The 281,641-nt window shown below is 44.1% G+C and overlaps 3 protein-coding genes and 2 long non-coding RNA genes across 14 annotated transcripts in view; 3 read left to right on the top strand and 2 right to left on the bottom strand.

Annotated features, from left to right (window-relative positions):
• RHOH (ras homolog family member H) overlaps positions 1 to 17,706 on the top strand; it is a 45,369-nt gene extending 27,663 nt beyond the window's left edge. For 3 of the 4 annotated variants that reach the window (XM_037064293.1, XM_037064294.1, XM_037064292.1), the window contains 2 exons: positions 13,813 to 13,932; positions 14,232 to 17,706. In XM_037064293.1, coding sequence (XP_036920188.1) covers positions 14,432 to 15,007 — 576 coding nt within the window. In that variant the 5' untranslated portion in view covers positions 13,813 to 13,932; positions 14,232 to 14,431 and the 3' untranslated portion in view covers positions 15,008 to 17,706. Of the gene's footprint in view, positions 1 to 4,264; positions 4,271 to 13,812; positions 13,933 to 14,231 lie in introns of all 4 variants that reach the window. The other variant, XM_037064295.1, reaches the window with a different exon arrangement.
• Positions 17,707 to 48,923: 31,217 nt separating this feature from the next.
• LOC118999624 (uncharacterized) lies at positions 48,924 to 64,724 on the top strand. Its single transcript, XR_005069153.1, has 4 exons — positions 48,924 to 49,057; positions 53,809 to 53,987; positions 63,758 to 64,091; positions 64,541 to 64,724. It is a non-coding gene; the product is annotated as an uncharacterized LOC118999624 (long non-coding RNA).
• Positions 64,725 to 75,327: 10,603 nt separating this feature from the next.
• CHRNA9 (cholinergic receptor nicotinic alpha 9 subunit) lies at positions 75,328 to 92,448 on the top strand. 2 transcript variants are annotated; one of them, XM_037064291.1, is made up of 5 exons: positions 75,328 to 75,751; positions 76,105 to 76,193; positions 77,154 to 77,308; positions 83,964 to 84,496; positions 91,834 to 92,448. In XM_037064291.1, the coding sequence occupies exons 1-5, from the start codon at positions 75,688 to 75,690 to the stop codon at positions 92,373 to 92,375; spliced, it is 1,383 nt and encodes a 460-aa protein (XP_036920186.1). In that variant the 5' UTR covers positions 75,328 to 75,687; the 3' UTR covers positions 92,376 to 92,448. The 2 variants fall into 2 exon arrangements, with proteins under 2 accessions (XP_036920186.1, XP_036920185.1); XM_037064290.1 differs by having other exon boundaries at positions 76,048 to 76,193.
• A 17,130-nt stretch (positions 92,449 to 109,578) lies between these two features.
• LOC118999622 (uncharacterized) lies at positions 109,579 to 122,778 on the bottom strand. Its single transcript, XR_005069152.1, has 2 exons — positions 122,577 to 122,778; positions 109,579 to 111,620 (listed from the first exon to the last, which is right to left on the bottom strand). It is a non-coding gene; the product is annotated as an uncharacterized LOC118999622 (long non-coding RNA).
• Positions 122,779 to 130,230: 7,452 nt separating this feature from the next.
• RBM47 (RNA binding motif protein 47) lies at positions 130,231 to 273,001 on the bottom strand. 6 transcript variants are annotated; one of them, XM_037064285.1, is made up of 7 exons: positions 272,892 to 273,001; positions 272,582 to 272,740; positions 158,821 to 158,944; positions 140,250 to 141,409; positions 139,190 to 139,396; positions 136,388 to 136,593; positions 130,231 to 132,613 (listed from the first exon to the last, which is right to left on the bottom strand). In XM_037064285.1, exons 4-7 carry the CDS (start codon positions 141,376 to 141,378, stop codon positions 132,374 to 132,376), a joined length of 1,782 nt encoding a protein of 593 aa, XP_036920180.1. In that variant the 5' UTR covers positions 141,379 to 141,409; positions 158,821 to 158,944; positions 272,582 to 272,740; positions 272,892 to 273,001; the 3' UTR covers positions 130,231 to 132,373. The 6 variants fall into 6 exon arrangements, with proteins under 6 accessions (XP_036920180.1, XP_036920184.1, XP_036920182.1 ...); XM_037064289.1 differs by lacking the exons at positions 272,582 to 272,740; positions 272,892 to 273,001 and adding exons at positions 146,900 to 147,084; positions 197,285 to 197,341; XM_037064287.1 differs by lacking the exons at positions 272,582 to 272,740; positions 272,892 to 273,001 and adding an exon at positions 271,478 to 271,994.
• Between the last annotated feature and the right edge of the window lie 8,640 nt (positions 273,002 to 281,641).

Below are 281,641 nucleotides of genomic sequence, written 5' to 3'. Positions count from 1 at the left end.
CCCCCCCCCCCCCCCCCCCCCCCCCCCCCCCCCCCGGTTCCAGAAGTCCCTGATCAGAAGTTGAGCCTCCAGGGAGATGTTTAATCTCACTGCTGTGTATCATAACTGCGATATAATCCATCTAGAAAGTATATGAATTTTGAAAGGGGATTTAACAAACCTAAAAAAGGGTGTACACCCTTGTGTCCTTAGGCTATTCTTCTTTGTTTGTTCTCTCCCTGAAACAATTTAGGGGGTACCCGCTGTCCCCCAGTTCTGTCAGCACAGGGAGACATGTATAAGATGAGGGGAGAATTCACAGCAAGCCTGGCTTTGCGCCTCTGCACAGATGGGGTCCTTTACCAAATTGCTCAGCTGCTTGCTTTTTTTCATTTGCTAATATGTCATGGGCACCCTTCCTGCTCAATGCATGCAGGCTGACTTCACTGTTTTTAGTGCTGTGTTGGGCTTGGCCAGGTGGACACGGCAGAATTAACACAACCACTACCTCTTGGTGGGCCTTTCGGTTGTCCCCAGTTCTTTTTCTGCTGTTATGAATAGTGCAGCAATGGGAATTCTTGCACATGTGTCTTGACTACTTGTATAGGTATGACTGGCCAGGGTGTTCAAAATTTGAAATTGCTGGGTTAAAAGATAGATGCTTTAAATTTTTTAATAGCTACTGGAAAGGGCATACCTGGGGCAGGGTGGTAGGAGGGGTCCGCCTTGGGGTAGACAGTAAGGGAGTACATTATCTGTCAAGAATTCAAAGCCAGTAATAAGACCAATGTGGGTCTGCTTTTTATCATCACCATGTGCTGGCAGTGACAAAATCAGAGCAAATTCGTAGTGGTGACTTTGGGGGAAGATTGCAATTCCTGCCTTTTTGGCCCTGGAATGTATTCCTGAGTTTACACAGCAGATTAGAAATAAAGAATAATAGCACAGTGATTATAGAGACTACTGACTAGAAGTTGATTTACTTCAATTCTGATATTCTGTGTGACCTTTTGTGTTTGAATTAAAAACAGTGAAGCAGAGTGCCAACGGCAGAGTATAATATTTTGATTGATGAATGCAAGTTTTAGTTCCTACATGACATATTTTACTGTGTTTGAAAAATGCTTTTAAAATTGGAATTTGACCCCAGGTGACAAATACACTAAGTGTGCAGGTGGGTTCTGTCAGAGTGCAAACACGGCACACTTTGCACATCTACCAAGGACGTGTGAAGGTGTCTGCTTAAGGGAGGTGTCCTCAAATGTTAGAAACCAGGCCTGGAGTAAGGAAGAAATCACCTACCAGCTGAACGATGTCTGCAGTTCCAGCCCGCATTTGGGGGTTGTGTCTTCATCTGTTTGGGCCTCTATAACACAATGTCATAGACTGTTTCACCGTCATAGGTGACTTAGAAACAATAGAAATATATTTCTCACAGTCCTGGAGGCTGGGAAGTCCAAGATGGTGGCCCGTGTAAATTTGATGTGTAGTGAGGACTCAATTTCTGAGTCACAGATGGTGTGTTTTCACTGTGTCCTCATGTGCAAGGTACTAGGGGATCTTTGGGGTCTCTTTTATAAGGACACTAATTTCATTCATGAGGGCTTCACACTCAGACCTGGTCCCTTCCCAAAGGCCTCTTGGGGTTAGGTTTCAACATAAGAATTTCAGGGACATTCAAACACGCAGAACATAGCAGACAGCTTAGTTTCATCAAGGTCCCAAAGGCAGGTAGGCTTCCCCCAAATGAGAGCCAGTGGGAGGAGAGGTGCAGATGGTCTTGCACTCAGGGTTGTAGGCCTGATTGCTGGGGTCACACCCTGGCCGCTGTCCTTACCAGCTGTCATCTTGAGCAAATTTCTTTAATTCTCTGCACCTTTGTTTTCCCTGCTGTAACACAGGAAGTGATGATACTGACCACATGGTGTTGCTGTAACGATTACTGAGCTAATCTGCATAAAAACTTCAGTGTCTAGCCATTGGTGAGTGCCTGCGAGTGTCTGTTGTTGTGCTTATCGACTAAGGGTCAGACATTCTGCCAGGCGTGGGGCATAGCTTCTTTTTGATTGCCTTACAAACCCTACAGACTGTGCGTCCTTATCCACGTTTTGCAGTTCTGATTATGTGATTTGCTCAAAGTTACACTGCTAATCAGCAGTGGAGATGAGGACCTAACTGAGACCCTAACACCACAACCTGGGCTCTTTGCAAACGATGGAATGTTGCCAATTTTGTATGTTGAAACCGAAACCAAATCACCTAACTCTATTCAGTGCTCTGAGCTAAATATCTGCAACAAAATACCTTGACTTTTACAGCTTGAGCAATTTGTACATTTGTATCTTAACTGTGGCCAACGCTAGAAGGCCTACGGATTGCCCTTGAAGAGAGGTGAGCTCTCTCTCAAGGGCAGTTCATGAAGAAGAGAGAGAGCATCTGTTGGGAAAGTACTTTTATATTCAAACCGGAAACTGACTTTTGAGTAAAAAGTCACCAATGTGGGATATGTATCTAAGCTATCTGTATGGGCTTTGTATTTAAAGTGTTAAGGAAATGAAATACGGAATATAAAATGTAGATGTAATATACAGTGTCTGAAAAAATCCTGAGTAGATGGAAAGAGTGCTGACTCAGCCGAGCCTCCCGCCAGCCCCCAGAAGCCAAACCACTCCTCCCTCGTGGGGGAAGTGAGTGGGTTGAACTAGATGACCTTTCAGGCATCTATTTGTGCAGTTTCTTTCCACGCCCTGAGCACATGCTGTTTTACATTCTGTTTGGGGGTTCTCAGGATGGGGGAGTGCCAGGAGTTTGGGGAATTCCCAGAATACAAACTACATATATAAAAATTTGTAGCATATTTATTTAGCTGAGAAAAGATTAATATCCTTAATCTTTAACAAAACTTTATTTATTTATTTATTTATATTGTTGTTCAAGTACAGTAGTCTCCATTTTCCCCCCACCACTCCCTCCCACCCCAGCCATCCCCACCTCCCACCCTGGATCCTACCCCGCTTTGGTTTTGTCCATATGTCCTTTATAGCTGTTCCTAAAAGCTCTTCCCCCCTTTTCCCTCCCATTATCCCCTTCCACTTCCCAGCTCAAACTTAGTCACCTCCCAAAGGCCCCTGGGATTAGGTTTCAACATAAGAATTTCAGGGACATGAAAACATTCAGATCATAGCAGACAGCTTAATCTGCTAAAAAAAAAAGAAAGAAAACATTTCTTGAGATAACAGAGTGGTTATAACAGATGAAATTTTAATATTAAAAAAAGAATGAATAACATTGACAATGCCTTGCTCAGAATGGGCAAAAAGCCCTGGCTGGTGTAGCTCAATGGATTGAGTGCAGGCTGTGAAGGAAAGTGTCGTCAGTTCGATTCCCAGTCAGGGTGCATGCCTGGGTTGCAGGCCAGGTCCCTACTGAGGCTCACATGAGACGCAACCACACATTGATGTTTCTTTCCCTCTCTTTCTCCCTCTCCTCTCTACAAATAAATAAATAAAACCTTAAAAAATAAGTAAAAAGAATGGGAAAACAATGAGTGCAGTGTTGGGTCAGGTGAGGTCAACCCAGATCAATTGTTGAGCATCTTCAAATAATTATTGGTCAAAAATATGTTAAAGAAATTATATCTTCAACTAAAATACAAGTTAAGGAGAAGTAGATTTTTCAAGGAAATTCTCAATCCCATCTGCATTGTTTGTACATTGACACTTGTTACTTTTCATCAATGTCATAATATTGATAGCATTTTTATTTCCTGAGTTTGCATTTTTATAATTATTTTTCTTACAGTAAAGTATATAAATCTATGATACTTTCATTAAGAACCATGTGGTATATGCAAGAACACGGCATATGAGGTTGCCATTGATATTCCAACATTAAACCTAGTCCTGTTAGCAATAAAAAAATAAAGAAAATAAAAATATTAAAAAAAAATAATTTAAAAGCCCTGGCTGGTGTAGCTCAGTGGATTGAGCGCGGGCCTGTGAACCAGACAATCGCGGTTCGATTCCCAGTCAGGGCACATGCCTGGGTTGCAGACCAGTTCCCTGCAGGGGATGCACGAGAAGCAACCATACATTGATGTCTCCTTCCTCTCTCCTTCCCTTCCCCTCTAAAGATAAATAAATAAAATATTTTTAAAAAAATTTAAAAATGATGATCACCTTGCTAGAAAAATAGATAGAACAGATGACTTACAAAAGAAAAAACATAAGTGGTCAATAATAAGAAGAATTTTAATTCTCACTAGTCACAAATGAAATGCAAGTAGAAACAGGTCCAGCTGCCAAACATTACACCCAGTGGTAGTTTGTAGGATGATGAAATGAATACTCTTGTACACTGCTTATGAAATATGAATTGGTCCAACTTTTTCATCTCTTTTGTTCCAGTAATTGTACTAATATTTATTTACACTGAAGAAATAGCCATATATTTATACACATTTAAAAAAATCCACTTAGTGTTATTATGGTAAAAATTAGAAACAATTTAAATGTCCAGCAATAGGCAAATGGTTGAATAAATCATGCTACATTCATATGAGGAAATATTATTCAATCATTAAAATTATATTTGAAGAATCTTAATGATATAGAAAATATGTATGATATGAATATTAAATACAAAACAAGATGCCAAACTATGTATAAAGTATGGTATTAGCTTTGAGAAAAAATGGTGCACTGAGAAAAAGAAACAGGAAAAGAGACCCAATATCTTACAGCTTTTGGTTTTCATTGGTAGTTGTTTTTTCCCTCAAGGTCTTTTTGATAGTTCAGTGTTTTTGAAGTGTCCTATAGTGTGTATGTATTACCTTTACAATCAGGAAAGAAAATGGTGTACAGAAATGGCCCAGAGAAAATGAGGAGAGATTAGCCACAGTGGGGAGCTTGTCTTCAGTCTGATTGGATCAGCACTGAGAGGGAATGCTGTTCTGCGCCGATGGCTCGAATGTGTGTGTTGAATGATGATAGCACAGTGGTGGTGGTTCTGGCAGTGGGGGGTGGGGGGCCTGGGGAGACCCTGAGTGTGGTGGAGGTCCACCCAGACACCTAGCAGAGTTTGCATTTTCACAGTGAGTAAAGATCAGACAGGCAGCGACTTGAAGCCCCGGGAGAACACATAAAATCCTGAAGCAGACACTCCCCATGGCCCCCTCACTTTGTCAGACAGGACAGACCCGCAGGGCAGAGGTTCTTTCTCACTCTCAGAGTTACTTTCATCTGTGATCTGGTTTTGAGTGTGTAATACATTTTCACTCCTGAGTTTCTTTTCTTTTAAGTTTTCATTATGACTTTTTGCTCTTTTGCAAAGAGCTAATTCTACAGAATTGGGGCGAGGGGAGCCAAGAAAGGTTAGTGAAGGTAGTTATACAGTAAATACTTCTGTAGCACTCAGTCCGCGCCGGGCACCATTCCCTGGGCTTTCCATGCTGCCCTAACCTGTTTAGTCCTGCACAACACACTTGCACCATAGGTACCACCATTAGTCCCTTTCTACAGTTGAAAATGCTGAGATTTAGTAACTTTCACGAGATTACACAGCCAGTCGTTAGTGGAGCTGGGGAGAGTCCATGCTCTCAATCACTGTGCTAACTGCCTCTGTTGACAAAGGACTGAAGCTCAGAGAGGTTAAGCAATTTACCTAGCTCACACAGTGAGTCACAGACACTGGAGCCAAACCTCCTGACCCTAGAGTCTGTGTTCTCCTTTGTACTCTGAATCACCTCTCTTTAGACAGCAGGAGTTGTCAAACATTTTATGGAAAGGGCCAGATAGTAAATATTTTATGCTTTGTGGGCCATAAAATCTCTGTTGCAACTTTGAGTTGTAGCAAGAAAGCAGCCTTAGACAATGCATACATGAAAGAGCATGGCTGTGTTCCAATGCAGTGTTATTTTATAGACACTGAAATCTGAGTTTCACATAATGCTCACATGTCACAAAATATTGTCCTTTTGATTTTTTTCAACCATTAAAAAATAAAGACCATTTTTAATTCGTGGGCCACACGGAAACAGACAGCTGGCTTGGCCATGGGTGAGCAGGTAGGTAGCCTGGCCTCACAGCATCACTGGGTCACAGGGTGGTCAGATGGGCGTCTGTCTGCCTCTCTGCTCTCTCTCTCCTCCAACAATCCAGCCTGGGCCCCAGATGTGCATGGCCAACTGAGAAACTATGAGTCCCTTGGCAAATAAAATGGAAACTCCTTAGAAAGAAGGGCAGAGGCTACGTGACCTTCTTTGAGCATGCCTCGTGGGGCTGAACCCTTGACTCCAGTCATTTTCTCAGAATATTCCTTCCATTCCTTTGAGAGAAGTTATGGCAGCTGCATTTCCCCCACCACCTTAGCTTTGAGATGAGGTTCTGGTGGTACCTGAGCAGTTGGCTGACTGGCTGACCTTGTTTTTGACTTGGTACTTGAACCAAGCTGAGAGCTCTGCACCTGTGGCCACAATCATTATTGTTCTCCTGGGAACCCAATAATGAGAGGGACCAGTCAGGGCAGGGTGGCTGGAATAGAGGGGGCCAATAGAGGCTTGGCCCGGGGGCGGGAGGTGCAGGGCTCATGGCTCAGAGGGGCTTCGGGGATAAAGAAGGCCTCCGGGTTCAGTGATGTTCCATGTTACTTTAGCTACCATGGGGCTAAACAGGCTTTAGGCTCAGGAATGTCAGTGTTGCTCAGTGTTGCTTAGATATTTGACTCCGGAGAACGTGTTTTAAAAGTTGCAAACCAGCATCTTGCAAGCACACTTTTAGAACAAAACTGTTTGGAATTGCGCTAATCTGTGTATAAAAAGGAACTGATTTGAAAGTGATTTCCTTTTGTAATTTTCAGGGGGAACTTAATCATTATTTGTAGCAGTTACATACACACTATGGGGAATTAACAGAGAATCACTGAAATGAACTTTTGTAAGAGGAAACACGATAAAATAATACTTGAGAATATGTTCACTGCAAAGGCAGTGACCTTATTTTTTAAAATATTTGTAGTGAAGTGCAATCTACATACAGAGAAGCAGACCCATTGTGGGTCCACAGCTTGACGAGTTCTCACACTGAGCCCACTGGTGGAACAACTTCCAGACCAAGAAGCAGCAGGCTGCTGGCAGCACATGGAGAACAGGTTCCTTTGCAGGAGGAGGAGGGGCCTGTTTGGAAGGGGTGGCTTGAAAAAGTGTCTGGAAACTGAGTTTGCATAGGAAGCATGGAGATGCAGGGGGATTTGGCGCGTGGGCGAACAGGGAGCTGCTGCAGCTCAGAGTCAGGCTCTGGTCGGCGCCAACTTTGCCTGTGCCGATTCCTCGCTGTGCAACTGCAGGCGGAAATGCTGGCCTCCGGAAGTCTCTGTGAATCGGTACTCTCAGTGATCTCCTTGAAGGCAGCCACTGACCCCCTTCACGACTGGGCCTCCGGATCTGTCGTCATGGTGCTTGCCTCATGGGAAGCGCTAAACAAACACTTTTTTAAAACAAATAAAACAACGAACGAATAATACATACAAAGTACTCTGTACAGTTTCTGGAAGATGCTCAATGATGTAAACAAAAGTCACAAATTAGCCAATTGGCCCAGTAATGCCACATTTGTTCTCCAAGAAAACTGTCCACATACAAGTAATATATATATAAATATCACACACATATAAAATATACACACAACTTATATATGTAATATCACACACACAAACCATATACATATATGCAAATACATATATGTCCACATGCATGGTTTGTGTATATGTCCATATGCATGGTTTGTGTGTATATAAAATGGCACAATTGTTAATTATGATGAAATACTGATCTAGCTCAAAGACTCAGCTAGCAATGGGGAATGGCTATGCAATTATGAATTATTGAAACAATGGAAAGCTATCTAAAACCTGGCAAGTGTGCAGACTGTTGAAAATAAAAAATTTTTAAATCTGAAAATGTGTTTAGAAGATATATTCAAGTGTATATTTATTAAAGGATGACAATTGAGTAAGATAAAATTTAGAAATAATTATTTTTTAAAGATTTTTGAATTGGTTTTCTTTCCTGGCAAGGAAAAGAAACAAAATGAAGCACCCAGATCCCCTGCCACATGGGGAACTCTCCCTGGATCCCCCATCCCCAGCAAGGCCTGCTCCGGCCGTGGGGTTCCTGCCAGGCTCTGGCAGGGGCGTGGATAGAGGGGACCCTGGGCAGCAGATGAGTTGCTGAGGAGCACGACGATTTGCTGGTCATCTAAGTGTGTTAGATTTATGACTGGATCTATTTCCTTAATGAGTGAATTGACTGCTGCCAGTGCAGGTCCCTTGCCTGAAGCTCTTTTCAGGAGCATGAATCCAGATGGGGTGACATTGGCTGATAAGATTACATTGGTTTCAAGGGTATAATTCTATGGGACATGATCTGTTTATTGCACTGGGTATCCACCACCCCAAATCAGATCATCATCTGTCACCATACATTTGGCCCCCTCCACCCCCCCCAACTCCCTTTCCCTCTGGCAACTACCATACTGTTGTCTGTGTCTTAGAGTTTCAGTTTTATATCGCACATATGAGTGAAATCATATGGTTCTTGGCTTTTTCTGATTCACTTATTTTGCTTAGCATAATATTTTCAAGGTCCATCCTTGTTGTCACAAATGGCAGTATTACATCGTATGGCTGAGTAGTTAGTATTCCATTGTACAAATGTACCACATCTTTATCGAACCCTCTATCAAAGGGCACTTTGGTTGTTTCCATGTCTTGGCCATCATGAATAATGCTGCAATGACCAGAGGGGTGCATATATCTTTGGGAATAAATGTTTTAAAATGTTTCAGGTAGCTACCTGGGAGAGGGGCTGCTGGGTCATATTATAACCCTGTTCTTCTTGGGGAACCGCCATTTCCATAGTGGCTGTGCCGGTTTACATTCCCACCAGCCGTGAAGGAGAGTCCCTTTCTCTCTGTGGCCTCTCTAACACTCGTTCCTACTTGTCTTGTTGACCACAGCTGTTCTGACAGGTGTAGGGGGGCACCTCACTGTGGTTTTGATCTGCATTTCCCTAATAGCTGGTGAAGTTGAGCATGTTTGCAAATAGCTGTTGGCCATTTGTATGTCTTCTTGGGAGATGTGTCGTTTCAGGTCCTCGGCGCATTTTTTGATTGGATTGTTTGTTTTCTTGGTGGTGAGTTGTACGAGTTTTTTGTAGATTTTGGATATTAACCCGTTGTTGGAGCTGTTGTTTGCAAATGTCTTCTCCTAGTTGGTTGGTTGTCTTTTTGTTTTGTTGGTGATTTTGTTGCTGTGCAGATGCTTTTTAGTTTGATGTAGTTCCGTTCTCATTTATTTTTGCCTTTACTTCTCTTGCCTTTGGGGTCAAATTCATAAAATGTTCTCTAAGACCAAGGCCCATACGTTTAGTACCTATGGTTTCTTCTTTTTGTGTGTTTGCTACATGTTGACTTTATACAAATGGTATGTAATGCATTGCTTCCGATCTTATATTTAGACCTTTGATCCATTCTGAATTAATTTGTATACATGGGGACAATGCACAAGTTTGTATTTTTGAAAAAAGAAAACAGCTGAGAATCCCACCAGGATTTTGAAGTAAATTACCTCAGAAAGTCCAGATATCCTAAAACTTGCAATAATAATTATTAATTAAGAATAGTCATAAGTTCAGCTATGTTTTATATTGTGCTCTATTGTTCTGAAGGGGCTTTATTATAAACAAACAGGAGAGTATTTCCAAATGTACAAAGTCTTACAACAGTCCAAGCATAAATTATTGCTGTATTGTTATTATTTTCACCTGAATCTTATAAGTGCCCTGTGAGGAAGGCAGGGCTGGTCTTATTCCTAACACCAGAGGCCCAACCACTTCAGTGTGATGTCTGGCAACGGAGAGGGGCACCCGGTCTACCAGTGGGTCAGGTGGTCAAGCGAGATTTTCAAGAAGAGGTCAGAGCAGTGGAATGAGTGAAGGGCAGGTCTTTCCAGGCAAACAGAGAAGGACAGTGTGTGTCTGAAGGAAGAGGGGGCATCTGTGGAGAACTGAGGCGAAAGTGAGACCAGGATCTCCTACTGGACAGCCCTCAGCTCGCCACACGGTGGAGTGGACCACGATGCTCATCCGTACACCCTCTCTTTCTTCTGCCTGTGCTGCTTCTCTGCAGTGGACAGAAGCACCCAACACCTCTGCCTTTGCAGGACGCAGATTCCTTCCCATCCTCCCTCTGTGTGTGCCCGTGGGACCTGTCAAAGGCATCCTGTCTGTGAGAACAGTGAAAAGAGGAGGGAGGGAAGAGAAACAAGTATTGAGACATGAGAGGTTCTGGGCTGGAAGGTTCCTTAACTCCAGTCTGCTTAGAATCCTGGAATGGTCACTCGGTGGTCACTCATGACACCATCTGAAGTCACGCTCTGTAATGAGAGACATACGATTGAGGAGCCCTTGTCAGTTAGCCACTTGTGAAATGCCACTGAAAACCCACTTCTCTTGTTCACCTCGTAACCATTTTAGGGAGGATTTCTCCCATTAGGAGAAATGCGACTGAAATGAAGCTCGCCAGCCTTCCACACCGATGACGTGACCACGGTGGCTCCGTCCTGGGCACACGAGCCCCGCCGTCTGTAAATGATCTGTCCGTCTGTATAGGGTGTGGCTCTAACCTGGGCCAGAGCCCTGCTCCTCCCTCCTTTCCCTGCTCCATATTCGGCCATCTGCCAAAGGCCGTGCATACCATCAGAGTCTGTCATCCATCCTTACTGATATGAAATAATGCAGAGGGTAGTTTCTGTAGTCACTGTGACAGGCAATAAAGGCTTCTCCTTGGGTCTCAGTTCTTTAAAAAAAAAAAAAAGATTTTATTTATTTATTTATTTATTTTTAGAGAAAGGAGAGGGAGAAAGAGAGGGTGAGAAACATTGATGTGTGAAAGAAACAGCTCATCACTCCGCTGCCACTCACACAGGCCCCGGTCAGGGGCCGAACCCACAACCCAGGCATGAGCCCTGACGGTAATCAAACTGGTGACCTTTCACTTGGCAGGGTGACTCCTAACCAACTGAGCCACACGGGCCAGGGCTGGCTTCAGTTTTCATAGAACCACACAGAAGGCTAATTTTGTTTAACCGCCCTGCTGTTTGGGAAACGGAGGCCCACAGAGCTGACTTGAGGTGCCTCCGAATGCCAGGGTGGGCTGGGGAATGAAGGTCACTTGGTTGAACAGAGCCTTTGTCTCCAGTCTGACTTTTTGGAGCATTCTGGAAGGCAAAGCTCAGACAGAATTTGTTTGTTCACATTGCATATGTATTTTTAGGCTGCAAGAATAAATCCACCCCCCTTTATTTATACTCATAACCGGGTATAAGATACACAGAGTGTCCTTTGCAGGAAAAATCCTCTTTAGTGCTACTTCGAATTCCCCACTTAATAATTGTTTATCATTATATTTAGTAATTGTTATCAAGCAGTGGCATTAATAATTAGGACTAATTGTGTGTTTGCTATGTGTTGACTATATTTAAATAGTGTGTTTATATTATGCACTGTGCTAAGGATTTTATTTGTCTAAGCACACTTAACCCTCTCAACAACCCAGTGATGGAGGCATTATCCCATTGACTCTACAGAGGAGGAGACTGAGACTCAGGGAGTCTTCTAAGGTTGTCACACAGCTGGTTGGTTGGGTAACCTGGACTCCAGATCAGATCTGTCCTGCTTTGGAGACCCTGCTCTGAACAATTTTGTCTTGTCGACTTCTTTTTGCAGATATTTAGTCAGGAAATTTGGCTTTTACTCAATCTATTGGACAGATTTTATTTAATAACTACAAGCCCGATACATGTACATTGCTCTGATTTTGGGTTCTGCTACATTGTGGTCAAAATAAAACTTAAACATGTCTTAAGAGGTCTTAGCTTTGAGCTAAGTAACAAGGGAATTATAGATGCATGTACAAGTGTAAGTCACCTATCAGTCTAGGGACCTGAAGTTTGAGACTGCTTGGAGGCCCCAGGAAGACCTTGCTCAAAGGTCTGGTGACAAAAAGCCATCTAGGAACACATGTAGCAGAGTGACCCACTGAGTCTTCAGACAGATTCCTGCTGGACGTTTGACACCCCAGCCCCTGCGCTCTGGACATTCAGTGTCTGGGTTTTAAATAAGTAGTAGTGGAAACAGGTGACACAGTGGCTCTCTGCAGGTCCCATGTGCCAGGTTCTGTGCTGAGCCAGACTCTCCACATGCTGAATCCTCACAACAGTTAGAAGAAAAAGGTCCTTTTCCTGTTTTCATTTTTCCCATTTTTCCTTAAATAACCAAGACTCAGAGAGGTTAAGAAACTTGATTAAAGACACCCAGCTCTCATGTGAATACTAAGAACCCTAAAACACCAATCCCAAAGAACCTATGCACCCCAATGTTCATAGCAGCACAATTTACAATAGTCAAGAGTTGGAAGCAACCTAGGTGTCCGTCAGTAAATGAATGGATCAAAAAACTATGGTACATATACACAATGGAATTTTATGCTGCAGAAAGAAAGAAGGAGCTCCTACCTTTTGCAACATCATGGATGGAACTGGAAAGCATTATGCTGAGTGAAATAAGCCAGGTGTTGAAGGACAAATACCATATGATCTCACCTTTAACAGGAATCTAAACAACAAAACAAAGAAGCAAACAAAATATAACCAAAGACACTGAAATAGAGAACAGGCTGACAGTGACCAGAGGGGAGAGGGGAGGGAATTTCAGGGGAAATAGGGGAGGGATTTAGAGGAACAAATATAAAGGATACATGGACAACAACTGAGAAGGGTGGAAATGGGAGGGAGAGGGGGAGCATGGGGGGTGGGATGGGATGGGAGTAATAGACAGAAAACTGTACTTGAAAAATAATTAAATAAAAAAAAAGAAATTCATCTCCCCTACAACTAAAAAAAATGAATATATGAAAATCATATACATTATTTATTTGATTAGTTCATTTGAAAAGGCTATTGTATCTAATTAAACAGACACTGTGGGTTGACAAGGATAAAAGCGTCTTGGGGTGAAGGTCAGGATTTAAAGGAGTGATTTTTAAAAACTGAAGCAGGCCACTAGCTCTGCTTTACTTTGCTTTCTGTGGGACCTGTCAGGAAGATTGGCCGTCGGGGAGCTGCTAAGCCCAGATTGTACAAATAACTTTTACTCTGGACTTTGGCCTGAAAGCCCTTTCCTTTGTCTGAGGCTGGGTTGGCCTTGTGACAATGTCCCCTGGCAAACAGGACACTGTCTCCATAGCTGATCTCATCATCTGGGACTTTTTCACCGGCAGTGAATGAGAATTTACTTGACCGTTTCATGAAGTTCGGGTTCTGCCATATTCGTGCAGTCCTGTTTAAGTGACAGGAGCTGCCTGTGGTTATGTTTAAGCAAGTTACTTTGATTGGCCAGAGGCCTAGCCGAGTTCCTGGTATATAGGTAGCTTCCAAAAATGTTGAAAGAAAGAAATAATTTAATCCTCACAACATCTCTGAGAAGTGGCTCCCAAATTTATCATAAGCTTGCAGATATGCAAGATGAGGCTTGGAGATCCAGTAAGTAATAGCGTCTGGTCTGATGCAGAAATGCCAAGGAGAGCCAGCACCCTCTCAGACATAACGGTAGTCGCTTTTGGGAAAAAACCTCAGGGGGAAAAACAGCAAATTTTTAGAGTTCTAGTAATTTCTTTTCTCTGACCTCAAATTCCCATAGAAACCAAGGACTGGCTGATCAATCGATAAATGAACGGAAGTGCGGGTAATGTCAGTGGCTCATTACATTTCTCTCCCTTGCAGTTCCCGAAGTGGCTGGGATGCACTAGAAACTGAAGCCAGAGCGCACCGTCAGGTGCCTTCCCTGCTTCTCGGGGCGGAAGCCAGAGAGAGCTGTTTGGAAACGTCTCATTCACACACCAGGTTGCTACTGAGGTCTTTTTCATGTTGTGATCAGAGCGGTTGCTTGTGTTTTTATCACTAGGCTGATTTTTTAGATAAAATCAGCTTCTGCTTCTTGACTGGGTGGAGTTGTGGGTGTAAGAGCTGGGGGATAGCAGGTCCAAGCCTTCTCTGCTGGGGAACAGGGGGCTGGACGAGCGGGGCAGAACAGCCACACTGCGGTGGGCCCACGTTCAGTCCGCTCGCCAGTGAGGAAGTGCCCGGGTATTGGAAAAGGAAAAAAGAAAGGCTCAATTTTCCCTCTTCTTTTTCCGTTCCAGTTGAAGACCAGGCTTTGGAGCGTATCAAAGTAGATCGAGGTCTCTCTCGGATGGACGGAGAGAGGTAGTAACATCCTGCAAATTGCTGCGAGAGGTCCTGTGGACACAAACCGCCTCTGGGTTTCATTCCCTGTGTTGAATGGTGTTTGCTTTAGCCATTCAGGGATTCTGAACTTGTGACCAGGGTCCAGGCTGGGGAGATGCTGAGTTCCATCAAGTGTGTGTTGGTGGGAGACACTGCCGTGGGGAAAACCTCCCTGTTGGTGCGCTTCACCTCAGAGACCTTCCCAGAGGCCTACAAGCCCACCGTGTATGAGAACACGGGCGTGGACGTCTTCATGGACGGCATCCAGATCAGCCTGGGTCTGTGGGACACAGCTGGCAATGACGCCTTCAGAAGCATCCGTCCCCTGTCCTACCAGCAGGCCGACGTGGTCCTGATGTGCTACTCCGTGGCCAACCACAACTCTTTCCTGAACCTGAAGAACAAGTGGATTGGTGAAGTCAGGAGCTACCTGCCCTGTACCCCCGTGCTGGTGGTGGCCACCCAGACTGACCAGCGGGAGGTGGGGCCCCACAGGGCCTCCTGCATCAGTGCCATAGACGGGAAGAGGATGGCCCAGGAGGTGAGAGCAAAGGGCTACTTGGAGTGCTCAGCCATTAGCAATCGGGGGGTGCAGCAGGTGTTTGAGTGTGCTGTCCGCACTGCCGTCAACCAAGCCAGGAGACGCAACAGAAGGAAGCTCTTCTCCATTAATGAGTGCAAGATCCTCTGACCTCCGGGGGACTTCAACCAACACTCATTTATTTACTCACCTCAAAGACTGACAGGGGCAGGGAGCGCTGGCAAACCAGCGGGGGTTGACGCTCTTTGGGACGCATCCTGAGCAGTGTTTCCTTTCGGACACGGTTGTTGCTGGGACTCGGCCCCTGGATGTTTTATTGAGTGCACTCTGCAAACGAACTCCTCGTCCAGTCCAACCAGAGGACCCCTTGGGCAGCCGGAATGAATATTCTGTCTCCGATTTAAAAAACTAAAATGGTCTCTATGATTTTGGACAATGAAGTGAGTTTTCCAAAGAACTCCATATTTAAAGACACAATGTATTTAAATGATAACGAAATGTAGAGCTCTTATCTATAATTAATTTTCACGCTTGGGACGTCTTCTCCTTCATACTCACAAACACACGCCGCCGTGTGTGTGAAGCGATCTTACGGGATATTCTGCCATGTGTGTTCTCAGCGTTCTTTTCACCTGAACTACTAATTTTGTTTAACTACTACTTGCCTGCTCGATTTTACTAGGTAATCAAATTTTAAAAAGACCGTCAAGTGATGCTTGCTATTAATTTGTCACCCAGCTGTCACTCAATTTGTATATAAAATATGGTTGATAACATGATGCCTTAATACCGTCTAATGATCTAGGGCAGTTATCAGTCTATTTTTCTGTAATTATTAAAAAACGTTTCTTATTTACAATACCACCGTTCACCCAAAGAACTCTGATTATGCACTAAGTATTCCTCTTTCATTTACCAAAACAGATCGAAGGAAAACCCCTCGGGCAGAGAATCAGACTGCGTCGAGTAATAGCAGGGTCTGGAACAGAATATGGAACTCTCTCTCTCCTTTGGGCAGCCACGGCCCTTTGCCTGGGGTTTCTGGCACTGGTGCCTCTCCGGTTGTAGGCCTTGTGAGTGAGGGCCAGCTCAGCATTGTGCATGACAGCGATCAGGAGACTTTGTTATCTGAGCTCTTAACTAAGCTGGCAGGGCAATATAAATTATTAATTTCAGGATCTTATCAGAACAATTAGTAAGGTGTCTATGTACATATGTGTGTGTGAAGGAAATACGGTAGAGTTTATAGCTTTTACTATTTCATGAATACGAAACACCTGTGTAAAAAAGAAATCGCAAGTTCCCAGCACAGGGAACAGAAAAACTGTATAACAAATTTTTTTTTGTACAATAAAATGGTATCAGGGGGAAATATGGAATTAATAGGGACCCCTCAAACCCCATTCTATCTAATGGCTTAAAAGCAGTGGCACTGATCATTTGTTAAAGTTGAGAACAGAATTCTGTGTCACTTGAGGAGAAAATTGCGAGGGCTGGCACCCAGGGACTTCATTTACTCACCTGATCAGAGGAAACTGAGCGACTCCGAACCACGTTTGTTCAAGTTCATCCCTGTCACTGTAGGGCGTGGCCATCACACGCACATGGTAGGGCAGCTGGCGTAAGTGACTAGGATTAGACGTACGCTGGCATAACCAAACCCAGTTTTCAGTTTCCTCATATGGTCCAGTCGTCACAGCTATAGCAATGCCAGCATCCAATCTGTGCTCCTCTTCACACATTTCCCTCAGGAACACCCAGTAAAAGGCCCGGGACCTTTTCCTGGGTCTTTCCTGGGTCTCAGTCTTTGGGCACCAAAGTTCCCTCAGTTCCCTGGGGCTGACGGATCGGCCCTCCCCCAGCCACCTCTAGTCCTCCAGCCCTGTGGCTTGTCCTCGCCTCTCTGTTACCTGTGTCCCTTGACTGGGGTGTCCCTATGTCCAGCTCCCCGTATTGTGTTAAAGGCTGAGCAGGCACAGGGGCTGGGGGGCAATGGGAGCTCACCATCTTTAGTATCTCTGTCGGGCCCCCTCTCCATCAACACACAGTCTCAACTCACACGGAATTTTTCTCAGGGCCGGTCTTTCGGGCGGAGTCTATGTAGCTTGTTAGCAGGAATGAATTTCTATTTATTAAAATTGCCTGTCCCCAAGCTTTTCTTTCTTCCTTGTTGAAGGGAGAAGAGGGCAAGGGGTGTCTCTGGAAATGGGAAAGTCCAGGTACCTGATTCAAAGTGAGGGAAAAGAAGGTGATTCCACTCCAGGGCAGGCAGGGAAGGCCAGAGGGGGAACGGCCACATGGGTGGACACACCAAGAGCCTTCTGCCTCTGGGCAGGAGCCAAGCTTTAAGGCTCCCTGTGGGAACCCTCACACTTGAGAACAGCGGATGCATGTGCAAACCCTGCCCAGTGATGGGACCTGGCAGAAATTGAGGCCGAGAGTGGCTGTCTCCTCTATAAGACTGAGTTCTTGAAGGCAGAGAGACAGAGACACTTGCTGTGTACCTCGCAGGGCCCAGTACAGGGAAGAAACCATAACTAAACAAACGTGTTGAATTGGGGAGAGCAAAGGAATGGGCTGCTGTGCCATGAAGTGGGTATGGGGGGGAAGCAGACCCCCGTCAGCCTTGCAGGGGCAAGAAGTGAAAGTAGGTCACTTCTGATGGAAATCATGTAATGTATGTTCTACATAAGCCTCTATTTGCACCCACCTTTATTTATTTGTGCCTGCCTGGACCCAGGCACATGCTGTTTACTCTCCAAAACCTGAAGGACTTTCTGTAGACTGTACTATGCTGATTCTTAACTACGCCAAACAACTGTATTAAATATGCTCTTGTTTACCTTAAAGAGTTGGTTTGAGTGGTTGAGTTATTCATCCTCTTCTGTTTTTACTTTATACCGACTATTTAACTGGGGCAGCAAGATCAGGCATGATGAAATCAGGTTGAGTGACAGGAGGATTGAAAGCAGCCTAAGGGTTACCATGCCCTGAGCGCTTTGGGTGTGCTCAGCACTCAAGCATGCATGTCGCCATGTGGTATATAGGGGTATATAGGGGGTATATAGGGGGCCATGCTACAATGAGCACCATCATACACAAGGAAACTGAGTCTCGGCGCATTGATGTGATCAGCCCAGGGCACACAACAGGTGAGCGGCAGCACCAGGACCCCTGAGCAGGTCTGTCTGACTCCAAAGCTCTGCTCAAAACCACTGTGCCCCACTTCCTCCCCAAGCAACCCGATGGCACGGCTTTGCCACATCCGATCTCCTGCAGCCTGCACCGAGTCCTCACTTTCTTCCTGGCAGTGAGGACAGAACCCTGCTAAGTCACAGAGCACCATCACTGGCAAGGTCCCCAATCCCACCCCTGGCTTGTGATTTGGTGCTTTAAACAGCTTGGAAAAATATTCTTTTTCTTATCTCACTTTTCCATCCCTCAGGTTTCAGGAATTTCCTTTGAATGAGGGAGTGATAGAGGAGAGCAGAGATGCGTTCTTTCATTTTAAGGGTCTGGCGCCATGAAAGGGCACTTTACCCAGCAGGAGACATGATCGAAGGATTCCAATTAGGCACAGTTGCAGGGTCATGTGATACTACAGAGTGGGTGGAGGTTCTGTGAGTGTTCATCCTCAACGCCTGGAAGGCGGTCGGTCAGTCCTACGGGTTGCATCAGATCAGAGCAGCTCCAGGGTAGGGACCTGTTTTTCCTTAAGCTGATACTCTCCTCGTAAAGCAAAGAAATGTCCTCACTGGCCAAGGTCTCAAGCCGTTTCCACCAGGAAGAGTAACATTCACCATAGTAATTACCTGTGATGTAAGTCCATAAAGAGCACTTGATTAAACATGAAGTTCACATTAACTTTTTCAGTGGACTCTAAAGTATACCCTGATGTGGGATTTAATGCTCACTGGTCGTTAGAGAGCCATAACAAGGGAGAAAGAGGCTGGACCGTTGTGACATATTTTAGAGTCAGGAAGTCTGGGTCCTGTGTCTTTCAGCCTCTTCAGCTTCCCTATCTCACAACAGAGACAATCCCTGGGTTAGTCTAAGCATCAATTCAACAATGACCGTGAAAGTGCTTCATATCTATAAAGGGCTGTTCGTATGGCAGTGTTATTATGTTTCTGGTGGATTTCTATGCAGATACATAGGCTGAATGTACTAGGTCAGATGAAAATATTCTCGAACCAGGGCCCACGTGACGGGATGCAGAAGTGAACTCCACCGGCAGCAACGTCGTCACTCAGAGTGAGATGAGTAACATGACACACAGGGGTGGCAGCAACAAGTGCATTGGTATGCGCACCGGCTCCAGGCCTTTCTACACATGATCTCGTTTAAGCCTCATAATGTGGTCATAAGATAGGTGTTACTCTCTTTCTGCTGATTAGAAACTGACAGATAAATGGAGATATTTCCTTTGTACGGTTGCTTTGCAAAGGGTCCCAGTTTTACCATGCAATTTTGGTATAAACTTGACCAGCTACTGAGTATATGATGAATTGTTTAATGTTCATCACTCTTGCTAATTTAGCTAAGAAGGCAAGAACGACCCATTACACACTGCAGGGGCATGGTGGGCTCAGCGGCCTTCTTGTGTGAGTTTTTTTGTCATTCTTCCTGTGAAGTCTCAGGTGGTTGCTGTACGTTGTCCTGGCTGGCTTGTGCTGGCTGTCCCCACTCCTCACAGGTCTGTTTCCCACCCTGTGCTGTCCTCCTCTGTGGCAAGAGGCGAACCCTGTGGACTGCATCACCCAGGACCTCTTACTAGTTGCCCTCCACTCTTGTTGGGCTCATGGGAGACCCTGTCCGGAAGTCAGAAGGTGGGAGAAGAGAATTGCTGAGTTTTTCACGCTATTGCCTTCCTGCTTTGGTGATGATTATCTGTCAAGAGCTGTGGCTCCTCCTTGTGGCTCCTGCTGGGCGGCTTCTCCTGGGCGGCTTTAATTTTCACTGGCCTCTAGGGCAGGATTTCCTCACTCCCGCATTGGCCCTGGAGGAGATAATGGCTCCCTCCAGGTGCTGGAGCTGGGAGGCAGCAACATCGCTCATGTGGTCCCCTAACCTGGACCTCCACCAACAGTGCCTTCGTTCAAGACTCTTCATCTGAACCATCCAGAATAAGTTTGGTTTCCTACGGGATTCTGACCGATGCACTCACTATTGAAAGTATTCTGCACGTTCTGGCATAAAGCGACCACTCAAATTTCTACTGAAGGTGTAGGCTTGCCAATCTGGATGACTGCCCTGTCTTAGCTTCAAAACCCAGGAAATATCACTTGACATCAATTTGCTTGGAAGAGAGAGGAGTATATCGATTAATTCTAATCTGAATAAGCAAAAGGATAGTTCTGAGATAGCAATGTTTCAGATTTGTGGGTCTTTTAATAACATGATGACTCTGCTATTATTCATAATATATAAAGAACTACTACAGATCAACAAGAAAAGCAACTCAATTTTAACATGGACATTTCACAGAAGAAAAAAATATGTCTGACCAATAAACAATAGAAGAGGTGCTCAGCCCTGGCTGGTGTGGCTCTGTCAGTTGGGTGTTGTCCAATGGACAGTCAGGGCACACGCCTGAGCTGCCAGCCAGGTGCCCAGTAGGGGTCGTGCTAAAGGCAACTGATCCATGTTTCTCTAGCACATTGATGGTTTTCCCCCTTTTGTTTTCCTTCCCTCTCCCCTCTTGCTAAAAGTAAACAAATAAAATCTTTTTTTAAAGAAGAAGAGGTACTCAATCTCACTAGCAAACAAAATCCACAATGAGATATTTTCATACCACCATACTGGCAAAAATTAAAAAGTATGGCTAAGCATTGGCAAGGATATGAAACAATAGGAAATCTCATAGGCTGCTCATAGAGGTGTAAACTGCTACAACATTTTGGCATTATTTATTGGTGCTGAATATTCTGTACCCTTGACCCAGAGATTTCATGCTGTAGAGATACCTTGCACAGATTTCCTGGGAGACATGTATGAGAACATCCTTAGTAGCACTGTGGGAAATAGCAAGAACTAGAAACAATCCAATGTCATCAACAGAAAATGGCTAAATAAATTTTGGTATATTGACGCATGGAATACTATGCAAGGATGAAAATGAGTGAATTGTAGCTATACATATCACTATAAACGAATGTAGACACTATTGAAAAAAAGAAAGTAGCAAACAGTATGTACTGTATGAGTCCATTTGTATGGAGTTCAAAAGCAAGCAAAACTTAACAATATAATATTTAGGATCGAAAAATGTTAAAGCATGAGCATGATTAACACAGCATTTAAATTAGTGGTTACCTCTCCTGGAGAGGAAGGGAATAGCATTTAGCAGGGTCAGCTGGATACGTCAGGTATTGGCAATGTTCTAGTTCTTGTTTGGAAGTGGGCACATGAGTGATCATTGAATTTTTTCTGTTATTTATCATTCAAAAATATTCTTCTGTGTTTTATACACTCCTTTGTGTGCACTCCTGTGTCTGATATGACTCACAATTTTAAATGTTTTTTTAAAATTCAGGCTCTACAGTCGAATTCCCTGGACTTGAATGCCAGCCCTGCCACTCACTAGATTTGCAGCCTGTGCGAGTTAACTGACCTCCCTGTGCACCGGTCTCCTCACCTGTTAGATGAGGAGAGACTAATGCCATGGGTGGTGAGGATTGAAGGAATCAATACGGGTAAAGTCAGGACTACGTCTGGCACAGAGTTCATGCTCAGTAAGTGGCAGCTGCACTATTCGGTTGTCCTCATACGTACCTCAGAGCCGAGAGGACCCTGCTGCTCTGTGGGGTCTGAAGAACTGAGACTTTGGGACTGTTACGTGGCCTGCCCACAGCTCCACCAGTCACTGGCAGTCCCTGAGCGCCTCACTCGTCTCACCATTCTTTTGGGTGCTCTTTTCTCTAAGCTTCATGCGTAGAGAGAGCTTTTCTGTTTTGTGTTTTAACTTTCTCACTTTTTGTAAGTTTGCTGTTTAATCCAGGTTACCCACACTTTACAATCTGTAGGATTGTTGCTCAGTGCAAAGCAGGTGCCTTTCAGGACCTTCCAGAAGGGCTCAACCCAGGCTTAGTTCCTTAAGTGGACACAGATCTCCATCTCTTTATTTATTCACTCAACATTTATTAAGTTCCTCGGGTTCTACCCTTGGGGTGATTCAAAGAAAGCAGGGAACTCAGGCACTGAAGAGACAGTGACCTGAGCGTATCTTTGTCACTGGATTTACTCGGTTGTCTCATAATTGTGTTTGTTTCCCTTCCCCCACTGAACCACGACCTTCTTAGCACGGAGGCTGCAAATAGCCCAAGTTCCTGCTTTTGTGGAGTGGGGGATCTAGTTAGGCAGGGATGGGTGTGTGTGGCAGATGATAATTATGTAAATAAATCAGATACAAGTGGATGGGTGATCAGTGCTATGAGGAAAACAAATTAGAAAAAAGGGAGAGACAATATTTGGTAGTTTATTTTCCTAATGGAGGAGAAGCCTAGATGATTCGGACAGACCTGGTTTGAAAAGAAACTGCCCCTCTGAAAAAAATAAACAGCGGACTTAACGTTTTCTCTGCTGGCTCCAAGAGGTGGACACATGTGCTTTGAACAACAATCAGTGGTCAATACCCAATCGCCCCCAGAATTGACTGGGGATGCCAACCTACCTGCCTGTTGGTTAGGACCGTTCCAAGGAATGAATTAGCAAATAGACGGGAACAGAAAAGTGATGTGACGAACAGAAGCAGAGTGGGGCTGGGGCCTGCACGGGCAAGTGGTTTCTGAAAACGAGGAAGGAAATGACTAGAATTCAGGGCCTAAATAGGACTCAGAGCACTGCCAAGAGCTGGCCTGCTGGGCGCTGCGGTGTGATTCCAAGAATCTGCGCGCGTACGCGGTAGCCCAGGCCTGAGAAGCAACGGAGTGGCGGCCACTGGGGCCCGTCTGCCTGATGCAATTGGGTGCGCTTGCCCTTCAGAGCCCTGTTTGCCTGTGCGGTGCCCCGTCTGTGGCACTTTCACACCGATGGGAAAAGGCAGGGGTGCAACTTACAGGCGAGTCATCGGCATGAACCCAAGGGCAGTGGTTGGGTGGTAGCGCTGTTGTCTCAGGGAATGGAAGACTCACTAAGGATTTTGACGGAAGGCATGTTTGAAAAGTCTTCAGAAAACCCCAAACAAATCACTGTGCACATGTACTTCTCAAACACATCTCTTATCCTTCCTGGCACCTCCTCTCCTCCTCATCATTTTCCTCTGCACCCACGTGGCCCTCCCACCCCTCTTCGATGGTCCTGGTACCCAAAATGGTGCCCTGCCCATCCACAGTACATCCTGGACTCTCTTTCTCGAGTTAATCGGCCCTCATGTCTTCGTATGACACGTTCATCCAAACATTGCCCCACGTTACCTCACAACAGTGCTGTGGGGTATTATTATCCGGTTTACTTCACAGGCGAGGAAGCTCAAGCTCAGGAAGGCTGAAGGGCTCCTGTGTGGGCAGCTAATGCTGGGCGGAGCCAGGACCCAAGCTCCCCTTTCTCCATCCCACCAGGCTTTCACCTGAGGCTCAGCAGGACCCTGTGAAGTCGGAGTGAAAGAGAGGAGACCCATGAAGGCAGTGTGGGGCGTCTGGATCACATGCACTCGGCATTGATCAGACAAGGGTCTGTTTCCATGCCCTAATCATGCTTATTATCAGAACACATACTTAAATCGGACCCACCCCTGCGTGCAGTTGTCTGCTGAACACTCGTTAGGTGAGTTAAACAGACGTAGATTGTATCTCGGTTCAGCGAATAGAAAAGTCTGACAGAAGGAAATTATCTGCCAATCCCGGCCCCAAACCATATTTTTCTCTCTTCTGTCAGTGCATACGCTTCCATTGAGGGTCTAATATCTAAGTCAGAACACTTTTTCCTGCTTCTTTATTACTTTTATTGTGTTATTACTATTATTATACTGTCTGGTTTTATTATGTATATTATATAATATATGATATATCATATTATTTATATTATTCCTAGACTCACGCTTTTGGAGTTGGAAGAAGGTTGTTATTACATTATGTTAGTATGTTATGTTACTAATATTATACTATAAAATACTGTTACAATTACCCAAGGACACAGAGCTGGCTTCAGGTGAAGCTAGGACTTGAGGGCCATATCTCAGTTCCTCCCTCAGGCCTCAGTCCTTTCAACCTTTACCTTGGAGCCACGGACTGTGTCTATTTGTTTCAGTTTCAATGATGGAAGTTTAAAGGTTTACCCTTTGCTTAAAATGTCAGCTCATTGGCAGGTGATTAAAAGGAAGAAGAAAATGTCAGAGGCAAAGGCCAGCCTGTGAAAACAGCAACAGCACAGGAGCGAAGAGGCGCAGGGCACGACAGCCAGCCAGCAGCTCTGCCTTGCCTGTTGTCCACGAGCTCAACAGCCAGAGCCCAAGCCCTGCACCACTCAGGGCTGGGCCAGCACGGGTTCGGGGGAACCCAAGGGACGCTCTCCCACCCTCCACCCCAGTGCTCAGAAGGGAAATCTGCAAGCCGACTGGGGCGAGTTAAAGAAATCCTAAAGGAAAGACAGATTCTTTATACAGATATATATGTCTCCGTTGTTCCCCTCCAAATTTTACAAATATTGCATGCTTATTGTTGCAAAGATTAGGAAAAAACAGCAATGCAAGAAGACAAGAATAAAAATCACTCTGATGATGATCCTTTTTTTGTATTTACCCCCCCAGAATTTTCTTACCCACATATGTGTGTATTTTTACAAAAATGGGATCATATGGTACAATCTAATTTCCAATCTGCTTTTTTCACTTACTATATTGTGAACAGCTTTCGATGTCAGTGTGTTCATGAATATCCACACTCCTACGCTGTTGTGTGTAACAGCAGCATGGTAACTACCCCAGATTTTCCCAAGGAACCTGTAAGCACATTTATTAATGGCATCGCTAGCTGGCTGTTGAACTTTGCACTGGGAAAGTGTGTAGGCTCACTGTGGTGTGTGTGTGTGTGTGTGTAGTAAAGCCATGCTTAAAGCCATGCTAAAAACCACAGATCGAACACTATGTGCTTTACATAGATTAATCTATTTACTCATAATCTCCCAGGATAAAGGCCCTGTTATCATACCCATTTTACAGACGAGGAAACTTACCCAAGGTCAGACACCTCGAATGTGCCAGAGCCAAGATTCAGTCCAGACGAGCTTGCTCAAGCCCACGTCCCTGACCACCACACCTCCAATAATGCTTCCACCTATTTGGTGCCATGTGCTGGCTCCTTGGTGACACAACTGGGAAGGACTGTAGGAACATTCCTTCTCAGAAAGAAAAATCTTAGTCTGATAGATGTGAAGTACGGAGATTTCTTTACTTTCCTACCAAGTCACCTGCAAATTCATTGCCTAGTTTGAAAACCACCCATCCAGCTCTCCTCTCTCTGGTCTTCTCTGTCTCTCTTTCCCCAACCATCCACCCGGCCCCCTCTTTGTCTATCTTTTCTGCCCTTCCCTCAGGGTTGTGCTCCTTATGGAAGGTCCCTGGAAGAGGCATAAGCCCTTCAGACGGAAACAACTGCGAAGAAAACACACCTTTCTTTTCTCACTATTGACACCTGTCAGAAAGAATAGTCACGTTCCTCCTTTGACCAGACTTCCTCTCAGGAAGGGCTGGGAGGGGGCTCTGGGGAGGAAGAAAAGCAGGGGGTGAGGGGGGGGAAGAAAACCCCCATCCTGCCACAACACAGAGCCTCGGATTTTGCTCTGCTTTGATGCTAACGTCTCTGATTCTCCCCAGTTTGTTCTGAAGTTTGGGGGTGGGGCAGGCAGGAGAGTGTGAGAAGTGCCCTGCCTCCAAGCAATGGCATGGCTCCAAGGAGTTGTGAATGAGGAGCCTTGGGTGGACACCTCTCTTTCCCTCCCCTCCAAAATGTGCCTGGTCATCTAAGGGAAGGCTCGAGTTAGAGCTGGCCGGCCTCGGGTTTGTGTGGGGCAGACTCAGGGTCTCTTCTTCCTCCAGGACATTTCTTTTAGATGGAAATTCTTGTGGGATAAAGTCACCTGGCTTTTCCAGTGGGTCTGTGATCATCTGGTTAAACTGCTGTGGTAAATGACCTTTTTTTAAAAAAAATTAATTTCCAGTCATTGCAGACTCATACTGTTTAAAAGTACAACAAATTCCTAGAAGAAGAAAAATGCAAAGGATTAATAGGGCTAAAATGAGATTAAAAAAGGACATATAAAATGCAAGTCCTATTTTTATTATTAGATTCAATAGACATTATCCAATTACTAAAAAAAAATGAGCTTTCTGAATATATACTCTTGATTTCTGTGCTTATCTTGCTATGCATTTTGCAGACCTACTCTGCCTTTGGACCACACTTTGAGCAGCCTTGATATAGTTCACTCATTTCTCCTCTGTTTGAGGAAATTCACTCATTCACTCATTCATTCTCCAAATAAGCATTTATTTAGCACCTATTATAGCCCAGGCATAAAGGCTGATCCTGACTTTCTCGGGATTTCTGTGACACCATAGTTATACATTATCATTACATAATTAAATTGCAATAGTCTTGTAATATGCCAATATAATGTGATGTTCACCACAATAGTATTAAAAGGAAAGATTGTCCCAGATCTGGTCTGGGACAGACCTTTTAGTATGTGATATAATTCAAAACCTATTTCTGGGAAGAAAATCAGTGCCCTCGATGAAACACCTATGCAATTTTCTGACGGATTGTAATGAAATTTAGACCTATTCTGGGAAACTAGTCACCTACCTCCACCCCCAGGGGACTGTCAGACAACAGTTTGGTTGACCTTTAAACAGACATTCTTTCCCCCCCCCCCCCCGTATCTAGTCTGATGATAATTATCTGGCTTTCCTATCAAAGTGAATCTTGAAATGGGTTCCTCGAAGCTCCTTCCCTTGAAGAAAGGACAGAATCCAGTTTAACACATGGTCACATCTAGAGAGGAAGGAGGAGACAATTCTGAGGGTTGAAGGAGTTGGTGGGAGCAGGTGACCCTGAGCAAGCTTTACGTTTCCAAGTCTCAGTATTTTTCATCTATGAAACGAGAAGAATACTACTCCAGGAGGAGGTTGTGAGAGTGAAGTGAGGGATTGAATGGAAAGGGCTTGGCATGCAATTAAGTGCACCCTGTGTGTTCACCTTTATTAAGATGACGACTATGGACCCCTGGTCTCCGTGAAGTAAAAAGCCCTGTGGTACCAGGTCCCCACTCTGCTCTGAACTGAGCTCTGGGCTTCCGCTTGCTCACTCAGGGATGGGACTTGAAGGAGCAGGAGCCCAGTCCCTCAGGGAGAGGAGGGGGCTGCCTGAAGCCAGTGAGTCAGCCGGGCTGCCATGGGGGTGGGGGGAGGGGGGGTGACAATGGCATTTCCCACACTTTCAAAGCTCCTTGGAAGGGGGAGGGGAGGGAACCAAGGGAGAATGAGCTTGGGGGCTGATTCTCGGGGACAGGCTTGCACTGGAGCCTGAGCCAGAGCAGGTGTGAGACCTGGAGCCCAGCCAAACCTGTGCTCCCCCCACAGCCGTGGGGGAAGGCTGAGCTCCCCTGTGGCTTCGGCTCTGTGGCTGCCATTCAGCTGCTGTTCACGGGCAGTCCTTCCCCACAACTCTTCTCTTAGCTCGAGGCCTGGGCTGAGGGGAAGAGAGACGCTGTTGTATTTTTCCTGGGCCTGTTTTCTTCTTTCTGCTCTTGGTAGAGGAAGCTCTCTGGTCACGTAGTGAGTAATTTTTGTCCTTAACCCTCAGTCTACTTTTCCTGAGAAAGTGAAGTCTGTGTAAGAAGCACTGGGAGAGGCAGGAGGGGAGGCGGGAGCTGGCCAATGTTCCACAGTACATTGTGGAGACCTACAAACTGACGATTCTGTGCCTCGGCCCCCTGTGGTAAGGGAAGAGGAGGAGGCAGGGGAAGAGAGAGAACAGGGTGTTAGGCAGGGGGCACAGCAGTGCTCGCCTGGCAGGGCTGCTTCGTGAGGATGAGCAAATGGCACCCACTCGAGGGGGGCACAGGGCCCAGGCCAGCTTGGCCAGCCCAGCACAGGCTGCCTTCCAGTATCCACGGCCCTCTGTGCCCAGAGCCGTGTTCAGTGAACAGCCTGCACAATTGTGACCAGCAGCCCTGGTTGGGGAAAACCGGTCTCAAATGCTGTGGAAGATGAAGGCTCATGAGGAACGGAGATCGGCGAGGAGGTAAAGCCTGCCCTTGGTTGTGGCCACAGTGTCTGGCAAGTGCAGAGGTACAGGCCGCTTCTGGAAGGAAAGCCTTGCTACTGGGCAACTGCTCCCACTCGCTGAGTGCAGCTCTGTGCTTTCTCCCAGGAGGCCCGGCCCAACCCGGCACAGTCTAGCTCACCCCTCCTCTCCCACCACGTTTGGGCTCTGTCCCGGGTCCCTCCCTGGCATCGCTCCCCAGGGAGCTGCTTCCTGGGCCTCAGAGTGAAATTTCTGCCCCCGGCCTTGCTGCTGCTAATACTCGGTATTTCTTATAGGACAATGCTGGTGCCTTATTCTGCTGAGAGAATTTGTCTTCTCCCTTCCCCTTACCAAACGACACCTCTTTTAGAAAAAAGGAGAAAAGATGTGAGGGTTAGGGAACAAGACAATGGAGAGTAGTCACACTTTTTTTTTTTTTGCTTTAATTCACTTTTTCCCCCTTGGGGAGAATGTCTAAAATGTTCATCAGATTCTCATAAGAATCCATGACCCTAAAAGAACCGCTGCTACAAAATGATTCCGGAAATTCAAACAGAAAGGCCACAGACGTTCAGGGAGGACTTACTAAATTTATTTGATCTCACCGTCTGATTCTCAGCGGATTATCTAATTTCTTTGAGACCGGGGGCATGAACATCGCTGTTTATTTGGCCACCTGGCTGGGATGACTCTCAGAATCATGTCATTTGAATGGCCAGCTAGCAGGTGTCCCCTTCTTCAGCCCCTCACTCTCCACAGTGTCACCAGAGTTGTAATCCTACAGCGTGTCTGTCATCAGATCGCCACCAAACCACAAGTGCCTGCTCACTAGAGTTAACCTCTCCATGGTCTGACCCACCTGCCCCGTCTGTCCTTGTCTTGCTCTGTTTCCCAGCCAGCCCTCCATGGCAGCCAGTACTGCCCACTCCATGGGCGTCGTGACCATCTGCCTCTAGGTCATCACTCATAGCATCCTGCCACCCCTTTCTGTAGATCGTTCCCACTGTTTAAGGCCAGCCCTTCGGGGGTGGAGGCCCTGCTTCTGCCCACAGCACTCTACTCCCCCATCGCAGACCCATGACTGGGCACCGGAATTTTTGTCTGCCCTGTCTGCCTCTCCCACTCATCTGTGGGTTTCTCAGAGCAGGGTCTGTGTCTGGCCAGTGTTCTCAACATTGCCTGGAACTTGGTATGTGCTTGATAAATGTTGGATAAACAAAGCCTTCTATGACAATGGTAGTGCATTTTGATACTGAATTTCCTCAAACTTCTACTCTTATGTGTTGTTTCTACCAATGACTGACGATCAGAATTACGGGGAGAGTCCTTAGGAGATAGAAATTCTCAGAGCCCTGTTACAGCCACGGGATCAGACTCTGGAGGGTGGTACCCAGAATCTGTATTTTCACAAAGACCCACAGGTGATTCTCATAATCTGGAGTTTGTTTTATATGGGTTGCTCTCAAACTTTTTGGTCTTGGGACCACTTTATACTCTTAAAAATCATTGAAAAACCTGGAGTTTTTGTTGATGTGAGTTCTAGCTATTAATTTAACCACATTAAAATTACAACAGATAAATTATCACCAAATATTTAGGTAATAATTCATTTAAATTAACTGTAATAAATTCATTAAATGTTAACATAAATAACATATTCTTAAGGGAAAACTAACTATATTTTCCTAACCAAAACATTTTAACGAGAAGAATACCATTGTTTTATATTTTTGGAAATTGCTTTAATATCTAGCAATAAATGATGGCTGGATCACACATCTGCTTCTGTATTCAATCTGGTCTAATTTGCAAAGTATAGCTTTGGATGTACTGTTTGAAGAAAATTTGGCTTCACACACATATGTACTTAGAACAAAGAGAAGCATTTTAATAGCCTTTTCGGATAATTGTGGATATTTTTCTTTGCTAGTACTCCAAAAATTGATGTTATAGTTTCTTAATGGTTAGTTGCAGCATGGGATTGAAACCCTATCAATAAATTTTTGAGCTCTGTGCACTTGTAGAGAAAGAGTGAAATAGATAAGTAAGGCCTTAGTGTTGCTATGAAAAGAGTCTTGACCTCCTGGTCCCCTGAAAGAGTCTTGGAGAGCCCCACTTAGAGAAAAGTGGCTGTGCTCCACAGCATTCATCACATATTATATCTGGTTCTCAGCTTGCTTTATATTCACTCACTCAGCAAATATTTGTTGAGTACTATGTGCCAGACAGTGCCCTAAACTTTGGGGTTCTCAGTGTAACCAATTGCACAAATAAATTGTTGAAGACCCAATTTCAGGGTCACCTCTAGTTGCAAGGCTGCTGCTAGGCCATTTTGGTACTTTTTTGTAAACTGAAAAAAAATCACTTCCTCTGAAGAGACGCATCTTGTGGTCCCAACACTGCTGCAGGCAGAGCCCCCTCCTTCAGGTGAACATAAGCTTGCATCGAGCAAGGGCTTGGTGAGAGGAGTGTGGGCAAAAATTCGGCTACCGCTCACTCATTGGCTGAGTTCGTTCATGCGGTAGGCAACTCATGCAACTGCTCACGGTAGCCTTACGTGTTTCCTGCTTCTCTTGTTGTCTAAGCTGCTGAGTCTCAGAGCCTGAATTGGAACGCAGGCAGTGATGCTTCAGAAGGCTCCAGTAAGTCTGTGACCCTAACCTTAAAACTATGCAATTCCTGATGCATGGAGGACTCTCACCAAGTGGCAGAGGTGTGGATAGGTAGTTGATAATGCTATGCCCCCTTAGGATTAAAAACAGATTTTTAAAAACAGATTTATGCAGATTTGGTAAACTTCGTGCTTCCCAAAGTCAAGAGAAGGGCTAAGTCGACTATTTTGTGACTCTGGTCATGGGGATGTAAAGTGTAGCATAGGAAGACAGTCGGTAATATTGCAATAACTATGTACAGTGTCGGGTGGGTACTTAAAATATCCGGGGACACTTTGTGAAGCTGAAGATTGTCTAACCACTGTGCAGTACACCTGAAACTGACACAAAAATATTGAATGTCAGCTGTAATTGAAAAGAAGGTAAGTTGAAAACAACTGAACGTATTTCGTAGAGGGACCTGTACACAGTTAGCTTAAGCATACATATATAATCGACAACCACAAAGAATGCTGGTCCTCCCTGGTATTAACTGCCAAACCTTTGTCACTGGGGCGCTGATGAACCTCTTAGCCAAATGGCATCATTGATTATGGCCACTGACCCTGTCTTCAACTATGTCAGATGCTACTGGTGTTCAAATAGAAGAGAACAAATTGTCTCCTAGATTTATTAATGAAGTAGTGACCTTATGAAAAACAGTTTTAGCCAAAAAGCATTGGCAAAACTTTGACTGGGGTGTGCCATAGAGAATTTTCAGTTGTGGTCTAACTGAAATGTTAAAGAATGGTGTCTTCATAAGCTGTATTTCTATAGATCTCTTTATTTCATTTAGCTAATATTTCATTTCTTGGCTGCTACATGAGTCGGTCCAAAGACTGGAGATGTGGTTCTGCAGGTATCTTGGCTGCAGTGCCTTGGGACGGGGTGACACACTCGGCAGTGGAGAGCAGCTGGGGTCTGGGGAAGTGTCTCACCACTTAATCGAAGTTCACACCGGCAGCCCTTCCTGTACCCATCCACAGAGCTCTGTGAAAGCGGGAGGTGCGGCCAGTACAGACAGCTTGACCATGACCCAAGAGCCCAAGGATGTGGTTGGTGGGGGTTGGGGGAGGGAGTGAGACAGGGACAGAAAGGCAAGTGAGTTTTTCAGTCTTCCAAGAACCATCTCAACAGAGATTAAAGCCCTGGGAAGGGACCAGGGGGAAATTAAATGAGGCCTGGGAAAATCAGGCTGGGGCTGGAGCTGCGTGTGGCCTTTGCCACGACCCTCTGCTCTCCCTGGCGCAGTGTCTTCAATCACAAGAGGAGGCGATGGGTCTCCACGGCCATGAAGAGCCCTTCTGGTGCCCTGAGCTGCTGTCCGTGGATTGAGAGCAATTAAAAAAAAACAAAACTAAACACCTTTTTTTGTTTTTCTTCTCAATAAGTAGGGAGGAAGAAAAGTTCCGGAAACAGTTTATTTTGGAACCTAATACTATATACAAAGAATAAAAAGATAAATGTCCTTTTATTACTTTCCAAATATGTGTCTTTCAGCCTTTTGAATATTTAACATGCTTTCCTATGATGTTTTATAAATTTTCATTAAGGGCATATGGCATAAAAGTTAAAAGCCTAGTTTTAGCATCATTGGATAGATCTGAGTTTAAGTTCTTTCATGGCTATTTGTTACCTGTGGAACCAAAGGCAACTTACATAGCTTCTCCAAACCCTGTTTTCCTGAATGTGAATTGGAGTTAATACACATACCTCTCCTGTGGGCGTTTGTGGGGATTGAGTGAGATGAGCAAAGGGCCTCGCACATAGTAGACATTCCTGAGCTGCTCTTGCCACCATCACCATCACCACCGCCACCTGTGGAACTAGCAAAGGGCAAGAAGAATCAGCCCATTTTACAGATAGGAAAACCAGAGTCCACGTTAACTGGCAAGGTACAGGAAGAGAGCTGGGTCCCAGCTAGGTCATTAACTAAGCTGACTCCAGTCACTAGACCCCTTCTTCCATTGCTAACATAAACCACAAAACGTCCCCACTCTCTTGGAAGACTGGGAGTAGAGAGAGGGACTTTTACTCGGTGGTAGGTAGCATCCAGGACGGAGATGTTCCTTTCCACATGCTCCTCCACAGAGGGGAGGGGCCCAAAGCTGAGTGTGACTGTGACACAGTGTGCTGCCCATCAGGCAATATGGAGCTGGGGGGCGGGGGGCGGGGGGGACCCGGGTTAGTCTATTCTCCCTGGTTGGCCTCAGTGCCTGGTGACTGGTGAGGACAGTCTTTTGTTTATTTCTCCTGATAGCATCTGATCTGGAGCTAGAAGGGTTGTCATTATGTTTTGTTCTATTTGTTTTTAAGGACAGAAGGGATGAATGTAGGTTTGGGGTGGGAGTCGGGGGAAGACTCTGAGTGTAAGTATTCAGATTGCAGGTTTTAAGAGAAGAAAATTATTTGATTATAGAATAGCTCGTTCTTATATCTACTAACTAAACATTTAATGCTCAATTAAATTGATTGATAAATATCAGTAAAATAAGATATTGTGATTTACTTTGAGTAATGCCCTACAAATACATACCCTTTTTATGATAGTGGGGTATAACAATCTATATTTTTCAAATTTTAAAATTATAATATACTTAATAATTTTATTAAAGTTGTATAAACTTATGATGGCAAGTATTTGTATTATCTAATATTTTTCCCAATTGTTCTCCATATATAGTTTTATAAAAATGCAATTAGTGTGCTTATACTATTTTGTGCATATATTTTTTATTTAGCACTATTTTCTGAACAAATTTCCATGTTTCCCATGGTGATATTGATTTTACAGTTAAATATTCCATTGTATGAATGGATGCTGTAAATATCTCTGTGCTTTTTGCCTTAATACTATTTCTCTGGGATATCTTCAGAAGGTGTTTATCACTTGATCAATGGTATAAACATTTTATAATTCTTGTAAAAGTAACTAAATACTCAGAATTTTGACATTATTTTGGTCCCTCTCAATTCTTAGAATATTCTAAAGTAATAGTCTCCTTTAGAGTTAGCTGTGGGTCGATAATGACCCACACGGGGGAGGAAGACTGAAGTCGTGTTATTGAACGTCTGCCCTGGGGGCGGCAGTTTGCACCTGTCCAGGCGCTGCGCGTGGACTTAGTCAGCAAAGGGCCAGTCTGGAACGCCCACAGTCTGTGGGTCAGGTGGGTGGTTCTACTTGTCTTGGCTGGACTCACTCAGGCGCGTGTGGTCGGTGGCCCTTAGCTGAGGGTCACTTTTGCTGATCTTGGCTGGAACAACAGAGACCATGAGTCTTTGCTTCATGGGCTCTCTCATGCCCCAGCAGGACGGTCCAGGCTTGTTCATGGGGGGTCCTGGCAAATTCCCAACAAAGAAAGACAAGTGTGCAAGGCCCCTTAGCTCCAGGATAAGAACCAGCGCTCTGTGGCTTCTGTTGTATTCTATTGGCCCAGGCAAGTCACAAGGCCGATCCAGAGATAAAGGGCGGATATATGATCCCCAACTCTTTGTGGGAAGAATGGTGTCCTAACAATGCCAAGTGTGTGGACAAAGAGAAGGGGGAAGAATTGAGGCTGTTTTTGCAATCTATCTGCCACATCAGGTCTTCCCAGTTTTCAGGAGAAGCCAGAAATCCAGGCCTTTATGTAAAATCACCTGAGTTTTAAGCTTTGTCAACTGATTTACAAATTTTTAGGACTGTGGAGCGCCAGTGCTCCGTGGGCCAGACAGATCTGTCTGCGCTGGATGTGGTTTGTGGGCCGTCTGCCTGCAACCTCCGGGTAAGTTATTTGCTCGCGTTTCCATAGTGATTCACGGAGAAGGAAATTTGAACCCAGGGCTGTCTGGCCTCTGGTCCACATGCACTCAGCAAACATCTGCACAGCTTCCAAGTACACGGCTTTGGCAAACAAAGATGAATGAAGCAAAATTCCTCCCCTCAAGGCCATAAGTGGGAGACAACCTGTAAATGGTTAATTCCCGTGATTAAGCGAAACAGATGTTTGTTAGTGGAAAAACACTTTCTCACTTCTGATGCTTCCTTCTTACGAAGGGAACTCGATTAATATAACCCTGGGTCTCTCTCTCTCTCTGCCCTTTTATACATTGCTCACCCTGGAGGTGAGGGGCCTGAACTTGTTGGTAAGTTGTAAGTTTAAGGGAACAATTGGGTATGTTCAGCTCAGTTCTTCTCTGCAGTCTCTCGGGGCTGGGCCCAGCCAGGGGAAGCATGGTACACCTCTGATCCGTCAGGCTGTGAGTCCCCCCAGAGCAGGCCCTTGGGCACCAGCCTCTCTCCAACCCCTGCCCCTGGTGAGCGCTGCTGAGAATGGGTGGGAAATCTGCCTGTTCTGGGTTCAGGGAGCAAGCTCATTTCACACGAAGCTGCGTCTTCCCACTAGCCTCATCAGGAACAAAGATGACACCCTGGCCTCCGGGCTTCTCTTCTATTTAATGTGTTAACTTGTGCAGAATCCGATAGGGAAGAGAAATGTGGTTTACTGGGGCACAGCTTGAGAGGCCTCCCTGGTGCTGTGATTACAATTAGAATATACACATACACGAGCCCTCTATAGGTATGCCTATATATAGCCTACACACGTAGCCCATGTAGAGACATACACACAGAGATGCATATGTGCCACTGGGAAGGCTCTGACTGCCTGCACCCTTCAGCAGGCTGCCCCCCGTAACTCAGCCCTGAGTTTGCGTGCGCCTGCGTGGGGATGTAAGTCTCACACTCAAGCAAAGGAAACAGTAACGTTCTTAACCCCCACAAAAGCTGGCATGAAGACGTGGAGCGGCACTTCCTATCCCATTTCAGAATAACCCCTTACATTTTGGCGCATGCCTTTCCTTGTAGGAGTCTCTCACGACCACCTGCTCCCATCCACTCCAGTTTCTGTTCCCATGTTGCAGCACCCGCACATCCATAAGCGAAGGGCCTATGCTTCCCTGGAGAAAAACAAAGATTTGATTTTAAAGCATTCTTTAAGCTGCCTCTGTGTCTCAGAACTTTAGGAGTTTACTCACTAAGAAGGTCCTGAGCACCCACTATCTGGTGGGAACTGTGCCCAGTGCTGGGGAAATGCTAGAACATGAAGCTACTTCATTCCTGCCCTTGGGGAGCTCCCACCTCAGAGGGAAATACGAAGCCAAGAGAGGGAAGTGAGGGCCCTAATTATGCTAGGGCCCAGGGACCCTAGGGCCCAGGGCTGGGGAACGCTTAGATCCCGGGGATTGTAGTAAGGCTGAGAAAGAAAACGGGATGAGTGACCCTCTCATTTTTCCTGACAAGGTTTTTATTTCACAGTGTTTCTTTTTCTCCTGGTGGCGCTCTGGGTCCGCTGTGCTGTGAAGGCAGCTTGAGGGGAACGGTCCAATGCTTCACATATTTTGCATCTGTCGAACGAGAGTGGAAGATCGTCGTCAGGTTGTACAAGTTGGGGTACCATCTTCCTTAATAGCTGCGGCTAGAAGCTCACCCACGTGCTCTCATTAATTCTCTGTGCTTTCCTTCTTCCTTTCGTGTTGCAGCCAAGAAGCGTAGGAATTTAGTCCAATGGAAGGAGTTGTATTTCTCTCTAGCTGTTTGGCAAGATTAAGCTTGAGAGCAAAGCCACATCAAAGAAGGAGGCTGCCATCACCATTTAGTATCTGCAGAGCACATGAGTCAGTGAGGGCCCGGGTTTCCATGAGCACCCGTGGCGAGCACAGGTACAGTTAATAGTTTCCATTCACAAAGGCAACTGTGATCACCTTACGGCATATGCGTAATAATCCCCATGACACCACAGTACCCATGTCCCTTCATGTTGACAGATCAGTTCTGGACCCTCAGTAAACTTTGGTGTAATCACCTCTGTAATGACTGAGACTAGGAGACAGTCTCTGGGGAAGTAAAAGTCAGGTGTCCTGAGCTGAAAACCTGGAGGGACCTCGGGCAAGTAATTAACCTTTTAAATATCAGTTTTCTGTCCTTCAAAATAATCATTTCTTTATTGGATGAAATAGTAATAGTAGATACCTTCTAATGTAACAAAGATTAAGTGAGGCGATGTACTTCATGGGTGGACTCAGTAAAAAGTCCACCTCTTTCATTTCTGGGGCCCCCTCGGTCTTGCCAGTGACCGAGAAATAAAAGGGGGTGGAAAGATGCGTCCCTGGTCTACAATAGGCTGCCCACTGTGCACAGGACGCACTTTGCGGCCAGGCTGTTGGAATGTTTCCTACCCAGTAGAGTCTCCGTGAATCGAGGGGAGGGTTAGCCTGGACAAGCCGGGGCACAGAGCCGCTGTCGTCGTATTTTCCTGTCCTGGATGCGTTGGTGGAGGCAGGGCCCCCGTTGGCCGACGCACCCGGATGATGCAGGAAGGACCTGGGCGGGAAAGTTTGCCTTCGTCACGACTTTTACAGAAGACCTACATTAGTATTTGTTTTTGCTAACTGAGAGAAATCGGAAAAGGATGTTCAATTTTATGAAAAAAAGCGAAAGTAGCATTCAGTGTGTTTGGGGGCAGCCATTCTAGGGGCAGCAGCACCCCCAGCAGCGAGAGGGGTCCGGCCAGGCTCCCGCCCTGGGAGCTGCACTCAGCATCTCAGCATCTCAGCATCCAGCTGCCCAAGCTGTGAACTGTGCCTGTGAGCGTCTGGCTCTGTCTCGGTTCGTTTTGTACATCCTTCAGCAAGGTGTGCCCTCAGGCAATTGCTTTCTTGCTTTACACCATTTCAGTTATGAAGGTTTCATGGGAGCGCTCTACTTTCCAATAACAGGGGAAACCTGTATTTCAAATACTTTAGGCCACAACCTCAACAGGAAGGAGATCCCCAGAGGCATCTTGAGGGGAAGGCTCTGAGGTCAAGTTGTCGGAGAAATGGCGAAAGGGAGAGAAAACCAAAAGCGAGAAGGTCTGACTCACATCCCCTCCCTCTGCCCATTCTCTTTCTCTCACCTCCTCCAAACGGAGGTGGAATGGAGGTGAAACGGAGGTGGAGCAGGAGCAGCTACCTGGCTGGGCTGGGGCTGTTTCCAGAAGGTGCGTACAGCACACAGCCGACCCCTGATCCAGACCCTTCTCTACCTGGGGAGAGAACCTTCTCTCAGGACGGAGATGGGTCCGAGAGTGCACACACGTGGTCCCTGGTGCTGCTGCTCTCGAAAAAGCAGGGGGAGTTTCCGAAGGCCACCCTGGGGGTGGATCGGGGGTGGCTTTGAGCCCCTTGGGGTGCTAGGGGAGGACTGAACCAGCGGTGTTTGAGAGAATGGAACACTTCTCCTCCTTACATTGATTCAGGCTGATTTTCACTGTTGGACTCATCAGTGAAAGCCCTGGGAGTGGGTTGCCATGGTTCTGCTGCTTTGAACAGGGAATTAGGGCTAAATGGCTCCCCTCAGGTCCTGGGGCTTTTAGTGGCTGTGTTCAGATTTTCATCTTCTCAGGAGACTGGGGGTTGGGGGTGGTGAGGCTGCAGACAGGTGGGGTGAGGGGGGGCATTGGGCGGTGGGTGAATTTGATTTGAAAGAATTTATGCTTCGTCCATAGACAAGAGGAAGGAAAGGTTGGGGGTCAGGAGAACTGGCTTTAAAGTTGCATTTCTGAAGCCCGGCTTTGTCATATGCTGCCTATGTTACCTTAAGCAAATGGCTTGACCAACCCCTCCGAGAAGTGGGTCCTAACTGTGTGCACATCACAGGACGCTAGTGTGCCCTCCCAGGGTTGAATGAGCAGATGGGTTGCCCTCGGAAGGCTCCCAGATCCTGTCACTCACCTTCTCTCAACAGCTCCCAGCAGAACGCCAGGGATGCGGGGGAGTCATACCACCCTGAATTTTCCAGAGGAGGGCACAGAAGCAGGAGCTCAAGGGCTTCCTTCCCTGGCTTTTACGACTGACTTCTCTGCCACTCCCTTTGCTGCCCAGCCCAGACCTGCCTCTCACTGTCCCCTCTCTTCACCACACTGTCCCCTGGCTTTCCACTGGACCAGCTCCTTCTCTTCCTCTGGGTTGCAGCTGGACCTTGGGAGCCTTTTCTAATCACCATGATCAGCTACACTGGCTATGGACAAATGTCTATCACTTTGTTTTTCCTAATACTTCATCATTATATGAATTACTTTTTAGTGTCTTTAAACAGCTCATCACAATCTAAATTAGTGTGTTTCTTGTCAGTCTTCCCCGACTAGGACATAAGCTCCTGTGTTTCCTACAGCATTACCCGGGTTTATCCTGATCTTGGGGACCCTCTGCAGTCAGTCCGTGGATGTGATTTGGGCTCTATGAATTTGGATAGAAAAGAATTCCATCTTTGTTTTCATTGTCCCCTAACTGAAATTCAGCCTTTCCTTGCATCATGAGTGTTGGCAACAAACCACAGTTGTATGAACGCTACAGAATGTGTACTTTGTCACACTACTGTTTGACAGATATATGGAAACGTCATTTACGCTGCTCATTGATACGGAGTTACAGCACTTTTTAGAGCCACCGCTAGGTCTCGTTATCTAGTGCAATTATAAAGAGACACAGGGTGGCACGAAGGTAGGTTTACAGTTGTTCGTGTCAAAATAATATCATAATTAATAAAGATATAAGAATAAGCAGTTTCACGTACTCACAACAGTAAGCCTACTTTCACCGTACCCCATATGTTACTGTATCACAACTTTAAAATATTTTGGTAGCTATTTCAATACATTTGGTTTTTAAATAATCCTCTGTGTTTACTTCATGCACTTAAAAAGCATTAACCTGGGACCCAGTTCAACCCGTACCAGCCCTCTCCCTCCATCTCCCAAGCCAGCCACGATGGGTCGAGTTCCTCTCGTGTTTCCATGTCTCCTACCCCTTCTGCCATCCACTCTCTCCAGCCGACTCTTCAGCCTCCCTCCCTCTTCCACTTTTAAGGGCTCAGGTGGTGACATTAGACTCTCCTGAGTGATGCAGGGTAATCTGGGTAATGCACACCCCGCATACCAGAGTGACACTCTTCTCCCACCTACTTCCCTCAGGTCTGATCAGAAACGTTTAAGCCCATGACCTTCACAAAGGTGGCAGTTTTTCTCTAAGCCTTGAAAAATAGTTTCTCTACTTATGAAGTAGATATTGTTACTACACCCAACTTGCAGATTAGGGTTTTAAAAATTTTTTTATTGAATTTATCGGGGTGACAATGGTTAATAAAATGTAATAAATGTCAAGTTTACAATTCTAAATACATCACTTGTATATTATAGTATATGTTCACCACCCAAAGTCAAGTTTTTTTGTGTCACCGTTTATCCCCCCTTTACCCTCTTCTGCCTGCCCCCACCCCTTCCACTCTGGTCATCACCATACTGCTATCTGTGTCTGTGAATTTTTTTTTGCTTAATCTCTTCACGTTTTTCACTCAGTCCCCCAATCTTCCTCCCCTCTCACAGCTGTCAGAAACAGACATAGATACAGCTGTCTCTGTATCTGGAAGTCTGTTTCTATTTCTTGTGTTTGTTTATTTGTTCAGTAGATCCCACATACAAGTGAAATCATATGGTATTTGTCTTTCTCTGACTGCCTTATTTCACTCAGCATAATACTCTCCAGACTCATTCATACCATTGCAAAAGGCAAGAGGTCCTTCTTTTTCACAGCCGAGTAGTATTCCATTGTATAAATGTACCATAGCTTTTTTACCCACTCATCTACTGATGGACACTTGGGCTGCTTCCAAATCTTGCCTATTATAATAACATTGCAGTGAACATAGGGGTGCATATATATTTTTTGAATTAGTGTTTGGGTTTCTTCAGATATATTTCTAGAAGTGGAATTGCTGGATAATAAGGCAGTTCCATTTTTAGCTTTCTGGGGAAATTCCATACTGTTTCCCACAGTGGCTGCACCAGTCTGCATTCCTACCAACAGTGCAAAAGGGATCCCCTTCCCCCACCTCCTCACCAAAACTTGTTTGTTGATTTATTGATGAGCACCATTCTGACAGGTGTGAGGTGATATCTCATTGTGGTTTTGATTTGCATTCCTCTGATGATTAGTGATGTTGAGCATCTTGTCATATGTCTGTGGGCATTCTGTGTGGCTTCCTTGGAGAAGTGTCTGTTCAGGTCTTTTGCCCATTTTTTAATTGGATTTTTTAATTTTTTGGTATTGAGTTCTTCATAAATTTTCAACATTAACCCTTTATTGGGTGTATCATTAATGAGTATGTTCTCCCATTCAGTTGATTGTCTTTTCATTTTATCAATGGTTTCCTTTGCTGTGCAAAAACTTTTTAGATCTAGTCCCATTTGTTTTTTCCTTTGCTTCCCTTGCCTGAGGAGATATACTGCTATGAAAGATGTCTGAGATTTTATTGCCTATGTTTTCTTGTAGGATTTTTATGGTTTTGAGTCTTCCCTTTAAGTCTTTAATCTATTTTGAGTTTATTCGTGTGTGTTGTATAAGAAGGTGATCTAGTTTCTTTTTGTGTGTGTATCTGTCCAATATGTCCAACACCATTTATTGACTAGACTGTCTTTACCCCATTGTATATTCTTGTCTCCCTTGTCAAACATTAATTGACCAAATAGGTGTGGGTTTATTTCTGGGCTATTTTGTTCCATTGATCTATGTGTCTGTTTTTATGCCAGTACCATGCTGTTTTGATTACTATGCCCTTGTAATATAGTTTGATATCAATTAACATAATACCTTCAACTTTGTTATTTTACTTCAAGATTGCTGAGGCTATTGGGGTCTTTTGTGGTTTCATGTAAATTTTTCGAGTATTTGTTCTAATTCTGTGACATATGCCATAAATCTAGGAGGCAACAATCCAACAGAAGAGTTTATTTGGGATTAAAAGAATTGCAGTTCTGAGAGTACTGATTCAGACAGAAGTCCAAATAATGTCTCCCTTTGTAGGAGAGGGGCTCGGGGTTTTTAAGGGAAAGAGGCAGGAAGATGAAGTAAGTTGTATTAAAGAAAAGTTCAAGCCCTGGCTGGTGTAGCTCAGTGGATTAAGCACAGGCCTGTGAACCACAAGATCACTGGTTCAATTCCCAGTCAGGGCACATGCCTGGGTTGCAGACCAGTTCCCAGCAAAGGATTCACGAAAGGCAACCATACATTGATATTTCTCTCCTTCTCTCCTTCCCTTCCCCTCTAAAGATAAATAAATAAAAATCTTTTTAAAAAGTTAATTGGTGATAGATGAGGTAAGGTTAGATTTGTGCGTCATAGATTGGGTTGAGATTCGGTCACCAGGCAAAAGGCTAGAATTATACTTCCGTGATTGGCAGAGTCCTGCTGCATCAGTACTTACAAATGGAATATTCTCATTCCAATTGACTTCTTGGAATGTTGGTATTTTGGTCTAGTTTGTAAGATAAATAAAAGAAGACATGTAGGGCAGTCCCTCTGGAATGGCTCATTCAGCTCTATTTTAACATGGCTCCACCCATGTCATTTTTCACAGGACCGTCCTCCGTGTGTTCTCTTTCTGGTCTGTGATTGGAAGGCCCAGTTATGGACCAAGTTACTCTCCTTGACTTCTGTGAAACCTCTCACTCACACAGGCCTTTGTATTTGTAACACATTTTCCAAAGAGTCAAAAGATGGAGAATTTATAGCACAGAAAAATACAAAATTAAAAAATGGAAAATAATTATCTCCATTTTTTCAAAAATGTGATTTGCCATTGACTTCGTTAAGATTTAGGCTAAGCTGCTGAAATGAAATCCTACCCTGAACCCCTCACTGAAAAACTACCATGACTTTATCTCTCTCAGTCCAGGCTGAATGGCAGCTTTGCTTCCTACCCATCCCTCCAACCAGTGTTCCTTCTATCTTGCTGCTTTGCCATCCCCTGGGAGTACCCGTGTCCTCATTTGCATGGTCATAGCTGGGTCAAACCACATCCACAAAAGCCCTTTGAAAGGGGGAAGAGGAGGTAATGGAGGCCAAGGATTTCCTTCTAAGCAATGCATTGCACGCATCATTTTCATTCTTACCCCACTGGCAGGAACGTAGTCATGTGATCACACTGGCTGCAATGACGTCTGGACAATGTGGTCTTTACAGGGCAGTCCTGTGCCCTGCTGAACCTCTGTGGTCATGCGGAAAAGGGAGAACAGGACTTCGAAGACTCCTGGAGGTGTCTGCTTCAATCAATCTGGTTTCCTGCCTTTCAATGAATCTTTTGCTTTTTCTCCTTTCTCTCGTTCGCTCTCCCTCAATCCGGGCTCTCTCCCTCGGCCTCCTGCCTCTGCCCCCATTCTTATTTATTTCTCCTGCAAAACAGTTTAGGCATCTCTTATTTCCCACCACCCCCACCTGTTCTCCCCTGTCTTAGGGGCTCATTTGCCACCACAAATGACCTATAAGCATTTGTTGTAAATAAAGACATTTTAAAATTGTGAGTCTGGCACTAACTGTGAAAAGATTTATTTCCCCACTCTGCTACATGGCAAAAATAAAACAAGACATTTTAAGACACTTTTCCCCCAAACAGAGTTATGCTTCCAAGAAATCTATTGGTCTGTAATGGGAACATCCCAAATTATTAGTGTTTCCCAAACTCTCAAGAAACACAGGCTCCCCCTCGGCTAACGTGAAACAGCTTCACACTGCAGCAGAGTGTGACATCTGGACTTCTAAGAAAAAGTTTCCGAGGAGCCAGGTGTTGCTCTGATTACGTGGAAAGTGAAACGATCTTCGTGAGAGAGCCCTCCCCCCTCCCTCCCCGTCTCCCTGGGTGCCACTTGCCCTCAGTGCAGCCAGACCGCACGGCATTTGCAGTTTCTGCTGGGATGGGCAGATTTCACATCTGATTATATTTCGTGGGGCAAAGCAAGTTATGTGGACCAGCCCCAAATCCATGAAGCGGGAATCCATCCTCTCCTTACGGGGGAACTAAGGCCCAGGCAATGGAAGAGATGAACAATCTTTTGACGGGTGGGAGTAAATACTGGTGCACAATAATCAATTTATCGGTTGTAAGAGGTAGGGCTGGGAATGGGTGTTGAACTCACAGAGATCCCTGAACCTTAGACCATGTAATTGGGGCTTTAAGGGAAGGCCACACAAACACTGTGAGCAGGCTGGTGATACTCGCAGAGCCGTGCCTTAGGAATGCCACTTAAGAGCATGACCTGCTCCTCCGTCTGAACTCACCATTGTGGGAGGAACGATGGTGAAGTTGACTTAATAAATTATTACAAGGTAACTTTTATTCCTGCCTCCATCCCTGGCTAGCTGGACAATCCAGTAAGCCACCGTGTGCACCAGAGTTCTCCAGAGCAACAGAGTCTCTCCTCTTTCCAAAGCACTAATCTGGGCACGAACTTCTCAGACAAAAGCCCCTCAGTGGTGCTTCATTGCATTCCTACAAAGGTTGAGCACATTCAACCATCCAAGACCTCGCCCCAGTCTGCCATGACAGCAGGGTCACCCGGCCTGGCCTCTGTGCTTCAGGGTCTCTAGTCCTACTCCCTACCACAGCCTCAGAGCTCTAGGCCAGGGGAGGACATACCTCAGGGGCCACCGCTGAAGAGAAGTGTCCCCTCCAGCCCCTACGCAGCTAACGTATTTAGCCTACTGAGTTCCGACACAGGATCTTCTGTTTGAGGGAAGGATTCTGTGGGGCGTACAAAGTTGGAAGAGTGCTCTCTGGCAATACCAAACTGCTCGTAGTTTATTGCGTACACCAACAAGTCATGTCACGCTTCTGCTCCTTTGTTTGTGCTGTGCCTGCCCCTGGGAATGCCACCTTCTAAGCCTGGGATTCACTCTTCCTTTGCTATAAACAGAATGCTCGTGTCCCCCGCAAATTTGTATTTGGAGCCGTAATTCCTGAGATAGTGGCATTAGAAGATGGGGGATTTGGGGAGGTAATTGGGTTTAGATGAGTTCATGAGGGGTGCTTCCATGATGGGATTAGTGCCCTTAAAAGAAGAAGAACAGACCGGAGGCCCCCACTGCCACCCCTCCACCCTTCACGTGAGGATACAGGAAGAAGGCAGCCCTGTGCAAACTAGGAGGAGGACTCTGGCCAGACAGTACATTGGCCAGCACCTTGATGTTGGACTTCCCAGTTTCCAGAACTGTGAGAGAGAAACATCTGTTGTTTAAGCCACCCAGTCTATGGTATTTTGTTATTGCAACGCAAGTCGACTAAGACATTCCTCAACCTTTAGCACAAGAAACTCTTCTTCTAAAAAGCCATTCTGAACCCCAGGGTGTGTTAATGCCCTATTGACACTTGCACATGTAGCTGCATTAGTATTCACTCTATTACATTGAAAGATTACTTGCTTATGGGAATACTCTCACCACTGGGCAGTAAACTCTTGAAGACAAGGATCGTTTCTTTATCCCCTTAGCCCCCGGTGTGGTCGGAGCTCAGAACTGGATGTGCATGTGTGAATGGAGCCAGTCCCCTGGGAAGGACCCCCACTCCCCCGTGCCTACCTTGCACCCCACCACCTCCCCAAGCCTCCACGATGACTGCAGTCCTCGCTGGCCTCCATCTGACCGACTGGCGAAACTACAACACGCGGGTGTCTTGATTTGGTATTACGTGGCTGAGTGCAAATTCAGGCTCCGTCTTCACTTCCCTAGCCTTGAATATTTTACTGATTTAGTCAATTTAAGAAAATTAAAGCACTAAAACAATGAATTTAATACATTAAAAATGTTATCCACAATCTTAACATCTTTGCAGTAGCCACCCCTATTTTTTAGGTTTTCCTTACGGTTTCTATTGAAATAATGTTTTTAAAAAAATTAATGAAAGAAATACAGATTTATCATAGGGTGTTTAAAAATATAAGATAGCATAAAGAGGGAAACAAAAGCCATTCATAATTCCTCCACCCAGATGCAGCCACAGAAACTCTTTGGAGCAATTTCTTCCAGTCTCTTTATGTGTCTGTGTATACATAGGGGTTTTTATAATCACTAATATTCATTGAGCATGGTCTATTAGCCTAATGCAAATATTCTAAGCTCATTTAATCTTTAACAATCTATAAGGAAAGTATTATTATCTCCATTACAAAGAGAAAAAAAAGACTGAGACAAAACAGGTTAAGTAATTTGCTCAAGACACACAGTAGGCCAGATAGTGGGGACTTAGGTACGGGTGTGTGTTTATATTCATGCTCATACGGATACCCACTATTTTTTGGTATCTGCCAAGGACTGGAAGTTGTGTATCCGTAAGTGCTGAAGACAAAGCGAGCCCCTAGAAAACGGGGGGCAGTTGCCGAGGGCTTGCAGAGAACTCTGCCTTATGGCTCCTTCACAGCCTGATGTGCTGAGGCTGCCTAGGGATCGTGGCTCTGCTTGTCTGTCAGCGCCAGTCCTGCTCCAAAGAGGACGTCAAAGGTCAGTTCATTTGCAAGCTTCCCCCTCTTCTGATGGCCTAGGGAGCTGAGGAGATGGCCTATAGCCTCCCCAGTTTATTCTAGGGAAAGTTTACCGAGCTGCCTTTCCCTCAGGAGAACATGCCAGGTGGCTCACATTTCCGGTTCTTATTATGGAATTTTTAAAAGATCTTATTTATTTATCTTTAGAGAGTAAGGGGAGGAGAGAGGGAGAGAAACATCAATGTATGGTTGCCTCTCCTGTGTCCCCTGCTGGGAACTGGCCCACAACCCAGGCATGTGCCCTGACTGGGAATCAAACCATGGTTGTTTGGTTTGCTGGCCGGCGCTCAATCCTCTGAGCTACATCAGCCAGGGCTATTATGGAATTTTTAAAAAGATATTAATTTTTTAAAGAGAGGGGAAGGGAGGGAAAAATAGATGGAGAGAAACACTGAAGTGTGAGAGAAACATCAGTGCCAACCTGGGACCTGGCCTGCAACGCAGGCCTGTGCCCTGACCAGCAATCGAACCAGCAATCTTTTGGTTTGTGGGATGATGCCCAACCCATTGATCCACACCAGTCAGGACTATGAAGTTATTTTTAAATAAATTGATTAAAATGCTTACTGTGGATCATAAAAATGTTTGATAAATGCCTAACAAGAATTACTATGCATCATGAAAATGTACAAAACTAATAGTTTCTAGGAAACCACAACCAATCGTAACATAAAGCTCATGGTAGCAAATGGTGATGCACAGGCAGGGCTTTGTGAAACACATTGTAGCGTTCCAGTCATTTGCTGCAGAATAACAAATTGCTTCAAACGCAGTGCCATAACACAACAATCACACATTGTTGTCTGGGCTCAGGAGGCGGCTCTCATTCGGAGTCTGTCGTGAGGTGGTGGTTAGTGGGTGACTGGGCCTGGAGTCAGCCAGAGGCTGCCGGGTCTCCAGGACTCCTCTGGGAATGGAGGACCGGTGCACCTATACTTGGCCTCCCCGTTGGCCCTTGGGCTTCTGCATACCATGGCAGCCGGGTTTGAAGAGCAAGAATCCTGAGAGAGTGTGGCAAGCTAAAACACCTTTCATAACCTCCCCTGAAAGTTACGCAATGTTACTAGGTCCACTCCATACTCAAGAATGAGGGAATTAGACTCCACCTGTTGTTATGAAGAGCGTCCAAGAATTCGCTGACATATCTAAAAACCATCATATGTAGGAAGTCTGCAAACTTTATGGTTCCCAAAGAATGGCCGTTCTTCAGTTCACTTCTCACAGTGGGCTCATTCTTAGGGCACGCAACGATCCCCAGCACAATTTGACTTGTTCTCAGAGGCTTCGATGTTTAGGTGCGTTGCCTTCTGTGACAAACAGCTCTGTGGATGTTGTCAGTGCCTTTAAAAATCCTTGATGGTCCTGAAAGCACTTTGGGGGGCCTGCCGTGGCTCCCTGCATGCAGCTCTGAAAGGGATAGAAAAGCTGTGCAAGGATGATGGGGTCTTTCTTTGTCTTACGGCTTTCTCTCCCCAGCTCAGCCACATGGGGCGGCTGAGGTCAAAGGGAAGGCTCAGCTTTTGTCAACAGCTGCGAGTAATTGGAGAGAGGACAGCTATTAGAGACGTAAAGAGGAAGTGATCAATCTGAGGCACCATCATGTTGCTAATAATACTCAACATTTATTAAGCTCTATTAGCCTTTAAGTGGTAGACACTTTCTAGATAGGAAAACAGTAGTCAGAGTGGTTAAGTGACTTGCCCAAAGTTGCACAGCTACTGGCAGACACAGTCTGGTTTTGAACTCAGGTATGTCTGCCTCACAAAGTAACATAGTGGTTGTAAATTCAAACACTGGGGTCAGAGCACTTGGGCTTGAATACTTGCTTTGGGTGATCTTTGCCAATTTACCTCTTTCTGTTTCAATTTTCTCATTGGTGGAGAGGGAACAATCAATCAATCAATCGATTAATCCCATAGGAGTTTAAACATTAAATTGGATGAGGCCTTTAAGGTGGTTAGCACCCAACAAATGTTCATTGTCCCACCTCCTCCTCTACTACTTATGTCTGCTGGGGATGGTGACTTATTCAAAAGAGTGATATGCTAAAGCTCCAGAAGTCTGAGGAAGTACGGGATGAGGAATCTGCCGTAGAGTCACTGTCAGACCTCAGCGTTCAGCCACTCATTTCTCGGTCTCTAGTGACTCTGAGTTCCCATTGCAGACTGGACACAAGGCTGGGACTCTGTGACAATGAAGGGACCTCTGCACTATGGCATCCCCGTCCTTTCTCCGTTTTCAGGTCCAACCAAACTCGCCAACCACTTACCAAACCAGATACAAGAGATACATAATGCAAACTGATCCAGGAACGCAGAGTCAGAAGGCAGGGCTGCTGACAAGCCCTCTCCACCTCATTGCTGGGTTCAGAGCCCCGTCTAATGCACAGAGTGGCCAGGTGCTGGGCTGGCTCTTCTCTACGGGATAAACCCTGGAGAGAGAATGGGGTACGGTTTCCTGAAATGTGTTTACACCGCAGCAAGGCTGTGCGACCGGTTACAGTAGGATCCCATCCGTTGTCTCTGAGACTAACAGAGTACATTACGCCGTGTTATGGGAGGTCGGGCTGGAAAGGGCCTGGGGAGAGCCCAGCAGGTGGTGTGGCGGCCCTTTTCCATCAAGGTTGCTCAGCTCTGGGCCAGACCCGGGAGAGGCCGGGAGGTTTTTACACAGGCCCCCGCTTCGTCGCTGTGTGTGGTTCGGCCCCCTCCCAGGCAGGCTGATTTGTGAATGTGCTGAACTCCGGGGCGCTGGGCGGCCTAACCACAGAGCGGTGTTTTGTTTCTCTACCGGATACACCTGCCCAAAAGAGCAGGGTTCACTCCCGCTGCAGCCCCGGGCGTTTTACTTTTGAAAGATTGCAACCTCCAGATAAACCAGAGGGCACAACTGTGTGCATTGAGAACCCGAGAAAGCTGAAGAGTAATAAAATTGTTTTTTTTCTTTTGGAGGTAAGGGACAATTCTAAAGAGTTGGTTATTCTCCCCATCCCAACGAGCATTCTCCACTTTCGCATCAGTCATTATTTCCTGAAGCAAACCACCGTTTCAGCGATCTGTGGACGCCGCACTAAAGAGCCTTGAGTCGCAGATTAAGTTAGTCCCTCTTTAAGTTTTTTCAATCTTTCTGGTTTTGTCAAGAAAAACGATCTTCATTTGAAGCTAGTACTTCTTTTTTTTTTTAATATTTTATTTATTTATCTTTCTAGGGGAAGGGAAGGAGAGAGGGAGAGAAACATCAATGTACGGTTGCCTTTCGTGCATCCCCTGCTGGGAGTTGGCCTGCAGGGAACTGGCCTGCAACCCAGGCATGTGCCCTGACTGGGAATCGAACTGCGATCGTCTGGTTCGCAGGCCTGTGCTCAATCCACTGAGCTACACCAGCCAGGGCCGAAGCTAGTACTTCTTTAACATCTAACACTTGCTAATCTCCCTTTAAAAAACACTATAAAATGAATGCAGACCTCAGGTTTGATGTTTTTAGTTATAGTATCTACTTAAGTGCTGTAACATGGTCTAGATAAAATTTGATAATATTGGTTTTATTGTGATTATTCTTAGAATTATTCTTAATTTATGGCTAGAGACAGCAATTTACTATTTTAGTGATATTATGTTTCTTTTAAAAATAAATATGTTTAAGTGTTTAAAATCTGCTAATTTAAAAAATATTATGTAAATAATTGTGCAGGGTGCCATTCATAAATAATAGATGTCGTGAGGATAGTATGTGGTGGTATGTGGATACGGTAGAAGCTGGGGAGGGATTACACAAATACATGACATAAGGAGCAATAGGGGGAAGCAGGACAAACTTGCGTTTGAATCACTGTCTATCACCTACTAGATGTATGACCTTGAGCAGGTTATTCAACCTCATTCCACACCTGTAAAATCAAGACAACATTTCACTACCCACCTTGGAATTCTTGTGAAGATTACATGTAAGGCTGTAATGCACGGCCCTGGAACATAGTAAATGCTCAATAAGGTTATTATTATTGCTGCCGGGAATCTATTTCTACTTTTCAGAGCTGTGCTTGTGCAAGCACAGTGCCTGGCACACAGCACACAGTAAATTACAATGCTCCTGTCATCACCACTGTTACTAGCACCAGGCGTTTGTTCGTGTCTGCTCTGAAGTGGATATCAAGTTGGGATTGGACACGCGAGGAGTTTTGAAGGGGGAAGCCGGTGCAGGAGAGAGGAGGAGGGAGCAGGAGAAGGTGGGAGGGGAGGGCCGCTGCCTGTGAAAGGAGGAGGAAGGGCCGGAGGACTCCCTGACCGAAGTTCAGGTACAAGAGAGTTCGGCCAGACGGTGAGGAGTCCTGGAGACAAAGTCACCTGCTGGAGAAGCCCCCTTCTGTGCTCAGTCATTGGTTGGGAGCAACTCTTGGGAAGTGTGGCCTTGAACATGGCGGTGGATCCAGAAGGCAGCACCGAGGGCAACAGCTAATTATGCTCCCCACCCACAGCAGGCACGCTGAGCCGCACACAGGGTGGGGCAAAAGGAAGTTTCCAGTTGTGAGTGTGTGGGTTTATTCTTGTATCACTATGTATTAACTATTGTATTATTTTCCGTCCGAACAGCTGTAACCCTCTTTTGCGCTACCCTGTCATTGTGGCTGCTGCACATGTAATCTCCATCTTACCCAAGGAGCACGGATGCTGAGTGTTTCCTCCAAACCATTTATCCAGTTGACTGACCAATCACTGCAACCCAGGGAGGGACTGAAAGGATTTCACACCTGGGAGTGAAGTACGATGTTTGAGGGATGAAAGAAACTCATGGCCAGCTCATGATTTTCTGGTCTCAATGCCCAACCAGCAGGCCAAACATACTATTTACTTCAAGAGTTTATCTTGATCACAGCTGTTTATTAGCCCTATTTGTCTTCTAGCTCTAACTTTAGATTTCAAAAGTTGTGTGTTGAAGGCACAGTTAAGCACATTGACATTTTTATGCAAATCACAGGGCCCCAGATGGCAGGCCACAGGTATGTTTGGCCCATGGAATGTTAAAAAAATTATTTTTAGCTAACATTTAAAAATTGTGAGATACATATGTATATACACACACACACACATTTAAATGTTGATTTCTGGCTTCTCTTGAAAACCAAAGATCTGGAACATTGAACATAAATTTCTGCCTGACAGCATTATGTGGATAAAAGTGGCCGCCCCTCAAGGTGGGGCTGTTCTGTCTACTTTATGCTCTACCACCCACACAAAATACACGTATGTCCTTGTACCCAGCAGGCTTCACTGGTTTATATTCCTGTCTCGTCCTTTGTGCAGAGAGTGCTAACTGTCAATATTGCATTCTTCCCTTCTTCTATAATTATGTTCCAGCAGGACTCAGGACTACATTTCCCAGTCTCCCTTGCAGCTAGGTGTCACCAGGTGACTAAGTTCTGGCCAATGGTATGAAAGTGGAGTTGATGTTTTCAACTTCCAAACTATGCTTCTGAAGTATAGCAAGGTGCCCTCTCTCACTCCTTTTCTTCTTCTTGCTGGCTGAGCAAGGGACACGATGCGGGGAGCTGGAGTGGCCTCAGACATCACCAGGTGGAAGCTGTGTGATGGGAACAGCAAAGCAAAAAAGGAGGAAAGCAGGTCTCCCACAAGGAGCCCCGCACCAGCTCTGGAAAGCTTATTGCTCAGACTGTTACATCCAAAAAATAAACATCCACTTTCGTTTCTCTTTTGCACAGCAGCCTCCACTCAAAATACCACAGCAGCTTCAGCTGTATCTTAACTCATATACTCTTATTTAGTAGTGTTTCCTTGTAAAGAGGACCCACGAGGAAAGCATCAAGTCAAATTGCACTGAGAACCGAGATAAGATACAACCCTCTTTCTGGTAAACCCGTCATTGGAAAACCCTGCTCATGTCTCCTGGGCTCTGTTTGCAGGTGGGACCATTTTCTAGCCATGGATGAGTTTGTACCGGTGGCTCCTCTGGGGCCGGTGTTCCCCACAACCACCGTGTCTCAGGTTCACAGGCCACCGCGTCCCATTTGCATCTCTGCTTGGCTTTGAAGGCCACGCCTGAGAAGACAGTCCTCCTGCCTTTTCTCAGCAGCGCCCTCTGAGCGGAAGGGAAGTAGGAAGTTCTCGGTTGGTGCTGTTCGGGCTCCCGAGGGGCCAACAGAGGCTCCTTGGTGCTAAGTGTGAAACCGCTGAGGATCCTCACAGTTTCGAACTGAGCAGACCCTGCCACATTCTGTGGGGGTCAAAACCAGTGGTGGAAATGACTTCTGATGAAGAAGATGTTACTACCTCCCGGGGGGCAGGCACCGAAAACAACCTGTGATCGTGTTCCTTGGAATGATGAATGAAAGTACTGAATGAAATTCAGGCCATAGTGATGCCGAACTCTCTAGTGCAGCCTGTGACCAAGAGTCCTCCAAACCAGGACTACTTTGGGAGAACGGAAAGGGGAAGAAAAAGCTACTGTTTAATGAGCACTTAATGTACCATAAGCGTTATGTACATTTTCTCGTTTAGTCATCTCAAAAACCCCATGAGGAAGTATTATAACTATTTTTTCTTGAAGCCGAAATGCTAAAGAAAGTCGCTTGTCAAAGATTGCACAGCTGGGAAGTAAAAAGCCAGGATGTTGATGTTCTGGTGATTTATGTCCCTTCCATATCTCGCCGTCTCATGGGTACTTTGAGGCTGGCCTTATCAGACGGGGGAGGCAAGCGAGATCATGGACACAACTGTGGGGGTGGGAGTCTCTGGCTGAGGGGGTCGTTTGTAATGGGTGCAGGAAAGCAAGGAAGGCAAGTGGCAGAGAGACACGTTGCAAAGACTGGCTACCTGCATTGGATCATCCTGATGCCCCACAACACGAAGAAGATATCAAAATAAGTGCAACTCACCAGTCCTTGAGGGAGAAGGGATTATGGAAGAGGCTGGTGGCAGATACGCCCAGGGAGAGCTGGCCTGGCAGCCAGATGAGATAACTCTGAAAACTAAGTTTTACTATGCTCTGTACATTAAAGGATATTGCTGAGTAACCGGTTGGCAGGACGTGAAATAGAGGAGGAATTATAATGTAATAGGCAGAGAGAGGACTTAATGCGGCTGCTTGTTGAAATACACATGCTTTTCCCTTCGCTGGAAAATTATTTGGCCACTTGTCCGCAGGCTGTCCTTCGATACGGGCGCCCTCTGTGTCCATGCATATTCTTCTGCAAGGTCAGAGGGGAAACAGGTTGCCAAAGTACCTCTCTGGGACGCCATCAAGCATCAGACAAAATTATGTCAATGTTCCTTTTGTGATTCTCTCTTACCCTCTGCCTCTGCAGAAGGGGCAGTTCATCTTTATTGCCATTTCCTGGTAAAATATTTTCTGACAGCAGCAGCGAAACCCCATTCCCAGGCAAAGACCGGCTTTTTAGACAAGACAAATGTGAGCTCCGTTTGGCGCCGAGCGGCTGCTAAGAGATCTTCTAGTATATTTCTTCCTCTCTCAGCCATGGACGGGTGCCTGGCAGCTCCGACTTCCTCAACATTAGGCCAGTTTGTGGGACAAAACCTTCAGAAATGGAGACGTTGTCTAAGGTGGAGCTGTTCACACTTTGGTGGCGGTGGTGGTGGGGACCGGCTGAGGTCCCGTATATCATATTCCAGCTGTCACAAGAATGCTGTCCTCTCTCCTAGGTCAGTCAAGCTTTTTCTACAGAATGGGTCTCAGGGGATGGAATAAGATTCTCCAGACAAGAGCGGGAAAGGATAAAAAATAGAGACATTTAGGAGGCAAAGAGAATGATGCCCCTAAGGCTGTCTGTAGTGCGTCGACGCTTCTGTTTCCGCGGGTGTCGGAGATGGTGCCGCTGGAGGTGAGAGGCGCAGAGAGCTGGGGGGGGGGGGCATAGTGGCCCTGAGAAGGACAGGGACATCTGGCTTTCAGAGGGCTTCTCAAAAGGCTTCATCGTGCTTAAGCTTTCCAGAGCTTATGTGTGGCTCCATGACGCTGGGGACCCAGTTCCTTTCTTCTCTGCTATTTTCAATAAGTACCTTCCCTCTAGGGAGGTCAGATGATATTGAGGTAGTGACCAGAGGTAGTAATCATTTTTGACAAATGTTGCGTATAAGTTGGCTTTTACAATGAGAACACGGATGCCCGCTAGATTTGGGTAAGAAGACAAAGACATGCGATGAGGTGCTACTGCAGTCAGTGGCTTAAAATTCATTGCAATGCCAAGTTCTCTGAGGTAAGGCTCTCGCCTGCCTGGCAGTGATAAAATCAGAAATGCAGCCCTCGGCACCATCGATGACGGTTCTCTCTTGCTGTGACCTGGCCCGGTTGGGAGGAAGCGAAACTCGTTTGGGCAAGGACATGTCCTGTTTGCCCTGTCCACTCTTCCTGTGAGGCCCTGGCTTGGAAGCAAAAGGTCACAACACGTGGGCTAGAATATTAGGGAAAGAGGAAACAATGAGTGAAGTGGGGTGTCAAGGTCAGGGACAGTTCAAAATTTAACAATTTCCTTTCGCTTTAAGAATTGCTCTTTCACCTCACTTTTTGAAAAGTGAAGTTTCCAAGTGGAAAAGGCAATATTTGTCAAGTACTACAATTTATTTTAAGCTGATTGGGTTCAGAGTGTGAAGGCCCTTTTTATTCTCACAGTAATTAACAATCATAACAGTAGTAGCATGTGTAGTGCTAACTTACAGGTTCCTCATTTAATGCTACATATCCCTCTGAGAGGGGGCGGGGAGAGTGAAACTCAGAGAGGGTGAGTGGCTGGCCAAGGTCACCCAGTGGGTGAGCGGCCGAGTCTGGGGTTTCTCTCTCCGCCATCTGTGGTTCCACATTCTCAGGTGTGAGCGGTCATTTCAGACAAACGTTAGGCCTTCTGTTCCCAGCAGTCCTCTGGGCTGAGTGATACGGCCACCTCACTGAGCTCCCCACAGGTGTGTTGGAGACTCCCCCCAGCTCTTCCCCTCTCCTTCTGCACCCCAAACCACGAGAAGCTGGATTTCTTTATGGTCATTTTAGAAGTGATAAAAATTCTCAAAGGGAATGTTATCCCCAGTGTGGAGTTGGCAGCCTTTATTCATAAGGGCACATTCAAGAATGTTCTGTTTTGGTGAAAGGAGACATTCTTAGAAACTGAAGACAAAGAATGAAAGGGAGGAAGTGAAAGGGAGCCCAAAGGAGGATGTTCCCGTCACCCTGGGAGTCTTCGCTCATCTTCTTAGGCTTTAGGGGTCTCTGCCTTCCTTCTTGGGAGACATTGGGCACCACACCACCTTTATGTCAGTAAGAAGACCTTGTTTCAAATCTCAGTTCTGGTGAAAACTCTTGAGGAAACTATTTACTCTCTCTGAGCCTCAGTTTCTTCGTCTATACAATGGGGATACTATTATCCCTTTCTTTATTGGGTCATTGAGGGGACTGAATGAAATAATGCAGTGTTTCTCCAAGCAAGATACGCACACCGCTCATGATAGCCAGACGATCTGGTGATACAGACCGTTTTTACTGTAATAATTATGGCACATATATATATAACTAGAACACCAAACCTGTCGTTTCACAGGTCTTATTGCTCAGGGTGAGTCGAAGGAAAGAAATGAAATCAAATTTAAAGGCCATTTTAATAAAATGTTAAGCACATGACACAGGCATGACAAATCATGGACCGGAAGGGGACCAGGACAATCGTCAGGGACCCCTAATCTGATGAGGAGGACGGCTGCTGGCCCATCCTCTGCTGCTCAGGGACTAGACTCCTTCCCCACTTCTGTGGCTGAGGAGGGTGACTTGGGACAAAGAAAGGCAGAGGGACCCAGGTTGGAAGCAAAGGCGGGTTTACAGTGGGGACTGAAGTTAGCCAGCCTCCCTGTGAGCCATCCCTGGGATTTTGTCTCCCGTTGCTGCCCTCTTGTGGTCGTGGGAGGTCCCAGGGTCCTGAAGACACCGCTACGATTTACCACCCAGCACCTATGCACCCCCCCCTTCTGGCCCCTTTCCCACCCCCACCAGTCCCACCTGGCCATGTGGTATTCTCCCCAAAGTGTCACTCCCTCCTCCGGCCTAGTCTCCCCACTCCCCTTCCCCAAACTCCTGGTGGGTCAGTAGAGCACGCTCTGATTCTCAGGTGTGGACCNGAAGTTAGCCAGCCTCCCTGTGAGCCGTCCCTGGGATTTTGTCTCCCGTTGCTGCCCTCTTGTGGTCGTGGGAGGTCCCAGGGTCCTGAAGACACCGCTACGATTTAGCACCCAGCACCTAAGCACCCCCCCTTCTGGCCCCTTTCCCACCCCCACCAGTCCCACCTGGCCGTGTGGTATGCTCCCCAAAGTGTCACTCCCTCCTCCGGCCTAGTCTCCCCACTCCCCTTCCCCAAACTCCTGGTGGGTCAGTAGAGCACTCTCTGATTCTCAGGTGTGGACCAGCAAAGAATGCGTTCCCAGGAGACGCGGATTTTCAAAGAGGAACTGTTTAAATACCCAAAGGAAGTCAAACGAGCAGGAGATGAAATAGCCATATTTTTGCGACAGGAATCTTTCTTTGGCGCCCACCTTTCTCTTTAGGCATCTAGGTTCCCGGAGTGAAATTATATCTCTTTTCAGGAAAATTCTGCAAGAAACTTTCATAATACTGTGCTTACACATTCCTGGTGTAAGTCAATTACATTATTTTGCTTGAGGCTGAAAACCCTAAACTATAGTGGTTTAAGAAAGATAAACATTTATCTCTCATGTAAAGAGGGGCTCCCCAGAGCTGTATGGAGGCTCCCTCAGCCCCAGGTCCTCTGTTCTACTCTGGAGACCAAATTTGTTAACTTCATTTTAGAGAAACTGAATCCCTGGGAGGTTAGACTTCTCAAGGCCATGACATTGGCTGGCAGCAGAGGCAAAAGCAGGACCTTGTCGTTGTGCTGGACGCTGGTCTAAAGCTCTATCCCCTTGCTCCAGGGGCATTTGCACGATGGCAGAGAGAGAGTGAGCCTGATTTGAGCCCTGAAAGCAACTCGGGTCTGAACATTTCTCACAATGCCAGCAATAGGCTTGTGGAGGAGACACTGACACCGTCTCCAAAAAGTTTCTAATTTCACTTTACATAATGCTGTCTTGGCACCTAAAATCTAGCAGTTAAATAGAAAATGAATGCATTCTCTTTCTTTTCTACTGTGACCATTAAATACTGTGGATAATTAAGAATAAATGACCAACTGCTGGCCCCCAGTGTCTTTTTAACTTATCCTTAGAAAATATACACCGACATGTTTAGGAGTTAGGTTACCTTTTATAGGTAGGCACATGATCAACCAAATACATAGATAAATAGATAGACAACATAGACAGATAAATAAACAAATGGCAAATAATTCTACAAGGTCTGTCCAGAAGGTATCCAGTCATGTATTATGAAAAGTAGAGACATTTATTGAAGAAGATACAAGATACAATAAACATCGTACATAGGACAGTGACACCTCAGTCCCCTTCACCATCAACTGCCCTGTTGTATTTTTGTGAATATCATTGATAGTCTGAAATCTCTTCCCTTTTAAAGGTGATTTTAGCCCTGGCTGGTGTAGCTCAGTGGATTGAGCACGGGCCTGTGAACCACATGATCATGGTTCGATTCCCGGTCAGGGCACATGCCTGGGTTGCGGGCCAGTTCCCAACAGGGGACTCACAAGAGGCAACCATACATTGATATTTCTCTCCCTCTCTCCTTCCTTTCCTCTCTAAAGATAAATAAATAAAATATTTTTAAAAAATAAAGGTGATTTTAGTTTGGGGAAAAGGCAGAAGTTGCAGGACACCAAATCTGGGCTGTATGGGAGCTGAGTCACCTGGATGATTTGATGTTTCACAAAACACTCTGCACAACACGTGATGTGTGAGCAGGCACATTATTGTGATGAAGCTGTCAATCACCAGTTGTCCATGGTAGGGGCCTTCTGAATATCTGGATAATTCCCTGGAGGAATGTTCAAACATAACCCCAAATCTGATGCAGATTCATTGCACTACACACTCAGTCATTTTGAATGTGCAGCCACACAGTACACATGCTCACTCAATAGCATCTACCACCCCCACTGACTGGTACAGTGAATTCATCACTGTTCACACCTGTACGTTCCAGTTCACTCTCCTTGGCTGCCAGGTTACATGTCACACAAATCATTCTCATTATATTAACAATGGCCGGACCTTTTCTGGATAGACCTCTGTAAGAAAATGCAGGGTAAGAGAAAAGCATATTTTTTATTCTGGCATCTTCTCTGTAAAGTTTGAAATTTTTCCAAATATAAAAATAATACAAGTTTTAAAAGGCTCACTCACGCTGCAGTGGCGCAGAGATTGTGGTGGGGAAAGCACAGAGCAGAGCAGATGGTCGGGGTCAGGTTGTCGTAACAATCATAGGTAGGAGAAGAGGGTGGTGTAGACAAGGGTGTCAACAGGAGAAGAGACAGGAACGGCTCAGTTTCTGGATGGGCCTTGAAGGCAGACTAATAGAATTTGCTGATGAATTCCATGTGAAGCTGGAGAAGGAAAGCAGGCAAGGAAGAGATGTAAGGTTACTAAACTGATCTACTGGGGCGATGGAGTGGTCAGTAACTGAGACAGGGCAGACGGTGGGAGGAGCTGGTTTGAAGTGGAATATTGAGAGCCTGGTTTTGAACATGTACCTCGTGGATATATGGAGTATACTACTATCTAATTGTAATAAAGTGAAAGTTTATAAAATGGATAACTAGCTTTAAAAGCTATCTCCAAAGTAACTGTGAATCAAAAGTAATCTTAACAATGCAAGCGCAAGTAAATTTCCAAAACAACTTTGCATTTTTGGCTGGCAGGATTCTAAATGGGGCCAGCAACACTCTTCCTCTGTTTGGATACAGGAGTATTTGTGAGGGGTCTCTTCCTGCAACATCAACCCCTAAAACCAACCACGGAACGAAGCTGAACTTAGAGTCAGACTCCAGAATAACTGTGTTACAAGATGTTACACCAATGTTTTTGAATCGAATAACTCATGTTCAATCACATTGCTCTTATCAAGAAGAGTATAATGATTTTATTATATTTATTTTTATATAATTAATTATTTTATATTATATGTTGGTTTGGGGCATTCTGTTAAGTGAACTGAGCCAGACAGAGAACGACAAGTACTGCATGGCATCATTTGAGTGTGGAGGAAATGGGGAGAGATTGGTAAAAGGATAAAAACTTTCAGGGAAACACAGAGAGGGAAGAGTTGGGAGACCTCTGTAGACCGTGATACTGATTATTTGCAGCCAGGTAAGGCTGTTGTCACCTTTGCCGCCACCTGCTCCCCCTGTCAGCAAAGGTGCAGGTGGACTCGGAGCCACTGCTGGGACCCCAGCTCACTCACTGCACATGTGCCGAGGGCATTCAGAAGTCCTGTTCAGGCAATAAGTGCACTATTGAATGGAATACTGTGCAATTTCTAAAAATAATACATCAATTTGGATGGATGTAGAATGCTGTTCAAGATTCAGTAAGTGAGAAAAAGCCACAGGGGTAGAACAATTACAGTGTCAAATAAATGATACACGTGTTTCCATACTCATACAAAACTTCCGGTCGCAGTGGTTACCTGTAATGGAAATGACACTAGGTGGAAAAGAAATTTACTTTTTTAAAATGGCATTTATTGGGGTGACATTAGTTAGTATAATTATATGAGTTTTAGGGGTACAATTCTGTGATACATCATCTGTCTTTTGTATTGTGTGTTCACCACCCCAAGTCAAGTCTCTTTCCATCACCCTCTTTCCCTTTGGTAATCACCATGCTGTTATCCGTCTATGATACACACACACACACACACACACATTTTCTTAATCTCTTCACCTTTTCTACCAAACTATTAAAAATCATAAACATATATTAGTTCAAATTTTAATGATTTTAAAATATTCAGGCTTTTTGAAACTCACTTTATGAATTTATCCTGAAGGAATAGAGATAAGTGAATATTTCATACTAAAATGATCATGTCATCTATTAAAATGTGTAAGATTAGAAATAACCTAAATGTCTAGCCTTAAGAGAATGGTTAAATAAATAAAGGAAAATGGACTGTAATATAAGGTAGTCACATTTTTAAAAATCAGGTTTCTGAAAGTTTTAGCCAGATGGGAAATACTGACAATATGCTAAATGGAAAAAACCTAACTATATAAATTCAGCATTAATATCAGTAATATTAAAAATGCATAGGGCCCTGGCTGGTGTAGCTCAGTGGATTGAGCGTGGGCCTGTGAACAGAGGATCACGGTTCGATTCCCAGTCAGGGCACATGCCTGGGTTGCAGGCCAGTTCCCGGCAGGGGACTCACGAGAGTGAGTCATATATTGATATTTGTACATTGATATTTCTCTTCCTCTCTCCTTCCCTTCCCCCCTCTAAAGATAAAGAAATAAAATTTTAAAAATGCATAGGAAAAAAGCTTGGCAGAAATACCATCAAATGACAGCAGTGGCTGCCTCTGATAGTGAGGTTATAGGGATTTAGATTTTTCTAAGCTTTTTTTCCCTATTCTTTTCAATTTCTCTTTTCTTCAATCATCATGCATTATTTTGTAATTGGAAAGAAAAAGAAAGTAGGAAGTAAAAGACTACGAAAATCATGACATGCATTCCTGGCGTGAGTCAGGAGCTGCATTTTCATGTTTAAATCAGTTTCAGAAACACAGGAGTGGTTTCTAGGCAACCTGCTTGGGAAATCATGTTCATTTCCATTGTTGCTGGGAGTGTGTGTGAGCATCTCAAAGGAGATGTAACTCGAACTCTTGTGAAAGCCGGCTCCTGCTCAGGAAAAACAAGCTTTGCCACCCAGTTTGGGGCACGGGAGTTGAGTTATTCTGACCTCAGGGACACAATGGGAGCCTGAGGGGCTTATTTATTTATTTACTTATTAGCCAATGAGTAATTGACTTTAATAAGGATTGCTCTAAGTAGGTAAAGTCTGATAGATATTCAAGTCTCTGCTTACGGTTGTGGGAAACCGGAGTGGGGAACAAGAGCCCCAACCAATAACCCCAGGTGGGTGTCCCTGCTGAGATGTCAGGGCTGAAACTCAGTGGCAAAGCTCTACAAGATGGATGGCAGCTCAAGATGTGAAAAGATTGTCTTATCATTGTGTGAGCCATTTACCATCATTATAGATAATCCTGCTGAGCCACAGGGCTTTAAATCAGGAGGCAACACTGAGAAATGGAATCAGCTAAGACACCCGTGGCCCAGCTGGATGGGCTGGGAGGATGGGCTGGGAGGATGGGCTGAGCGAAGAATGCTTTTTAGCCTCTGGGAACCACGCTACTTAGGAAGAGGTTTGCAGAAGGTGCAGAAAGTATTGTCCTCAGCGCACACGTAGGTTTTGGTGACTTCGCTACTTTTCCAGCAAGAACGAGAAGCATTCTGCCTGATTAATGGGGTCAGAGCCCAGCTCTCATTCCTAGGTCGACCAGCAGTTAAAAAAAAATAAGGGGGTAGCCCTGGCTGGTGTAGCTCAGTGGATTGAGCGTGGGCCTGCGAACCACACGATCGCGGTTCGATTCCCAGTCAGGGCACATGCCTGGGTTGCAGGCTGGTTCCCTGCAGGCCAACTCCCAGCAGGGGATGCAGGAAAGGCAACCATACATTGATGTTTCTCTCCCTCTCCTTCCCCTCTAAAGATAAATAAATAAATAAAATCTTAAAAAAAAAGAAAATAGCTTTAAAAAAAATAAGGGGGTAAACAGCAGGCATTTGGGGTCGGTCATGACTGTCTTTGCCGTTGACTCCCTGGAGGCCTCGTCACAGCTCCAGTGAGAAGCTGCACATCCGCAGCTCTGGCCTCAGGAAGGACAGACCCACTTCCTAACAGAAGGGGGCGCTTCAGGGCAGGAATCATTGAAAGGGGAGGGTGAAGAAGAGCTAATTCTGTCTCTAAGTTTCTGCCCCCATGTCCTGCATTCCACTTATTAATGGTCCCCTGGGTCTGGCCACCCTCTTTTGCTACCCATGTGCCTTTTCCCCGAGGTTGGTGAAGGAACACGGAAGGACATGAAGCAGGGAGGGAGGGGTGACGTGGTCAGATTTCACAAGATCTGTGTAAGGACCCTGTGAAGGAGGGCCTAGACCAGGAAGAGGCTGAAGTAGAGGGACTGGCCCTGAGGTGATCTGCAATAGTCCGGGTCACACCACCTTGTTGGGTGTCAGGAGAGATGAGAGGGGCTGTTTAGAAGGTAGAACCAATTGAACCTGGCCAGAGATGAGATGTGGTGATGTGTGAGGGGAGTCTGGGACAACTCCCAGTTTCCCCATGGGAGATGGGAACGGTGGCCCCATTCAGCAAGCTCAGGAAAGAAGAGGGTGCGTGGGGGAGGTCCGTGGGGAGGGTGAGTTCAATTCTGGCCATGTCTAAAGACCGAGGGGCCATCCTGGTAGATCTGCCTGTGTGGTGAGCGCTTGTTGTACGGGAATCTGCAGGTTTCTGAGGGAGGAAGGCTGGATCAGGCTTCTCTTGGTGTACACATTCAATGAACATTGTTTTGAGTAGCTAATTAATAATTACAAGGCACTGGGAAAACAACGATGTTGCAGTATAAATGTGGGTGCTCTCACAGTAATGGACTGATAGTTGCAGAAAAGCTCCGGCTAAATAACACTAATTTGTTCCAGCTATAAATAACCCTTTTCTCTGCATTCGGGTTTCAATTACACAGTGAAAAGAAACGCGGTGGTGGGAATGAGGAGAGGGCTGTGCAAGGGCATGTCATGGCTACAAGGTGAGAACATTAGCAAGTTCCAGCCAAATGGAAAAGGCAGTGATCTGACCCGGTGGAAAAGAGGTGAAAGGCTAATGTCCTGGGTCCAAATCTATAAACTCCGTAGCTAACTAGTTGGGTGTAGTAAACATTTGCTACTACTTTTAGAGATATAGTAACAGTTTTAAGCTCTTTATATGCATTACCTTGTTTAATCCTCAGAGCAACCTCATGGTAAGTCCTTTACGATGCCTCCTTTGGTGATGAGTAACTGAACACGGAGACTCTAAGTAACTTACCCAAGGCCACTCAGCCAAAAAGTGGCAGTTCCAAGATTTGAACCCAGACAGTCTGGGCCCGGAATTCTCTTAGAGGCAATTAATGACTGTGCTTTTCTGCCTCTCCATGTAAAAAAGTTAGGCACGGAAACATGGAACAGACTGACAGTGACCAGAGGGGAGGGGGGAGGAGTGGTGGAAAGAAGGGGAAGGGACTGGACAAAGAATGTGTATGAATGACCCATGGACATGGACACAGTGTGGGAATTAACTGTGGGAGCGGGGTGCGGGATGGGTGGAGGAGGGCAAAGGGGGGAAAACTGAGACACCTGTGATAGAGTAACAGTTGAAAAAATGATTGGAAAAGGTTAGGAAATATCATTTTGCATGGCCTTCAATTTCTTACCAGTGCATGGGTTACAAAAGGGCAGGCGACATAAATTATATTAAGGCCTAATTTGTGGCTATATGTTTGTATTGCATTCTCCCCTAACCGAGCCTTCAAGGAGGCCGTGTTTTAAAGATTTGTCTCAGTCTTTTCGGGGAGAGCTCGGAGACTTTCTGTGATTGTGTGGCTTTGTGTTTGCAGACCGAAGCAGACTGCCGGAGCAGCATTATCACTCAGCGTTTAGGGTCCTGTTTGTTGGATTCAGCATAATAATAATGATCACAGACTTGCGACTAAGAGAAGCCTTGGTTCCATCCCAGCTCTGCTACTTGGACGTGTTACTTAAACCTCCCAAGCCTCCTTCCGCATCTGTGCATGGGATCATACATGTACCGTTTTAGGACTATAAGCATCACAGTGGCACTGGCTCACAGTCCGGGCTAAGAGAGGCATTAAGTGCACTAAGACGCGGATGGACATGTGAACCCTGGCGGACGCGCTTTCTAGGAAGAAGGAACCACAGAGTCTTGCTCAGGTAGGGAGCTTGCGGTGTGGGATACACTAAAAGGTCCACAAGGTGGTCTCACAAATTTACTACGAAATTAGCATTCTTTTAAATATTTAACAGCCAGTGTCTCTCTCTTTACATAGTATGTATATACCTATGTAAAGAGATATTATATACCTAATAAAGTAAAATTTATGATTTTAAGCAAATAACTTTCTCTAAACATTTAAGCATTGATCGTAAGCCTAAATTAAGTTCTTCTACTCATGTAATTAAAATCACAACATGAACACATCAGATTTCCTTAAATACATACATCATCTTTTAAAAGCTGGCAAAACATACACTAATTATCATAATGATTCTAGAAATTATTATGAAAAATTTTATTTTAAAATTTCTACTATCATAGGTACAAGGTTGCTTGTTCATCATACCCATTGTTATCCATATTTTAATTCTTACTCTTATTTTAGGTCTCCCTGAGTTTCCCATTTCTATACTTTTGGCTGCAATAATCATACAGATCATTCTCCCTCCAAAAAAAAAGTTTCAGGTTAGCCAAAGTTGCAGATTCTGAGTTATTAATCATTGATTCTTAGTGAGGATACTGGGCCTAGCGATTCACACTTGCACAATTAGTCTTCAGGTTGAGCCCTTTTACAAATAAGCAAGCCTTATTTCTGGTGTCACAGAATTTTTAAGTCCCCTTTAAGCTGAAATATATATGTGTTTGGGGAATCAGAGCATGTATTCTTTAAGTTTTTCACAATCAGTATTCCCCATCCCAGGATCCAGCCATGATTACACTGACCGGGCCTGTTGGTGGAGCTTGCTTAGGCTTTGTGAGAACCTCCTCATAGCCTAGAGCCTTCCAGAGCCTCGCTCCTCAGAGTGCGGTCCGTGGACCAGCAGAGTCAGCATCGTGTGGGATGCAGAATCGCAGCCTCACTTTGGACAAGTTGACTCAGAACCTGCATTTTCACAAGATAGTCCCTCCCCCCACCCCCACCTGTGATATGACTGTGCTGGTTCCCTGTGATTTGATTGCACTTGAAAGCTGGGGTGCACTGATGTACAGACTTCCTCTGCCTGCAGAAGAGGGACCAGGCCTGCAGTGGGCACTGCTCTTCCAGACGTGCGATTTATGTGTCAGAACCCACTACGGCTTCCTCTTTTCTAAGTATTTGAGACCTTATTTTAAATGCCGACCAGGAGAAGAGGGCTGGGACTGCATTGGAGGACCCCAATCCTGAAGAAGAGGGTCACCCAGAAAGCTGGGAAAAAACCAGATGAGCCTGACGGTCGTGGAAGCCCAGAGCAGAGGCCTTCCAAGCACATTAAGTTCGTCGGGTCCTCGTCCCATGCTGACTAGTGCACTGCGAGTGCTCCGCACACGCTAACTGTTGCTCCTGTTGTGGTTACTGGCGGTGGTAACCAGGAAGGGCCGACCCTGCCTGGGACAAGCTGGGGGAACTCGGGGAGCATCATCACAGAAGTTTCCCGCAAGAGTCACTTTCCCGGACCCTTGGAGGAAGTATCTGTGGTCCCTTCTGTGCGTTGTTGAATGAAGGGCTGATTTGCAGAATAAACTCAGAAGAAATAAGGTCAGAGGAAGTAGTCTGTTCACTGTTTACATTTCCTTCCGAGGACAGGGTGAGGTGGCTGGAAGGGAGAGGGTGAGAACACGGAGCCATACCAGCCCGCGTCCTCATGAATTTTTTTTAATGTAAACAAAAGGGTAGAATACTGTTTTCAAAATTCCTTGCCCTAAAGGAGTGAGTAGAAAGAGCCAGTCCTACAAAGCAGGTGAAGATGGTTCTGGAATGCTCCTGGAATAGTCTGTTTGGGCCGAGTAGGGTTGCGCTCTGTTAGAAACTATACTGGCCAAGGATGAGGGAAGAATAATGCAGAAACATTCGAGAAAGTTTATTGACAAGCCGAATATCTCATAGCTTATATCTGTTGAGTGGATATAATTAGCATTTCACTATTAACCAGGAACCTTTGATAAATGCATGGATCTCTGTAGATTTGGTGTTTGAACCTGTTACATTTCAAACTGTTTTTCTTTTGTGCCATCTCTTCAGAGTTGGTTAAAGACCTCAGACTTGACTTATGACGTTATTCTGTTTCCTGTGCAGGGACCTGCAGGGGTTTATAGAGACACCTGGTGGACAGCAAAGTGCAGTGCCCTGACTTTGTTAGAAAAGAAAGAATTAGAATTGTGCCTAAAATTTGGTTTATTTCGTGGTTGAGAATGTCAATCTTTCTGCCATTTATTTTTGTAGGACTAAAATTGTGTATTTAAAAATAGACATTTATTCCTTTAGATTATTTTTAAAGCCTCCAGCCTCTCTTTCCTGAAGAAACTGTTGACCAGGTGACCAGCAACATCTCTTGGGCAAAACCCATCTGGGGCTAGGACGAGGGAGAGGTGAGCACAAATTTAAGGATGTGCCAAGTTCTCAGTGATGAATACAAATAGTATTTAGTGCACTATCTTAAAAAGTCAAAATTAACAAAAAAGGAAGCCATGATAAACCAAAACATCAAAACTGTAAATACAAGATCAGCATTAGTGATTTTCCCTTTTATCTCAGGCTCCACTGTGGCTCCAAAAAGCACTGGAAAGAGTAAGTGTACCCACTGGTCTAGTTCCCAACCTGACTCATTCATCATCAGCGACTGTGTGTCCAGCTCCAGACACACGCCCACCTATGGTTTCCCTTGTGGCTTACTGGGCCCCCTCTCATGTGGATCAAGTGTAAGGAGCCTAGGTCAGTGGCAATGATAAGTGAAAAGAGAAACAGAGAATAGAACATTTAGAAGTAGCCTTGAAGAAAAAATTGGGAATGAAATTTTCCTGTGACTCTACTTTTCAGGACTCTCCTTCTGCCTTCCTCCCAAACATGCTCACCATTCCCATGGAGCTATTGTGTGCTAGGTGGACCTGAGCCTGAAACTTAGACACTGAGGACAGCTGGGAATGGTATATGGAGGAGAGCGCTGACCTGTGGGAGAGGCCCTTCTGGCTTCTTTCCTGTTTTAACACATCCCTTTACTTCCTGTTTATCAGAACTAGGGCAGGAGGTGAGGTGGGATAACTGAGGATCTGGAACCCCAGGGACATGCCACTTGTTGGAGGGAGGGGACATCGGTGGGTGACCGTTGGTAGCTGGTATATCCCCAAAGAGCCTGGGAAGGGTATGAGGTTGGTCTGCGTGGCGCTGTCTCTGACTCTCCCCTTTCCTTTTCCTGAGATCAGCAACCTGGAAGTCTAACTACCGTTAACAGAAAAGGGTCCCCCTCCCGCCTCCTCCCTAAGTCCACAGGGCTTGTCTTTCTCCTAACACAGGCGTTGTCATCAGAGGGATGGTGACAGCAAATAGCAGGAAAATATTGTGCAATTGTAACCACACAAGCTGCTATGAAAAGAGGAAGTAACAGACTGGGGTGAGAAAGGAAGCTCAAGAACAAAGGGAAATGTCATCATGGACACGGACCACAGTGTGGTGAGTGTGGGGCGTCTAAGAAGGGGGATAAATGGTAATGGGGAAAATACAATTAAAAAAAAAGAAAAATGCCAGAAAAGCTTCAAGGAACAAGTAGCCTAACAAGGAGGCCAAAAGGAGCTTACTGATGGGACTCCTCAGTACACGGTGAAGAAAGAGCCCGGGAATAAGAGGAAGGCAGGAGGACTTGCCTCTACCATTGTGTAAACTGTCATGGCTTTCAAATGTATTCTCTTAGGGGATTTCGGAGAGGAGAGCACGTGCCCTCTGACAAAGCACAGACACCGGAGCCTGGGGAGCCCGGATCACTCACCTGGACTCATTGGATACCCTGTATCGTGTATCAGCTGTTCTCCTGACCCAGAAAACGGCATATCCTTTATCACCTGCTCATGGCTCTTCATGAACTTGGCTCTTCTTTACCAATGGAGGTTTTGCTGGCTACTGCAGACTGTGTAGTTCGGCAAGGTCGCCATATTCATATTTATTGAGAGCCTGCTCCATTCTAAGTATGTGCTTAGCATGTTAAATTTTCTCTTTAATCCTTACAATATCTTTTTAAGTAAATATAATTAACATTTTTTTACAAATGAGAAAACTAAAACCTGAAAAAAGTTAAGTGATTGCTCAAGCTCACATAACTAGTGAGTGGCGGTCCCAGGACTTGAACCTGGACCACGGGACAACTCCTGTGTCTTTATGCTCTTTCTGTTGCATTAGGTCAACAGAGACATAGGAGATGCCTCTGCACCCTCCTCCTGCGTCCATGGCAGATGCTGCTCACTGATCTTGGTACTTGCACCTCTTGAGCTAGGACTATGAATAAAGCACAGGCTATGAATAAAGCACATAGAGAAATAGAAACCATGATCCGTGCTCTCAAGGAATTTTGCTCTGACGTGGGAGAAAGCGTGTTACAGCAGCAGAAGAGCCCCGTAAGGCTATAAAGGACACCCCAGACATGAGTGCTAAAAAGATTCTGATAAACCTGTACATCATTGGAGATATATCCACCTTCTTTTGTCTGTAAGCTGGCCTTTCCCCCACTTTTTGATTCTTTAGATTTATTTTCCTCATTCTAGGTATTGCTCATTCATTCAATCAATAAATAATCTTCTCTTTATCTGAGGGCACAGCAGATGGAACAAGGCCAAGTTCCCACTCTCTTGGAACTTCATTTCTAGTTGGGAGATTAGACAAGAAGCAAGCGAGGGCCCTGGCTGGTGTAGCTCAGGCGGTTGAATGCTGTCCTATAAACCGAAGGGTTGCTGGTTTGATTCCCAGTCAGGGCACATCCCTTGTTGGGGGCCTGGTCCCTAGTTGGGGGCACGTGAGAGCAACCACACATTGATGTTTCTCTTCCTCTTTTAAAAGGAGAAAAAAGAAGCAAGCAAGGGCACACACGTGCACATACATCAGCTGCTCGTAAGTGTGGTGGAAAAGTGAAGCGGGGAAGAAGGACCGAGTGGGTGGAGTATTGCTTTACTTAGGGTCGTCCAGGAAGGGCCTTCTGAAAAGGTGGCACTTGAGCTGAACGGAGAAGGAAGAGACCAGAGAAGAGGACAGGATATGGCCAAGGGCATCCCAGGCAGAGGAAACAGAAAGAGCAAAGGCGCTGAGTGGGGGTGGTGTATACAGTGCGTCTGTGGAAGAGCCAAGAGGTCAGTGCGGCTGGACAGTGTTAGAGCCAGAAAGTCTGTGGCCTTGCAGTTGTGGGTAGGGACTGGGTTATTCTCCAAGGATGGTGAAAAGCCACTGGAGAGGTCTGAGCAGAGTGGTGACATGGTTGACTTGGGCTGCAAGACAAGCACCTGGCTCTTGTATGGAGACGAGAATGTGGGGCAAAGTCCGGTGTTAGAAGGCAAGCCCAGCAGTGCTGGCAGGAGTTGGCGAGGGCCTGAACCAGGATGACAGTGGTGAAGAGGGGACAGGTGGCTGGATTCCAGGTATGTTGTGAAGGTGGAGCAGCCAGGATTATGGGCAGATTGAATGTAGAGTGTTATGGGCCAAATTGAGTCCCCAAATATCCGTGTGTTCAAGTCTTAACCCCTGGTACCTCAGAATGTGATTTTATTTGGAGATATGGACTTAAAAGAGGCCATTGAAGTAAAGCAAAGTCACTGGGGTGACTCCTAATCCAGTATGACTGGTGTCCTCATAAGAAGAGGAAATGAGGGCACAGACACACACGGAGGGAGGGCCACGTGAAGACACAGGGAGAAGGCAGCTGCCTGCAAGTCAAGGACAGAGGCCTTGGAAGAACCAACCCTGCCAACACCTGATCTCAGTCTTCTAGTCCCTAGAACTTGAGAAACTAAATTTCTGTTGTTTAAGCTACTCAGTGTGTGGCATTTTGCTAGGGCAGCCCTAGAAAACTAATACATGGGGTGTGTGAGCGAGAGGGGGTCAGAGATGTGCCTGTTTCACGTCATGGTTAGAAAAGTTCAGGAGTTGGGCCCTTTTTTCACCCCGTTTAGAGGCATCAGGAGAGGTTGTCCTGCTGGGTTTTGCCACAAAGTGTTTCCTAGCACACCGCATACCTCTAGGGAAAGAGTGTGACCCAGACTGGTGCAGTTATACAAGGAGGAATGGCCCACACTGGCGTGAACGTGTTTCGGTGCCAACACCACGCTGAGACATGCGGCTCACTGCTCCTGGTTTCCAGGAGGTCCTGCAGGGCTGCTGTGTGCTCTCCAGTGCCCACGTGTTTCTGGCTCTCCAACGGGAAGGCCCCTTTCATGTGTGAGAGCTCCCTCTCTCTAGGAATCTAGTGCGGGGCCCCTGGGAGCCTGTGTGGGGACACAATTTGAACTTCACCGGCTGAGCTTCAGTCAGTGCCAGCCCAGCCTCATCACGGGTCTGCCCACTTCAAGCTGGGGATCCTGGCTTTCCTTCCACTGGTGCTCTGTCCTCTTCTGGAACACTGACCCCTACTGCAGTTTTCTTGGGTCCGTTGCAGTGGATTTAAGGATTTGCAGACCTGTATCGAGGGTCAGCAGACTATGGCTGGGCACCTGTTTTTGTAAGTGAAACTTTATTGGAGTCCAGCACACTCGTTCATTTACATATTGCCCACGGCCACCTCCCAGCACCGCTGTGGCAGAGAGTGGCCGCTACAGAGGCCGTATGGCCTGTAAAGCGGAAAATACTCACTATCCAATCCTCCACAGCACAAGCTTGCCAGCCCCTGCGATGGGTTTAGGTGGGCTGACTCTCACTGAGTGGGTGAGAAGGTGGAAAACACAGCTATGAAACCGAGATGGGACTGAGGATTGACAATAATGTTAACGCTGCAATAAAAAGGACAACAAGGGAACGCCAGGACTGATACTCTCTGCTCATGGTACGAACTGCTTGTCGGGTAAAATTATTATCCTCTAACTCAGGTCCCCAACCTTTTCGGCACCAGGGACTGGTTAGCCTGCTCTTCCTCTGCTTGCCTCCTGCTGTGTGGCCCGGTTCCTAACAGGCCATGGACATGGGGGCTGGGGTCCTTCAAGAAGTTAGGGGGACAGAGAGAGAGAGAGAGAGAGAGAGGAGAGAGACAGGGGATGGAGTTGGAGGAGAGTGAGAAATGGATAGTTAGATAGACAGACAGACAGATAGAAGATAGAGACCAAGATAGAGTGAATTGTGGCTACAGGTTACATGGTCATTTTTTAAAATGCTGGGGTACATTTCCCCCCTTTAAATATCACTTATTTAGCACTTTTTATGGCCAAGCGCCATTCTTAGGGCTTCACATATATTAACTCCTTTAGTTCTCAAAACTACCCCAAGAGGCAGTATTATAATTTTCCTCATTTTAGAGCTAAAGAAACAGGCACAGAGACGTAGTAATCTGTTCAAAGTTATACAGCGAGTAAGAGGCAGGTGGGCTTGAATCCAAGCAGTCGATTCTGGAGGTTGTGCTTTTAAACTCAACATGATACTGCTTTTTTTGATTATGAAAACAAAGGCAGGAAGAAGCTCTGCCTCAGTGGGTAGCCCTTTGGACACAACTTGGCATCCCAGCTACCAGCCCTCATCCCACACCCTGGCTCGTGGTGAAAGAATTGGGAGACCATTCCTTGAAAAAACTTTGACTTTTTAATTTCGAGGCTCATGCCCAGGGTGAATCCAGCAAACTTAGAAAGTAGCTGTGAAATAGGTCCTTGGGCACAAAGGCCTGTTTCCCCATGGAGGCCCATGGGGCATCACTATGATTTCAGCGAGCTGGAAACCAGGGGTGAGCCGGTGTCACAGCTCTGAGTGGCCAGGACAGCTGTCCTCTGCCAAGAGCTCGGGCTCCTAGGGGAGGCTGAGGGTCTCGACTGGGCTTTCAATGGAGAGTCAGAATCCTTTCCCATATACCCCCTCTCTGGCCCTGTTTTTCCATCTGTAAACTGAGGGAGCTCAACTGGATGGTTTCTAAGAGTTCTTCATGTGTTAAAAATAGTCTGACTCTGACCTTGATCAGAGTGGCTCAGTTGGCTGGACATTGTCCTTCAACACTAAAGATCATAGGTTCAATTCCTGATCAGGGCACATGTCTGGTTTGGTCCCTGGTCGGGGCATGTGCAAGAGGCAGCTGATTGATATATCACTCACACATCCATGTTTCTCTCCCTCTCTTTCTTTCTCCCTCCCCTTCTCTCTAAAAAATAAGTTAAAAAATCTTTAAAAAATATTCTGATTCTAGATTTAATGAAATGGAGAAAATATTCATACCATTTTAATTTATGGGGGGATTCTTTATAAAACATTATGTTTGACTTTTGCAACTTTTTGTGTACAAAGTACAGGTAGCAGGATGAAGGTATTTGTCCTCTTCACCCCTTGATCCTTCCCCTCCCCCCTCTGCTACTAGGAGAGGGTCTCTTAGCAAAAGTGTTCCTTAGGATTCTTTGTCAGGCAGGGGGTCTCTTCCAAGGGACTGGAACAGTGCTGTTGGCCTTCTGGAATGGAACCACAGGGCTCCAGGGGATGTGACCCCAACAGGCAAAGGGTTCTCAGCAGCTTCAACCAAACAGCATTGAGCAGGGACCCTGAGGGGAGAGGCGAGGGGCAGGGGAAGAGTATTTAGAAGCACCCTCAGCACTTCTGTGTGCTCACGATCTGTACGGAGCAAGGCAGAGTTCTGCTCAGGGTCTGTCTGTGTCCTTGCAGACCCGAAGGACGGGGCAACGCAGTGCCGTGTTGAACATTTTTAAAGGATGTCTGCCTATAAACTCTGTCTCTCTCTGCTTGGATTCTTCTAGGTGTCCTTTCTTTTTCTGCATAGTGCTTTCTAATATTTCTGCACTAGACATGGCACTGATTACACAATAAAAATCGTGTTTTAAAATAGTAGGATCCTCTGAAATGTGTCTAATACCTTGGTACCATACTCAGCAATAGATGAGTGCCTGTCGGTCCCTTGGCTCCTTGCAAATCTGAAACGGTGGGACCACTCCGCTGTGGCAGGGACTGCTGCTTCCCAAAAGGGGCAGGCATTGAAAGGATTATTTTGCTCTCTAGAAGTTCTCTGAATCGTGGGTCTCTTACTTTCTGGCCAGAGTATACTCCCTCAGGGGATGGTTCTGCACAACCTGAGGTGAGATGCTGTTCAGGAGGTCTACCCATGAGCTGGCGAAAGGTAGCTGCCGGCCTGAGAATCCTGAACTTCCAAACTGAAATAGTTCCGTGCTCTGCGAACCTGGATTGATGTGCCAGTAGATAGGACCTATCCTCAGTTAATGGGTGCGTGGGAAATAGGGTGCACTTAGGAGGTTCCAAATTTCTGGATAGCTGAGGTTTATTCAGATTATTATTAATATTAAATCTTTCCCCATCACCATGTATCCCCCCACACCCTCTTCCACCTCCACCCACCGCCTCCCAGCCACAATCACCACACTGTTGTTCGTGTCCATGAGTTCTTTCTGTTTTTTTCTCAACTCTTCTACCTCCAGCACTCCCCCCAACCAAGCTGTCTGAGCCCACATTTTAGAAAAAGCCGGCTAAAACATACCTGCCTGATTTTTCTTTTGGCCTTATTGGATTCCAAATAGTGAATTCAATGGATTTCTTCTTCCATTAGAGTCTTGCAAGCTACAGGACCACTATATTGCAGGCCTCGCTCTCCCTCGCTCTCTCTCTCTCTCCCTCGCTCTCCCTCACTCTCCTTCTCTCTCTGGTTTGGAGCTGAGGAAAAGCTAGTGACCTGGGTATCTCTGGACCTCAGTCTCCTCACGTGAAAAGGAGGCGTTCAATTCAATTTCAAAAGTATTTTCAGCCTCGGAGATTCCAGAGCAGGCAGTTTGCTGATGGAGGCCTGCGCAAGCATGGGTGCTAGGAATTGTGTCCTTTGATGGGTGAGTCGGTCTAGGGCATCAGGAAGATAAGGCCTTTACACTCAACACCAGGGTACAGGCAATTAAGAATCACATTTAGCTGATGGCTTGAGTGTCTGTTCCATTTGGAGGATATATTCCTTAGAAGGGACAGGGTGACTCCTCTGCCAGCGGTAACCTGATGAACTGGAGCTATCCCACCTTCCTTGCTTTGACTCCAGGCAACTCAAGGAGCCTAACTGGGTTTTCCAAGGCAGATTCCCCAGGCATGAGGATGGCAGGCTATGGCAATGGAAAACTGACATTCTTTTGTGGGAGCAGAATTGGATCCCAGATGAGAAAAAGCTGTAAAATTATATTAAGTAACAGTCAATGCCAAGGGATGTCATCCTTGATAATATCATCATTACTTCTGAATCATTCTCATGCTGATTTGGTTAGTAGCCTTTGAATCATTTTTTAGAGCCGGTAAGCCCTGGGTAACTTGGTAAGTATAGAAATTCTGGATCGGCAAGGCTGAAAGGTGAAAATCACCAACATTTACATAGTGCTTTACAATTTTCAAAATGTTTTTGTTGCCCTGGCTGGTGTAGCTCAGTGGATTGAGCGCGGGCCTGCGAACCACACGATCGAGGTTCGATTCCCAGTCAGGGCACATGCCTGGGTTGCAGTCCCCCAGCAGGGGACTCATGGGAGGCAACCATACATTGATGTTTCTCTCTTTCCCTTCCCCTCTAAAGATAAATAAATAAAATCTTTTAAAAATGTTTTTGCAAGTGATATCCTAATAACTCAGAGAGAGGGAGGCCAGTGTTTTCCCAGTGTCTAGTTCGGGAAGGCTCAGTATTATGGCGGAGCTAGGAAGGGTCTGGGCTGGCCATCCAGCCTGAGTGCAAAACACAGTGCTGCTGTTTCTGAAGGGCACTGTTCTCCCATCCAACACACCCCTCACATATAGACTCACACACGCTACACGGGATTTGTGCCCAGTGGCACACCTGAAGCAGGGATGAGAAGCAGAAGGCAGAGAAGAAAGCCAAATGCCAAACTGTTCTTGAGATCTCGGAACTGCTTCTCTTTTCCTCTTCAAATGTTGCTCAGAGCCCGAGGCCGGCTCTGTTCAGTCTCCCTGAGTCCCAAACTCGGGTTGAATCTGCTTGCTGCAGGTGTGGAAAGTACCATCTTTTTTTTTAGATATGTTTATTTTTTATTTTTTTTAGATTTTATTTATTTATGTTTAGAGGGGAAGGGAGGGAGAGAGGGAGAGAAACATCAATGTATAGTTGCCTCTTGTGTGTTCCCCTGCTGGGAACTGGCCTGCAACCGAGGCATGTGCCCTGACTGGGGATCGAACACCAGCTGATCCCCAGTTCTCTGGTTTGCAGGCCCGTGCTCAATCCACTGAGCTACACCAGCCAGGGCCTGAAAAGTACCGTCTTTTAAGATGGAATCTCGAAGGTATCAGGCGCCTACCTGTATTTCCCTGGAAGTTTGATCTGGATGCTCCTGCTGAGGGTGGCTAGGGACCCTCAACTGGGATGGTCCTTCCAGGGCAGCACGCCCAACCTAACCCACCTGGGACTCTGGGCATCGCAGCCACTGGAGCTACCAGTCTCAGATTACAGGGGAGGAGAGATATCCACCCTTCAGTCTCTCTGTGCAGTGCAAACCTGAACTCTCCCATCGGCTGCTGTGAGACTGCTCCAGAGTAGAATCTTTGTGCCCAGCCCCTTCCCATTCACGGTGGGGGAGTCACACTGCCTCTCTGGGAACTAATAGAGGCTCAGAAAAGAGATGAACTGGTCCCATTCCTGCATCTCCTTTTGTTGGATTTACTTTGCTGCCTTCAGACTGAGAGGTAAGAGACTGGTGGGTGGGTAACCATCTCTGTTCATTTGGGGCCACTCCTTTGGTGGGAGGTAGGGTGGACCAGCAAACAGAACCAGTGATCTAACTGCAAAGAAGTGTTCTATGCTTCCTACTGGCTCACACTGATCCCAGTGGGTCCAGCTAGAAAAAAACCCCTAGTCCACCAAAAGCTTGTCCCTAGCTGATGCCGGGTCATTCCCAGTTCTAGTCTTCAGTCTGTTGTTTTTTGTTTTGAAATATATGTGACACCAAATGTTGATCCAGGTTGATCCCCTTTTTGAGCAGTTGCAGAAACAGCAGATGGAAAATATGCCCAGAAGTTGTTCAACGACCTTTTTGAAGATTATTCCAGTGCTCTCCGTCCGGTAGAAGACACAGATGAGGTCCTGAATGTCACACTGCAGATCACACTTTCTCAGATCAAGGACATGGTGGGTACCAGAAAGTGGTGACTCTTTGGCGTGTTGCTTAGAAAGAAACTAACGGTATTTTCCAAAGGGATGTTTTAACTGGGAATGAGAGAGAGAATGAGAATAGACAGCTGCGTGTTGAAGCTGGTGGGGGAAGGGGACACCAGGGGGAGGAAGCGTTCTCCAAAATTAATTTCACTAAGCGCTACCTGTCCTGGCCATTAACAGTACCAGTCTGAGATCATGTAAAGAAAGATGGTCTTACATATTATATGATTCCATTGCTGTGAAATGTCCAAGATAGGCAAAACCACAGAGACAGGAAGCAGAGTGTTGGTTGCCAGGGACGATGGAATGGCGGGGAAAATAGCGAGTAACTGCTTGATGGCCTGAGTTTTTTGGGGTGGGGGGTAGGTGACAAAATGTTCTGGAATTAGACAGTGACGATGGTTGCATAACGTTGTGAATATCCTGGAAGCCACAGAATCGTGAAGTGGTAAAACCACTTCGAAATGGTTAACATGGTGAGCTTTATGTTATATGTATTTTATTCCAATTAAAAAAAAGAAAGGTGGTGGTTTAAGATGACATACCTTATTTAGTGCTTATCTCTGTTTAATTACACAAAATTATGAAACTTGGAAGACTTTTCTTCTGTCCACTGTAAATGAGATTTCCTGACTTTCTCATTCAAAATGAATCACCACTTGATCGTGTTCGAAGAAATCTGGGCAGTCGATTCATGCAAAGATTTGATGGCTTAAATATTTTTTCACTTTACATTTTGAACATTAAATGAAGGAGAAAAAAAATATGGCCTTGGCAGTCAGTCAAGGGGTTAGACTGAGAAAGTGCTCACTTATTTACTGAAAACAGAGCAATGCTCTCGGAATTCCTGTGTGAAGAACAAGTGGTCTAGAGATGAAGGGCATTCAGCGGAGGTGTCTACTGCACAAAATGGTATCTGGGTTCGTTGTGCAGGATGAAAGAAACCAAATTCTGACTGCCTATTTGTGGATCCGCCAAATCTGGCACGACGCGTACCTCACGTGGGATCGAGACCAGTATGACGGGCTGGATTCCCTCAGGATCCCCAGCGACCTGGTGTGGAGGCCGGACATTGTCCTGTATAACAAGTAAGCGCAAGTCAGTAGCTTCTCAGGAGCGAACTTGTTGTTTTAAAAGAATTTAAACAAAATAAAACAAGGAATATTTAAAACATGATTAATGATCAATACCTGTTCCTGGGCCCTGAAATGATGGTCATAAAATCTTAGATGACAAAATAGCGGCTCATAAAACTTAGAGCTACATTCCCCTGTTCAGGTAAGAACTGTACCAGAGGCCGTGTTAGTTTCCTAGGGCTGTGGTGACCCTGTGTCACACACTGAGGAGCCAAAACCACAGAAATGTGTTAACTCACGGTTCTGGAGGCTAGACGTGCGTCATCAAGGTGTCAGTCAGCAAGGCTGGTTCCTTTGGGGGGCTGTGCGGCAGAATCTGTTCCTGTCCACTCCCCTGGCTTCCGGGGGTTGCTGACCATCTTTGTTGTTTCTTGACTTGTAGAAGCATCACCCCAATCTCTGCCTTCATCCTCTCACGGCATTTTCTCTGTCTTGTCTGTGTGCACATGTTCCCTTTTATAAGGACACCAGTTATGTTGGATTAGGTGTCCACCCTACCATACCAATGTGGTCTCATCTTAACTAATTATATCTCCAATGACTATTTTGGATAAGGTGGTATTCTGAAGTGCTGGGGGCTAGGGTTTCAACCTATGAATTTGGAGCAGGGGCCCAATTCATCCCATATTAGGGTGTTCGCTTCTCCAAGATCAGGTATCAATAACAATGATACTACTAAGATTAAATCAGAATGGGCCAGTTAGAAGATGGCCTGTGAATTTTGGACTTTGCATGGAGTGGAGGATGTACTAGATTGCAAAGGGCCTTGAGTAAATGGATGGGTAAGGTTTATGTTTCTCAAACTGTAAAGTACACATGAATGACATGAGGAGCTTGTTAAAATACAGATTCTGATTTAAGTGGGTCTGGGGTAGAGCTTTTTGTTCTGCATTTGTATAAGCTCCAGATGTTGGTCCTGCTGGTCCACGGACCCCAGTGTGAGGAAGGACCAGACTGGTCTGTCGCAGTTCAGGCCCAGCTGCTCCACGCACTGTCAAAGGGGCTCTGTCTCTCTTTATTCTGGAGCTCAAGTTTCTGTGGGTTGGGAAAGGTTTGTCTTTGGCTCAGAACAAGGTGAACGAGGGGAAGCTGTGGACCTCTCCCAAGAAGGAGCTCAGCCTGCTAGTGGGCATGAGTTCCCCTTCAGGAAGCGGTGCTGGTGGGCTACAGCCTGGATTTTAGTCTCACCCCTTCCTTGGAGAGCTCATCCAAGGATTATGACCTCTTGAAACATCACCCTGGTCCTGCTGACCATTCCCCACTCTGGGCGGCTAGAAGAATCTTCCATATTCTTTCCCAGGCAAGATAACATCCACGTGCTTATGCTTTATCGTTCCAGTTCCTCACCTACCCACTCCCCGCACGCATACACAGACAGGGTGAGAAAAAGCCATGTCCTCTGATACCTCCTCTCATCAACAGGGTGTAGGAGAATAATCAGCAAATACAGTTTACATAGAGCACTTACAGCATTCTGTAAATTCTAACAGTTCCTCCTGGAAAACAAACCATGCTGGTTCTCCTGTCCTTCCTGTTTTGAGTGGCTGAAGTAGTGCCCAACTCTTACTGAAATGCCCCAAGGCAACTTTGTGGGGTGACCTAAGTCAGGCTGATCGCAGATCCCCCTTATCAGAGAAACCAGTTGTACGCTCATGGGCTCACACAAACCCACTGTGGCTTTGGTCAATTCTGGCCCCATTCTCTTTCCATTGAGATGTGTGAGTTCTGTTCCCCAACCTTTCACACACAAACTTTTCACCACACCAGTTAATCAACACATTTCCGTTCCTCTGGGTTGACTCTAACCTTCCCTGCCCTCCCACCCCAGGCAGTCTGTTGCGTTCTCCTTCTCAGTAACGCCAGACTTTTATTAGTTAGAGGACACTCTAAATGTAGCTATTGTTGGATGTCTTTTGTATTTTTTTCAACCATTGAAATGAGAATCGAAGAGAATTATATGATTAGGCAAAAGAGGGACCCCCAATTATAACCATTTCCCCGACCCTGGTTGTTCTAGCTGAATCCCTGGACCTACAGAATCTTCTGATCCCAGATATAATATCACCACTTCCCCGAAGCTGGTACAGAACCTTGTAGACCACAAAGTGGGCTGTCTGAGTGGTGGTGGGGAGAGGAAAGAGGCATCTAAGGGAGGGGATGCAGTTCAGTGTGATATAGTTCAGGTAGAAAGATGGCTAACATCTAGATTCGCCATTGGTGCCTAAATCCCCAGTCTCATGGGGTGAGACTTGTTAGGGAGGATCTGGATGGTGATAGGCCTGGAAGTTGGCGCATATGGGTAGTGGTTGAATTTGTTGGTGCTTAGTTTGGAAGAGAAGTGTCCTTGGGAAGACCTGATGGCTGCCTTAGGCAATCGTAAAGGAAATGCGGCAGAGAAAAGAGAGATGATTGCTCCAGAGAACAAAACCCAAGACAGTGAAAAGAAATTAGGGGGAAGATAAGCAATTAAAAAAGAATAACTAATAACTTGAGCAACAAATTTTCCCAAGAGGCAGTGAACTCTTCAGAAAGAAAATGGTTCCAGCAAACACTGGCTCTGTTACCAAATCGGTAAAGGAATAAGCAATTGGGGGGTCAAAATTCTGGTGACATTATTTAGTGTAAGTATATGGCTAATATAATGCTTAGTATAAGTGGCTACAAGAATTGCTGACAGTTTTAGATTCAGGAAAGAGTGGATTATAGAAATTCCAAATGTGCATTTATTATTATGCGAGTTCTAATTTTTTTTTTGTTAGAGGGAGGGGAAGGAAAGGAGAAAGAGTGGGAGAGCAACATGAATGTGTGGTTGCCTCTCATGTGTCCGCTACTGGGGACCTGGCCTGCAACCCAGGCATGTGCCCTGACTGGGAATTGAGCCAGCGACCCTTTGCTTCACAGGCCTGTGTTCAATCCACTGAGCTACACCAGCCAGGGCTCTAATTGTTGGGTTTTAATGGGTAGTTTTAATACTTTAATACTAGTAAGGAATTGGGTACCCTATTGTATTCAGAAAGATTTTCTAGCATTTAGCTTTGAATTTCAGTTAAGTAGCATGCATAAGTGATTTTCCACTGGTGTGCTGCAAGAATTTCTAAAACATGCAATATCTGACTATTTAGTCAGGGGCACTGATCTCTTTTCCTTTATATTGTTTCAAAAAAAAAAAGACAACAGCCAACACAATAATAACTGTCTGGTATGAATGAATCAAAACCAAAATTATGACTATTTTTTGTCAAACTGACAAAAATATATATCTTGGGGTATGCCACAGAACTTTTTAATTAGTTTATGTGTGCCACCAGATAAAAAAGATTGAAAATTGCTGGCCTAGGTGACTGCGAGGATAGCGAAGGTTTTAGATGAGATTGCAAATAAGGGAGGAGGAAGAGGAGCAAGTTTGGAAGAAAAGATGAGGAGTTTGGTGTGGGAGTGGTTCAGTTCGGGGAGCAAAGGAATATCCGCATGGGGATGACCAATGAAGGAACTGCAGAGGCGAGCCTTAAACCTGGGAAGATCAGGGACGGAGATACCAGAAGCTCTTTAACCCTTTGTGGAACTATTCAAGGAAAGAAAGAAAATGGCTGAGGTTAGAACTGGGGAAGCTCTCCACTGAAGAATGTGCAGAGGACGCTTGGAAGAAATGGATAAAGGGGAAGAAGGAGAACTGAGAGAGAGCTGTCATAAAAACCAAGGGAGGAAGGATGTCTAGGAACAAGCTGCAGTGTGAAATGCTTGGGAAGAGTGGAACAAGATAGGCACTTAGAAGCCATCTTTAGGTTTGTCTGTTTGTGAGTCATGAATGACCTTTGAAAGAGAGCCTGCTGGGAGGAGGCCGAGCTGCAAGAATGCAAGCAAGGTGGGGACGTGACAGCAGCAGGTATCCATTACTCTTGAGAGCATCTGTCCTCAAGACAGAGGGGAGGAGGGGAGAAGGAAGGAGGGGAGAAATGTGGGAAGTGCCTGGGAGGAGGAGAAGTTGGTGGTAGAGACTTGGGTGACAAAGTTAGGAAGAGACTGGAGGAGCCAGAGAGAATACGAGAGACCGAGAGAAGCAAAATCCCGAAGGAGATTTGGGAGGAGAGGAATCACAGTGCCCAGGGGAAGTTAGCCTTGGAAGACAAGGGAGTTTCTTTTTAATGTGGAAGCAGACAAAAGGGGGTACTCGAACAACTGAGACATTGGAGAAAGAAAGGGTTGGGTTGCGGCCTGGAGTGAATGGACACATCCATGCTGGGTTCCGGGCAGTCTCTGGTGATGGAGAAACGGGCTGGCCCTCATTGTGCTGTCCTGTACCAGGCCACGCCTCCAGTTCTGGGGATGGGATTCTTACAGCCCCCTCCCGGAGAGGCCTGTGTGCTCAAGTGCAAGGCGACTCGAATCAGTTTAATCTTCCATCAGCCACAGCAGGGAGGAGAGGCTGCCTGGAGGACACCAAGTGGAAGAGGAAAGGGAGGAAAAGAGGGAAACAATTTAAACATTCTCTTCCAGTCATGCGGTTCTCTTGCCCTCCATTTTGAACTTTTGTCTCTGGAATTTTTTCATATTCCAGTTGAGAACATGGAATCCAGTTACAGTGAAGGGGAAGAGAAGAAGGTTATATGTATATATGGCACTTACTGTGTGTCAGGCAAAGTTGGGGTTTTATGGAGTGTGGTAGAAAGAATGATAGCCCCCAAAGAGTCCACATTCACATTACCGAAGCCTGGGAATATGTTACCTAACAGAGAGGCAAAGGGACTCTGCAGGGGTGACTAACTTAAGGACTTGAGATGAGGAGATTACCCTGATGGGACCAAGGTAAACACGGGTCCTTGCAAAAGAGGGACAGGAGGGTCAGGGTAGGAGGTGCTTTGAGGGCAGCAGAGGTCAGAGTGATGGAAGGAAGGAACCTACTCCAAGGAATGCAGGCAGCCTCCAGAAACTGGAAAAGACAAGGAAGTCACCAGAAGGAATGTGGCCTTGTCTCCATCTTTGTTTTAGGATTTCTGACCTTTAGAGCCACAAAGATGTTCAATTTGTATTGTTTTAAGACAATAGGTTTGTGGAAATATGTTATAATAGCAATAAGAAATTAATACATATAGTTATATACTTAATATAAGGTTTAAAGAAGAAACTTGAGGTGTTACAATCCCTGCTTTCACAGGCTAGTGACAGAAATGTAACTTGCTCAAGTTTATAAAACCTGAACCAGGTTTTGAACCCCAAATCTCTCTATGATTATTTCTATGATGTCAGGACACTTTCTAAAGGAGAATGAACCTTATTTACTTAGTCAACCCATTTACTTTCTTACCACCTTTCTTCTGTGCAAGGCATTCTGTAATGCGCTGAGGAATGAGTTAGGATTTTAAAAGTCAGTCTATGGCCTCAAGGAATAGTCAAATAAGAAATGTATGTAAAAACTATAATACAGGGTAAAAACATAAAGTCCTTATAACATAGAAATACAGTGCTGTGGCCCTCCAAGATGGAGATTTTATTTGACTGGAGAGAGAGGGAAGGCTTCTCATAGGTGGGTCTTTTTTTAAAGTACTTTTATTTATTTTTAAATTTTATTTTTCAATTACAGTTGACATTCAATAGCATTTTAGGGGGATCTTGAGCAATGTGTCAGATTTCTACATGTAGGATATTATAGATAGAAAAAGGAGTTTGAGGAAAGGAGGGAAACTCACAGGATCTGTTACCGTTTCAGCCTTGGTTGGGGGAGTGCAGGAGACCTTGGGAGACATTGGGCTGGGCAGTGGGATGGGAGTAGATCATGCAACATCTAGACTAAGATACTGGGCATGAAGTGAATAAATAGGAATGTCTTTAAACTCCCCCTGAGCTAGTGGGCTTCGTTGTCCCCTGGCTCTGGTGAATGGGGGGCACCAGTGGGCAGTTAAAGGGGGAAAAAGTGAGGACAGGGTCTGTGTCCCTTTGCTCCCTCCCTGGAGAGGTGTCTTGTCTGGCAATCCCTGGACAGAAAGTCTTAACTCCTATTATGGCTTAATCAGCAGTCCATCGCCTTGCAGTGGTGGTGGGCAAAAAGTAATTTCCTAAAGGAAAATAAAAATTCTGTGCCCCCAAATGCCAGGCATAAATGTGGACAAAGAAAAGTTATCCAGAATAAGTGATTATCTCTTAAACTGTGGGTGAATGAACTTTTTCTGTTTTCCAGATGTTATACAATAGACATGTACAACAGCAACAAAAAGCTATTTTAATATTCTTGTGCCCAAAGTTAACAAAGTCAGGTGCGCAGAGCCTCCCCTTTAGAGTTCAGCTTTGACAGGTTTCCTTTTGGTCCGGCTGCATAAACCATTTCATTGTACCTGGACCAAGAGAGTGGCATTGGGACTAGAGAGGAAGGGACATAGAACACACATTCTTTAAAGGAAGAGTCTGGGACGACTTGCCCCTCACTAGTCACAGGAGACAGAGGAGAAGAGAAAATTAGAGTTGATTCCAGATTTTCAAGACAAAGTGATAGGGAGAGTGGTGGCCCATTGCCAAAGACATGAAAGCGACGGGCACAGGCTGGTGAGCTGTCTCGAGTGGGAAGCTGGCAAGTTCCTCCAGCAAGCTGCTCTCCTTTTTCTTCTCTCACCTCCAGGGCTGACGATGAATCTTCCGAGCCTGTGAATACCAATGTGGTCCTGCGATACGATGGGCTGATCACCTGGGATGCACCAGCCATCACCAAAAGCTCCTGTGTGGTGGACGTCACCTACTTCCCCTTCGATAACCAGCAGTGCAACCTGACCTTTGGCTCCTGGACCTACAATGGCAATCAGGTGGACATCTTCAACGCCCTGGACAGCGGAGACCTCTCTGACTTCATCGAAGACGTGGAATGGGAGGTCCACGGCATGCCTGCGGTGAAGAATGTGATCTCCTACGGCTGCTGCTCGGAGCCGTACCCTGACGTGACATTCACCCTCCTTCTGAAGAGGAGGTCCTCCTTCTATATTGTCAACCTCCTCATCCCATGCGTCCTCATATCTTTCCTGGCTCCCTTGAGTTTTTATCTCCCGGCAGCCTCTGGGGAAAAGGTCTCCCTGGGCGTGACCATCCTTTTAGCCATGACTGTTTTCCAGCTCATGGTGGCAGAGATCATGCCGGCCTCAGAAAATGTCCCTCTCATAGGTGAGTTCAAGCGTCTTATTCTTTGAGCCTAACTTTATAGTGGCTGGGGTTATACCTGTGCCTTTAAAACTTAGAACAATTAGGCCATTCACACTCCACACAGGATGTCGCATACTTTGTCTAGGGTCTTTGGTTGGGATCTCTGGATGCAGAGGTGGCTGTTGGAAACTAAACTGGTCCTGTGGTCTCCAGAGTGACCCAAAGGAAGAGTGAGGGGTGATATGGCTCAGAGCAGTGATTCTCCAAGGGGGGTCCCCGGACCCACAACATCAGCGTTGGTTTAGAGATGTGAATTCTCGGTGCCCACCCTAGACTTAGTGAATTAGAAACTTTGGGAGTGAGGGGTAGCACCTGTTTTAAGGAGCCTTCTGCGTGATTTTGATATACTTTGTATTCAAATCTAAAAACCACTGGCTTACAGTTAAGGGCCTTGATTTGGAGGTCAAAGAAGTCTGCATTTGAACTCTGACTCCCCTCATTTCTGTCAGTCTTAGACAAACTACTTGATCTTTGAGTCTCTGCCACATCGTGTCACTGCTACCTCATGTGCCGTTGCTTAGGGCAGAACTGGCACATGGTAAGTGTTGAGAAAACAGTGGCTGTTTTTATCTTTTCACATAACAAGGGGTCTCTTCTTGGGAAGAGTGGCAAACATGATAGAAACGATAAACCAGATTTTTAAGCCTCCCATCTATTTTTAATGAAATAATTCTCAACCTCTATTGGGTCTAATAGGTATGGGGTGGCTTGTTAGAGTGTGGGTTCCTATACTGAGAGAGTTTAATTTAGTAACCTTTTGAGAATTTGAGAATTTGAGGTGATTCTAAAGTAGATCATGTTTTTATCCATCTGTAATAATGAAACGTCCCTCTAAGGGTGGAGCATGCACTGAGACTGCTAGTTCTGCCTTCTGTTTTGTTTTTAAGATTTTATATATTTATTTTTTCCTTTTTTTATTGATGTTCAAATACAGTTGCCTCCATTTTCCTACCACCACTTTCCCCCACGCTATCCACGTCCACCTCCCACCCTCAACCCCATCCCCCCTTGGCTCCGTCCATGGGTCCCTCATTTACGTTCATTTACGTCCCCTTCCCTTCTTTCCCACATGATTTCCCTCTCCCCTCCCCTCTGGTTACTGTCAGTTTGTTGTTGACTTCAATGCTTTCTGGCTATATTTTGCTTGCCAGTTTGTTTTGTTAATTAGGTTCCACTTTTTGGTGAGATCATACGGTATTTGTCTTTCACTGCCTGGCTTGCTTCACTTAGCACAATGCTCTCCAGTTCCATCCATGTTGTTGTGAAGGGTAGGAGCTCCTTCTTTTTTTCTGCTGCATAGTATGGTACATTGTGTAAATGTACCATAATTTATTGATCCACTCATTTACCGATGGGCCCCTAGGCTCCTTCCAGCTCTAGGCTACTGTAAAGTGTGCTGCTATTGGGGTGCATAGGTTCTTTTGAATTAGTGTTTTAGGCTTCTTAGGGTATAAACCCATCAGTGAATTGCTGGGTCAAAAGGTAATTCTATTTTTAGTTTCTTGAGGAAATTCCATACTGTTTTCCACAGTGGCCGCACCAGTCTGCAATCCCACCAACGGTGCACTAGGGTTCCCTTTTCTCCACAGCCCTGCCAGCACTTGTTGTTTGTTGATTTGTTTATGATGGTCATTCTTACCAGTGTGAAGTGGTATCTCATTGTAGTTTTAATTTGCATCTCTCTGATGGCTAGTGATGCTGAGCATCCTTTCATATCCTAGAGCATCCTCTCTAGGCTCTCTGTATGTCCTCCTTGGAGAATTGTCTGTTCAGGTCCTTTGCCCATTTTTTAAAATATATTTTATTGAGCCCTGGCTGGTGTAGCTCAGTGGATTGAGCTCGGGCCTGCGAACCACATGATCGCAGTTCGATTCCCAGTCAGGGCACATGCCTGGGTTGCAGGCCAGTTCCCAGCAGGGGACTCACGGGAGGCAGCCATAGACTGATGTTTCTCTCCTTCTCTCCTTCCCTTCCTCTCTAAAGATAAATAAATTAAATATTTATAAAAATATATATATTTTATTGATTATGCCATTACAGTTGTCCCATTCCCCCCTTCACTCCCCTCTACCCTGCACACCCCTCCCCCACCATTCCCCCCCTTTCCTTCATGTTCATGAGTCACAGGTTCTTTAGATTCTGTATTTCCCATAGTATTCCTGCCCTCCCCCATCTATTTTCTACCTACCATCTATGCTACTTATTCTCTGTACCTTCTCCCCCCTTTTCCTCCTCCCACTCCCCTGTTGCTAACCCTCCATGTGATCTCCATTTCTATCCTTCTGCTCCTGATCTAGCTGTTCTCTTAGTTTGCTTTTGTTTTAGGTGTGGTTGTTAATAACTGTGACTTTGCTGTCCTTTCACTGTTCATATTTTTATCTTCTTTTTCTTAGATAAGTCTCTTTAACATTTCATACAAGAAGGGCTTGGTGATGATGAACTCCTTGAATTTGATCTTATCTGAGAAGCACTTCATCTGCCTTTCCATTCTAAATGAAAGCTTTGCTGGGTAGAGCAGTCTTGGATGTAGGTCTTTGGATTTCATGACTTGGAATACTTCTTTCCAGCCCCTTCTTGCTGGTAAGGTCTCTTTTGAGAAATCCGCTGACAGTCTGATGGGTACTCCTTTGTAGGTGATTGTTCCCTTATCTCTTGTTGCTTCTAGGATTCTCTCCTTCATCTTAATTTTGGCTAATGTAATGATGATGTGCCTTGGTGTGTTCCTTCTTGGGTCCAACTTCTTTGGGACTCTCTGAGCTTCCTGGATTTCCTGGAAGTCTATTTCCTTTGCCAGACTGGGAAAGTTCTCCTTTATTATTTGTTCAAATACATTTTCCACTTGTTGCTGTTCCTCTTTCCCTTCTGGTACTCCTATAATTTGAATGTTGGAATGTTTAAAAATGTCCTGGAGCTTCCTAAGCCTGTCATTTTTTTTGAATTCTTGTTTCTTCATTCTTTTCTGTTGTTTCTTTCTTCTTTCTGGTCCACTCTATTAATTTGAGTCCCAGTTTTGTTTCTGTCACTATTGGTTCCCTGTATAATTTGCTTCATTTCACTTAGTGTAGCCTTCATTTTTTCATTTAATTTGTGACTAAAATCAACCAGTTCTGTGAGCATCCTGGTCACCAGTGCTTTGAACTGTGCATCTGATAGGTTGGCTATCTCTTTGTTGCTTAATTCTATTTTTTTTTTTGAAGCTTTGATCTGTTCTTTCATTTGGGCCATTCTTTTTGTCTTGATGTGCCTGTTATGTAGTGAGGGGTGGAGCCTTAGGTGTTCACCAGGATGGGGCAACCTAGTTGCTGGGTTGTGACGCTGTATGTGGGTAGGGGCCATCAGAGAGGGAACAATGGTGCTTGTTCTGCACTCTCTGCTGGATTTCAGTCCCTTCTGCCACTTCCCCCAAGCAAATTGGGCCCTTCTGGTGATGGTCCCTGGGTGGATGGGCTTGTATATGTTCTAGGATCTTGTGGGTCTTCCCAACAAACTCTCCTGTGAGTCTGGAAGTCTCTCCCGGCACCTCAACCCCCACAGGTGTTTTCAATCAGTGCTTTTACGCTCTATTTCCCAGCACTGGGGCCCTGGGTTGTGTGATCTGTTTTGGTACCCATTTCATCTGGTTTATCTGGATGCAAATGTGTGGCCGCAGTCAGCCAGCTGCCTTGCACACCGCACCCCTCCACAATCGGCTGCCTCACTGGATCTGCCCAGTGCCAGCCCGAGGATTCGCCAGCCACCACTTTTTTTTGCCAAGACCCCTCTCTGTCCAGCCACCCAACTCTGCCCTTCCTCTGGGTCTGGATGAATATTTCTTCTTCAACTTCTTGGTTGTCGGACCTCCATACAGTACAATTTTCTGTCAGTACTGGGGGGGGGGTTGTTTCTAAATTTTTGATGTTCTTATTTTGGTTGTGCAAAGTGGCACAGTGTATCTACCTACACCTCCATCTTGACTGGAAGTCCCATACATATCTCAACACCATTTGTTGAAGAGGCTCTTTTTATTCCATTTTATGTTTCTCTCCTCTTTGTCAAATATTAATTAACCACAGAGACTTGGGTTTATTTCTGGGTTCTCTAATCTGTTCTCTTAATCTATGTGTCCATTCTTATGCCAGTACCAGACTGTATTGATTACCGTGGCCTTGTAACATAGTTTGGTGTCAAGTATGGTGATCCCACCTACTTTGTTCTTCTTCCTAAAAATTTTTACAACTATTCAGGGTCATTTATGGTTCCATATAAATTTTTGAAGTGTTTGTTCTATATCTATGAAATATGTCATTGGTATTTTAATAAGGATTGCATTGAATCTATGAATTTCTTTGGGTAGTATTGACATTTTGATGATGTTAATTCTTCCAATCCATGAACATGGTATATGCTTCCATTTATCTGTGTCTTCCTTGATTTCTTTCTTCAGTGTTGTGTAGTTTTCTGAGTACAGGTCTTTTACCTCCTTAGTTAGGTTTATTCTGATGTATTTTATTTTTCTTGTTGCTAGAGCAATCGGATTTTTTTTCCTGATTTCTATTTCTGATATTTCATTGTTTGTGTACAAAAATGCCTTTGATTTCTGCATATGGACTTTGTATCCCGCTGTTTTGCCAAATTCACTTATTAGATCAAGTAGTTTTTTGGTGGAGTTTATAGGGTTTTCTATGTACACTATCATGTCATCTGCAAATAATGACAGTTTTACTTCCTCCTTTCCAGTTTGGATGCCTTTTATTTCTTTTCTTGTCTGATCTGAATTGCTGTGGCTAGGACTTCTAATACTATGTTGAATAAAAGTGGTGAAAGCAGACATCCTTGTCTTGTTCCTGATCTTAGTGGGGAAGCTTTTAGTTTTGCTCATTATGACGGTGGCTGTAGGTCTCTCATATATGGCCTTTATTATGTTGAGGAATGCTCCCTCTATTCCCACTTTGCTGAGTGTTTTTATCATGAATGGGTGTTGTACCTTATCAAATGCTTTTTCCGCATCTATTGATATGATCATATGATTTTTGTCTTTCCTTTTGTTTATTTGATGTATTACATTCATTGATTCATGAATATTGTACCATCCTTGCATTCCTGGGATGATTTCCACTTGATCATGGTGTACGATCTTTTTAATGTATTGCTAGATGCAGTTTGCTGATATTTCGTTGAGGATTTTAGCATCTATGTTAAAATGGAGGAAATGGAGATGACTGTACTTGAACCTCAATAAATGTTTTTTAAAGATGCTTACCCAAATCAAAAGCTAGACACACTTTTTAGTTCCTTAAAGTAGGTAATGAGGAGACATATTTCAGAACAAGAGATGTAGAGACCAATATCAAAGGGATATTGCATTTCCCCTTTACCCTCTACTGAATCCCTTAATATCCAATATTTAGATGTTATTACATTGGTTTCTCTCTTTGGAAGTTTGTTTCTATGTCTCTCCAAGCAAGACACAGACATGCAGGCACATGTGCGAACACACACACACACACACTTTTAAAGAAATAGACAGAAATGTCTCTACCCCCTACTCTACCAGTAATAAAGAAGAGGTGTAATGACATTTTCATTACCTCTTCTGAGAGGCAGAAATAATGGACAGTAATGACATCCAATCATAACCCTATTTGAAACAACATTAATCGGTAGGTCCCTCCCTATCCTTCAGCAGCGACATTCAACAGCAAGCTGGCTGTTTCTAAAGAGAGATGTCTCAGGACATGTCTGAGGAATTCTGCAAGCATTACTTCTTCTATTTCTGTGATAATATAAAAATGCATTTTCTTTAGGAAAGGTGCACACAGATCTTGGGAATATATATTTAACAACCACAATTTATTTGTTACACCAAAGAAATGTAATTCCAGTCTTACAAAAATGTGTCAAGTTTTCTTCATGAAATACAGCATTTGATCAGGCATCTGGCCCTTAGCCTTTACCATATTAAGAAAAGTTCCATTTGGTTTTAGTTTACTCAGAGCTTTTAACAAATAATAAATGAATGATGAATATTATTAAATCCATTGTTTTCGTCTGTTAAGATAATCATGTGAATTTTCTTTTTCACTTAATTCCATTAATGTAGTGAATTAGGTTTTCTGATGTTCAACTAAGCCCTCCTTTTTCATGATGAATGATCATTTTAATACACCAGTGGGTTTAGTTAGCTAAAAATTTTTACAGGGCTTTCTCAAATATGTCTATAAGTGGCATAACTTTACTATTTCTCTTCTTGTTACTTTTGGAATCAAGGCTAAATTGACTTCATAAAATAGCCAGGTGATTTTTCTTCTTTTTCTTTTTCTGGAACAACTTGAATGAGTTACCTATTTCTTAAAAGTCTGGTAAGACTCGCTAACCTATCAAACCTTTTGGTCCTGGAATATTTAAGGGGAGAGTAGATAGAGGTATTTGATTAATTCCATTTCTATTCAAGCATTCCTTCTTCTTACACTAAATTTGACATCTGATATATTTCTAGAAATTTCAGATAGGATTTTCAATTGCATCATCATACAGCTATTTATAAGATTACTATATTATTTTCTAAATTTTTATTTAGTTATTTTCTCTTTTGTATACTCTCTTTCTCTCCCCACTACCACATGCTTCTATTTTGTCAGTGGCCTTAGCAATAATTTATCAATTTCATTACTTTCATGACTTTTCATATAGCTTGCTTTTGTTCATCATCTTGGTTTTTTTTTCTGTACTTTTACCTTTATTTTTGTTGCTTCCTTCCTTAAATTTTTTCAGGAATATTTGCTTTATGCAATCATTTGTTGAAGACATAGGCCTATTTAGGACATAGTGACATAGTGTCTCTTCTTTTCCAATAGTAATGAACTTTCACACTAATGAGGTCTGAAGACCATTCTGAGAACTGGCCGAGATCATTAATTATTTATTTGTTTGTTTGTTGAAAGTGAAAGCTTTTCACATCATGATCTCAGCAAACATTCATAAACCTTTGAAGTTGGGACAAGGGACCTTGTGGAGGACTTTACACGTATCACCTCAACTGAGCCTCACAGTGTTCCTACTAGTTAGATACCATTGTTATACTCACTTTACAAAGAGAGAAGCTGAGGCTTAGCAGGATCACACATATAACTTATTTCAGGCCACAAGGCTAGTGAGTGACAGAGCTGGAACTTACACCCACGGAGTTTGATTCAAAAGTATGTACTAGAGCCCATTCGTATATATAGCTTCCTTTTAAAAAGTGTTTGGTTTTTGAGCCAAACGGTTGAAGGACAGTTTGAAGGACAGTTTTGAACTGACTTGGTTGCGATATTTTCCAGGAAAATACTACATAGCCACGATGGCCTTGATCACAGCCTCCACTGCCTTGACCATCATGGTGATGAATATCCACTTCTGCGGGGCTGAGGCCCGGCCAGTGCCCCCCTGGGCCAGGGTGGTTTTCCTGAAGTACATGTCCAGGATGTTGTTCGTCTACGATATGGGTGAGAGCTGCCTTAGCCCCCGCCGCCACAGGGAGCAGGACCACCTCACGAAGGTTTATGACAAACTTCCAGAGCCCAGTCTGAATATAGCCAGGAACAAAGGCCTTCCCAGAAAGAAGGAGATGAACAAACTCGTAAAGAATGACTTGGGGTGCCGGGGAGAGAACCCGCAGGAGGCTGACAGCTACTGTGCACGGTTCAAAGGGCTGACGAGGAATATCGAATACATCGCCAAGTGCCTCAAAGACCACAAGGCCACCAACTCCAAGGGGAGTGAATGGAAGAAGGTTGCAAAAGTCATAGACCGATTCTTCATGTGGATATTTTTCATTATGGTGTTTGTGATGACCATTTTGATCACAGCAAGGGCAGATTAGTAGGTATTTGGTATGTGGGGATAAATCAATAGAATTCCCTGTGATCTACTCTAATAATTCTTCCAAGAAATATATATATATTACTCAGAGCTTTTAACAAATAATAAATGAATGATGAATATTATTAAATCCATTGTTTTCATCTGTTAAGATAATCATGTGAATGTTCTCTTTAATTCCATTAATGTAGTGAATTAGGTTTTGTGTAATATATATATATTACACATATATATAATCTATATATATAGACACAAATATATAATTCATAATTTAGGTGTTATGTTGTCTTTAATTTTTAATTTCAAATCAAGAAAAAAGAGAAAACTCATGGGCGTGGACAACAATGGGGTGATTGCAGGGGGGGATGGGTGGAAGTGGAAGAGGGTATAAGGGGGGTAAATGGCAAGGGGGGAAATTGGGACAACTGTAATAGAACAGAAATAAAAAATTGTTTAATAAAAATAAATTAAAATGGTAATGGAAAATACAATAAAAATAATGTATAAAGAGAAAAAATCAAACCAATATTTTAGGTACCTGTCAGGTTAAATTAAGCAAGAGGGACAAAAGTTCATGGGTAGGAATGGGGAGAAAATAGAGGACTCTTTTATGGCCTACCATAGTGGTGAGGGGCTGGCTTCTGGATCACACAATTATTCTCCCCTTTAGCAGTACAAATAATGATGTAAACTACATTACTGTTTAAAAGTTAAACTCATTTTCCCCTTAGTCCCTATTAAAATATGCTTTTAAGAAAGGAAAATAGTCACATATTCCTTAGTGTGGTTTAAGTCTTCATATTATCTCTCTCAGACACGGGGCCTTTCAAGCCATATCTCATGCAACAGAATAAAACGCTTTGTCCCACATAAAGAAAGTCGAAGGATCAGCAGCTCAATGGGGAAGAACGTTTTCTTCATCATGGTGATGTCACATATGTTGGTGGTGTTTTATAGAACCCCTAAAGATGAAGTTGTTCTTGCATCTAGTCTTTGATTGGAACAAGACTGTCAGTGAACTGGGCTCATTCATTCATTCATTCATTCGCTCATCCACTAAACATTTATTGAGTGTCTCCTACATATATCAAAGCTACGTGATTCATGTTTGCACTGGGTGTCATAGCAAATCTTATGCATAAGGCTGATCACTTTTGATCTTCACAACATTCTGTAAATTAAGCAGGCAGGTCTTTTCTAGCCCTCTTTTACAGAGGAAGAAACAGTGTCAGAAGAAGGTGAATGTAAGCATCCTACTGCCCCACCATCCCACTGGGTGGTGAGCAGAGCTCGGATGACAACCCTCAGCACCGTGACTTTGAGGCAGGGCCAGGCCTGCTAAAGCCACATTGTTTTTAGCCACAGCAGGTCATGATTTAGGGTAGGGGAGACGGAGAGAGCCTCAGTCTGAATTCTGAATTTCTGTCTTAAATTACTTCCTTTGCTTCTCAACTTTTGATTTCCAGCTCCTCAATGATTCTTTTCCCAGTTAAAAACAGGAAAAGAGAAGTAGAGAGAAGTCAGGGGTTACCCGAGGAAAGAGAGGGCAGTAGTTGGTTTAAAGATGTAGACATTGTTTTTTATTCTTGTGTTGATTTATTTGCAAAACATTTATTGTGCACCTATTATACACCGATGCTATGTCAACTTTGGAGGGAACACACGCAAAACATGGTCTAACCCTTCGGTTGCCCGCATATTGCTCTCAGTTCATTAAAGAAGACAGTCAAGAAGATAGACAAATACAATGTGGTGTTGAAAGTGCTCTCACAGAAACATGGACAAAATGCCATGGGAATAATAATGATGACTCTGTTTGAGGGAAAGCTTGGAAAAGACTTTATGCGTTTATATATAACATTTGAGCTGGGCTCTGGAAAATGAGTAGGAGTATGTTGGAGAAACAAAGGGGGTAGGCATTGGAAGGCATTAGAGAAAAGAGCATGAACAGAGCTTCGAAGAGCAGAGGCCCTTAGTCTATTCATGGACTAGATTACACGCGGTGGGACAGAGATAACTTGGAATCTGACAGTTTTTCTTTTTTATTTTAATTACAGAATTACTTGTATAGTTAAAGTTGCATTTGGTTGCAAATAACAGAAAACCCAGTGGACCATGTCTTCAACAGATAGAGATTATTCATCTACACAGAAACAAACCATAGTTACAAAGTCCAGGGATCTTCCCATTTTTCCCCTCTGTTGTCTTAAAGCATTAAAGTTGTGGTGATACGTTACAGCAGCAACAGAGAACTAATATAGGACCCAATGAACAACTCGGTGTATGTAACTTTTTCCGTGTTTTAGATTATTTGTTTGTAACCAGATTGAAATAATTGAACCATGCTAAAAAAAATCAAACTTTGCCTTGAAAACACTGGGGAAACACAAAAGGATTTAAAGCAAGGGTGTGATTGTATCAGATTCGTGTTTCAGAAATGACTGTGGTAGTGGCTACGAGATTGTAGAGAAAGAGAGAAAAGACAGAGGGATCTGTTGGAATGTTTTTGTTTTTGTTTTTATATTCACCAATTCAGGGAGGAGATAATGAACTTTGGACCCAAGATGGTAGGAACCAGAAAACAAATCATAAAGTATTTATAACCTAGAATAGACAACACTTGGTGACTATTTGGATAAGGGGTTAGAGAGGGCAAGGCTTTGAGAATAGTTTTGAGCTTTCTGTCTCGGACAACAGAGGTGAAGAATAAAGGAAGACTGGGTTTAGGAGGAAAGATTTCTGTTTAGGACATGTGGACTTGGAAATGCTTATAGGACATCCTGGTGGAGATACCTAGTAAGTAGCTAAAAATTTATTTGGAACTTTGGAGAAACATGACAACTTAAAAAAAATTAACACTCAAGTTAATTGTTAAAGAATTTATTAAGTGGTTTCCATGGGTAAAGCATGGCGCTACAAACCCAGAGAGAGTCAAATGAATGGAAACACACTCTTTGCCAGAATTTCTGAAGCTTAGAACAGTCGCGTGTCATTAAAGCAGCAGCTACCTAGTTAATCTGTCATTTCTCCATTCACGCAGCTGCTTCCACAAGTATGCTTAGTTCCCCTCCAGGCCTACGGCCCAGAAGCTCTGTCATTATTCTCTTGTAATCCCTTGTGATAAGGATATTCTCTTTTCATCCTCTGTGTGCATTAAACAGCAAAGCACGAGCCCATTACTCATTAAACAATTGTTGAGTGGATGAGTGAGTGAGAGGAGGAGCTGTAGGAGGGTCCAGCACAGTGCCAGGGAGTGTGGACCCTAACAGGAGGCCTATCCCATTCAGCAGATAAATACAAATACCAGACAGGTTAGAGAGTTTGATGAAAAACAAAGTTTATGAGAAACCGTAGGAAACTTTCTAAATAAAATGCTCCACCTCACTAAATTTTAAGGCTAAGAAACAGGAATCCGGGGCCCTTGGAGGGAGAGTAACAAAAGGGTTGGTTGGGATTGGGTAGTTGGCTGAGGGGGACATGGTGCTAATGGGAGACTTGAGGGGGAGGAGTTGCCCAGAGAAGAGTTGGGGAAGTGCCAGGTTGCAGGCAGTGGAAAGGACAGAGTTCAAGCTTAAGGGCAGAGCAGAGCTTATTATTAGCTGAGAAAGAGAAAGGAGGCCTGAAAGACAGCACATTATGATGGAATCGGTGACCCCCAAGAGATGAAAGAACAGAGCTGGGTCAGGCAGTGCCTTGCAAAGTTTAAAAAAACACCCATGACTCTGTTTAGACTGGCTGTCTTGGTGCACCAAGGTGTGCCTGGGTTTGCTGAGGTCCTGACCTTTGTTCTTTCTTCTTTGTTAGACTCTGTCTACTTTTCCATCAGCTCATTGCTCACACCAACCCTTGCCAACCCGGCCGTGGGCAAACCTGGCAAACGGACTGTCTTGGTCAAACTGGAAACACAGGTTTTGGAACTTCTTGAGCAATAGTGGTGAGGCCACTTGCAAGTCCTCCACTCCAGAGGCTTACAAAGAGCTCTCTGCCTATTTCTTCCTTCCTCTCAGATCACAGCTTTAGAGCAGAGCTTCGCTGTGAAAACTTTATGAGCCTGTCGATATGTCCAAGCCTCTCTAACCCTTAAAAAATAAACCCTGTGATAAAACCTCTTCAGTCTTTGTGTATTTCTCTCTCTTTACTCTCCCAGCCAAGGTTTCTTTCCACATCAGTCAGGGTTTCAGCAAAAGACAGGTGGCGTGTTCAAATTAGGATAATTCAAGGAAGGTGTAATAAAGAACTCTTGCCCTGGTTGGTGTGTCTCAGTGAATTAAGCACCAGCCTGGGAACCAAAGGGTTGCTGGTTTGATTCCCAGTCAGGGCACATGCCTGGGTTGTGGGCCAGTTCCTGGCAGGGGATGCATGAGAGGAAACCATACATTGATATTTCTCTCCCACTCTCCTTCCCTTAACCCCTAACGATAAATAAAATCTTAAAAAAGAACTCTTTATAAAGGTGTAGGCAGGATGTAAAGAAATGCACGGAGTGCTAGACATCCCAGAACTGGCAAAGCAGAGTTATTACTGCTCGGAGGCCTGCAAGGAGGCGGAAGGGGGTGGTTCCTTGAACCCAGCTGGAGAGAGTTGTGATCTGGGGTTGAGTGAATGCGGCAGACTGTAAGAAGGGAATTAGGGGACTGTTCATCCCCACCTCACTCTCTGTCTTCCCTCCAATCTCCCAGGGCTCACCACTGGCCAAACTCAGTGGAGTCACTGGAATCTTTTGATGTTGCCTTGAATTTCAGACAGACAGAAGGGTGGCAAAGGAGAGAGGGTGGATCTGGAGGGACAAAGGAGAGACATCTGATGCTTTCCCTCACTCTGACTCAACTACATTTAAAACCTGACTTCTTTCACCCCACCCCGCTGAAACTGCTCTAGCCAAATTTACTATTTGGTAGTTGACAAAATCCACGGGATACTTCTGAGGCCTCTCTGTTGCCTTTGACTGCAACTGACCACTTCCTCCTTCTTGAACCTTATCTCTCATCTTCTGTGTTACCACTTTCTGTGTCATAAAAGGCTCCTTCTCAGAACCCATGGCTGGCTCCAGTTCTCCCTCTTCTGGTGAAGTTGGGTGTCCCTAAGTGGTCACCCTCAGCTCTCCTCCTCCACGCTTTTCACCCCTCCGTGCATCCCGACGGCTCTCCACACCACCTGTGCAGCCTCAGGCTCTGCTGAGCGCTGAACCCAATGTGATCTGCATGCCAACTGAGTATCTCCACTTGAACATCTCACAAGCTTTCAAAGTCAGCATGTTTCAAACGAAGCTCATTATCTACATTGCCACCCAAGTCTACCCTTTCTCCTGAGTTTCTGTGTTATATAGCTGTACCAACATCAATTCTACCACCTAGGCTAAAAGCCAGGCAGTCGTTCTAGATTCTTACCTAATCCCACATGAAAACAGCCACTGATCCTGTCACTCCTGCCTGATAAGTAATTTTCAAATCTGTCCTCTTCTTGCTCTACCCCTAGCAATTGCCTTATTTCAGCTCTTTGTCATTTTTTGCCTGGACTATTGCAGTAGTACCTTAACTGGGCGTCCTATCTCCGGTTTCTTCCGCTTCTATTCCACCTACTTCATGGCTGCCAAACTGATCTTATGACTCTGCCACCTAAAACTTTTAAATGGCTAACTAAGTACCTACAAGTTGGACAACGCCCAACTTCCTTAATATGATATAGCAGAGATTAGAAATGTGTATATATGTGTTTTCTTTTCTGCTGCTCTACTAAGAGGTGTTGCTTTGTTCTCTCCAAGGATATAAATTGTTTGTTTGGCATAGAAAGTAACCCCCTACTGTCTCTTGCAAGAGAAGTAATCAGACCTTTTCTGTTGTGAGAGTGAAACCTCTGGGAGCAATTTGGGGTCTTTGTCATGAGAAGAGAGATAGAAATAAGACCTTTAGTGTTTGATGAGTCAAAAAGGAGGAGCTGGACTGGCTTCCCATCCTGGGCACGTGACTCGGGCTGAGCTAGGCATATACCTTTGTAACAGGGTGCAGCCAAAGGGGGGACCCCAAATAGGAATTTGTAATGGGGTCCAGAACTGGGTGTCCAGGAAATATTAGAAAAAATATATAGGATGTCTTCAACCCCCCAAGTCTGAGTTGGGGAATGGGATACATGGAGCTGGGCCATTGACAGCTGTTTGAAATAGCAACAGTTTTGCAGATAACCTCGAGAATGGTCATTTAACTAACCTTTAACTGGTTTCATAGATATGTTAAACAGCTGTGGCCATGCTTTGAGCCAGGGGGATGGGAGTGACTTCCACCCAAGATGTAACTGGGAGGCAACTCCCCTTGGTTACAGTGTCTGTGCAAGAGCTTGAAGATGATTGGCTCCACACCACAGGGCCACACCTGCCCAGACTTATTGTGGCAGTCTGGTAAAGCTGGAAAAATATGGGAATGCTGGCAGCTGTGGCCAATTGTGGGAGAAGTCAGCAATGGTGCGGCACAGGAAGATTGATGCCGGGATTTAAACTTGGGCACGGAAGCCATGCAGGATCTTTTGGGACAAGGCAGCTTGGGCAGAGAAGAACCACGGACTTCTACTTCTTTTTCTGAGATACAGTACCTTGGACTGGACAGAGGGGGAAGAAAGGACTGTGCGTTTGTGGGTATTCTAAAGGACTTTGGGGTCTCAATGAAGATATTAAGTTATTACTCTTAAGTCTATATAACTCTTTAAATAAATAAAACCTTTCCTTTTCACCAATCTCTGGCATTGAGAGACGTCTTTCCCTGGTGGTGGGCAAAGCAAACCTAGAATGGGGTGGGGATCCCCAGAGATAAGAGTGGGTCCATTTGGTAATAGTATATCGTTCCTCCCACCCCCAGGTCTGTTCTGTGACACCCTCACCTGAGACCTGGAATCTTAAAGTTTATGCGGAAAGATGAAAATGGAATGCCAACAGCCAAGAACTATCTGCAAAAGAAGCCTGAAAGGTACTTGCCTGAGAAGCTCCTGGAGGCTGTGGGAAGCACATCAAATTAGGATTAGGCTAGAGATGGACAAAAGTGAATGAAGAAACAAACAAAAATCAGTAAAAATGAATTGAGAATTCAGAAATTCGCAGTGTATGCGAGAATTTGATATATGATAATAAAGATAGCTCAAATCAGTGGGGTAAGGCTATCTTTAAAAAAATAACTGAGACTTCTATCTTAAATAAGATACCAATATTAATTTAAAATGGATTAAAGACAAATGTAAAAAGCAAAATCAAACAATATGAATTCCATAAGAGAGGAGACCCTCCCCTTGGGCAATGGCAAGGTGGCAGGGTTCACAGCCGGGAATGCCTCCGTGGGAGTGCTGTTGGACCCAGGCAGGAGACCGTGAAGCCCAGGTGGGTCCAAAGGCTGAGCAGAGCCACTTTGAGAAGACAGGCCCATGTCCAGGCGGCAAACCCACCAACTGTGCTCCTGGCTACAGACCTGGAAACAGCTCCTATGGACTTGACTGAGCCTCACCTGGCTTTGGCCCTGCCTACAGCACCATCTGCCAAGGGACCCCACGTGAGACATGTCCTCCCTGTAAGTATGGCCCATCATCCTCAGTCTGACTGCAGATCCTGAAATGGCCCAGTGACGGGGCTCCAGCCCCTCTCAACCACAGGCCAGGAATGCACCCACCTGCCCAGGGACCCACCAGGAGACATGCCTGTCTGTGCCCCACAAGCTGGGCCCACCTGCTTGAGTCTGACCAATCCTGAGGCAGCCCTAGGACTCTGTTCCGGCCCCTTCACCTTCACTCCAGGAGCAGCCCTGCCTGCCCAGGCTCCTGAGGGAGGCATGCTCCTCTGTGTCGTCGAAGGCAGGCCCAGTAGCCCTGGTCCGAATGCAGATTCTATCACAGACCTATGGTTTGGTTCCAGGCTCTCTTAGCCATGGTGTGGGTCCACTCCCATCTTCCCACTGACTTTACACCCCAAAGAACTCAAAAGAACAAACCAAGCCCAAAGTTAGCAGAAGGGAGGAAATAAAGATTAGAGCAAAAATAAATGAAATAGAGATGCAAAAGACAATAGAAAAGATCACAAAACTAAAAGTTGGTTTTTCAAAAAAAAATTAAACAAAATTGACAGTACTTTAGCTAGATTAACCAAGAAAAAAAAGACAGTGAACTCAAATAAAATTACAAATGAAAGGGGAGACATTACAACTAATACCACAGAAATACAAAGGCTCATGAGAGACTACTATGAACAATTATACACCAACAAATTGGACAACCTGTAAGAAATTACTAGACACATACAAGCTACCAAGAGTGAAGAAACAGAGAAACTGAAAAGACCAATAACAAGTAAGGGGGTTGAATCAGTCACCAGAAACCCCTAACAAAGAAAGCTCAGGACCAGATGTCTTCTCTATGAATTCCACCACACTTAAAGAAGAATTAATATTGATCCATCTCAAACTCTTCCAAAAAGTTGAAGAGAGCTTTACCAAGTAGGTATCACCTTTCTACCAAAGCCACATAAGGACCCTGCAAGAAAAGAAAATTGAAGGTTAATATCATCGATGAACATAGATGCAAAATTCCTTGACAAAAATTCTAGTAAACTGAATTCAGCAGAACATTAAAGCAATCACACATCGTGAACAAGTGGGATTTATCCTTAGGACACGGATCACTTAACATGATACACTGCATTAACAGAATGAGGGATTGCAGTCTTCATATGGTGTTCTCGCCACACACACACACGCAAATGGTAACTATGTGTGAGGATGGATGTATGAATTAACCTGATTGTGGTAATCAGTTCACATTGGCATATATTAAATCATCACCTGATATACCAAAACTATCGTGTATTACCTAAATGTATATATAATTTTCACTAGTTAATTACACCTCAACAAAGCTGTGGGAGAAAGAAAATCTAGGTTACATATTTAGAAGGTTACATAGTAGATATTTTTTAAATTGAAATATAACTGATATATAACATTATATTAGTTTCTGGTGTACAACAGAAAGATTCTATATTTGTATATATTGCGAAATGACTACCACAATAAGTCTAGTTAACATCTGTCAGCATAGTTCTAAAATATTTTTTCCTGTGATGAGAACTTTTAAGATCTACTCTGTTAGCAACTTTTAAATATGCCATGCAGTGTTATTAATTATAGTCACCATGACATTTATTGAGATCTTCTTAATATCGGAAGTTATAAAATCTATTAAGAAGCTAGACATCAGAAGCTATAAAAGAAAAGATAGGCATATCTGATTACATAAAAACTAAAAAAATGTATTTTAATTTTTAGTTATATTTATTGATGATGCTATTACAGTTGCCCCAATTTCCCCCCCCTTTCCCCCTTCCACCCAGCTCCCTGCACTCCCTCAGGCCATCCCCACACCATTGTTCAAGTCCATGGGTCATGGATATAGGCTCTTTGATTACTCTGTTTCCTACACTGTACTTTACATTGTCATGGCTATTCTGTAACTACCTATTTGTACTTCTTAATCCCCTCATCTCTTCACCCATTGCCCCACCTCCCCTCCTATCTGGCAACCATCAAAACGCTCTCTGTATCCATGATTCTGTTCCTGTTCTTCTCGTTTGCTTAGTTTGTAAAAACTAAAAATTTTATATTACAAAAGTATAACAAACATAGAAAATGAAAAAGTCAAATGATACATGATAGACATGGTTATACCATTAATATTGCTAATAGTCAAAACACTCTTACAAATTAACCAAAAAGTATAAACAACCCAATCAAACCAATGAAAAAATAATATAAAAAAGACAATTCACAGAAAAACAAATTGATGTGGCTCAAAAACATAGGAAAAGTTGCTAAATCACAGAAATAGTTCAGGAAGTGAAAAATTTAAAAAACGCTATGTCAGTTTTTTTCACAGCTGGCAGGAAATATTAAAAAAATCTTGACATCTCTGGCTGCTGGGGAGGGGTGGGGGAGGGGAAGGTTACTCTCACACATGGCAAGTAGAAATGTGAAGTGTTATAATATTTTTGAAATACATTATGACAACATTTTAAGTATTAAATGTATGTCCTTTGCCACAAAATCCCTCTCCTGGGAATTTAGTGCATAGAAATAAAACACCAGCACCCAAAAATATATGTCCAAAAATGCTTATAACACCCATCAACAGGGAAACCGATTGGGTGAAATATGGTGTACTTACAGAATGGAATATTATGGAATAGTGTCAATGAAAAGAATGATTTACAGCTGCATCGACTGAAATGGAAGGGTTTCTCCAAGGTTTATTAAAAAAGAAAGGTGCATAAAATATCTACAATATGATCACATTTTGTAAGATGAACAATGATGTGTATATATACATTATTAGCTAAACTTGGAGGAAAATATGGGAAAATAAATACCAGAGTATTAACAAGATTAACTGGGGAGGAGGATATTGATAGATAAGGGTCGAAGGGGAAAAAGAAAAGGAAGGGAGCCAAAGAAAAAGGGGGGGAGGATTCACTAAAAAGGCCACTGCTTTTGTATATAAAAAAGGAATTGTAAAGAATTTTTTAGGTGATGGCTGGGATGGGGAGGAGTGGGGTGGGGATAAATGCAGACAACTGTAATTAAATAACAAATAAAATAATTTAATTAAATTCACATCTTCTCTTGTCTCCCCAGTTTGTTAATTACTCCTTTCTCTGTTGTCTCTATAGGCATGTATAGATTTCTGTATTTGCATTTGTGACACACTGAAAATTTGCAATTGAAAAATGCCTACCACTGTGTCCTCTCTTATATTGTAAAGACCTTGATGACAAAATTGCATCCTGTTTATCCTGCTATCTTGTCATTATTCGGTTGTTGCATTCCTGTCCCAGGGCTGTTGCCACAAAGCACCACAAGCCGGGCAGCTCACAGCAGCGGGAACTTACTGTCCCACCAAGCTAGAGGCTAGAAGTAAAGACCAAGGGGTCTGCAGGGCCCGCTCTCTCCGAAGTTTCTAGGTGAGGCTCCTTCCTGGCCTCTTCCAGCTTCCAGGGGTCACCTACAATCCTTGGTGTTTCTTGGCTTGCAGTGCAGCACCCTAGTCTCTGCCTGTGTCTTCACATGGTGGTCTCTCTGTCTCCACCTCTGTATGCAAATTCCTCTTCTCATAAGGATACCAGCCTTTGGATTTAGGGTCCTAATTCCACATGACCACATCTTAATTTGATCACATCTGCAAAGAAGACCCTATTTGCAAATTAGGTCACACTCATAGAATCTTTCTATTAAAAGAAAAATTCATGGAATAAGCAATAAAATTTTAGTGATCTAAGGGAAAATGTAATAAAATCAAAGTATACACTGATTTGTAGTAAATAACTCATGCCAATTCGGGGAGTAGAGTAATAATAAAAGATAAGTAAAGATGACAGAAGTAAGGATGGTGGTAGGGATTATGAGAGATGTAACAAAAGATCTCTTTCTTTGGTACATGGTTTCTTATCCAGGTCAGAGAAACCCAAATATAATAAAATTTCTACTTGACACAGTATGTACCTTCATCACACTTAGAAATAAATGACTCACCACAGGTTGAAAGTGCAAAGATCAGAGTTATTCAAGACTAGAAAATACATTCTCAAGTCAGGGAAGGGGCCCTCAGTCCAGGAAACGCAGAGGAACGGAGGAATGTCTTTGGTTCAAAACAGGGTATTCCACACAGCTATGGTTTTCCTGAACCCAACCCCAAGAAGCAAACCTGACTAAATCTGGGCTGATAGAGATATAAAAAATGTGATCTGAGAAAGCTTTGAAGGATATCTGAGTGGAAAAAAAGCTGGGAAACACTAGAGAAGAAAAAGAGACAAGAAATATAATTCAGAATTCTAAACTCTAAGACAATTTCGTGGACTCATGGAGATGATGAAAGACTGGTACTTTAAGTCTGAGGGGGACGGCATCTTGACAAATTCTGTCTATAAGGTCCCGTTTCTGACTATAAACCAAGAACAAGTTTTCTTAGCTTGTTTCTGGCCTGAAGACCGTGGTTGCAATCTCCTGATTTCAGTTATCTGCATAAAAACAATTCTGCTTGCAGGTCCCAAGGTTCAAAGGTTGATATATAAACCCAAAGTAAGGGACTTGCCTTGTTTCAAGACCTTGGAGATTTGAAGCAGGGCTGTTTCTGCCCCCCCACACCCTGCTTCCCCCAACCCCTCCTGCACCCCAGTCTTGGCTGTGTTTAAATAAATTCCAGGCCCAAGTTGATACTATATTCCTTGTTTTCTCAATCAACTTAATTAATAAGCGGCACAGAACTGTGGTAGTAATTGAACAGTTCCAAGTACCTAGATGTAGCCCACAGGGCTCCCTGTGATCCAGAGAGTGTACCTATAGAGAGGGATTTATCTTGTTCTGCACCAGCTACTTTAAATGCTCATTGGTTGGGTTTGTAGGAAGTTCTTTAAGCTGTAAGACTCTCTGAGCCTTTATGTGTCATTTAGCTGTAGATCATATAGCAACTGAGATTCTCACATCAGGTAACTGGGTCGAGGTTCAGATACCAGCTACTAGGCAGAGAGATGGTACACCTCCTGATGTGCTCTGTCCCTAGGAGTAGACTCTGAGCACCCCAATTTCTGCCACATCTTGGCTAATGATTGAAGGGTCAAACTCCAGAACTCCAGGCATTCTGTCTTTTCGTGGGGACCAGTTCTAACATCTGCTCCAACTCTTACTAAGAGAATTAAGCAGCAAATTCTATTATTCTTAAAAATGTCCTGCAAATATAATGGGCAATAAAAATTTTGCAATGAGAAAGAATAAGTAGAATAACTCCTCTGACTTTTATCATGGAACAAAATGTTTCCCAGAATCCCCAGTAGTGGTCCTTCTAGATCTCATTGGCTAGAACTCAGTGACATGTAGATCCGTAGGCCAATCACTGAGAGAGGCGAGGTCATACTGCTGCAGGGCCCGTTTAAGAAAAATCAGATTTATTCCCTGGGGCTGGGGAAGGGGTCCACTTTCTCTCACCACATTGCTGCACTCCCAATACGAGAGCAAAAGTAGGGAAAGACTTGGTTGGCAAGAAAGGTTTTGGCTGGATAGCCAACAGTGTGGACCACAACAATACTGGAAAAAAATAGAAAATCAGGCACCAATTAAGCCAGGTGTCTATGTACCACTCTTTTAGTAACAGAACAAATATAAATCTGTCCCTATGTTATCAAAGCAGACAACAAGCTTGAATGAGGAGCAGAAACTCTTCTCTGGGCCCGTACATGTTACAAGGAGCTCAGCTGCACACCCAGCCACTCTGAGACCAATCAGCCAATAATAATTGAAAATTGGTTCTCAGAGCCAAATGAAAGTCTGAAATTAAACCCTTGGCTAGTTTTTCTCAGAATTTGTGTGGTTTGATAAATTGTGTAAGAACACAGAACAGAGAAAAAAACTTTAAAAACAAAGAAAATATATGTCAACATGAAAAACAAAAAAAAGAACTTAAAAAATGTTGAACAAGATGTGGCACTACATCCATCAAGTCATCCTTTGTGACCGTGAGTGATCAGATACTACCCAGTTATGAGTGACAGAAACAGTATGAAGTGGAAGACACTGCCGCAGAGGTGAAAACCTTAAGCTGTAATCAGTGGAGGCGATTAATACTATTTTTGAACATAAAGATATTCGAGTGTGTGAATTTGCGTATGGTTCTATTAATAGAAAATCCATTTCCCCCATCTCCACCAAAACAAACAACAGACAAATATTTACTGAACACTGCTTTGAAGAGGTGACCAGCTATTGCTCTGCCCAGAGCACCCCATAGAGCTGTGTCAGTGAGGCAGTGGGTGGAAGATACAAGGGCTTTGGCATTCAGAAAACTGGTCTTGAACACAGGCTGCAGCAGTTGCCCTTCTATGAACTTGAGCAGGTCCTTAATCTTGTTGATTCTCAAATACTCTGTTGTAAAAGGGGTACAACCTCACACCGTGTTCTGGCACAGTGCCTGACTCATAGTAGATGCTCACCACATAGTAGTTACCTTTAATGCCTTGCAGGGAGCAGTGCTTTTCTGTGTGTCCCCCCCAACCCCCCCACCCCTCCCCAACCCCCCCCCCCCGCCCCCGCCCCTGCAGCCAGCATACTCTGGAATGTGTTAGAAATGCAAATCCTGGAGTTCCACCTAAGAACAAGTCAGCAACTCTGGGTGGGCCGGGCCATCAGTGTTTTAACAAGCCCCCCCCAACCCCGGGATTCTGGTGCAGTCACAGTTGAGAACCACTGGTGAGGAGTAAGAGCAAAGGGCCAGATTGCTTAAGTTTGAAGCCAGCTTAACTTCCCACCATCTGTGTGCCCTTGAGCGAGTTCCCCAACTTCCCTGTGCCTCAGTTTCCTCATCTACAAATGAGCATAATAGTTACGTCTGCCTCACAGAGCTGCTGCGGGCACCGAATGAGTTAATACACGTAGGGTGCTCCAATGGGACCTAGCCCACAGTAAGTGTTTAATAGATAATAGCTGGTAGGATTAATTATTAATAGTCCTACTGTCGTTCTTGTTCTGCTGTGAGCACTTGCAGGGCAAGGGTCATTTGGGGTGAGGTGGCAGGCACACTCTGACGATGTTTTGATACCCCTAAGCCTGTTCTGCAGCTTCTGATCCACCTCCCCCAATAAAAAAAAAAAGGCTTGAGGAAACTTGAGATTGGCAGGAATATACAGAAAATAGGTCTTTGCCAAGGAATTGCGAAGTCTTGTCATGTTGAGACACTTTAGTAAACTGATTAAATCAAGTTTGAACCGTTTATGATTGTGAATCATGGGATCTTGACCACATGGAACTGGTTCTTCCGTTTAATTTATCTTGTAAATGTTGACAATGTTTTTAAATTTAAGCAGTGATTCATAAAAAAAGACAAATACTGTATGACTCCACTTATATGAGGGACCTCGCTGGAGTAGACAAATTCACAGGGCCAGAGAGTGGGTGGGTGGCTGCCAGGGCCTGGAGGGAAGCAGGTATGCACGCAAGTGAGGGCTTCGTGGTTTGAGCCTCTCAATTCGGGACGATGGAAAAAGTTCTGGAGGTGGATGATGGTACGACTGCATAGCAACGTGAATATAATTAATGCTACAGAACTGTGCACTTAAGAATGGTTAAAATAGTAAATTTTATGCCGTATGCATTTTACTACAATAAAAAATACAAAAACAAATTGATGGTAGGCTAATAATACATGGATTTTGGGGAGGCGAATCTCCAGACCAAAAGGTTGTGGAAAGAAGGTCCTGATTCCTGGGAGCAGGCAATATTCTGTTCTTTCACCTAGTTACACAGGTGCTGGTTTTGTAATAGTTCATCCAGCTGTTCATTTATGCAATTTTATGTCTGTGTTGTATTTCACAATAAAAAGTTGGGACGAAGTGTGGGAATGATAAATATGTAACCACTGTCATTTCTCATCTGGATTGTTGTGGTAATCTTCTCACTGATCTCCTGGCTTCTGCCCTTGAGAATCTGTTCTCAACCTGACAGCAAAAATGAGGCTGTGAAAATATACATCAGTTGTTGGGGGTAAAATTCCAAATTCCTGTGTTGAAGCCCCCACCCCCAATACTTCAGAATGTGACTATATTTGGATATAACAGCCTTAAGTTAAAATGAGGCAGTAGGGTAGGCTCTAATCCAAAATGACTGGTGTCCTTGTAAGAAGAGGAAGAGCCCTGGCAGGATGGCTCAGTTGGTTGGAGCATCGTCCTGTACACCAAAAGGTTGCAGGTTTGATCCCCAGTCAGGGCACATACCTAGGTTGTGGTTTTGGTGCCCCAGAGAGGCATGTACAGGAGGCAACCGATCGATGTTTTTCTGTCACGTCAATGTTTCTCTCTCGCTTCCTCTCTCTCTAAAATCAATAAACATATTCTCAGGTGAGGATAAAAAATAAAGAAGAGGAAGAGACATGGGGGTGCAGGCAACAGGGGAAAAGATCATGTGAAGACCCAGCTAGAAGGTGGCCATCGGCAAGCCAAGGAGAGAGGCCTGAGTAGAGAGGAAACCTGTTGACATTTTGATCTTGGACTTCTAGCTTCTATAACTAGAAGAAAATAAGTTTCTGTTGGGTCAGCCACTCAGTCTGTGGTATTTTGTTATGGCCCCCAGCAAGTATATCAGATTACGCCGTTCCCTCCCCACATCTTCCCGTCTTATTCCAAGCTACAGCTGAAGTTCTTAGAGTGCCCTACAGAGCCCTGTATCATCTGGCCTTCACCCCCTTTCTCCTATTATTCTCTCCTTTGCTCATGTTGTTCTAGCCCCTCAGCTTCCTTGCCATTCCATGCACATGAAGCTGAACTTTTTGCCCCAGGGCCTTTGCACATTCTGGCATCTCTCCTGAGAAGCCCTTTCCCGACACCTCAGAGGTTCACTCTCATCTTTTTCAGCTACTTACCCATCCCTGGCCATACTTTCTGAAAGAGCACACCCCACTTAGGCTCTATCCTTAAGGCCCTCCCTTCCTTGGCTTTATTTTTCTTTTTAGCACTTCTTATCATCTAACATATTATATTTTTAATGTATTTTTTATTGTCTGCGTCCTACTGGCATGAAATCTCTGGGAGGGTGGGATTTGTGTTGGTTTCATTCACTGCTGAAGCTCCAGGGACTGAAATGTTTATTTCAATATTTATTGATTGAATAAATGAATAAATGATTTTATTGAGACATAATTGACATAAAACATTATGTTGGTTTCAGATGTACAACATAGTGATTTGATATTTGTGTATATGGCTAAATGATCACAATAGTCTAGTAACATCCATCACCTTACATAAGTACAATATTTTTTTCTTATAATGAGAATTTTTAACATCTGCTCTCTTAGCAACTTGTAAGTATGCAATAAATATGAATAAATGATTTGACAGGCACATGCCTTTTTAATTAAAATGTATTTAGTCATCAGTGATGTAAAATATTTCTTCCAAGTGTTTTCATCCTTTACATTTACTCCTCTATTTCTAATCTATTCATGTTCTTTGGCCATTCTTAAAAATTAGGATCCAGAAGACAGTGTTTTCTCTGCATTCATGACTGCTTCTCTTACAAACATTACAAATGGGTATAGTTACATATGAAAGACATTTAACTCTTTTTTTGCTATATTTTGCAATATGTACTTGCAGTTTGTGGTTAGCCTTTTAATGATTTTTAAGCAGAATAATTTAGATTTTTTTAATAGAGTCAAATATACTGCGAGTTCTTCCTCTGGTGCAAACTTAGTCTTAAAACAGCAGCTTTTAATTATTCTGTCTGTTACCCAGGAAATCTACCCTTACCTTATTCCCAGAGATCCGTCTGCTGCTCCTTCATCTAAAACTCCCCTGGGGCAGGTGACAGAAAGCTATTTTCCTGCAATAAGCGACCATCGGGAGTTTTTATAGCCATAACCACATGTAGATTTTGCCCTCATGAATTTGTAATTGTCAGCAAACAGTCGTCTGAATTTAGGATTTTTTCTGGTGCCGTTCAGGCCCCAGTATTTTCAGACAGACCTTGGGTTGTGTGGCTGATGGTCTATTTCAGCAGCAACGTGCAGAGCTGTCTCCTGTTCTAAATTTCTTCCTATCCATCTTCTGATGCCAGTTACTGAAATAATAGTCTCACCTACGCCAAGCAAAGTGCTCTGAAGCCTCTGGTGAAAAGATGAGGAAAGGGAGGCACAAAAATGCTTAAGTAGTGGGCTAAAATGGACACATGGAGTAGGGGGTGATATTCAAAATGTTTACTGACCGGCATGATGTTGGCAGCAAACCCTTAAAATGTGACCAATCGGAACAGACAAGAGCATGAATTCTAACCAATCAAAACAGGAAGCCACTGTGAACAACCCCCAATGGTCCCACTAACAGCACGTTTTTAGCAACATGGAAAATACTGATACATTGCATTTAAAAAGCAAAACGATAACACCAGCACAGCTTTGTGCAATCGAGCGAACCACAAACATAAAATAGAGGAGGAGGAAACGCACTGGGATCTTGGCCATCCCACCTGTGCGTGGAGGTAAAATTACAAATACAGTTTTTTCTCCTTTTCCAATTTTAAGAAGAAATTATTACTTTTATAATGTCAGCATGTTATAGTTTTGGTAAAAGGCAGTTATTAAGCTTGAAAGAGGCAGCTTGTCTAAAGGTGGGTGGCTTTTACGACGCAGTTGTGGCGGGACCCCCGATCAGGGGAGCCCCTGAAACATCCTTGCAGCAGGGGTCCCGTCACCACCAGGCGTGGGCAGGGCGACGCCAACAGGAGTCCACGGAGATGCCCGAGAAGGTTCAACAGGAGGCACTGTCCCCGGTTTCTAATGAAGAGGAAGCACAGCAGCCAGTGGGCCTCTCCGGATACTGGAGACAGCCCGCACTTCGTCTGAGTGTCCCCTAGCAGCCGCCCACCTCCAGGGGCCCTTCTCAACACCAGCATTAAAAGCCGTCAACAAGCTAGGGCCAGGCACTGGCCTGGGGACCAGCTGGTGCTGGGATCACACTACACACGCTGATCTTGCCGCGTCACTTCTCCTTTCTGAGCACAGCACTGTCCCAACCAGGACTTCACGCTGTGAGCCCTCCTCGGGGACTTGCGGCCCGCAGGTGCTGCAGCGGGCTGACGTCTCCTTCTGACGGTTGGCATTGTCACGCCCTTTGCGGTTCTCCACGCGGTGGGACTCTTCTTCTAGGACTGGCAGCTGCATCTGCCTTCAGGAGGCAGGCCTGACCCTCCTGCCTCCGAGCAGCCGGCGCCCCTGGCTCAAGGCGGTCCTGCGGCAGGATGGACCCAGTCCTCATCACTGCAGGGCAGAACAGGGGACCGAGGTGCAAGCAACGTGGGCACAGGCCCCGTCCCCCTTCCACTCTGATAACACTTGGGCTCCAGAGCCCCACCTTTTGAATATACCTCGCAGTGCTGTCTCATCACCAGGCTTCATGACAATGAAGTCTGATAACCGGAAGCCCTCCTGTTCTGTTGGGCAACAGGCTTCTGCTCCACCCACGCCTTCAGCAAAGTGGTCCAGGCCCAACCCGGGGCGTAGTGATGTGGTGAAAGGAGAAGGCAGAGGGAAGCTGTGGGTACACGGGGACCCCGGTGCTGTGTGAGACGCTTGGGGTGAACCACCAGCTGGAGAAAAGTTATGGGAAGGCAGCTGCACGGCCACAGCCGGGCCTGGAACAGATGTCTGTCAAGAGGAGACGCCGTTCTCCCTTCCTCAAGATTGTGAGAAATCTCTGGAAGGGAAATAGATGTCCTGCTAATATATAAGGTGTGATTTCAAGATATGATGATGGTGGTGGCAGTGATGCTGTTATTAAAGGAATGGCCGAGTTGGGATGCTTGGCGCAGATACATCGAAAACCTAGGGGAAGGTTTAGGAACATTATCTTTGGAGTCAGACATTGCTCTCCATGTGGCTCTGCCACCTACAGGTTAAGTGACCGAAATCAAACCTCCTTCCTTAAATCTCCACAATCTATAGATGGTTGTACTAATAGTGCTGGTCCCGCAGGGTAAGGGTAAAGAGGACCCCTGTATCCAGCTGCTGAGCGTGGTGAATGGAAGGTTCAGTCAGTGCCAGGGTCGCGGCTAAGAAGTGGCATCATCACCACCATCACCCTGATCTCTGAAATAGTTTGAATTCTTAAACACACACACACACACGCACGCACGCACGCACGCTCTCACGCACGCGCGCGCGCGCCGTGGGTGCACCACAGAAGAAAACTCCAGGGCAGGGGTGCCCACATATCTTCTTCTAATCTCCAAATGACACACAGAGAGAAAGAAATGCTGCAGATCAGGGATGGAGGAGGCCAAATGGGACATCTCTCCAGGGCACTGGGCTCTGAGCTCAGGATATTCCTAAAACCTTAAAGCAGGGGAAATTACCAAAAAAGGAGAGAAATACCACTTGAGGGAAGAAGAAAAATCCTGGGGGCAAGGGTTGATGGGCCACAGCCCCAGTAGGAGGCCTGGGGAGGCGTTAATAGAGGTTAGAGAAGACCGAGGCAGATCATGAGAAGCGCCTGTTTTAGGCTGAGAGGGCAACTCAATCCATCAAATTTTACCCTTTGCCTTTTGACAGCCTCTCTGGGAAGTGTGAGGTGGGCAGGGGGTAATGCCAGTCGATTTCAGCTTTTCACACTTCCTTCAAAATAATTTCATTTACAGATGACATACAATATTATATTAGTTTCAGATGGACAACATTACACTGAGTCAAAGATAAGAAATAAATAGAAATTAAAAAGCTATCTGGGAGGTTTTAGGCAATGTTGGGAAATCCTCATGTATCTGTTCTCAGCCATCTAAAGAAATGCTCGCTTCTTACAAATCCCCTCTCATTTGGTTCTGGAAAACTCTCTGATTAGCTTGATTTAAAAAAAAAGATAGAGTGGGCATTTAATTGGGAATGGAAACACACACACCAGCTCTTTTCAGTCTCTGTGTATATGTTTACACATGTGTACGTGCAAATGTGTGTGTTCTCAAAAAGAAACACTAGAGAGAGAAATCAGATATTAATAAAAGTAATTTACTAGGGAGTGAGGGGATGGGAAGAAGAGACAGGACGGAAGTAGGCATTATAAAAATAAAATATAATTTAAGAGCACCAGCTAAGGAATCAGGCTTGGGTTCAAATTCCAATTTTTCAGCTAACTACCAGCTGACCTTAGAAAAGTGACTTAATCTCTGTCAGCTTCTTTCCCATTAATAAAATGCTTCGGGTTGTTCGGAATAGAAAGCAAGTTAGCACCTGGTAAAACCACTAGCCCCATGCCTGGGGCGTGGTAACTATAATTAGCATTTTCTCGGTTCAGACCGCAAGAATGGGGACTATGGGAACCTCATTAAACTCTTAAGCTTTGTAACTAGCCCTTTGTATATTTCTTGCTCCCTATTTGTTTTTCCTGAATGTTTAGGAAGAAAATCCTTAAGAGAATAAGAGTTTATGTTTTGGCAGATGGAATGAAATGTTCTTACCCTGTAGCCCTTTTGGTGTGGGGTGGAGGAGTGATAAGCACATGGGAACAGGTTTAGAGAGGAAATGGAAACAGGCATTTAAAAAAACAAACAAACAAAAGTAAACCAAGTAAATTTAAGATCTAATTGTCTTTGCTAAGTGATTCATGAACCCGGCAGCATCCCATCCATCAACTAGAACAGTGCTCTGAAAGGAGAGGATGTACACCACAGAAAGTTTTTATAAAATGCATGTGGAAGAGAGTTGTTAGCAGAAGAAAAGTGGGTTATTTTTAGACAGGGACATTTTCTTTTGGGGGGGAGGGAATCTAAGGACTTGAACCTACAGATTGCCTCTTTTTATGGGAGATGGAGAGGGCCTACGTGAGGGGTTATCTTAGTGGTGCTTGACCAGAAAATTCCAGATTGGTTGATTAAGATTATATTTCTGGGAAAGGTTAAGCTGCAATGAAATCAGGCATTAAATCAGGTTTGATATCATGGGCTTTAGCATGAGTGACACCATTCTGGGCCTGTGGTTTTCTTTTTAATACAAGATAAATCCCTCAGGGCTTATTGCAAAGAAGAAAAGGTGAGCGCAGGACCTGGCCCTAGAAAATGGGAGCCTAACAGAGGATCAGAGGGTAATTTCCCCATATCTCCCATGGATTTCTTCCTTCTTCCTCCTTTGTGATCAGCATGGAAAAGCAGAGACACAGTATGGCTATGCAACATTCTCGGCAGGGCTTACAAATCCTAGAGTCGTCTTCTTTGTTCCAATCAGGAAACAACCTCCACTCCCTCTCTCCCTCCATCAATGCTTCATTGTTCACGGAGCCGAGGAAGTCCTTGGTACTGCGCATATAATCCAGACCAGACCTTTAGCATCTAATGCTTCTTTTTAAAAGGAACCAAAGCCTCTTTTCTTCCTGACATTTCAAAGCTCAATGGAACCCAACGGCTTCCAAGCATTCTGCCACTTGGCTACCTGTGTGGCCCTGGGCAACTTTCTAAAACCTCCAAGTTGAATGTGGGTCTGTCCCCAAGGAAAGCAGCGGAGCCAGCACTGTCCGGCCCAGTCTTTCCCCCAACGTCACATACGTGGTTTTCGCAAGTACAACAGTTGGTTTTAACATGTGTCTCCCCAGAGTGGGCTCCGTTGAGAAGCTTTTCCTCTTCCATCGTGCTCTGACGTCTCCTGCCTTCAGACGGTCCACAGCTGAGCTGAGCCACAGCCTTCTCAAAGTCCTCGGCTTCTCCTGGTGCTGCTGAGAGAGGGTGCCTCCGGGTCAGTGGCGTCGCTGTGGGGGGCCGTTGGCCAGCAATGGCGAAAAAGAAATGAATACAATGCAATGAAAATGGCACCACTATTGCCAACACAGTCACTACCCTTGGACATTGATTTTAACGCCAGACCTCATCAGCTGCCACCATGGATCCAATATCACAGTTTCTTTGACTCTGCGTAGTTCACTGTCTTTGGTGGTGGTGACCTAGAACCTGTGTGGTCTCTTTGGCAATTGAGGGCAAGGGGGCAAGGATTTCTGCTTTTTTCACTTCTGTACTATACAGGCATCAGTTAACCATCAGAAGATATGGCATAGTTACCCAGGGTTCGTATCACCTGGTTAACTCTTGAGATGCTGGTGCCAGAAGAATGCTCTGATTGACAACGGGGGATTCCTCACTATTACGATGGGGGATTTAGATCCTGGCAGCAAGGGGGAAAATGTCCACTAATGAGCTGCAGAGATATAGTGTTGTGAAGTGAGTTTTTCAACCAAGCCCTTTGCTCTGCCCTCCTGTTGAGGTTAAGGGCTGCCCGAGTGTGGCTATGCCTCAGTGCCCGAACAGGTGCATTTGCTCCCTTCCGGTGCCTGGAGTCCTGCCATCCATCGCTCAGCTCCAATGTCTTGTTGTTTTAACATTGGGCCTCCATCCCCAAGGCCATCTCCTGGCTGCAGCTCTTGGAGTCAAGTTTCCTTTCATGAAGCTGCTTGTTGCCAGCTGAGCAATCATAGATCTTGGGACTGGATAGAAAAGACATTTTTCTTTCTTTCTTTCTTGCCTCTTCTCTCTGTGGGTCTTCTCTCTAATCCCTGGGTATGGAAAGAGTGATCCATGGAAGCGAGGAGACCCAGAGTTGGTAACTGTGGACGTAGGCAAGGAATCTGACTTTGTGAGCCTTATCTGGAAAATCAGAGGTGTGCTGACTGTAAAGATTTCTTCAGCTGCTGAATCCTTGTGATTATGGTTCTAGCTTGAGTGTCTTTATTTTTCTCGATTCTACTTCCTGGATCCCCAACTTTCTTGGTTCTCCCACCCCTAGTTCTGGTCTGCATTATTTCTATGCCTTTTGTTCACTCACCAGTTATGGAGACCCAATAAAAATGGGAATTTTCCATTCTTTACTCAACCCGGAGTCCTCCCACTCAGTATCATACATAGATTGCCCCAAATCACTCAGCCTGAGGGTTCTGACTTTTCAGGGGTCACGAGAGACAGCAGAGGGGCTGAGCTCTCAGCCTGTGATCCCCACCCTAGCGTGCGGGGTCAAATATCGTTGTCATTTTTTTTGCTAAAAACCCAGATGATCCCGGTTACATTTTTGACACGGACAGCGACATCAGAATCAAATCTTTGCTCCTTGGTTTTACCCGAAGGAGGTGGAAAAAGTCCTACAAAGCAATGTTTTGTTTATTTTAATTCCAGAGGCTCCTCTTGCAGGTTTTTCCACTCTGCCTTCCCTTATTGTTTTTTTCCCCCGGGTTTCACTAAAAATAATGGCTGTTTATGAAACAGCCAACATTTACTAACAAATGTTGCTGTGTGCCAGGCCCTGTGCTGGGTGCTGGGTCTACATTATCTCATGTAACTTCAATAAATACAGGAGGTAAGCACCAGTGGTCTCTTTCTGTAGATAAGGAGGCTGAGGCATGGAGACCCCGAGGGACCTTTTTCTCTAAAGCCCTGCCTTTCAGCCCCCATAGTCACCAAGCAGGCCCTCTGGTGGGGCCTGTTCACTCTCCCCACGGTCCCCTCAGCATCCCAGTCTCCAGGGATAAAGGAATCTCTGTTGCCTTTCTGATTTTCTTCTTCCCCAAAGGCCCCGAGTGCCCTGAAGTTACCAAGCTTTAATCCCTTGCTGAGGATTCCACAGGATTTCTGTAGAACCAAAAGCTTTTTGTCCCTATAATTTTCTGCTCTCACAGAGGCCACCATGCTGGCCCCTCTGACCACACACATACACTGGACTCCAAAAACCAAAAAAAAAAAATATGGCTCTACCAGCACCTCTGTGTCTGCTCTGCATCGCAAGAGCAGGAGTCTGACCTAGAAGGGATTTGCAGAGGCCTTTAGTTCCTCTCTCTGTCTTCTGCGGATCCCCCTGCCTGACTCCAGTGCCCAAGTACAGGTACGTGCTCAGCCTCTCTCAAGCTGCTCAGAACAATTTCTATTCCAATTCAACCCCAATTTCCCCTGGTCTGCCCTATCAAAACAAGGGATAGTTAATTATTATCTTCAAAATATTAATTTTCTTTCTTCTTTTCTCTTCTGTTTCCAAAACCAATCATTAAGCAAGTGCGCTGGGGAATTTTCATTTCAAGTACTCACACACTGGTCTGGTGGGAGGGGAGATACATGTGCTTTTCCGTTTTTGCTTTCTCCCTACCGGCTGCAGGGCCCTTGTACCTGGAGAAGTGAGTGCAATGCTTGCTGAAGGAAATCAAAGAGAAGAGAGTTAGTATTCAGCTTCTTACATTCAAAATAGGGTTGCCCAGCATGGCCATGACTAGATGCTAGGCTTTGGGTGAGAGAAAATATTTTTCTCAGTAACTTTAGCTCCCGGTTGGTCTGCATCATAGAGTTTCTCTGACAGGACAGAGACAGTAACTCTGCTTACGATTTAGGCTTAGATTAGAGCCAGGAAACTATGAGGCCAAGGAAGTAAATGAGTTCACTGCTTCGTCTCGTCCCAGGGCATTGTGGGAAGAAGAGGCCGTGGAGGCGGAGTTAGGAGGGGAAGTGGTGAGATACAAGCTCTGCTCTCCCTTTGAGAGGCATGTCCAACAAGCTGGGAGACCAAGAGAAGACAGGTCTCTTCCCTGCTCCCTATTTGTTTAGGACTGTGAGGAGAACTCTTGTAGCAGTTTCTGCTCTGGGCAATCCTGCGCAGTATGGAAGATAGGCTGCATGGTAGGCAGAGAGAGAGGGTTCGTTTAACAGTCCCAAGCCCCCCTCTATTGCCATTGAAGAGCCAGTAAGCCAGCCCCGATATCTGCTGCACCAGGAGGGCAGAGGGAGGCTGGGGCAGAGCTCTGAAGGCCAGACAATTTCTGAAGGATCTGAGGGGAGGTAAGGAGCCAGGGTACAAGTGATAGGAAGCCTAGACCAAGAGCTACATCAATTGCAGATGTCAGTGGTGGGGCCAGCTGAACCCTAAGAGACAAGGACCCATGTAAAGGCCTGCATAAAACCAATGTGCCTTCTACCCCACAATGGCGCCTAGGACAAAGGCTCATTTAGCCCTATAGGGAGAATGGGAGAGAAGCCAGCAGAAATAGAAGACCCTGAGCAGGATCCAAAATGGATCCTGATTTAAATAAAGGCTGAAGCTGGCTTGGGCATTCAGTTATATTTCTCTTTTTCTCCTAGTAAGTAACAATAGATGACTACACAAAGAAAATATTTTCTCCGTACTTCCAAGTTGTATAGTGAGTATATGAGGTCTGTTCAGGAAAAGTCCAGCTATTGTTAATATAACGAGAACAGTTTGCATGACATCAATGTAACCTGGCAGCCAAGAAGAGTGGACTGGAATGCACATGTGTGAACAATGATGACTTCACTGTACTAGTCGGGGGGGGGGCAGTAGACACCATTGAGTGAGCATGTGTACTGTGTGGTTGTCACATTCAAAATGACTGCGTGAGTAGAACAATGAATCTGCATCAAATTTTGCATTAGGTTGAACATTCTTTCACAGAAACTATTTTGATGATTCAGAAGGCTGCAGATATGGGCAACTGGTGACTGGCAGCTTCATCACATTCATGTATCACGTCTCATGCAGAGTGTTTTGGCAAAACACCAAACCACCCAGGTGACTCAGCCCCACTACAGCCCGTATTGGTGCCCTGTGACTTCTGGCTTTTCCCCAAACTAAAGAATGTCTATCTTTTTCATAGTACATGGCTGGATACCTTCTGGACAGACCTTGTATTTGAGCCTGCCAGCTGTATTTCAATAAAAGAAAAAAACGTCCTTTTCTATTTCAGGCCCAGTGATCTGAGGGGGTTTTGTTTGTTTGTTGTTTGCTTTTACTCTTTTAATTTTCCATTCTTGAGTCTAATTGCTGACCTCTAGATAGTTCCCGAATGTTTATGTTCCTCCGAAATTCTAAAGTGTGTTCTCCTTTTCCTCCTTCTTCTCCACATCAAAAAGAAAGCAGGAAAGCTCACTGTTGTGGGCTGACATGTGTCCTCTCCAAATTCATATGTTGAAGTCCTAGACCTCAGTACCTCAGAATACGGCTGTGTTTGGAGACAGAGTTAAAGATGTGATTAAGCCAAAGTGAGGCGTGAGGAGGAACTCGGCCCAATCCAAGTGGTGTCCTTATAAGAAGACAAAGTTTGGACACATCAAGAGACACCAGGGACACATGAGAACAGCAGAGAGGTCCTGTGAAGGCACAGAACAGAGCCACCTGCGAGCCAAGGAAAAAGCCCTTAGGAGAAAACCAAACCAGCCAGCGCCTTGATCATGAACTTCTAGCTTCAGAATTGTGAGAAACACATTTTGCTGTTTAAGCCACTCAGTCTGGGGTGCTTTGTTATGGCTGACTTAGAAAACCAATACACTCACCGTTCCTGGTGTGTGCCCAGGTGAGAGAATTGTGCAGGTGAGGGTTCCATGGTAGAGAGAGCCCTCTCCACCCCGGAGCTCATCGTGGGCACACTGTTCCAAAACATTGAATGTATTGGGATGACACTGGTTACCGTTGTATAATTTTCAGGTTGGGCACACTTTTTATGGTGGAAGGGCGTTCCACAAGGCTAATCCTCCGGTGCGAGGAGGGTGTGCCGAATGCACTGCCATTGCTCAACAGGGCGGCTGCGGTGTGACAGATCAGTGGACAGGCTGGTATTAAAGGTGAACCTGTGGTCTCTAGGGTCCCTTGCAGTTCCCACTCTTCTGAGTTTAGGCAGGAGACTGAGTGACAGAGTCACACAAACGTGCTGCTGGGCTGTGCCTGGGCACCAGAGGGTCTCTCCCCCACTGAAGCTATTGTTTTTGAAACTCTCACCTGCGGAAATGTTTATTGATTTTTGAGAGTGTGAGAGAGAAGCATCGATCTGTTTCCTCCTCTGCTGAACTACCTGGCCAGGGCTCCAGCCATTTTTCTGTGCCGGGTGCTTCATTCATACCCACGGGAACATTTGGAATTAGTAGCACGAAATGAGAGACAGTATAAAGAACTGGAATGTGACCTTGAGAGTTTATCCCAGTACAAGACGTGTAGGGAAAAACATCAGGAAGTCTGCCATTCAGCAGAGCCCTTCCAGCTGGGAGGGTGACAGAAACCCTGTGAGCTGCCATCCAAAGGCCGGTGCGCATTCTTGGTGAGCAACGCTTCCTGCCAGTGGGAGCCCGGCTCCTGCACTGAGGTCTGCAATCCGCTCACGGAAATGAGGGGAGGCCCCACAGAAATGAGGCTCTAGGAAAACACAGGTTGTAGAAAATGCCCCACGTGGAATCATAGCGTTTATTTTTCCTTTCCTTTTCTTTTTTTTTTAAGGAAATGGGCTGATCCAAGGTATCCTGGAAAAAAAAGTCACCTTGAACTCCTTAGAATCCTGCATTAGACCCAGGTTTGAGGAAAAGACATGCCTTCTGTTCTGTGTCCAAGGTACTTAATCCTTGTCCCATTACGTACATTAGTTAAGACCATTGGGACAACTCGAAATATTAGGCAGGGCTAAGAGTATTAACAGGGTTCCACCTGCGTTCACCCTATCCCTCTGTTTCCTCCAACCCAGAGATACAGGCTTGACCTCATCCACCCCTTTCTTTCTCTGTCTCACTTTATTGCAGTCATTCACAGGGCTTCTTCATTGAGGGGCGGGGGAGAGGGAGGGGGTGGGAAAGCCTTTGCCTCATACGACCAGGGCCCACAGGGGAGTTTTATTCCAAAAGAGGAGAGCTCTCTCATCCCCTCTCCACCACCATTTTGGGAGCAGAACCCCAAGAGATGAGGCCAGGTCCCTGAATTGCTCCCCCTGTTGACACGTCTGTCCTGATGCCCCTCCAGGCAGCATTTTGGGGGCATTGTTTTCAGCGCACTCACGTTGGTCCTGCTGCCTAGCACTCAGTCTCCTCTCCTAATCCTGTGGTTAGAAAAACGCCCTGGTTTGCTCTTTGTCCCAGAGCCTTGGAGCTCTGTGCAAGGGGAGGGGTAAACAAGCCTGCTCTCAAAGGTCTTTGCTATCTGAGCATTGCAACAGCAAAAGCAAATGGACTAATCTCTTGCTGTAGATATTCAGGGCCAGAGCCGAGGCGAAGAATCTTGTTTGTCATGAATAACAGAATGTTAGAACCAGGGACACCTCTGAGATCATCCAGCCCACAATGCACAAATGAGGAAACGGAGACCCAGAGATATGGAGCAATGTGTCAATGTGTCCTGTGTCACACAGGCCATAGTAATACGCTCCAATTTATCAAGCACCTACTACAACATCATGTACTGTTGGGCAAAGCATTTTCTTGTATTATGTCACCCCACAACAACCTTGCAAGGTTGTTATCTCTGATTACCAGAAAGGATACAGAAGCCTAGAGAAGCCAGATGGCTTGCCCAGGGACCCCAAGCTGAGCACAAAGCCAGGTTCCCCAACACACTCTTGGCCACCATTCACTGAAGTAAGACCCTGTTTTGGTGGCATTGTCAGAAGGCTGTATTTTCCATACCTATAACATGATCGACAGGTTACAACTGCTGTTTTGTAAGTGACCAGTATTCCAGGGAGAAAAAACCCCCACCTGGCCTCCCTGGGGCGAAAGGATTATAGCTCTCAGCTCATCTTTCCACCGGCCTGTCCAAAGAGGCTGTGAAATGTCGACGAACGAGTTGAAGGCGGATCAGCTGCCAGCCACTGTGTGGTTTACTTCCTGATTAACCATATCCCTGGCACTTGCCGGTGAGGACACGGAAAAGCGGAGAAGATGGTAGCTTTCTCATGGGGCGGTTTGAAATGGGAGGCTCCAGCAGCTCTGGGAGGTGGGGCAGAACTGGTTTTGAGCCTAACTTTGACCATTCCCTCTCACTGCTGCTTGGTATCGTTTCCTTCCTTCACGCCCCAGCAGCCCCCAGCAAAGCCCTACTCCACGCCAGAACTTTTGACCCAGTCCTCCCTCCCCCGCCCCACAATCACGAACCGCCCCCGTGTGACCTTTCTCTGGGGCCTTGTGCTGGGCCTTGAGGGCTGACTCATACGCAGATCCTACCGTGTGTTTGGGGCAAACTCTCCCCTTTGAAGTAGCACATTTGAAACGTAAAGGGTAGAAAGGTCACGTTTTTGACAATCTGTCAGGAATATATTTGGGAACCCAGGAAGAGCTTGCAGGGGGACCCAAAATCACAGTCTGATTCTGTCGCGCCCAATTTCTGGAGTTGCTGGGGGTCTGATACTCTGCTTCCTCTTCTCCCAAACTCCTTCTCCCAAGCCTCTGCCTGTGTACAGTGAGTGGAACTTATTTGCACATGTCCTCACACTGGAGTCGTGCCTAGTGTTGGACTTGGTAGCTCCCACTTGAACCCCAGGTGACCATCACATGTCTTTCCATGTACAATAAAAGATTCAACTCTGCTTAAAGCTATGGAAAAATAGCATTAAACTAGCATTTTTGAACATAACAATTTCATAACAATGTTAATTATACCCTCAGCTTAGAAAATGGAGGTAGAAGTCCCACGTTTGTTACTGATAGAGGAAATTACAGGAAATCAGAGGATGTTGGAGGCCTCTGGTCCGGAGGAGAGCCATATGGATCTGATAAATGATCCCAGTTAGGCAGACTTATCCTGCCCCATCACAGGCAACACTGGGCCTGGGGGAATTTAGGAGAGGGAAGAACAGAGGAGAACTGATCTACTATTAGGCTCTCTGACAAGAGGAAGAGAAAATTGTTTGGTTTCAAAGCCCAGTTATTTGCATACTTACCAATCAGGTGTGAAACTCTCCAATCAGGCCAGGTGCTATGTTCACCACACATGAAAGGAAACATCAGCAGAAAAGATACTTTCCTCGCTAGTAATATGCACTCAGATGTAGAAAACAGTTTTCTTTGCTTAATCTACTAGTTTGCATCTTTGTTTTCTTGGATAGCCAGGAAAACAGCCACCCTCGGTCTTACAATTAAAGGTACCTCAGGCTTTTTTGGTTCCTGTTAATCTCTTTCAGATCAGAAGGTCTCTTTTAGGTAAATACTCAATCACACTGAAGTTGACCTCCCTGCCAGAGCTCTCTCTCCCCTCTCGCTCCTCCTCCTTCAGTGTGGCGCTGTTTTCTCAGGGAGCTCAGGTGACGTAGTGGCAGGCCTCTGGAACCTCTGGGCCTCCATGCTGGGTTCTGATGCAGTGAGCTGATAGAATCTGATGCCCGAGTGTTTGGTCCTGCTGCTGATCAATGAAGTCTGTGGCCGGTGAAGCTGTCCTCAGTTTTCTTGACCCTACACAAGAAGCTGAGCTGTCTCTGGCATTTCATGGAGCATTTCATGGAGCTGGGGCTGCAGACCCTTAGAGTCTCAGTCACCACCTTCACCAGGCTCCTGCCTCCCATGTCCATGACAACCTTTGCTGTGCGTCACCCTGGTTACAGGTTCTTTCCCACTGGGCAGGTGGGGCCTGGGAGGGGGTGGGGAGGCAGCGTGTGGGGACACTTCGTCGTAAGATTGTGGAAAACGCAGAACTAGTCGCACTATTTCACGCATACTAATCCCGCCACCTCTCCGTGCACCTTGGGTGTCTCAGGAAAGCGGAGCACTGGCCACGACATTCTTGGAACGTCTCTCTCATCCTGCTCCTCAGCACCAAAACATTTTAAAAATCCATGCTCACCCATTAGTGAGGTTTTTTTTTTGACACTGGACTGGGATTTTCCCCACCGACTTCCTGTCCTTTCTCCTAGATTTTGCCTCCTCCTTTCCTGCTGGATGCAGAACCTACTGGTCAGAATGGATGCTGCCCAACCACGGTGAACCTCGCCTAACACCTGTGTGCTCTGTGTTAGGCTGGAGCAGTCAGGACAGCTGCCCAGTCATGATAGCTGGGCTGTCATGACAACTGTCAATGAGCCCAACTCAACTGGACGGGCCCTTAGCGAGGGAGCTGCCACAGCTCAGAAATCCTGCTTGTCCTTTGATAGGACTTTCAATACCATCGTCCCGTTATGGACTGAAGAGAGACTGATGGTCAAAGAAGCTGAGGGACACCTTGGACTTTCGGCTGACATCTCACACTCCCCTAAAGCATCGAATCCCACAGATCCCAGGTATGGGGAGTCCCAGACACCATTATTTAAGGCAAATGAAAAATACATCCATTGAAATTTTCCAAAAGTAATATTTTGTTATAAAGGGCCAGACTTTAAAAACCTATTGTTTTAGCAATGCCCCCCCCCCCGCCCCATCCTCCACTCCCACCCAACTATTAAGCCACCTTCTGGATTTTGCCTGGATCCTCTACAAGCACTTCACACTCACCATGTCTCAAACTGGTCTTGTCCTATGTGGAACCAAATTTATGACCATTTTAGTAAATTGCAATCCATTCATCCTGCTTAAGAATATGGATTCTGTACTCAGACTGCCTGAGCCTAAACCCTGATTCTGTCCTTTACCAGCTGTGTGGCCTTGGGCCACTTATTACCCTCTCTGTGTCGCAGTTTCCTGGTCTATAAAATGGGGTAAGAACAATGCTATCTCATGGAGTTGAGAGGATTAAGTGGGTGAAATCACGTACAATGCCTAGCACAGCGATATGTGAGGTTTGCTATATAAAACTGCCCCATTGATCACCCAGTTAGTCAGGCCAGATACTTGGAAGTCACTTTTCACTTGTTTTTGCCCCCTCACCAGCAGCTAGTCACTAGCATTTATGGACTTCAACACCCTCCGAGTCCGTTCCATCTTTAACCATTGCCAGAGCTTTAATCTAGCCCACTGGCATCTGACACACAATAGAAGCCCAGAGAAAATGTTGATGAACAAACAAATGAGTGGCTAAGTGATGAGGAGGGGGAAAGCAGCAGCAGAATGCCTTCTGAAATTGTCTCAAGGATTGTCACCAGACAGATGAAGAAAGCCTTCAGGAGACAGTGAAACATATTCAGAGGTAAGTAAGCTACTGATATGTTTTAGGATAAAAGAAATCCCTTGATTGGCACCCTTCCAGGATTTTATTCAGTATGTCTCATATTTGGGACACTGCTTGTTAACATGGTTAATGAACTCTCCAGAGGGCCTAATTATTTGGTCCCTGGCAACCCAGAAGCCCCAAGCGGAGCTCCCAAGCGGGCTGCGTGTGTGGTACAGCGTCACAGCGGGTGGAGGACCTCCTGGCTCGTGAAGCAATTCTCTTTACTTCATTGACTATGGCCTTAAATTCCAAAATCAGGACTTTATTCCTCAGTTCATTGACTATGGGACTTAGTGAAAAACGTGTAACTCACCTCAGTGTGGATTAGTTCATTCCTTCCTTTCCTGAGAACAAAGTTTAATAATGGGACATAAGAGTGCAAAAGATTTGGACACCGCCAGCAAAACATCTATTTTCCTTGACACTCCAGGTTTGGTGGCCCACGTTCTGCCACATTCTTTTTCCCTCTCCTCACCAGTGACCTTTATGGTGAAGCGACTCTTTTAGGAGGAGATCAGTGTAACTTCTAGAACACACAAATGACTTTTAAGTCCTTACAAAATGGATGGATTACAGTATACCCTTCATCCCCATTCTCAACTCTGGCGTTATTTTTGTTACTGTCTCTTCTGCTCAGAACTCATCCTTCTATAATTTAGATCAGTTGCATTTCCACAATTTCTCTTCTTTGGGGAGCATCTTATTTGGAAAAAGGAGCTTAGGGGCCTGTCAGGAAGCTAATTTTGCACGGCACTCCTCATACACGATTGAGAAAGTGTCAATGACCCTATCAGAATCGGGATGGAGAATCCTATTCCCTGGTACCACCACCATTTGGAATAAAGGTTCTGGAAAAGGAGAGAGAAAGTCCCAGCAAAATCAATTTTTCTGGCCCAGCATTATCATAATACCATGAACTCAAAAATGTCTTGACCCCGCGGCCCCAGCAAGGTCACCTCAGAAACAGTTGAACTTTGGCGACTTGTCTTGCCTGCTTCAGAATGACTAAGGATTGTTTAAACCTCGTGGTTGGTTAATCATTAATGAAGATTTTTGACAAACAAAGTAGAGCAAGCCAAGAAAGAAGGGTAGCTAAAAATTAGCTCAGGAAAGGTCATATTTCTTGCAAATGCAGGGTTTGGTGTTGCTTTCCACTGCCGGTGTAATTGTGTGGGATGGAGTTGGGAGGAAATATAATCCCACTGAGGAAGCTGGTGCGCCTCTGGAGATTTTGCTTGGGACCCTCCCCTGCCCTCATGGTCATGGGGTGCACTGTAGGTCTCCATCACCTTTGGCAAGGTGTCTGCATTCCTGTAGGGGTACCAGGGGGAGAATAGGAACACCCTGGCCAGCACAGGTAGCTGCTACCCAAGGCTGAAACCTGGGTTTAAAGGAAGGCAGGCGTGGGAACCAGAAGAGCCTTGGCTGCCCCTACCAACTCCCCATCACAAGATCAGGGTGGGTGGGTATCACCTGGGGCCAGGACAGCGAAGGGAGGGAGTTGCCCGCTAGGGGGAGCACTCAGATACACGCGCTGTAGATTGCTAGACAATCCCTCAGCTTCTGCAGTTGAGACAAACACTGGGCTCTGCCATTTTCTCAAAGAAACTCCAAGTCCTAAGGGGAAATGATTTAGGGTTCTTCCCACTTCCCTGTTACAGGGACCGATTCTCTTTGTTCCACAGTTAACCCAAGCCTATGAACCAGGTTTAATATCAAACGGAACAAAGGTTGAGTTTCTCCACTCCACGCCCTCTTTCTCCTTCAAGACAGGCACTTTTTTTCAGGGGTTTGAATACGCCACGTGCTTTCTTCTGGACCTGGCACCTTTTGTTCGCTCTCTTTCCTGCTTATCTGCCCTAACTCCCACTCATCCTCGAGATCTTGGCACAGCTGCCACTTCTCCCCCAAATCTTTAACCCTTGGGCAAGGCTGTGTGGGTGTCCCCTAGCATTGCATGGTACCTGCAACGTTGTCTTAGCACACCTGGGAGTTTGGGGGAGGGCAGCAAGGTTGATTTTGTCGATTCCCTTCTCCAGTGCCTCACACCGAGTGCCTGCACACAGCTGGCATTCAATAATGTTTATTGAATAAATGAAAACAAAAGAAAGAAGAAGGCATAAAACTAAAAGGCTTAATGGAGTTACTGTAGCAGAACCCAGTCACACTACAGTCTATAAAAAAGGGAAAGGAAGTATGTTTTGAGGACCTGCACCATACCAGGCTTTTAAAAGATGCATTAACTCATCTGACTTCCACAATAACTTTCTGAGGTTGGGATTATGATCTCTACCAATTAAGGAATTGGTGCTCAGATGAGAAGTCTTTTCCGGGGTCACATGGCTGGGAAGTGGCAAAGCTGGGGTTTACCTCCGGAGCATCCTGACTGCAAATCCAACCTTGTTCCACTAGGGCCACGGTGTTTGCTCATAGAGGTAATTGGGCACATTTTCCCCCCAGGTTTATTTGTTCAAGGAGTTAGGAAACACGTTAAACTAATGAGGGGAAAGAGGACAATGAAAAGGCTGTGTCCAGTCTGATAGCTTATTATTTGGAATTAGTCAAACACTGTGGGTATCTCCTGAGTCTCATTCTGTACTTAAACCTAATCCTGCCCTTGTCCTTGGGAGGTCAGAGATGCAGAATGTGTCAAGGATGTGGCAGGACAAGGATCAAGTGGGTATGTCTTACCTAGTAACCTTTTTTTAAAACTAAAGATGTATATATTTATTCAGGGTCATGGTGTCAAAATGTCATTTCATCAAAACAGCCATGCCACATTTTGTGTTAAAAAATTATGATAAAAAGGCTGAGCACCCACAGGACTATAAAAAAGCTAATATCACATAATACTTGAAATACTATATATTTTTTTAAAAATGTCAAATACCCCAATGCCTTTGAAACGGCCTGGTAAGCCGGTGAGGTCAGTTACAACTAACAAAGTACACCTACCACAGCAATGTTGGACTGTCCGTAGGATTATTTTTCACTGGAAAAGAAAAATCAAAGCCTAGTTTTCTAATGTTTCTGACTTTCAACTAAACAAGTGCTTATGTATGTTGTCAGAATATCTATTTTTGGAATAAAAAACTGGGGTGCCTATTTTAGTGAAGAAGCAGGGGGTACAGTTACCTTCCCACCGGTGGTCCTGGAGCCGCCCCCACCCCCCAGGGACAGCCTGTGGATGGAACTCCTCACACCCCCAGAGGGTCTGTGTTCGGCAGCTGCGCCGTCGTCCATGCTGAAAGTAGGCATGTTCAGCCGTCCTACCTTAGTTCCCATCTCCCAAGAAAGGAGGTTGCATGTGAACAGTTTTTTTCCCAAAAAGACCCTATTCTCGTAGAAAATCTTTCTTTTGGGGGGGACTCTGAAGTAGGTCATTGGCATGACCAGTTTTGTCCATTTCCAGGGTGGGTGTGTTGTTAGAAAAAACCTGGGAATTGAGTCTGAGCACAGATCCCAGTCCAGGCTGTCACTAGCCGTGTGACCTTGGCCAATTGCATCATCGCCTTGACTACTTTGCTGAGTTACTGTGAGACCCACCTGAGCCAAGAAGCATAATGAATGACGTAATTGTAGCATTTATCCACACCCCCCCCCCCGCCCCGAACATGCTATTTACCTGCTTCTTTGGTCTGAGTTCTCTCACTGGAATGTGAGCTCTACGTGGGCAAGATTTCATTGGTTTTGTTCATGTGGTAGCCACAGCTGCATCTAGAACAAAGCCTGGCTCATGGTCAAGTTCATATACGTTTCCTGTGATTGTTAGTTCTTTTTCTGAGGAGGTCAATCAAACTCCATGATTCTGCAACTTGAAGGGCATCTGTACTTGTCTCCTAGGACAAGAAGGAATCAGCAGATCTGTTGCCCTTGAAAAACTGCCTAGTGATCTGTCATCTGGGCAAGTTTCCTGGCCTCTTCTGCCTCTAAAAAGGCCTTTATATTTTAAGAGGAATTGTAAGGAATGTTGGTGGGGAGGCCACATACATAATAACTCAGGCAGCTCAAGACTCAGAAGGTAAAATTCTTAATCTTAATGGCAAAACCACATGGGGCAACTTTTAGAAGAAGTAATTCTGTCAACAACCCATTGCTTTCCTTTGAACCACTGGTTGGCTTTGCTGATGGACACTGTCTGAAGTCAGTGTTGAACTTGACAGAAAAGGGAAGGAAGCGTTCTGCTAACTCTGCTGTGCTTTGTGAAAAGGAGAAACAAAGCTTTGGCTTCCGATGCAGTGACTGACATGCAGGCCACCCCAGCCCTTCATGAAACCACCAAACAACTCCCTGTCATATCGACTGCCTCCTTTTGGAGGGGAGTGTAAAGCTGCTGGGATCATAAACACACTGAAGCAGTGACGGCCGTGACAAGCTTTGCCACATCCTATTCGATCCCGATGCTGAGTGGGATTTGAGTGTTGAACTTTCAACCACCTGAGCTCAAGTTTGATAGTAATACTTCCCCATGTTTTACTATGTATCCCACCTTCGGTAGTAATTGCAAACCAAAACCCATCATAACAACTTGCTGGTTTCTCCAGCTGAAAATATTGAATTAGTTCATTTCTTCTATGCTGTTAACGGTTTTTCTAATTTCGTGAGAAAAAATCAGTATAAAGAAAACACAATTTAAAATAAGGTCTTGAAACTGCTTTAAAGAGAGCTTTATTTACTACATACAACCTAAGAATACACTGTAAATGGAGCAAGATCTAAATAAATTTAAAGGCTTTTCAAATACAAAGCAACTAAAGACAACTAAACTGCTAGCATGTTTGAAAACAAAACTCTTAAAGTTTTTAAAAACATTTATATAGTTTGTTCTTAATCCTAAAAAAAGTTCACATTTCAAGTTATCAACTTCCCTCAGTAGTGTATGTGAAATGGGTTTGAGAGAGAAATAATAAGAAGGATCGCTGATGGAACTGGAAAGCATTGTGCTAATAAACAAAATAAGCCAGGTGGTGAAAGACAGAAACCATATGATCTCACCTTTAACAAGATCCTAAACAACAAAACAAACAAGCAAAATATAACCAGAGACACTGAAATAGAGAACAGGCTGACAGTGAGCAGAGGGGAGAGGGGAGGGAATTTCAGGGGAAAAGGGGAAGGGTTTACAGGAACCAGCATGAAGGACACATGGACAATAACAAGAGGAGGGGTGGAAATGGGAGGGAAGTGAGGAGGGCTGGGATGGGGAGAAAAGGGAGAAAACTGTACTTGAACAATTAAAATAAAAATAAAAAAATATTTTTTAAAAAAGACTTGCTGATAGCTAATGGTCACCAACATTTGTAAGGTAGTTTGGTTTTGCCACATTAAGATGTTTTTTCTTTTTACTCCCCCCGCCCCAAATACAGGGGAGGGGATGGGAAATAAAAAGAAAAGAAAAAAATAATTATTTGGGGGGTGTTAAAAAGAAAAGAAAAAATACTGTTTTTCTTTTCCTTTTGTACCACCTCCCCCAATAATTTACAGGCACATGTAAAATACAGTAAGACCACGGGGTCCAAGTCTCACCCAGTGACACTGTGACAGTCCTACACTGGAAAGAGGCCACTTCGTTCACACAAAGTCGAGGGGTGAGGATCTGGTCCAAATTGCATTTTGTTGGATTCTTCATTCCCACACATTCAATGCAGCTTGCTGGGGACATTCTTGGGAACATCGCACAGTTACTTGATGTCATTTAATGAAGATGGAAAGCAATGTTCAGAATGTTTAAAGGTCTTTGCAGGCACTCTATAATTTTACACAATAAATAAATATTGCTTATATATAAAAATTTCATCCCACCCTCAGCTGGTGGGGGGGCATTTGGGAATCTCTTCATTTAGAATTTAAAAAACAAAACTAAAATATTTGCTAGAGGCATGATCCTATTATTAATCCACAAATAAGAATTCAGCCATCAGCAAAAATGCAGTGAGTGGAAAGATTTTATGGATCGATAACATGGCATAAAAACACAACTGTGTTTCCTGCTATCTATTGCACACCTCACTTCCTTGCTCAAGCCTTGAAAAAAGTTCCAAGTTGATGTATTTCATAAAGTAGATGACAATCTTAATATTTTACTGTATCTTACATTCACTCTGCTAAGCAAAAGCCTTTAAACAGGCACAAAACACTGCAACCATATATTTACTTCCTAATAAAACAAAACTTTTAATAACATTGAAATAAAATGGTTTCATTTTGCATTAAACTATATATCATGAACTTCTGCAACATGAAAAAAAAACCTAAAAGCATTAGGAGATATTTACAAACTCTTAACTCCTGCAGGGCTCGCCTCCTCCTCCTGGGGGTGTCTGGCCCCGATTCAGTTCTCCTGATTCGGTTCTCCCGATTCAGTTCTCCCGATTCAGTTCTCCCGTTACATGCAGCCTCGGAGGAAAGCCCTGCTCCCTAAACATAGCATTTCCAACACCGCATTTTGGAAGAAACATGATAAGGCAACTAGAAGCATTAACTTTCTGCAACAAAAGTCTCTGGGGGGGGGGCTTGCCACAATAACATTCATCGTCTCTACAAACTCATACTTCAAAAACAAATAAAGCAGTAGAAGTGGAACTGAAGTTTTATATCAGACAATTAAATAGCTATGCAAAGATGTCTTATGAAAACTATTGAAGTCTTGTGCTTACACATCAGTTCTATCGAAAATAACGTCCCCGACCAAAATAAAAAACCCCAACAAAATCCCAGGAAGAAATACAAAAGCCACCAATGTTTTCTCTACCAGAGAAATCCATCTGCTCTAGACTTGCCACACAGGGAGGTGGGGCTGGGGACAGAAGGGAGGGGTGAGGAGGGGAGTTTGGAAGGAACATGGAGTTTAAGAGTGAAGTCATACAGAGAATGACCAGGGGCCCAAGGTGATGGTGGCAGGTGAGAGCTTTCCAGTGTGTGGACTCGGAAGTGTGACAAGTCTTTTCAATGTTGGCTTAAGGAGAGACTGAGTGTTTAATTTCTTAAATAAAAAAAAAATAGAACCACCATGGATAACACATGGTAACACCGTCTACCCTTAATGCCAGCACAAATAGAGGTTTTACTCATTTTAAAATTGCACTTTCCAGTATAACTTTTAAAATAACATTTTCTGTAGTATTTTAAAGCACTATTGTTTGTATCTTTAAATATTGACTATATTTTTCAAAATGCTTCCCTAGCTGCTCAAGTGTGCTTTTTAATATATAGTTGATATATTACTGAAGGTACTACAAAATAGAAATCTCTGGAGTGCAGAAGTTAAGAAAATAACCTTCATACTGAAAATATATCCTTAAAAAATACAAAAACAAAAACCTCTATACAAACGTACTACAGCATACAAAGGTTTAAGAGATGGTCATTAAGGCACGAACCGATGCAAGTCTCTTGGAAATGTATGAACATAGGCCTGCTACCTCGAACACAGTCTTAAAAAACGAGTGGAAACTTCATGTATATAAAATATTTCTGGATGATACTGGATTACATTCTTCACTTTTAGGTTTCCTGTGCGCTGAGCCCCCATGTTCTTTCTTCATAAATAGTGAATGGTCCTTCAGTGGTGGTCTCCCCGGCGGCCTCCGCGCGCCCCCGCTGTCAGTACGTCTGGTAGACGTCGTGAATGGGGACCTGGATAGCAGCTGCAGGGAAGGCCTGAGGTATGTAGCCTGCGTACCCTCCGTAGACGGCGGCGGCCGCGGCTGCGTTCTTCTGTAGTGTGGCGATCGTGGCCGTGGCCGGAGCAGCAAAGGGAACGTAACTGGCCCCGTAGATCCCGGCGGCGGGGATTCTTTGCACGTTTGGAGCCACGGTGTAGACTGGAGTTATTGGGCGGCCCTGAGGAGGAGAGAGACAAAACGATGCCTACTGATCACTGTATCTCTCCCGCTTCATCCTCCATTCATTCAATGCTTCCTTCAACTCCCAGAAGTCCAAACAAAGGCCTCCCGTTGAAGGGCAGGACGGGGCAAGGAGGTAGGAGGGTAAGCAACGAATAATTACTCGTTGAAAGGGCATGTGAAAAGAGCCATTCTGGTAAGGTGGAGTGGCATCCTCAAGGCTCATTCAACCCCAACCGGTGAGAGTCAGACAACTAGACGCTAGAGGAAGGCTGAATGTTCACCACCTCCACCTAATCAGCCTATGCCCTGGAAGGAGCTAGAGAAGGGAGTCAAGAATCCACTCTTTACTTAGTTGGTCTCGTTGTAATTAGACATTTTCCTAACACGGGGACCTGACAGACATGCCAACTGCCTCAACTCGCACTCAACTGAAGAAATGTAGTCCTTCAAAGACGAAGAGGATGGCAACTGTACAGAAAAAAGTTTGCAGATCTCCAAGGGGCAGCTTTTCAAGCTCTTCCTAAGATAAGTGTGACCATTCACAATTTTCCACAAATGTAATGGTTTCAACCATCTCCCACCTAGGATACAACACCACTGTACACGTCAATGGTTGCCAGACACCGTCAGAAGGAACCAAGAAACCTGATAAGTTAGAGGCGGCCTCTCAGAAGAGGCGGGGCATTTCAGCTGGGTTTTAAAGGACGAGGAGCAGTTTTTGTGGGAGGAGGAAGGGGAAGGAGAACAAGCTAACCGAAGCCTGTTCACCACGACCTTGTTCGGGTTGACACCACACTGACTGCAAAAGCCTCTGCTACTTCCTCCTCTCTCCTTGCAAGTTTGACACTGTGCTCTCAGAGTGCAAAGGAGCAGAGAGGGAGCATTGTGGTTCAGCATTTCCCAAAGTGTCCGCAACGGAGAAGGGGATTTTTGGTGAAGACATACGTTTAACGACGTATCTGCTGCAATTGCTGCTGTGGTCTCTATGTCTTAATGCAGCATCAAACTAACAATGCAGGATATGTGAAATGGAGAATTAGAGTTTAAAAATTATCTCCTCCTGGATTTTCATAAAGGAATACGTTATCATTCCTCCACAGAATCTGCAAATCAGAGTCACAAAATTATGTTCAAAGGAACTTCATAACCTGAGTCATTTTTTTCAACTGCAACCAAAATAATAATTATCCCAATAATAATAACGGAAAGATCATGGTCTACCATACCACTGTTCTAAGGGCCTCGTTTGTATGACATTATTGAGTCATTCTAACCACTAATGATGCTGGCACTATGATTTCATGGACAGGTTCGGATGTGCCAAGTGACCTGCACAAGGTGAAATGGCTTCGTGACTTGGAAGCCTGCACTTTTAAAAGCCTCCATTATCTTGCCTTCTACAACCTGTAACGATGAATATCTCATTTTACAACCAGGGGGAGGAACTTGGGAACTGAGAAGACTGGCTCCCAGCAAGATCAAAGCGATCTTTTTTAAATGTGTGGACATAGATTTAATGGCAAATGCACGAGGGGATGTCATTGCAGGGAAGATGACACTGGAGAGGACCCCTTCTGTGTGCTACAGTCCAGCCCCTGGAACCCTAGGCTCTGGTGTTCGAGATGGGCAGGGGGGCTTGGACCTCGGTTTTCTCTCCCCTCGGGAAAATGCTGTCTGCACCATCAAACAGTTTCTGTATTCCTTATTGAGGCTACATGAAATTTTGGATATAAAATAGCTACTCAGGAACATCCTTGGGCACTTGGAAGACAGAGGGTGACTGAAGGTGTCCCATAAAAAGATGGGGCCTTGTTTCTACTCAGAACTGTGTTCCATTCACCAAGCAGTAGTGCTTAAACTGCGTCCTCCTCAGAAGCAAAGACCTCAGAGACAGAAAGCGAGGATTTGAGGGGCAGTACCAGAGCCAAAGCCACTCATAAAAACCATTCCCAGGTTGAATAGTAAGTAGCACCAGGCATTCTGCAGAAGGTATTGAAGGAGGGAAAATTCTCCAAGGGAATCAACTGATGATTGTACGTTGAGCAAATTCTTAAGCAGAGACTTCCAATAAAGATCCTGATGGCGACAGCCAGCACAGACGGACAAAACACAGCAACAGGCTGCTGTTCAGACACGACTGCGAGGCCTGGAATTTGGGTCTGACCAGAACCGGTGCTCCGTGCCAAAGATGAAGCTGAGGAATTAGAAATTATAACCAGAATTCCATCAAGGAATTGCAGGTTACTGTAGATATTTACAGCCCACAAGAAGTAATGACACTCAGCTGTCACTCCACAATGTGAATCAATTACAGCCCATTCCTTCTTTGGCTGTAGGAAGTCCCGAGGTAAAGACTATTTGATGACTTATTGGCAGATGAAAAAATTTTAACCTTTCTGAATAATGCAGTCAAGACTGGTGCTCAAGTGGACAAATGCAAGTAGACAGCATCCCACTCCACTGTGGGGTTCACAAGACTGGCTCTGTGTCAGCATCTCCGAGGAGCCTGTACCGAATGTGGATTCTAGAACCTCAGCTCAGTCCTGTGAACTGTAATCCTCTGAGTCTAAGAATCTCTGTTCCTCCGATAATTCTTCTCCAGTTAGACAAGGGACCCAGACCTGAGGTTTGGGGTATTTCAGAGTGACTGCCTCACAAAGAATAGCTACACACTGAAGATACAAAGAGATGTAAGGTGTGGCTCTTTGTCTGGAATAGCTTCCTTTTACTTTATTTACCTTTTAAAAGATTTTATGTTATTTTTATTTTTAGAGAGAAGGGAAGAGAGGGAGGGAGGGGGAGAGGGAAACATTGATGTGGGAGAGAAACTGACTGGGTGCCTCTTACATGTGCCCCGACCGGGGACTGAACCTACAACCCAGGCATGTACCCTGACTGGGGATTGAACCGGAGACCTTTCGCTTTGCAGCATACTGACTAACCAACTAAGCCATACTGATCAGGGCTGGAGGAGCTTCATTTTAATTGGGGAGATGGAACATACGGGCAGTCATACGCCAAGTAATAATGTAGGTAATGAGAAGTGCAGTAGAGATGATTTCCATGGCTAGGTGGATGGGCAAGATTCCACAGAAGAGATGAGGAGGAGGAAACCACAGGTGAGAGGACACTATGAGAAAACGTGGAGGAGGAAGCTGGAATGGCGAGACTGGACTGGGAGAGACTTGGGAATAGCTGGGTCTGGTCAGAGATGATCAAGGGCAGATTTTGTAAAGTTCCACATATCTCTACAGCTATTTCTTGCTCCATGTACATGTACATACAAATGTATATATGTATACACATATACATATGTATATATTCAGAGAGAGTGAGATAATGCACGAGAAGGAGAGAGAGTTTTTGAAAACCAACCTTCCCGACCACAGTTGGAACGGGAAAACGAGAACCGTCAGCCTGGCCTTTGACTTTCAGCACCTTAACAATAAGAACATGAACTAAAAATTACCCAGGGTCAAAGGAAAGGAAGTGCAACATTATGACACTGAGAAATCACACGCGTCATTTTGGCATGTTGCTTCCCATCTTTAATACAGTGGTAAATAATACAGTGATGGTATTAGGGTAGTACGATTATTAGATATGTTTTTTTACCCTGTCATGAGGTATACTAAAAATTTTTGGCCCCTGATTCCACAGTTCCAACAGAAAGCTGGGCACCCAATGAACTCCCCTGCTGAACAGTAAACAAACCCATGAAAAGGGAGGCCTCACTCACAAAAGGCAACGAAGGCGGCATGAACTCTACCTGGAAAGGCGGCGGCGTTGACCCGGCAGGAATGACGGCAGCGGCGGCGGCGGCGGCGGCAGCGGCAGCAGCGCTGGCTGGGTCTGGCTGCACCGCGATGGGGCTGATCATGTGCTCCATTGCGTGGATTTTGCCGTCTTCAATCATTTTAGGAGCGGGAGCCGCCTGAAACACGGAGTACTGGGCCCCAATGGCAGGGATGGCCACTGCGTGACAAGTGAGAGGGAAAAACTGGTCCATCACTTTCTCAATATTAAAACAACCACCACCCAGTTGGGGAGGCATGGGCTATTCCCAGCTAACTTGTGCTTTCCCAGTGAGGGTCAAGGAAGAGAGGGGAGGTGGCAGGTACTCCCCTCGCTTGTCTTTCACAAGGAACAATGTGGGCATGGATGGAGGCTCCCAATAGATCATCACGGAAGAGAAGTCTAGAGTCAGGTTTCTACACCATTTCCTACCGCTTCTGCAGGAAAATCTTTCAGACCTCACTCTTGAGGTCCTCCAGAGCCAGAATGAGCCTTCTGTGAAAACGGGCTCAGAATGAGAAGTGAGACCCGAGGCTTGAGGCCCAGCCACCGTGAGAGCAGGTCTCCCTCCTCACTCACCTCCCAGCACCAGACCTGCTGCCCTTTTCACTTTCGCCGTGTTTTGAGAAGCAGGTGCTGTTGAAGGTTTCGTTCTGAGAACTCAGAGGTCTGCTTACATCTTCCCCACCCTGCTTTCGCACTTCAACATTACTGATTCAAGAAAAACTACACAATAAAAAGGGAAAGATTCCCTATTTTTGCAGTGTCCACTCGTAACAGCAAAGCAGTAGGGACTGGTTTGTTGATGGCCCTGCCAATTCAAAGGGTGTTCCTGTGAATGAGGTCTGAAGGGCTCATTTCAATCAGAGATTCAAACAGAGAGGAGTTACTGAATGTCAGTGTAGGATAAAGAAAGATAAAAAGAAAAAAAAAACACTAGCCCTGATTTGGGGGAGTCTGTGTGGGGGGGTGTATGTGTGGTGTGTGTTGAGAGAAGCAAGAATATGAAGTGCATACACAAAGTTTCCTTTCATTTCTGGGTTTTCTCCAAGTGGAGGTATATTTGTGCTCACAAAAGCTGACTTCACATAAAGTAAAGAGACAAATTTGACTGTAGGATGAACAACGGCATGGCCGTTCAATAAAATCTGCCTAGAACTTTAACCAAATCTCTAACCTGCCTTTCCAACCCCATGGCCTTGCACCTAGACACTTCACCACTGTGCTGGTGGTTCTCCTAAAATAAAAAGTTCCAATTTTCTGGATCAAACAGAAACAGAGGCAAAGGGGAAGGGGCCTAGAGAGAATTATAAGTTTTAGCTACATTGGGGTTGTGCTAAGTAACGCTGGATTATTCTGGTTGTCAGCCCCCAGGAATTTCTACCTCCGGCCCCAGGGCACAACTACATACTTGAGAATGGTTTAAGAGTTCTTTCCCTAGTTAAATCTTAAGCCACTGCAACTTGCCAACAGGAGACCCTTTTCCAACAAGTGGAAGCGACAACTCCTGTTTCCAGGCTCTGTTTTATGGAATTAGAGCAACATGGGATCAGTTTTACAGTGCTTCTAACTAACGTCAGTGGCATTTATGAGGAAATCCAGTCTGAGTCACTTGCAGAAACTGCAGAATTTTTTCATAAGCAAAAAACCCCAAACAAACAACAATAAAACCCCCGAAAAACCGTCAACAAAAAAATAAACAACCTTCTCCCCCAAATCAAAAACCCCAAATCATATCACTGAATTAATTCAAAAGGAAGCTCTGCTGGGAAAACACTTTTAAGCCCTACATGGCCTATGCAAACCCATGCCCCAAAAGCGCAGATTCCCTGGCTGTTAGCTAAAAGCAGCATACACTCCTCAACCAGATGAAACTCATGAACTCAAAGTGAGGATTCTCTTGAGAGCTCTTCGGTCTACCTCCATGACACCAGGAAGATGTCTGGAGGAGGACCGCCGTGATTATCCACAACTGGATTTTGCGTGGTGTGTGCTAGCAGGGAGTTCGTGCCACGCCCACACAGTGGAGGTAAGTTCCCTGCAGGTTAGGGTCAGAAGGAAGACCTGTCTCATCAGTGGGCACGAACAACACTGGCAAACTGGTGTATGAGGCCTGGAGGTGAAAGCAAAGTTCCAGGTCCCGGTCTGAGTCACTTCAGTACCCCCAAACCCCAATCTATTGATCCAGAAAGAGGAGGAAATGAGTGCTGGGAGAAATTCAGGCAGTAAGTAGCTGCGAAAACTTTCACCACTGCCTTGGTTCCCTCACTCCTAGGTGTTTCAGGTGTGTTAAGTTCATGACCAGGGACAAGTGGTGCAATTTGCTCCAGGAGGGGAATTTTCTACACTCGCAGAAGGGGAGTGAGCTGCATCCTCTGGCTTCTGATGGCTGGAGTAGAAACTGGCTTGAGCAAGGATAAGACAGTTTTTAGCTGACAGAGGATATAGAGGAGCCTCATATTCTCCCATTTCCCAGGCCCCCCTCACCCCTGACTTGGCCTACTCAGTCACAGACTGGGAAAAAAGCCTCATAACTGGCGACATACATTTGAAAAACACACTATTGGAAAGCTTGACTTGAACAAGGTCAAAACTAGACCATCCTTTTAAGTTCCAGATTAAGAACAGCCAGGAGGGCACATTCTTTGCCTCATCTCTGGTTGCCTACGAGAAGATGAACCCGAGTGCAAGAGCCGAAGGTAGCCTTGGGGTCACTTTAAAGAGAGGGTTAGGGTTTAGGCTGAATGGATGCATTCTTGCTCTGGTTTATACTGACCTGTACCAGGTTTAATGGCAACTGGATTGACAGCAGAGATTTCCAAATTCGGTACAAGTTCATATCCTTTTTCTTGCTGCTTTCCTTTCCCTTCATGGTATCGGCTGTATATACCACGGCCAGCAGAATATCCCCCGAGGTAGGAACCCCTGGGCCCTGGGGCTCTGTTGCCAGCTGCACCTCGACCCCGGCCTCTTATGCTGCCTGCTTATAATAACAACACACAAAAAATGATGAGCAAACAACAGTTGTCAGTACAGGGGACAGACCCTAACTCAAGGTTCTTTGCATTTCGGGGTTTGCCTGGAGTCTATGGCTGCAGGGGACTAAATACACCTCTGCTCTTCAGTGAGCTGGGAGAGACTTCAAACATTTTATTCCAGCCTCGATTTGCACCCTAAGTATGTCTGCTCTCTGATGCAAGGCATCATCTTGCAGGGTGAGTTCCCAGGATTGCAACTGCAACTTCAGTAAAGAAAAACATCATAGATTGTAAAAATGTTAGAACTGAAAAGGAACTGCTGGTTACCTTCCTCATTTTCTGCGTGAGAAAACAGCCCTAGGGAGAATGAGGAGACTGAGTGAACTCACAAACTCAAAAGAGCTGGTCAATGGGTGAGCAGAACCCAGGATCTTGGTATTTTGTTTCCTAGTGTAATACTCAGTTTTATTGTACCCTAGCCAATGACTTAAAAACAAACAAAAAAGCAAACCAATAATATTGTGCCCTCTACTCCCTAACATTCTAAAGATAAAATCTCACAAGCAGGTTTCAGGTCCTAATTGGATAGGTCTTGGAGAGGCAGCATGCAAGAAGAGCTTGCTTGCTCCCATCATTTTACTGCTCACTCCTTACGTAGAAAGGATCTGAATTTCTCTGAATGCTATAGAAGTGAATGTCTTAAGTGACAGCAAAGAACAGAACCCAGAACTGACACCCAAATGAGGGTGGGTAGGGGATCGGGTCCACCCACTCAGTTACAGCCACAACGCCCCTGAGGTAGCCCGCCTAGCAGATGTGGCTCCCGGGGTCCTGCCCAGGAGAACTGCCCCCACTAACCTTTAACGAAGTAGTCCCTGTTGGGCCCGATGAGCGTGTTGTAGGGGTAGCTATAGTAGGCCAGAGTGTAGGGGTCGCAAGAGTACACGTAGCCAGGTGGCTGCACAGCAGCCCCCTCGGCCACCCCGCCACCCTTGGCTGCTTTCTGGTATCGGGAGTACTGCTCCTTGTCCACCGGCTTGGCCAGCGTCACCTCGAGGCACGAGCCCTCCAGGTCCGTGCCATTGAGTTTCTTCATGGCGTGCACGGCGTCCTCCCGGCTGGCAAAGTGCACGAAGGCGTAGTCGCGGATCTTCTTGACGCGCTCCACGCAGCCTGGGTTGAACTGGCCAAAGATTTTCTTGATGGTGTCCTCTGTGGTCTCCATCATGAGGTTCCGCACATAAAGGATCTTCACGGTCTCCATCACGTCCTCGTCCACGTCGATCTCAGGCTCGGCCCAATCCACAGCGATCTGGTGGCCCCACAGCTGGATGCGGCCGGGCATGAGCTTGCGGCGTGCCATGGCCGCCGCCCGGTGGCTCTCGTACTCCACGAAAGCAAAGCCGCGGTTTTTCATCTTATCAGCTGCACTGGCGTAGACGATCACATCGAGCACGCCCTCGGTGACCTTGGCGATCTCCTCCAGGATCTCCTCTCGCTTCTTCATCTTGGGAATGCCTCCAATGAAGAGGCGGCAGTTGTCGACGCTGCAGCACACGCCGAGCATACGGCCCGGGCGGATCTCGTAGTTGTTGAGCTCGCGCACGGCGCGCTTGGCCTCGTTCTTGTGGCAGTACATGACAAAGGCATAGCCCCGGTTCTTGCCATCGAAGTCCATCATGAGGCGCAGCTCGTAGATGCGGCCCACAGTCTCGAACACGGGCACCAGCTCATCCTCGTATACGTCGCGCGGGATCTTGCCCACGAAGACCTCACAGCCACGCTGCGGGTGCGGGCCCTCCCAGCCGGGCGGCGGGCCGCCGTACTTGCGCTGCCCGTTCTCCTGCACCATGGTGTAGCCTGTGCGCGCCAGCAGCGCCAGCAGCGCCGCCTCATTGGGCGCGCCGGCCACGCCCTCGGGCACCTTGGCCATGGACGCAGGGGCTGAGTCGCTGCTCATGGCTGCGGTGGAGTCTTCTGCAGTCATAATGTCAAAGGCATCCACGGCTGGTGGAAACCTAAGGGAGGCAGAGGGAGGGTGAGTGTGGAATCTGCACTGAGTGGAGCCAGAACCTGACTCCCTCCCCTACACCCACCTTTTTCGAAGACAAACAAGACATGCTTATCCCTCAGGTGGTTAAATGAGAAACAAGATGGAGACCGCTCTGGAAATGCAGCAACTCTAAAATGGTGTAAATTACTCAAGTGGTTTTGCACGAAAAACCGGAAGTGACTCGGAAAAAATTGAAAATGAATGAGCAAGTACTTCCGCTTAATCAGCTTTGAAGCACAAAGAAGCTGCTGTAATTGTCAGTGAAAACCTCATGTTCCTGCAGCAAATGACAACATCTTTGACTTAATTCCTGCACTGTCAACTCAGATATATTTCTTTTTAGTTATGGCATTTAACCCCCATTTATTTCTTGGGCAGACAAAGCCTCTTTGCTTTCTTTTTAAAGACAGTCTTTATTTAGGATTGGAAATAAAGCAATGTATTTATGTTGTTAAGAATAACAGATGTTATACAAAATAGACACTGAGCTGTAAGCTGAAGCTTTTTACAAGGAAGAAATGTAACATTCACATTGCCAAGGACTTGGCCTAAGAGCTGTGGTAGAGAGCACACATACTGTGATTTTAATGGTGCCATTCAAGCGAAACCCTTGGTACCTATCATTCATGGATTTACAATCAGTCCACAAGGAGATTAAGTTCAAACTGGGAGACTTGGGAAGCCGCAGCTACCTGGTAAACCACACTATAGTTTTCAGAGAAGTGTCACATGCATTATCTTATTTGATCTTAACTGCCTTACATGGTAAGTGATACTATCATTAGTCCCAATTTCTCTGTGGGGAAGTAAACTCAGAGAAGCAGCCTAAATTGCCTGTTTCACATAGCAAATATCAGCTAGTACCAGGACTTGATTCCAACTTGTCTAGCTTCAGATTCTGTGTTCTTCTAAATCAGTGCTGTGCCACAGAACTTGCAGTGAGGATGGAAAAGCTGTGATCAGCCACGGGCAGCTACTGAGCATCTGAAGGAGGGCTGGCATGACCCATACATTGAGTTAATTAATTTAGAATCTCACATGACAGGTCCAAACTGTGCCACCTTCACACATGCAGCTCAGAGGTCTGTGGAAATGATTATTTTTAATCTTTTTCCCCCCAGAGGCAATGACTGTAAATTATACAGTAAGATTATTGCTAGGAGCTGCATACTGTGCTTTTGTAATGAAAAGCTCTTGATTGGCCTTTTGAAAAAGGAAGTTATTTTTTGAACTATAAAAGTATTCAAGTAAATTTTATGGAAAGTTAATAAAAGTAAATAAGAAGTCATTCATAATTCTGCTTTTTCAAAAGCAGAATTCTGATAGCCTAAATTAAACTTACCTATCTTTATTTTTTTTAAGATTTTACTTATTTATCTTTAGAGAGGAAGGGAAGGAGAGAAGGAGAGAAATATCAATGTATGGTTGTCTCTCATGCATTCCCTGCTGGGGACTGGCCCGCAACCCAGGCATGTGCCCTGACTGGGAATCGAACCACGATCATGTGGTTTGCAGGCCCGTGCTCAATCCACTGAGCTACATCAGCCAGGGCTTTATCTTTTTTTATCTTTTTTAAAAATAGGTTTTTAGGGGTGGGTGGATAGAGTTTGGCTTCTAACAAATTTCTATCCTGCTGCTTTATTTTATTTTATAAGCATTCCTCCATGGTCTTAAAACTCTTGTAACAACATAAAAATTAATGGCTGCTAAGGTTTCATCGTTTAATAACCTGGAGCATCATATTTTTAAAAAATATGCCACTAGGAATTATATACAACAGTATTAAAGGAAACTTTAAGGACAATTAAATTGATCTAAAGAAAAAAACAAAACCAAGTTGTAATGACACAACAGAAACCTGAGATGTTTATTTGCCAATTGGCCAAAGCAATTCTTCTCTGGTCTCTCTGCTGTAACAACAAGAGGCAGAGTGGTTTAGTGGGGGCACGTCGTAGCCTCTGGAGCCAGGCTGCCCGGTTGTGCATGGATCCTACCTTGCACACTTCCTGGTCGTATGACCTGAAGCAAAGACACTTAGCCGCTCTATGCCTCAGTTTCCTCATCTACAAAATGGAAATGTTGATGATGGTATTAATATTAAGCTTAGAGGAGTGACTTAAAATATACAAAGCACTTTGAACTCTGCTCAGAACATTGGAAATGCTCAGGAAATGTCATTATTATCTTTTATCCAAACTTCTGGGTAAAACTTTGGATCAACTCTCTCAAGTTTAGAGAAATTCTGATATTTTGTCAGTGCTTTAAAAACATCTGTTTGATACAGCTTCTATTCTTTTTTATTTATTTGTTGTTCAAGTGCTTGAAAGCTGGTTTGACAACATACCCAGTTATCCTGAAGGTTTTTTAGCATACATTTGAAAATGATACATTAGTTCCTGTAATTTCAAGATGAAACACAAATTTCAATATCAGAATTGAATATGAAGATTTTTCCTCCTTTCAAATGGAAGATAGGATATATTCTTAAGACCACTGTTTGCATAAACACTTTATATCTTTGTCCTGGGAAGAAAATGCTAAATATACATATAAACGTGCTGAGGCAATTCAAGCTTTTAAGCATTGTACTGTTATAGCACTGACCAGAGGGCAAAGGAACACCCAGAACCGTCACTCTGCCAAGACAGGGAGCGTTGACTTCTTGTTTCCCCAACTGTACTCTGAAACTGTAATTTTACACCACACAGAACAGTCTTGTAACGGTCAGGCTATGGAGTCATTCCCAATTCCATCCCCATTAAATTCACCAAAAATTCTGTTCCCTTTTAGTCTGAAATCTTCCGGTATCAGTAACATAACCATCTCGTTGAAAATAGTTACAGCTTATTTCTTATATCTATGAGCCAAGAAAAGCCTTTTTTGTTCTGAACGTCCATCACCTGAAATAAATGAATCACGTCACTGGCCTTCTTTCCCTCCTCTCTTTGGTCCCTAGGAAGTTCAGTCACCTCAGTTTTAGGACCTGTATAGGACATTTCAACACATTTTCAAGCTCATCAAATTTTGGCTCTAGTTTTACTTTTTTAGTCTTTTATATCCCTAGTGCCAAAAATTTAGCTATTTTGATTATCAATCTTATTGTTTGCACATTCTTTAAGTCCACCTCACATAATTGTATAGCTAGGAGAGGAATGCACACACACACACACACACGCATGTATAAATCTCACTTGCAGCAGACGTTAATTAATGCATTCTCTGAACTATTACATGAACTACGAACACTGACATAAAAAAGCAAGTGCGAACCACACTGAGATATCACTTTGCACCCATTAGCATGGCTATTATTTTTAAAACACCCAAAATGTGTGTTGGAAAGAGTGTGGAAAACTCGAACACTCGGGCTTTGCTGGTGGGGGTGTACAATGGCGCAGCTGCTGCAGCCGACGGGGCAACTGAAGCTGTTCCTCCGAAACTCCAACGTGCAATTAACACGGGACCTACCAATTCCACCACAGGGTACAGACCCGGGAGATTTGAAAACTGGGACTCTAACAGATATTCGTACACCAATGACCATAACATTCTTATTTCCAATAGCCAAAAGGTGGGAACACACCCAATGTGCCTCATGAGTGGGTAAACAAAATGTGGTATATGTACACAATGGGATCTTACCAAGCCTTAAAAAGGAAGGAAATTTGGACACATGCTACAACATGGATGAACCATTAAGACATTATGCTAAGTAAAATAAGCCAGACACAAAAGTACAGATATTGTATAGTTCCACTTATATGAAGTACCTAGAAGAGTCAGATTCATAGAGACAGAAGATAGAACGGTGGTTGCCAGGAGTTGGGGAAAGAGAGAGTGTGGAATTAGTGTTTACTGAGTTTGTCAGAGGTGATGAGAACAATGCAAATGTACTCAATGTCACCGAACTCTACACAGAACGTTCTATAAACTGCAGGTTGTTGGTTTGATTCCCAGTCGGGGCACATGCCTAGGTTAGGGGTTCAGTCCCAGGTTGGGATGTGCCTGGAGGCAACCAATTGATGTTTCTTTCTCACATCAATGTTTCTCTCTCTTTCTCTCTCCCTTTCCCACTAAAAACACTGAAAAAAATGCCTTCAAGTGGAGATTAGAAAATAAAATGGTCAAAATGGTTAATTTTGTTATTAATCACAGTTTTTTAAACTAAAAAAAGTGATATGGTTCAGAGATGCAAAATGGACAAAAATAAGATCCCATAAAATTAGAATTTCATTGGAAGCCAATCAAAAATGGTACACTGAGTTAGTGTAACACATTTAGGAAAATTTTTATGGGTTACAAACTCTAATAGCTAATATAACATAGTTGAAAAATTATATGGTGTGCTGCAATGAATTTGAGACCAAAGGCTTCGCTATGCAAAATATCATTTATTGAATGCCTTAAAAAAAGGAACTATATACAGCTAACATAACCTTTCTCTTTAGAGATGTAACAGAATGTGTGACTACAATTAGACATGCTTTACACCAGGCCTTGGCCTCCTATGGCCATGGGCCAAATGCAGCCTGCCCTTCGTTTCTATGAATAAAGTTTTATTGGGAAACACAGCCCTACCCATACACACACACACACATATCCATACATATACACATATATATCCATATATAGAGAGAAAATTATATATATACATATATATATATTCATTCTTAGGACAGGGGTGTAGACACAATGAATAATAAGCAGACTTCATTAGTTGAAGCTTGACTATGAATAATACTTTAAAATACCTGGATAAATGGCATGGAATTACCCAATTTCACCCATTTGGCACATGGCAATTTTTAAATGGACTGGACAGTCTGATTTTGGCTGCCTGGCTTACTGAATAAATACACAACCTCCGGAGTCAGAGAGACCTAGTTCCCAATCTTGACTTTTCTGCTTACTAGCAGTGAACCTGGGAAAGAGCCATTTAACTACTTTAGGCCTCAGTATTCTCATCTTTAAAATGGTGACAAAAATAATTACTGTTCATTGAATGCCTATTATGTACCAGATGGTATGCTAAGCTCTTTATATGTATTTAACTCACTTCAATCCTCACAATTTGTCTGCATGGGTTATAGGATAAAGAAAGGCTTCTACCTTATAAAGAAACTGAGGCACAGACAGATTAGGTAGGTTTCCAGCTCACGAGCATCAGAGCTGGTATTTGAACCCTGACAATCTGGCTTGAGTCTGTTCCAGCTGCCCCTGAGTGACTCTTACCCAAGGACTGCAGTGAGAAGTCAATGAAATCACCTGTATAAAACTCCCAGGTAGAACCTAGCACCAAGTGTTCAAGAAATCTCCCCGTAAGACATTTGAACTAAAACAAAAAGATATTTGAACTTGTAAGAATCTCGACCCTATGTAGGATTCATCTGTTTACAGGGAAACAGGCAAGAGGTTACTTCAGTCATCTTTAAGCCAGTGAGTATGAGAAGCCGACCCTGGGAGTTCGGGTATAGACTGGTGTACCACAGTCTCCCAGATTCCCTTTGCAGCAGGGTAAGGTGTCTGGCAGCCTGATTTCTTCACTGTGGCTCGGGCATCCAAGTGTAAGCCTGTTCCTCATTTAACTCGTGGCCATATAAGTTTGTGAAGGCTCTTCCAGAATGAACTTGAAGAAACTTGCTGAATAGGATGCAAAAGGTCGAGTCACTCATCCATGTGGATGCCAAATCCCCTGAGGTATGAACCTCCTATCCACAGCCATAATCACACACACACACACACACACACACACACACACACACACACACAATGTATTAGTGTGCACCAAAGGCTGCTAGCATTAAACAGACATGGCAGTATATGAGAAACAAATCACTTATGCACAGTTTGGCACATAAAACAGAGAAACACATCCTTTCAATTCCAGCTATATTATTATTCTGAACTACTTAGCTAGAATTTTTGTTGTGTTTGTTTGAGGTCAAGTTTGAGCTTGTCAGGGTAAAATAAAATTTCAGAGTTACCTCAGCCTTAAAGCAAAAATTATCAAGGATTTGAATTCCTTTCTTAGTACTGGTTCAGAGACTCTTTCACTAAGATTTTAACCTTGAACTAGGATGTTTTAGAGAGCAAGGGATACCACTGTACTGAAAATATTTCTGACAGCAGTCATTACCTAGACTCCCAAGGCAGGCATGCATTTACTCCAGAATTATCAAAACTACTGGTTAACTTTAGTTCACTTCTCTAGGGTGTGTGTGTGTGTGTGTGTGTGTGTGTGTTTGTGTTTGAGATTAACATGCAATTTGAAATTCTTGGGAGAGTTTTATTTGCTAACACATTGCAATTTGAAGATATATTCAGTGGGGAGCACTGTCTTCCAGCACTAGCTGGAATTTAATTCAATGGAAGGTTTTAAAATGTATATATCCAAGAGGTAATTCTATCTCTGCTTGCAATTAGATTTCTATTTTGATATCCCTTATTCATATCACAAAAATTGTGTCTTTCCTAACAGTTACTTCTTAGGCATGACCTGACATACACAATGCATGGATGTAATAGCATACATACCATACTGGTTAACAGCAAAGACTTTGGAGTAGAAGAAATACAGGTTCACATCACGACTGCCACTTACTACCTGTGTCAAACAAGGTAAATTGCCTCGGTTCCCGTTCCACATTTCTAAGATGGTTCTAGTAATAGCACTCGCTTTGGATGAATGGTTTTGGGATTAACATACATTTAACGCCACAAACCAAGTTGGGCCTGCAGAATTGAAGACACCAGCCCTGCAAAAAGTGTCCAAGATTCAGCCTCACCCTGAGCCACTGGTTCTTACTGCCTTGTGCCAAGCTGCCACCACCCACTGGAATGAAAAGCGGGGACGGCGCTCCCACCGGCCAGCAGGCCCCCGGCAGCGGTACATTTACCTCAGGGCTTGAAAGTGTGAAAGGAGTTCTGCTCTAACGCAGGTAGAATACTTGGATTTACCTGGGGGCCCAATCTTTCTTCCATTTCAGCAGACAACCTCATTTCATTTGAGGGCATGGCTCTTGGGACACAGAAAAACCCTCCATGACTCTCTTGTTTAGGCAGAATCCTTGGAGAATAAAGAAGCAGTGAAATACTGACCTTCTGTCCCCTCCTGACTCCTGTGAGAGGAGCTCACTCTCGCCAGATCTCTCAGTGTGTTGATGCTGGTACAGATTTCGTTATGGCAAAGCATATCATTCAATGAACGAGTGTGTTTGATAAACAGATGCAGAGCCAAGGGGCTCACTTTTCCCAGGCATTTCTATCAACACGTCCCTGAAAATGAGGCATTTTGCTGTGGGTTCCCAGGGACAAAGTCACCCACCCGAAAGGGGTGGAGGGCGTTGTCTGCGGGTGTTTGGCAGCACGCCAATACCCGTTAATAATCTGTTATCTTGTTCCCTTTAAATACGCTCTATGCACTTAACTTTTTCTCCACAGGTTGATGGGGTAATGCTGAAAATAACAAAACCCGCAAACTCGGCACATATCTGCCTACTGGATTAATGTTTTTCCAAATTCCGAATGATCAGGAAGAGGGCCTTCCAGATTCACACCATATTTTAGCTCCTTTGACCTAAACCTTTAGGGATTGGTCAAGGCACAGAAAGGATGACCAGTGGACGGATACCAGGAAGGAGTTGGAAGAGGAGAAGGAGCAATGGCTAGAATAATAGTAGCTTAAATTTATAGTGTTTTGCAATTTATAAAATTATTTCACATATACACCTAATTTCATAATATCCCAGAATTTGAGCTGCAAATGGACCTTAGGTATCCTTTTATCCAGGGTTTCTTAACCTTGTTCCCTCTGACTCTGTGGGTGTGGTAACTCTATGTCCTGGGGGGCTGTCCTGTGCTCTGTAGCATGCCTGACCTCTACCCCAGATGCCGGAAGTGCCCCACCCCAACTTTGACAACAGAAATTTCTCACTGTTGAGAATTCCTGATCAGGTCTTGGAGCTACAGGAAGACTATATACATGCACATGGCAGGTACTAGGTTAACTAGTCAGAGAAGCTGGTATTTTATGGTATCTCCAGTCCCAGCATGGGCTCAATGCCTTGATCTGGCTCTCATTGTCAAGGTCAAGTCTGAGAAATGTGCCACACTTTCCAAAGGTCCAAGGTAATGTCTCTATGATGCCAAACTACTCATTTAATTTGGTTAAAAACGTACCAATTAAAAATGTCAAACCGAACGACTGCCACCATAAAGTCCTATCAGACTGATTCTGGTGTCAAATCGATTTGTCGTCTCAGATAAATTGACAGGCCTGGATCACGGAAACACCGCTTTTGAAATCAGGCTAAGGATCTGCCAAGCTGTACAAGTGCCTCATTTAAATTCACACTCTTTTGCTTTTTGGACACATGAAAACTGCTGACAATCTGGTTTTAAAATCTTGGACTTTGTTCACATGTCATTGCTGGTGTCTTCAATAATGTGAAAAGCCTCATTTAAGATTCAGAGGGGGTTTTTTGTTGTTGTTTTTTAAAGATATACTATGAATAATCACTGAATGTGTGCTCTTGGAACACAGTCGATTGTGAGGTGCTAAAACCAGCCTCCCTACCCCTTAGGCAAAATGGTCTGATAAGACAGACAAACAGTATTTGTATACACCTTAACTCATTCGCCCATTCATTCGAACACTGATTGAACATTTGCAGTATGCCAGGCGGGACTGGGGGTTTGGGGGTATGAAGGTGACTACTGCTTAGTCCTGGGGGTGCCCCAGGACGAGGGGGAGAGAGAGAGAGAGCGAGCAGAGGGGCCACCAGATGGGCAGCCCCGTAAGGTTATTCAACCCTAAGAGGTCACATAGGTTCTTTCAACAAACACTTTATTGAATGCCAAAACTACGACAGTGGCTTAGTAAAGTGTACAAGCAGTAGTGGACCACAGGTCACCACAAAACCCAAGGAGTGGCCCAGCTATAATAGGTGGACAAGGGCTGTACATCCCGGACACCCAGTTTTATGCTTAGAGATGGGAAATCTGCAAGAGTAGAGAGCTCTCCTTCCGCTCCCACACTTCAGAACTCATTATGTTGTATGTCACATTATTGCAAATATAATACATAAGCAATGAAGCTATAACAGAATGAGTTAATTAAATCATGAAAGTGAAAATCTGTTTTATTGAGCATCTTCATAAACCAGAGCCTCTGCTGACTGCCCCCTTTCAGCACAGCGAGGCCATCTGAGAGGACGCTATCCGTGGCATGTCTCGTATTTCTGGGGAAGTGACGGTAGGCTGCGTTTCACTCATATGCTACAAAGACAGTGGCTCTGAGCGTAGAGATGAATAAAATTCAACTCCCTCTGGTGGGAAAGTGATGGAGTAGAAATAATCTCTCAAAGAGTTTCCTTAATATACAGTTTAAACACTTGGGTTAATGACAGCTACTGTTTCTGAGCACTTATTGCATGTATAGAAAATAGTCTAAGGAAGTTACTTGATTTTTATGACATCCCTACGAGTTTAAAATGTGGACTCTAGAATGGGGGATCAGCAAACTACAGCCAGTAGGCCACATTCGACCCTCTGGCTGTTCTTACAAAGTTCTATCGGAACACAACCATGCCCCTTTGTTTGCATACTGTCTATGGCTGCTTTCAGGCTACAACAGCAGAGTCGGGTTGTGGCAGCAGAGACAGTGTGGCCTGGAAAACCTAAAATACTCCCTGTCTGGAATGAATAAACAAATGAATGGAAGAACCAATGAATGAGGACTGTCTTTTATAAGAAACATGTAGGACAAAATGATAAAAATAATTTGATCATCTATAACTACCAGTAAATGGCTTTGAAATTTTTTTCACAAACCTATTTACACTTAACTTGTGTGGTTTACCTGCATCCAGAACTGGGTACAAACAGGCATACCCGGTGTTGTCCAGCAGCATATCTTATGACCAAAAAGGGCCCATTAAAGAGCGGATGGGCCAGTGTTGGTGTGGGAGCTGGCATTCCTAACACATGGCTCAGCCACCAGCAGCATCAACAGGGACAGGCACAGCAACCACTGGTGGCCTCTGTGGAATGTGAAGGCTAATTTCCTTGGGGCCTCCTTGAAGAAGCAGGCACTGGTAGGCCAGCTGTAGAACTCCATGACTTTTCTGCCTTAGTTGATATGCTGAGCTTTTGCTACATTGCCTCAAAAAGTTGGTAGAGATTTTACGCCACAAGGAACTGGGCACAAAGATGGTGTGTGACCAAAGGCAGTTTCCAAAGGCCATTCTACGTGCAAGCATTTTGAGAAGCTGGGCATTGCAGTGCTTGGGCTGCTCACGCACACCGGGAAGGACACTCGACTCTCTGGCATTCCTCTTCTCCTGGGCGGTCAGCTCTCTGCCAGCTGTGGGGGGTCCCGAGGAGTTGGAAAGTAGGTCACAAGCTAACCTGATACTAAGGATATAATACAGAAGTTCATAGCCCTGGCTGGTGTAGCTCAGTGGATTGAGCACAGGCCTTCGAACCAGAGGATTGCAGTTCGATTCCCAGTCAGGGCACATGCCTGGGTTGCAGGCTGGTTCCCTGCAGGCCCACTCCCAGCAGGGGATCCACGAAAGGCAACCATACATTGATGTTTCTCTCCCTTTCTCCTTCCCCTCTTAAGATAAATAAATGAATAAAATCTTTTTTAAAAAGTTCATAAACGTCTCTATATGAAGTCCAAGGTTCTTGATCTAATGATGTCACTGATAGATCTGTCATTCCACCTCCCACGGGAGAGTGCCACACCAGGGAGCCACCCCTTGTTGCAGAGGAAAAAGGACCGGGAAGCAGCACCTTTCAGTGGAAAAAAGGCATCTCCACTTGCCACCCTTCCTCCTTAGTCATGTTTCCTTCACCTTTTCTTTTTCTTAATTATTTTTTCTCTTTCTCATCTTAAATTCTCGTTTAGCCTCCCTAGGTATTTTAATGCAATGACTTTGGTTAATAAGTACCCCAGAGTAATACATAATATAGAGCAATGCTATGTGTGAGTGGCTGTTCGCTTCAATCATTGTTTAAATAACACACACACATACACACACACACATACACACACACACACACACACACCCCAGTGTCTAACAGGTAGTCGCCATTTGAACAAAATGTAATCATATATGGTTTAAAACTAAGGATGGGAAAAGAGCTTGCCTATTATAAATGACTTAAGCAGTAAATTTATAATTTTTGAGGTAGAATTTGTAGATATTTGGAAAATACGAAAGTTGTCCTGTTCCAAGGAAAGATATTTATGTACAAAAGAAGAAAGGAACAGCGAGGAAGGGAAAATAAGTTTTCCCAGTCTCTGTGATTTAATTAGACAGTTATTAAACTGAGTTGAAATTTTACACAGCAGTTACACAGAAAGCAGAATGAGATTAATAAAAGGAGCTCACGAAGGCAGACTTAAATTTTAAGAATGGAAAGGAACAGAGCCTTTGGAAGGGAACTTTGAAGTGTCGGAACGTGTATGGTTTTTCAGGTGTATTACACTCCTGAGACTAGTGTTGGGATGTGAATCGCCTTTCATGTCTTAGGGACTCTACTTTCACTGTGTGCACCTGAGTTAGTATTGCAGCTGAAAAACTACCATACCAGTTAAAATGTCTCTGATTTGAGCTAGTCATTTATTCCCAGTCTCACAGAGAAACACTGGATATTCCTTGAGTTAATTAAGTGTGAAATGACTTTAATGCTCCAAGGGAAACACAGTATACAATACCAGTCTTGCAAAATGTTTCCAGAAAGCACAGTTTATCTTATCCCACCTGCATCAGAAAATTTAATTGGCTAGTTACTTCCTCCGAACCCGGTAGATCGCAAAGAGAAAAGGAGGACCTACAAGCAGCACACAGTTTCTCTCTCATAAACCCGTCCTCCTGAAAACCAAGAGGGGGCAGATTGGCTCACAGCTTCTCATGGTCCTGAAGCCAGAGTCTTAGTAGATTTAACAGTGATTTGTTGGGGATTTGGACGCCTGACTGCTAGTACCGGTATTCTCATGGGGAAAATCTAATTCATGTGGAGAATCCTGCTATCTTGAAACCCGTCTCTCTCTTCAGAGCAGCTGGTCAGGCGCAAGACATTGCTCCTGGAGATACTGGGAGAAGCTGCTGACAGCTCCTTCCCGCTTCTCAGGATTCTGCGAGTGAAGGCTTGGCACACCTCCCCATTTTACACTGACCACATTAAAACAAAGCTGGGGTAACTGCTTTAGAAAAACTGTCTGAAAATATAACTGAAGCTCATCTAGTTTGGTGTCTCTAACGCAGCATGGAGAGAATCTATTTTTGCACAAAAAGAAATAAATATTGACTGCAGCCCATAATTCATAGCCACATTCAGCGCCGAGTGTCCTCTCTCTTTTCCTCTGCTGCTAAATAGATGTATGTTCTTATCACACACACACACACACACACACACACACACTTTTTTCTTTTTAGCCTCGAATGCTATCTACCTCTGTTGGGCTTTGGTTGGGGATTTTATCCAGCGTGTTTACATCAAAAACGGCTCCTGACCCCAGCCACTGCCTCACAGCTGCGCCCTAGTTACAGGAGCCGGGCCAGGTGAGCTCCTACCTCCCCAGCTGCTTCGATTCTCTGGCCTGTCTGTTGGGAAACCACCGTAGACTACGCTGGGTAGAAAAGTAAGCGAGGATGTGTGCCCTTTGCTTTATTGGCTGACGCACAGCTTCACTGAGACTTAGTGGGATTGACAAGTACCTCTTTGAAAAGAATCCTGGCCCTTAACATCATCATATACAATAACTGACTCCAAATGGATCACAGACCTAAATGTAAGAGCTAGAACTGTAAAATTCTCAGAAGAAAGAATAGAGGAAAAGCTTCCTGGTACTGGATTTGGTGATGATTTCTTGGATATGACAACAAAAGCATGGGCAGCAAAGAAAAAAATAGATAAACTGGACATCAAAATGAAAACTGCCTGTGCAACAAAGGGAAGTCACAGGGTGAAAAGGCCCCCCATGGAAGGGGAGAGGCTCATCCCCTAACATATCAAGGAATTAATATCCAGAATATATAAAAAACTCCTACAATGCAACAATACCAAAACAAATCAACCAATTTAAAAATAAGCAAAAGGCTGAATAGGCATTTCTTTAAAGATGATGTCCAAAAAGCCAACAAGCATATGAAGATGCTCAACATCACTAATCATGTGGGAAATACAAATCAAAACCACAATGCTATACTACCTCATACCCATCAGGATGGCTACTATTAAAAATAAAAAGAAAGAAAGAAAATTAGAAGTGCTGGCAAGGATGTGGAGAAATTGGAACCCTTGTGCATTGCTTGTGGGAATGCAACATGGGGCAGCAGCTGCAGAAGGCAGTGCAGTGGTTTCTGGAAAACTTATCCACAGAATTAACATGTGATCCACCAATTCCACTGCAGGGCATACAGTCCAAAGAACCGAAAGCAGGGATTCACACAGTTATTTGTACACCCATGACCACAGCATTATTATCCACACAGCCAAGGTGAAAATAAGCCAAATGTCCATCAATATGTGCATGCATAAACAAAATGTGGTATATATACATATATATACACACAATAAAATAGTACTCCGCCTTAAAGGGAAGAAAATTCTGACACATGCTACAACATGGATGAACCATGAAGACATTATGCTAAGTGAAAAAAGGCAGGCCCAAGAGGATAAATGCTGTCTAAATTCCATTTATATGAGATAACTGGAATAGTCAAATTCATAGAGACAGAAAGTAGGAAGGAGGTTGCCAGGAGCTGGGGGGAGGGAGGAATGGGGAATTACTGTTTAAGGGGCCCGGAGTTTCCGTCTGAGAAGGTGAAAGGGTTCTGGAGACGGACGGCAGTGTTTACACAACAGTGTGACTGTGTGTAATGCCTCCAAACTAGATGCCTAAAAATGGTTAAAATGGTAAATACTATGTTATACATACTTTACCATAATAAATAAAAAATCATGGAAATCCAGGCGTTATTATATGAAATAAAGAGAATAAAACAGAATGCAGATTTTTATGAGAAAATGGAAAAATGATCAGAAAAATGATGTTCTAGGTTATGCAGCTTTTTCTTCACGTTTGCAATTCAAGTTGCCAAGAGAAACAAATGACCAATATATTAGCAAATGAGCCTTTTTACATGTGTGAATTGTCGAAAAAGTGTCCATGTTGTTCCAAGATTAAGATTAGAGCCATTCTGGGGAACTATTACAATTCCTTCATGCTTTTAGATTTTTGGAACTTGTCCCAATATAAATTTACTATATATGTTTTAAAGTACAAAGCAAACTGTATTACAAAGCAGCAAAACATCTGAGTAGAGAGGAATCCAAAAAAGTATTCATGAAGTATCTATTGCATGTTAACATGCAAGGGACAAGCCACCTTAGAGAGAAAGATCGGCGGGCAGGCGGCAGACTTTCTCACCAGAGTTTGGCCCGAGCTCCCTGGAATTGCTCAGTACAGCTCAGCAGAGCAGTCACACAATTTTACCATCTCAGCACGTGGAGGTGGTAATAGTGAAGGAGAGCTAAATATTCATGAACTTATTAACCCCTTACACTGTTTGGTGTGTTCCAAAGCTTGAAAATCTGAGTAAAAGAAAAAATGCTTTGAACAGTACAAGTGCAAACTTTCTGTGTGTGTGTGTGTGTGGGGGGGATGGGGGCAACAATTAGACGGAGCTAATCTGCAAAATCTACCATCTTTAAATTCTACTCCTGACTCTACAAACCTTTCTGTGAAGCCACTGACCGCTCCTTTGGCTTTGGGGGTCCTTGGCCTTTGGTGGTTTCTCAGTTATTTATAAATTATAGATGTTGGAACTATAGAAAAACTTAGAGACCCTCTTGAAGGATTTTCCTATTGCTTTGAATTTACATTTAAAAAATGATTAACTCCAAAAATTTTCTAGGTCTCCAATGCAGGGAAACAATTCTCTCCTAAAGAAACCAACGTGCTCTCAAGTCTGGATAGCGGAAGTGAGACAACCCACTGTGTGGCTCACCACTGAGTCTGATATCTACATAATGACCTTCACTGTTGTTTACACTGCCATGCAGACTCACATCTTTCTTTCTTTTAATTTAATTTTATTTTTGATTTCAGAGTGAAGGGAAGGGAGTGAGAAAGAGAGGGAGAGAAACATCAACTGACTGCCTCTGTACATGCCCAGATTCAGGATTGAACCCGCAACCCAGGCATGTGCCCTGACCAGGAAGTGAACCGACAACCTTTAGTCTTGAGGAATGATACCCAACCAACTGAGCCACTCTGGCTGGGATGGTACTCACATCTTTTTACTAAAAACAACTTCAGATATTTTTTAGACATAGAGAAATTGAGCCTCTCACTTTAAAGAAGAAACAGGCCTTGAGAAGATTAAGTGACCTATCCAAGGTTAAGTATTTTTAAGTTCATTGTTTGGACTCCCAACTGAATTAAGCTTCTCATAGACAATGAAAAGAATGTTCTTTTGTTCTCCTGAAGCACATAGTACAGAAGTGAACAAAAGCGCCCATAATAAATACCTGGTGAATGAATGCAAGCCTTATATATGCTTTATCCCATAAACAGAACCGAGAGATTGATGTTGATGCAATGTCGATCAAATGACACTGTCTTCTACATTAGAGACCTGATATGGGTTCAGGCTGGGGTGGGTTGGGGGAGGAGACAGGCTTTATTTCCTGAGCTTCTGTAGAAATATTTATGATTTAAAACCCTCTTAAAGTGATAGAATTAATCATGACAGGTGTGCAGTGAAATAAACATTGTCATATGTAATGGAAGAACAAGTACAAGTTGGTACATTTCTGGAAGACAGTTTGACAATATCTAGAGCTTTACACTGTTCATTAAAAATAGTTCATTTTTATTAGCTCAATGATTCCATTTAGGGGAATTTACCCCAAGAAAATAATAAGACCCTGGCTTGGTAGCTCAGTTGGTTACAACATCATCCTGATTGATACACCAAGGTTGTGGGTTCAATCCCCGGTCAGGGCACATACAAGAAACGACCAATGAAAGTATAAATAAGTGGAACAACAAATTGATGTTTCTCTCTGTCTCTTTCTCTTGTTCTCTCTCAAAAGAAATAATAATAATAAACAGAAAATAATCAGAGACATAAGTAAAATTTATAGTCAAGTATGTTCACTATAGTGGTATTGATAATATAATATAGTGAATATAATAGTATATATTTATATGTGATATAACAAAAATGATGTTCAGCAGTATGGAAATAACTTAAGTAAATTATAGCATAGATGTAGGCTAGAATATTAATTTCATGTTCTCAACTATGTTAACCTTGTTAAATCACATTTTAGAATATATATGAAATATATAAAATACAAAAGAGGAATAAATCTACCACAATGTTAATTGTGGTTTCTTTGCATGTGAAATTATATGTAATTTCAAAATTTTCTTTAATTTTCAGGTTTCCTTTAACAAAAATGCTTTTATAAAAAGAAAAAATATACAATTAAAAAAACTGGCTCTCCAAGTCCCTGAATTCAGTGCACTAGGTCCAGATCCCAGCCCAGAGGATATGAAAAGAAGGGCCTGGGGGAGTGGGTGGGAGGTGAGTTGCTGGACACATCAGTGTCGCCAGGACCCCTCTCTGATAGGCAAGGGTGGCCTGCCTCCACCCGTCAGGTCTATCTAAGGGCTGTGGCTCCAACTGGGGAGGGCTGGCCACGCAAGGTTTTAGGAGCAGGTGGTACAAGTTACCTCTCTTTTATGCTTCCCGTCCTTGCCACATTGTACTTAAAATTACCGCCCACAGAATAATAATACCTTCTATCTGTAAAGAATTACAGAGCCATCAAACTATATTTCCATATGTTGTAATTCACGGGATTGCCATGAGTTAGAGAGTCTGACATGACCATTACTTTACCTGATATGATGGGTGAGGGAACAAATTAGAAAAGGCATGAGGACTGTTCAAGAACACACGTGTATCTTCTGTAGCTGGTGACCCTTCCTTGTGTGCAACCCTTTCAAAAGACAAGGCTGATTGAAATACCCTTGACCTCTTTTGGGGGTATGTAAAAGACAAATTATAAGCAATACATATCATTCCTCATCTCTTAAGTCCTAAGATGCTCACAAATGCATAGCATATAGAAGCAGCAGTTTTTCTTCTTGAGCCATAAACATGTTGACTAAACAAAGAAATAATTTATATTGTGGGTTCAAAATGACTTATTTTGTATAACCACTCATGTTGCCACATAACGACACCCCAGGTGCACTTTGTCTAAACAGCAGGTATCTTGGTCGTTAGGAATGAAAATTACAATTGTCCTGAAGAAGAAAAGGACATCAGCTGGTGTACTCACCCAAAACCACCAATCTGATTTTTCTGGTCCTTTACAGGATGTAGAACAAGATTATGCAGGGGAATTCAGGCAGCTTGCTTGGGATTTCTCGGTTCAACTTTTGCAGCACTCTTTGGGGCAAATCCTATGGGAGAAAAAAAAGCTAAAAATGTATTTCAATATAATTTTCATACGTGCATTACAAATTTGGGGGCATTTTCTTTACAAAAAAAGGACTACCATTACTCTACCACATTTTCTACAAACTAAGAAATGCAACCATTTTTCTTCTCCCTGTCCTGGAACAGGGAACAGGAACAGGAAAATGTTAAAGGGACTTATCTAAGAAATAGAAGATCAAAAACTATGAACTGTAAAATGACAAGAAACTCATAACCATCAACAACTGAACCTAAAAAACAAAAACAAAAACAAAGCAAACTAGAACAGGAACAGAACCAGAGAAATGGAGACCACATGGAGGGTTTTCAGTGTGGGCAGGGAGAGAAAGAGTGGAGGCGGGGAGGTACAGGGAATAAGAAGCATAATTGGCGGCATAAAATAGATGGGGGGAGGTTAAGAACCGTGCGAGAAACAGAGAAGCCAAAGAACTTACATGTACGACCCATGGACACAACTAAGGGAGGGGATATTGGAGAGTGGGAGGGTAGGAGGGATAAAGGAGAGAAAAGAATTGGGACAACTGTAACAGCATAATCAAAAAAATGTACTTAAAATGACCATTTTCTTCCATTTCTTATATTTTTCCTTCTGCCTTCTTTAGAGCACCCATGACTTCAAGATAAACAATACAATGTTTTTCTCAGTTCTCTGTATGGAGAACTGAGAAAATATTTACAAAGTACCATTCCTGACATGTATTATTTGTACAGAACTGTGTTTTCTTGCTCAAATTTTATGTTATAGACCCTTAAAAGATGGAGTAGTTCCCTTTACAAGGATGGCAAAATCTAGCTGGTGGCCTGCACCTCCCTCCCGATGGGAAGGGTTACGCTACACATTGGGGGCTTATGCTATACACTGCCGACATACCATCATCACACTCTTTTCTGCTGAGCCGGGCGGGGGGGGGGGCATTGCGGCTCAGATACCACAGAAGCAAGAACCACCGTCCACTCCAACGGATTAGAGCAGCTGTGAAAGTGACTTGATACCCTGCCCTAAAGTGCGTGGTTAAGGCTCTGCGGGGAATGTTCTTTGCATGGAGAGTCCTACAAAAAATAAAATTTGGGGTCCGAGGATAAAGGACCTTTACAGTCATGATACAGAATATATTCACGTTTAGGAGACTTAAGTTTAAAATAAGGGTATGCTGGATGAGACATTANACCACCGTTCACTCCAACTGATTAGAGCAGCTGTGAAAGTGACTTGATACCCTGCCCTAAAGTGCGTGGTTAAGGCTCTGCGGGGAATGTTCTTTGCATGGAGAGTCCTACAAAAAATAAAATTTGGGGTCCGAGGATAAAGGACCTTTACAGTCATGATACAGAATATATTCACGTTTAGGAGACTTAAGTTTAAAATAAGGGTATGCTGGATGAGACATTAAAATATATCCTAAGCACACAGCGTTTACTTTCATTTCACATCCGATACATAACCTGCCCAACTGTGAGAATGTTCTCAACTGCTGAGGGCCCTCATTGGGCCACTCGGCACGGCACAGTGGCTGCGGCGCCAGACCAGAGGCTACAAGGCTGCTTTAAAATTTTTCTTCCCACAATTTTATTGAGGAACAAATAATTAACAAATATAATTGTATATATTTAAAATGTACAGCATGATGGTTTGATAGGTGAATTATAACTCTAGCTCTGTGGTGCGTTTTTCTGTGTTCTTAGGCAAAATCGTTCCACCTCTTTGAGCCAAAGTCCGCTCCACTGAAGAAAATGAGGAGTTGGATAACCAGTAGTTTTCAAACTGGTTTTCAACTTTTGTTTCCCTTGATTTTTTTAGGTATTGCACCCTTTCTTCCACCAAAAATTTACACAGGTGCGGAAAGAAAAGCAATACAAAACCGCAGCTGGCTGAAGTGGAGGACAGGGATGGTACGAAGCGGCACCTCCCGCTCACCACAGACTCCTCTCCACCATCCCCTGGGGCCGTGTGGGGGCCCCCTGGGACCTTCAGGACCACAGAGAGCAGTTTGGAAGCTGTTGAGCAAATGGCCTCTAAAGTCAGTTACAGCTCCCAAATTATTCTGCTGTGACTACCTTCATACTGCAATGACTGGCAAAGCATTCAATGACCTGATGGGAATACACTCAATAAAACCAAAGCAGGAGGTGATTTTTACCCTTATTAATGATTTACTGGGGGAGGGGGGGGCGCGGCAGGCACCACACCCTCACGTAAATCACAGAATAACAGCTGTTAAACTCTTTACTGCGTACAGTAGATGATCGGCACCCAAGTCTGGGAGGACCGTCCTGAGTGCTGCCTCCTGGAACATGCCTAGTGATCAACATCCCAGGGTTTGATAAGGAAAAATAAATGTGCAGACCACAAGCTGTGTCCTAAAATTAATCCCACCTGTGGAGGCAACAGAATAAAATTTAGACTCCTACATTTACTAGCTAAGTGAATCCAGACAAATTTATTCAACGTTTCTGAGGCTCAGATTCCACATCCGTAACCTGGAGGTAATTCCTCACAGAACAGTATGGAGAACCGAGAAAATATTTACAAAGTACCATTCCTGGCATGTATTATTTGTACAGAAATGTGTTTTCTCACTTTGCATAATGGCAAGAGTTCCCCTTTAAAAACCAGTATCACAGTAATGGACATGTAAATAAACTCCACGACCTGAAAGCAAATTATTAACATATACATCAAATTACAGGTTTTATATAGTTCTGTATTATTATATCTTTATGCAGGAAAGAAGGGTTACTGATGTGTGTCTCATGGCTACATAAGATAGAGGAAATTCTCCTATAATGAAAACACTTAGGTTCACTCGTTTCCAGAACGACTCCAAACACATTTCACAAAAATTTTAATGTCTTGTCATTAAAATCTTCGAGCGAAACCTGTATGCCACTTCTGTCCCGTGGCTTCCCACTCCCCCTGACACATTGTGAGGCGCCCCGGGGCACCCGCTTTGAGAAGGCTAGCTCTAGTCCAAATCTTTGATTTTACTGGGGAGGACACAGTCCACCAAAGGTCATGTTACTTGGTCCTAACAAGCAATGGCTTCCAGGCATTAACTGGGTTGATTAACTCACTCCAATCCCCTCGCTCACTCATTCTCTAAAACAGGCACGCCTACGGCTCACCATATCATGAAATCTTTATGAAGACCAAACGGGGACATTTTTCTAGCTTCCAGTAGAAGGAAAAGCTTTTCTGAGCAGAACAGGTGGTTTGTTTTTCTTTGGGGGGCTGGGGGGGCCTGTGAATCTTAGAGTCGATGATGATGAGTCCCTCTTTAGCAAAGGTTTGTTGGGCTTAAGACACCTGCAGCGCCATCCTGGTTTGCCCACCCCGATACTTGACCTCTTCTTGTCACGCCGTATGTAGTTTTGAAAGTTGTTTCAAATCCACTTTTGAAATGAGGCCCAGTATAAATAAATACATGAAGTTAGTAAGTGCATCTTTTCCCAAAAAGATGCTGCAGTTTCGTATCAATGTGACAAGGGTGTCACATTCTGCTTGCTTCTCAACTTTCAGTCATAAACCTAGGCCAAAAGTACTTTCTCATCCCCACCCTCCACCACCAAGGAACAGGAATTCTGTTTCTTAAAAGCAAATCCTTTCTTAAGAGAAACCACTCTCTCACACCCAGGGATCCTGACACATGGGCCTAAAGCTTCCAGGAGACGACAGGGCCAGAGTCGGCTAACAGAGTTCCGGTTCTCACTGCCACGTGCCCCACCTGACCATGGGCAAGCCATGGAACTGAAGCTGACAGTAACACCTCATGTAAGAACTGTTATAAGGATAAGATAAGACGCCACATTTGGAAGCGTCCTGTAAACTGCCAACCACCAGTTCCTGCCTAGATGCCAGCAGGCGCCTCCCAGCTGACTTCAGCCCACCCGCTCTGGCCCACTGCACTAAACCCCGCTCTCACGCAGGCAAAGTGGCCTTCTGAAAACACTCAATTTGGTCATATCCGCTTCCTGCCTAAGCCTCTGAACATCTTCCCACTGCCTTGGAATAAAGTCAGAACATAGGTGAGTCCTATGAGGAAGACTTTGGCTCCTTTCGTTAGCCCCGCCTTGTGCCGTGTTCCCCCTTACACAAGCTGTTCCCTGGCCAGCTTATACTCTTCCTTACACCTCACCCCTCAGAAGTCACCCCTGAAGCCCCAGGATGCATTCTTGTAACATCATATAATCCCTCATAGCACTGCTCATAACACTAGGCTGAAAGAAACTGCTGTTTTGGAGGGCAGAAACGGCAGGCTATTGGCGATTTTATCCTGTTTAACCTTACAACAGCCGGTATGACAGTTGTCATGCCCAGCCAGTCGCGAACTTTACCAGGGTGAAATCTAAGTCTGACTCACCCCTGTGGCTCTAGCACCCAGGAGACGCTTATTTCTTTTAACTAATGTGAGCTGTTACTACCTTTTAATGCTAAGCATGTAATTTTCATATTGTTATCAGTAGTAAAAATTAGGTTTTTCTTTAAATTCTACTTTGATGTGCCATAGGAATAAAATGAAGAAACAACATGAAAAAAAATACTTTTTAAGATTTTCATTTCTGGTATTTCTGGGAGGCATGAATCCTAGTTAAGTCCAATACATGTCATCACAAATAAAACCAGCCCACTGGTGTGGTATCACTTGAATTTTTTTCACTCAAATGTTTCTCACCGAGGGGCAGAATGAAAACAGTTCTGAAAGGAAACCAGATGGTTTGGATTTATCTCTTCTCACAGCTTTCACAGGCGGCAGAGGACCAGCTGGTGGAGAAAAGGACAGCATCTAAAGGAGTGCTAGACTCGAGACGGAATTCTCAAATGAACTCCCCATGACATTCAAAGGGAACGCACCCTAAAACGCATCCAACGACGCCACATCGGGCGTCCCTCGTGGAGTGAGCAGAGCAAAGACCAAGTCTAAGCAGAGCAAAGACCAAGTTGGGATGATACATGGGGTAGACTAGGCTCATCCACAAGCTACACAGTTCAATCATATTAATAGCCTAATAACAGCTGGCATTCAGCGAGTGCTTACTGTGCTCCAGGCATCGTGCTACGTACGTCTTGGGCACTCTTTTGCTTACTCCCTACCACAACCCCATGGCGCAAATTCTATTCTATAGTTATTTTCCTTCTGGAGATGAGGAAACTAGGGCACCAGGAGGCTTTCTGTGGGCTAGGGTCCCTTAGCTGTACGTGATGAAACTGCGATTCAAACCCAAGAGGTCTGGCACCAGAATCTGTGCTCCCAACTCTTCTGCTCCACGGAAGAACCCAGCTGCTCCTGTGCCCGAGTCTGGAAGAGTACAAGCGGTGCGATCACAAAAATGGCGAACTACAGGTACTCCCATTGCAGCTGAAGGGCAAACCCGTGGACTGTCAAAGCCCACTGTCGGAGAATTTTTTTCAAGAGTCCCAGTATTCAACTGTAAGCAGTAGAAGATATTCTCAACCTGGGTTAGAAATGGAGGAGTTCGACTTTTTGGCTGAAGAGTAGAGATTATCGGAGACTCATAAATCCCTCATTATCCAATTTGTTCTCCAGATTCTTGAAATGCTGTTATGTCTTGGGAGGCTTTTGAGATACATCTCAAGACACCCACAAAAGGGGCGAACAGAGCCTGCAATTTCACTTTCTACTGCTCAGTCAATCCAATCAGACCTTCCTTTTTTTTTTTTAAAGATTTTATTTATCTTTAGAGGGGAAGGGAAGGAGAGAGGGAGAGATATATATCAATGTATGATTGTGTCTCATGTGTCCCCTGCTTGGGAACTGGCCTGCAATCCAGGCATGTGCCCTGACTAGGAATCGAACTGCAATCATCTGGTTCCCAGACTCACACTCAATCCATTGAACTACACCAGCCAGGGCTCAGACCTTCCTTTCTTGCTACAATAAAAATAAAATGATCTACTCCTTTTAGTAGGATTCACACCACACAAATAGTATTTTAAAAAATAAACACAAACTATTAATTCTTTACATGATTCATAGTTGGTGGTTATTGAGACAGCACTCCCCCCATCTTTGTGCATTAACATTTGACCTTTTTTATAATATGCACCTTGTACCAGTGAAACCTAAGGCAACAGCTAGTTACTCATTAAACTTGGGTGCCAAGGGCTGACTTGTACAAATTACGTTGTTAACTGCCTGGCCTGGCCTGTGTGCAGAAGTGGAAAAAAAAGCAATCATCATAGCTGTGAAATTCTGTCATATCGGCAGAATTGAACTACAAATTGCAGCAATTCATGCCTGACCTCTGATCCGTGAGGTTAGTCTAAAACCTTTGACCCTCAGCTTGGAATTGAGAAATGGCATTTACTTGCACAGGAGAAGACGGCTAGCAGGTATTCTCTGCTGTGAATAGTTAACTCTGTGACTGTCCCTCAGCCCACACGCCCTCCCCCAGGGAGTCAACCAGAGTAAGGGACTAGGAGGCAGATTTTGAGAGTGACTTGCCAAAAACTGGCATTTTGAACAAATGTAATGAAAGTAGAAAGTTTCAGGATGCAACTTTTTAAAAGAGTATTAAAAATAATAAGAAAAAGGGGAATCTGAGATACCTCAAAGCATTGGGCATTTATACCTAGTGATATGCATGCTAAAAATTCTCTTTACAAATCAGACAAAAATGGAGTTTCAACTAAGTACTTTCAAAATTTTTACCAAATGGTACTATCTCTAGTATGTTGTATTTTTAAACAAATGTATTATCTAATTTCTATTATGAAATACAGCCCACAGTAAGCCATCTCTGGGGGAGAGCAATGATGAGAAACCAGTTACACTTTCCTGTGAACCCAGTTACTTGCTAACACTAAACATTACATGTAGACAATAACAACATACATTTCTTATGTGTGCATTTTTGTTGCAACATTGGTTCATCATTTTATTCATAATGAGGGAGGTTTTTCTTTTGAGGATGACCTTCAAATGCTATTCAAATAGCTCCATTTCCAGGTAGAGAGAAGCAAATGATTCTATTTCCTTTGTTTCTTTGAGTTAATATGAGAGCAAATCTCAAATAGCACATAAAATGTAAGTAAACTACTTTTTATAACAAAGGTGAAATTTATTTGTAGTCATTAAAGCATATAATCTACACATACCTAATTCCATTTTATAAACTTTGCTATTGGTTTGAAAAAGTGACTGATACAAATCTTCTTATTCCAGAACTTTTCTCAGCGAAACATCATTCTTGTTAACCTTTATGTAGTATTATCATACTGCTAATCCCATTAACTTTTTTTATTTTTTCATTATCTCGTATCTTAAAATCACAAATTACTTCTTTGGAGGTGGACTCTGAAATGACTATGGAAAACAAGTGTGGACATTATTGATAAATTCCTGCTTTTTATCCATAGTTAATAGTATAAATATTTATTTCATAAATAGCAATTTATGAAATGAGTTTGTAAAGACCTAACTTTTATAAATGTGTAGTAAAGAGCTGCTAGATGAACTAATTTCTAAAAAATGTTCATAACCTAAGAATTTTGGTTTTGCTGCTGGTAAGGTAAGCTGTACAGTATTTGAAATTTCATCAACTTCACTTTTTTTTTGCCTTCAATTAAAAACAAACAAAACAGATCACTTGTTTATTCAACCTGATCTAAATTACTTTAACCAAACACAAGCATCCCCTCCTCTCACATAGTTAAAACAAATAAGGCGTCCCCTACCTTTCCAGTCCTGAAAACTGGATGCAACAGGCTAATAGCAACAAAAGCTTTGCTTAAGCAACCTTCGCTCCTGATCCCAGGAACTGCGTAACTCTGTTACACTCGGCACACCTCTCCTCATTGGTCGGTGAGCTTTGGCCACTTAATGCCTCAGGAGTCATTTGCTAAGGGCACCTGGAATGAGCTTTGAGTGGGTGGTGCAGAAAGAAGGGAGGTGTAAGACTGCCAGATACAAAGTGCGCAGCAGTAACTACCCTGAAACTTCCTAAGGACCCACAGGAACAAAAGGCCCACGAAGATGGAAGCTCTAGCGTTGCGGAGGAGGAAATTTAACTTTAGTATTTTATTCATATGCCAATACTGACTAAAAGGAAACACATGATTTTTAAAATCCACCTTCTGCCCTGGCTGGTGTAGCTCAGTGGATTGAGCGCAGGCTGCAAACCCAAAGGGTCGCCAGTTCGATTCCCAGTCAGGGCACATGCCTGGGTTGCAGGCAAGGTCTCCAGTGGGCTCCACGTGAGAGGCAACCACCCATTGATATTTCTCGAACTCTCTCCTTCCTTTTCCCTCTCTCTAAAAAGAAATAAAATCTTTTTTTAAAATCCACCTTCGTAGAATAAGATGGGTGCTCACTACCTGTACTGCTTGGTGCAAACAAATAAACAAGCCCCAATAATTCCTACTTCAACCAGCTTGATGTGGAGATGAATGAATGAATACGTGCACAGTGCTTAGAAAATTTCTTGGCATATAGAAAGTACTGAAAAATGTCACTGTGGTTTCTTAGAAATGTTATAGCTTTAGCAAATATTGCTTTTTCCCCTTATTATTTCTGGGGTAAATGATCTGGATTCGGATATCCTTTACCTTTCCCCTTAATCATTACCAACAATCACCTTTATGATAAGCCTGGAAGAAAAATATACTGGCTAAAATAACATGTGAATTAAGCTTTCATTTTGTTTTACTCATCAGTTTGGAGCTGGAAATGGATTTACTGGTTAAGAAGTGGGGGAAAATGGGAGGGGTGCAGACAGAAAAAGAAAGGAGTGGTAAAACATGCTTCGCCGATAATAAAAACAGTCTGTACCTCACGACGGGGCACAAGGACCTGAGGCACTTAAGCCGAGTAAATACACTGCTTTTCAAGCAGTTAGGAGATGGAACCTCATCTGGAGGTGGAGTTTGTCAGTGCAGGTGGGGAGATTGGGGGACAGAGGAGAAGGACCCCAGAGGGCTCCCGAAAGCAAGGTGACATTCTGAGACTAGAAGCCTTCTTAACCAGGGAGGAAAATGAGCTCCATAGTATATAAAGAAAGAAACAAATCTGTAACTCTTCCTAAAGCAAAAATTTCTAACAAGTGGTCTCCAGTTTTCCCTTCCTGGTTATTCTGTAATTGTTAACCATAGTAAGTTCCACAAACCACAGCAATTTGAAGGAGCCTGATGTAAAAAGGCCACAGTGAACAAGAAAGTTTGAAATTTACTTATCTATCTGCATTCTTTAAGAAGAGACAGCTTTATTATTCACACATAATATAATCTAAAGCTATCAACAGTAACTAGAAAAATAACAGAAGATTAGGACAGGGTCAAAATCCAGAACAGGCCTAAGATTATAATTATGTTAAATATTATACAAAACTAAACTGCTAGGTTCTGATTAAAGATACAGTCTTTGTAAACAACAGTGCACACTAGTTAGGATGAATTCAAACGCTATAGAGAAGTGCACGTGGAAAAGGAAAGCCCCCATTCCTCTAACTGTCACGGACACCAACCCCTGCCACACAGCCCTGGATGGAGGCCTGGATGGCACTGCGCGTCCAGGGTGTCACGGTGGACATGTTGTGTTGACTTGTGACAGATCTGACTTACAACAAGCGTAAGTCCTCCCTGGAGGAGTGGTCCTTTGTCTTAACGAGTCACCTTTGTTTTTAGAGCAGAGTGACAGCAAGTGAATCTGAGGCCTGAGACTGCAGGAAAAAGAACAAAAAATACAGACACAAAACAGAAGCCTGAGACCAGACAAGCCCTAAGATAGATTTGAAAAAAGGAACAGCAATACTCAGGCACCTCCGGGAGAGGAGGAAGTGAAGCCCTGGTAAACACATACCTAATGTGAAAGCAGGGTATTGTTATGTGGTCTATTTTATATAAATAGTAACTAGAAAGGTCACCTTTACATCCTACTAAGAGAGCATTATATGTTTTTTAAGTATTTCAACTTACCTAAAAGCTATGGTACACTGATGTAAAGATTAAGTGAACACGTGTTTGCTTTCTATATAATGGTAGCATATAATTTCCCAGATTTTATACTATGTAGAATTTCAGAACCTTTGCTGAAATTGCCTACTGTATTAACACATGACTAGAGAATACGAGGAAGGTGCTGTACGCACACACGCACCCATACACTGAACTACTAGTCACCTTCTGAAAAGGTGTCAAGGACGGGCACTCAAGCCACGTAACTGTATTGGTACTGGTAGCTGACATGAGGCTAATTAACCAGCACTGGAAAAGTAAGCTCAAAGAGATGAGGCCATGCTATCCGTGAGAGGTCTGAGGAACGCCCATGACACACAGAACCTACCAGAAGAACGGCAATATTATAACAGGAACTTTGCCCCTGAGGCAGACATCAGGTTTTTACTTTTTGGATTTGATCTTTTACTTCATTCAATATTCTAGGACATTTTATTGCATTTCTACCCAATGCTATTTCCCTTTTAGGCAAACTGGATGCAACATTTAATAAGGAAAAAACCCTGCCCTCTGGAGTTTTATTCTGGTCAAGACACAGATAATAAACTCATGAAAGCACAACTAATGTCAGGCGGTAATGGCTGCTGCAAGTGTTGCTTCCACCCCCCCACCTCCCTCTTCCATCAGCTCTATAGACCAAACTCATTCTCCGCTTTTGTAAGCCTGTGTATTATTTCATGAGCCTGTTCGATTAAAACCACGCAGTCTTCTCTTTTGGTTAGTTTGTTAAATAGCACACAGTGGTATCAGCAGGAAGAATTAGATAGTGGGCATTGCCATGTCTGGGACGAGGAGTTTATCCTATCTGGACATTAGGAAAGGATCTGAGAGCTTTCCTTTTTAATTTAAAACTGTACCCTCTCAACTGGTCCCATTGTTTTAAACAGTAAAACTTTAAGAGTAACATTTGTGTGTTTCACTCACTCAGTCCATATTGTCAAGTACCTTTTACACGTCAGCCACTGTTCTAGGTACTGGGGCAACTGCAGTGAGAAAACAGAAAAATCCCTGCCCTCACCTTATGGACCCATGCGGGAGAAGACACTGAATGAATGAACAGTGAAATATACAGTATGTTTGGCTGTGAAAGAGCTAAGGAGAAATAACAGCCAGGAAAGAGAATAGAATGTGTCTGTGTCCAGGGGGAGGTGTTTGCATGGAATCTGAAGGAAAAGTATGTGAGTTATTACTCATCATAAAAATTAAGCTGGTGAATCCATTTGATTCCTAGAGGGCTATGCTTTTAGTCTAAGCATGTATTTAAACTAATTTAAATCACATGTCAAGCACTTCCTGCTCACACAGTAGCGGTGATTCACTGTGGGCCGAGGCAAAGCAGCAGGTGTCTCATACACAGCAGTGGGAGCCGGGTACAGGGTACTGTGGAAAGAAATCCAGAGTGGGAGAATCGTTCTGAAGTAAAAGTAATGTTGCACTGCTCCCTCAGGTTAGCGGGGACTTCAGAGGGGTTAAGTAGGCCAGGCCGGGCTGCTCTGGGATCCCCAGGCGCCCTTGCTCTAGCTCATCCTCACCCCCTTCACTCCCCAGCAATCACAGACTTTTGGCCCACCTTCACTGCAATGCAGTGGAGTCCCCCACCCTTAAACGTGTTCACCTGGACGGGGCGTGCTGACTCAGAGGGCGGAAGCAGACAGAGCGGGCAGTGGATCAGGACAGCAACTTTTCTCGAGTGAAGGACTCCAGCATCTGACCCCGGATGAGTTCATCCAAGAGCTTTGTAATGTTACACGCTAGTGTGCCTACTGTGGAGCCTGTCTGTAACTTCTCAAAGCGAATGAGAGAATTGTCCAACGAATTAGATGAAGTGTAACTCCACCCCATCTCCAACCACCTTTTTCCCCTCTCAAGCTTTGCTTGAGCAAGAAACGCTTTCTTTTTCTACTTGAACATTTAAATGTGCCAGAAAAACACAGTCATTCTAGTGGCTTCTCCTTTGCTGCGAGGGGCAGGCATGCAGAGCCCGCAGACTTCAAGCACCGTGTCATTACACACAACACTGGCAACACTATAGTGAGGCAGCCAGTGAGGGGGCACACGGCTGAATCCTCACTTAGCTTCATCGCCTCCATCTCTAATAAAATGACTGTAACTAACTCCTCTCGACAACCCTTGTCAGATACAAGAAACTGTTACTAAGTGCTTCACATGTATTAGCATATGCAAGCCTCATAAACACATTCTGAGGTACCGTATTTTGCCATGTATAACGTGAACCCACGGTTTTGTTCACATTATACATGGGATTAGTATACCCATTACTATACCCATGGTATGTAATCATTATACCCATGTATAATGCGCATCCTTATTTTCCCCTCAAATATTTGGGGGGGGAGTGCACATTACACATGATGAGATATGGTAGGTACTAGTACTGTCCCGTTTTACAGATGAGAAAACCGAGGCACAACAAATAAAGTCACTTGCCCAGGACAAACAAGTTAGCAAACAGAGGTGTGAGGGTTGAATCCAGGGACTCTGGCTTGCAGAGATCACATTTTACCAGCCCTCGGTAAATAGACTGTTTTTCTTCCTTCTTCCTCAATTTTTTCTTCCTAAACCTGCCTGTCTATTGGCCTCCCCGCCCTTCACCTGACTTCTCGGACCTTGCTAGTGACAAGCATTGCTGTACTTACAGGAAGAGCTTGGGAATTTGAGAGCCAGGTAGGAAACACTTTAATGCTTGGTGAGTGAAATCGTAACTTTAAAAAGCCACAAAATCGAATTTAAATCTAAAGACAATTCTCCTTGCATTTGCTCCCTAAACTCTCCCTCATTTCTAGGCAGCGTCCATCATGGCTTCTCAGAAACCTGCTGGATTTTATAGTGATTCCCTTTTCCCCTCTACCCAGCAAACTGTAGTGTCTTATAAACTAAGCAATTACCAGCCTTTACATATCCTGTAATAGTCTAACAGACTATTTTTAAAAGAGGAAGTTCTGAATACATATTGGACGCAGGTGGAGAGGAGACGCCTATTACACAGCTGCGGGTAACGTGTCCAAGTCCAAGGCCTGTGGTCTGCTCTGGCTGGAGAAAAGCCAGCAGCACTGGCACCATGTAAAGAATCCCTCCTTAGGACGGGCGGTCAGGTTAACGAGGGCTCGGGAAGTGTGTGGTTCAGCCAAGTATTATGTGAATTTTGCTCTTTAATAGTGTTTTACTAATTTCCTCAAAATTGCCACAGAAATCCCCTAGCATTCTAGATTTACCAAGTACAGTGTTTTTCCATTCGAAAGGTGTTTACTGAGTACTTTCAGTAATACTGCAGTAACTCCAAGGTGCATCCGTGTGTGGGGGGGGCGGGGGGGGGTGAGTGAGGAATACAGTCAAAGCTCTGGACCCTGATGTGGTCTCTACCAACTAGGAGCTAACAATCTGAATGTCAAACAATTAGAACATGTAAGATACAAGGCAAAACGAAGCACCGTGTGCTGTGTAGACATGCAGGACCACGCAGCCAAGCAGAGAGGATTATCAGGTTGACTAGAGCCCACCCGGAAAGCTTATCAGAAAAGAAAAAGTTGGTGCCCACATTCTGATTTACGGTCATATTCTTCTGCGCAACCATACCTTACTCAGGGCCGAGATCATGCTACCCCCATGCAGGGAATTTCATGTGATCTTTGGCATCCATAACACTACAAACATTCAGTCATGAACTGCAAACCTCTGGTTACCTTTGACTACAATCCCCTGCATAATCTCCCTTTGTTCTGTTCAACTTCATTAGACACACACCCACGTGCAAAATCCCTGAAACTACCATTCTGTTTTCTCTAAAGTGACCCTTGTTTTCCTTCCTAACTATCCCCTAGAGTCATCATCTTCCAAAAGGTTTCTTACCCAGGTATCAACTTTTCTGCAAACAACTTCACTGCCACATTGCTTGGAGCATTCCTTCCTTTTTTTTATACATTTGGCAACAGTGTGTTTGTCATTTGCAATCAGACTTGCAAAATGGATAGAAATTCCCATTTCATCACAACACTGACTAAATAGCAACTACTTCTAGTGTACATAAACTGAGTCCCCATGTGAAAAGTAAAACCTGCACACAAAGTTTGAGACCATCTTGTACTAAATGAGACCTACCAGTAGTCAGGTGTTTTGTCTGTCTGTCCACATTGTTGTCCTTTGCTGGCATGACAAGATGATGGCTACTTCTGAAGTACACTCAAGGCATCTGCCTTCAACCTCTCTCCCCTGCCCAGTGAATACACACAGCAGTTCACTCAACTGGGTGCTCAATAATTATTCCTGACAAGAATTTCAAACTATTGGTAAAATACTTTCAACTTGTAACATGGAGACATAAATCATAATAAGAAATTTGAGCTTATTAAGAATCACTGAGGAACAAAACCCTCCAAGTTCAATCTCTTTAGCTACTTGGTGAATAGCTGCGGAAACCATTAGGAAGAAGGAAAATCACATGAATGGTTACAACCTCGGACTGGTAGGAATGGGCACCTGAGGGCCTCTGTAGTTCTCCCTCACGGACTTCAGGCTTCTGATCTGAAATCCATACAAGCCTCTGAGACCTCAGTGCTTTGACAAGCCCCTCACTCCTCCAGCTTTGCTTTACAGCCAGGGAAACCAAGAAATGGCAATGGAGCAGCTTATTTAACAGCATGTTTTTAGAAATGTCCACACAGAAGTCATCAGTTCCTGAGTTCCAAGTGAAAGCACAAAAAGATTTATATGAAAATCATATGTAAAGGATACATGGACAACAACTGAGAAGGGTGGAAATGGGAGGGAGGGGGGAGAATGGGGGTGGGATGGGATGGGAGTAACAGACAGAAAACTGTACTTGAAAAATAATTAAATAAAAAAATTGAAAAAAAAAAAGAAAATCACTTTGATCTGAAGTGTTAATGAAAATAAGTGCCATGACTCCTTATAATTTCTCAAATGCACAATTTTTAAAATTGGAAATACATATTACTGTGAAAATACGTTTTTATGAAAAGGTAGTAGATACATCTCTCAAATATAGAAGCATGTGATTAACAGAAACTGCTTATTAAAGTTCTTTTGAGTGGTTGTTACTAACACATTGATTTGAAGTAAAACTACAAAAAAACATGATTGACTGGAAGAAAGAGAATACCATGAATGGTATTTAGTTCCATTATAGAAATGAAAAAGTAAAAATTATAATATTAAAAAATCTCTATTTTGACTCTTTTATATTCACCTTCACATGTGCCAGAAGACACATCAGTTAATAACTGAAATTAGGCTGAAGAATTAACCAATCAAACGTCCTAGCTTAAGGGTGAAACTAAGAATTTATCTCGATTGCAAATTGAACTTTCCTTTCTATCAAGAACTGAGCATTAAATGGCACTTAGAAATATTTACTAAAATGAAATCAGACAACCACAAATGAGGTCGACTGCAACACAGAATCAAGAGTCAATCTGCTTAATATGCAAGAGCTTTTACAAAAAATATGAGCAAAGATACGAATGGGCAGTTCGCAGAAAAAGAAAATTCTGTGGCCAATAAACATAAAAACATGTTTAACTTTATTCAAGTTGAATTTTTAAGTAGAAATCTAAATAACAGGCAGGGATTCGGGTTCATTCCGATTTCAGAAGTCAATGCCACAACTCCTTTCAGCAGTCACTGGGGCAGAAGGGTCCTAAAAATTCCAAAAGCCACCCAAAATTATTCCCTGTGCTCCCCTGAAGGGAAATACACCACGGGCAACCTTCGGAGGGTCTATTAGCTCTCTCAGCCTCCGGTGGAACTTTTACTGAGGATTAGCAGGTGAAATTTGATACAAAAAAGAAACTAGAATAAATCAGATTCTCAGGAACTGAAATGATTCTCAGGAACTGAGGTGTGGTTAGTGATTTCACCTCTATATCATCTATCTCTTTCCTGTCAAAAACCTGTGTCTAGTTATGATGTATAGCACACCCCCATTCCCACACCTCCCCCCTCTACACCTGCCTTAGTGTGTGTGGCTTAACTTGATGTCTTAAAAATAATATAAAGTGCTAGTGGCCTAACAGTTTTGGAAAACAGCAGACAGCCAATGAAACTTAACTGATTAATAATATGGAACGAGAAACTTGGAGAGAGATGTGCACTGCTGATCCCAGGCCACTCAAACGGTCTATGTAGAACCCACGGCCCGCAGTTTCCTTGGCACCTCACGGGCCCCATCTTTCACATTCTCCCACAGTTGTCTGTGAGCACAGCTACACACAAAGAGCAAGAATAGCATGCTCCAGCCCCGGCTGGTGTAGCTCAGTGGATTGAGCACGGGCCTGTGAAGCGAAGGGTCACTGGTTTGATTCCCAGTCAGGGCACATGCCTGGGTTGCAGGCCAGGTCCCTAGTAGGGGACACATGAGAGGCAACCACACACTGATGTTTCTCTTCCACTCTTTCTCCTTCCCTTCCCCTCTCTCTAAAAATAAATAAATAAAATCTTTAAAAAAAAAGAATAGCATGCTCCACATATGAAGACATAAATGGAATTTAGTTGTTATTAATATATTATTACTATGTCTTTTGACCATGATAAATTCAGTCTTCCAAAAGACAAATACACTTTTTAATCTTTGGATAAAATTCATCTTCTTGATTTATATACCAAAAAAAAGCTACTAATCAATTTGTAAACTGAGTTCTTTCCTTCACTTTTCCCCTAGTATTTTCTAATTTCTCAGTACCTATGAGGCCAGAAAAAAGGAGGGGAATCCACATACTGCCTACTACTTAGTGATGCTTTTGATGAAAAGATTTAATGGTTAAAGGAAAGAGAGAAAAAGAGAAAGAAAGGGAAAGAAAGCAAGGAAATGAGGGAGGGAGGCAGAATAATTGAGTGAGTACTGGTTGTATGTATTCTTTTAAGTAAAAGATGTTGGGAAAAACCTCTTTAGAACATATCATTTCTTCTTCCTATTGGTAAAACAGAAATAACTATTTCCCTATAACAACCTCAGAGATGTCGGGAGGGGAAAAACATACGGTATGCATGAAAACATTCTGCATTTTCAGGAAGACAAGTAACATATTATTAAAATAATGATTGCCTACTATTTTAATATTTATATTTATATTTATATTCATTTGGTAATAACACATTATTTAGCTATAGTTAATACAATATTGCTTTGTTTGAAGGTTTGAGGATTATCTTAGCTATTACCATTCATAAATAACTAGAGGTAGCTAACTTTACATTTTAAAGGAGGTTCCAGAATGAGATCAATCCACACACTTTTTCTCCTTGTAAAAGTAATGATCACTCTTTGGTTGAAGGATGAGAAATGCCGGTGAGGCACAAACTGCAGCGTGCGCCTGGGAGCTGCAATGGGTGCATGTGCTTACCCCCACGAAGCCCCAGGTGACAGGGTTTTAATGGCAGCTCCTCTGGTGAGTTGAGAGAAGGACATTTCTACCCCCACCTCAAGAGGAGAATCTGAGGTACTATAAAACGGAAATTAGAATTTTTTAGTGATACCATTTTCATAGTTTAGGGTACTCCCATCCTGAGTTTGTTGCAGATTTGTTAGGAAAATATACTTCTTGCCGCTGTTCTCATACGATCATTATAATCTGGATGGTTGATCAAATAATTGAAGTCTGTGATCTTTCTGAGAAAGGATCTCTTGTTTGACAGTAACATCTAGGGCTGCCACACCCCAGGAGGAGACAGGTCTCAGCACCTGGTAGCAAAGGCAGGTGAGGTTCATCCTGGTAGCATATGCTGGTGAGGTCATGGACGGTCAGCAAAGAAGTACCGACAAATGGCAACACAACCCGGGGGCGCTGTAGCTACCTAACACAGAGTTAGCTCAGCACAGGTCTGAATCTGACCTAACAACCACCACAACAAAAAAACAATAGCTAATCCTTACTGAGCATTTATCACCTGCCAACTCTGGGCTAAGTATGTCACATGCTAGCTCATTTACTCCTTATAGCAACACTGTGAGTTAGTAACATACCTTTCTTCTTGTTTAACACATGTGTAAAGTAAGGCTCTTTGGTGGCAGAGAGAGAACTCATTCGCAGGCGGCCAGACTCCAGAGCCCATGCTTTGATCCTAGAACCACAGTGCTACAGGGCTCCATCAAAGTAGGAGGCCAGTGCTCCCGCCACCATTCTGTGTCCCTGGCACCGTATCTTCAGTTGTCTTGTCACTCTGTCCCCAAAGGAGAAGGTCTGAAGGCACTGACTCAGTTCAACATTGGTCATTCACACTCACGAGTTGTCTTGTGAGACAGAGAAAGCAGACGACAATTACAACGTAGTCAACTACCTAACCTCCACATTAGGAAACCAGAAAAGGGGGAAACTAAACTTGAAGAGCAGAAGGAAGGAATGGAAATGAATAAGGATAAGTGTTTGAGTAGAAGTAAAGGAAAAGGAGAATAGAAAAACAATAGAGAAAATCAGTAAAACCAAAAGTTGGTTCTTTCAAAAGATCAACAAAGTTGGCAAACCTTTAGCTAGAATGAGCAGGAAAATAAGAGAGAAGACTCAATTTACTAAACTCAGGAATTAAAGAGGGCCCATCACTACTTACCTCACAAACATAGAAAAGATGAGAAGGGAATGCTATCAACAATAGTATACCAGAAAGTCAGAGAGCCTGGATGTAATGGACAAATTCCCAGAAAGACAAAACTACCAAAACAGACTCAAAGAAACAGAACATCTGAATAGATGTATAATGAGTAAAGTTAGTAATAAAGTTAGTAAGTTTTATTAAGTTAGTAAAAAATTTTTTACACAAAGAAAAGCCCAGGAACTAGCTTTGCTAGTGAATTCTACCGAATGTTTAAAATAAGATTGTCACCTATCCTTCACAAACTCTTCTAAAAAATAGAAGAGGATGGAATACATCCCAATTTAATGAGGCCAGGATCACCCTACTACAAATCCAGACAAAGATGTCAGCAGAAAACGGACCAATATCTCCTATGAATACACATGCAAAAGTCCTCAACAGAACACTAGCAGGCGGGCTCTCTACCACTCAAGCAAAACCACATTAATTAGCAAAAGGGAAGGGAAAAAAAGAACCAAAACTTCCAAAGCCCTGCTTTTTTTCTTAAAAGTACTTTTAAAAGTAAAATGTTTGTAATTTTGGAATTTACATTTTTGTACATCTTGTTAGGGGGAGCCCTTGCTAATGATTCCAGGGTGACCAAAGCAGCCTTTGAAGCATCCTCTGTCCCACTTCTGACTCTATAATGAACTTGGCCGCAGCATATTCATCTCAAAGGAGAAAAAGACCCTTGTAAAACAAAAAGCAAAAACAACGACAAAAAAATTGTATTCCAAGCATAAGTAGTTGATGTGTAAGACATGGTTAAGAGGACCAAAGATAAAAGGTTGCTTTTTCTTCCTTTTTTTGGTCTATGCAGTTGCTCTTTATTCTTTTTTCTTTTTGCTTGTTTGATGTGTACGTGAAACAATGTTGTCCAACGATAAACCAGAATTTTATTTTGCTAAGTTGTTATAACAACAACAACAAAAACCGAGCAAACTGAATTCAAGAACATATGAAAAATTATACACCATGACCAAGAGTGATTCACCCCAGGAACGCAAGGTTTTAACATAGAAGAGTCAATCAATCCAAGATGCCATATTAATAAAAGACAAAGACTATACCATCACTTAACAGACATAAAAAATTTGATAAAATGCAACAACCTTTCAGGATTAAAACACTCAACTCAAGGAAACTCCTTCAACCTGAAAAAGATCATCCGTGAGAAACCCACAGCCAACATCCTACTGCACAGTGAGAGACTGAACGCTTTCCCCACTAAGATCAGGAGCAAAGCAAGAATGCCCTCTCCTCACATCTATTCAACATTGTACTAGAGATTTCAGCCAAGGGCAGCAGGCAAGAAGAAGACATAAAGGGCACCTCCACTGGGAAGTAAAACTACATATACCTACAGGCAACATGACCTTGTATGTAGGAAGTCCCAAGGAACCCACTAAAACACTATTAAAACTAATAAATTCAATAAGGCAGCAGGACACAAGGCCAATATATAAAAATCAATTGTATTTCTATACACTATCAATGAATAAGCCAAAAGATGAGATTAACAAACCCATTTCATTTAAAACAACATCAAAAAGAATATAAAAATGGTAAAATATGTGTTTAAAGGAATTAAAGAAGATCTAAGTAAACAGAAAAAAATCTCAGGTTCCTGGATAAAATATGTAAAATTTTAAGATGGGAGGTCTCCTCAAACTGAGGAGATTCAGCAAATTCAACACCATCCCCTCAATATTCCAGTTAGCTTCTTTGAAGAAGTGGATAAGCTGACCCTAAAGTCTGTTTGAAAATTAAGAAGGCCCAGAATAGCCGTAACAATCTTGGAAAAGAACAAAGTTGAAGGACTCACATTTCCCAATTTCAGACCTTACTACAAAGCTAAGTAATTCAGACAGTGCTGTACTGGCACATGGATACACCTAAAGATCAATGGAGTATAACTGAGAGTCCAGAAAAAAAACAAGCATACACCTACGGCCAAATGATTTGTGACAAGGGTGTGAAGTCCATTTAGTGGAAAAAGAATAGGCTTTTAAAGAAACGATGCTACTAGAACAATTGTATATCCACATGCAAGAGAATGAAGTTGGGCCCCTAATTAATACCATATACAAAAATGAATTCATAAATCAATCAAAGTTAAGAGCTAAAACTATAAAACTCATAAAAGAAAATCATAGTGTAAATCTTCATGACCTTAGGTCAGGAAATGGCCTTTTAGATATAATGCCAAGAGCACAAGCAACAAAAGGAAAAAATAATTAAATTGGACTTCACCAAATTTAAAGTTTTGGTGCCTCAAGGATGTGATTAAGAAAGTAAAAGAATAACCCACAAAACGGGAGAAAATATCTTCAAGTTATATATCCAACAAGGGGCTTATAGTTAAAGTACTCTTAAAATTCAACAATAAAAACACAAATAATTTAAAAATGGGCAAGGGATTCAAACAGACATTTCTTTAAAGAAGACACACAAATGACCCAAAAGCATATGAAAAATGCTCAACATAATTAGTCATCAGGGAAAGGTAAATTAAAACCATGAAGAGATACTCGTTACAACCAATAGGAGAACTATAATCAAAAAGACTGATAACAACAAGTGTTGGCAAATACGTGGAGAAATTGGAATCCTCATCGTACACTGCTGGTGGGAATGTACAATGGTGCAGCCACTTTGGAAATCTCTAATGGATGCTCAAAAGACTGAACATTAGAGTTACCATGTGACCCAGCAATTTTACTTCTAAGTGTACACCCAGGAGAAATGAATACTAACGACCACACAAAAATTTGTGCATGAATGATCACAGCAGCATTATAATAGCCTCAAAGTAGAGACAACCCAAATGTCCATCAGCTGGTGAACAAATACACAGATAAATAAAATGTGGTATGTTTATACAATGGAATACTACTCAGTAATAAATGGAACAAAGCCCTGACACATGACACAACATGGATGAACCTTGAAAACATTAAGCCAAAAACCATATATTGTATTGATTCATTTATTTAAAATGTTCATGATAAAGTCTACAGCCATACCACGCTGCATGTGCCCAATCTCGTCTAAAATGTCCACGATAGGCAAATCTACAAAGACAAAGTGGATTGGTGGTTGTTTAGGGCGGAGTAGGGGCGGGAGGCAGTGGGGTGGTAAGAATAGGGAAGTGATTGGTAATGGGCACAGGGATTTTCTAGGGAGGTGATGAAATGTTCTAAAATTAACTGTAATATGGCTGTACATCTGTGAATATATTAAAACCCATTGAATTGTATACATTCAATAGGTGAAGAATATGGTAAGTAAATTGTATCCCAAATAAAGCTGTTATTTTTTTAAGAAGCCAAACATGTGAGAATAGACATATGGCAGATGCTGCCACTCACCACCCCTACTTCAGAAGGCTTCCCCTAAATCTCTCCCACCCCAACCATAATGTCCAAGAAATAAAATTCAGGCATGCAACTGTGGGAGCTGTGATGTTCATGTTGTGTGTTATTTTCTCATTTCATTTCAGACTACAGCCTAATAGGTAAAAATCTCCCCACACAGAGAGCATGGTAGAGAATGTTCCAATACAGCAGTGAGACTTTTTTGTCCTGGACAACAAACGTCTCAGTGCTCCAGCTCTTTGCCAGAGTTTTCCAAGGAAATGCCTTCTCTGGGTGAGGCTCGCTCGGCAGTCCTCTGTGACAAAAGCCCCACATGGTCTAATCCACCTTCCTTTCTAGTTCCAGCCAGCAAGAACTCTCTTTCATCTTCCCTTTCGACCTCCCTTCCTCCATCGTCCTCATCACTCTGGCCAACCTTGCATTCTCAGGGTGGGTTAGCAGAAAGAAAACAAACTTTAGAGTCTGGGAGACACGAGCTCAAAAGCTAACCTTATCTCCTTTTATTTAGTAACTGAGCAAGCCTCAGATGTCAAATCTGTAACCTGAAGATCACCCATTTCTAGAGCTCTCCCTGTGAGCTGGGCACTGAAAATACACACCCGAAGACACAGGTTCTGTAGCTGAAAATCCCCCAGTCTAGTAAGAGACGCAGAAATGTACACAAATAACGCCTATGATGCAGAGTGATCAATGCATGACAGATGGTACGAAGGAGAGAGTGACTGATTCTCGTAGTGGCCGAGGAGGAGGCTCAGGGTGTGGCCGAGAGACTCCAACACAACAATGTGTCCACAGGACACCCGGCACACAGCGAGTGCTCAGAGAATGTGAAGTTCTTTCCACACAAAGAACTTGGAAGGAAAAAAACTGTTTTGGTGAGAGGCAAGAAACTGGAAAGGGCCCTTCCCTTCTCTATCCAGCACATTAATTATCGAGGCCTAATCCAGCTAAAGAAAGCTGGGCATTGGGTTTTATTTTTGGAGATATTATATCTATGAGTATATATTGTAGTGTGTAGGTATTATAATATATAGGCAGGAAGATATGAATTATAGTAAATTTAGATTATAAAGTAAATGTAGATGTGCCGGGGTTAATATTGTACATGTCCAACTTCAAGTCTAATTTTGCAAATTGAAACATCCAGTAGTAAAATGGTCAAAATAAAAATCCTCAAATCTTCCTTCAATCATTAGATACATTTTATTGAATTCCTATTATGTGACAGGCAACAGAGATATAAAATCGAACTTTTCAACAAGTCTGCCAATGACTAGGGAAGAAAAAACAAGCTTTTGATCATCATAATACATGGCAGAATGCCATGGTGCCTTCACTCCCCTCAAAAATTGCTCAGGAGCTTTTGCTGTTGAAACAAAATGGAGAGATAAAGGTAATAATATTGGCTCCTTCCTGATCAGACCTGTACACTGACACTAATTTCTAGAACTAGATACTTGCAAATGGGCTTCTCGTTGGTAAAAAAAACAAAATGATCCTTTCTCAATAGAGACAAGTCAAGTATTGGGTGTCCTCAGAGCAAAATCTTACTAAAATGATAAAACCTCCACTGGTTATCAAGAGGTTTAGCTGCACAGACAAATGACGCCGAGGGTCAGCAAATCCATGCAAGTGTAAGGAACACGGTGTGACTGAACTCTGGAGTCCCGGCACAGGATGCGGGACTTCCTGAAGCAGAGACCAATGGGCACCTGCACCGAGAAAAGGAAGAGCAGGAGCACGGCAGATACCTGTGCTGCCCGGTCCCATCCACCTTCCCACGTCATAGAAGACGCCTCTGTGTCCCAGAACTCAGGTGTGGCACCACGCAGGTGAGTCAGAGTCCTTCAGCTGATGACAAAGCTGTAGGGTTTTCCTCAGGAATGAGAGTCATATGAACAAATCAAGCCTGGAGTTTCCGAAAAATAAAGCCATCAGAGAGGACAACAGACTGACCCATGCACATACACACACACACACACACAGAAGTAATGTCTGCATGAGTGTGGTTGGTAGACTAGTAATATGGGTGTAATAATGTACAGTTTTAATTTGAACATTTCCCCTAAAATGTCATGTGGTGTACTTGAGTGTGATATTATGTTACAGAATTACAATATGATTTTGTAATAAAAGATTCTGTAATAAAGGGGTGTTATTTGTACCAGACCCTGTGTATAAAATCCCAATGACCTCTTTTGAATCCTTTAACCCAGTCATGGTCCACACTTCGGAATTTATCATTAAGTAAACACGTAAAGAGTGAGGCACAAGCAGGACTACAGTTGTTCATATGGAAAATAATACAATACTTAATAACAATACAAGAACAAGCTCTTGTTCTGTGTACTTTTGCCCCAGCCTGTATGTATGCATGTAATTTGACTTATAGAAATTAATTTGATAGACTTTTAATTAATTCCTTAAGCTATTTGGGACTGGGTATCTGTCACTCACAACCAAGAGTCCTAATCAACAAAGGGTCTCACTATACTTCTCTTCTTTGGTCCATGTTTGTATGGGTCACACAGTAACCTCACCTGACCACCCATTCATTCTTCCTATTCTTCTTCCCAGCTCAACAAACACACTTCTCCAGGTCTTGTAATAAGCTACCATTTTCCCTCCTGGTAAAATTTTACTTTACGCTTCTTTGCCTTTACTGAAAAGGGCATTTCATCGTTTTGATACAACAGAGTGGTGGTGCTACCTGAAGCATCTCTGAAGCGAAGTCCCGACATTCAAACAGAAAACCGACCAAGGACAGTCCAATTAAAGAAGGTTCCTCCTAGAAGTTCCTTATATTTAACTTCTGAAAAGTGATCAGATCTCTCTGTCTTCCTGTAGTAGAAGCTTGCAGAAAATTCTCTCATTTACGGACAGCGCCTCTTTGCAACGATTACAGCCTGATGCCACTGCAGTGCAGCCCCTAAAAGGCCCAGTCACCTGTTGTTATCACGTCTGCGCCTGCTGTCCTGACTGGGATCGCTCAAGGGACTCATGTGCAAATACAGTTTGTATGATTATTTTCAAACTAATGAAAATGGAGAGAACACAAATTCATAACAAGTTTCCTTCATTTTGTATGATAAACTGTCCATGCTCCTTATTTTAAGACGGCCCTCTAATTCTAGAAGACAGCGACAGACCAGCCTACTTTCAAAACTGGAATGTCCATTTTCAGTTGGAACTTACTTCATTGAGCAAGCTGGTTTTCCTTCGTCTGGTGCATACACACTCGGTTTGGGGTGTATAATCAGCAGTGAACCTTCCGGTAATACAGGTCATATGACAACAGTAACTAAAATAGATGCCTCTTTAAATTCCCTGTTCTGAAAATACTTAAATTATTGGTAAATCTGGTACTTCTCCTTAGGGATTCTTGGAAAGCAAACAATAGTACAACTTACTATTAAAAATTAAGTATGGCCTTGAGATAATAGCTTTCAATTGCTAGGTAATATAAGGCACACACACACATAAACAGAAGCTTTCTCTTCTAACACAAGGTACAAGCGTGACGGTGACAGGTGTCTCTCCAAACTGAGCAGGTTGCTGCCATTGGCTGCAGGTAAGTCCTGTTCAGTTAGTTCACGTGGCATCACCACCCCATACTTTATGTTAATAGGAGGTACCCCATAAATACTTCTCTTAAATGCACACACAGATAAGGGGGGACTGCAATGCAAACTCTTTTCAAACAGAAAAACACACTTCATGGTCATTGAAAATTAAATCAAAGTGGGTGAAATTTAAGATCCACGGCATACGAATCTTGTACATGAACAAGAAGGCCGTTCGATTCTAAACTATGTCATTTATAGCGTGGAGCTTTTCCTATATCAGAAATGCAACTTGCTACCATCAACAAAATGAAAACACCACCAACTGAATAGGACAAAATGTTTGTCAACTGTATATCCAACAAGGGATTACTATCCAAACTATATAAAGAATTCAATAGCAAAAAAAAACAGAATCGATTTTTAAAACGGTCAGAGGATCAAAATAAACATTTTTCCAAAGATACATACAAATGGCCAACAGGCACATGCAATGTTCAACATCACTGATTATCAGGGAAATGCAAATCAAAGCCACCATGAAATACCATCTCACACTTGTGAGAACAGCTATTATGGATGACAAAAGACAATAAATCACGTGGTGAAGAGGATGTGGAGAAAAGGGAACCCTCGTGCCCTGCTGGTATGAATGTAAATTGGTGCGGTTGCTATAGAAAATGGTATGGATGTTCTTTAAAAAATTAAAACTAGAACTACCACAGGACTCAATACTCATTTCTGGGTATTTATCCAAAGAAGATGAAAACACTAATTTGCAAAGACATATGCACTTTCTGTTTACTGCAGCCTTATTTACACTAGCCAAGATATGGAAACAGCCTAAATACCCATTAATGGATGAGTGATAAAGATGTAATGTGTCTATCTACAGGTGGGTTATTACTTGGCCATAAAAAAGAAAATCTTGCCACTTGATACAAAATGGATGGATCTTGAGGGCGTTTTGCTAAGTGAAGTAAGTCAGGAACACAAAGACAAATACCGTATGATTTCACTTATGCATGAAATCTAAAAAAACAAAACAACAAAGAAGACAAAACTCGTAGATACAGAGAATAAACTGGTGGTTATCAGAGGGGAAAGGGGTTGGTTGGGGAGCGACCAAAACAGGTGAAGGGCCTCAATTGTATGGTGACAGCTGATGTAACTTAATTTCACCTCAATTAGAAACAAGAAAAATGAAATAAGACCTTGTTGTTTATTTAGACTCTTTTCTCCCTAAAAACTATGAGGAAGCAGTTACAACTTCAGAATCCCATCTTTCTTAGTCATTTCCCTCCGGTGTTCCCCAAGCACACTGAATCTTTATTACAGCAGACAGTACCCTGTACTTACATTATGGCTGGTTACCGATATATCGGTGACCACAGACATATTATAATGTCTTGATATTACTTCCATCCTTTCGTTCATCGATTGACTATATTGTGCTTTGCCCAACAGGAGGTACATAATGACTCAGCAATGTAACGGACGCTTCATAGATGGAGAAGACCATCTGGCACCTCTGTGGTGTAAACACCTTGTAGACCAAAAGGTCTGTCTCATTCCTATCTGTGTCCTCCAAGCTCAGCACAGACTTGAGAAAGGTTTGATGAACTGAACCACAGCTTAGAGATCAACACCTCATTTCTGGTAGTGACTGGATTATTTCACAAGATGAGGAAGCTACTAGTTAGAGGTAGGGCTGGGACTAAAGGTCAAAATTCCTTTCTCCCAATCCAAAGTTCATGTAAAATTCACTTTATGATTGATTCCAAATTAATTGGTAATTCAAGTGGCACTGTGATGGTTATTTTCTTTTGGCTAAAGAGTCCACTAGCGTCCTTAGAATCAAGTGTCTTTAAAGCTCTGATCTATTGATGAAACACTGTGATTTCACAATTGAGCATTATGACTTTTTCCAGTTAGATGAAGTTTTTAAACATCATAATAATGAAGACGACTAATAATGCTGTAGTAAGTTAATGCTCTAGAGAAATAAAAACATATGTTCACAAAGTCTTGTACAAGAATGTTTGCAGTAGTGTTATTTATAATAGCCTAAAACTCAAAACACCTCCGTCAACTATCAATAGAAGAATGGAAAAACAAACTGTGATAATATGTCATACAATGGGATACTACTCAGTAACGGAAGGGAATTACTGCTACATGCAACATCATAGCTCACTAGCTCGTTAGCATAAAACGGAATAAAAGAGGAATACTCGGAATAAAAGAGGTCTTATACAGAAGAGTTCATACTAAATGAATTTATATGAAATTCTAGAACAGGAAAAAACTCACATCAGTGGTTGACTGGGAGGCAGGGGGCAGGAACAGAGACCAAGTTGGCAGGGCCACAGAGGGGTAAATATTCATTACCTGAACATTTTCCCAGGTAATGTTCCCATCACAATGTGGCTTTGGGTCACACGAGGGCATGCTTTTGTCCAAGCTCAGTAAGTGTATACTAAGATTTGTGCATTTCATTATATCAAATCTTACCTTCAAGAAATTATAAACGAATATTGAGCTTTAGTTAATGAAGTGTTTTAGGGGAAGTGTCCTAACATTTGGCAATTTATCTTGAAGGTCATTAAAAATACGATGAATTCATGGATAGCGAAATGGACTGATGGGTAGACCTGTGACAGAGCAAATACAGCGAAGTGTTAACGACAGAATCCAGGTATGGGGTATACGAGTGTTCGCTGTAAAGTTCAAACTTGCTTCGAACCTGCGTACAATAGGTCTGGCATTGTAATAATCAAATGACTTAAATAAATCATTCTCTGGTAAGTCTTTCTGAAGAAACCAACTGTAAAAAGAAATGAAGACAACTTGGAAGTATTTGTGAACTGGGTATTAGATAGATGATAACAAGGTATTACTGCTAATTTTGTTAGATATAGTCATAACAGTGTGGCTATACAAAAATATCTCCATATTTTTAAAGACGCATATTAAAGCACTAGAAATAAAAATAATAGATGTCTCTCACTTTTTAAAAAAACCGTAAAAAATGAAGGGGGAGGAAATGATGTCATAGTGCAGCAAAGTCACACTAGCTATGAAATCTGTGTAATGGGCATCCTGGAATTTATGATATTTATTCCCTCTAAACTTCCAATGTATATTTGAAATTTTTAAATGTTCTTTCAAAGTCAATTAGTACACACTTATACTAAGACTACAAAAATCAAACAGCTAGTCCTACAAAGTTGAAATTACAACATTCTGTGATTGATGTAAAGTGCTATCACAACAGATTTCCCTTTTTAAATTAAAGTGAATCTAAGATCAATTTGTTACTAAAATTTTTAATATTTTAATGACTCCTTTAAATGAATCAGAAATCCTCCAGTCATAATTGCAGGTCTTAGAATCAACAGATTAGTCATATTAAATTAGATAGCATTCATTCATTCATTCACTCAAGCATTCAATAAATATCTCTTTTGCAAACTCCACAGTAGTATAACTATCAGTAAATATTTTTATATAAAGATGGTATAATACCCTAAAACACCTTTAGGGATAAAACCCCTCTACAGCTGCTACCTACGCCTAAACATTTCTAACACCTATGGTTGGGACATTAGGAAATATAACCAATACAGTTTCCATCTACTTAAGTTTAATTTTGTATTTAAGGAGCTCAGCCTTACTAAGACAAACATGCAGCACACAGACTTTGGAACTGACCAAACAAATGAACTGGAAGGTGTATGGTTCCTTACACCTCTAATCATAGATTCCTCTAACCATGGAATCTTTCTCTGTACAAAACGATCTATCCCAGTATTCTCTTATGCTTCTTCACTACACTTAAAACTCAACTAGTTTACTAGGTTTCCCTTTACTCACAACTTTCCAGGAACAAATCCGTCACAGAAAACATGAACTATGGTCCTTGACATTCTTTGGTTCTATACCATGTCTCTCATGCAGGGTTCACTTGTTTACAAATTTCAAGTTCTAACTTTTGAAGAAATGTCTGCAAGGTCAATATTTAAACTGGTTTCTGGTAACAAGTACACTCTTCACTGAATTTCACAATGTCAAAAAGTAAGACCAGCTTCCAGCCCTAACTCCAGAGGCAAGAGGGATGCACAGCCCACACTTCGTACTTTCAGATCCTGAAAATAAGTGTCTGTCGGGGACACTTGGTGTCTCTGGGCCACACTGGAAGAAGATATGTCTTAGGCCACACATTAAATACATGGCAACACGTAATCACAAAAAAATCAATGTTTTAAGTAAATTTAGTATTTTGTGCTGAGCCGCATTCACGGCCATCCTGGACTGCATGCAGCCCATGGGCCGCAGGTTGGACACCCCTGGTAGATCCTGTTGTCCAACAGAATTTTCTGTGATGAGGGAAACATTTGATATCTGCAATATCCAATACATTAGCCTCTAAGCATGTGCAAGTGAACATCTGAAATGTGCTTAGTGCAAACAATGAACCAAATTGTTCATTTCATTTTAATTAATTAAACTGAAATAGCTGCACTGCATGTGGCTGTCAGCTACCACACTGGAAAACGCAAGTCCAGTTAGATGCACGGGATAGCTCCTGGACAGAGATTTTGGGTAGAGTTAGACCAGTAAGTCTTAGAAATGCATTCCACTTTGGTAGAGGACAAAGAGCTAACGCAATCAGTGCCCTTTCCATTTCATGCACTTAAAAATTTTGGCTGCCTTTTTCAAGATTCAATAGAGAGTCAGATGAGTGTTAAATGACGCTTGGTAGCTGAAGTGATGTTCCTTTTTTCGGTCTTTAGTTCTTCCACCCCAGAGGCAGAATTCCTTTCCTGACAACCAACATTAAAAACCCACAAAACCACCCCTAGCAACTATGTAATACACCTTCACTACAAGCTCCAAAGTACACACATACTCTTTCACACACCTCCTGCCTCCCCCAGTTCAAAAGTTTCCATCCAGATAGTCTTAAACAATACTATGGTCCAAATCGAAATTCCTGATTCTGGCCAATCAGTACATAAGAATTAACACACACAAAGGTCAAGTTTGGACATTTTGTAACTGTTTTTGATAAAAGTTTTATGCAACCCTGGCTGGTGTGGCTCAGTGGATTGAGCACTGACCTGTGAACCAAAGGGTTGCCGGTTCAATTCCCAGTCAGGGCACATGCCTGCACTGTGGGCTGAGCCCCCAGTGTGGGGCACATGAGAGGCAACCATACTGATGTTTCTCACCCTCTCTTTTTCCCTCCTTTCCCCTCTCTCTAAAAATTAAAAAAAAACAAAAATCTGTTTTAAAAAAGTTTTAAGCAGGTTTCCCTGTCTGGCTTCTTGGGTAGGGAGGCCAAGCTGAACAAATCACCCTTGTGTTATAACCATTGTTGACATATTCCCCAAGCTTATTTGTTTGATGGGTCCTTGTTACTCTGTTCAGAAGAAGTAGTACTGAACTTCATTCAATGAATCCAGCCTCTCTCAGCTGAGGGGGAGTCAAGCATGAAGAAGGAAGTGAACTGGACTCCCCTGGAGTTGTTGAGAAACGTGTTCCCCAGCGAAGATGGTATTTTCCCCATTTCTCTGCTGGGGAGGGAGGAAAGTGGCAGGGGGAAAGGTTAACCACTGCATGTGAATCAGTCAGTGCTCAATGATACAGAACTTGAAAACGTTGAATTTGTTAGGCTTGAACAGACCTACCAGTGACTAAAACCTGATATTTATACCTCCCTTCATCACTGAAACAAGATGTCTTTGAAACAAGAACTACAAAGACTTGAAATCAGAACCTAAGGCTGAGGGGGCAGGACAGATGTAACAGAAGTGTGATGAGTCTGCCATCAGGCAGGGGAATCCTCCCTGCAAGGCGATCTCAAAGCAGGAGGAGGCTGGATGGAAGTGAGGTTGGGAGAGATTTTTGGTGGTGCCGACAGCCAGCAGCAATAGGTGACAGGAACTGGGAGAAGGTGTACTTCAGAACATGCGTGAGGATGACTCGTGGCAGGTCACAAAACGCAGGTTTGTCTTTGGGAGTGAGGGGGCAGAGGTGCCCACAAGCAGTGCCACAAGCAGTACTGGACGTTCTGAGAAAGTTCAGGAGGCAAGAGCCTGAAAAGTCCTATTAGCCGTACATATAGTTGGAAGGTCAATAACCTCCCCATGGTCACTGTTTTCTGCCACCCCCTTCACCTTGGACAGTGTTTACTGTCATTATCATGCGCATGTGCCAGCAGATGACCTAAATTTTAGTTGCTGTTTTTAGAAATAACATTTTTGCATGCTTCTTCTGATAATACAAGAAATCCACATTCACCCCCCCCACGGGAAAAAAGGAGGAAAGGGGAGAATATACGCACATACATTCTCTTTCTCTCTCTCTCCCCACCCCCAGTTTTTCTTCAATAGCGAGAGGATTTTTTAAAAACTTTTTAAAAGATTTTATTTATTTATTTCTAAAGAGAGGGGAAGGGAGGGAGAAAGAAAGGAAGAGAAACATCAATGTGTGGTTGCCTCTCAGGCACCCCCTAATGGGGACCTGACCCAGCCACCAAGGCATGTGCCCTGACCAGGAATTGAACCAGTGACCTGTGGTTTGCAGGCCAGCACTCAATCCACTGAGCCACACCAGCCAGGTAGAGGATTTCTTATGACGGACCATAGGGAAGAAAGAGGAGATGAGATGGAAATACAGGCAATTAAATTTAAAATTGTAAACCCTCTCATCACTGGTGGATATCTGGGTGTTCTTCAGAGGACTTCCTCCGTTTTGCATTATTTCTAACAGAATCCCCTTAGTGTGATGAATGGACTAAGCATTTCTAAGGTTCTTGTTAACTCTAACCTCTAATGTAGCCACTACAGAAAAGGTAGCAGCTAAACTCACAAAGAAGTTTCTTTAGGTCCCAGAACCAGTGACGAGGAAGGCCCAGAATCGATCAGGTCTTTGATTCCTGGTCAAGTGTTCTTTCCACAGCACCCCACTCCCTCAGAGCCTGGTGGGTTGTTTCTACAAACTCTATTTCATTTTAAAATTCCAGTTAAAATCCTTATCCCTACCATTTCATGGGGCAGATAAAACCTTCATCGAGTTATAAATGGGGTTATAGCCAATCACTTGTGTGTGTGTGTGAGTGTAGACGTCCAGGTTTTGCACCCTCAGTTTAGGACCGTACCTTCTCTGTCATCTCCACTATTAGACAACAGCACAGGAACTACTCTAATATCTTTTATTTAAAAATGAAAGAGTGGGCATTTCTGTGGCTCTACAATAAGAAGCCATTTTATAAGAAAAGCAGAATGAAAGCCTTTGATCCTACTCAGAGTTCAAGTGTGCATTTGTGATTGACGCAGAGGCGGCACCGACTTCACCAACGGCTAACTTAAATGTTGGTGTTTCACAATCCTTGAAGAAAAAAAAGTCACACGTGACAGCGTTCATTCTCCCCAATTCACCGTGAGGAGTCCAGTTCCGTGCACGTGCGCAAACTCCCTTCCAGGGAGTCCCGTCGGAGGGCAGGTAAACACCAACGGCTGGCCACCCAGGACATGCCAGACACCCTCCCCTGCTGCACACTCCCTCCGTCTGAACAGCGACAGCCAAACGCTGGTGAAGCTGTGGGAAAAGTGAGTGCCATGTGGAACAAGTGTCTTCACTTCAGCTTTCTGTTACACGAAATGAGTGCATTTCACACCTGAGCATTTTTTAAAAAGGTAACCATAAAAATTATTTGAGGAAGTATTTTTAAAAGTACACAAATACAAGGTATTGTTCCTGTGGTTTTTCATTAACAAAAATCAAACCAAACTTCTGATGACTGCTTTTAAGTGTCCCGTATAAAAGGGGCTTCCTCCTAACTGTGAAAGTAACAAAGCTTAGCCTGTGACTGAGACGCCACCAGGGTGTTTTCTTGTCTCCCACTGGGCCAGGGGTGGGCTAATCAGCCTATCCGAAGCCTCCCTGAAAAGATGCTCTGGCCACACAGATGTGCCTCATGATATTAACGCCAAGTTAAAAACACAAACTTCTTTCATTCACAACTAGAAAAAACATAAAAGGTATATACTCCCTTTTGTTATTCTAAATGAAGGACACTCTGAGCCAAGTGTCTGGTAACGTTTTTTTTTTACTGCTGTTCAAGTACTGTTGTCTCCATTTTCTCCCCCCTACTCCCCTCACCCCAGCCATTCTCACATCCCCCCCTGAACCTACTCCACCTTTGGTTTTGTCCATGTGTCCTCTATATTCCTGAAAACCCTTTCCCCTTCCCCCCCCCCCACTATCCCCTTCCACCTCCCCTCTGGTTACTGTTCTTAATTTCAGTGTCTGGTAACTTTTCAAGTAAGAATAGAATATTTGTGAGTACATATATTTGTGGAACAGAAAATCGAGGGGGCAGTAATAAAAAGGACATTTCAAAACTTTGTTCATTTCTGAGACATTCAGTTGAATCAGAGACTTGGACGCCCACTGGGTCAGCAGGCGGGGGCCTGCTGAGTCGGAACTGGAAGTGTTTCAAAACCCGCTTTGAAAGACCTGGCGTTCGCCTCCCAGAAAATTCCCCAGCAACTCTGACTTGAAACGCACCTGTCTTTCTTACCGTGACGGAATATTTCTTGATGTACAGATACTGCAACCTGATCTTTAAAAAGAGAAACCTCAACAGTTGCTAAATATAAATTTTAGAATATACCATGTGCATCTGAAAATAAATGATTCGCAAGCAAAAAATATATTCATAAAGGTAAGAATATAAAATGCACAAATAGCCTTCTTTTCAAAACAAGACACGCTTTGGAGGGAAAGAGAGAGCAATGACCTAAGAACTGTCAGGTCAATGTCAGGCTTTGGACGGGGAGATAGACTAGCCTGCACTACTGCATTCCGGCCCAGTCTGCGTGAACGAGGTGGCACCCACGGCCTCAACAGCCACCTGGCATCGTTTTTGCCAGGACTGGATCTTTGTCTGCTGTAACCAGCAACTTGTGTGTTTCGTTCAGCCCAGTTGTGAAGTCATGAGTCTTTTCTCATGCTCAGTTTCCTCATCTGCAAAACACTGGCAATCATCTCCATGGGCAATGGTTCCAGCTTAAATGAACAGGCCATGCAGAGCACTTAGCAAATATACTCCCAGAAACAGACCGCTCTCCTTCTACCCTTTCAGGATTGCCACCCCACCCTTCATGAAATCATTTAACTTGGAAGAGCTGGCATACACAGGGAATGATTTTCAGCTCATATACTCATGTTTTTAATTCCTCCCAAATTTATTAAATTGTGGTCTGTTCTTACAAAGGAATACTATGCAGCGATGAAAGAATAAATTACGGGTACATGAAACACTGTGGGTGAATGTCTCAGACCCTATCTGTCCCAGATACAATGAGTACATACTGTATGATTCCATTTTTATGAAGTTCAAGAACAGCCAGAGTTGATCTACGGTGATAGAAGCCACCTGCGACGGGCATGTGTGTGTGTGTGTGTGTGTAACAGGGCGGAGAGGCACAGGGGAGCTTTCTGGGACATTGATAACGTCCCGTACCTTGATCTGAGTGGCAGTTACACAGGTGTTTACACATGGGAAAATTCATCAGGCTGTACACTCAAGAGCTGTGCATTTTCTTGCCTTTACACCTCAATATATAATGTTCAAAACAACATTTTTTTCAAAGCACTTATTTAACTTAATCTTATTACATGAGGTTTTCCCTTATGCATTCTTCAGTCTCTTTTTATGTTTACACAAATGAGAAACGTATCCACAGGTACCTCATAATTATAAGAATAAAACATTAGTCATATATGAAATTTTCTAAATAATTAAATGCAATCATTTAAGCAAAAAAAAACAACTATTGCTTTCTTGGATAAAAATCTCTAAAATGATTTGTAGTCCTCACTATCATTTTAAACAGATGCTATTGAGCACATTCTTCCTGGCAAACCAAGGTTACTCTTAGAAAAGTATGTGGTCGAGCCAGGCTGAAACGGAGTGACAGACTCAAAGGCCACTGCTCCAGTCCTGGGTGACACCATTTTTGCCCCTTCCCTGTTATCTGTCACTATTTTTCACTATTGCGTGCCTGCCTCTAACCATCCCAGTCTTTCCCATTTACTTACTTTCATTCATTTATTCATATATTTGGTGCACACTTTTTGAATGCCTAATATGTGCTCAGCACTGGAAATATAGTGGTGAAAGAGATACAATAAAAAAAACAAGTGTGATATCTGTAAGGGGGAAATATTGGACCTAATTTAGAGGGTTTGGGAAGATCACCTTAAAGGAGTGACATTTAAGAACTAAGAGATGAGACCTAGCCCAGAGTGAGAGCTAAGTATTTGGTGAATGAATGAATCATGCATGAATGAATGATCGTTAACTAAGAGGAAACGAGTTCTACTTTACTGTGCACTGAGAAACCTGGAACTGTATTCAAAGGTGTTTAAACCAAGAGCCAACTGGCACCGAGCGAGGCCCTGGTGGACTCACCCGCATCCGTTTCGGAGGCTGTGAGCACTGCTTTGCATCTTAAGACCTTAATTTACCAGGCAAGTGAAGCTCAGCTAACCTACACACAGTCATCTGACCCAAACAAAACCAGCCCAAATAGTCCAAGTCTTTATGACGATTCCTCCATGTTGCCTTCATAGTTCTGACCCAAGCTCACACGAATGTGACGCCTCTGGCACAGTCATCAAAATCACCTGGAAAGACTGCCACCCATCTATGCCCATGCGTGACAGTTCTCTCCAGGCCCAAACCACCTTGACTCCTTTGGCATTAATGCACATTGCAAACCACCACGTAATCTGGGGCCCATTATCGTCCCTAGAGAGCTCACCTTCATGACATATTACGAAACAAGAGCTCACAGTCTAAAGGACAGAAAATAACCACCACCTTTGTGGAGAGACTTGACTCACTTACACACCTTATGAAACCAGCCCGATAGAAAGACGTTACCACCATATCATATGTAGTAGTAGCAAAATTTAAAATGCCAGAGATATGGGCCAAGTTATTCGGGGCTTCATTTGATAATGCGAATCCATCTACCAACCACCCGTCACGTAACTGTGAGAGCCCCTATCAAGAGGTATAAATGTAGCTTTTGGTGATCTCACGTTCTTCCAATTCCATGTAGATCTCTGAGACTTGAAATTTGAAAAAGCTAAGCAAAGAAATGGCATTGAATAAGGTTTTTTTCTCAGTCAAATAAAGGGAAGTGAGGAATGACAAGTATCTGGAAGTGGTTTATTTTTAGACGCTTTTCCAGAGACTTTCTGTTCTTCTGGTAAAATTTCCAACTTCAAACAGCACCGATCTATTTTAGAGACAGTGGAATGGACGCAGGAGCCCCTTCCCTGGTCCTAGGTCTGTATTTTGCACGTAAGTGGCTCCCCAGAAGGTCGGAAGATGAATCAATCTATGTGTATCTACAGAGTGCACTTAGTAGAAAGCACGTATTTTCACCTCTGTTCCAAACTCTTAGAGGAAAGAAAAAGTTAATTTCCTTGTCAAAAGTGACAAACTTCCGGTGGTCAGGGTAGTGAAATGACTCTCCGCCAAACTCAACTTTCTATATGCATACGCACAAGTAAGCAAACGTGCTGTCCTCTGGGTGCACTTGACGTCTTTTGACCTTCACAGTTTGTTAGATTTAGTCCAATTTGCCTAAATACACAAAGCCGCAGTGAAGTTTTTCCCAAGGAGGAAGTTTCTTCTCATTCTAAAACAATCATTTCTTCCAGCCATTTTGCAACGACTGGGGACTCGTCAGGAGAAAGACTGTTGGCTTCTTACTGCCAATGTCACTGGGCAGAAACGTGCCAAAATCAAGTTCTTTCACAATCCATGGGCTCTCAAACTTTAGTACCGTCTTTGTACTTATGTCTCCTGCCCTTAGACGCAGTACAGCGACCAAAGATTCCGTGTTGGCCGTACTGCGTATATTACAAGGCAGCTTCTGGGGCTGCACTTTTCCCCTCGATTTTCTTATTTGCTGTTTGGGTTTTAGTCACTAACATGGCTGAGGTGTCCAGTATATATATCATGACTACAATTGCTCAAAGGCAAACATTTGATTAAGGCTCTAGTTTTATCATATATGCTTATATTTTCTACAACCAATGCTCATATTTTCTACAACCAAATAAGGTAGAAAATAAATACTTAGTATATCCAAGATGTATTTAGTCATTAGTTTCTCTAAAACCATCTATGAGCAGAGTCGAGTCATTCCTAGCAACTGGATGCGTTCCCGAAACAGAGATTTGAAGGTAAGACGCAGTCTTTCACACTGACCTTCAATTTGTTATCGAAGTTCAACAGGATGGGGATGGGGGGTGGGGGAGGAAAGAAAGTTTGGAAGTGTTTTCACGAAACCAGAGCCACCATTTAGCAAAAGCCCTTCACGGAATGAGTCACAGGGCACACTGAAGTGCAAATCCCAAGGTTACACGTCGCCTCCCAGAAACACCGCACCTGGTCCTGGTCCTGAGCTAAAGCAAAAGTGGACGTCTGCTCCGAACCACGGGCAAACCTCAAGCACAGGTAGATTCTACTTCACTCTCCACGACACGCATGTCCCTCTAGTAAAACCGAAAACAACACTGGACAGAAACCAAAGATTACAATTATCCAGGGACTCAGGGCCACTGAAAAACACACTTTGCAAAGAAATTACTTTCACCTCTCCCCTCCCCTTACCATCCCCACCCCTTCCGTAGAAGGGGCCTGGAATCGCATGGAATCTGAAATTTTAAACAGTTCAAAATACTAAAGTACAAAACAAGTACCTGGCAAACACCTGGAACTCCCTTTCCACTGCTCGCTCTCTCCTCCCACAGTCTGGCAAGGGAATGCCCTTCAAAACCATGGCTCAGTGCTTTTGGTAAATGTTTTACAAGACACTGAACAGCCCTGTGTCCCACCCTCAGAGCAAACACCATTGAGAGAGCACAATATAATGGTCACAAAGGTAGTGTGGGATGTGCAATAATGCAAATGAACAGGCGGGCTCCGTTAACACAGAAGAAAAAAAAAACACCCAAACTTTCAAGGGGTGGGGGGAAGCGAGCAGAAAGGGCTTGAAGAAGTAAACTCTGACACTAGCAGTGTTAAGGGTTTTGTGGTGTCAGGTTTTTTTCTTCAAGCGGCCTTAAGATAAAACTCATTGTTCTACTCCCCGAGCAAGTCTCGGCTCGCCAACCTGAAAGTGTCAAAGCAAGAGTTAATAAAGGGCAGAGTTCACCAGTGAGTCTACAGACCCAGGAGTTACTATGCATCTACCATATATTTTTCTGTTTATCAGGGCAAGGAAAGCTTTCATAAACCGCCTTCCACAGTAAACAAAATGTACTCCCCATTTTCCAGATCCTTCAAGCAAACACACAGTTAAAAACCAACTCTGCTTCAAACCAGAAGTTTTGCATTCCATTCAAGTTAACAATTACAACTGGAGGATAACAGAAACTTGCTGGCACCGAATTATTAGCATACCCAGAATGTCAGGTGCCTCTTGGTACCACCAGGGTTAACAAAATAAAGAGCGGGTGTCCAGGATCACCTACCTGGTTTTACGGGAACGTCATATGGAGATTGCCAGGGTCTGAAGCCCCGGGTGTAGCTGCCCTACTGTGAGTAGGACAGTCTGAGAAATAAAAAAGTAGAATTATTTAGCAACAGTCAAACTTACTCACTAAAAGGAGACCAAGGCCATCTAGAGAAGGAAGAATTGACTTTGGCTTCAGAATCACGCCCAAGGTCAGGTTAGGCAAGTGAGAAAGCCTATTCTCTGGTCCCCACCCCTTTCCGGGGAAAATATTCCAAAGAACGGACAGCTCTGCCAACCTGAGAGCCTGGAAAATGGCACAGGGCAGCTCTTCACCTTTTCAAAATATCTCCAAGGGTTGTCGCAATCTTTTTTGGCCCTCCTACCTTACGTTATGTGGGTCCCATCTTGTTTTCAGTTCCCCCATTTACAGATGCCGCTGCTTAGTGCTGTGACTCAGGGCAATTGCCTTCACTTCACTTAAGTCTGATGGACTAATCTGGCTTGGGTGGGACCCTAGATGGCCGTTTATCTGCCTCTCGGGGCGTGGTGAGGGGCCTTCCTGGCCTCCAGCCCAGGCTGCCATCTCTTTTGCTTTTACATTTTTTGCTCCTGCCTTCTAGTCTCAACCTGGCCCCTCCTCCTCTTCCTTTTTCTCATTCTCTTTTCTGCCTTCCTTCTCTCCTTCCTTTTCTGCCTTGCTTCCCTGAGAAATAGTAGGGACATGACGGTAAAGAGTTTTTATTCTCATCGTCCTATTTCATGTATTATCTGAGGCAGCAAATCAAACAACCCAGTGAGGGAAGTAAAACAGAGGTTTTATTCCAACCCAGAGGTTGTTATCATACAGATTCCACTCAAGTGAGACCTGAGATCCAGAAAGATTTAACACCTGGCCCAAGGGCCTGGGGCCATGCTGGCGGGCTTGGGGCTGAAGCTCAGCCTTCCCGACGGGCTGGGTTTGTGTTGCCACGCACGGGTCGACCCACTCCCTGCCTCAAATATGCCTCTTTTCGGGGCCCTACAGTTCCAACCTGGTCTAACCGAGTCTCTCTGCCAACTGTGGCACAGTTTCTTCTTGGGTGGCTCTTATCACCTTCTTTCCTCCCTCAGGGCTGGTCCGCCTCTTACCGAGTTCTTAGAGTCTATCTCACTTGACCCCTGTAACCCACCTCCTGGCTACTGCTGTCCCTGGGTGCCTTTCTTTAGGCAAACCAATAGAACACATCTCCAAAGTGACAAACCTGCACGACTGGAGATAAGTATCACTTCCTAGAAGTCTTCCCTTTCTAGTGCCTCTCTCGAGTCACGTATTTATGTGCAGGTCAGCTGCTGTCTAGGCCACAGGTCCCCAACCCTCTCGGTACCTGGGACCAGTTTTGTGGAAGGCCATGTTTCCACGGACCGGGGTGGGGAGGGTGGATTATTTCAGGATGATTCAAGCACATCACGCCCCAGGTCATCTCCTATTGTGTGGCCTGGTTTCTGACAGGCCTGGACCAGGACTGGTACACAGCCCCAAGGTTGGGGACCTCGGATCTTTGCCACCAGAGCATCCATCTCTACACCCCTTAGCATGGAGTCCAGTGCACACTGTTAAGGGACATAGTTGCATTTTGATGGGAAAAAAAAGTGAAGACATAGTAAAATCCAAATAAGGGCCTGAGTGGATTACACACTCCAAGTACAAGTGGAAGCCGTAGAGTTTAGGGTTGCTTTGCCTTTTCTGATAAGTGATCTCTCATTTAATTTCGTCAGACAGAGGAGCAATGGGCTCAGACAGGCTGCCCAAGAGCACACAGCTGGTAATAGCAGAACTGGTCCGAGCCCGAGTCCCTGCTCCCTGCCTGAGCCGCACTCTCCCGCCCCGGGCACGCTGCAGCCTGCTCACTCCAGGCACGGCTCTGTTGCCCAAATCAATAGCCACCTGCGCGTTTTCTGCCATGGTGCTCAGAACCGGTTTGGTCTTCCTCGTCTACGCTAGTCCTTTTCCTTGGCCTCCCCACCTCCTTCCCCTCACTTCCCTCTTATCCCAAAGACAATCTGTCCTGTTCCCTCTGAAATCTATGAACAAATCTATGAACAGGCAACATGGATCCCCCCACTTCAGGTAGGCCTTTACGTTCATTTTTTCTGTGGCCACAAATTTGATGTTTCACTTGTAACACTGCAGGAGGTGTTAAAATTCCTTGTGTTACATACAGCACTTGCTGTCTTACTGTATCCAAACGTCGTATCTCATGCTGCTCAGAGACTAAACTCTGTGGCTCTGAGAAAGAACTGTGCCTTCTACACAACATGAACGTGTTCTAATAGCACTTTCCCCACTCCTAGGCGTGCATGTCGGAGCTGAGTTTTTGCTCCATTATGTTGGGTGCGCCAGCATGCAGGTGTGTTCACCCTGGAATTTTGAGTGGCAGAGTTCTGATGGGGCAGAATAACCCACCACTGGAGAGCGGCACTCCCTGGCCCTGGTCCAGAGTGTCTGTCCGTTCCAGGGGCCTCCCTCTAGTCTGGGTATCCTTTAGCATAAACTTGGTCTGCAGGATGGTTCCAGACTCTGAAAGGGATTTCGACCTCCTCTGGGCACGAGGAGGTGGGAGAGGAGGGAGTAGCAGAAGCTAAGATTTTGTCTGGAGTTGCTAAGAGTCCTGGAACCTTCAAAGGCCTTGGCACTCCCCAGAATCACTCACACCCCTTCAGTTCCCTGGAGACAGCCTCCGAGTGTGGCCTCAGAAATTGCTCAGCACCTACTCTAGCCTAAACCCAGACCCTCAGCGGATCCCAACACCCCTGGTGCTTCCCCAAATTGCCCAAGGAAGGAGAGGCTGGGACAGGCCTGGGGAAGAATCTACACTGTCCAGCACTGTCTCCACTGGGACACATCACCTGCTAGACCAGCACATCTCCAACTGAGGTCCTGGGGGGTCCTAAGACTCTTTCAGAGATCTGGAAGGCCCTATTTTCACAACAATTCTAATATTGTTGCCTTCTTCACTGTACTGGCACTTGCGCTAATGATGAAAAGGCAAGGGTGGGTGAACTGGGGGCACCTCAGTGCAAAATAAGGCAGCTGCACAAAACTGCACCAGTAAGCATAGCATTTTTCATTGCCAGGCACTCAAGGGTTTTTCTTCCTTCCTTTTCTTTTTTTAAGAGCTAGTTTTCCTTAAGAATGTACTTGAGGAAGCAGGAAAATACTGACTTTATTATGTCTTGACTCTTGCAGGTATCTTCTTGGTATTCTCTGGGATGAATGAGAAGTGTGCCCAGAGCAGTCTTGCTGCACACCAACTTATGGTGCTGGTCCCCAGGAAAGTCACTGTGTGACTGTCTGAGTTAGACTGAACTACACTTTGTCACAGAACGCCACTTTTACAAATGACCAACAAACAAACTATAGTGATTCAGACTGTGTATTTGGCAGACATTTTCTGGAAATGAAGGCTGTCACTTCAAAGAATATGACTGATAGTATTTGTTTCCAATGATAAAATTTGAGCTTCCAAGCAAAAGTTAAAATTTTGAAGAATTCTCACTCTACCATGAGCTTGACGGCTTGCCGATAATGAACAGCTTTTCTGACGACATGAGTTGTGACATTCACAACTGTGATTTTTTAATATTGTATAATGAAATGTGTCAATATTTGGAAGATCTTCACATTTCAGTAAACCAGTATTTTCCAAGTGACCAAGTCATGGTGTTACAGAATCATGCATGCATGGGTAAACGACCCACTCCAAGTTCATGATAAGCCAGTGGACTTTCGGGTAGCAGAGCATGAGAAGTTCACTGATACCGTTTCAGATTCTATAGTGCAACTGACCTTTAAGAAACTCTCTCCTAGAGTTTAGGTTTGGGGTCGAAGAGTAATGTTCACGATTATCTAAAAAGGCTACTAAAATACTCCTCCCTTTTCCAATGATACATCTTTGTGAAGCTAAATTTTCTTTACACACTTTCATGAAAATAACATATCTCAACAGACTGAAGGCAAAGCAAATGTAAGAATACAGCTGACAGCGCCCTCTCCACCCCAGGAGCACACTTGCTTTCCCTTCCCCCACTCATTCCCACTCAGGCGCGCATCTCCTTAACTCCAGGGGCCCCGCGAGACTTTCAGCTAGGGGAGCGGTGGGCAGCAGCAGCTCGTCCCGGGCTACCCCATCGAACCTGTCTCCAAGCCCCCCTTTTCCCTATCCCTGCTGGGCTCTCTCCTGTGGCTTCTGCTGTCCTAAGTCCTTTCTCCTGTCACGGCCACAGGCGTTAATACATGTACTCTCAAAGAAAAAACAAGGAAGAGAGGAAGGAAGGGAATATGGCTGACTTCTCTCAAGCCGGTCATTAAAGAGATTGAAGGGAACATATTGGATACATTTGCAAAAACATAAATGATGCACTCTTTTCAGCAATATAGTTTTTTTCATTAAAATGCTATTTGTGTCAGCATAAGATTTTACTACTGCTAGTTTTGAAAGAATTAATATTTTTTAATTTCTTAGTTTGAATTTCTGATGTGATAAATGGCAATAAATATTATCCACATCAATAAAAGCACTCTGGGTTCCCCAATAATTTTTAAGAATGTAAAGATAGGGTTGTCAAGTTCAGCTGTGAAAAATGTAGGGCACCTAGTTACACCTGAATTTCAGATAGATACAAATGATATTTTAATCTAAGTATCCATGCAATATTTGGGACATGCCAATACTAAAAAAAAGTCACTGTTTACCTGCAGTTTATATCTAACTGAGCATTCTTTATTTCACGTGCGTGACAAGATGTGCTGAGCCCCAAACATTTGAGAAACCCTGCTGTAGGCCATGCCCCTCACATTTGTACTGAAGCACTAATCACAACACTCACTAAGTGTCCACTCTGTACCAGATCCAGCACTAAATTCCTGACGTATATTACCTCTTCAACCACCTCCAAAATCCTTAGGGGCAACTATTACTATAATCCCTATTTTATAAATGAGGACACAGAAATCCAAGTTAGTGAAGCTAGTTACTGGTGGAAGGCAAGACTGAAACCCACCTGCTCAGACACCAAAATCTTAATTTGTAACTATTAGGCTTACACTGAACTCTGAATAATGGACATTCCCCGAGATGATGTTTTTGGGTTTTTTTTGGCATATTTGCATCTGAAATTTAGTTAAGTCAATTTCTCTTGCTTATCTTCTCTCTCTGTCTCACAGCTGTGTATTCTGCTATCACAATAGTGAAAACCAAGGCTGTGAAGTACAGCCTGCAGGAATCTATCCAGAACTGGCCATCAGCATTCTTACTTGGAGCCGAGTTTCCTCCTGGATGCTTCTCTGGGCATCACAATAGCATTACTCTGGGCTGGGGATTTTAGAGTGGAGCAAGGGGGGCAGAGGCACTGTGCCCGTTATTATTTGGAAGTCACTGGGAGCTTGGTGCTGAGCTAGAATCATCCTGGAGAATAAGCTGGAACTTCTCCAAAAGAATCTGTACCAACTGAAGCAAATGCATCCATTGCTCTCAGTGAGCCAAGGCCCTGTCGTTTGTATGGTCATGACCCAGGCCCCTGGATATATTTACTGAGCTCAGGGTCGACGGTAAATGTACCAGGGGAAGTAAATGTTTTTTATGGTCCTACAGGGGGGCAAGGGCATGCACTCCACTGCACCACCTGATCTGCAAATACAGAAATGAATTCAACTGCAGTCAACTAGGGGTCCACCCCCCATTACCAATGGTGATACTGTAATGCAGAAATCGATAAACACATAAGGCAGGGAGAGAGATACTAGTCTTTCATAGGGGAAAGTTTTCTTTAACAAAGGAACAAAGGAAAGATTTACCTTTCAAATGTTTTTTGTTTTGTAAATGTGGATTTTTAAGATGAGGCACTCTGGGTTAAACTAAGGGCAGGTGTATGTACAGAAGCCAAGGGCGATTTAAAAAAAGATTTGTAAAAAAACCTTTGCCAACTTTGAAAAATAGCCTAGAGGAGAGAGTGGACGGGGGAGGAGAAAAGGGGATAGATCAGAAAACAAAAGACGACAAACTGGAGTGTTACATAATTATACAAAAGGTGCATTTTAGAAACCGACACTCAGTGAAAGGGAGAAAGTAGAAAGAGGGTTTGGGGAAACCCAGGGGCCAGGACACCTGGCCAGGGAGCATTCGTAGGAAAAGGAGCGTTCTTACTTCTAAAACTGCTAACCTTGCAGTCTGTCTTAGAATCACCTGCCAGGGCTCCTGTCTCAGTTCAGGCCAGCCCCGCCCTGCTCTACAGGAAGGCCCCTCTATCTGCCCGCCCAAACCCCCCACAGGCTGAAAGGAGTATCTGCCGGAGGAATATGAAGAATAAATTGAGATGCACAGCTGGGCTCGCTCCTTAGATGAAGTTAACAGGCCAAGGATTCTTGCAGCTAGCTCTCCCCTTCCGAGGGCCTTCAAAATTTATTCTTGGGAATGCTGAATGTCAAGGAGGACACAGCCAGAAACTGACTCATCAAATTTCCAAGGTCAAGACTAGAAAACACAGACTGGATCCAAGGACTCATTTTCCACCTTCAGGTCAGCGTCAAGGGCCCTGCCTGCTTCAGATATAAGTGATGGAGCCCAGAGGAGCCCCCTTCCTTTCCCTATCTTTGGGGTTCTCTAAAGCACACTAATAGTTTTATTTCATTGTGTTTGAGCCACAGGCCCTGATGACATTTCAGAAAGTGATTGCCCTTGGAAAGTGATCGAATATGTATATGAAAGTCATTAGTCACTCGTATAGAGCCAGATGGTAAATATTTCAGGCTTTGCAGGCCAGACTGGTGAGTGACTTCTGCCTACAGTTTGGTTGAACATAGTGTTATAATGTCAAGTGGATGTTACATTACCTTCTCACTGACAAAGGCTACCTAATCCTCTACACACTTGCCTAAGTCTGACTCTAAGTGGGGAGTCATCACACCTTTGCTATGATCCTTTTCAAAAAAGAATTTGGCTATAGATCTGGAAGAGAATTAAATCCTCAAATGACAGCCATGAACTTGGAAAATTAGATACATGGGATTTAAAATATTTTATTTATTTATTTTTTAGAGAAAGGGGAAGGGAAGGAGAAAGAGTGGGAAAGAAACATCAATGTGTGGTTGCCTCTCATGTGTCCCCTGCTGGGAACTGGCCTGCAATCCAGGCATGTGCCCTGACTGGGAATCGAACCAGCGACCCTTTGCTTCACAGGCCCATGCTCATTCCACTGAGCTACACCAGCCAGGGCAGATAAACTGGATTTAAAATAAGCTAGAGTATTTTGTAACCTGCTAGTTTTTATTCTGGGTGTGTGTTTCTGTGTGCATTAATTTTTGCTTAAAAGTGAACACTCTACATATATCACAAAATTCCAAATCTGGGAGAATCCTCTGATATAGTCTAACCTATAACTGTTTACCCTTGAGGAAACCATGACCTACTTCAGTTAAATGAGATATTCCAAGTCCCATACTAACTGGCAGAAAAGCTGGGGTCAGAAACTTAGTTTCCTGATTTCCAAGTGAGTTCCCTTTCTACTACTCTACCTTAGGAGCACACTGCCAAATTATTACTAAAAATGCAATTCAACAAACTTATAAAGTATTTCCAACATGCCCAGCACCGGTTAGGTGCTGTAGGGATACAAAAGAAGGGTTGGAGGATTCCTGCCCATAAAATGCTCTTGCACTTGCTGAGAATATAAGGCACACACACAAAACAAATACACTGTTATGTAACTATTTGGCTAAAACGGGGCCAATAAAAGTTTCTGCAATGGTTCTCTACCTTTGCTGCATAACACATGTCCAGTAGCTGCCTATGGTTATCGAGCACTTGAAATGTGGGTAGTGCAACCAAGGACGTGAAATTTTAATTGTATTTAATGTTAAGCAATCTAAACTTAAATAGCCACATGTAGCTATGGTCTAAAAGAATAGTTACAGGTAAATAATTGAACAGAAAATACGCAGTACACATTTTGTCATTCCTCCGTCTTGTGCCAGTGGCAGAAACCACTACCGATCACAGAACTCTTTCCCTCTGAGCACGTACGGGCTCTCAGGAGTCTCCATGCGACATAGTCAATATTCCCAATTGCCTGAACCTGATATAGACCTATCTGCCATCCCAGATACAGACAAAAGGTGACAAAAGTGAGCTGGAGGGGGAAATACTTGAGCTGAACCTAGAGAGACAACATTTGGACTGGTGAGAGGAAAGGACAGCGCACGGGGCTCTCCAAGGAGAAAACAGCATGTGCGAGGGAACTGGAGAGAGTTCTCCTGGTTCTCTGGCCGGGAGCTGCTGGGAGGCCTGAAGGGAGGAGGATCGTGTTGGGTGGGGTAGAGATAAGGGCACAAGCAGAAGGTGGGGCTAGGTTAAGGAGACCTTTGGATTCCAAGAGTTTGGACTTTTCTCAAGAGCAACAGGAGCCCCTGAACATCTAAGCAGGATGAGGACTGGAGGAGGATGAGTTTTAGGAAGGCAAATCGGACAGTGAGCCACAGAATGGGTTGCATAATGGATACATACATTCGGAGACCAATAAAAGGCTATCCCACTAGTGGTTTTTGTTTCTCCTTTAGGAAAGCAATACTTGTTTATTGAAAAATATGTACAAATCACAGAAAAGCAAATAGAAAATTAAAACTAGACCTCTACCACTCAAACTTCACCACTGTTGGCATTGTGATGTGGATTCTTCCAAGTTTGTTTCTTTTTCACTCTTTCCAAAGTTGCAAAAGAAATTTTTAAGGCAGCAGGGTAAAGAGAAAAGACCATTAGCATCAAGAGACGTGAGTTCTAGACCTGGACTTGGCCATGGACCCCCTCTCTCTCAACCCCAGACTGGGTTCCTCATTTCAGAATCAAGGTGCTGGTCTAGAACAACCTCTGGTGTCTAATGAAGGGTCAGACGAGATTTTTGGGACCTCCCCTCAAGACCTAAAATGGAACTAAAATACACGTGTGTGCAGGTCTATGTATATTTTAAGTATCACATATAGATAGCAGGGGTTGTCCTATGACAAAATGTGTCCTTGATCTTTAAGCTGCACCAATAACATATAGCTCATTGCAGTCTATAAGATTTGAGGTATAAAGTAATTAAACCATACATTCTGAGCAGTGTTGAAGGGAGGCTGTGCAGGTGTAGTCCCCAGGACGTGTAATGGGGCGGTGTAAACAAGGAATCCACTCCCAGACAGAACCGTGTCAAACAGGGACAGTGTCTTCCAAGGCGGCAAAGTTTTTAAGGCCCAATCCATCTTCTCAGATCACAGGAAAAACAAAAATAAAAACAGCTGCTACAGAACATAAGTTATGCTCTCTGCAAAAAGCAGTACATAGACAGTTACCTATTAATGAATAAAAGTATATACCAGGGTTTGTCCCCAGTGGATGTACCTGAGACTCAATTTTGGAGTTCTCAAAAAATACTGATGATTGGGCTCCTCCTCCTCCTCCTCAGACCAGTTAAATCGGAGTCCCAGTGAGTGGGCTGTGCGCCTGGGTGTTTTTTCCAAGTTCTCTAAATGACTGAAACCTGAAGCACAAGCAGATGTCCCACAGCAAGGACAGTCTAAGGCGCAGTATGGGATCCAGATCGGGCCAAGTGTGCTGCCAGCCCCCTGCGTGAGAGGTGCAGCCAGTTTCTTGGTGAAGGAGGACTGGAGGCCAACCCAGAACCCAATGTCAAACTATACGGTTCCTACTTCAGAGTGTAGGAGTCGTCCTTTTCAATACATCCCTTTGTTATTTTCACTGAACCACGCATTAGAGGACTCCCAGGGGCTCTCATCAGTTAATGAACTCGGGTCAGTGAACATGCCTTTTCCTGAAGATCACTTGGCCCTCTAAGGGGCTAGCAGTTAAAAAGTGTTGATTCTGGCTCTAACCAGCGTGGTTCAGGTGGTTGGGCCTCGTCATGTACGATAAAAGGTCACCAGTTCGATCCCTGGTTGGGACACATGCCTGGGTTGCGGACTCGGTCCCCAGTTGACATGTGTACAGAAGGCAGCCAAACCAGATGTTTCTCTCTCACATAGATGTTTCTTTCCTTCTTTCTTTCTCCCTACCCCTCTTCCTAAAAAAATAAGTTAAAATAAATTTTTAAAAATTCTCTTCTTAAAAAAAAGTGTAGACTCTGGCCTCAGACTGACCTGGGTGTGTGTGCCAGCTTTGCCATGCACTAACCATACGATTGACATATTCTGTTATTCCTCAGGGTCCTTATTTGACTAACATCTCCTTTATAGGGTTGCTGTAGAAATTAAGTGAGGACATACAAGTAAAAGAGATAATGTAAGTAAAAGACTTCTTTTTGTGCTTTGCACACAGTAAGCACTCAATAAATGTTATCATTATTTATCATTTATTTTCACCATTGCCTCTAGGGTTCCTTCTAACTCCAACACTTAATGGATCTAAGAATCATTTGGACAATGGAAATGGACAAAATCAGTAGGTACTGACATGCCTAGATTTATTTATATTTTTAATTTTTAATTTTTACTTTTGATTGTAGAGAGGGGAAGGGAGTGAGAGAGGGAGAGGGAGAAAAACATCAATGTAAGAGAGAAATATTGACAGTTGCCTTCTTTGTGGGCCGACCAGGGACCGAGCCTGCTACCCAGGCTTGTGTCCCACCAGAAATCAAACCTGTGACCTTTCCGTTTGCGGAAAGATGCCCAACCAAATGAGGCCGCACTGGCTGAAGCCTGACTGACATGCCTAGACTTAAAGGTTTGCGTTCGGCCTCTTCCACTCCAGCCTGAGTCCTCAGTAACCACTGCATTCTTTCCTTAAGAGTCCCTTATATTTTGCTGACCTAGGTCTTACTTGCTGACCTAGGTCTTACTTTCAAAAGGACCTCACAAAAGGAACACAGAATTTTTGTTATTCTTGACAAAAGCAACGTGGTCGCTCTGTTACTGTGATTTCTTGGCCACACAGACACCTGTGAGTATGGCCAAAGTAATGTCAGACATTCTATTTCTGTCTGCCCTTGCTGAAGCAGCTGCTGACACCTGGGGGCAGCCTGCGTGAACGGACGCACAGCCTTGGACGAGGCCCCAACTCAGCATAACTTTGATGCATGTCTAATGACTGATTTGAAGACCTTGTTCTTGGAAACTTCAAGGCTGACATTTGAGTGCGGCCCATGAAATTTGCCTACAGGTTTGGCGCTGACTTGAGCTGCAGATTTCAGCCTCATAACCTTGGAGTATTCTTGCTTTTCACAGCACCAAACATCCTCTTACACAGCACAGTGCCATCATCGACCCGTTCTTCTGCCAAAAGACACACACATTTGGTCAGCGCCCACAGCTTTTTTTTTTCCTTGTCCAAGGTGGGGACAAACCTCTTTCTTTTAGGAAGACAAGCTTCCTTTTGTAGGCGAACATCCGCTTGCCGGCCATGCTGTTGGTTAAGTCACGGCCCAGAGCCTCTGCTCTGCCTTTTCAGTTTTGAAAATGGGCAAGGTTGTTTGGCAAATAGCAAGTCATCAAGGAGCACACCGCCAAAGGGACCACTGGCTCTGTGAGACTTGTGCCCATGGGAGTGAAATAATTTTTAAAAGGGAAATCATTCAGTTCGTGATTAACCACAAACACCCTTCAAAATCTTACTCCCGATGAAAACCAGTTTTGCCAAGCCTTTGTTCACTGGGATCTGGAAACCAGACCTCCGGATCATCTCAGTTACAGAAATGCTTTCTTATGAAGTCACTGGTTGACTGTACCCACAATGACTCTGGGTCGGGTGGGCCCAATGACTCCGACACCGCAGCATTTTGGGAAGGTTTTCAGCTTACACCACTGTGTTAATTGCACATGGATCATTACAAACTGCAAAGGACTTCAAGGTTACCTTTACGTACGTTCTCAAGGCCACCTGGCCCCAAACCCGAATTAGCACTTTTGGTGAACTGGGTCAGAGATCAGAAAACAGTGAGAGGTGATGAATTTACTCTCTGGGATATCTGCATACGGATGAGAGATGAGGTCCATTCACTTCTACTGCATTTTTAAACATGCCATTAAATATCTGAGTTATGATGTTGCTGGTTCTAACTCCTGTTTCATTGTTAATATTTCTTAACTAGATGCTTAAGCTTTCATTCTTAAACTCCTCTGGGGCAAGGGTCGTGTCTGAATCACCTCTGTATCCTTTATACGCTTGCCGTGGTATCTTTCATATGGGGGTCCTCTGTAGGTTTATTCAGATTAAGTTACAGGCCTTTATTTTCCCCCTCTGTGTACAATTAAGTCATGTGGAGCAAGTAAACAGTAAGAAGTAACATATGATGGAAAAACATCTATTTCCCAGTGAAAAGGCAGAAAAATCACACTTAAAACCTGCTTTTGGGGATTGCCTTCAGCATCCTGGTGTCATGTCATCTCTTGAGAGGTCCCTGTCAGTGGCTGACTAAACAAAGGAGAACCTTTGTGTGTACTGAATCTCCAGTAAGTTTCCTGCACATGGACACAGCAGTGCAACTGCACAAATCCTACCCTAAATCTTATCTGAACTACAGTCTGCCTTCTCGGAGAAAAAAAAGAATGATAGGAAGTCATTTTCTAAAATAAATATCTTGGGGTGCATTTTAGAAATTTTGGGGAAATTTGTTTCTGCGAGATCTGTGACCACTGAATGCCATCTACAACTCATAAGCACGAAGAGCCATTCACCATAGAAAACAACGTCTTAAGTAGCCTACTTCTTCCTCCTTTTCAAAAGCAACTTGCATTTTCAACTTGTAGATTAAATAATATCCACTTCTTCATTTATTAACTTACTTGGAATGGAAATCTAGGCTACAATGAGTAGGAAAGGGTCAGCGTTCAATGTGTTTTGCTATTTAATTTAAAGTTTCCCACCAGGAACTCCGTGAATTTTTCCTCCCTTTGCCTATCCTAAGAATCTACACCATCTGACTTCCGATACCTACACCCTGATGCAGGAACACAGACTTTCTGTGGCTTGAGGAAAATCAGGCCATGATCTAGGCAATAACTTTTTAAGAGGTCACCGGAAGTTCATACTAAAAGTTCAGATTTCTTTATATCAGTCACAGCCAGTGATTCCCTTCCCTCTGTACCAGGAAAACAGACCAATCTTATCTCAGGCTGCAGCCAGTATCTCCCCTTCACCACTGCCAGAATAAAAATTAAAAGAAGGCCTCTTGAATAGACCTCTCTGAAGAGAACGAGAGAAGAGGGGGCGATCGAGCTATAGCTCTGGTCCTCCCCCACACCAGGTTCACTCATGATTAAGAAACCAGCAAGCCCGAGATGGCCAGTTCACGGGAACTGAGATTCCGTGTATATGTGTGTGCATATGCACACGGACGTGTGCCAACTTCTGAATCTGTCGTAACTGAACGTTACTGGTCCAAGTGCCTCAGCTCAGCAGTGCTCTCGACAGAAAATGTCAACACAGAGCGCGAAGCCTCGAAACCTGAGACTCTCGTAACGATCCAGAAGTGGAAGCAGGGTCAAAAAGCTGGCCTCTGTCTGTTCTCTATAAACCACCTATTTTTTTTAAATCTGTCTTTTGGGTGGATGGGGGGGGGGAATCATGCCAGTGATCACCCTTCCCTGATGCCATCAAGAAAGTAGAGAAAAAGAAAACAACACATTTGCTGACAAGAACAATCTCTCACTAGAAGCCGATCACCTCCCTATGGGAGGTAGGTGAGAGAAATTCAGAACACAGCATTGGAGAGAATTCTGAGGACTGGCAGGAAAACCGGACTTGGGATCCAGCTCTGGGAAATAACGTTGACAGAGAAAAAATAATTTATGTCTGAACCACCAAGAACCAAAAAAAGTAAAAGTCTGATTATCAGTTTGGAATCAATCTGTAAGGGGTTTTAAAGATTTCTCCAAAAATTTGACCAAGTCCTCACAACAGAGGTCTGTTTATTTGAAGTCACTGTCCCTTTACCCCTTCCCCCATGAGGTTCACAGTTAATCCTTGAACCTGACACCCTCCCATGTTGAGACCCTCAGGAAAGGCTGTTTCTCACCTGGACGAACGGAGATGGACAAAATCAGTAGGTCCTGACACCACCGCCTGCCCCCAATCTCCCTTCGGGTCACAGTTAAAATGCCACTTCCATTCCAAAAAGCTTCTCCTGAAGGCTGCCCCTCCCACTAATGATTAGGTTAAGGCTCCGATTTTAAGCTCCCCTAACTCCTTACTTCTTCGATTCACTCATTACTCCTTTATTATTTAAGGTCTGCCTTGACTACTAGACCAGCTTCCAAGGGGCAGAAATCTAATCCTTTCTGTTTTTCTCCCTTAATTACCCAGCACCTAGCATGAAGCCTGGCACAAAGCAGGTGTTCAGAAAAAGTTTGTTAACCCATTTACCTGTACCCTTACTGATTTCAGGATTAGTATTCTATCCTCCTGGGGGCCCCACAAAATGGAAGTTCTGCAAATCTTCAAGCCGCTAAAAACCTGTGGCTTTGGGATTCCTGCCCATTCTGTGGGGAAGTGAATTTCCCATTCACTCTGTGAAGATGCTGTTTTCCCATGCACGTAACATGAATTTGGACTTGACCTCATTCACAGATGAATGGATGCTGAGAAATCATTCGGAAGGCACAGTGCAGTATTTTAGTTGCAAGTTCTATGGTGTTGACTGCTGGAGGGGAACTGGCTTCCGGTTACAGTGTCTGATTCTGGGATCTGCTGCCCAAGAGGCTGCTCCGTGATCTCACACGGCTGTTCCGAGTGCTGTCGCCACTGCTTATGAGGTCCCAGGGCTACTCCTCTCAGAACCGCCATACGAAATCCCTGAAAATTTTAGTTTTTCTCTCAGCATTAGAACCCTACATTCTTTCTTTGGTTAAGTACAGAATTCTTATTGATTCATTCTTTCACAGAAAAATACTAATTCCCTACCTTCAAAATAAAGAAAAAAGCATTTGTATTCTGTGAAAACTAGGAGGTAGAACACCTCAACGCTGGTCATTAGGAGATTATCAAAGGAATCACCAAATCTAAGTCTCCAGAAGACACACTCCAATTTCAGTCATTTTAAATTGTCGGGGGCGGGGCAGAGTGCAGTCTGGCATGGACAAAGTGCAGAAAACTCTATAGGAAAAAACTTGGTATGCAGGGAGTTAAAGCAAAGTCATTCAAGTACAGATTCTGCCACTCTGTGTCTGTGGAACCCTCTGGAGACATTCACACTTACAAATTCACAGAGCACCATGGCCTAGTAAATAGAGCAAACACCCAGAAGCAGGACAGTATGTGTTGGTTAAAAAAAGAGGGGATTAGCATCTGAATGTTCACCTAATTTTCTCCACCCCTGGATTACATTCCTCTGAGCCGTGGTGAGGTGGTAGCCAGCGTGACTTACCAAACCTCTTTGGGGAGCTCAGGAATGGCTGGCCTCTGCTGGGCAACCTGACACAAGGTGTCTGTCCTTCCAATGCCTCTGTGACGCGGACTGTGACATGGAAAAGATAACACCACCGAACCACAGACCTCTAACAAGGAAAATGTGATTAATAAGTATAATAGAGAAGGGGGGATAAGAAGAAATATGGTGTTTTATTATTATCATCACACATCTCTGTATGTGCATGGATTACAGGGAGAACTATATAACCAGGCAATATAGGAAAACCTCCACCAGCCCACATACATGGAGAAAATAGGTCAATTCTGCAAGGCTATACAGGTTCATATTAGCTAAAGGGCATTCAAGGAAGAAAGTCTTACTCTGATGAAGACAGAAGACGGAAATGTGTAAAGAGGCAGTATTAACAGGGAAGAGAAGATCACAGATTTGCCCAGGTGCTCAAAACTCAGCTTGATTGCTTGCTAGCTGGTGGTCTTGGGCATTTTACTCAACCTCTCTGAGCCTCTTTTAATTCATTTAACATGGGCCTAAGATAACCTACCCGTTAAGGACACTGTGGCAATAAATAAAATGACAGACATGAAGCGCTCGAGGGCCCCATATCCAAGAAAACACTCATGAAAAGTAACAGTGATGATTATATTCCTCTAAATTTCTCCCTGCAGAAGGCACATTAAATTGTGGTAAATTTTAGGGTAAATCACCAAACACTCAAAAAATTTTAAGGCATAGTGAGCTGTTGGTATTTTAAATGTTCCTTTACCTTTGGGAGCCCTTTATAGCTGGCTTTCCTGCTCATATATAACTCATATTCCATAACTATTCAGCTCATCTTTAAGTAAATACACTTGATTAGCGAGGCTCTGTACAGCAGATTTTCTTATGCTACTTCCTCATGAAGAATGAATGACACTCCCTAAGAGTCTCACTCCCACCCTCTCCAAGAAAGATTATGGGCCCACGACCTGCCTCTGGGAAATAAAACACTGAATTCTGCTAACTCCTTGGTCCAACTCAGTAATCATTTGTTCCAAAGTTCTTCCCAACTCAGTGGCCTAATTAACTAAGGTTGAGCTTTTGATTAACATACTGTGCTTGAAGGAACTTTGGCCTACAGAAACTTGGCATTCGACTTGCTTCTCTGGAGTCCAACCTGTGTCACAAACGCGTTTCAAGGGTAATAAAGGACCTAGCTGTTTGCTTACAGCAAACGGAGCGGTGCCCTGTCATTATCCGGCTTTTACCTCCGCTGTGCGCTGAACCCTGAACAGGGAAGGTTTGCAGCTCGCATGTCAGTTTTTAGAGTGGACAGAATGAGAAAATATGTATTTCCAAACCAAAAAGTACCTAACTTCTACCTGACATATTAACTAAATGTCAGCTGTTGAAGAACAATGAATATGGCCCCAAGATCAGAGTGACCAGGGTGCAGATCAGGTGTCTGAGCAGGTGCACGGTATGTTGGTCCAGATTCTTTCTTGGAGAGCAAACTGCTCTCTCTGACTGTTCCCGAATTCCTCTTTACTAATGTGTTACATAAAACATGCCCCAGACACAAGGCAGAGGCCACAGTACTTGAAGATTCACACTCCTGCCCGTTAAGAGGTTAACAGTGTCCCTCAAGATTCGTATGTTGAAGCCCCAGCCCCCAGTATGTCAGAATGTGACTGTGTTAAAAAACAGGGCCTTTAAAGAGATAACTGATTAATGACATAAGGTCATGTGGGTGGACCCTAATCCAATATGATGGACGTCTTCATAGGAGGAGATTAGGACACATTCACATACAGACTAAGGGCCAATCATGCGAGGTCACGGTGAGAAGGTGACCGTGACTGCAAGCCGAAGGGAGAGACCTCAGGAGAAAACAAACCTACTGACACTTTGATCTTGGACTTCCAGCCTCCACAATCCCAGAACTGTGAGAAAACAAATTTATCTTGTTTAGGCCACCCAATCTGTGGCATTTTCTTGTAACAAACTAGTACACTGTCCCACTACCTACATGCCTCAACCTTACATCCCAGGACCAGGCAGGCAAACAATGAGTGAAGCAAAGAGCAAGACAAGACAGGAGGCGGTGCAGACTGTGGTAAACAGGAGGGGACATGTTCTACCTACAGCCATCAAATTTTAAAACTCTAAAACACTGTAAGGACATACAAAATACATGTATGCCTTAAATCTGCTGGTGACCCTTCAGTTGCGATCCCTGGGCTAAACCACTGTGATCTGATATTTAACAATTGATGTTTAAAAACACCCACAATTCATGCTTTTAACACATTTTAATTCAACAGCTACTATAAACCAGGCCCTTTGCCAGACACTAGGAATAGCAGGTGCTGAATAAAAGTGGTGTCTTCTCTGCCTTCATGGTGTGTTACAGTCTTGACAGGCAGTCCAGGTATTGAGCTAGGCTAGAAATACCAAGTTGAAAAGACAAGGTTGCTGCCCTCTAGGAGGGGTGCAGGTTAGCAGGGCACAGAGATGCCACAGGAACATTCTAAAACAACGTGACACCTGCTTTATACGCGAGAGGCCATGGAAAGTGGGAAAAAGATGATTCCAAGTCTGTCCAGGTTAATCAAGGAAGATGTCAGCCAACTCCTGAAGGCTGAGGTGCAATCTGCCTGGCATACGGGCACGACAGACAAAAAAGAGGGTACTTTCTAGACAGGAGGAACAGCCAGTCCCTGGGCACAGGGACATGAAGGGCATGGAATCTTTGGACAATGGTAAATAACTAGACTGAAGATGGGCTGTGCAGAGCAGCAAGGTGGGCAGCTGAACAAAGCAAGGTCCAGAGCTCACACTGTACTGCACGGTGAACCACTGGAGAATGTTAATCAGGAAGGTGCCACTGCCGAAATTTCATGTTAAAAAGATCATTCCAACCACAATCCAAAAGGCTGGGCTAAAGGGAGGGCAACCCATCAGGAGAAGATGAAGGCAGGAACCAGGGAGACAGATAGAGGGTGCTTGGTGGTCAAGGTCAGGGATTCTTAACTGGAACCGTCATGGCATTCAACCATGGCCCTGGGTGACATTGCCCAAGGACATTATGTGCGTAGAGAAAGGCCCTAGTTTTTTTAATCTGGGTACTTAGACCAACGAAAACATGCATTTCTTAAGAAGCTTTTAATTTCATTTATCTTATATTAGGAAAACTAAGTCTAGCCACTCTTTTTTTCTTTTCTTTTTACTGGCAAATAGCACTTTTATTTTACTTATTTTTTAAGGTGACTTAACTAGATGATGTATGTAAAAGGGGGTGTGTGTTTTTTTTTATTTAATCTTTATTGTATTTTGTTTTCCATTACCATTTATACCCCTCTACTCACTGTTTTTATCTGTCAAAGCCATATGTGAGTATGATAATAATGGTACTTTCCTCAAGGGATCCCCTGACTTCATTAACAGAGATGGTACTTAAGTGTGATGAATGCTAGGGATTATTAAAGCAGAAATAAACTTTGAAGAACAAATGCATAATTAATGACTGTGCAATTAACAGTTCTCCCCCTCAGTGAACATGAGTCAGGTTAAACCAACAACCACAACCGCAGAGTAAAAGTTTATCTGCAGTAACTACCTTGGAAAGGACAGACTCTATTTCCTTGATCTTTCTAGACTTCTCCCACAGCCTCTTAGAAGGGGCCCCGGTATCTGTACATGACCATGATTTTATGGTAAATTTACAAAATCCTTTGTCTCAGGTAAAATGTCTTCAGAGATGAAGGAGTCATGGTGCTGCAGGGCCTGCAAGGGGAGGCTGACTGAAACGGGGCACCAGGGAACTTTCTAGAGAGATGGAAGTGTCCGTCTGGACGAGGGCAGTGATTTCAGGACTACGTGTTTAAAAAGCGCTTGAAATGTGTGAAATGTATTATACGTAAATTATACTTCAAGGAAGATTGAAGAGATGAAAGACAGGAAGAAGGAGGCCCCACAGGAAAATGGATAGTTTTATTCTAAAGAAGGGGAAAACAGATTTGCATGAAAGAACCCGACTCCATACTTTCAATTTCCAAATCTCTCTGATGGGACGAAGCTGGTCAGGAATGTAAAAGAGCTTTCTTCTGCAAGAAACACTTTGAAAATTCTCCCTCGTTACCCTCTGTCCAAAGAACAGCACTTTTTACCCCAAGTTTCACTGGACAAGCTGCCCCCTTGTGGCCTCGATACATATTTCCTGAACACAAAAGCAGGCCGTTATTAGGCTCGTCCGGTAGCAATCCCCGTCTGCCCACAAATATTTCTCAAGGTAACTGAGAAGGGGCCGCTTCCACACCAGAGACCACACGGGCTGTCATGGGCTGTGTCACAGCTGAGCTTTAAATAACTAATAGGGAGCCCACATAACACATACAGTTTGAGGCTGATGAATTCAAAAGACATTTTATCTCAATTTAAATTGTTGGTTAATTAAACTGATTAATTCATTGTTTTTACTGAATTTAATGGAGTGACATTGGTTAGTAAATCCATACAGGTTTCCAGTGTACAACTCAAAGAAACGTCATCTGCAGCCTACATCACACACTCACCATCCAAAGTCAAGTCTCTTTCCACCCCCATTTCCCCCCTTTACCCACTGCTACCTTCCTCCACCCCCTCTTCCCTCTGGCTATCACCATGGTGTTGCCCGTGTCCTGTGTCACATATATATAAATTTTTTCCTTACTCCCCTCACTTTTTTCACCCAGCTCCCCAACACTCTTACCCTTTGACAGTTGTCAGTAAGTTCTATGTATCTAGTCTTCTGTTTCTATTTCGTTTGTTAAATTATTGTGTTGATTGGATTCCATGTAGAAGTGAGATCGTATGGCATTTGCCTTTCCCTGACTGATTGACTTCACTTAGCATAAATTGAAAGCTTTTGCACAGCAAAAGAAACCATCAACAAAATGAAACCACCAACAAAATGAAACGGCAACCCAATGCAGGGGAGAACATATTCACCAATGATACATCTGATGAGGGATACATTTCCAAAATATATAAAGAACTTATACAACTCAATGCCAAGAAGACAAACAATGCAATGAAAAAATGGGCAAAGGATCTGAACAGATACTTCTACAAAGAGTACAGATGGCCAACAGATATATGAAAAGATGCTCAATGTCATTAATCATCAGAGATGCAAATTCAAACCACAATGAGACATCCCCTCACACTCGTCAGAATGGCCATCATCAATGAATCAACAAACAACAAGCGTTCTCAAGGATGTGGCAAAAAGGGGACCCTCCCGCACTGCTGGTGAGAATGCAGGTTGGTGCAGCCACTGGGCAAAAGTGTATGGAATTTCCTCCAAAAATGAAAAATGGAGCTACCTTTTGATCCAGTGATCCCACTTCTGGGAACATATCTGAAGAAACTCAAACCACTCATTCAAAAGAAAATATGTACCTCTATGTTCATTGCAGCATTATTTACAAAACCCAAGACCTGGGAACGGCCGAAGTGTCCATCAGTAGACGAGTGGGTAAAAAGCTGTGGTACATTTACACAATGGAATACTACACAACAGTGAAAAAGAAGGACACCTTACCTTTCACGACAGCATGGACAGGCCTGGAAATTGCTAGTTACTTAACGTACTCAAGTACACAGTTTCACTTTCTCAACACAGACGCTGCGTATCCCAAGTGTCCCAAACAGGGTGAGTGCAAAGAAGATGACCGAAAGTTTCAATCCCACCGTCTGTGAATACAATTCAATATCCCCAGGATATTTTTGAACAAAGAAAGAAAACAACAACTAAGCAAATGCAACCCAAAACACTGGGTTTTATTAACACTGGCACTTGGGGAATCTAGGTGTCTTGTCAAACATTAAGCATTTGTTTTAATAAAAGGAAAAAAGGAAGGACAGAGGGAGGGGAGAAGGAAGTAGACAGGAGAGAATGGAAGGGAGGGTGAAACAGCGTATCTTTCAAAAGTTGCACTAAAAAGGAAGGCAAAAGATGGCACAAGCATTAACTCAAAAATGGCACCATTTTCTTTAGAAAACTATCCATCTTCATACAGAGCCTTTTGTAAAAGAAATATATAGAGGAAAGGCATGAATATAAATAAAAACACACTGTACTTTAACTGCTGGGATGTTAAAAATTCATCTAGTCCAATCAGCAGTACGAGGCGGGACTCTGTTAACTCACACCAGGGCTACACTCACCCCTGATGAATGGCGGCTGAACCCACATTCCAGCAGAGCCACCTTTCTTTTTAAATCAAGCCGCGCCACTCCCCTTCCCACAACCCTCCAGTGTCTTCTCCTCCCTCTACTTGGAAGAAAATCCCAAATCCTTCCACGGACTCCCTCCAGAAGCCCGCATGGTTCTGTACCTCATGCCCGGCCTCCCTCCCAGGCCCGCTCTCCCTCTGGGGACACCACCAGCAGCCTCGCTGTTCCTCATCTCCCCGCCTTCAGCCTCACAGGTCTCACCTGGAATTCCCTTTCCCAGCCAAAGGGCTCACTCCCCACCCCACCCCCCACCCGCGGATTTAGCTCTTTAACATCACCTCCATGAAGTCTTCCTTGACCATTCTTTGAAAACCCTCCAATCACTAACTTTGCACTCTCTCTCCTCTTTCCTGTCTTTATTTTTAATCTTTGCATTTATTAGTATCTGAAATTGTTATGCATTCATTTGTATCACTTTTTATTATGTCTCTGCCCCACTGAAATGTGAGCTCCATGAGAGAAGGGACTTTTTCTCCTAAAACAGAGCCTGACACTAGGCAGTACTCATCATTTGAGAAATGAAATAGCCTCGCTTGGGGAGATGATACACCTGAATAAAGTATGTTCGAACACTCTATTACTAACAACAAGCCCTTCCTCAGGTCCCCCTCAAGTCTCCCCCATTGCAACAAAAGGCCGTAGTCTTGACTTGAATCCCAGAGTGACAGACAGTGGTTGACCAACGTGTTAAGTGATTTTTAGAGCCACGCACTTAGAAGGTAAAGTGGGGCCTTAGTTATAACCTACTGCAGCCCTTCTGTTTTGAAGATAAGAACACAGGCTCAGAGAGGTTGGCTGGTACGGCCAGGCACACACAGAAACAGCAAACATCAGCAAACACCAGATCCCTGAAAGGGTACACAGTGCCTGCCTTGTTTATCTTTATAATCCTGGACCGCGCACGGCACCTGGCACAAAAAATGAACTCAGCACGAGTGCACCGAGGTAACCACTGCCCTCCACCCCACTCTAAGTGCTCATTCAACTGAACTGTACTTCCTCTCACTGCTGTCTCAACTATAACTTCCTATCCAAGAGCCATTTCCAGGAACTTGTGTCACGTGTCATTGTTTCCTGTCCTCTCTCCTTTTAATGTGCAATTTGACAACATACAACGCAAAACAGTGTATCTGGGGGTTGGTTTGATTTTAACATAATTCAAATAGCCTGGCCTGGAAATATTAAGGAAAAAGCGGAATATGCAAACTAATAAAAATCAAAGAGGAAGGCAAAAAGCCCAGCCATGGGTGCCCTGACTGTACTACGACAAGGCAGGAGCCCTGTCTGGTTCATATTCGTTTTCTGGAAGAACCTAGCAGTGTGCCTGACACACGGTCAGGAACCATTTTGGGGAGAAAGAAGAGAAGAAAATGACAGTGCAGATTCAGTTTATACTCAGCTGACGGGTTCAATAGTCACAGTGAGTTTACTTTACAGTCACAGCTTACACGTGCCTTCCGTTCTCAGCATTTTACACACATCTCCTCAATGCATCCTCCCAAAACAAACACCCATGAGAGACACTACTACTCTGAAAAACCAAGTGGCATTCAGAAATCAGTGAGCAGTCAAATCTAGACTCGTCTCCACTGCGACTCTCTGCAAACTTCCTTTTTTCCAGTATGTCTGCATACCCATATGCTCTAATGAAGAAAGATGTGTTTGGATAGGGGACATCGTTCGAGGCACAGCTAGAGGAATTAAGCAACGTGGAATGCATGCAACATACTATCTTTCTGAAATGTTCTGGATTCCAAAGCACACCTAACGCAATGGGTTCCAGGCGAGGATGTCTCAGATTTACCTGAACTCAGAGAAGCAATCTGTCCAAAGTCACACACGTAGGCAGTGGCAAAGCTGGGACTGCAATTCGGACAGTGTCATTCTGCAGGTGTGCTTAGGGTACAGTAGCCTGCCTCTCTAATCGATGAAGTCAGGGTGACCTGAAAAACAATGACTGCCTCAACTATTTTTCTGATGTGGCTCCAGGAAATAAGATTCAGAGAGGTGAATGGCTGGGGCGGACCTGTGTGGTCACCCATGAAGACTGATTAGGACTAGCAATGATCCCAGTGCAATGAGGGCTCAGGGACAGCCACCTGAGCACAGTGGACTTTCTAGGGGGTCATGGCCACATCCAGGAAAGAGGGCATACAAAGCTTTCGGTGGTTAAAAGATCCATCTCTCTGAATGCCTCCCCAGGAGCTTCTGGGAAACTCGGGGGCAAACATGTTGGGGATCTGGGATGATCTTCCTGCATTCTTTGCAGTGGGAGGGGAGAGCTGCGGGAGGGGGGGGGCGGGCAGGAGAGTGTAGAAACAGAAGCGGGGGGTGTTTGTGCATGCACAGAAGCACATGCTCATTGCAAACTGACTCGCCCATGTCCAGAACACAGAACAACGATAACTGTGTTCTGGCCTTTATTTGTATTGCCTAAACTAATTAACTGTGGAAATTAAAGATGCTAGTTCATTTGGCCCAGCAGTGTTCCTACTTCACCAAGTACCTGAGGCGGACTCTATTCTCAGATCTCACTTCAAATGCTACTTCCACGGGGAAGCCTTCCCAACACCCCAAATTAAACTGCTTCTCTTTTCATTCGCTCCCACTGCCTGGTATAAGCTTCCTCTCATAGCACTTGTCACGATCTGTGCTTAAACACTTGTGAGTTCATTTGCTCACCGTCTGGCTGCCCCCACCAGACTGTGATCTGAAGAACATCAGGGCCCTTGTCTGTCTGCTCACCTATGTACCCTCAGCACCTGACACATCCTGGTAGCTCCATAAATACTTGGGGAGTGAGTGAAGGAAGGAACGAGGCTTGAATTTCACAACAGAAAACCAGGCCTGGGCAGTACCTCACCAGCAGGCACACACGAGGCCTTCGCCCACCTCTGAATTGTGAAAGCCGTATTGCTTGGGCAATTCTATTTGGTGATTCATCATATGCTGCCTAGTGATGTGTTATCTCTATAGTTCTGGGTTGTTACTTCACTCTACTATTCTCAGTATTTAACTTTGAACCTGTTTAGATCTTGTCTTCCCAACTAGAGTAGGAGCACACTGAGTATAAGTCAGATTGTCTTGAATTCCTCAAAGCTCCCTGACCAGTGCTTGGTATCTACCCTCTTACGGTTGCTTTTTTTTTAAAAAAAAAATTATCTTTAGAGGGGAAGGGAAGGAGAGAGGGAGAGAAATATCAATGTATGGTTGCCTCTCGTGGGTCCCTGCTGGGAATTGGCCTGCAACCCAGGCATGTGTCCTGACTGGGAATTGAACCCTGGTCATTTGGTTCGCAGGCCCGCGCTCAATCCACTGAACTACACCAGCCGGGGCCCTGTGGTTGCTTTTTAAGCGCTCAAAACAGGTATTACTGCAGGTGGGGAAGCTGAAGTCTCTAAGTGCAGGATAGTGTCAAATGAGGAAATCTGAAGCTCACATTGGGGATTTTGTCTAAAATGTTTAAAAAATGAGTTGACTGCCCAGCAGAAAAGACCTCATGTAAAATATAAAACACAGGTTCTAATTTTGTTCATGGGAGTGACCAACACAGGGTAGAGAACATCTTAATTCAGCGAAGTTCTATCTCAGCTTCACAAACTATCCCTCCCGCCATCCTACGGGTCCCACCCAAACCGGGAAGGCCCTTGGTGGTGCAGATGTAGGGTTTCTGTGCTCTGCCAAGTCAGGCCCTTTACAGGGTCAGGGAACACTTGTTCCTGATTTCTCAACTCCTCATTCCTGCTGGCAGCACCAAATATGCCCAGCCCTGACTCTTGAGCCCAACAAGCCACAGATGAGAACCACATAGAGAACTGTGTTATTTCAAATCTATAGATTTCAAACAGTATTTTATGCTCACTTTTTTCCTTTTGTGTGTGTGTGTGTGTGAGTGTGTGTGTGTGTGTCAAATGACTCATGACAGATGTTAGTGAATTGACAAGCAGGTCTGTAAACCACTCACCCTAGCCAGGCACTCACTTTCAGGCATTACCTTGCTCTCATTTTCTGCCCCAGCCTCTCAGAAGCACAAGTTACAAACCAGACTAGTCCGCTGAAATGCTGTTGTCAGTGTACAGCCACACCACTCAGAATGTTGACAATTGTTAGGAGTTTCCTAACATGGCCAGGGTCACCAGCAGTTTGAGGTTCTTCACCCATATCACCTGCAGAATCTGAATCCACTCCATGAGAAGTGCAGAACCACCCCCCCCCCACGTGCTGCTCTAAGCATGCACAAAGGTCAGCCTTTAAAATATAAGGGCACAGAAATTACAGTCCATCTCATCGTCTCATTCCCCAAGGTACAGGGGTGTCAGGAGAGTGAGATTTGCGTGGCCCAGCACTTCCCTCCCACCCTCAGATGGCGGAGAGAGCTCAGGGCCTTCTTTGCAGGTGGGGAGACTAAAGCCCCAAAGTGCAGGAGAGTGTCAAAGCAATTTTGTTAAAAACCTCATTGGAGCTCACAATACAACTGATTCCTTGGGAGGAACGACAGATGCCCTGGCTCTCCCAACTCCTCCTAGTGTTACCCTTATCGTCCCTTGCAAGCCTGAGCAGCCGGGAGGTGGTGGTCCCACAGGCTCCTTGACCCACCCCTACCGCCTCGTGCATCTCGGGTTTTAACACGGGCTGTACAGTGTACTGACCCATGTTCTCTTTGACTGCTCACCACCATAACAAACCACAGGTTGATGCTGCTCCGTTTTCCTTCATTGTCTGCCATGTTTTTCATCCTGCCTATGTGCCAGACACTATTAGAATGTACCATGTGTCTGGTTTTAATCCTACCGACAACCAAACTAGGTGGGAACTATGAAGCCCGCTTTCAGTGAGGAAAACTGAAGCTTGGGGAGACTCCTGTTAAAAAAAAAATGCCTTCTGCCCTGGCTGGTGTAGCTCAGTGGATTGAGGGTGGGCCTGTGAACCACATGATCGTGGTTCGATTCCCAGTCAGGGCGCATGCCTGGGTTGTAGGCCAGGTCCCAGCAGGGGACTCACGTGAGGCAACCATACATTGATATTTCTCTCCCTCTCTCCTTCCCTTACTCTCTAAAGATAAATAAATAAAATCTTTTAAAAAAAGACTTCTAAGAGGTAGGCTGAGACTTAAACCTTGGTTTTTCTGGTATTATTCCATGGTCTTAACACAAGAGCTCCTTCCTCTAGAGGTCAGAAATCTCTCGTCATCCATCCATCCATCCATCCAATCAGTAACACTTATTGGAGGTCCACAATCCATGGTTCATGCCTTTATATACAACTTAAACTCTCTTTCTTCCACTCATTAATACACCAAATTTTATATTTTATCATTTCTCAAATAACCAATCTATACATTTACTCACTTTAGAGACTAACATTAAATCGATTGCATGCTTTACAATCTGTTATCAGGTGACAATTTGGGGAAGCCCCTTGAGATACCATCTTCAGGACCCACTAGACTGAAAGATATGCGAAGTCCACAGAAAAAGAACACCTGGTCTGCCTGGCGCTGAGGCTTGGAGATTAATGTGATGGAAGAAAAACACATGACCGTCAGAAGGAAGGGCGGTCCCTCCTTTGGAAGCCTAGGAAAGGCCAGAGAGGTGTAAATTGGCAGCGCACCCTGGGGAACAGGCAGGCGAAGGAAATTCTGAAGTCACCCGACTTCAGATGGAAGACCAGATCAGCCTCCTGTGAAACAGACTGGCTTATACCAGGCCGAGGAGGCAGGTCCTATGAAGTGGCAGCTGGCTCTCCTTCCTAGCTCTCATTCCAGGCTCACCCCGGTGGTCTTCTGAATGTGATTTGCCACTCCCGCCCACCCAGAGTGGAGAGAGACTGTGCTTATCTCCCCAATTTTTCAATAGTCTACAAATATCGAGGGAGCGCCTGCTCCAAGCCATTGTTGTGCCAGATGTCTGCCCATGTCACCGTCTCCCGGCCGTACAGCAGGCGCACTCCCCCCACGGTGCGCCTCAGAGGGCCCCTTGTCTGAACGGGGGCAGGGGAGAGCACCCCTGCCCTGTGGCAGTGTTTCTCCAGCTCACTCCGTCACCTGGAGAGCCCATTAAGAATCAGACTCCTGGGCCTTGCCTTGGAGCTTCCACATCAGCACCACCGAAGGAAGGGTCTGGAACGCTCCCATTTCAAACAGTGTCCCAGTAATTCTACTCATTGGACAAGTCTGTCAGCCCCAGTTCTCCGGCAACTGACTTGGCCTGGCACGGGCCCAGTGAGAGGCAATAATATCCAACGCATTGTGATAAAGTAGGGGATTCAGAGTTTTGAAAAACATGTTTTGAGAATAGTACAACAGCTTTTATTTTCAAATCAAGGCCCCTTTCCCACATTCCTATGCCCCCAAATCCTACTTAGAGAAGTCCCAGAAATTCAGATCCTGTCCCACCGAAATCCTATACAACATGATATTCACAAGACTACTTAATGCTAGGTAGGCCAAGCTAACATTCATAGCCTGAATGCGAATAAAACCCTCAGCCCAAGCCCTGGCTGGTGTAGCTCAGTGGATTGAGCACGGGCCTGCAAACCAGAGGATCGCGGTTCGATTCCCAGTCAGGGCACATGCCTAGGTTGCAGGCTGGTACCCTGCAGGCCAACTCCCAGCAGGGGATGCACGAAAGGCAACTATACATTGATGTTTCTCTCCCTCTCCTTCCCCTCTAAAGATAAATAAATAAATAAATAAATAAAATCTTAAAAAAAAAACTAAAAAAAAACAAAAAACAAAAAAACCCTCAGCCCAATGCTTTCAGCAAATGAGCACCCAGTACCTTTTTCAATAGCCCAGCCTGACCCTTTCCAGGCCAAAGCCTACAGAAGTTTTCAGGTGCACAAAACATTGTTCCTTACAGTGGATTATACACACACACACACACACACACACACACACACACACATAATTTTCCCCCAAAATGTCTTTATGACTAATCCCTTGAAACTAACACTCGCTTTACTGATAATTTGCTTCTTCACGCTGAGTAGCGGTGGGTCAAGGTATGGAACTGCTCAGAGTGATGTTACTCGTAAAAGAGACAACAGTGATACATAGCTGACGCCAATGGCGAGAGTCGTATTTGGTCGGTGGAGAAACTTCCAAGGCCGTATCCCAAAGAGGGTAAGTTCAATGATAGGGCAGCATAAGCAGGAAGTTTAAAATTATCCAAAATAAATGAATCCGTGTTACCATAGATTGACATTCTTTTGCCCTTGCTAAATCAGAGGTACATTTTCATGTGGTTACTGACCTCTGAACTGTTCACTCGCTTAGGCTGGCCCCAAATGAATCCTGTTTGCTTCCTAAATAGCATTTAAATAATGAGCACTTTGAAGGTCTATGGTGCTTTTCTTTTCGTTTTTAAAAAATAATTAAATGGCTGTAAAAGCTATAAAATGATCTCTGAATTTTGTGGCTATGCGGTAATTATCCTGCAGTTTCACCAGAAGCCAAATTCTCAAAACAGTGAAATACCTTAGATGTCTACCAGTTGATGCAGATAAGAAAACAGATTCAGACAGGTGACTTGCTCAAGGTCACGCCGCCAGGCAGTGTGGCTCAGTCGTGCATGAGGCCTTTCCCACTGCATGTATCCAACAGGCAAAACCTGGTGAACTCGCCCACACGCTGACCTCCCACCTGGCCTACTCTCTGGGTTTCCCTAATACAGACAGATTGTAAACACTCTTCCCATTGTGGCTGTGCAGGCTGCTTCTTGAAATTAAAACAAAGGTGTGACAGAGCTGCTGTGGCACGTCTCCTAAGTATGGCCTTCAGACGGGCACATTTACAACTGCCCAAAGTATTCGGAAGTTAATGAGAACCATGAGGTGTACAGGTTGCCTCCTTCTGTGGAGCACAAGGAGACTACAGTTTCCAAACCACCGCTGGGTTTGACCATTGGACTTAGCTCTAGCCAATGCATGGAGAGGAATGACGTGGACCATGAGGATGCACTGCGGGCCTGGCCCTACAAATCTCCCAAGCACTCTCCTCTGGCTCCTTCCTCCTCTGGCTGGCTGGGAGAGCCATGCCTAGGCAGCGCTGGACACTGGGCTGGAAAAGGCAAAGCTGCTNAGTATTCGGAAGTTAATGAGAACCATGAGGTGTACAGGTTGCCTCCTTCTGTGGAGCACAAGGAGACTACAGTTCCCAAACCACCGCTGGGTTTGACCATTGGACTTAGCTCTAGCCAATGCATGGAGAGGAATGGCGTGGACCATGAGGATGCACTGCGGGCCTGGCCCTACAAATCTCCCAAGCACTCTCCTCTGGCTCCTTCCTCCTCTGGCTGGCTGGGAGAGCCATGCCTAGGCAGCGCTGGACACTGGGCTGGAAAAGGCAAAGCTGCTCAGTCTGGGTCTCTGAATGAGTTCTTAGAGGTGAGTGCCCCAACCGACCTTCACACACATCAGGAACAACACGAAGCATATTTCCATTGAGTAAGCCACTGCCATACTGGGGCCTGTGATACTGCTACTTAGCCTATCCTAATGAAAACAAGGAATCTCTGCAGACTGGATCAGGTGTAGCTTTAAAGTATGGCTATGAGAAATAAAGAGCACAGGTAATGTCTACTGTTTATCACCAACCATAAAACAACTCCTGGGGAAGAGTAAAACATAGACTAACTAACTTCCTTCCAAAATATAAGAGAAATCCTTATCTTGCTTTCAGAACAGTTCATTTATAAATTGCTTCTGGAAACAGAAAATGCCTTTTACAAATAAAGAATGCTGGAAATGATGTTCACAACCACAGGCCCTACCAAAAAAACCTCTTGCCCAAGTGCAATAGAAATGATTCCTCAAGTACCAGCAGGCTAATGGGCCTCTGAGGCCTGAGGATCCTCAGTGAATGGAAGTGGCATAGAGAGAGGTAGAGAAGCTTCTAAGCAAGGACCCCAGAGCCAAAACACCGAGGAGGAGGGCCTGGCATGGGCGGCTTGGGTTGGTTAGGTAGAGGGCGTGGGGACTGGGCAGGGGCTGAGGAAACACTCCCTCCAGCAACCTCAGTCTCGGTGAGAACACAAACTTCATCTGTCGGCAGATGCAATGTTCTTCATCCTGTATTTTAACAAGGGAGGCAATGAGTTCAGCTGGGCTTCCACTGTGTGTCTGATCTGATCCCAAATGGCAGTTTCATTAATGAGCTGTGAAGCTATTTTCTCATTCACCCTGAGCTGCCCGGTGATGTCAAGCGGTGCTCAGCATGACACTTGATACTACATGGCCGTGCGGTAAGAGCAGGAGGCCCTCAAGGGCACTGACACACATCTGCGCTAGGCCCTGCAGCTGGAGCCTCTGCTGGACTGGATGTTAACCTGTTACCTGCTGGCTTGTGGGCAGCCCAGGGGGTTCCGGGAGGGGGTTAGGGAGTCCGGGCTGGTGGTGGCGGGGACACATGGGAGGCTTGGGACAGCAGCTATATCTATCCACCGAGAGGTATAGAAAGATTCCAATCTTTTACAAGCCAGCATGGCTGTACCAGTGCATACAACCACCCGCCCCGGTGAGAAGTGCAAGCTCTGGAAACAGACCTGGGCTCAAATCGTTTAATTATTTCAACGAGAAAGTGATTAATGAGCCCATAGAAAAAACAGGCATGGAATATGAGCAGGTAGGTGACAAAGTGCAAATGACTTTAAACTTTATTAAAATATGCAAATTGAAAATAACTGAAATATCATTTTTCATCGATCAAACTGGCAAAAATCCAGGAGTTGGAAGTAACAGCATGTTAATATGTTGGCAAAGATATGATACTTTCATATATTTCTGATGGAACCACATGTACATTGGTACAAGCCCTACAGAGGACACTTACATATTATATTATGTATCTATTAAAACTACCATATCTAATATACACCCATTATGTCCATTAGAATTACTATTGCATATACTCTTTAATCTAGCAATTCTACTTTGGGGAGTTTATTCTATAGATATATTTAATACTTGCAAATTAACATGTGTCCAGGATAATTTATTTTAGTATCTCTTTAATAGCAAAAGACTGGAAACAAACCAAATGTTCATTAACAGTGAATAGTTAAATAAATTATGGTAAATGCATACAATGAAATCCTATGCGATTATTTTTCCAAGTCAATGTGGGAACTCTCAATGCACTGAGATTGAGAGATCTCCAGAAAAGTATTGCCAGGTAAAGAAAAACAAGTTGCAAAACTATTCACCTAGTACTCTACCCTTCTGTGGAAAAGGGGAGAGAGGAGTAGAAGCTACAGGTATATATTTGCATGCATAACATAAAGAAATCTCCAAAGCATAGATAAGAAACTGAGAACAATTGGTACCCAGGCCCAGTTGACTTGAATAAAACAACTTAACAAAAAAGAGTTGTGTGTTCATCGTTACACATTCTTTGTTAATTTAAATCTCTTATGATACTTATTTAGTCATTTAAAAGTACAATACATTGAAATTCACCACAAAGCTGTGAGAGTGTTTTCTATCCCTAGCAAGATATGAACAGGAAAAAAGTCAACCAGATAAGCACACTCATAGGTTACATGCATTTTAAAAAGATGTGTAATTCCAACACAATTATCTCTGAGTTATGGTGTGACATATTATTTTTATTTTCTCCTTTGTGTTCTTCTCTGTTTCTTTAGTGGCCTACATTATTTTATAATTAGATAAAATTTGTCCTAATAAAGTAAACATTATAAAGAGGAAATTATCTTCAGTGGTTAAGAAAAGGAAGAAAATTTGACTCTGAGGATAATTATAAACTGGAACAGTTTACTAATAAAGATAATTAGAAATTTTATTTCTGCAAGACTTTATAAAGAGAGTATTAGGCTAGCCCTGGCTGGTGTGGTTCAGTAGATTGAGTGCCCGCCTCTGAACCAAAGGGTTGCCAGCTCGATTCCCATCAGGGCGCATGCCTGGGTTGCGGGCCAGGTCCCTGGATATGAGTGTGTGAGAGGCAGCCAATGGATGTTTCTCTCCCTCTCCTTTTCTCTCACTTCCCCTCTCTCTGAAAATAAACAAATTTTTAAGAAAAGTGTTAGGCTAAAATGTCGATCAGATGTTTTGCCACAAAGCTGTCATAGCATCTAAAGAGCAACTATTTAGAATATTTTTTCATTAAAAAACTTAGAACAGTGCTGACTGCACAGGTGGAAGAATCTAGATTGCACAAATGGTCTCCAGTTCTGTAGCCCGTCTGTAGCTGTTGTGGGTTATTTGACCTCCAACACTTAAATGCTTCTCTAGTAATGTAAAAAGCTCTTCTTAAAGTGTCTACATAGAACAGAATTTCATTATTTCAGAAATAACCTGGGCAAAGTTAATAAGCTCGTATGATAAGAGAAGCAAGCTTTCCAGGGAAAACAAATTCCATTTTAATTATAGTTTTTCTAAGAAATCTTGAAGACTTGTATCTGCTTAATTCCAGTGAACCTCAGGGGACCTACCCTACTGAGACAATAAAATTAAGGCAAAAAAGAATTTCTAGAGTCAAAAAAATTCAAAGAAATGACTTCTTCCAGACTGTTAGACAAACTTAGATTCTATAGGTATGTTTGAAAATTTCATAAATAATCACAAGATCATATATGATGGGGGGGGGAAGAGCAAGACAACTATCGAAAAAACAGAAGAAGTATAACTGGAGAAAAAAAACACAAAATTAAGACTACGTCAGGCAGGTGACAAAGACGATTGCATGGTCACTTTCCTAAAATGTGGGAGCTATTATACTTCTCAACAGGGGTCAGTTTTCTTCCCCACCCCAGAAGGTATTTGGCAATGCCTACAGATATTTTGGGGGTAGAGGGCCAGGGATACTACTAAACATCCTGCCATGCACAGGACAACATGCACAATAATTCAAACATCAACTGTGCCAGGGCAGAAAGACCTGATCTGGGGTCGGTGGGAGGTACAGGTGGGGAGGCTGTCGGCCCCACAGAAACCTGGTAATTCACAAAGGGAACATATCACCACAGCTACCTGTAAGGAGTCTCACCAAGTTACCTGGCCCTAGAATCCGAGCAATGGCTTTGTTTTTCTTCTGCCTTAGGCCATCTGATCAGGGTCCACAGCACGCCAGGGTGACCAACCCCTGCGGGTTCTCCTGGAACTGTCCTGGTTTGAGCACTGAGAAGACAAGTGAAGCCACTCTGTGGGCCAAGAGCACAGTGCCATTTGGTCATCTGGAATTTTTCTCTTTTGAAGCAAAAAAATCTGGTTTTCTTCATGGTTTGCACTGGGCCTTGTCTCACACATAACAAGCTCCTACAGGGCAGGCTCCAGGAGGGAAAAAGGGGTTTGATCTCTCAGATGCTCTCTGTGCCAAGTGGCTGCCTGTTGGCAAGCAGCCCCAATGGGAAGGGTAGAGCATCTTGGCGTCTTGTTCTACGCCCACCTGGTTCCCTGGTCCAGGTTCTCCTTTGGATAGAGCTCTGGGGAAACACCCCTGCCTGCCCTAGAGGTCCACACGGTTTACTAAGAGACAGGGTGTGCAGTCAGCGCTGGCGGGGCCACCTTTCCTAAACCCCTCCCGGGGCGGCACCCAGGCAATGAAATGCATTCCTCCAGAAGGGAGGGCTTTCCCCTTATCTTTTCTAGATTATACTCTCTCATCAGCCTGTTCCTTATAAATGTCAAACATACTCTATCAACTATCTATCCTCTGATCATTGGATGTAACATATATGAAAGCATTTCACAAGCTGTAAAATACAAAATAAATGTAATGGGTTAACATCATAATGAGAAACCACTTGTGTTTAAGATGAGCATTTGACAGCAGTTTCTTTTTAAAAAAAATTATTTTATCGAGGCCCTGGCTGTGTAGCTCAGTGGATTGAGCTCGGGCCTGTGAACCAGATGATCAAGGTTCGATTCCCAGTCAGGGCACATGCCTGGGTTGCAGGCCAGTTCCCGGCAGGGGATGCACAAGAAGCAACCATACATTGATGTTTCTCTTCCTTTCTCCTTCCCTTCCCCTCTAAAGATAAATGAATAAAATATTTGAAAAAAATTACTTTATCGTTGTTCAATTACAGCTGTCTGCATTATGAGAAACATTTATAATTACCACATGGCAGTCACTGTTATAAGCACTGTGCATGTGTTAGCTCATATAATAGCCACAAAAATCTTATGAAGTATTATTATTCTACACATGATCTTAGCCAAAAGGCCGAGAAGCGATGAAGTATTATTATTCTATTGTCCGTTTTACAGAAGAAGAGACTGAGGCAGACTGATATTAAACAACTTTCAGACTCAGGCAGGCTGGCCCCCAAGTTCCCTTTGGATGTTACCTGTCACTCAAGCCATTCCAGGAGAAAGGGAGTTGCTCAGATAAGGTGCCCCAGTGATGTATGGCTAACTCTCAGCCCACCCCCTTTGTGGCCTGAGGGTCATGCGCTGCAGTAGAAACCCTGAGTGAGTCACTCATGAACACATGACTGCTCTGAGTTCCTTCTGGGTTTGTTTCCTCAAACAGCCTTCCTCGAGTGCTGAGCCAACGAACGGGCTGAGTTTCAGTTCTGGGAAAGAGGCTAAACTCCAATCACTGCGCCCACACTCCAAGCTCTCTTCCTGCCAGTGACCCCGGTCTAACACGGCCAGCCACAGGGACTTCCTCAAACTGAGAAGTGCCTGATCACAAACGAGGGTCCTTGATCAGCAGCCTGTTTGCAAACTAAACAAACACCTTCTAAGCAGCCTCAGAAAGATGCTGGAGTTAATAGTTTCATGAAGACAGTTCTAGAAACAGCTCACACAACAGTCCAAACAGATGCAGAGAGTTTAACAGGCACCTGGTCAGATTCCATTAAAAAATAAAGATGTCCCTCTCTGCCATTTATTCTCTCCTCCTGTGTTCCAATTTGTTAAAAAAGTCCTCTTACGGTGTTTCATGCTTTTTAAAAAAAGGCCAGGAACAACCTTCTAGTTACAAAGAGACAGCCAAAGGAAAGCCCCAATCTCAGCTTTACCACAGACACTTTCAAACTCTGGGGCTTTCTCCTACTTCAGCACAAATCTTCCGATCGGCCTGATGTTAGTACCATTGTGCTTTTCCGCGGTAAAGAAACGGACACACACACACAGTCAGGATTCACCACCACCACCCCCAGCACTTAACAGATACTTGCTGAATAAATCGTCCCCCTCTGACTCTATTTTCTACTTTCATTTGTTTTCCATTTTCTTAGCCTTTTCTTTCTATGTCCTTACCTACTGTCATAACCTACTTAAATGCCGCCGTCTTACATCTAAAAGCTTATATTTGGGGGCTTTTTCTATGATATTCTGTTTCACCTTAGCTCCTAGAGTTACCATGCTACTTAGGGAATCAAGAGGACGAGAGACTTGCTTCCTCTATTGTTCAGTTCCTCCAGCGGTCAATGGAGCCAGCACAGGTCTTGCTGTGAGACTGACAGAGGTCATGCTCCTGCAATACCTGGCAAATGCCTGCTGCATAGATAGTGCACAGCTCAAAACATAACGGCTACAGTAAGTGAACAAAACCCTCAATTAAAACAGAGTTACTAGTTCAGACTGTGTATGCAGGCAAAATTTTGTACCTTTTTAAAAGTAACGATGAAAAATAAAAGCTGACTGCAGGAGAGCTAGATAATTCCCAGGGCCCGTTTTGTGGAGGTCGTTCAAGTCTGGACACTTCGTCACACTCGTGGGCAGGTCCACGTCAACAACAAGCTCTGTGGAAAACCAACAGAGCGTTCTTCCCTGCGGGTCTTTCTTTGAGGCCATTTTTTCCAATGACCTTGGGGTTACTGTGCTGGGAAAGTGAACTTCAGGGTAATTACTGACCAGCAGGAACACAAAGCATTTTCCCCCACCCTGCCCATTACTGTACAGAAATCGTACGCAAAATCTAGTAATTATTTTTTAAACCCAGAAATGTTTTTAGAGTACTCTCAAATTCTAATTCTGTTTAAATGCCAACACGCTGAGTATCAAGGGCCTCTCTCTAGCAGGAAATCTTTCTCTAACTAAACTTTGTTCAGTTATTAGCAAAGTCAAATGATTCCACCTCACGGTTTTTCTAAAGTTGTTTACTTTCACTTTTAAAAAGACAGTCTCAGAACCCAAGGGACTTCTCTGTACTCCTGAACCCTTTTCTCTTTTTCATCTTCCTCCTCCCACTTTCTACTACCTTCTCTCTCAGTTGTGAAAGACGATCAAACTGCACAACAAACGTGTTTATGTTCCTCATTTGGAACCTAAATCCTCCTCCTAGTTTCAGGGCTCCCAGCGCTCCTGAGGGCACTCCAGGAGAACCTTTGGGTACCTGAGGACAAACCTCAGACACCCGGTAGAGGCGTTATGACCAAAAGCACAGTGACAGTTGATTTGCAAGTTGGAAGGATGAGGGGCTTGAAATGTGGTTGCCAGTGTCCCCCAAGTCGGCTGCCCTCCTCTCGGCCCTCTCCACATCTCTCATCCTCTTCTGTAGTGGTTTACTTCCCGTGGCAAAGCGAGAGAGTGAGCTGTGTCCACCCTCAGTCCTGTCCTCCTAGTCGCGCAGTTCTGCAGTCCGGCATTCACCCCACTGCAGGCTTCAGATGAGGAGTCCAGTGGTCCTGGTCTGAGGGCCCCTATGCGTGCAGCCAGAACCTGGTCCTTGGCTTCGGGGAGATGCCAAGTTTGAATCCTGAATCTACCTTTCCTGATGATGACTTAGGTCTATCTCAAATGTAAAACTGCACTACTACCAACTATATGAGAATTCTGGACTTCACATCAGGTACAGCCCAGTACCTGGTACACAGTAGAAGCTTATTTTTGTGACATTTTGGAACTCGCGGTCTACATCATGAGCTCTCAACAAATGGTAGAAACTAGATTGTTAGAACTCAGCCTTGCCTCTTAACATTAAATTAAGTCACTCCCTTTTTTTGTTCCTAAAATATATTACTTGACAGGACAATGCTGAATCACTAACCCTTTAGGAATTTAGAGCCTCCGAGTGAGCTGCAACAGAGAAAGGGCCCTGAAGACTCACCCATCATCCACTGCCCTACGGAGACATCTGTCTGACCTGGGAAGCAAACAGAGTGTTGTGATCGTGGCTATAACTGATGCACTAGAACAAGCAAACCCACACACAAAAATGACCATACATCGTTCCTGTATATCAGGCATTGGGGTACTTCGTAGCTGGTCAAAAGTACCAGCTACGATGGAGGATTAAATTGTGGCTTGTCACTCCTAAGATTCACTCAAAGTATTCTGGTTTCAGGACATAGTCGTTTCACAAGTTTCTACATATTCACGTATACTGAGGAATAATCCCCAACCACATCATTCTGGGGTCTTCAAAGGAGTTGTACGCATGATCCCTGGGCTTAAAACATCTTTCCCTCACATATAAGCGCATAAAATAACAATAGAAAACAACAGTGTTTGATTAAGGAACAAAATAATGGGCACGGACACATTATATGATCTTCTCCCCTTGTGCTCTGCGCCCTTTCCCCCTGCTGGGGGCTGATCCATGCGCACTCGTCTCCTCTGCTCTCTGGCACCCCGCTAGTTCAGCCCTTGGTGGCGCGGGCAGAAGTGGAGGGGCTGGGAGCACAGAACGCTGGCACTTGTCCCCTGGGCTCCCTGACTTCCGGGTGACGGCAGGCTGGCCGCGGCCCTTCCCCACAGGCTCCTGCCCAAGGCCGCCTCCATGCAACTACTTTCTCTGGGCTTTTGCCAGTACTTCACAATCCCTTCTTGGTTTCCCTAAACCTCGATAATCCCTTTAGTAATCTCCCCTCAATTACCCTGCGGAGCGTACATCTGTTTCCCGTTGGGAATCCGACTGATGGAGCTGCCTCCCCTTCCTCCCGCGAAAGATCCTCCAGAAACCAGCGTTTGTTCCAACACAACTTAGCTGAAGTGCCTGGGAAGAAGAACACCTTCACTTAAGGGACATTTTGCCAAGATCTCAAGCTCTTGAACAAATACCGAATGAGTGCCTGCCATGTGTCAGGTGCTAGGTGCCGGGGAGAGGTGGGAGGCAAGGCCTCCGTGCCGAAGGGGAAAGGCAGACCGTACGTAAGTTAACAGTTAGGATCATTTCAGACAGGGGTAAGTGCCGTGAGGTAAATAAGCAGGGCAAGGCGATGGAGCCTGCCAGGGATCGGTGAGGCCCCTCAATGTTTGTACTGAGAACTGAACGAAGACATGGAGGAAGCCTGGCAGAAATCTGAGGGAAGAACAGCCTAGGCACACACAAGGCAAGTGCCCAACACAAATGCCCTGCAGCAGGAGCAAGCTGGTTTGTACGTTGTGTTTCCAATTCCAGGAACAGTGGTCTGTAGCTCAAATCTGGTGACAGAGGCAGAGAAAGAGCTGAGTTGGGGAGGTGGCCAGGCCAGGGCTCCAGTGGCAAAGGGCCTAAGGAGCCATGGTCAGGAGTTTTCTAAATAAGACCATGGTCAGGTCTTATTCTAAATACAAGAAGATGCCACTGCAGAGTGTTAAGTTTTGCAGGGGGACACCTGGGAAGATGAAGAATTAAAGAGTATCACATAGAGATGGTTTGGTTGGGGTCTTGGGAAAAGACTCCTTCCCGGTGGCACAATCTGTTGTGGTGGGTGGAGAGGGTTGCTGCTGGTGTGAGTGGCATGTCCTACAGGAGGGAAAACATGAAGCAGCAGCAGCTACAACAGTTGCAGAGCTCAGGGCCCAGCTCTCTCTCCTGAACTCCAGCTGGTAGACCAACTGCCTGCTGGGCCGGTCTCCTCACCGCACCTCCAGTTCACCAGACTGGACACTCTATGGGTCTAAGATGCACAACATAATTATTTGCTAGGTGCACATAATGTGAAACAATTACCACATTGGTCTGGTTGGCATCCGTCACGCAGTGATCTTGAATCTTCGTCCTGTATGGCTGCAGCCAGCATCTAGTTCAGGCCTTTCCCCCAGACTCTCACAACAGCTTCCTCTCAGGGTTCCACCCCCAACTCTAGTCCTTGCTGTCAGAGTGGCCTTTGCATGACTAGGATCTGATTGTGTCACTAATGACTGAGTGAGCAAAGCATACCAAGTCCTCTGGGAATGGTTCCCCTCTGCGGTCAGGTGTCTGTTCCCACCTCTGTCCTCCTGTCTCTGACCCGGCTCTTCCTAACAAACTATTAGCATTGCCCCAACATACTATTCTGGCTTCAGGTGGTTTCTTGTGTCGGTACTGGGCTCCCTGCCTGTTTCTCCTCCAACCTTATACACTATTCTCAATTCCTGCTCATTTATCAGAACCAGTCAACTGTCACTTCCTCTAAGAAGTTTTTTCTTATCACCACCCTGGTAGAATCCACTGTCTCGTTCCTGCCCCTGCCCACACTGGACTTTCTTCCAACTCCTATCGGGGCACCGGTGCCATTTATTGTCCTTATTTATAAATGCTCTCCCTGGACTAGTAGTAACCACTTTGAAGACAGGAGCTTTGTTACTCATCTTTGTACTCCTAGCAACTAACAGAGTCTGGCACAAGTAAGTACTCAAAATTTATGAGATACGGAATATGCCCGCTGTAGAAAAGACAAAGTAAGAGAAGAGAAACTTCAGGATCAAAGAGTAATTGCAGAACAAGACAAAGAATAAGAAAGAATAGAAGGAAAACAAAACAAGGTCAAGGAAAAGCTCGGGAGGGCAAATAATTTTAACCCTAAATAATTTTAACAACTTGTAAATGAATGGCAGCTGTGACAGAGCCTTCCAGATACAACAGAAATATGGCAGACAGGGTCCTTGGGGACAATGCTGGGTACTATTATAAGGCCAATAATAACAACAACAGACTGTGTAATAAACAACAGTTATCAACAGTTGAGTGCATCTCCTAAGCCAGGTACTGTACATAGGTTATAACTTTCAATTCTCATAACAGTGCTATTATGTAGGGACTAGTATTGTTCCACTTTACAGATGAAGAAACCAAGGTTTAGCATGTTGAAAATACTAGCCCAAGGTCAACAACTAGAAAATTGCAGACCTGGAATGCAAGCCCCGGTCTGCCTGACTCTAAAACCGGAGCTTTCAACTACAAGTACTATGGTGTTCATAGCATGAAATATTATTGAAATGTTTTACACTGGGACTATGATTATACTCATTTAATCATGCCTGGACTAGAAATTTTAAACAACTCAACTGGTTAACAGAGCTGTGATGGCTCTCTTAACCAGTCGAGTTGTTTAAAATTCCCAAGTTTAGATTATGTGGTTTCTGTCATGGTGAGTAAAAATAAATATACGGTGCAGCTTTGCGACCAGAAAGTATTCAAGACCACCTGGATTTGACAAGCTTAAAAAATTACTAAATGTGTTTTATGATTTGCTAGGACGTAGAATTTATTGTTCCTGTTTTTAACTGAGCTCACTATGATGTTCTCACCAGGTAAACGGGTGAGGCCCTATGGACACAACACGGGACTTCTTCTTCCAACCCAACAGGCCAGAGCTGGTCTGTAGCAATATCATGAGAAACACTTCTTTGACTTCAAATTTTATGGTAGCCAAATTTTAAAAGTACACACAAAAAATGTCAAGTGACATTGATTTTAATATATTTTCTTTAACCACGACACATCCAAAACATTATCACTTCAAAATGTAATCAACATTTTAAAAAATGAATTACTAAGCAAGATATTTCACATTCATTTTTTTAAACCAGGTCTTCAAAATCTGGTGTGTATTTTATGCTTATAGCACATCCCAATGTGGATACTAAATTTTCATAAGAAATAACCTGTAACATTGGGACAACTGTAATAGAGTAAATAATTTTTAAAAGAATATGCATTATGTAAAAGTTACAGTTGAAAAATATAGATTCACACATCTAAGATGCTCCAAACACACTTACAAGCCTCCCAATAAAGTTGTATTTAACAACAACAATAACAAACTTTACACTGCCTCAATTTTTAAATTTAAATTAATTAAAATAAAAAATTCAGCTCAGCCCTGGCCAGTGTGGCTCAGTTGGATGGCCACCGTCCTGGAATCCAAAAAGTTGAAGGTTTAATTCCTGGTCAGGTCACATGCCTGGGTTGCAGGTTCGGTCACTGGTCAGGACATACACGTGTAAGAGGCAACCATCAATTGAATGTTTCTCTCATATTAATGTTTCTCTCTCGTTCTCCCTTCCTTCCCCACTCTCTAGAATCAATAAAAGAAAAAAAATTCAGCTCAGTCACACGAGCTACATTTCAGAAGCCACAATAGCTAGTGGCTACTGTTTTAGACAGCACAGCTGCAGATAATGTCTGTTGTTTGTTTGTTTTCCCAACTCAAAATGGAAAGGTCAGAAAGCAGAATGGAATGCTAGCTAAAGTGAGCCGACTGCTCTCTACTTACAGGGGAGAATTAACTGTGCATTCACCACTTAAGGTGTACAAATGGTGGCTAAGAAATAAGGGACAGAAAATAACTGTGAGGAACACTGTTAATTCATTACTCTGCTTTTCTAACAGGTTGTACTAGGGGTCATTAAATGAATATCTAGTCCATGTGACTGGACGACTTAAAGATTTTATCCCAACAAATCCCTGTTTGCAAAAATCAAGAAAACTAAGAGGATTATGTGTTTCCATGTTAGTTAAACTAGGAAAATAGAGTTGCTGCTGTTTATTTTAAAACTTTACTGTGCGCAGGAAAAAAAAAAACTGGTATGAAATGAAATTCATGAGCCAAATAAAAAAGAAGAGGGAAAAATAAAATCAAATTCCTTTGAGCCTAATTCTTATGTACCCTTTTCATTTCAGAGCAAGTTCATGGCCACCAAAAACTGCCATGTTCATTGTAGAAGAAACAACTCAATTACCCGACGTATACCTAATTGTCTCATTAGGCTCTAATAAACTGACCTTTAAAGGTCTTATGTAAAGAAAAAGTGCGTACATCACACAACTGCCTTGCCCGGCACTGGTACTCTTGGTCAACCACAGTATCCCCATCGGCGGGGCTTCTCAAAGCAAAACCCCACTGCACATCCACATTTCACAACAAAACCAAAGGAAACCCCGGCATCTCCAGAAGACATTTCAGCACATAACCCTAGTTCATTAACCCTGCTCCTGCTGCTACTGATGAGACCGTGGCAGGTCATCTATCAAAGCTCTGGAGGGCAGACGCAGAGGCTAATTTTATTCATTGCTGATGCCCAGCACCAAATACAATGCCTGGCAAATAACAGCAACTCTAGAAATATTTGTTGAATGAGTGAGTGAGTGAATGAATGAATACACTCTGGGGAACAATAATGGAGTGGACATTCTTTAGTACTCTGGAAGGTGGTGACCAGGATGGCATCCTGTATCTCTTTCCACACCCACCTTTTCCACCCACCCCAAGCGCCTTCCCTAAAGCACACCTGATGTATCAAATCCACTCAGTCCAAGTGTTCCCTAAATGCCCAGCACTGAGCCAAAAGCTAATGAAGCTGGAAGTCATAGGAAAGGGAGGGTACACGTCTCAGAGAATGAACATGTTAGGAAGATGCCGTAAAGGCATCTGACAGGTTCATCCTGTTGAGGTTGGGGATACAGAACCCCGTTGACTAGTTAGGAAATGGGGAGTCCCTAAAAATGTAACTATGAAAAGAGGCTCCTCAAACCAGAAAAAGAATCTGGAAGCTAAGCCTCTGACAACCAGGAAGAGAAATTCCTGCTCCCTGATGTTCTTTTGGATGTGGAGTCAGACTTTTGGAGGGTGCTCCCAGATAACAGGGCGTTAATAGCCATTTTGCTTCATGGAGAAGGAAGGGAGAGAGACCTGCCGCACACATCTAACTGCCAGCAAAGATGGAAAAAGCCTTCTCTCGCCCTGGCTGGTGTAGCTCAGTGGATTGAACGTGGGCCTGCGAACCAGAGGATAGTGGTTCAATTCCCAGTCAGGGCACGTGCCTGGGTTGCAGGCCAGTTCCCAGCAAGGGATGCACGAGAGGCAACCATACATTGATATTTCTCTCCCTCTCTTCTTCCCTTCCCCTCTGAAGTAAATTTTAAAAAAAGAAAGAAAAAAAGAAAAAGCCTTCTCTCGTTAAGCAGAGTATGCCATCTGCATGTCACTTGCTGTGTTTGTTCCACCGCCTCCCGCATCCTGTATCCAGCTTGGACTGAAGTGAAAATGGGAGTGGAGGAAGGGGAGCTTCTGAGAACAGCCAGGTGGGGGTGACGGTAATGGTTAAGAGCTCTCCAAGAATAAGGTACTCCTTGGAAACAAGAGTCACAGGTAGAAGGACCAGGCACCGCACTCACTGTGACCCTCTCCATTGCTCATCTGGGAAATCGAGTTCCCTTTTAAGGGTGTTTTCTGAGTTTCCATACAGAAAAAGTGCACACACATGCACACAGCGGGTAAACAGAAGATGGCAGCTTGATGGGATGGACCGACGTTTCAGGACAGTAGTGCGGAGGCAACGAACAAACATTCTAGATAACAGAGTAACCGTGGGCAGACCTCACAACTTCCTTGTGCCTCAGGGTCCTCATCCATATAATATGGGGGGGGGGGAGCGGAGGTTGGACTAAATATTTTTACCAAAGGGAACTCCCTGCTCCGACGTGAGCTACCAACCTAAGTACTAAGGGGGTGACATATACTAAGTGCTCAAAGAGGTCAGCATGGAGGCTTTGTGGAAAAGGCAGGCCTTGAATCAGGGCTGAGGGTGAGAATCTGTGTATCTAGACCACGAGAGGGAAAAGGACGAAGGGAAGAAGAGTTTGAACGAAGACTTACAGCCTTAAGTGTGGGAATGCTTGTGGTGCGTTTGGGGGGACCCTCCCTGAGGAGTTGGGAAGAGGGTACTGAGGGGCTGGAGCTGCGGCACAGGGTCCGCAGGCTGTGCTGGAGGAGGAATGGGGGATGGGGGTGGGAGCAGAGCTAAGGAAGGGACCAGAGGCCCTGACTCCCTTCACCCCTCTGGTGGTTGAGTGAACACGCGCTGAGACTCTGTGCCAGGCATCAGATGCTACGGAGAGGCAGGAGCGGTGGGAGAGGAACATGAATGCTGAATACGGAGACAGGGGGAGTGGCACTGCCCTTTCCTTCCACTTCTAGAATTCTTTCCCCTCCAGGCACGTTTTAGAGTTCACTGTCACTTGATTTCACTAAATACAGTATTGGGGGGGTGGGTGGGGCATTCTCAGCACCTTAACTCACAACTAGAAGACCTTTCCCAGCCTTTCCCTTAATCCTCAGGCCCTTGTCTATATAATGGGCACAATGACACCCTTCCAAGGTAGCGGTCAAAGTTAAATGAGATGCCCAGGGCAGGGGATGAGGGGGATGTCCCACTGTGAAGGATTGCTAATTAAATTAAACAAGTAAGCCATAGTGCCCTAAACAAATGCTGGTTACTTGGTATTTTCACTGTTTTCATTTCAAGGAAGTAAAAAGCATGAAATGGCAGTTTCGAGGATCAGTGACTGGCTGGGCCCCCAGGTTGGACCTCTGCCCGGCAGCACCTCGAGGGGCATCACATCTATGATTTGTTTGTCAGTAACTGCCGGGGTCTCCGGTGTGCCTGGCCCGGCAGGAGATCCGGCCTTGTCAGCTGGGACTGGGGCCCAGCCCAACACCTTCCCCACTGAGTTCCCACGTCTTCCAAAGGTGAGCAATGCTCTCCCAGACCTGGGTGTTAAGGACCTACAGCTCAAAGCACCAGTGACACAAAGCAAACACACAGCCATGACACATCCTGGGGTGTGGCCAGAAGAATGGCAGATAAATTTGCATTTCAGATAACCAACAAATAATTTTCATCTGTTGAACATGGCAACCTTGGGCCAACAGGAAACTGAAGGTGAGTGCAAGCAAGGTGAGTGCCCACAGGCTGTGTAGGGGAACATTCTGGCTTCCCTGAGGCTTTATCATTTAAATGTAATGCTTCCTCCTCAAGGTCATTATCACTGCAGTGGCTTCTCTTTCAGGGTTCCAAGTGTCACAACTGAACTCTCAGTGAGAGTAATGGCAACACCTGGAAAGGCCTTACTCACTTGTCTCATTCAAAGGGAACCTTTCCTCAAAGCCCAACCAACCTTAGCAAGAAATGTTAGGGTAGGGTAGGGAAGCCCTGACACTCCCTTAAACACATTCAAGTATCCACGTGTGTTTCCAAAATTCACTTAGAAATTCACTGGCAAAGACATGAGCCAAAACGTTTCCCAGGTGTGGCAGAAACTAGACTCTGATCAGAGAGACAAATTTATTTGTTCCAGGTATGTCTACCCTCCCAAATGCCCACCAGAGACAGCTGCCCAGCTTGGTCTTAGAATGCCGTGATGAGCTGCTCACAACGATAAATTATTTTGCTAGAATTAAGACTCCAGAGAAAGACCCTGTATTCACTGGCCCAAGGAAGGCAACTGCAACTTGAGTTAACGAGAGAGCAGGCAGGACAGAAAGCAGGGTTAGCGGGTGACCGAATAAAGCAATAACCAAAGTGCTAGGTCCCTCTATGCCACCCCTGCTGGCAATGGAGGCACTGTCCCACTGATGGCGGCCACGCTGGACTTTTAGTGTTGTGTGCTCTTTCAATCTCTCCCACCTCTCTCATGAGCCGTCAAAAATTCTGATATTTGATGAGTAGTCGCTTAGGTCTGATGCTAAGTGCCTATGGGAGCAAGGAAGGCAGTGAGGGAAGCAGCTACTTTCATTTCTTTTTCTACTGTTGAGAGAGACCATCTTTCACTTCGCTGTCACTTCATTATTAGAAAAAACAGCAATTTGAACAGTCTGACCTTTGGCCTCCCTAAGAAGGGGCGGGGCTATGACAACTGGGAGGGACTTTCCCCAACCTCAAGGGGCAGAATGGGACAGTCCACACTCCAGCTGCCAGTTGCCAGGCAGATGTGTCTGGGACTGTCAAAGGCTTGGTTTTTGTCTGTTTGTTTTTGGTTTTTGGTTTTTGTAAGACAGAAATTCAGACGTGTGTGGGGGGTAGTATCTCTTAAATTTTAAATGTGGGCCACTGATTCAGTTGTTGAAGACTGATCAAGACGACAATGCAAGGAAGAGCAAATACATCCTCGGGGGCCTCATCTTGCCCATTTACTACCTCTTAGCAAGGGGCACTAAGCAGTCCTGGTGGAGGTCCCTCTTCCCGTGCAAGGGCCCCGGCTTCTAAACTGAAGACACACTGCCTTCGTTTGGTGATCAGTAGTTAGCTACGCCACGGTTACTTTAAAAAGCAACAGCCTTGGCCCTGGCTGGGTGGCTCAGTTGGTTGGAGCGTTGTTCTGTATACCGAAAGGTAGCAGGTTCAATTCCTGGTCAGGGTACATGCCTTGGTTTGATCCCCGTGTACAGGAGGCAACCGATTGAGGTTTCTCTTTTACACTGGTATTTCCCTCACTCTCTCTGTCTCCTTTTCTCTTTCTCTAAAATCAATAAACATATCCTTGGGTGAGGATTTAAAAAAAAAAGCAATGGCCCAAGGGTGGAAACAACACAAATGTCCACAATGGGTAGCCAGGAATGCGGTACTAATACCTACGACAGCCTCAAAGAGATCACGCTAGGTGAAAAAAGCCAGACACAGAAGACCACCTGTTGAATAATTCCACTTCTATAAAATACCAGAGCAGGTAAATCATACATACGGGAGGCAGGTAAGTGTTTGCAGGGTTTGGGGGAAGGTGAGACAGAAATAAACACAGGTCTCCTTTGGGAGGGATGAAAACATTTGAAACTAGATCGAGGGGGTGGCTGTGTCCACCGCAGACTCCAAAGTTCACACCCAGAGTGTCCTGATGCAGGACTCAGGCTGAGCACACCTGAGCATCCCTGCTCCTTCCCATCCACACTGAAATGACACTCAAAACTTTAGTTTAATACCCACCCCACCCAATTTAGTATCAAGAAAAACAACTGGGGACATACCTTCTTGTAAAAACATTACAGAAATTGTCATTCAATGAACTCTCTTCATAAAGAAAAGCCCTAAATAACATCTGGCTAAAGGAAGATCTATGCAAGCCGCTTTAGATGTACCTGAAATCATGACACATGTACGTCCCTATCAACCTAAGGGAATAGTTCAGAAAATCATTCATCTCCCCTCCTCCATCCACTTCAAATATGAAAATTTCCACTCTGGCCTCTTTTCTCGGCTAGAGCTGTGGAAGAGTAAGCACATTCCATTATATTGCTCTTGATCTGAAAGGGATAATGGGGCAATGAGGGCCACTGGGCAATGCTTCGCTGACGGCCTTTCACAGTTTCTGCACTGAGACAGCAAATCGCAGGGAGTGGCATTAGACCAAGACAGACCAAGGAGTGACATTAGACCAAGACCACGTTAAAGCCTCATGGCACGGCAGTCTTCTAGAACTGAGGACAGAGCTCAGACCCAAAAAGCTATAGCTACACGCACACATAATGCAGGCAGGAGCACGGACACCACCGGCTACCAAGCTCCTCCCCCAGGCGCCTCGGCCTTGTCCAACCAGACCTGAGTCCTCACCTCCATCCTCCCCTCCCCCTCGAGTTCCCTTCAGAGACGGTCGCACCGAGTTCTTCCCTGCTCTTCGCTTATACCCTGATCACCTCTGCCTCAGTGCCTCTGCTCAGGCTCTTCCCAAGGCCTGGAATTTTCTCCCTCTAAACCCCACTGATATGAATCCTTGTTGTTTTCCCTGCTACTCTTCAAAAAGCCCTTCGGAATGTTCCCAGAATGAAAACCTCTGTCCTTCATTCCCATTCCAATACCTTTTCTCTACTTCTCTTGTAACCTTTACCACATCCTTAATTTGACTTTTTCCCCTGTAGTATTTATCCTTTTCTATCGTTCATTGTTTTATTTCACTTAAAGGCACCTTGAGGTTGAAGACTGACTATTATTCTTCTTTGCATTCTACTTTTTGGGCAGACACCAGAGACGGCCATCCTCCTCTTCTCTGCTAAGGAAACTCCAAGGTCTCACTGCTAACAGACAGACTCCTGGCTTCCAAGCCGATGGAGGGCACCACCGAGTTACAGGTGGTGCTTAGTACCACTCACTATTCAGCTACTACTGGAAAGGCAAATAATCAATTGGGACAATTATGTGCATAATTCTGGCTTGGAAAAGGGGAAGATCCATCATGAAAGAAATAAGGGAGAGGTATTATTATTAATACTGCAAAAGAAACTGAGATTTCTTCAACTCTTTACCTAGTTTTTGTTTAAAAGGTCGTTTGCTCACTTACTCCTGCCAACCTTCACCTGCCTCTCTGTTGCCAGTGTGGATGTGATCTCTTGCTACACCATAAGGCTGGGCTTTTAAGAGACAGAAGACAAGGAAAGTACCAGGAAACTCAATGTGCCAAACGGAGAGATGCAAGCAAAGCACACTGCTGCTCAGGCTTTCAGGAAGGGGGAAGCGAGGATCCTGGGAGCAGTGCTGTCTGTCACAGGACAAAGGGAATTCACTGGTTGCGTAGGCCTGAGGCTGGGGAACTGAGAGCTAGAGGAAAAGAAGCTTAAAGTGGGGGAATAACATCTAATCACTTGGGAGATGGAGGTTGGAAGGAAAAAGTTCAATCACTATTGGTCTCCTAAGACAAGAAAAAAAGGAAGGGAGACTTTCTGGGTTATTACAAAAAAGGCTTTTGTCCACTTCAGCCTTCTCCTGGCCAAGGCGCGTACACCTACCCACGGACCTTTCTCTAGCCAGATTACTGACCTTGTGCACGTGTGTGTGCAAATTCTGGGCGAGGGGTTGGTGAGTATTTTTTTGTAAAGGGTCAGAGTCAGTATTTTAGGCATTACCAGCCACACAGTTTCAGTTTCAATGACTCAAATCTGCCACATTACACAAAAGCAGCCATAGACTATACGTCTTTACACTGTGGGCCAATAAAGCTTGACTTATGGACACTGGAATTTGAATTTCATGTAATTTCCAAGTGTCACGAAAGATTATTCTGCTTTTCATTACTTCCAATAATGAAGAATGTAAAAGCCTACATGTTATTTATGGGTACACACCATATGCAGTAAGAAAACATCACAGGGAATGCTAACCCCTGCAGTTAGGGCAGAGGCCACGGCGCCTGTGAAGGAAGGAAGCAGATGGGGTGAAGTTCACAAGGGGCTGTGACCAACTCGCTAACGTTTTATTCTTCACGTTGGATCACGGACACAGGGGTACCTGGCACACCATTCCCTGCACTTTTCAGTCGGTATGAAATACTTCGATAAAACAAAGCTAAGGGATATAAAATGAGATTGCTTGGATTCAACTTCGCAGTAATGAGTATCAGTAAAATAAATTAGATAAATGAACAAGCAATGCTTGTCCACGAACAACCTGTTATTTCACTTTAAATCCCCACAAAAGGTTTTCCTCAGGAGCTCCAGCACCTGGCAACAACAAACTGATGCCTCCTATTAAAGGACCTTGATTTTACTTCTGTGTACAGCACTTTCTGTCTCCTGAAACAGCACCTTTCGGTCAAGTTAACATGCCGGCTGCATGCAGAACTCCACGAAATGGCAAGCTTTTAAAGCAGGGAGCCACGTCAGGTCCCCGGCAGTTGATTTCTGGAAATTCCTTAGTGTATTATTGCATAGCAGAGGAGTGTGACAAGGATCAAAAGATTAGAAATTCATTTCAATTAACCCGTTCTGCCAATATAGGTAGAGGAAGAACACATTGAATTTTGCCTCCATTTCCAGTGGAAAACAAACCACTGGAACACAAACCATTGGTACACATACCAATGACCAAAATTACAGAACTTTAAAATGCTATTTTAAAGAATCCAAACTTCAGAAATGCTCTGCGGGGCTAAAAAACGGAAAATTACGTAACAGGGTAAGAGTATAAATTAAGCTTATAAAAACCCTTTGACTAAGGGTTTCTACATTCTTTTTCTACCTAATTTCCAGCCTCCTTCTGCTTTCTACTCACATGTGTTGAAGCTGCAAAGCAATTATATCAGAACGTCTCTTGTCCGTCAGTCTGAGGGAAGCTCGATGCTTATAGGACTATCACCCTAATGGGCTCATCATCCTTAACTTCAGCAAATAGTACTGATAAAGACTATGCTATATAACTAAAGTAATTAATTTTAAAAAGAAGTCCCCAAAGTTCAAATGCCCCAAAACAGAGAAAATAAAAGTTCATCAGGAGGACTTTGAAACTGAAACAGGTAGTGCCAACCAAGGAACCAGGGGGACTGACGGAGGCTGGTCCGTAGCAAGGCACGTTAAACCGGGCACTCCTCCCATGGAGAGGCGGGGTCTGTGTCTTCCGACTCGAACTGGGTAGGGTCTGTGCCTGCTTTGACCTGAAAGTGACAGTGTTTCAGCTCCCAAGCCCAGGCCTGAAGAGACCGGCAGCTCTGACGCTGGAATGCTTCGCTGACGTGTAAGACGTCCAACTGCCCTGCAAAAGAGAGCTTATCGAGAGGCTTGAGACTGATCCTGCCAAGGATTCTGGGGCCAGATTAGCCACAAGTTTGAGTATCACCAACTGACCCCTGTTGATGCAGGTATCACAGCAGAAGCTCCCAGCTGAGACCTGCCCAAATCATGAGAGATGACAGGTACTCACTGGTGGATGTTTGACTTATGAAGATATGGAGTAATTTATTGTACACTTAGAATCACTGGCACGTATGCATCATTTTAGAACCTACTAATGTAATCCCTCACTTTAAACTTCTAGAGGGGGCCCTGGCTGGTGCAGCTCAGTGGATCAAGCACTGGCCTGCAAACCACAGGGTCACCAGTTCAATTGCGAGTCAGGGCACATGTCTGGGTTGCAGGCCAGGTCCCCAGTAGGGGGCCTGCAAGAGGCAACCACACATTGATGTTTCTCTCCCTCTCTTCCTCTCTGTCTATATGTAAATAAACCTTTTTAAAAATGTTATTTCTTTGAAAATAAATTAAATACATTTCTAAAGGGGTGCCTTTCACCACAAAGGAGGGATCTGAAGTGGTATTACTCTTCCAAGCAAAACTAGGCCTCACAGATGAAAAGTCATGAGAAAGAAGGTTCCTGCTCGGTGTAAGGAAGAGCCTCCCATAGGGCTTTCCACTCCTGGCCCGAGGTGCCTCAGGGAAATAATGCACCAGTCGCTGCAGGAATCTAAGGCCAAGGTGGAAGCAGGGAAGTAGCACAGCTGGGCAACCCCCCTCCTGTGGGCTCAGAAAGACCTGTGTCAGGACCTGTTTTGCTATAACTACCTGAGTGTTTTAGGGCAAACTGCTTAACTTCTCCAAGGCTACGTGCTCATCTGTAAAACAGGGGTAGTTTACATGGGAAACAGTGCACATGTTTATCAGATCACGATCATCACAGTGCTGCAGAGGCACTTCTGCACTGGATGGAATGTCGAACCAGAAAGTCCCCGTGGCCTGGTCCAACTGAAAGCATGGAGATGAGTCTATGACCACTCCTGGAAAGCCTGTGCCGGCAGAGTGCTAACGGAAAACAGCCAGAATGGTTTTCAATTAAACTCAACCAAGATCACAGCATTCTCTGTGTATTAACTAGGGGTCAGGGGTCACTTAATTTGTACCGAAGACCCCTAATTATTTAAGCAGAAAAGCAGCCAGAAAACAACAAATCTCATTTACATGCCAAAAAAAGCTTTGTTTGTTTACTGGCTTGAATTCGTTACAAAACTTCCATTATGGATTTACCATGTGGATGGTTCACCATTCTTTCCGTACTTACCGCCAGCCTCCTGCTCCTCTCTGTTTGTGGAGACTTATAGTCCAAGTACAACTGCCAACCTCCCAGGTGGCCCAGCAATGGGACCGGACTTAGAGGAAATGGTTTCAGTTCAGTCACTTGCCCTGTGATTTAGGGCAATTTAAGAAATCTCTTTGGGCCTCAGTTTCCTCATCTGGAAAATGGGGATAATAATGAACCCTTATAGAGATGTTCTAAAGATGAAACAGAGTAATGACCCTATGTGGTTTAAATGTAAAACAAAATGCAATTGTTAGTAGCTATTACTTTCACAACTAAAACATGGCAGATAAATATCCCAAGACAATTAGGCTAAATGAAAACTAAGAGAAGCATCTCAGGATCTAAGATTTATCATTAGTTTCTCTGTGCATTTTTCACTAAGTCTATTCTTTACTCCTCTCTGGAAAGGGCTTCTTAATTTGAAAAAAAATGTTGCTCATTCCTTTTGTTTCTTCCTATTTTTTAAAATGTGAACTTTACACTGAAGTACAGCATTGTACAAAAACACACAAGTTAAGAGAGTACCTCTCAATGTCCACAAACTGAATACGTGTCCCACCAGCACCCCAGAAGTCCCCCTCGTGTCCCCTCAGGGCCCCCTCCTCAGCACCTGCCCAAGGCAGACTGCTCTCCCGACTCCTCACACTGCAGATGCACTTGTCTGGTTTGAAGGCCGTGTAAGTGGGGATCTTACAACAGATGCTCCATGGGGTCTGGCTTCTTCCACTGAACACTGTTTGAGAACTCTGAGCACATTTTTACTTGCAGTAATATTTGTTTGTTCTCATTATATAGACAGTAGCATCCCACTGAAGGAGTATACTACAGGTTGGTTTGTTTCAGGTCATTCTACTACTGATACATACCCCTGCTGCTTCCCGGTTGGCAGTATTTCCAATGATGCTGCAAAAAGCATTATTAAACTTGTCTTTTGGTGAATGTATGTACATATTTCAGTCGGGTACATACTTGGGATTTGAGTCGATGCCTCGAAAGTTGTGTGTATTTTCCATTTTAGTGGAACTTTTTTTTTTTGGCTCCAGACAATTTAATGAGCACTTACTTCGCATCTGTCTCCCTGCCTCCAGGATCTTGCTCCTTTTTCAACTTCCACACAACTGACCACACTTAACTGTGTGAAGGACAGCATGGATAATGTTGTTTGTTTTAAAACATTCTATGATTTGGGAATGCTGCATTCAAGACCACATGCAAGGTCTTTACCTTTTGGTCCTAATCATTCATTCATTCAACAAATAGCATTCCCTGCCCTGAGGTGCCTCACAGTTGGAGAGGGGTACATGGTAAACAAGGAAGAGAGGCACATCCTGGAGGAACCCACAGCACATGAGAAGACTTAAGAAGAGTCATCGCTATTTGAGCTGGTTCTAAGCACAGAGATAAGAGGAGGTAGGACCATCCAAAGAACAATATATGACGATGGAAAAGCGTAAGTCCAGGGAGGAGGGAAGCACATTGGATGTGACAGTCACATGAGATACCAAGCGTGGGACCTGAACCGGGGCTGCAGCGTAGGCTGAAGCCCAGCTTTGTGCACGAACCTCACCGTGCAAGCCCCAATTCCCCAGTGCTGTGCGGGAGGCACACCTCGCTGGTGTGCAAGCTGCTTCCAGGTGGTGGTGAGTACAGGCAGTTCATTTTAGTGGTGCGTTTTATTTAAATGCACATTAGAAAAATACTTTCCATGTAAGTTAGTGAGATGAAATTCCACTTTAAATAAGTGTATTTAAGCAAAACCAAAGTGAGCTGATATAAAGAAAAGCATTCCTTCAATGATGATGTAGGTGAAATACATCAGTTATGGGGAAAACTGTAAAAGTAGCAGAAAATGGTCGGTTTTGAGAAATTAAATAGAAAGATGGAGAACTAGGGGCAATTTTCCAATAGGCAATGACATGGCCACAGTGTCTTTTACAAAGATAACTGCTGAACAGAGGATACGCATCTCTGGCCTCATACCTCACTCTCTCCTCCACCCGCTACCTTGCCCTTTTACCCCAACTAGACAGTCCCACAGCCCGGGCTGCCGTGCCCCATGACCCTGCCTTTGTAGCAGAGCCGGGCAGACGAGAGGGAAGCCCCAGAGCCTGACTGTGTGGGTCCGCCCCTGAGTTCTCCACTTACTGGCTAGTGACCTGGGGAAACTGCTTTGCCTCTTTGTGCCTCACACACCCCCTCACAGGGCTGTAATGAGAACTCGGAAAGGATGCATCTGCAAAGGGCTCGAAGTGTGCCTGGCTCTCAGTAAGGACTGCGCTACACGCCACCCGTGGGCATTAAACCGAGGGGTTTCACCTGCCCTACAATGCGCCCTCCCTCCCATGCCTGGCAAAACCTTCTCTGTATTCAAAATCCAGGTGAAATCCAATGTCCATCAACGCAATGTATAAACAAAATGTGGCACATCTAGACGATGGAATATTATTCAGCCATAAATAGGAATAAAGTGCTGACACATGCTACAACATGGATGAACCTTGAAACACACGTATGCTACATAAAACAAGCCATACACGAAAGATCACATGGTGTATCATTCTGTTTACATGAAATGTGCAGAACAAGCAGATACATGGAGACTGAAGTGGTAATCTAGAAAGCAGATTGGTGGCTGGCAGCGGGGAGGGGAGAGGGAAATGGGAAGTGCTTAACAGTCACGGGTTTCTTTCTGTGGTAATGAAAATGTTCTGGAATTAGACCGTGGTGACGGTTTCACAACTTAGTCAATATACTAAGAAACACCAAGTTTTACACTTTAAATGATGGAGTGTATGGTATGTGAATTATCTACCCCCCCAACAACAACAAAATCCAGCTACCTGACTGCCCCTCCTTTGGGCTCCCGGTGGAGATCACGTCTGTGGACACAGGTCAGCTGTCCCCACTACAGTGAGAGCCACTTGAGGGCAGGAGAGCATCCTGTCCATCTATCCATCTGCACCCCTCCAGGACTTAGGGGATGCCCAGTGCCCAGTCACTGCTCTAGTAGATGCTCGTCATCACCATTCGAACAGAAGACTTGGAGTGTGATTTGTTTCCTTCAGTGTGAAGGTTCTCAAGTACCAACTCCACAGCAGAGGTCTCATATGCCCCCGTGCGGGGAGGGTGACCTCTGCTGAGTATTAAGAGGGTGCACAAAGCATCAAAAGCCCTTTCTTTTGGCCCTAAGACTGAAACAAGCTTAGACTAAGAATGCTTTTTCTTTCCTGTCAACGAGGCTTGTTTGTGCCGGGCAAACATGCAAACCCTGCATTTAGATAGTGTTGGAGCAGTAACAATCTCTGCTCTGATAACCACCATCCTGCCAAAGCCATTGTCAGTAACGCAGGTGCAGTTCTAAGATCCTGGCGTGGAAGCCGCACTCTGGGAGAGCACGTTATGAAGTAAACACGAGCAGCAGAAGCCCCACAAACAGGGCACCACGGAATGAAGCTGAGTATCCTACCCGCACATTCCTGAGAGTCAGGCTGCTATTCCCGCTGTCATCACTCATTTGGAAAAACAAGATGACACAAAACATGTGACGTTTGAATACCTTTCCATATCTCTCTTTTTTTAATCCACCTTTGCTGGGGAGGCAGGTGAGGAACAGAAGGAGACCAGAGCTTCAATTTAGAAGACCTGGGCTACCCTGTGGGCTCCACGAGAACCAGGCAGTTTCCTCGTGGAGCCTCATGCCCACCTCCGTGAAACGGGGCTGTGAAAGTCACAGGAACGCCGGGAGGGCGAAGTGAGGCGAGAGACGGCAGTACACAGCACTGCGGTATGGTCTGAGGAAAACTAGGTGAAAAAAACGCAGACACTCAAAAGAGCTTAAAAGAAAGGTCCAGAAAAGCTCTAGTTCTTTAAGTAAGAACCTACATGACTTCCTTCTGTTCGTGTTTCCATTTTTCTATACTTTCTATATGAAGTACAAGCTTTGCTCAGGAGACCAGGCCCTTGTGATCTGGTTTCTGCCTACCTCTTCGGCCACATCTCTGTCTGGGTTCAGGAATTCCCCACTAAATGGTAACCACTTGTTTTTCATAGCTGAGTTTTTCCCAAGATTCACTGAGGAATCACCTCTTACGTGGGAGCTAAGTTGCAGGGGTCCAAACCCTGGCTCTGCCCTTACTGGCTTCGTCACCTTAGGCAAGTTGCTTAACCTACCTGTACCTCCGTCTTCTGGTCTGTAAAATTAGAATAACTGTGTATATCTCAGTGTTTTTATGCAGATTAAATGAGTTAATCTTTGTAAAGTGCTCAGCACAGCACCAGGCACCTAACACATGGCACGTAAATGTTAAGTATATTAAAGGTCTCATCTCTATGAACAGGTCCCTAAACACCTTCCTCTTCCCTGGCTATTCCTCCTCAGGTTGAACCGATGCTACCAAGTCCTAGTGGCACCCAGAATATTTTTATAGCATTCATTTTTCATGTGTCCTTCTGTCTGTCCTAGGCCATAAACTCCCTCAAAACATATCTTTTCTTACTTTTAGAAGGTAAATGTAGGCACGAAATAGTTTTCAGGGAATCCATGGGTGAATAAATAAATATTTTCACTAAGAAAGCACAAAAGAGCATTTCTTTTTCTTTCTTCTTCTTCTTTGCTGACATGTCTCACCTTGCCTATGAGCTCCTTAAGGACCCAGAGTACTTATTATCCATTTTTTATCTCCAAAGCCTAATACAGAATCTGCATTCACTCAGTGAAAAAATGGATAGCATTATTACTCCCCAAAAGGCTAACAAAACACACGGAATCTTCAAGGAGAATTCTGGTTCAAAGCATTGTTTAAGACTTGGGTAAAACCATAGGTTAATTAGGACAATATGCCTATCATGTTAAAGATATCATGGATGAGGTGTATATATATACCCAATATCATGAGTGACAATAGATATATATAATAATATAAAGTAATAACAAAATAATATTAAAGTAATATAAAATGATATAAACATGTAAAATAATCGAGCACTGAGTGTTGGCTTCCCACATCTGCGGTCTGCCTCTTCAGAACAGAACGACACAGACTGAGAGGGAATGGGATTCAAATGTCAAGAGCGTGAAGGGTGAAGAGATGCAGACACAGTTAAATTGGCTTTCTGTAAAGCCTGAAGGTAGCTTTAGAGGGAAGAAAAGTAAGCACCTGAACAAGAGGCAGTCAAATGTAGAACCAGTTGCTTCTGCAGGTAGAAAGCGTAAAATGGAGGTAAGTTCTCCAGAATTGGAGGGAATTCACTGACAAGGATCCATAGTGTGTGGGTGTGAAGAGATAATGAAATCTAGGGCCTTTGTCCGACTGACATTCGAGAAATGCAGGAACTACAAATTCCACGATTTATACTGTCCAAAACGCAGCAGTCCGCCCTTATCCATAGTTCCGCTTTCCAAGGTTTCAGGTACCCACAGTCAAGCACAGTCCAAAAACATTAAATGGAAAATCCAGGGGGGAAAAAACTTTAGTTAAGTTTTCAATTATACCCTGTTCTAAGCAGCGTAATGATCTCTCACTCGGTCCCACTCTGTCCTACCCTGGACGGGAATCACCCCTCCGTCCGGCATACTGACTAATACACACTGCCCAACCCTTCATCACTAGTAGCCACCTGGGTAATTAGGCTAAATGTCAAGATATTGCTGTGCTTGTATTCGAGTAACACTTATGTTATTTAATCATGCCCCCAAAGAGTAGCAATGCTGGCAATTCAGATATGGGGAAAAAAGCCATAAAGTGCTCCCTTTCAGTGAAAAGGTGTGTGTATATATATATATATATAGGGGGGAAAAACACTGTATTTTGAGTTTGATATTACCCAAGGTTTCAGGCACCCACTGGGGGTCTTGGAATGTATCCGCCGAGGGTAAGGGGGGACACTACTGCAAAACCCATGAAACCTGAAAGAGGCAGAAACAAATGCCCTAATCTACCCAAGCATTTGCAGAGCTTCTGTGCCCTTAAATGACCTGATCTGGCATAACACAAAAGGTTTTCTTCAGTTGTAATAGATTTCTTATGGAAACTAGGTAAACTCAGCTTCCCTCAGCCAGGAACAACTGCAAACCGAAACACATTTATCTTTCTTCCCCAAATCTACAGGAGGACATCAAATATTGACCAAAATGTTTCCTCAGAAGAAAATGTCAGCCTAGTACATGGAGTTCATTTTTAGACCTCCTTCAAAATGTGTTGTTTTTCCAAAGCTGCTGACAATGTGTCTATATACCTGCAAGTATTCATTTACTATAGCTCTTCTCTCTCCATGAAGTTTAAAACATGGTACAGAGGTTTTTCATTTTAGATAAACTTAAGATACAGATTTGATAAAGCATAGAGTAACTTCATTCTGCTTAACCTAAAGCTTTAAACTGAAGTCATCTTTAGGTCTGAAAAAATTCTATTAACAAACTTACTCAAAGCCCAGCTCTATCAGAAATTTATAAATACTAAGAACCTCTCAAAAAAAAAAGGTCTAAGAAATTCTGGAAATGTTTTCATTAGACTCATCAGTCTAATGAAAAATTCTCAGATTCTAAGAAGGAAGGAGTGATCGACAATAATCACTGGATCTGGGGCAAAGGGAAAAACAAACTATTAATTGAGGACTTTTCTGGAACCCTAGGAACAGAGTTCAATTTAACTTCATCACTGACCTTCCCCAAATTCCTCCTCAGACTGAATCTTCATAAACAGATGAGTGTAAAAACTAAGTCTGAACACTATTTGTTCAAGTCATGGAAGGCTGCGGTGGATGTGGAAAGCAGAGACTCAACCAGAATGGGGCTTCCCAAGTTTGACACTTAGGACATCTGGGGCGAAAACTCTCTGTTGTGAGGGCTGTCACAGACACACTGCAGGATCCGAACGGCAGGATCCCCGGCCTCTGCCACACGTGCCAGTCACACCCTACCCTGCCCCTCCCAGAACGTGACGACCAACAACATCTGCAGGTTGTCAAAGGTCCCTCGGAAGACACTCCCTCATCATGGAGAACCATCAACCTAGAACCGTCCCATATGCCAGCTATATTTACCATCTTGAATGGGATTCAGGAATCAAGAATCAAACTTACAATAATGTTGTAAGATTTGGCCAAGTCATTTAACCTAGCAGTTTCCTTCCTGTGACTTAACGCCATGGTGACTGCCCTCTAATCCCATACCCCCAGCCTACTCCCAGCACCCGGATCTTCCCTTTGGCCATCTTAGGAAGAGCAATCTTTGACAGATTTGAACCATGAAAGTAAGAATACTCATTAGAAAATACTCAATTAGAAAAACCTGAGGCTGTGCAGAACATGTCTAGTCCAATCTCTGCTCCCTTCCATCCAATGTTAAGAGGTCGTCGAGGAAACTGAAGGACAGTAAGGTGAAGCACCATGTCCAAGGTTGCTTGTCTGCTGAGCCAGCGGCAGATCTCATTGAGAAGACTGGGTCCTGGTCCAGGGATTTTCCCAGGCCTCATTCAGAAGCCTTACAATAGTCTGGAATCCCGACCGCAGTTTGCCCTGGTCAAGCTGCCTGACCTGCCGGTGCCTTAGCTCCACATCTGCCAAATGAGAACAGTAGTAGGACCTACTTCTTGACGAAGGTTCTGGTGATTAAATAAGGTCATGCCTGGCATACAGTAAGTGCTCACTCAATGTCAGCCATTATGATTAGTCATGATTATTTCATTTTTAACTTCAAACTTCAAGTGTTGAGTTATAGGCAGCCACTCAGCAAGCACTCAGACACAAGCCAGGAGTTTATTGCAGGTACATATTTACAACAGCTCCTCACCAAAGCACCTTTCGTATTAAAAATGGAATTTGAATAAACGTGAAACCTTCGAGCACCAGTATCCTTTAGGAAACTGACCCATCTAACGCAAAACCAAAAACTACACCATTTGGCTCAATGAAGCAGTAATAAATTTGATTACACCCCAAAGCAATTCACGCTGGCACACCAGAGTGAAAAGCTACAGCCGTTGACCGTTTCTATGTCAGTGACTGCAAAACAACACCCACCCTAACCTCTCCTCCTACACCCACCTGCCCCCACTGGTTTTCGACTTTTTAAACCATTACTTTGTTGAACTGAAGTTTTCCATTGCTCAAGACAAAACTATAGCATTTTTATTCCTACAGATTTGGAAATACAGGCTCCATCATTTTTTTGGAATAACCTTCCCGCTGGTGGAGGGAAAGGACACAGTGGTGGCCCCACAAACAGATGAGGTTCCCACTCCTCTCAACCCCGAAGGCCTCGCCCTCTGTTCACCATCAGAGCCCCAGTGCCTGTTCTAGAAGCTCAGAAACGGAGTTTGCTGGAGAAATCAATCCCACGGTCGGGATTCACAACGAAGTTCAAAGTGAATCCGCACTGGCTTCCAGTTTCCACTCATGTAACACGCAGAGGTGCAGCAGACCCTTTGAAAAGTGGGTTAAGGAAAAGAAAATATACATTTGTATATTCTAAATGGGCCCGTTTTCACTGTCAATATTTACAGTATGAATCGGCAGGACTCTGAGTGACTGCAACTCAAGGAAATCCACTGTTTCATCCTACAATATTTTCTTTTACCTTTTGTAATGTGGGTGATATGTATTTGTGCATGATTTACACTTAGTTTTTAACATCAAATATGTTAATATACATTAAATATGTATTCTATATTAAATACATTGAACATAATATGTAATTCTAAAACACATTTTATAATTATATATTTATGAATACATACATTAATGTTAAATATAGAAGTATCAAATATATATTTAATGTTTCAATATTATATACAGGATTAATTTGAATTAGAAGACGCTCGGCCCTGGCTGAGTTGGTTAGAGCATCATCCCGTGTAACAAAAAGCGGACCATCCCTGGTCAGGGCGTGTGTCTAGGTTGCGGGTCTGATCGCTGGTTGGGGCGTGTATGGGAGGCAATCTACTGATGTTTCTCTCTCCCCCCCCCTCCCCCTTCCTGTCTCTCTAAAAAAATCAATAAAAACATTTTAAAAAGATGCTTGGTGGCTGAAACTATGCTTAAGACTTTTTACAGGGGGAAAAATGGGGACGGAAAGAGACTGGACTTTGGGTGATGGGTGCGCAATGCAGCGTGCCGATGATGTTCTGCTGAGTTGTATACTTGAAAGCTGCATGGGTGTTAACCAATGCCACCCCAATAAACTCGATAAAGGTGAGTAAAGAAATAAATGCTTTTAAATGTTTGATTACCCTAGCTCATCCCCCATCCTAGTTTTTTATGCGGAGTTGATCAACTAGTATTAAGATATTATTTTGTCACTTGAGATCATTATATAAATAAAGGTCACATGCCATAGCTGTAAATCTGGACCATGTGAGAGGGAAATACTGAAACACAAAACAGCTGCCAGAAGAGGCACCTCCTGTTCTTGAGAGGTGTTGGATACAAAAAAGGAACTTGCAACATCAACGTGAGATGTTTACCAGGAATCTCAGTAAACATACCCAAACTGAACTCCTGATTCGCTAGATCCTCCTCAGACCGATTCTCCTTCAGTCTCCCCCACTGTCCCAGTAACTCAAGTCAGAATTCGTATCTCCCCCTCACCCTACATCTAGGCTATCATCGGATCTTGCTGCTGCTGCCAGCCATTGATGAAACTCCAGCAGGGCTGCACGGAGGCTGTAAAAGGGCAGTTGGACACCGAGAAGAAATTGCACCAAACATCAAATTTGACCAGCTTCTTTCCACCTCCACTGCCACCCTCAGAAGGAACTCAAATATTCACACTTTGTCTGCTGTGACAGCCAACAGCCACCCTCTGGTCCAACACTCAACCAGCAGTCAATTACTTTTTGACAAGTAAATCGTCTTCAATGGCTTTCCAATGGGCTTGGAGTAACAACACACAAACTTTTTTCCATGGTCTTGAAGGGCCTACATATGGGTCTCAGTAACCCTGTAACTCAGTAACCCTATTACCCATAACCCTGTAACTCAGTAACCCTATTACCCATAACCCTACCTCATGCTCCTCTGCTCCTCCCTCCTGGCACTTACGTCCCTCAACATGCCAAGCTTTTTCCAGCCTTAGGACCTTTACAAATGCTATTCCATCTGGCAAAAATCTTTCTATCCATCAGCATCACCTCCCTGGAGGAGTTTTCTGGGACCACTCCAGTTAAGAGTCCCACCTACTATCGTCTGGTATCTGTTGGTTCCTTCAGAGTACTGGATCCCATCTCNAGGGCCTACATATGGGTCTCAGTAACCCTATTACCCATAACCCTACCTCATGCTCCTCTGCTCCTCCCTCCTGGCACTTACATCCCTCAACATGCCAAGCTTTTTCCAGCCTTAGGACCTTTACAAATGCTATTCCATCTGGCAAAAATCTTTCTATCCATCAGCATCACCTCCCTGGAGGAGTTTTCTGGGACCACTCCAGTTAAGAGTCCCACCTACTATCGTCTGGTATCTGTTGGTTCCTTCAGAGTACTGGATCCCATCTCTGTCCCCAAAGAAAGCCCCACGAGAAGAAAGAACTTCTATTCTACACTGTATGCCTAGTACCTAGTGTTTAGCACATAGCAGTTGCTCAGTAAGTAATAGTTGAGTCAATGTCTACATTAGAAAAGTAGGTCCTTTCAATACCTGGTTTAATTACTAATCATCTTTTTATTCAGGTCCAGCCATTGTTAATATAACGAGAATGGTTTGCATGACATCGATGTAGTCTGGCAGCCAAGGAGAGTGGACTGGAATGTGCACGTGTGAACAAGGATGACTTCACTGTACTAGTCAGTGGGAAAGGTAGACACCATTGGGTAAGTGTGTGTACTGTGTGGCCATCACATTCAAAATGACTGAGCAGACAGAGCAACAAATCTGCATCAGATTTTGCATTAAGCTTGAACATTCCTCCTTGGAAATTATTCAGATGATTCGGAAGGCTGCAGCTATGGGCAACTGGTAACAGGCAGCTTCATAATGACAATGCACCCGTTCATGCATCATGTCTCATGCAGAGTTGGTGAAACGTCAAACTACCCAAGTGACTCAGCCCCCTAAAGCCCAGATTTGGTGCCCCTATGACTTCTTGCTTTTCCCCAAACTAAAATAACCTTTGACAGGGAAGAGATTTCAGACCCTCAGTGAATTCAGGAAAATATATAAATTAATGTATTATCTGATAATGTAAGTTAATGACAGGACAGCTATGGAGACTGGAAGAACTGTGTGAGGTTCCAAGATGCCTACTTTGAAGGGAACTGAGGTGTCCTTGTCCTATGTATGATGTTTCTTGTATCTTCTTTAATAAACATATCTATTTTTCATATAACATATGAAGGCTGGATACCTTCTGGACAGACCTCATATATCCCCACCTAAGGATATTTTTTTCATTGATTTTAGAGAGAGAAAGAGAGAAACATTGGCATGAGAGAGAAACAACGACTGGTTGCCTTTCATAAGCACTCCCGCTGGGGATCAAACCCACAAACTAGGCATGTGCCCTGACCAGAATTCAAACCCATGACCTTTCTATGGGACAACACTCCAACTAAATGAGCCACACTGGCCAGGGCTCATTTTATATAGAGAGAGATTTTATTTATTTTTTTTTAGACAGAGGGGAAGGGAGAAAGGGAGAGAAACAGCTATGTGTGAGGGAAATAATTGGTTACCTCTCTCAAAGCCCCCAACCAGGGACCTGGCCTGCAACCCAGGCATGTGCCCTGACCAGCAACTGAACTGGTGACTTTTCAATTTGTGGGATGGTGTCCAACCCACTGAACTACAACAGTCAGGGTTTCTTCTCTATTTTGATCATTTGTTCTAACTTATAATAATTACCGCTCCTTCTACATAGTATATTGTTAAAGACAAGTCTAATTTAACATTTATATGCTACTCATTTTAAATTTCCCATTTGGCCCTATGGTAAGTAATGAAAGGATGTGCAGAAAGTACTATACATATTAGCTGTTTATTAGGGACAGAATTTAGTTTTTTTTTTTAAATTCCTCAATGAATTGTCCAGTTAAGTATCAATGGTGGTAATAGTTTCCAAATCAATTTAGAAGTGAAAAAATATCCAAGAATTTTAAATCAGCCACAAGCCACGATCAGCAAGTCGGAAATAACAATAACCAGAATCTCCATGCACTTGCAGCAGAATTTATATACTAATTTTTTTGACTGCAGAGAACCTCCCTGGAGTACACACTGACCTTCAGGACTGGCTCTAAGGTACCCACGCCTAGGGGTCACAGGATTTTACCTACCCCTGGGGAAACTCTTTCCAGAGCCAAGTCATGAATCCTTAATAAGGCAGGTGGGTGCAGATAGGGAGCTGTACCTCCAAAGATCAAGAAATTCAATTTTGCCGAACCAAAGTCGTTGTGCAAAGGGAGAACATGTGGCCGGGGCTAGCAAACGACGACAGGTCAGAGAGCGATTTTGCCCCGCAGTAAAAGGCAAGGCTTTGTGTAAAGGCCTGGGAAAACACTGAAGGCTCCGATGATGACACGAGCCACCTCTTTCATGCCAGGTCAAGTTAAAATTCCTAACTGAGCTCTGCAATCCGGGAAAATCTACATGAAATCCTATAGCAGCAACAAACATTCGGCAAAAATCTCAGAAGTCAAAAGAGACAGTGAAAAAAAATACACCATGCCTTGACAATTACCTTTCAGAACAATCATTAATTAAGTGACAATAGAAAAAGTGATAAACAATATACTAACACGAGTTTAATATAATTGTCTGTAGGGCATGCAATCCACAAGACTGGCTCCAAACAGAGGGCTGTAAGATTTGGAAATCACAAAAATATTGCCAAAGACCAGGCTTTGATTTGGCAAGAGGAGTGCTGAAACGATTGCACCATCCCGGCACAGAGACCTCCTTGCTCATTAGTAGTCATTGGCCGTCATCAAGGGCTCCAGTGGCCCAGAAACCAAAACCAGAGGAAACGTGGCAGCTTAGCAGGAGAGGCGTGGGAGGAAGGCCACGCTTATTCAGAAAGGTGTGTTTGTGGTCACAGTTTGAGTAGAACACACAGGTTATACCTGTGTGTTCTGCATACCTGTGCTGCGTGAAAGCCTGTGATTTATTCATTCATTCGAAAAATACTGAGTGCCTACGCCATGGCAGACTGTGCTGAAAGGCTTGAAATACATCAATAAATGAAGCAAAGTCACTAGTGGGAAAGAGACACTGAGCCATATAATGACCTAGTACGCTAGAAACTAATAAGTATATTTATTTTTGAAATATTTTATTTACTTATTTTCAGAGAGGGGAAGGGGGGTGAAAGAGAGGACAGAAATATCTCTGTGAGAGAGAAACCTCGGTCAGTTGTCTCCCACAAGTGCCCCGACCTGCAACCAAGGCATATGCCCTGACCAAGAATTGAACCTGTGACTCCTCACTCTGCAGGATGACATCCGACCAACGGAGCCCGTACTGGTCAGGGCTAATAAGTACATTTTAAAAATAGAGCCTAGTAGAGAAGCAGAGAGTGCCCCCAGGAAGGAGGAATTACTGTTTCAATGGGAGAAGGAGAGCAAAGACCTGAAGGAGGTGAGTGAGCCACACAGGTATTTTGGAGAAGCTGGTCCAGGGAGAGGGAGCAGCCAGTGCAAAGGCCCTGAGGCATGAATCTAGCTAGAGCAGAGTGAATAAAAGAGTGAGTGACAATAAGAGTTGAGATTAGAAAGGCAACTGGACAAGAAATACAGTGAGTTGCCTCACTGGCTTTTGAGTGAGATGGAGAAACACATGCGAAGTTTTCATCAATGGACTGACATGGTCTGACTTCTGTTTTACAAGAGTTGCTCTGCATCCTGTGGCAGGAACAGAGTATACGGGTGAGGGCGAGGATGGAAGCAGGGAAAAACGATAAGCAGACTCTACAGTTCCACTGACGAGTTCATTCACTAACTACAGCCAATCGGAACAGGGCAAGACCTTTCACACACTGCCAGGATGTGTGAGAACACGGGTGTTAACGCTTAATTTCAGGGTCTGTGTGCCTCCCACAGTTCCCATGGAGGGACGACTCCCGGGTTCCGCAGTGGGAACCGTCCTGGAAGAACATTGCAAGGTCCCTGCCTTGCCAGGTCTGGTCTCAGTATTCCAGTGACTGTGACTATGGAGCAACCACAGTTGCAAGGCACGAATTCCATTTTAAATTTAGATATTAAAAAGGATCAAACTCATAGAAATAGACCATAGATTGGTGGTTGCCAGGGAATATTAGGGGATGGGGGCCGGAAATAGGTGACTGTGATCACTGGGTGCAAACTCCTGGTTCTAAGAATGAGTAATTCTGGGGACCTAAGGTAGAGCACAGTTGACTACAGTTAATAATACTCTATTGTATATTTAAAACTTGCTAAGCAAGCACCGACCAGTTGGTTGGGCGTCACCCCACAGGGCCAAAGGTCACCAGTTCAATTCCTGGTTGGGGCACAGGCCTGGGCTGCCAGTTTCGTCCCCAGTCAGGGTGCGTGCATGAGGCAACCAATCTATGTTTCTTTCCCTCTCTCTCTCTGGTCCTTACCCCCTCCCTAAAAATAAAAATAAAATCTTTTAAAAATACTATTTTTTAAAAAGTTGCTGAGTAGATTTTAAATGTTTCAACATACACAAATGGTAACTACATAAGGGATGTATTAACTAAACTTACTGGGATAGTTATTTTTCATTATATATGTATATCCAATTATCACACTGTACACCTTATTTTTACAGTGTTATATGCCAATTATATCTCAATAAAGCTGGTGGGAACAGTTAGGGGCGGGAGAGAAAGGCACAAATGTCACTCATGGGTACCATCTGAGCTGGTAGTTTATTCTCTGGTAAATTTACATATTCTCTGAGGTGGATCCTGGAACCCACAATGTAAGGCAAAGGGCAGAGAAGGTCCCTGGGCCAAGCTATTGTTCACACCAGGTGGGAAGAACTGACTTGTTACTAGATGCTCTTTGCTCTGCAAATAGAATTTCACTAGAGGCAATTCTCTCCATACTCCTTTAGCCACCTGTCCCTTTTCACCTCTTTTCTTTAGCCAAGAGAACACCAGCGCCTCCCCTTCGCCCCCCCAAAAAACCACACCACGGGAGTTCATAGCTGCCATTGTTCTTCCTCTCTGGGACTTTGTTGTGGTTGTTCATGTTCCCTAATTTTGAAAATACGCAATTTTGTCTATAATTATCTAACAAATTCCTTCTGACTTTGAGAAAATGCATTTCCCCCCTTCTCATAGTTACCTAGTTACAACTCTGAGCCTCTCAAAGATGGTAAAGAACAGAAAAAGAGGTGCATGTAAACTTTTATACAATGTGACAGGCACCTATAGCACTGTAAGACAGAGGTCCCCAGCCTTATTGGCACCATGGACTGGCTTCGTGGAAGACAATTTTTCCACAGACTGGGGTGGGTTGGGGGATGGATTTATAGCCTGCCACCAGATGCAGCTTAATTGTCACCTGCCACTCACTGGTAGGGTTTTGATGTGAGTCTGCCAGCAACTGCTTTATTATGGTCTCTGTGCAGTCAAACCTCTCTGCTAATGCCCAACTGTATTTGCAGCACCAGTGCTGGTATCACCGCCTCACTCCAACTTACACCATCAGGCATTAGAGTCTCATAAGGAGCGTGCAACCTAGATCCCCGGTGGTGCACAGTGCACAGTAGGGTTCGTGCTCCTAGGAGAATCTAATGCCACTGCTGATCTGACAGGAGGCAGAGCTCAGGCAGTAACACGGCAACGGGGAGCTGCTGTACATACAGGTGAAGCTTCCCTCGCTTGCCTGCTACTCACCTCCTGCTGAGCAGCCCGGTTCCTAACAGGCCACAGACCAGCTGGGGACCCCTGCTGTAAGACGTGGACCCTCCCTACCCCCTCTCCTTCCAGCCTGCCACATCCTGCCATGCCTGCAGAGCCAGGCTGTGGACAGGGCTTCTGTTCCCATCTACTCCCGCCTGAGTTCATTACAAGTCATTCAAATACATATGACGTAAAACACACATCCACGGAATGCAAAAATGCTGTTACATGTGTATAATGGTAATGTATTTGGGTGAAGAAACTGTTGTATTATTTTATAAGCACTCAACCATCAACCAGGGACATTGAGAGATGCAAGTCTCATTCAGACACAAATCCTGCCTGTAAGGAACTTGTTTTCTATGTGGTAGGAAAAATAGTATGTGTACCACAGTAAGGCACGGTGCCAGTTCAGAGAAAGTCCCATATTGTATATTATGATTATGACTAGTAAATATTAACCAATAAAAGACATAACAGGAACTTACATGTGGTGAATTAAGCCCTTTCGCACAGAACACGTTTACTCTGCATCAGCCATTTTCAGAATGGCTGGCAGCCACGCACCCGGCAGTTTCTCACTTGACAGATGACAGCATCATTCCACATCTTTCTGAGCAACGTCTTACTAGAGTTTACTGAGGAGGCAGCAGGGGAATGCACCTTGGTGATTCTAAGTAACATTTTCTCCGTACAACTATGACACAAAAGTAAATACCAGCAAAACAGCACCTGTCCACAATGGCAATGGCCATGTGGTCCAAGCCAAGGAGTGATGTTAGGAAGAGAATCCTGGATTCCAACCAGCAGAAGAGGTCGTGAAAGATCACTCTTACATGGAGCAGGGCAGCAAGCTAAGGACGCAAATGCAGAAAATGCTTTCAAACATGTGTGAGCACATCACACCGAGGATGTGCTAAGTAAGCACTGCTCTAAGCTCTCTTTATACCATAGATCAATTTATACTCATACAACAGTGTGTGCCAAGTATAATAAAATTTTGGGGGGGGATTACCTAACTATTCCAATTCTTACAACATCCTGTCAGGTAGGTGGTTTATGATTGGAGAAACTGAGTCTCGGGGGTTATTTTGGTTTTTTTGTTTGTTTGTTGTTAGGTAACCTGCCTAAAGTTCCACAACACATACAGGTAAAGCCAGGATTTGAACCAAGCCTGTCTCTGCTCTTAGCTTCTCTACCATGCGGCTTGAATTTAGAGCCAATGGTCATCTCCCTTTCCCCAAACCGTCCTGTTCCCTCCGGTTCACCCCCTTTTCTTCCTTTCCACGTGTGACCACATTCTGCTGATTACCGTGAGAACAAACCAGTTCCCAGAGCGGAGCTCTCCTCTGCAGCCACACGCTCGGCTTTGGCCTTTCATGCTCTCAACTCCAAGGTGAACCCACAGCCACCAACCTCTTCCCTGGGCAAGTCTAACATAAAACAGTAAGGCCATCTGCACGGAGAGGTACGACCCAGGCGTTAGCTGGGAGAGGATGAAGACAACAACAAACACACGAGGCCACCGCGTTCTCTGTTAACAACGACCGGCAGCGACCCACTGAGCTTTCTGTGTCACCAAAACCCTCCCGGCTGTAGTTACACAAAGGCAACTTTGTCTTAAGAAAGCGACTGAGAAGATGGGCCTAATCTCAGCAAGGGCTTGGTGTACCAAGAACCATGTTATTATTTTTAAAAGTAAATGACAATAAACAAAAAGAAATATTACTTAAGCAGCCTTTTCAAAAGTCACAGTGCTCTCACGAATATGTATCCCTACTTTTAGAAACATGGATATTTCACCTGGGCTCCAAAGGCCCAACTATACATTTTCAGAATGGCAATCAAATTCATCTAAGAGAATGAACACCTGAAAAAAATCTTCGTTTTATGAAATACTTCTCTATGTTTTCTTTTCTCGGCACAATGTGAAATGTTTTATGAGAATAACCAAGCGGGGTCTCAGTACTCTAAGAGCTAAATGCTTTTGGCCATAATTTTTGCAGGCTGGCATTTCCTTGGTCAGGTAGAGGCGTCCTGTTCCTGTTTCACGGGCACAATGACCTGCATTCATTGTGCACCCACCGCTGCCCACTGGCACATATAGTTAACTCTCACTCACCCAAGTGTGGATTACCCATGGCTTCTGGGAGCGGGCTGTCTTTCTCCCCAGCTGGTGGAAACTTCCACATTAGCAAGATTGACTATTATCTAAGCAAAGCGCAATCAGAAGGCTGAAACCATCAGCAACTCCCCTTTCATTCAATATACACCCACTGGACACTGACTGTGATCTTGGCACTGGGCTGCCACGTTCGTAAGCACCACAGACTATCCCCAAAGACACATCATGATTTAAGAAGACGGTAAACTGTTTTCTTGACTAATATGAAGGGCTGAAATTTATAAGTATATATTTTGTGCTCCCGGGAATCTACTAAGACCAAAGGATTAATATTTTCCCAAAATCAAACAGAGGTTTCAGGGTTGCGATGCTAGCATTCGTCTCTTCCTGATGTCACCTCTTTCAAACGGCCTTCAGCAAGGTAGGGGTTGTGTAATTGTACTTTTGATTTCTAAAATGACCCTCTCAAAACCTGACAGGGTTTACTGAAAGGGCAACCATAAAATACAGTCAGTGATTTCTGTTATACTACCAGTTTACTTATCTTTTGTATTCTACAAACACATAAACAATACACACCTAACCACATTTCACAAATCTTTTTGCGTGAACTACATTCATACGACAAATGCTGAATATTCACAACAACAAAAAAGCATACTCTCACTATACACGTAGGTTACGGAAGCTGAGCTGAGTGCTTCACTTGTCCTTGAATCACTGCAGAAAGTAGAGGAAAGACACAGTGGGCATGAGGCCCAAGGGCTTGAGCCTTTTGTAACCAGTTTACTTTTAGGTGTACTGAGCGGTGGTATCTTAAACTCATTCAAATTAGCAATCTATTGCAGTGCACTAGGAGCATTTGAACTTCAAAATGGGGGCAGGGGGGCGGGGATGAGCCTTAAATTCCTTCAGTCCACAGTTCGCCTTCAACATTAATGGGCATTGCTAATCCCCATTTGGGCTTCCTGGTCAATTCTGTGTTACTAACAGTGTTTGGAACTCACCTGCTTCTTGGCCATTTATTCCTCCAGACACTCCCCTTCTACTTTCACTGGAAAATTCCTCCCTCATCTTTCCCGGCAAAACATAAGAGGTTCTGAAAAGGGGGGGGGGGGGGTACACTGCCTTCAAAGGAAAGATACCTTCCTGTCCGTCTCCTCTCTCCCCATACAGATGCTGACAGAGTGGAAAGGGAAGCCACTATGACAGTGATGGGAGCAGAGACAGTCAGAAAACAAGTTCAGATGATCTCAGGAGTGTTTTACTGACACGATGATTCAGGACCACACACAATAAGTGGCATGGTGCCATTCCCCCCTAAATCCCTCCAGTATGAGAAGTTTCCAAAAACATGAGGTGGCAACTGAACAATTAATTAATATTATTTCTATGACAGTGCTTCCCCAAGATTATGAAGGCCCCCTAGCTCATAAACCACGTCACCTGTATTGCCGTCGCTGAAAATCTTTTTGCAGTTGTTCTTTAAAGCAATTCCTCTGAGCAGGTGGTTGTTTTGACTAACACATACCTCTTACAAAATTAAGCCAGAAAATCAACACCATCATAAGACACAGAAACTGCTCCCAAGAGGAAAACTGTATCTCTTCATTGGGCCATCAGTTGAAAAGTTCCAATATAACCTTTAACTTAGCATCATTCTGACAACCACTGCATTACACCATCACTGTAACTTCATAAATGTTTGGTGCACGTTTCTAGAGTCACGAAAAATGTATCATTTTTCTAAGTCTCATGAATCCCAAACTAAAGCCCTCTTCAGAGTAAGTTGTTTTTTTCCCCTCTAGGATTATGCACTCTCTGGGAAAATCTAATCAGTTTCACTGGAACCTTAGTCTGTTTTTGAAGAGATCCCCTTCCTCCCACCAGCACCTGCATTCATTCCCCTGCCTGGTGCTGAAAAATGGGAAGGGACTTGAAAGGTGGAGGTGGGAGGTAGACAGGAAAGAAAACAAAACCCCAAACTTATTTCTTTCCCTCCTCCTGTTTTCTCTCTCACCCTGGGTTGACCCTGTCACCCTCCCAGATTTCAGATCATCAATCGGACAAAATTATTGTTTGAATTAATAGTGACACAATCTCCCACAAAGTGTTATTTCATTGCCTAGGCTGGGTACTTCAGTTTGTCTAAGAGGTGGTGTTTTATGCCACTGACAACCTTTCAAAACCTTTTAGAATCAGCACCTGAAATTCTCAAACGCTCCTGGTCTAGTTGCAACTGTGCTCAAAACTGCGTCCCCCCTCTCCATTCTCTCCCCTGAAAAAATTCATGCGACCCACCATTAAAACTTTTAAAGAACACATTTCTAATCTACACTCCTGCTAAAGAAAACTGAGTGAGTCATTAAAACATCACTAGGAAAAAAGTGATTTTTTTCCTTCAAACCCATATGGCCTATAAGAAGTACCTTGAGGACACTATCTTTCTATCCTTTTGACAAGCCTCAATAAAAAGTCACAGCCCCAAATGCCTTGGGACAGTACTCAAGAGTAGATGAACTTTTACCTAATTAAAAAAGGAGTCATTTATTTTGAAAGATTCCATTTCATTTATTGTAACTGGTTTCTTAACTATCTGGCGACTACTGATTGGTCAGCTGTCATAATTCATCAGCCGTACACTTTCATGCAGACTGTGTTTTAACCTCAAACAACTAGGCCTCTCCTCCTTCTTACCTTTGGAGGTAAATTAGTACAGGAAGACATCCTATCTCCCCAACCCCCACTCATCCTTAACATTTAAATGAGATTGCTGTCATGTTTCCTCACTCTCACTTTAATAGTCTGAGTCTACGAAGTCACCTGTGCCTCTGGATGGCCCAATCGTGTGTTTTCAAGGGCGACAAAAATTTGTTTCTTGTATAGAAAACGTTTCATCACCACAGGAAACATGATGCGGATGACTGTATATGATTTTCTGCTTTTCCAGAAGCTGACGCTTTTAAAATCCTTTTATAAACCATTTCCTCCCTTCTAAATATACAAGAGTCAAAAGGAAAGTGGTAGCATGAGGGCTGTAAGGGCTAAAGAGAGGAGAAAAAGAAATAATTTCAAAATAGGGACCAAATGTAAGATGGAAGGGACAGACGGTAGTTACAAGGATTACCAAAAAACCACCTTACCTTTGTTATGTATTTGGAATCGCCCACTTCAGAAATTAACACCATTCATTCACAGCCCGGTAGCAATTTGCACGGCTAGCAAGTAACCCACAACATCTTCTCCGCCTCCCTCTTTTTAATGTAAAACCAAAATGAGGAGTGTCCAGCTACTCCCCACCGCGCCGCTTAAAGCAACAGGTCGTTTCAAGCTTAACTCCCAGGCTCTGGGAGTTCCAGTTTGTCACAAATTTTTTAACTTTGGAAACTGCAGAAACTCAGTACGAGGACTACTCCCCGAGCCCCGGCTTCTCACTTTCCCAAGCTGCACATTCCGAAGTGGGAAGCAGGAGCGAGAACCAGAAGGCAGCTCTCGGGGGCTCAATTCCTGGCGGGAGCGAGAACTTCAAAGCGCTGCGATCCCACCGGCAGAACCGCACCGGGTCCCTACCCCGGGGAAGCTCAGCAGCCCGGGAGCCCAGCTGCGCCCCGCGCTGCGCACTGAGAGCGCTCGGCGTCTGGTCTCGGAGCTCTTCCCCGTTCCCTCCTCCCTCCTCCCGCTGCCCTCCCCCGCCGAGGCCATTCGCCTCACAGTAGCAAGGTTGTCTCTCGTCTACTCCCTTCCCTTAAACTCACCAAACCAGATTTTTACTCTCAACACCAGCAACTTCCCGTAAATCTGCACTGAAATTTTATCCTGCTCGCTGAGCCTCCGCTGGCTTAAGGCCAGTGCAACATTCCTGTTGTTTTAGGAGCCGAGATACCTTTGCTGAAGGTTAAAAAATAAATCTGCCTTGATCGGAGAGATTTGGGGACTTCACCGAACAGGCTTCTTTCCCAGCTCAAAAAGCCACACCCATTTCAGACATCCAGATGATGACCCCAGAAGTGACACCTGCTCCACCTGAGGACATCTGTGCGAAACAGACGTCGGGCCCCTTTGGGCTGTACAGAGAAACCAAGCAGAAACAGGTTTGAGGAATAAGGAACCTGCCGTTGAATCACGAGCTGATCAGCACCACCCCACCCCCGTCTTGGGCCTCGTAAAGACGTCGTTTAACCGGGTGGGATCAGAGCGAGCACCGAGGCGGACTTGCCGGAAGAGGGGACCTCCCAGAGTGTGCTTACCTGAAGCCAGGCACGGCACGGACCGGCGCAGGAACAAGCGTCACGCGGACGGAGCCTGACCTTTGCCGGGGGCCTTCGCAGCAGGGCCTGGGGCCTGGGCGCTGCTTGTTCAGAAGTGGCTTAATTTAATGCGCTCTGCCCTAAAGTTACAGCTGGTTTCTAGAAAGGGAACAAAACAACGCTGAATTTAAAAACAGCAGCCGAGCCCTCCCTTAACCTCTCTTGATCTCTGAGGAGTTGGTTCTAACCCCCACCCCCCCATCCCCATCCCAAAAAAGCCCGCATTCTGTGCCCCACCCCTTGGCATTACCTGTTTACACAAGAGTTAAGGAGCCTCACGCATTTCAATAGAGCGCTAAGCTTGTTTGCAGGCGAGTAATCGGCCAACAGGAATCGAATTCTGTGACTAAACAAACTAGAAGAGGAAGCAGGCACCACCAGGAACCTAAAACGGAGTTGTGATTTCGGGTTGCAGTGTCATTCAGCCGAGGGGGAAAAAAAAGTATTGTTTCTCTTTGGGCTACTTTACTGAAGGTCTAGTCCAAAAAATGGTTTTTTGATGGGTAAATAGTTAGTACATGCAAAGAGGTTGGAACAAGTGCCTGACACACAGTGTTAGCTGTTGTTGTTATTGTTTTTTTTATTATTGTTGTCATTATTACATTAATTTTTTTTTCCTGAAGAGCAGAGTGTGATCAGAATTAGAAGCAGGATCTAGATTCATTAGTAGAAGTCCATGAGCAGTTTTTTTACATCTTCACCCAAGGGCATTTGTTCATTGCTTTTTAGAAAGAGAGTAAGGGAGAGAAAGAAACATCCATGTGAGAGAAAGATCCTGGCTGCCTCCAGCAGGAGCCTGCACCAGGGACTGTAGGCACCTGCCCAGGGTGAGCCTCCACCTGGGTGTGTGCCCTGACTGGGAATGCCAACCCACTGCCCTTTCAGCTACAGAAGGGGCCTGCAACCAAGCCACACTGGCCAGGTCCAGGAGCAATTATTTTGAAATTTCTCCCAGCTTCAGTTTCTGGGAGAGAAAGGTGATGAGATTTTTTTTTTTTTTTTTGCTAACAGTTTACATTGGGAATCGCGTAAAACTAATTTTCACCTCACTTAAAAGTTGCAAGATTGACAGGACACGTGGAGATAAATCAGCCTGTACACTCCGTGAGCTCACTAGTAGAAAGGAGACTGTACCCAAGCCATCAACCCTCATGTGTACTTCAGTCTAATTCGGGTTTCGGCATCTGATTTGCTCTCTGACCCTGGGAGAGTTCCCTACCTGGTTTAGTTAGAAGCTGATGCTGAACAAATCACAGCTGGTTGCCATTTGAAAACTGTGAAATAGGGAAAAATGATTTTTAAACTCATGAATATTGAAAGTGATTATTGAAGACTAAACTGTAATCAGTGCCAACAGAACCCCCTTTTCTTTCCACTTGGCTCCACTTTTAAAGAAGAAATCCCCTTACATTCATGAAGCCCTTCATACTTTACCACTTCCAGCTGCCTCATCTGACCTGCTCTTACAAATCAGTCCTAAGAGCTACTTTATACCATTTTTGCAGATTAAGACACAGAGGCCAATTAGTGTAAGGTTTATTTCATGGTGGGGTGGAGATTAGTTCACAGTTTTGGTTAAATCGAAAAACAGCACTCGCCACCTTTAGGGAAAATGATTCCTTAAAACTAGCAAAGAATTCTGAAACATTTTGGTCCCTTTGATTTTTATTTTGCCAACGGCAAGTTTTAACTCTGATCCATTAAACATTTTCTGAATTTTAAATTCAATTCTTGCCATTACAAGCCAGGGTGAACTACCAACAAGGAGTCAGAATACCCCAAGGTTCTGTCATCCTATCAAGGGGTTGACACTCCTGGGCACAACCTAAAAAGTTCAGGTCGACATTAGCCTTTCTTCTCTTTTCCAGAAATACCTGGATTGTGGCCTTTAAAAAGCCCCTCACTGTCAGGGACCCTCTGAGTGAAAAGGCTCAAAAGGGAACATTTCTCAGGTCTCGCAGATTTTCTACCTGGGAACAGCTTTTTCCTAGGAAGCACTGGACCAAAGCCTGGGACTAATGACCAGAAATAATAAAGTGAGTTTGAAAGTGTGAAGCCCTGTGACTCCAGATGAACTGGAGCTGCAGTCAGGGAGGACGGCCCCAGGTTCAGGGAAGCAAGTCCTTCCGGCCCTTCTGCCTTGGTTACTTTCAAATGTTGTCTGGAACATGTGCTTCTGCCCTTCTCAGTTTTGCCCATTGCCACCTATTAAATGGGTATAGTTTTTGTTTCTAACTACTTCCCACGCCTTTCCTCAGAAATATGGCAGAAAGGAAACAGATTTTTTAAGTGGAAGGCTGTAGCAAAAAAAAAAAAAAAGTGAGCTTTCATTATTTCTTTGTGGCAGATCCTTGATGACTAATAATAATAATTCCCAGGCAAACTCCATGCTCCTGGAGCATTTTAGGTATGCAAACCCCTTCCTCTTGCTTTCTGCTCCCTTCTTTCCCTCCTGTCTATGGGGTAATGTGCTAGAGTGAATGCAAACAAGGAGATTGGTTTCTCACAAATTTTGACTTTGACTCTTGATTTTATCTCTTAGCTACAGGACACTGAGCAAATTGCTTAACTGCTCTGAGCTTCAGTTTCTTCATTATAAAATAATAACACCTACTGTTTTGGATTTCTATATGCATTAAATGAGAGATGAAATCTTAGCACAATTCCTGTCACACCAAAGTTATTCACACAATGGTATTTCCTTTCATACCTGGGGGGAAAAAACCTTATTCCACAGCTCAAAGAATTCTTTTCCATATTTAAATCTTAGATCAAATAACATTATTCAAAGATACCCTCAGTAACAAAGGCAAGCCTCAGACCCTTGTAAAAGAACCAAAGCATTGGTGCTGGCCAAAAAAATTGTATGTTTTTTTTCCGTAAAATAAAAGACACATTTTTCATTTTCACCAATAACTTTATTGATTTGAATATTTTGAGTATGTCAGCTGTCTCCTGTGGGGCAGAATGTTTACTGTCCTCAGTTGATGCCTTGATTTGACCGCTATCAACTTCAACTGGTCTACCCGACTGTGGGGCGTTGTCCAGCAAGGAATCTCGAGCACCAAACTTCCCAAACCACTTTTGACACTTTCAATCAGTCATGGCACCTTCTCCATATACTGCACAAATCTTTTTTTGTATTTCAGTTGCATTTTTACCTTTCTTGAAATAATAAAGTGTAATATGCCAAAAAGGTTGCACATTTTCTTCCATCTTCAATATTAAAATGGCTACAAAATTCATTGATTTTGATGTAGGGTTCTTTATGCACGCTGATATGACAGCTCCCACCATACAATCTAATAAAATTATTTCAAACGAAGTTAAAGGCAACTGAACACTACTAGAGCCATCTTATGGGGAAAAAAACAAACATTTGGGGCAACCCAATATAATAATAACCACATGTGTACATAGCATTTCCAATGAGATATTGTTTTCATCTTTGTTCATCACAACTGTGTGAGTTGAGGGAAGTGTGGTTAAAGTGCAAATCATTTGTTTTGACCCATTGCTCAGATCAGGAAACTAGGGTCTAAAGAGTTGTTCTGAGTTGCTAGCAGGTAGCAGAGTCAGGGTTTTGTTTTGTTTTGTTTTGTTTTACTGCTTTTTGCTATTCCCTACTACTAGAACTGTGATTACTTTATTATTTCTTAAAGATTTTATGTATTTTATTTTTAGAGAGAGGGTATGGGATGGAGAAAGAGAGAAAGAGAGAAACATCAATACGTGGTTGCCTCTTATGTGTCCTTCACCTAGGAACCTGGCCTGCAACCCAGGCATGTGACCTGACTGGGAATTGAACTAGCAACCCTCTGGTTCACAGACTGGCACCCAATCCACTGAGCCACATCAGCCAGGGCTAACTGTGATTACTTTATTCTTATACCCAGTTAGGGAGGAGAACCAAAGAGTTCCAAAAGGTTGTTTTAGTTCATAGGTGTCAGGAGAGAGCCAGGAGATTCTGGCCAGAGTTTCTGGACACTTTCTCATTTGGGAGGCATGGAAAACCACAAAGAAAGCCATCAAAGATTTGTGCCCTAGGAGAGTCAGGTGGGCTGAGCCTGTGGAGTATGCTTCCAATTCTATGACAAATAGAAGGGCAGCAAAGTAAAGAGCTTGGGCTTGATGTCAGCCAGGTTGAAGGTTATGTCCTGGCGGTGTGGGGTCATGGGCGAGTTACCTAACTTCTAAGCCTAAGTTTGCTGCCAATGGCAATACCGAACTGTAGGGTCATCATGATGATTGAATAAGATGATCCACACAAAAGTACGACGCTCAACATACTAAGTCTTCAATACATGTTAGTTATTTTTCTAACCAAAGAACATCTACTAAAATGGTGGATGCAAGGCCTAAATAAGGAATGTAACAAATAAATGCAAAGAACTCAGAACAATGCCTGGCACATAATTGCTGTTTAACTGTTTGCTATTAAATATTGTTCTTATTATTTCTCCATATAACAATTTCTTTTTTATTTTAAGATTTGATTTATTTATTTAGACAGAGGGGGAGGAAGGGAGAAAGAGAGGGACAGAAATATCGATGTGTAAGAGAAACATTTATCGGTTTCCTGTCATGCACTCTCCAACCAGGAACAGAATTCACAACCCAGGCAATGTTTCGTTTTGCAGTTTGATGCCCAACCGAGCCATACTGGTCAGGGCTATATAACAATTCATTGTGGTGGTGGCTGTGGTGAGGTCACAGTAAACAATTGATTTTTTAGGGGATAAGAGCTTCTGTTATTTACTTCTTGTGAGAGCGGATGCTTTAGGTGCCATCTTACAGTATGATAAAGGATAATGGTATCTTCTCAAAGGTTTTATTTTCTACCTTTCCCCCCTCATTTCCCTTAATTTTACCTGAAACAGAAAAATTATTCCTGGGTGACCTTTACCCTAACTTTCTAGTGAAACTGCTGATATTCTTCTCTAACACAAATCATTCAGAAAATATACCCTCTGAATATAGATCATGCAACTGACCCACAGAGACCTCCCAACCCCGTAGTGTCCACAGCCTCTCTTTTCCCTTATATTACGGTGACCACTAACTACCCATAGAAGCCTTTAAAAATTTTTTATATTAAATCCCCGCTGGATCTTTAATCCACAGGATTTAGCCCAATAACTGACCCTAGAACACAATCATCAGCCCACAGGTCAAAGGATGAGGGAGGGCGTTCGGAACTCTGTTAGACAGGCGTCTGGGTTTGTGGTTTCCATGCCGCACCATGGGAGGGCCCCTGGATGAATTTTAAAAATGTACTGAGTTTACAGAAAAGGGAATTAAGTATAGCAGGGGTTCACTCCAAACATTAATCTTGGAAGCCAAATCCTTCATTTCAAGAAAGGCCTTCAATACAAGGAGTCCCTTGACCTTCGTTCTTCCCGCACAAATGACTCTGCCCAAACCCTCTCATTTGGGCTGACCGCTCCCCGCCTCCACCGACCCCTTCAGTTGTCCTGATGGGATAGAAGGAGCACTAATGTAAGTTAGAGGCCCTTAAAGGCCCACTCGAGACCAAGAAATGGTTCGGTTATGGCAACACATGCTGTTAATTCTTTTATATCTCTTTAAGACCTATTCCCCACCAGAGAAGATCTCCAGATTTCTTCTTATTTTATTAGGGAAAACAGCCACACATAAGAAGCTCAATCATTCAGCAATAACTTATCAGAAACAATTGTCAACAGAAAATTCCTAACATTGATTTAGTGTTGCCAGAGCATTTGCCAGACACACTTCGCATGTATTTTGATTCTCACAAGAGCCCCCAAGGTACAGGCTGCTGTTATGCCCATTTCGTAGGCGTAGAGACCAAGGCGCTGTGCAGAGAAGCGACACTGCTGAAGTCCCGCAACTCGGAAGCTGCCGTGGTTTAACCCAGGCGGTCTGGCTCCAGAGCATGCGGTCCTAACCACAGCACTCTGTTGCCTCGCAAAAGATTCTCTATGCAATGTACCTATGATGGTATAACATGTGGGTGAGTGTATTCTAGAACCAATGGTGCCAGGGTGAAGACCATGCCTGGCACATAGTAGGCACTCAATGAGTATCTGTTGAATGAATGAATGAATTGCATATACACTTAAGTGTTATGGTCTCAGTGTTCAGAAGTGTGTGTTCAAGGAGGTAGGATTCAGCTCACCTAGGATCTGAGGTTTAGGGTCACATCAGAGAATAAATGTGAATATGGTTAAGGTTCTAATTTGACAAATACTATAGGAGATTAGTATTTTCCAAGACAGAATTAGTTGCAGGTGTGGTCAGATTTACTGACCATGAAAGCCACATAAAAATAATGTGAATATTTTTGCTTTTGCTTCTATTGTTTCTCTGCTTGGAATGCTTTTGTATGCACCATCCACCCATCCATTACCCATTATAAACACAGTAGTTCCGACATAGTCTGAGGCCAGATACCTGAGTTTGAATCCTGTCTCTGCTACATACTGTGTGACAACAGTCAAACTACTTGACTATCCAGGGTCTTTAGAATCTTCACCAGTACCCACCTCAATAGGACCGTTAGGAAGATTTTATGTATTACTATAAATGCGAGCCGAGAATAGCACCAGACTATTATTACCCCCATGCCACAATTGCTATTACAATTATTCATTCTACCTCCCATCTATTATTGTATCCAATAAATATTTGCCAAGAATCTACTATGTGTTGAATTCTGTGTCATGCTGAATATAGAAAAGTAAATGAGATATGTTTCCTGTCTCCAAGAAACTCATATTCTATGGCAATAGGTAAGCAACTAGCCAATGACCTCGCAGCGTGTAAGCCCAGGAAGCTATGGCCGTCTAACATAGACTTAAGGAGTGAATTTAGTGGAGGTGATGTCAGAACTAAGAGGTCTGAAGGTAGCGTAGGAATTAGCCAGATAAAGCAGTGAAAGTGTATTTCAGGAGCGTGAGAATCACCAAGGAACAAGAGAAATGGTGGATTCAGGGCTGTGAAGGCGAGGGGTTCTCTGTGGCTGGAGGGTTGGATGGCAGTGGCATAGATGAAACTGAGAGAGAGTTGGGGCCAGTTCGTGAGGAGAATTACCTGTTATGGCAGGGAGTTCAAAAGAATTTTAAATAGGGAGAGCTGAGGTCAGGTCAGCTTATCTACTAGAGTCTAAGTTAGTGGCAAAGTAGATGGCAAGGAGAAGATTCAGGGACACACAGGCGGTAAGAGTCATGGGGCTTGGTGGTTCATCACATGATTTGGAGTAGAAATGATCACTTACTCCGTAAATATTTATTGAACACTTGTGATGTGCCAGGCACTGTTCCAGACCTTGGAAAAACAAGCACAAATCCTATCCTGATGGAGCTTACATTGCAGTTGGGGAGGCAGACAAAAAAAGAATAAAATATACAGTAGGTTTGATGATGGCAAATACTAAAAGAAAAATAAAGTAGGGGAGGGGACAGAAAACTATAGCAGAGAAGAAAAATACAGCAAGGGGGATCACATTACTGCAAAGGTGGTCAGGGAAGACATCTCACAGAAGATGACCTTGGAGAGGGACTGAAGATGGTGAGAAACATGGTGTTTCAGTTCAGACACCCAGAGGACGTGCTGTCCAGGCAGAGCAGGGGTGTTTCTGGCATATTCAAAAACAGCCAAAAAGGTTGGTGCAGCTGGGGTAAAGGGATGGAAGGAGAGAGTGATAGAAAATGAGTCAGTAATATAATGGAGCAAGACTGTCTATGGCCTTGTAGGCCATTGTAAGGGCCTTGGCCTTTGCTCTGAGGGCATGTGAAGCCACTGAATAGAGGAATGAGCAGATCTGACTCTCGTTTGAAGGAGGTTGTTCTGTTTGGTGGGCTAACACACACTGCAGGGGATGAGAGCAGCAGCAGCAGAGAGGCCAGTGAGGAGGTCATTGCAGTAGGGTGGGAGTCTACCTTTGAACTCCCTGAATCAGAGGTTTCTGTGGGACACCCAGCAGACAGGCCTAGAGGGCAGTTCATTGGGTGCAGCTGGCAGGCAGGACAATGTCCCATACATAGACACAGCTCTGACGGTGCTTGAAGCCATGAGATCACCGGAGTGCTGAGAGAACAAGAAGAGAACTGGAGGCAGACACTCTGTCCTGGCAAAGGGGGAAGTGCCTGCGAAGAAGACTTAGAGGACATATTAGTCAAGGAGAGAATGGGATTCCAGGAGGAAGGCTTGCTCACAGAGTCAAATGAGGCACAACAAAGATAGGAATTGAAAACTTTTACGTTTTTTATTAACTAGGAGATAACTAACTAGTGACCTTGACAAGGGTAATTTCAGCAGTTTGGTAAATCTGAGAGTGAATAAGTAGTGAAGGAATCAGGATAGCAGGTGCAGGCGACCCTCTCAAATAACTAGGCTTGAAATGAAGAACAGTGATGTAAGCAGAGGATCAAAGGAAAGCTTGCTTTTTGAGACCAGAAAGACCACAGGATGTCTATAATCTGATAAGAAAAGACGGTCAGGTGGGACTGGGTATTCTAGGCACACAGGACAATTTGTTTGTGTATTATTCACTTGTTCAACAAATATTTATTTAGTATCTAGCAAGAGTCAGTCACACCGGAGATACACAAATGAACAGAAACATGGACAATTCCCTGCTATTGGAAATAGGCAGACACGCCTATAACTACGTACAATGTAAAGTGAGGAAGGCAATAGAGATGGATGGGAAGTGCCAGAAAGAACCCATTAGTTCCATCTCTGTGGAAGAGGGGGGAAGTGAGGGTAACTCCCTAGAGGTTCAGACATTTGAATGGGGAATTAAAAATAAGAAATTGAAGGGCAGCAGAGCATTTTAATGAGAGGAACCTCATGGCCAATAGCAACAAGATGTAAGGAAGGGGGTTGTGAAGACATCTGGCATCCGGTGTGATGGAAGCCTGGGAGTGTGGTGAAGGGGCAGGACTTGCAGCCGCCCAAGTGGGTCTGGGCCCTCGTTAAGAGACTTGAAGGGAGAATGGTCCTTACTGTTATGAG

The sequence above is a fragment of the Sturnira hondurensis genome, unplaced genomic scaffold, assembly GCF_014824575.4.
Source record: "Sturnira hondurensis isolate 20B ecotype Veracruz unplaced genomic scaffold, ASM1482457v3 Scaffold0015056, whole genome shotgun sequence".
Lineage (NCBI taxonomy): Eukaryota > Metazoa > Chordata > Mammalia > Chiroptera > Phyllostomidae > Sturnira > Sturnira hondurensis.
The sequence above is the reverse complement of the archived record's forward strand: the minus strand, read 5'-3'. Positions and strand labels throughout refer to the sequence as shown.

Bases quoted from the DNA above. Each gene is read 5' to 3' on its own strand.
- RBM47 (XM_037064285.1), bottom strand. From the start codon at position 141,378: ATGACTGCAGAAGACTCCACCGCAGCCATGAGCAGCGACTCAGCCCCT. The intron at 139,397-140,249 runs GTTAGTGGGGGC...TGTTATTATAAG, and splicing joins CAGGGACTACTTCGTTAAAG to CAGGCAGCATAAGAGGCCGG. The intron at 136,594-139,189 runs GTCAGTATAAAC...CTTGTCACGCAG, and splicing joins TGCCATTAAACCTGGTACAG to TGGCCATCCCTGCCATTGGG.
- CHRNA9 (XM_037064290.1), top strand. From the start codon at position 75,688: ATGAACTGGTCCCATTCCTGCATCTCCTTTTGTTGGATTTACTTTGCT. The intron at 76,194-77,153 runs GTGGGTACCAGA...TTCGTTGTGCAG, and splicing joins TTTCTCAGATCAAGGACATG to GATGAAAGAAACCAAATTCT. The intron at 84,497-91,833 runs GTGAGTTCAAGC...GATATTTTCCAG, and splicing joins AGAAAATGTCCCTCTCATAG to GAAAATACTACATAGCCACG.